General features: G+C 44.6%; 1 protein-coding gene across 1 annotated transcript; it reads left to right on the forward strand.

Annotated features, from left to right (window-relative positions):
- The first annotated feature begins 12,732 nt into the window (after positions 1–12,732).
- Positions 12,733–128,558, forward strand: LOC141156776 (calcium-activated chloride channel regulator 1-like). Its single transcript, XM_073643154.1, has 14 exons — positions 12,733–12,980; positions 14,452–14,592; positions 22,269–22,419; positions 27,164–27,272; positions 47,626–47,803; positions 49,691–49,915; positions 52,888–53,115; positions 53,202–53,376; positions 60,183–60,289; positions 64,107–64,328; positions 65,031–65,301; positions 65,854–66,018; positions 67,233–67,469; positions 127,328–128,558. Exons 1-14 carry the CDS (start codon positions 12,828–12,830, stop codon positions 128,542–128,544), a joined length of 3,579 nt encoding a protein of 1,192 aa, XP_073499255.1. The 5' UTR covers positions 12,733–12,827; the 3' UTR covers positions 128,545–128,558.
- The last annotated feature ends 87,084 nt before the right edge of the window (positions 128,559–215,642 follow it).

The raw sequence follows: 215,642 nt of genomic DNA on the forward strand, positions 1-215,642 counted from the left end.
AGCTTGCAGATGGTGAAATTCAACCTCTTAGCTTTCTCATGGCTAGGAGGAAATGGTCTTTTACTTGTCCACATCTGAGGGACCGAGGGCTGGCTATTGTGCTTAGACGGGGTTGATAAGGGTGTCCCCGGCAAACTGCCGGTCTGTGAGGAAGATGCAGGCGGACATGTTAGGTTGCCTTCATCCAAAGGTGGTGCTATCGATGTCGGACAGCGCTCAACACCAGCTGGTGTTACCACCTCCAAAGAAAATGATGACCTGCCAATCACGCTGGCTGTTGCGGGTAAAGAGGTGGCAGGTCTGCGCCCCAAAACAGGTGTGACTGCTGTCCCCCCAGTCACAGAGGATGAAGAGGCCGCGGATGCACAAGATATGGCAGACGGTGGTTGGCCCGGCCGGCTAGGCCGCATTGTAGCACACTGAGCTTCCCACTGCAACTTATGCTTCATGTCCATGTGCCGGTTCATGCATGAAGTACTCAAACTATGTATTTTTTGGCCTCTACTTAGCTTTTGCTGATAAATGTTACAGATAACACGAGTTGGGTCATCTTTATCGATCTGAAAAAATGCCCAGGCTATGCAAGGCTTAGCACCCATGCGACCTGAAGAGCCACCACGACTTGTGGTGAGAGGCAGAGTTGTGTTTGAGGATGCAGTTGTTGACGTGCTTCCAGTACTACGTCTCTGTCCAGGAAGGCGCAACCTGACCTCGTCGTCACTAGCATCTTCCTCCACCTCCTCTGCTGACCTCATCTCTTGGCTGACTGTGGGTTGACAGTAAGTGGGATCTCCGACCTCATCATCATCACCCTGTGCGTTATCACACCCGTCGTCCTCAGAGCCAACCTGTTCCTGCCCTGACAAAAAACTAAAGTTGTCGCTCCAATCAGGTATTTGAGTCTTATCATTGTCTTCCTCATTGTCTCCACCAACAGGAGTTACAGTTTGGGAATGAGGGTCTACATTATGGTCAGAACCTTCTGCGTCTGGTCCTGGATCCGACTCATAAAGATTCTGGGCATCAGTGCAGATCATTTCCTCGTCTCGTCTGGATTCACAGAAGCGCTGGAGTCGACCTCTGATTCCCAGGCTATAGTATGAGTAAACAGCTCTGCAGACTCAACCATCTGTTCTACCTCATACTCAGACGGGCAGCTGGAGATTTGGGAGCTGTGAGGAAGCAAGTGCGATTTGGGTGACACCTTTGAGGACTGGAGTATTTGTGATGTTGAAGTTGATGTGGAGGAGAGCCCACTTAAAGGAGCACTTGATATCCGTTGAAGCACCTGTGTTTTTGTGCCTCATCTGGAATTTGTAGCGATTGGCGTGGCCGTAAGAAAGGGATCTTATCACATTGTCCGCTAAAAGAAGTAGACATTTTAGTTTGGCTGGAAGATGGTCTTTCTTCTGCAGATGTTACTGTTGCTTTAACACCTACCCCACGGACACAACCTTTTTTCCCCTTCCCAACACGCCTATTCCCCTTTCCACCAGCAGCAGGCCTTTTTCCACTCATTTTGGTGGTTAACTAATTCACAACTCTGGAGTTGTTTGCACAAAAAAACAATGGATGGTAACCGAGCAGAGCTGAGTGGCCAAACTGTGGTATTAGGCCAAAACTATTGGCTGGGTTAGATGCAGAAAAAAATTATTTTGAATTTGCAACCTGATGGAGGTCAGTATAGATGGACTAATAGAGAAAGTCCGACACACTACTAGAAGGCCAAATATTTTTTCAGAGCTAGATGCAGAAAAAAATTATATTCAGTTTGCAACCTGATGGAGGTCAGTATAGATGGACTAATAGAGAAAGTCCGACACACTACTAGAAGGCCAAATATTTTTTCAGAGGTAGATGCAGAAAAAAATATATTCAGTTTGCAACCTGATGGAGGTCAGTATAGATGGATTAATAGAACAAGACCCACACACAGCTAGAAGCCCAATATTTTTTCAGAGGTAGATGCAGAAAAAAATATATTCAGTTTGCAACCTGATGGAGGTCAGTATAGATGGACTAATAGAACAAGTCCCACACACTGCTAGAAGCCCAAATATTTTTTCAGAGGTACTGTAGATGCAGATAAAAATTAGTTTTAATTTGCAACCTGATGGAGGTCAGTATAGATGGACTAATAGAGAAAGTCCGACACACTACTAGAAGGCCAAATATTTTTTCAGAGCTAGATGCAGAAAAAAATTATATTCAGTTTGCAACCTGATGGAGGTCAGTATAGATGGACTAATAGAGAAAGTCCGACACACTACTAGAAGGCCAAATATTTTTTCAGAGGTAGATGCAGAAAAAAATATATTCAGTTTGCAACCTGATGGAGGTCAGTATAGATGGATTAATAGAACAAGACCCACACACAGCTAGAAGCCCAATATTTTTTCAGAGGTAGATGCAGAAAAAACTATATTCAGTTTGCAACCTGATGGAGGTCAGTATAGATAGACTAATAGAACAAGTCCCACACACTGCTAGAAGGCCAAATATTTTTTCAGAGGTACTGTAGATGCAGATAAAAATTAGTTTTAATTTGCAACCTGATGGAGGTCAGTATAGATGGACTAATAGAGAAAGTCCGACACACTACTAGAAGGCCAAATATTTTTTCAGAGCTAGATGCAGAAAAAAATTATATTCAGTTTGCAACCTGATGGAGGTCAGTATATATGGACTAATAGAGAAAGTCCGACACACTACTAGAAGGCCAAATATTTTTTCAGAGGTAGATGCAGAAAAAAATATATTCAGTTTGCAACCTGATGGAGGTCAGTATAGATGGACTAATAGAACAAGTCCCACACACTGCTAGAAGCCCAAATATTTTTTCAGAGGTACTGTTGATGCAGATAAAAATTAGTTTTAATTTGCAACCTGATGGAGGTCAGTATAGATGGACTAATAGAGAATGTCCGACACACTACTAGAAGGCCAAATATTTTTTCAGAGGTAGATGCAGAAAAAAATATATTCAGTTTGCAACCTGATGGAGGTCAGTATAGATGGATTAATAGAACAAGACCCACACACAGCTAGAAGCCCAATATTTTTTCAGAGGTAGATGCAGAAAAAAATATATTCAGTTTGCAACCTGATGGAGGTCAGTATAGATGGACTAATAGAACAAGTCCCACACACTGCTAGAAGCCCAAATATTTTTTCAGAGGTACTGTAGATGCAGATAAAAATTAGTTTTAATTTGCAACCTGATGGAGGTCAGTATAGATGGACTAATAGAGAAAGTCCGACACACTACTAGAAGGCCAAATATTTTTTCAGAGGTAGATGCAGAAAAAAATATATTCAGTTTGCAACCTGATGGAGGTCAGTATAGATGGACTAATACAACAAGTCCCGCACACAGCTAGAAGCCCAAATATTTTTTCAGAGGTACTGTAGATGCAGATAAAAATTATTTTTAATTTGCAACCTGATGGAGGTCAGTATAGATGGACTAATAGAGAAAGTCCGACACACTACTAGAAGGCCAAATATTTTTTCAGAGGTAGATGCATAAAAAAATATATTCAGTTTGCAACCTGATGGAGGTCAGTATAGATGGACTAATAGAACAAGTCCCACACACTGCTAGAAGCCCAAATATTTTTTCAGAGGTACTGTAGATGCAGATAAAAATTAGTTTTAATTTGCAACCTGATGGAGGTCAGTATAGATGGACTAATAGAGAAAGTCCGACACACTACTAGAAGGCCAAATATTTTTTCAGAGGTAGATGCAGAAAAAAATATATTCAGTTTGCAACCTGATGGAGGTCAGTATAGATGGACTAATACAACAAGTCCCGCACACAGCTAGAAGCCCAAATATTTTTTCAGAGGTACTGTAGATGCAGATAAAAATTATTTTTAATTTGCAACCTGATGGAGGTCAGTATAGAAGGACTAATAGAGAAAGTCCGACACACTACTAGAAGGCCAAATATTTTTTCAGAGGTAGATGCAGAAAAAAATATATTCAGTTTGCAACCTGATGGAGGTCAGTATAGATGGACTAATACAACAAGTCCCACACACAGCTAGAAGCCCAAATATTTTTTCAGAGGTACTGTAGATGCAGATAAAAATTAGTTTTAATTTGCAACCTGATGGAGGTCAGTATAGATGGACTAATAGAGAAAGTCCGACACACTACTAGAAGGCCAAATATTTTTTCAGAGCTAGATGCAGAAAAAAATTATATTCAGTTTGCAACCTGATGGAGGTCAGTATAGATGGATTAATAGAACAAGACCCACACACAGCTAGAAGCCCAATATTTTTTCAGAGGTAGATGCAGAAAAAAATATATTCAGTTTGCAACCTGATGGAGGTCAGTATAGATGGACTAATAGAACAAGTCCCACACACTGCTAGAAGCCCAAATATTTTTTCAGAGGTACTGTAGATGCAGATAAAAATTAGTTTTAATTTGCAACCTGATGGAGGTCAGTATAGATGGACTAATAGAATGATGCTATGCCCAAAAGATTTTACTTCACTAGGTGCAGTAAAAAAATTGGTATTCTATACACAGGTGGTATATCTTGCAACACAGATAGGCTACTCCACTGACTAACACACTCTGCAATAGGCCAAAAAGGATTAGGTTTGCTAGATTCAGCCAAATGCTGTGAAAAAAACTTGCACAGCACTGGCACAGACCTGCCTGGCAAAAACTGATAGGAACTCATGTAACCTAGTCCTGAAAAGGACTCCAATTACAATTAGTCTTTACTCCCACAACCTATATATTTAAGAGCACAGACCTCCCTGATAAAAGTCGTAGGAAATGCTGTAACCTAGTCCTTAAAAGGACTGCAATCACAACTATTCCCTACTCCCAAGCTATCTGTATATTTGTGCGAAAATTGGCTTGAAATTAACAAGGTATAGCGCACACAGCAACAGCGGTGCCGTCTAACACGCAGCTGCAGCAGTGAGAAAATGGTGGCGACGGGGAAAATGGCTTGGTCTTATAGGGCAAGGACATGTGACATACACTGCCAATGACACATGCCCTTGCTTGTGTGAAAAAAAGCACTTCGCTCCGTGTGTGCGCTGCTGATAGGCTGACAGATTGCACCTCCCCACTGTAAATGCGGGAAAGAGAAAAAAAAATGGAGATCTTCATTGTTCCTGCAGAGATCCATCCCCTGCCCCTCCCCCCACCCCGCTGTACACTCAAACTGCGTATTAACATTAATTTTCATCATTACTGAGAAAAAATCCAGTTATGATTTTGGTGCACGAACAGTTATCGAACATAACCTCGAACAGCCGAATTTTTCTCAAATTGTTCGTGTTCGCCGAACGGCTCGAACACCGCCCAAAACAGCTCGAATTTGAGATTGGCGAACAGTTCGAGTAGAACAACGCTCATCTCTATTCAACTCCCTTTATGGGACACACTTTTCTTTTCACTAGACATTATGAGAACACTTTCAATACTTCCGGAACTCTTTTGTCACTTGTCATATAAAACGGTTTCAAGATTATGTAAAACATTTTCTAGCAGCATATTAAACTCTTCATATAAAACATATTTAGGCAAAACACATTCTTGTATTCTTGGATCATGGCCGCGGTGCAACTTGCGACCAGGTGTTCTTTTTTCTTAAAGGTGCAACACTCTAGCGAACTTGTCTTGAGGTAGACGTTGCAGTCTTTTTATAAAACCAGTAGGGGGCGCTTTAAGAAGCGCAACTATATACAAGGGATTGGCCGCTCTCAGTCCTCGGCCAGTTTTGGGAAGGGAAATGGCTGCTCACAGTCCTCAGCCTGTTAGGGGAAGAGGGATGGCTGTTCTCAGTCCTCAGCCAGGTTACTTAGGGGATAGGGCATAACGTTCACACAGTCCTATATCAGTCCCAACGGGGACCACACTTCAATCTAGTAACAGTCCCACACAGTTCCTTTGCACCCTTACGGGTAACTATTTACAATGCCACTTGACCGTTCACTGGTAACGGTGTCTTCGTGACGCTCCTTCTTCCTCCTCATACTGATCTTCAGGCCCGTCCGGGCCCTCCTGGTACTCTGCGTCCGAGTAGTGCTGTTCCTCCTCCTCTACTACTCTGTGGACGTGTAGGGCATACCATCCCTTCACGCCTTGGTGTCGGGTGTAAGACACCACATCGCCTGGAAATAGATCCCGCCCACGATGGCCCTCCGGTAGGTGACTCTCCACATCCCTCCTTGTCACAAACACGTCACTGATGGTCTCAGGGTCTCGGATGAAACCCCAGCCGCGCTCCATCTGGAACTTCATCACAGTCCCGGTGACTCGGGGTCTGCGGGCAGTTCGGGGATCTCGCCGCGCCTTCATTTTCTGCTCCGCGCTCTGGACCTGCAGCTTCTCTTGCTTCACCCGCCGCTCTCGCTGCTCCTTCTCAAACATCTCCAGCTGTTGCTGGCAGGCTTCCCGCCGCTCGGCTGCGCCCGCTCGTGTTTCTTTCGTGAACCCCATCAGGTCCTCCCCTGTGGGGTCCCATTCAAACTGGGCGTCTTCCAATGGCAGCTGGGGGATTTCCTGAGGCGCCGGAGCAGGTATGAGGGGCTCAGAGGGTACTTCGACCTCCGCGGGCGGGCCCCTCCGGAAGCGGGTGTTGACAAATTCGGGGGGCCAGATGAAAGGCAGCCCATCCGGAGTGGTGTGTTGGGCGAAGAGATCCGCGCCCAGTGGTGGTACTGCAGCAGCAGGGGGCGCAAGCGGGTTGGCGGCGCCCGGGGGCATGTGACCTTGCGACCAGGCCTGTGCTGGTCGTTTCCTCGTTGCTCCCAAGGGTGGTACAGCAGGTGCAGGGGGTTCCGTCGGGGCAGCGGCGCCCGGGGGCGCAGGGCTTTGCGGCTGGGCCTGCGATGGCGGTTGGCTGAGCACGCTCGGGGTCAGAGGGCACGGCGTGGGGCGGGGCTCTCTGGCAGCATCGACGGCCTGGGGGCCGGTTGATGGCGGTGGGGCCGCAGTGTCGACGGCGGGTCCCGGTGCGTTGGGCTCCGCGACGGGGTGCAGGGGCAGGTCGGCGGCCTTAGGATTCGGTGCAGGGGCGTCTCCGTTACCTGCCTCTGCTGTCGCGGCCTCCTCCGCGGCATCGTCCTTGGCCTCCGCTCTGCCTTCACTGCCCTCGGTGGCTGGTGCGCTGCTCGTCGATGGCGCCTTCGGCTGCAGGATCACAGCCTGCCGGGCCACTTCCTTCTTCCATCCGGCGATCACGTCCTGCTGCGCCCGGACCATCCTCCGGTCCAGCTCTTCCAACGCCGCCCGTGTATATTTGGGGTCCTCCTTGGGGAGATGGACTAACAGCTCGGTGAGGCTGCATGGTGGTGTAGCTTGCAGCAGGCCCTTTGCCAGGGCACCGGAACTGATTTCCCCCTCCATCTCCGGGTGCGGCCTGGCCAGACTGATCCAGACCGCGCCCTGCCCCACAGTTTTCTTCCCTTCCCACCCCCATTGGGGGCGGTCCCGGGGCAACTTGGTGACAATCACTTTCAGGGGCAGCCCCCCCACGTTGATGGACATCTCCACTGCTGCATTCATGGCTGGTGGGGGCGGGCTCCTTCTTTGGCGCCATTCTGGGACCTATCCCACGATGGGAGGTGGCTTCTTGCTGTCTTTTGGTGCGCACATAATGGCGTCCGCTCTGCCAGGGCGGGAAAAACGGATGAAGATGGCGGGAAACGGTCCAAGATGGCGTCTGATGGCGGGAATCGGCTCCGGATGGCGGGAAACGACTCCGGACGGCGGGAAACTTCTTTTTAAGGTACATGTGCAATTTTCTTCAGGCACGCAATACCCGTTTGTGGCGGGTTGGTCACGATCCTGCCGACTGCGCCAAAGCTGACTCGCCCCCTGGACCATAGGGCACGCGGGTCCGGGCAATAGGGGAACGATGGGGGTAGTAGTGGCGGCCCGGTCCCGCGGCTCAGGGTGGTCAGGCCAATGGTAGTCTGCTATGTGCTTCAGATAATGTCCGACTACGCCACCCGTGGATTGCGGTTATTAGGAACCGCCGCTGCGAGGCAGTCCGCTGGGGCTGATGACGTGTGCAGCTGGGATGGTGTGACTCCCCACGGGAAGAGTGCAGCCCCAGGGCAGTGTAGTGGATGGTGGGAGTGATGGTAGTGAGAGTCTCGGTACTGATAGTGCTGGAGGCGCAAAGGAGCACACGGACAACAAGTTACAGTCCAGGGTCTTTACTCACAGTTAGTTTCCAAGTCACTTCAGCTGGCAATGACTGCCCGAGCCGTGCTGCGTCCACCAGGTGTGGGGCTCGGTCAACTCCCAGACAGTTCAGGAATATGGCACAGGACCCCCTTCTTTCCTTTCTCTGGCCTGCCTCACCAGTGACCCACTTTTGTCCAGCTGCCGCGGACCTGTGCGGTTAAACGTGGGCCCCGTTCTCCGCTGTCCTATATGGTGCCTTCCTAGCAGGTTTGATGAGGTGTCGCACCAATATATGATCACGACGACCGGTCTTTGGCTGAGGGTAGTTTCTCCTCCACCAACTTGGGATCCGGTACCCTTAATCTGCCTGACCCTTCACCCTGGATTCTCGTGGGTTCTTAGGGTCCCTTCCACCTTCTTGTTCCTGAGCCCCTCTGTTTCTCTGGCTCTCCTCCGTCTTTCCTGTTCTTTCTTCTCCTCCCTTTCTCGTGGAGCTGGGCTCAGGTGGCACCACAGCTCCCCTTCACCTCCTCCTCGGCCTCTCACCAGGCCCTCCTGGAGTAGAGCTCCTACAGAGCCTCTACTCCCTGTCTTCTCCCCTCTAGACTGAACCTAGATCTAAGATGGTGCCCACCTTTTATACCTCCCTCTGACCATGAGCCCAGGTGACCAGCAACCAATGAGCTCCTTCCTACGCTCAGGAAATAACCCCTATCTGCCCCTACAGCACTGGGTGTTCCACCCACCTCCCCACTCCAGGCAGGGACATGGTCGGTCGTGCCTGCACTTCTGTCTAGTGGGAGCACCGTTGAGCTGTCCCTCGGAAATGGGGTGTGTGTGCTGCATGCAGCTAACTGAGCCCTGGTCAATACTCCATCCTTACCTGGGAGTGGAATATCACACCTCTGGTCTGAGGTGCAATACCCCTGTAGCGGCCGAACCCTCGGGGCGCTACACATACGTAACATACTCCTAACTCTCTCAACCCAGTCCCACAGCATCATATTGTCTCCGGTGAACTTTGGGAGATTGATGAGCATGGCCCCCAGCGGCAAGCTAAATCTAGGGGCTCCCAGGATGTACTGATCTGCAGTGTCTGTGTCTAAAGACTGCATCCTGCCGACTATGCCAAATGCAACACATGTATTTTAGATGCAGTGACACAGAAACACAGTGCAGCCAGTAGAGGGTTAATAAGCAGGGGGATTTATTGTAACAGGGTCAATCTCCAACCAGGGAGTAACAGGGGAAATATGGGGACAACAAGTAGCAGGTAACAGGCTATAACTGTCAATCCACAGTTAGGGTAGATGTAGCACAGTCAAAATGGTTGTAATCGGCAGTTTTACACTTAGCTGACTCTTGTTCCCCACAAGGCAGTTGCCAGCTGATGCCGGTGTTGTTTTCTTCTGGCTTCCCCAACTAAACAATGCTCCATCTTCGGGCTGTCTCCGGTTTGACACGCTGAGCGCCTAGTTCATAACACTGCTCCTCACTTGCTCGGCTCCATGGACCCTGCATCTCTCTTCTCCCTCTAGTCGGGCTTGACTCCAACTGTCAACTCCCTGCTTTCCCATGCAAACCTCCTTTTTATCCCTCTTCCTAGACATGCCCCCAGCTCCCCATTCACTTGACTCCTGAGCTCTCGCTCTGGACACGCCCCCAGCTTCCCGGTCACCTGACTCCTGTGCTCGCAGACTGTCTTCCCCCTGCAACCAGAGGCACGGCCCCGGCAGTTCCGGATCCCTTGTTCTGAAAGTACTTACACCCCGGTCTTCCCTTTTAAACTTCCAGGGGTCTTTCCCATGCTATTCTCATCTCAAACACCACATGGCCAGATACGGTTGTAAAATGTTAAAATTACGTTTACCAGTAAATGCATTTGTCTTGGTTGAAAGCAATGCAAAAGTGCCAAAAATGCATCAAAAACGCTACGTGTGAACATAGCCCAAGGTGTGGAGGAGCATTTTTGTTTTTGATTATTTATTTTGCCTTATATACAAGTCATTACCCTGGAAAGGATGTTCCTTAACATATTTCCCAGGAAAATCCATTCTGGCTTTGTTTTGGTATGTTTTATTGTGAGTCCGCAAAAGTGGCGTAATACTCTGACCACATTGTTGACAGCAGTGATCTGGGAGTCAGAAATGCTTCCACGGGTCTTCCCCATGCTGTTCCCATGTCATTTGAGCACTGTTCCCATCAATTTGGACAATTTTTAGGCCCTTTGCAGACCGCCGGGAGGAGCTGCCGGAAAAATGCTCGAGTTTCCCATAGACTTACATTGGGCTCGTTACTCGGTCCGAGCATCCAAGTATTCCAATTTGCTCGACTTGAACAACGACTACACGAGCATTTTAGAGCTCGCTCATCACTACTGTTATCATTTGCTCTTTTGTATTTTTGTACACAATTGCTCTATGTAACGGGTCTGGGAGGCGGAACCTCTGGGCTACTATACAAGAGAGCGGTCCTTGTAAGGGAGCGGGTGGCGACCAGGCAGGCAGTCACAGCAGGTGACCGGGACAGTCTCTGGGTGTACGGGCAGGAGGTCACGGCAAGTGATCAGGGCAGTCTCTGGAAGAACGGGCTGGAGGTCACGGCAAGTGACCGGGGCAGTCTCTGGAAGAACGGGCTGGAGGTCACGGCAAGTGACCGGGGCAGTCTCTAGGTAAGGGGTAGGTACGACCTGTGATGGCTGAACCTCCAGGTAGGCTAGCAAGGCAAATGGAGGATGTGTGCTCCCAGGTGAGCAAGCGAGAGTCTCTGGAATAGCAGGTGGTCACAGCACGTGACGGCGGAGCCTCCAGGTAGGCAAGCAGGCAGGTAGCGGAGAAGCGCTCCCAGGTGAGCGGGCAAGAGTCTGGAATAGCTGGTGGTCACAGCACGTGACAGCGGAGCCTCCGGGCAGGCAAGCAGGCAGGTAGCGGAGAAGCGCTCCCAGGTGAGTGGGCAAGCTGGTCCATAGACAGACTGACCGGAGTTGTAAGGCAGACCGTCGGACCTCAGGCAGGCAGGCAGGTAACAGGAAATCAGGCAGGATTAGGACAGCAAGCTGGCAGGAATCTGGCAGGTAACTGGCAGGTAACTGGCAACGGGACCTGAGGGCTGAAGCAGAGTAGAACGGTGCAACAACATTGCTCGGGCACCTCCATTTTGGAGGAGGTGCCTTATATATGGTAAAGTCCTCCGGCCATTGGCCGGGGACTCCTTAGGACGGCGCGCGCGGCCCCTTTAAGAGGGAGGGCGCGCGCGCGCGCCCTAAGCACAGTGGCCGGGAAGGAGCGCGCGCTGCCAGCAGAGCGGGAGAGGGACGCCGGGCACGGAGCAGAGCAGTGAGGGGAACAGCGTCCCTGCCTAGCAGAGGGCAGGGACGCCGGCACTACACTCTATACAAAAACACTGTTTCACTTGATATTCCAGATTATGTACTTAAACTTCATGGGTGCCAATAATGATGAGCAGTAATATAAAGTAAGCAAGGTTCCGGCACTCATAAAGATGAAGCAAGTCAGAAGATTGTAAATTAAAGCTCAATTTCTTTTATTGGTTCTTCAGTGAATGATTGCCCAACGTTTCAACCCCACAGGGGTTTTCATCAGGGGCTTTAAACAAAATTGTACATGTGAATAAAAAACAAACAAATAATATTGGTATTAGTACTGGTAACATACCTACTGAAAAAACTGAAAGAACAACAATAAATGATAAATAACTCCGATGAGGAGTAAAATATAAGATATATAATCCGAAGAAAGCTGCAGTCTCTCGTGAAAATGTCGCAAAATATCCAAAATATGGCGAAACCAGTGGAAGGTGACTAGAGAAATTGCCTTTACAAATAGGTGCTATGGTGAATATTAAGGAACAATGCAGGTGCAACCTATGTGCAGGACTGTAATAAAATGGATTTTTTATATATATCTTTAGTGAACCTAAATTACTGAACGAAGATCCTTTGTAGCTTGTTATGTATGTAGGAGTATTTCACCATTTGCAGTTATATAATTTGTATTTAGGAGGACGTTTTTGCTATTTAGCAGTATGTTCTTAGTCTTCCTATTTATGGTATGCCTATTTTGATGGTCATTTATGGCTTAGACAGGAATATCTCTCTATGCACAAGCTAGATGTAGCTGGGGGTTCTGAAATAGCCAAATGGGCTGCACTACACTATTTCCATAACTGAACAGCCCCATAAACTACCTTAGGCACTAATGCTATCTGTGAAAAACACAGATAGCACTCATAAATGAAAAACTGACGTCACAATGAGTTCTATCTCAGGTGTCTTATTTTAGAAGTATTTTATGAAATCTTAAGATACATGCAATTTCTTAAAATAGAAACATATGATAGGTTCATTAAAAGTTCATATGTGTATTTTGTTGGAAACGCTAAATTTATGGAGTCAATTCTGCAAGATTGTTAAAATGAAAAAAAAAACAAGGACACATTATGCAGTATTCTTATAAAGTTATTTGTTTAAATCATCCTATAATGTTAAATGACCTCATATGTCATCGCTATAAAAAGATATGACTGCCTACTTGTGATGTGCACAAACAGTAGGCAAAAGAGCAATAAGCAGAGTCGTAAGCCGGACCCATCCTCCACACAGACTGCGACCAGCGGGCAGAAGTTCCACTAAGGCAATGCAGATCACATTCAATTTTATCATATTTCTTCATTTATTTTCCATGTTGCAGAGTTCATTTATCCAGCTGAATAATGGCAGCTATGAAGATATAGTCATTGCAATCAACACTGGGCTACAGGAAAATGACCTGCTAATTGAAAAAATTAAGGTAGGCCTAATATTTTGAATAATACAAAAAAAATCCTTTATTTTCAGCTAATGGAGGGTAGCAGTGATTACAGAATACTCCTTTATTAGGCCTGTATAACCTATCTAAAGCAGGAACCTACTTTATGGAAGCAATGAGTCTGTCCCACCAGAAAACCAGAAGATCCTCTGCTGAGCTAAGCTTTGGTTTGGGAATCAATCACTTGAGACTACTTCTTATTGGTGGATTCACATCAGAATAATTTTCTTTGTTGGACCAATACATCCCCCTTTAGTATAAACTTACATAGTTGTTTTTTTTACTTGTACTATACTGTTAATGCACTCTTCATTTTTAAGTTCTGGGGTCTATTCCAGTGCATGTCAATTGGTGATGACTTTACATTTCCACACATACCTTTTTTATTTTCTCATCCTTGAAATCGGCCCATGTTTTTTTAATGTTCTGGACCCATTTTTGGTCCACATATCAGTTTTCAAAATTTATTTTTCATGTGTGAAAAAATCTCAGCTTCCTCTACCCATTAAACAGTAAAGGATGGAGAGCAAATCTGTGTGCTATTTGTTTTTTCATTGGCAAGTTTGATCTGCAACATGGACATGTCTCCTTTATTTTTTATTTTTCCTTTATTAAAGGCCAACTCATTGTAATAGGTCTGTGATCTATCCTTAAAAGTAACAGATAGCACCCAGAAAAAAAACAACTGATGTTTGGGTATGTGCAAATGGCATCGTTAAGATGCCAAAGGAACCGCCAAGTTTTCCAAGGGGAAAACTCTTCAGGGAAATGGCAGTGGCTCTGAAGAGTCTTGGCCAACTGTTTGACATTGATTTTAGGGTGGCTCCTCTTCCAACGTCTTTGCTCTATACTTTCAAGGAGGCAGCTTCCAGACAAAGTCAACCAAAGAATGAACCAGTTATTTCTATTAAAGGGGTTGTCCGCTCCAAATCGATAAGTCTGCAATCACTCTGTGTGACTACAGACGACTTATGAATACTCCAATACACGTACTCTGCGCTGGGGAGATTTGCCGGTTTCAGACCCGGGACTGGAGTTTATGTATGAGCTATGCATACTCCCAGCCAGTGATCATGGCCTTATTCCATACATACCCCTTCTAGTGATGCGGTTTGCCAGAGGGCATGGCCAACTAGACAGCGCGGCCTCGCTCGGTACAAGTGTATGGAAGTGAGGCTGCGCCCACTGACCGGCAGTATGTATAACTCAGAGTGACTGCAGACTTATCGATTTGGACTAGACAACCCCTTAACCTCTTCAAAATGAAATATGTGCACAGCAATTTGACTTTGCTGTGCACTATGTTCATTTTTTTTCTGGCAGCTTTGCACACTTTTCCCACTTGGAATCCACTTGAAAACGACATTGTGTACAGATACCCCTTTCTGATAACAATTGGACAGGTACTTTCCTCGCATTAACTATAGAATGTTTTCTCTCATTTTTATGCTAGCAAATGGTGACAGAAGCATCCGCTTACCTATTCCAAGCTACAGAGAACCGTCTTTCCATAAGAAATGTGAAGATTCTAATTCCATTAACTTGGACGTTAAAAAACAGCTATGAAGCAAGTACAAAAGAAAGTTATGACAAGGTGAGAAGGTTTTCCATACCCTAAATATATTAATAGAATAGGTTTTTTTTTTCTACTTAAATCTATGTTCCCACGATGAGCTTTTAGTGATTTTTTTTACCTACAGAATTTCTGTATATTTCTGCACCTATTATGTAATTTAGATTAGTCTTGTTTTTTTTTGTGTTTTTGTGTTTCCTTTTTTTTTACTTGCATTTTTATCGCGTTTTTGACGCTGTGTTTTTTGTCTCTGTTTAGTGTGTCATGCTTTAAATAAAGCGGATTTGTTTTTGATACTTCCTGGTATTTGACTTTGAGAAAACTTTATTGATATACTTAGGTTCGGATTACATGTGTTTTTGATGCATTTTTGCAGCCTAAATGCACTTAAAATGTATGCTTGTTTTTTACCTGCGTTTTTTATCTGAATGAATTGTAAGTTGGTGGGAAAAATTTTCACAGAAAACTCAGCATATCCGCAAGAGAAATTGACATGTTATTGAGTATAAACACGCACCTCAGGTCAGTTTACGCTGAGTAAAAAAGGAGCACAGTGGGCAGGAGATTTCTATAAATCCCATCCTCTTTGCTGGAATTGATGCTGCGTTTTTGATGCAGCAAAAATGCTCAGTGTCAAAAACTCACCAAAAGCTCGTCATGGGAACTTAGCCTTATAGTTTACTGTATGGGTTAAATAATTCTATTTTTTGATAGATTGGACTTTTATGGATATGCCGGATACCAAATATGTTTATTTCTTGTATTCCTAATTTTTAATGTGGAAAAAGGGGGTTGATTTAAATTGTTATATTTTTGTTCCACTTAGGGGACTTGAATCTGTGATAGTTTGATCGATATAGTATCTCTTTGAAAGATCAATCTATATCTGTGCTTTAAAGGAGCACCAAAGTCAACTACCTGCCTGTTAGTTTGTTGGCCCATAGTAAAAAAATAAAATAGTTCAAGATAACCCCTTTATTTTACATCCGAAAGCTCGAAGGAATTAAAACACTGCAGCAAAATACATTTGAGTTTTTGCATTAGTGTTATCACAATTGTGCAGTCCCTTAACAGTGGTATGAGGGCTTGATTTTTTTTTTATGACAAAAGCACAGAAAAACAGGACAAATTTCCAAATGAGCAGTCATTGTGATTTTGGGTGTCTTTTTACAACGTTCATTGTGCAAAAAAAACGACTGGCAACATGATTTTTCAGGTCACTGCAATTATGTTGATAACCCACTTATAGTATATCGTATTTGCATTATTTTAATGGCTTAAAAAGATTCTGAACTTCTGAATTTCGTGAATTTAAAAAAGAATAAAAATCTTTTTGTTCTCCATTTTCTGAGACACATTACTCTATAATTTTTCTGTCGATAGAGCTCCTTTTTTTGGCGAGCTGACATTTTTATTAGTACAATTCTAGAGTACTTGCAAAGTTTTGCTCGCTTAGCATTGCATTTATGCAGGTGATCAGAAAACAACAATTCTGACATTTAAATTTTTTTTCTTTATGGAGTTTACTTTATGGGTTAAATAATTGTGTATTTTAATAGATTGGACTTTTATGAGTGTGACAATACCAAATTTGCTTAGTTTTTATTTTTTGATTTTCTTTATTTTTGAATTGAGAAAACAAAGGGCTGATTTTTTATCATTTTTAAAAACATTTTTTGGGGGGAACTTTACCTTGCAATCATTTGATCGCTTTGCGCTTGGCACTCTATACTGCAATACACAATTATAATGGAAAACAATCTTCTTTGAAACTCCACCTGTTGTGTAAATCAGATAAGAAAAAAATGGCAAAAATGTCACCTGTCCAGTTGTATTACGGAACTGTAGCCTATAGAACTATTGTTTCCAGGGGAATATATCTCTAACATATAGGACTGTAAGGAGGTATAAATGATCAAAAACATTAGTTACTCTGGCACCTCCCATCCCATATCCTGGTAATACTAAATTATTTTATTGCCCCTTCCTAAAGTGCAGCAGTAAAGAACCCTAAAACCATTCAAAGCCACCATAATGAGCAGCCCTGAGCTAAAACCACTGAAAGGGCAGATGTAAAAAAAGAAAAAAACTAATTTAAACCAGGGACATACCTCATCTCAATTTACAATCAGACATTGAAAAGTGTACAGACATTTAACCCCTTGAAGGACCATCTATTCTGCAACGTGCGACCCTGAAAATATGATTTTATTTCAAGAGGTATAACATTTTAATTTTGCCATCATTATAGCCAGTGGCATAACCTGGAAGTTCATGTGCCCCAATGCAAAATCTCCAATGGGGCCTCCAATTATTGCAAGTCTTTAATTATAATATTGGTCTTTTCATATAGGGAAAAGGGACTTTTTGGCCCCCCTAGGCTCCAGGTTCCATGTGCAACCCCTGCACCTATTGTAGTTACTCTTCTGGCCATAGCCATATGAGGCTTGTGTTTGCTGCACAAATTGTATTTTTCTATTTCTTAATTGTGTTATTTTAGGGTATGTATAATATACTAATAAGCTTTTATACATCATTATTTGGGGAGATGCAAAAAATGACAGCAATTATTTTATTTATTCATTTTTACGGCATTCACCACATGGTATAAAAGAAAAAGTCAGTTTATTCTGCGGGTTAGCGATTTCAAATATATATAGCTTTTATGTTTTATTCATTTTGCGTAATAAAATGCTTAAAAAAAACATACTCTTTTGTCTTCGCATTACATTTATATTTTCTGCGGATGGAGCTGTGTGATGAGTTGACTTTTTTATGCATCATATTGGGGTACAGAGGACTTTTTTGTCATCTTCTATTGCATTTTCTGCAAGATAGGATGAGCAAAAAACAACAGTTCTTACTTTTATTTTATTAAACCCAGTGGATGCCATTATTGTTCTTGTCAGTGGCATATAGAGGGTTAAGCTGTCAGTATCGCAGCTAGAGTTAATTCCATCAGTTGCACAAGAACAGGGTTATGCACTATAGTCACCCATTTGCTGTGGCTGTAAATCATGATGCAGGAACTGGCACCTGACTGGTAGTTACACAATTCAGGAAACATGTTGTGTTGCTACTTTCCAGTGCAAACCAATGATTTTTTTTTTAACAAAGAAACAACCCCCTTTTTGCCATTTCATCACTGTGCAAGTTGGCTAGCCAATATGGCTACTCTTATTGCATTTACAACACTTGTTGCCAACCTTTACTATATCTCTAAGCAACCATGGCAATTTTTTGTACAAAATTTTGCAACAATTTGTTATTTTACCCTGCTTTCACTACTTTCCACAAGTGATCATGTTCAGCGTTTAGGTTTTGGAAAGAACTAAGAATTACGACTTTTGAAAAAATAAACTCACTACTGCGGGTAGTTTTACAAGGCTGACATCCTTCTGTAAAAGCAGCACATGGAGCTTGCACCGATCACTGCTTTTTAACTGTTTAAATGCCAATGTTAATCACGAACAGAGGCATTTAAGTTTCATGATTGCCAGTGCACTCCACTCATGCATAGGCTCCAATATCCACCCCAATGCAAGGTGATCACAGGGTGTTAATGGGATGTATGTCATAGCAGCCAGGACCTGCTGATAGCATGCAAGGCTGATATCTTCCTGTAAAAACAGCAAATGGAGCTTGCTCCGATCACTGCTTTTTAACTGTTTAAATGCTGATGTTAATTATGAACAGCAGCATGTAAGTAGCATGATTGCCAGTGCACTCCACTCATGTATCGGCTCCCATCGCCACCCCAATGCAAAGTGTTCACAGGGTGTTAATGGAATGTGTGTCATAGCAGCCAGGGCCTGCTGATAGCATGCATGGCTGACATCTTTGGCTATGTTCACATTGAGTTTAACTCTCACTTCAGTGGCTCTATTGGGGCTTACGTCTGATGCCCTGGAAAACGGAATTTGGGCAGGCAAGAAGACGTGGTCGGCTGTGTCTTGGAGCTTGCCACAAATAGACGTATATGTAAGAAAATGATGTCTGATAGAGCACACAGTGATTCTATTTGCATTATTAAAATTAATGGCCCTGTCAGCACATACACCCGAATCCCATTTCCCGGGACTTCAGACAGGAGGGTAAAACGTGATTTGAATCCAGCCTCAATCCTCCTTCATAGCAGAACACCATAGTAGAACATGATCATAGCAGAATGTCGGTGTTAGTATATACTGTGATGTGGTAATATTGTAGTTTATAGACTAGGCGATCAAACAATTGCAGGTTCAAAAAAAGGACAACAAAATAAAATATAATAAAAAGTTTTACAAAACAAAAAAAGTTAAAAAGTTTTATACAATAAAAAAAATTCAAATCACCGCACCTTTCCACGCTTTTCTCAGTTGAAAAGAAAAGAAACAAAACAATTAGATATATCCCATATTGCTGCATCCATAAAAAATGAATTAACACATAGAATAAATGCTGGAAAGAGAAAAAATCAAAATGAGAGAATTGCTGGTTTTTAGTGTTGAGCGAGCACTAAAATGCTCACCGTGATACTCGGGTGCTCGACCCCAGCAACGAGCCCAATGTTAGTCTATGGGAGACCCGAGCATTTTTGCGGTGGCACCCCCGGCAGTCTGTAGAAAGCCTAAAAAGTACCCAAAACGATAGTGACAGTGCTCAAATGACATGGGGACAGCATGGGGATCGCCCCAGGAAGCATTTCTGATCCCCAGGTCACTGCTGTCAACAACGTGGTCAGAGGTATTAAGCCACCGTTACCGGCTCACAATAGAACGTTCAAAAATGAAACTGAAACTGTTTTCCTGTGAAATATGTTAAGGAACATCCTTTCCAGGGTAAAGACTTGTGTATAAGGTAAAATAAATAACCAAAAACAAAAATACTCCTCCACACCTTGGGCTATGTTCACAAGTAGCATTTTTTATGCGTTTTTCCACTTTTGTATTGCTTTCAACAGTGACAAATGCATTCACCGGAAAATGTCATTTTAACATTTTACAACCTTATCTGGCCATGTGCTGTGTGACACATGCATACAGTGCTGAAAAGACATGGGAACAGCATGGGGAAGACCCCTGAAAGCATCTCTGACACCCAAGACACTGCCTAAAAGTGTGCCCATCAGAAGTGATCCTTGCCGCATCAGAAGATGCTGACTTGCAACTATCCCCGTGCAAGTCCTTGTCTATCTGGGATGGATATTTGTCCTCAGAAGGACTGTTTGTTTCATTTTGCAGGCTTTAGAGACCCTACACTACCTATTTTGCAGTATAAATCTCTCCCTAGTTCAGCAGCACTCTCCCTACACCAGGGGTCTCAAACTCAGCTGGGCACGGAAAAACATTTAATTTGGAGGGCCGCATTATTTGCAGGACAAAGTGAAATTTTTAGTGATACTATTTTTTTTCCTACCCAATACAGCGCACAGGTCACCCACCCAATACTGCGCACAGGTCACTCACCCAATACTACGCACAGGTCACCCACCCAATACTGCACACAGGTCACCCTCCCAATACTGCGCACAGGTCACCCACCCAATACTGCGCACAGGTCACCCACGCAATACAGCGCACAGGTCACCCACCCAATACAGCTTACAGATCACCCACCCAATACTGCGTGCAGGTCACCCACCCAATACTGCGCACAGGTCACCCACCCAATACTGCGCACAAGTTCCCACCCCCCCATACTGCACACAGTGCCTCCCCCATACTGCGCACAGGTCACCCACCCAATACTGCGCACAGGTCACCCACCCAATACTGCGCACAAGTTCCCTCCCCCCATACTGCACACAGTGCCTCCCCCATACTGCGCACAGGTCACCCACCCAATACTGCGCACAGGTCACCCACCCAATACTGCACACAAGTTCCCACCCACCCATACTGCGCACAGTGCCTCCCCCATACTGCGCACAGGTCACCCACCCAATACTGCGTGCAGGTCACCCACCCAATACTGCGCACAGGTCACCCACCCAATACTGCGCACAAGTTCCCACCCCCCCATACTGCGCACAGTGCCTCCCCCATACTGCGCACAGGTCACCTACCCAATACTGCGCACAGGTCACCCACCCAATACTGCGCACAAGTTCCCTCCCCCCTTACTGCGCACATTGCCCGGCCATACTGCGCACAAGTTCCCTCCCCCCCATACTGCGCAAAGAGCCCCCCCCATACTGCGCACAGGTCCCCTATTTCACATAGGCATGACAGAAAAAAAAAATAAAGATTATTCTCACCTGTCCTACGTTCCCTCGGTGTACTTTCTGCACCTGTGGCCCGCAGGCACATAGACCCCTTGATGATCGCGGGCCGGTCCAGGAGCTGCCGACATCAGCAATTGGCATCTGCTCCCCAGCGCATGGCAGTGACGTCATACGCCACTGTGCTGGGACGCAGATATCAGCTGCTGGCCTCTGATAGGCCAGCAGCTGCCATTGATATTGCTGTGCAGAGAGCCGGTCTCTGCGCGGTAGTACACTGCACTACAGCGCTGATGTCGGCGACTCCTGGACCGGGCCACGATCATCAAGGGGTCTATATGCCTGCGGGCCGCATGAAGCAGCCGGAGGGGCCACATGCAGCCCGCAGGCTGCGTGTTTGAGACCCCTGCCCTACACTGTCTGATCCGGAGCGACTGTGTCCAAGATGGCGGCGCCCGGTTTTAAATACTCGAGGTGACGCTGTGCGGCCAGCCAATCACTGTAATGCCCACAACCAACATGTCTGCGGCGTTACAGTGACAGGCTGGCAATCCCTGCATGTTCATTGGCTCTGTAAAGAGCGCCAAACATACAGGGCGGAGACCCGAGCTCCCTCCCGAGTAACCCGGAAATGCTTGGTGCTCGCCGAACATCCCGAGTAGTGAGATGCTCGGGCGAGTACCGAGCAGTGTCGAGCATGCTCGCTTAACACTAACACTGTTTTTCCTTTGCTGTACATCCTAAAAAAATGCAATCAAAATGTTGCATGCATCCCCAAACAGTATTAATAAAAATATCAGCACTCCATGCAAATAACAATCACACTCCAGCATCTATGGAAAAATACAAAATTAAGGCTCTCAGAAAAAGACGACACAAACCAATTTTTTTTTCTTACAAATTTCAGATTTTTTCAACATTTAAACCTATCCAAGTTTGGTATCCATACACTGTAAAAACAAAACCCCAAATACAATGAGGGAATTGTGTTTTTTTACCATTTCACTACGTTAATTTATTTTTCCTTTTTTTTCCAGTACATTATATGATAACATGAGTGGTGTTACACAAAACTACAACTTGTCCCTCAAAAATCAACCCTCATGTGGCTATGATAATAAAAAAATATAAAGTAATGTCTTTTAGAAGAAGTGCGGAATAAAACTAAAGAGCAACAATTATAAACTGCCCAGCAGTTAAAAAATGTAAAAAAATACTCTTGATAATGCATGATCCCCATGTGTCTAGTTCTGAAACAATTAGATGATGGAGTATGCCTGAACCCTAAACTATGCATATTTTCCAGTCTTAAACTACAAAAACAGACTGACAAGTTCTCTAATGAAAAGCTTTCTGGTTGTCACCTTGCTTTGCTTTTACATACCGTAAGTAGATTTAACAAGGAAATGATTGAACTTGGAATGGACAACTCACTTTGAAAATAACTCTTTCATAACACAACAATACTCTTATCGTCTATATTTTGCTCCAACAGGCTGATATTATTATTTCAAATCCTTTTCTGAAGTTTGGTGACAGTCCATATACTACTCAGTACAGAGGCTGCGGGGAGCAAGGAGAATACATTCATCTAACTCCTGATTATTTGTTAAATGCGAATCTATCCTCAGTGTATGGATCTCCAGGTAATGTTCTAATACTCCATGAATGTTTTTAAAACTTAATACTTGTACACAATGTCAGACTGTAGAGGCAAAGCCGACCAGTGAGATTGACTCTGGGGACCCACTGTCAGCTCCATACAAATATTACATTACCCTCATTTAACAATTTCCCTGTGCGTCTATATAATAATAAACTGGATAGTTTGGTAAATGATGAGATGCGGCTTCCGTCTGTAGGTATTGACTCAAATGTAGTGGACCAACTGCTGCTAATGTTGGGTGTTAAGTGGCTTACTCCTGCACAGTGGCCCACCAGGGGATTCACCTGTTCCCCTGTGAGACAGTCCAAACATGCATGTATGATATATCTTGTAGCACAGGAGAATTATTTGTGAACTAATGAATTAAGAAAAGTTTGATTATTGATAGTTGCATATTCCCCAAATCTTTCTTCCTACCTCTGAGGAGGACCTGCCACCAGGTCAAAAATGAATGTCCAGTTTTTGCTCTTATTTAATTTCTGCTGCTCCTCTTAGTATGATGTTTTTTTCCAGAGATAGGGGCAGTTTTATTTGGTGATAATTTTTATGGTCTTTACCAAGGGGCATGGTGCACAGGATTCTCCCGGGGCGCGTGCCTTTAGGCTATGTGCCCACGTTGCGGAACTGAAGCATATTTTTTACGCTTCTCCCTGGCGGATTTTACATGCGGTTTTCCCGCCAGGTAGAAGCGTTTGTGAGGCGTCTTTGCAGTGTCTTTGCATGCATTTCCGCATGCGGGTTATCAAGCACTTCTCCAAGTGATTTAAGCATCACTTGGAAAAGTGCTTGACAACTTGTTCACACTATATAAATCCATGCAACCGGCATGGATTTATATAGTGTGACCAAGTAATAGTTAAAAAAAAAAGAATCAGAATGGTAAAAAATAAAAAAATAAAGTTTATACTCACCTTCTGATGCATTCTCTGCCCCGTCCAGAGTCTTGAGCTGCTCACACTGTTGTGTGCAGGACCTGCGGTGACGTCATCGAGTCATGTGGTGGGTCACATGACTCAATGACGTGGTAGGTCCTGCACACAACAGCGCGATGGAGGGAAAACATCAGAAGATAAGTATAAACTTTATTTTATTCTTTTTTTTACAGGTTCTTTGGTACCCAGGTCTGGATGAGAGTCTCCTCTCCTCCAGACTTGGGTACCATCCGCACATTGATTCCGCAGGCGGAAACGCAACATTAATGAACATGCTGCGGATTTTTGACCGCAGCATATACGCTGCGGAAAAATCCGCAGCATGGGCATTGACATTGCGGAATGCCATTGGGGACCATGGGGTGCGGATATACATGCGTTTTACAAGCGTTTACACTGCGGAAATTCCGCAGCATATACGCTTGTAATACGCAACGTGGGCAAGCAGCCTTAGTCTGCTCTTCATTATTTCCTTGTGAGCTACGCCCCCTTCTAAGCACCATTAAAAAGTAATATTACATGAAAATGCCCAAATCTTAAGAACTGTGTAGTAGATATAAAAATAAGCAAAAGAAATGCAGTATGGATTACGGGAGAACAGCAGGAATAAAACCAGAGCAAAATCTGGCCACTTTGGACCTAGTGACAGGTCATCATTAATTGGGGTAACAATATCAGACACTGACTATATCTGTAATAGACACATACTACTATAGTGTGCTGCAGACACATTTAATACTGTTCAGTAATGTGTCAGAATTGATTTACAAGCAATTGACAGCCAATGTAGCAGAGCAGGGACTAGACCAGCCCCTGAAACTGACATCAGTGATGATGCTTCATTTCAGGGTAGGGAAAGCATCTGCTTGTCATGATGTCACGTTGAGTATCCCAGCAGACATTGGGGATTCTAAAATAAAACATCATTGGAACAGAAGTAAAAATATTAAAAAATAAAAAGGCAGGAAGACAGAGTAGAGCAAGATTGGAAGGGGAATTTTAATTGAAGTATATTAGAAAAATGATTAGGTTACTAAATTTGGTTTTGAACCCGTTTAGCCTCTATTGTGGGCAGAACCATTACTAGTTTTCTAAGAGATGCTATCTTGAAATATCTATCTAAAAGTAACCTCAAAACACAGCATCAACATGGGTTTATGAGTTATTGTTCTTGTCAAACTAATCTGATAAAAGTCTACTAGAAGGTAGTTCCAGATTGGACCAAGGTAAGGCTGTGGATGTTGTTTATCTGGAAATTACAAAGGGATTTCAATACAGTGCCACATAAAGGTTCATGCATGAATTGAGAACAATGGGACTAAGGGACCGGTTGTAGAATTGGGTTAACAACTATCTCAGCGATAAGAAACATAGGGTGGTTATTAATGGAACACATTCTGACTAGGTCAGAGTTAATGGTGGGGTACCACAGGGGTCAGTATTGGGCCCTCTCTTTAAACATTTATTATTGACTTTGTAGGGGGCATAGAAAGTAAAATTTCAATATTTGCAGATGATGCTAAACTCTGCAAGATGACCAACACAGAGGCGGATAATTTAATATTGCAAAGGTATGTAAGCTTGAGTTGTAGGCTAAGAAATGGCAATTGAATTTTAATGTAGATAAATTTAAGGTCATGGACTGGGGTTGAGGAAGTTAAACGTACAATTATGTGCTAAATGGTAAAACACTAGGTAAAACTGTAAACAAAAGACTTGGTGTATGGGTGGATGGTAAAGTCAACTTTTGTGACTAGTGCCAGTCAGCTGCTAAAAAGGCATATACAATCTTGGATTGCAGTAAAAGTGACAGAGAAGATCATAGCAAGAATAGGTCACTACTGCAGCCACAAGTAGAATACTGTGCACAATTTTGGGCTGGGTGTATAAGAAGGACATAGCTGACTGGAGCGGGTACAGAGAAGAGCGACCATGGTTAAGGGAAAGGATCGACTGCCATGCGAGGACAGGTTATCAAACTTGGGGTTATTCGGTTTGGAACAAAAAAATCTTAGGGGCTATCTTATTACATTGTACAAATATATGAATGGATAGAAAAGAGATCTTTCTAATGAACTTTTCACACCTAGGCCTTCAACGATGATAAGAGGGCATCATCTAGAGTGCATCTAGAGGAAAAAAGGTTTATTCATCATAACAGAGAGAGATTCTTTACTGAAAGAGCAATGAGAATATGGAACTCCTCTGCCACTTGATGGTCAAGTCACTAAAACTTTTCAAGGAAGACCTGGATGCCTTTCTGGAAAAATATAACATTACAGATTACGGGTACAAAATTCTGTGATGGGACATTGATCCAGGGAACTAGTCTGATTGCTACATATGGAGTCAGGATAAATTTTCCCCTAAGGGCTCATGCACGTGATCGTATTTTTGGTCTGAATGTGATTCAACAAAACATCGGATCGCACTCGGACCAATGATGTTCTATAGAGCCAGACAAAGCCAGTCCAAGGAAAAAATCACAACATGCCCAAGTTACATCCGATTGATTACATTCAGCCATGCAAGTCAATGGGTCCATGGAAAACATTGGACTGTACTAGGATGACATCGGAGTGTAGTCTCATTTTCACAAACTGACAGAATGGAGAAGATGGAGTTTTTTTCCCCATCTTCTCCTCGACTGAGAAAATCAGACCATACTATGATCAAACTCTGATCAATCTCTGATCAGAGTTTGATCGGCATGCGATTAGCATAATTGGCCTGATTCTCTTGAATGAAAGAAATTACTGTCGTGTGACTTTAGCCTGATAAGGGGCAATTAGCATCGGTCTCGTGGGAGTTTTATCTTACTCTGGATCAGCATAGTAGGTTATACGTGGAACTTAGTGGATTTCTTTCAACCTTAAAACTATGGACAAGTTATAAACGCTCCTCTGAGAAATTCCATTCAGATATATATAACTTTATATGATCATGCATCACTGCTATTAAAAGAAGAGTTGCACCTTTGCATTGGAAAAATGCTTACCCAGCAACATATAGTGAAGCTATAGATAGATGACTTCCTATATCACTAATAATCATAAACTTACTGACCAAAACAGTTCCACAAAGTTGCCCCAACCTCAAAATATTTTGAGACTCATGTATTTAAAGGGCATGTGTAATTGGGAATTGAGCTAATGTTTCAATCAAAATTTTAAGTAACATTTTTTGTCAATTTTAGTTTTCCTATCACAATCTGTATTAAACATCTTGCAGTTTTCACTCTGGCCACTCTTGCTATTTTAGACACTTACATAGTGTCCTTTCAGGGAATTTAAAGCTACATTAGAAGCAATGAACTGACTGAGACCTTCTGAATCATCTAATGATGAGTGTTTGCAAAGATCACCATAACGGTAAGGGGAGCAAGGTCAGATGAGACATTGCCTATTATGAATGGTGGTTTCTATATTATTAGCTGTGTATAGAGGTGTTACCTGTCATTGTGATTATAATGAGACTTTTGAAAAGTCTTCTGTAAGGCAAGGGGAGTATGAATATAAAATAGCCCCAGTGGCCAGTGTAGAATTGCAATACTTTTGTTTAATTTTTTTGATACAGATCAAGATATGAAAAAAAAACATCACCAAGAATGCTTAAAAACTTAATTTAACACAAAATCTAACAGGTCATTTTCTGATGATGCATTCCCTTTAAGTACATTTTTGTAAAATCTCCATTATCATGTAAATTGTTTGGGATGTTATGAGTCTTGTGTCTATAATATATAAAATAACTAGACATTACAATTCCGGTATGTGTTTTGTGTTTTCTTAGGAAGAACATTTGTCCATGAATGGGCGCACCTCCGCTGGGGAGTCTTCGATGAATATAGCACTGATATTCCTTATTACATTTCTGGAGAACTTAAAGTAGAAGCTACTAGGTAACTGAAACTGTAAATAATTATATTCATTGTGAATATTATGTCTCTTTCTTGTACTATTATAGTGCCATTGATCTATAGTTAGTAATGACCTAATAATGACACTATTAATCATCCCTGAGAGAATTGGATTATTTAATTAGTCTATTAAACTCTGGTCCATGGGCCAAATCTGGCTTGCAGGGTGATTATATTTGGCCCGCGACACCAGAACTGCCACTCCTATGTGGAGCCCATTATTCTTATGGAGGACTATTTAGGGTTCTTATTCTGTATGAAGGACTTTATGGGGCCCATTTTTCTGTATGGAGAACTTTATGACGCCCATTATTCTGTATGGAGGACTATGTGGGGCCCATTATTCTGTATGGAGGACTTTATGGGACCCATTATTCTGTATGGAGGACTATGTGGGGCCCATTATTCAGTATGGATGACTTTATGGGGCCCATAATTCTGTATGGAGAACTTTATGAGGCCCATTATTCTGTATGGAGGACTATGTGAAGCCCATTATTTTGTATGGAGGACTATGTGGGGTCCATTATTCTCTATGGACGACTATGTAGGGCCCATTATTCTGTATGGAGGATAATCTCAGGCCCATTATACTGTATGGAGGACTGTGTGGGGCCCATTATACTGTATGGATGACTATGTTGTGCCCATTATACTGTATACTGGTTGGCCCATGACTTTGCCCAGGAATATATATATATATATATATATATATATATATATATATATATATTCTCTATCTCTATATATATACAGTGGAGGAAATAATTATTTGATCCCTTGCTGTTTTTGTAAGTTTGCCCACTGACAAAGACGCAAACAGTCTATAATTTTAAGGCTAGGTTAATTTTAACATTGAGAGATAGAATATCCCAAAAAAAATCAAGAAAATCACGTTGTATAAATTAGATACATTTTTTTGGCATTTTGCAGTGAGAAATAAGTATTTGATCCCCTACAAACCATTATGAGTTCTGGCTCCTGCAGACCAGTAAGATGCTCCTAATCAACTCGTTACCTGCATTAAAGACAGCCGTCTTACATAGTCACCTGTATAAAAAACTCCTGTCCACAGACTCAATTAGTCACACGCTAACCTCTACAACATGGGCAAGACCAAAGAGCTTTCTAAGGATGTCAGGGACAAGATCATAGACCTGCACAAAGCTGGAATGGGCTACAATACCATAAGTAAGACGCTGGGTGAGAAGGAGACAACTATTGGTGCAATAGCAAGAAAATGAAAGAAATACAAAATGACTGTCAATCGACATTGATCTGGGGCACCATGCAAAATTTCACCTCGTGGGGTATCCTTGATCATGAGGAGAGAGATCAGCCTAAAACTACATGGGGGGAACTTGTTAATAATGATTTCAAGGCAGCTGGGACCACAGTCACCAAGAAAACTATTGGTAACACATTACAACTTAAAGGTTTAAAATCCTGCAGTGCCCACAAGGTCCCCCTGCTCAAGAAGGCACATGTGCAGGCCCATCTGAAGCTTGCCAATGAACACCTGGATGATTCTGTGAGTTGTTGGGAGAAGGTGCTGTGGTCAGATGAGACAAAAATTTATCTCTTTGGCATTAACTCAACTCGACGTGTTCGGAGAGAGAGAAATGCTGCCTATGACCCAAAGAACTCCGTCTCCACTGTCATTCATGGAGGTGGAAACATTATGTTTTGGGTTTTTTTCTCTGCTAAGGGCACAGGACTACTTCACCGCATCAATCGGAGAATGGATGGAGCCATGTACCGTAAAATCCTGAGTGGCAACCTCCTTCCCTCCACCAGGACATTAAAAATGTGTCATGGCTGGGTCTTCCAGCAAGACAATGACTCAAAATATACAGCCAAGGCAACAAAGGAGTAGCTCAAAAAGAAGCACATTAAGGTCATAGAGTTGCCTAGCCAGTCTCCAGACCTTAATCCCATAGAAAACTTATGGAGGGAGTTGAAGCTCCAAGTTGCCAAGTGACAGCCTCAAAATCTTAGTGATTTAGAGATGATCTGCAAAGAGGAGTGGACCAAAATTCCTCCTGACATGTGCGCAACCCTCATCATCAACTACAAAAAACGTCTGACTGCTGTGCTTGCCAACAAGGGTTTTGCCACCAAGTATTAAGTGTTGTTTGCCAGATGGATCAAATACTTATTTCTCACTGCAAAATGCAAAAAGAATTATCTAATTTATACAATGTGATTTTCTTGATTTTTTGGGGGGATATTCTATTTCTCAATGTTAAAATTAACCTACCCTTAAAATTATAGACTGTTCATGTCTTTGTCAGTGGGCAAACTTACAAAAACAGTAAGGGATCAAATAATTATTTCCTTCACTGTATATACTAGCTATTGAACCCATTCTATGCCCGGGTAGCGAGTATTTTTAATGGTATGTGGTTCCCCATCCTGGTCCCCCATCCTGGTCCATGCTCCCCCATCTTGGTGTTTGCACCCCCATCCTTGTCCATGCTCCCCCATCCTCATCCAATTATGTGCTCCCCCATACTGGTATTGGCGCCCCAATCCTGGTATATGCTCCTTCATCCTAGCATATGGTCCCCCATCCTGGTATTGAAGCCCCCATCCTGGTCCTTCCTCCTGGTATATTCTCCCCCATTCTGGTATATGCTCCCGCATCCTGGTAATTAAGCCCACAGCCTGGTCCTTCCTCCTGTTATATGCTCCCCCATCCTAGTCCACCATCCTGGTATATGCTCTCCCATCCTGGTATATGCTCCTCCATCCTGGTCCCCCATCCTGGTATATGCTCCCACATCATGGTCTCCCATCCTGATATATGCTTTCCCATCCTGGTATATACTCCCCCATCCTGGTATATGCTCCTCCATCCTGATCCTTTTCCTGGTATATGCTCCCTCATCTTGTTATGTGCACCCCCATCCTAGTCCCCTATTCTGGTCCCCCATCCTGGTATATGCTCCCCCATCCTGGTCCCCCCCATCCTGGTATTTGCTCCTTTATCCTGGTCCCCCATCCTGATACATGCTCCCCCTTCCTGGTCCTTCATCCTTGTATATGCTACCTTATCCTGGTATATGCTCCCCCATCCTGGTATATGCTCCCCCTTCCTGGTCCCCCATCCTTGTATATACTACCTTATCCTGGTATATGCTCCCCCATCCTGGTTCCCCATTCTGGTATATGCTCCCCCATCCTGGTCCCCCATCCTGGTACCTGCTCTCCCATCCCGGTCCCCCATCCTGGTATATGCGCCCCCATCCTGGTATATACTCCACATCCTAGTATATATTCTCCCTTCCTGGTATATGCTCCACCATCCTGGTCCCCCATCTTGGTCCCCCATCCTGGTCCCCCATCCTGGGTTATGCTCCCCCATCCTGGTATATGTGCCCCCATCCTGGTATATGCTCTCCTATCCTGCAAAAGACAAAAGACAAAAATATATCTCATACCCTACCATCATTATATATAAATGTAAAGCAAAGTTGCATAATAAATATAGGGTACTTAGTGAACTATTTTTGATCAAAAAAAGTATACAAGCCGTCCCACCAGCGGCAAGGTGACCCTAAATTGGGACGGTACCTATACTGCCTATATTAAAAACCTTACTGTATATCAAAGTTGAAGTAATGCATATAAAAGGGTAGACAAATAGGACCGGGTCCCAACTCCAGACCACCCAGGCCCGTGGTAAGCTACATATATACCAGTCAGCTCAACAAAGGGGATGCCACACCCTTAAATTGCACAAAATGCAAACAAGACAAAAAACCAAGCAATGTGAACTGAGGTCTAAGATGGTAGACATGCAAGAAATAGGAGCATGTTCACACTAGCAAAAAGAAACAAAACCTACAAAAGACAAAAGACAAAAAATATATCTCATACCCTACCATCATTATATATAAATGTAAAGCAAAGTTGCATAATAAATATAGGGTACTTAGTGAACTATTTTTGATCAAAAAAAGTATACAAGCCGTCCCACCAGCGGCAAGGTGACCCTAAATTGGGACGGTACCTATACTGCCTATATTAAAAACCTTACTGTATATCAAAGTTGAAGTAATGCATATAAAAGGGTAGACAAATAGGACCGGGTCCCAACTCCAGACCACCCATGCCCGTGGTAAGCTACATATATACCAGTCAGCTCAACAAAGGGGATGCCACACCCTTAAATTGCACAGAATGCAAACAAGACAAAAAAACAAGCAATGTGAACTGAGGTCTAAGATGGTAGACATGCAAGAAATAGGAGCATGTTCACACTAGCAAAAAGAAACAAAACCTACAAAAGACAAAAGACAAAAATATATCTCATACCCTACCATCATTATATATAAATGTAAAGCAAAGTTGCATAATAAATATAGGGTACTTAGTGAACTATTTTTGATCAAAAAAAGTATACAAGCCGTCCCACCAGCGGCAAGGTGACCCTAAATTGGGACGGTACCTATACTGCCTATATTAAAAACCTTACTGTATATCAAAGTTGAAGTAATGCATATAAAAGGGTAGACAAATAGGACCGGGTCCCAACTCCAGACCACCCAGGCCCGTGGTAAGCTACATATATACCAGTCAGCTCAACAAAGGGGATGCCACACCCTTAAATTGCACAGAATGCAAACAAGACAAAAAACCAAGCAATGTGAACTGAGGTCTAAGATGGTAGACATGCAAGAAATAGGAGCATGTTCACACTAGCAAAAAGAAACAAAACCTACAAAAGACAAAAGACAAAAATATATCTCATACCCTACCATCATTATATATAAATGTAAAGCAAAGTTGCATAATAAATATAGGGTACTTAGTGAACTATTTTTGATCAAAAAAAGTATACAAGCCGCCCCACCAGCGGCAAGGTGACCCTAAATTGGGACGGTACCTATACTGCCTATATTAAAAACCTTACTGTATATCAAAGTTGAAGTAATGCATATAAAAGGGTAGACAAATAGGACCGGGTCCCAACTCCAGACCACCCAGGCCCGTGGTAAGCTACATATATACCAGTCAGCTCAACAAAGGGGATGCCACACCCTTAAATTGCACAGAATGCAAACAAGACAAAAAACCAAGCAATGTGAACTGAGGTCTAAGATGGTAGACATGCAAGAAATAGGAACATGTTCACACTAGCAAAAAGAAACAAAACCTACAAAAGACAAAAGACAAAAATATATCTCATACCCTACCATCATTATATATAAATGTAAAGCAAAGTTGCATAATAAATATAGGGTACTTAGTGAACTATTTTTGATCAAAAAAAGTATACAAGCCGTCCCACCAGCGGCAAGGTGACCCTAAATTGGGACGGTACCTATACTGCCTATATTAAAAACCTTACTGTATATCAAAGTTGAAGTAATGCATATAAAAGGGTAGACAAATAGGACCGGGTCCCAACTACAGACCACCCAGGCCCGTGGTAAGCTACATATATACCAGTCAGCTCAACAAAGGGGATGCCACACCCTTAAATTGCACAGAATGCAAACAAGACAAAAAACCAAGCAATGTGAACTGAGGTCTAAGATGGTAGACATGCAAGAAATAGGAGCATGTTCACACTAGCAAAAAGAAACAAAACCTACAAAAGACAAAAGACAAAAATATATCTCATACCCTACCATCATTATATATAAATGTAAAGCAAAGTTGCATAATAAATATAGGGTACTTAGTGAACTATTTTTGATCAAAAAAAGTATACAAGCCGTCCCACCAGCGGCAAGGTGACCCTAAATTGGGACGGTACCTATACTGCCTATATTAAAAACCTTACTGTATATCAAAGTTGAAGTAATGCATATAAAAGGGTAGACAAATAGGACCGGGTCCCAACTCCAGACCACCCAGGCCCGTGGTAAGCTACATATATACCAGTCAGCTCAACAAAGGGGATGCCACACCCTTAAATTGCACAGAATGCAAACAAGACAAAAAACCAAGCAATGTGAACTGAGGTCTAAGATGGTAGACATGCAAGAAATAGGAGCATGTTCACACTAGCAAAAAGAAACAAAACCTACAAAAGACAAAAGACAAAAATATATCTCATACCCTACCATCATTATATATAAATGTAAAGCAAAGTTGCATAATAAATATAGGGTACTTAGTGAACTATTTTTGATCAAAAAAAGTATACAAGCCGTCCCACCAGCGGCAAGGTGACCCTAAATTGGGACGGTACCTATACTGCCTATATTAAAAACCTTACTGTATATCAAAGTTGAAGTAATGCATATAAAAGGGTAGACAAATAGGACCGGGTCCCAACTCCAGACCACCCAGGCCCGTGGTAAGCTACATATATACCAGTCAGCTCAACAAAGGGGATGCCACACCCTTAAATTGCACAGAATGCAAACAAGACAAAAAAACAAGCAATGTGAACTGAGGTCTAAGATGGTAGACATGCAAGAAATAGGAGCATGTTCACACTAGCAAAAAGAAACAAAACCTACAAAAGACAAAAGACAAAAATATATCTCATACCCTACCATCATTATATATAAATGTAAAGCAAAGTTGCATAATAAATATAGGGTACTTAGTGAACTATTTTTGATCAAAAAAAGTATACAAGCCATCCCACCAGCGGCAAGGTGACCCTAAATTGGGACGGTACCTATACTGCCTATATTAAAAACCTTACTGTATATCAAAGTTGAAGTAATGCATATAAAAGGGTAGACAAATAGGACCGGGTCCCAACTCCAGACCACCCAGGCCCGTGGTAAGCTACATATATACCAGTCAGCTCAACAAAGGGGATGCCACACCCTTAAATTGCACAGAATGCAAACAAGACAAAAAACCAAGCAATGTGAACTGAGGTCTAAGATGGTAGACATGCAAGAAATAGGAGCATGTTCACACTAGCAAAAAGAAACAAAACCTACAAAAGACAAAAGACAAAAATATATCTCATACCCTACCATCATTATATATAAATGTAAAGCAAAGTTGCATAATAAATATAGGGTACTTAGTGAACTATTTTTGATCAAAAAAAGTATACAAGCCGTCCCACCAGCGGCAAGGTGACCCTAAATTGGGACGGTACCTATACTGCCTATATTAAAAACCTTACTGTATATCAAAGTTGAAGTAATGCATATAAAAGGGTAGACAAATAGGACCGGGTCCCAACTCCAGACCACCCAGGCCCGTGGTAAGCTACTATCCTGGTATATGCTCCCCAATCCTGGCATATGTTCCTCCATCCTGGTCCTTCCTCCTGGTATATACTATATGCTCAACCATCCTGGTTTATGCTCTCCTATCCTGCTATGTGTGCCCCCATCCTGGTCCCCCATCCTGTTATGTGCTCCCCCATCCTGGTATATGCTCCCCCATTCTGCGCCCCATCCTGTTATGTGCTCCCCCATCCTGTGCCCCCATCCTGTTATGTACTCCTCCATCCTGTTATGTGCTCTCCCATCCTGCTCCCCATCTTGGTACATGCTCCCCCATCCTGCTCCTCCATCCTGGTATACTCTCACCCATCCTTCTCCCCCATCCTGTTATGTGCGCCCCCATCCTGGTATATGCTCCTCCATTCTGGTCCCCCATCCTGGTATATGCTCCCACATGCTGGTATATGCTCCCCCATCATGGTCCCCCATCCTGATATATGCTCCCCCATCCTGGTATATGCTCCCCCATCCTGGTATATGCTCCTCCATATCCTGATCCTTCTCCTGGAATATGCTCCCTCATCTTGTTATGTGCACCCCCAACCTAGTCCCCCATCCTGGTATATGCTACCCTATCCTGGTCCCCCATCCTGGTACATGCTCCCCCTTCCTGGTCCTCCATCCTTGTATATGCTACATTATCCTGGTATATGCTCCCCCATCCTGGTATATGCTCCCCCATCCTGGTATATGCTCCTCCATCCTGGTCTCCCATCCTGGTACATGCTCCCCCTTCGTGGTCCCCCGTCCTTGTATATACTACCTTATCCTGGTATATGCTCCCCCATCCTGGTTCCCCATTCTGGTATACGCTCCCCCATCCTGGTATATGCTCCCCCATCCTGGTCCCCCATCTTGGTCCCCCATCCTGGTACATGCTCTCCCATCCTGGTCCCCCATCCTGGGATATGCTCCCCCATCCTGGGATATGCTCCCCCATCCTGGTATATGCTTTCCCATCCTGGTATATGCTCTGCTATCCTGGTATATGCTCCCCCATCCTAGTATATGTTCCTCCATCCTGGTACTTCCTCCTGGTATATACTATATGCTCCACCAACCTGGTATATGCTCCCTTATCCTGCTATGTGTTGCCCCATCCTGGTCCCCCATCCTGTTATGTGCTCCCCCATTCTGGTATATGCTCCCCCATTCTGTGCCCCCATCCTGTTATGTGCTCCCCCATCCTGTGCCCCCATCCTGTTCTGTACTTCTCCATCCTGTTATGTGCTCCTCCATCCTGTTATGTGCTCCCCCATTCTGCTCCCCATCTTGGTACATGCTCCCCCATCCTGCTCCTCCATCCTGGTATACTCTCACCCATCCTGCTCCCCCATCCTGTTATGTGTGCCCCCATCCTGTGCCCCCCATCCTCTTACGTGGTCCCCCATCCTGTTATGTGCTCCCCCATCCTATTATGTGCTCCCCCATCCATCGATTAAATAAAAAAAACACTCCTACTCACCTTTACATCGCTCTACTGCAGAGCGTCCCCTGTGTTATTTTACTTAAATGGTGCCGCAATCAGCGCCTGCATACCACGCTATGCGGCGCCATTTTAGTGAAGACACATTTGCAGAGTATGTTCAACAAAATGGATAAATGCAATAATAAAATGCAAATTAATCATGTAAAAATCATACAATGTGATTTTCTGGATTTTTTTAAGATTCTGCCTCTCACAGTTGAAAGTGTACCTACGATAAAAATTACACACCTCTCCATTCATTGTAGGTGGGAAAACTTGCAATATCGACAGTGTAGCAAATACTTATTTTCCCCACTGTATATACTGTACACATATACATAAACAGTATGTAGTTGACTGTGCGACAAAAGGACTGTAATTTAGGTCCTGATTCAGATTGAAATGCAGTCCTGCATTTGAAAGCACAAAGGCCCATGCAGTCCTCTTCCTCATAACCATTTGCCAAGAAAGGAGCCTCTGTGACTAGTATGACTTTCCCTGACATTGAAGAAAAGCAACATTTCCAATAAGTAAATATTACCAATAATATTGCTATATAAGGATAAATAATACCACTACGCTATGACCACAAAGTACCACATAGTGACCATTTAATACCACTATAATGATCTAATATAATGACCAATATTACCATCAATGCTGTAATATAAGAAACAAATAATACCAGCGGAAAATAATCTAATGTTACCAACATGTCCAATAGTGCTAACACCACCATACTGTTCATTAATCATGCAACCACCATACACTGACCATATGAAAATATGTTGGTAGATATCAGTTGTACATCAATGCTCTACCGACCTTTTATGAAAATACTGTTCTGGCGCCCTGCTATGCACAGGTGCCACAGAACCCAGTAGGGTGCATGGACGGACTTCTCCACAAGAGGCTCTCATTACATTCACACACCTCAGTTTCAGTTTAGAGTCAGACTGAGAGAGAGTCTGAGAGCGTGCCGACGTTGAGAGCAGCGAAGACGCAGCTCGTCTGCTGCTGCCGTAGTGAGGGCCCTGAGTGTGGCCGATGGCAAGGAGGAAAGGAGAGAGGAGTTGAGGGGACAGAGGAGCTTACCAGGCTCACCCCGAAATATACACCGGACACCGGGTCTGCGCCTACAGGGACCCTTTACACCAAGTAGGGACCACCGAATACCTGGAGGACTACAAGTCCCAGGTTGACCAACGCTGACTACAGTACCAGGGCTAGGAGTCACGGAGGCCCCAGCGTCCAGGGAGAGTGATCTCCAAGAGAAGGCCCTACCACCAGGTCAGCAGGTGCAAGAGAGAAAGAGAGACAGTAATAAAGCCAGGCCTAGCTCCAGGCAGGTCAGAAGCTTAGCAAGTGAAAGCAACGGATCAGGAGGCCCTATATCCGCTCACTGGGGAGAGTCCAAAAGTGCACCCTGCCTACCGAGTACCCTGGACCATACCTGCAACAAGACCAGTAAAGGTACCGAAGTGAACCCCCGTGTGAATGTTCGTCATTTCTTCCTGAACCACCCTGGCCGTCTCTCCCCTGTACAACCATCCGTTACCCCACGCTGCCCTGAGGCCCGCTCCACCTGTGGGGAGCCATTCCATCACAAGCTGCCCTACCATCTGCCTCAGAGGACTGCTCCGCAGCGGTGGCTCCCTTTAGCCGCATTCCACAGGTGGCGTCACGAACACTTTACAAATCCCCTATAAATAATCCCCATTTTGGGTGACCGCCCTGGGCCACGGACCGGGCCAGCCACCGTGATATCCCCCACCGGCATTCATAGAGGCCCGGCTGCCGAGTACCCCATAGCCCTGGGGGCGTGTCACTGTACACATCAGTTTAGTGACTCACTGGAGAAGTTTTCACCAATGGTAGACATTTACTTTCCCTTTTATTTTCCATTCATAATAATAATAATAATAATAATAATAGTTTATTTTTATAGCGCCAACATATTCCGCAGCACTTTACAAATTTTAGGGGGGACTTATACAGACAATACAGAATAAGCATATCTCATATCGAACGGAGTGAGGGCCCTGCTCGCAAGCTTACAGTCTATGAGGAAGTGGGGGAGACACAAAAGGTAAAAAGTACATATATTGTATAATGCAGCCTTGATATACTGAATAGGATAAATAATAATACATGGACTGGTCGCCAGCCAGTATGTGTGCAGTCCTGACAGAGGCTTTTATGTGCATGGTTGGTTTGAACCCGAAGTTGAAGAAGATTTTAATATGGGGGAAAGCTGGGATGGACAGAGTGTGTTTAGGTGATACGCCAGTCTAAAGAAATGTGTTTTTAGGGTTCGCTTGAAACTGTGGGTATTGGGAATTAATCGAACTGTCCTGGGTAGTGCATTCCAGAGAATTGGCGCAGCACGCGAGAAATCTTGGAGACGGGAGTGGGAAGTTCGGATTATGGAGGATTTTAGTTTCAAGTCATTTGCAGAACGGAGGGCACGTGTAGGGTGGTAGACTGAGACAAGGGAGGAGATGTAGGGGGGTACTGAAGCATGGAGCGCTTTGTGGGTAAGCGTGATAAGTTTAAAACGAACTCTATATTGGATGGGCAACCAATGCAATGACTGGCACAGGGAAGAGGCATCTGAGTAGCGGTTGGCGAGGAATATGATCCTGGCTGCTGCGTTCAGGACGGATTGGAGAGGGGAGAGTTTAGTAAGAGGGAGACCGATTAGTAGAGCGTTGCAATAGTCAAGACGAGAATGAATAAGAGCGACAGTAAGAGTTTTTGCCGAGTCAAAGGTGAGAAAAGTCCTGATTCTTGAGATGTTTTTGAGGTGTAGATGACATGAACGAGTGAGTGATTTGATGTGAGGAGTGAAAGAAAGATCTGAATCAAAAATGACCCCAAGACAGCGGGCTTGTAGCTGGGGAGTAATGGTTGAGCCACAAACGGAGATGGCAATATCGGGCACAGGTAGATTAATGGAGGGAGGAAAGACGAGTAGTTCAGTTTTTGACAGATTCAGTTTTAGGTAGAGGGAGGACATAATGTTAGACACAGCAGAAAGACAATCACTGGTCTTTTGTAGTAATGCAGGGGTGATGTCCGGAGCAGAGGTGTATAATTGGGTGTCATCAGCATAGAGATGGTACTGAAAACCGAATCTACTGATTGTTTGTCCAATAGGAGCGGTGTATAAGGAGAAAAGAAGGGGGCCTAGGACTGATCCTTGAGGAACCCCGACAGTAAGAGGAAGTAGGGAGGAGAAGGAGCCGGCAAAAGACACAGAGAAGGAGCGGTCAGAGAGATAAGAGGAGAACCAGGAGAGAACCGTGTCCTTGAGGCCAATAGTGCGGAGCATAGTGAGGAGGAGCTGGTGATCCACAGTGTCAAATGCTGCAGAGAGATCCAGGAGAATCAGCAGGGAGTAGTGACCATTAGATTTAGCTGTTAGTAGATCATTAGAGACTTTAGTGAGGGCAGTTTCAGTAGAATGTAAAGAGCGGAAACCAGATTGTAAAGGGTCAAGAAGAGAGTTGTCTGAGAGATAGCGGATTAGACGGGAGTGGACCAGGCGTTCCAGGAGTTTAGAGATAAAGGGAAGATTGGAAACAGGTCTGTAGTTGGCCGTGCAGTTCTGGTCGAGGGATGGTTTTTTAAGTAATGGTTGTATGCTGGCGTGTTTAAAAGAAGAGGGAAAGATACCAGATGAGAGGGAAAGGTTGAAAATTTTAGTTAGGTGAGAGGTGACAGCTGGAGCAAGGGACTGAAGGAGATGTGAGGGAATAGGGTCGCTGGTGCAGGTGGTAGGGCGAGAAGATGCAAGGAGCCTGATCACTTCATCTTCCGTGACTGGTTCGAAGTCAGAAAATGAGCAAGATACAATGTGGCGGGGGGGAGCATGCATAACATTTGGGGATTGGGAGAAAATTTCCTGTCGGATATGGTCAATTTTTTCTTTGAAATAGTTAGCCAGATCGTCAGCGCTGAGGTCGGTGGTCGGGGCCTGTGCTGTTTGATTGAGGAGAGAATGAAACGTGCCATTCGGCACAGTGTTATAACAACTACTTGTTTTCATGACTCATCTCTGCAGACTGTTAGACATCGACATATTTGGCTCATCATTTTTCCAGAACCCTCCTTAAATTTCTTCCACACAAACTATATATTGCTATAACCAGTTCCTTATTATAGTAAAAATGCCCCTTCGTGTCACCACTATAGTAATAGTGCCCTTCTCTGTGTCTCCACATAGTAATAGTGCCCCTCTCTGTGTCTCCACATAGTAATAGTGCCCCTCTCTGTGTCTCCACATAGTAATGGTGCCCCTCTCTGTGGCTCCATATAGTAATAGAGCCCCTCTCTGTGTCTCCACATAGTAATAGTGCCCCTCTCTGTGTCTCCACAGAGTAATAGTGCCCCTCTATGTGGCTCCACATAGTAATAGTGCCCCTCTCTGCGTCTCCACATAGTAATAGTGCCCCTCTCTGTGTCTCCACATAGTAATGGTGCCCCTCTCTGTGGCTCCATATAGTAATAGTGCCCCTCTCTGTGTCTCCACATAGTAATAGTGCCCCTCTCTGTGTCTCCACATAGTAATGGTGCCCCTCTCTTTGTCTCCACTATAGCAATAGAGCCCCTCTCTATGATTACTCTTGGTAATAATTATATTTATGCCTAAATATAAAAGTAATCCCCCCCCCCATATCTCCTTATGGTAATAATGCCCCCCCAGTGATTCCCCATAGTAATAAGGTCCCCCAGTGCCTTCTCATAGTTATACAGCCCCCCATAACAATAATGCCCCTGGTGCCTTCATACAATAATAATGCCCAACTGTGCCTCCTTATAATAATAATATCCCCCTCCTGTGCCTCCATATACACTGTGTTCCAAATTATTATGCAAATAATATTTTCTCAGATTTTCCCAAATTACCTATATGAATTGCAGTCATTGTCATCTTCCAGTCAAATAACTATTAGAGTACAATTGAAAGGTTTTAGTACAAACTGCCTATGATAACAGTATATTTTTAAAAAAAATAAAAGACTCAAGCTGCTCTCAAAATGCTTGTTCCAAATTATTATGCACAGCAGAGTTTCAACCTTTTCATTTTAATAAAGAACAAAAAAATGGTCATTTTTGAAATTTTAAGCATTAGCAGGTTATTACAAACTGAAATCAAACAGTTTTCAACTCAAAACTTTATTCTAGGTGATGTTACATTTGCACATAAGACCCCTTGTTCGAAAGGAGACAGAATACCCTCCTAGAGCTGTTGCTTAGATGTGAACTGCCTCCCGCCATCATAGACACTCCTTTTAATGATGCTCCAGAGGTTCTCAATGGGGTTGAGGTCAGGGGAGCATGGGTGCCACACCATAAGTTTGTTCCCTTTTATGCCCATAGCAGCCAGAGATGCAGATGTGTTATGTGCAGCATGAGACGGGGCATTCATATAGTTAATTTGGGAAAATCTGAGAAAATATTATTTGCATATTAATTTGGAACACAGTGTAGTAATCATGCTTCCTTGTGCCCACATATAGTAATATTATTCCCTTGTGCCAACTTATAGTAATAATGCCGCCCTGTTCCTCCTTATATTAATAATTAGCCTCCTGTGCCTCCGCATACTAATAACCCCCCTTATCTCCATATGTAATAATGCCCCGTGTTACCTCACAGTAATAATGTCCCCCAGTGTCTTCTTACAGTTATACAGCCGTCAAAAATAATATAGCCCTACTGTGCCTCCTTAAAGTAATATCCTCCTCCTGTGCCTCCATAGAGTAATCATGCTTCCTTGTGCCTACATATAGTGATAATGTTCCTTGTGCCTCCATATGGTAACAATGCCCCTCTGTGCCTCCTTATGGTAAAATTGTCCCAAGTGCATTCTAATAGTTATACAACCCCGCTATAGTAATAATGCCCCCTTTGTGCTCCTTGTAGTATTAATGCCCCCAGTGCCTCCATATAGTAATAATGCTGTCCTGTGCCTCTTTATAGTAATATTTCCCCCACTATGCCAAACAAAAAATAAAATAAATGAGTGATGCCATGGTGCCACCTGACGTCTCGTGTGTTGCCCCAGACTTTGCCAAGTTGCAGGTGTAAAGAAACGGCACCAGGGGGGACCCGCAGAATCCCGTTGAAGCAGCTTCTTCCGGTGGATCCACACCCTGCCACCCACCTGATGTCACACTACGCCAGATGGAGCACGTGATATGGATCTACCCTTTGCACCAACATGATGTTCCGCACCCCCCTTAAGGACGCGTAAGGTCAGATTGATACACTTCTACACCCTCACCTCCTGTCCACATGGGTACAGAGAGGCACCAGGGAGTAGGACAAGGTGGTCCACTCTGACGCTGACGTGGTCCGACACTCTCCCACACTCCTGACAGGCTGAGAGGCTCTTTCACTACTCCAGTAAAGCAGAGCCTTGTCGGCCTGGATAGAGCTGCCACCAGTTTCTATTTGATATAACAGACTTATATCGGGCTAGAAACCAGCCCGGTAGTGCATTCGTTGGACCGAACAACAGACATAGGGTTCGTGGATCAAGATACAAGAACAGCCCAAGATTAAATTATATATTTAATCACCATAACTGCTCACTAAACAATCTACTATATACACAAGGTTATAGATATACAGTGGTCAGAGTTACAAATACAAAAGCATGGTACATCAAGCATAACAGATCTTAAAGTCAGTTACCAGTAGAAGGAAAGCATGGCTGGGGGGATGGATGGCCACATGGGGAAGGTATGTTGGCCCTGCTTGGTTGCTGGACTTATCCCACACTTCTTGATGTCATGAGCTTCAGAGATTTTGAAACTCTCTGGGAACTCCCACCCCTATCCCCCCCGCCTCAACCCCAAGTCTCCACCCCTGTTCCTTCCTAGCTAAGAGACTCCAAGAACTAAAGTGGCCCATACCTCCTTATTGTAAGGTCCCAGGGAACCGGTTCTGGTGTCAACAGACCCGGCTGGGCCCCTGCTACATGTGGAAACCAAAACACTGGTTTTAGGAGGTTCCAAAAGCTTGGGACGTGTATCTCCTCATCCCTACATGCTAGATTGGGCTAGGATGCAGTCTGGCATTCGCTATCTCCCCCTGAGCTAGAAAGTCCATTTTGTGAAGAGCTGGGACATATAGTTCTCCCACAGCTCGGTATTGAAATATAGTACTTTAACAAAACTGCACATGTTAGTGAACAAAGGAAAGGATCACGGCAGGGAGCCTGCCTGTCTGCTCAGCTCACAGCTACAGAGGGACACTCGCACTTAAGCCCCCCTCCCTTCTCTCTTACATCTAGGAGTCGGGTTACGCTGTGCCTGGAAACCTGACAACCAGGGCACATGTGATTATGTGGCGCCCCTGAGGGTTCAGTTGCCACAGAGATACTGCACCTCACCCAGAGGTGTGGTGTCTCCCTTCTCTCAGGTAAGATGGGAGTGCCACATGGAACCCCAAAACACCCGCATCCAACATCATACTGCTCTAGGCCAGCCGGAGGGGCAAGACGCAATGTAGTTTTCTGCTGAGCCCTGGCCTTGGCTGGAGTGGGGGGAACACAAAGATAGGGGGAACCAATAGTGGGTGTGGGTGGAGGAAGCAGATACAGTAAGCACTTATACAGTAGATATAAAAGAGAAGCCATTAGAGTGAGGTCGGTCAGTCCAGTGAGTAGTGGAGAACAGTTCGGGAGCAGAGGCTCATCAGGAGCTCTGCTCCACAAGTTAGGGCCCAGGATAGAGGCCCTGGAGGGGAGCAGGGAGTAGGCTCAGGCTCCGTTCTAAGGAAAGGATCCCAGGGGGAACGGCGCGTGCAGGATGGCACCCGTACGCCCCGCTCCTGCCAGGTGTCAGGAGGGATCGGTTGCTTCATTTTAATCTCCAGGGGGTCAGGTTGGTCACGGATCCGACGTACAGGAAGGACTTCAGCATACCTGAGCGGGATTGAGAGTGGGCAGCGTAGGGCAGAGGGGAGAAGGACCAAGTGTGAAAACGGTCAAAGTAGGAACACGAGAAAGTGGGGTTCCGCCAGGCATTCCTAAGCTGCTTGAAGAAGGATTGAAACCCTGTCTGGTGGACGCGGCGCAATGAGGGAGGCCTTCACCTGTAATGTGCACTTGTGAATTGCCTAAGAACTGTAAGTAAAATCTTGGACGACTGCATCGAACGGCCTCTGACTGTTTCTTCACTGGCGCCATTCTTCCTCCCCCACACTACAACGCCCAGCGCACCATTCATCTATTTTACTCTGCCCTGAAGCCCGCTCCATCTGTAGGGAGCCGTACCATCTTTAGCTGCCCTGATATCTGCCTCAGAGAACTGTTGCAGCGCTGGTGATCCTCACCAGACACCACAGGTGGCGTCACGAACTCTCTGAACTTTTTACTAATTACTGATACCCCTTTGTGCACTGACCGCCCTGGGCCAGCCACCGTGATAACTCCCCAAAGAGTACCCCACGGCCCTGGGGGCGAGTCAATTATGCTAGAAAATTCTTCACAGCAGAGTAGAAGCTACCTGAGGCCTGAATGAGAAAGGGACAAAGAACAGAGCCGATGGCTGCCTACACTGCAACAGTAAATAACATTATCTGCGTCTTAAGAACCAGGATAGTGTTAAAAGGCCAATATAACCCACTACCAGACTGGCCCATCTGGCATTTGCCAGCCAAGCCTTGCTGCAACTGTCATCTATATCAAGAGTCATAAGTCCCTGTTAGATATACTTATTACTATTTGAAGAGTTACTTTATAATATCCAGTGACAGCTTTTCTGTGTGTTTAGCTGGGAGACAGTAGGGTGCTACACTTATGTCTCGTGCTAGATAAATATACACAGCATATTGTAAATTCTGAGCAAACATCTTCCACTTTTTACAGAACATCAGATTTCTTCACTGTTTCTTTGTTTATGATATTCAGGGTTAAAATCTAACATTCATTGAAGTCTGAAGCAGGTAGCAGAGACGTGCACTGGGCATGTGTGGTCAAACCGAGTCCTTGGTCACCATCTGACATAGTTGTATACCTTATTTGTTCTGCTATATGCTACTTTTGTGTGACACATCAGTAAGTGTAATCAGCAGTTATCGCCCTGTACCTTCTATATTCTTGATGTACAACCATTTATATGTTGCACTTAGGCCGGGGTCCCACTAGCATATGGCATCCGATGTCATATGCTAATGACATTCGGCTCCTCCTTTGCTGCGAGCGGAGCAGAATGTCAGTGCTCTGTGCTCTGATCCTCTCGCACACAGAGGATCGCAGCACAGCTGCGGAGGGGATGGAGAAATCAATTTCTCCATCTCCTATGTTGCTGGCATCGGCAGGAATCGCACTGCACTCGGGTAATATCCGAGTGCAGTGCGATGTTTCAAAATAGTGTTGATTGATCCAGTTACTGAAGAGGGGCCTGTTACTTACCTTTTGAACATTGTTGGTTGATTCTATAAGTTGTAATTATGAGATGGTTGTAGCCTTTTGATTTGTTTGTCGATTGATTAAACCTTCTTGACAAAGAAAAAGATTAAAGGGTTTGTGGCAAGTTATGAAGTTATCTATATTGATGTTGTGCTGTGCTCGGCTACCTCTGGGAACTCCAATGAGAAAGAATGAAGAGGAGTTGTTCACAGTCAACTTCCACTTCATTCAGACGGACGTTCCCGAGCCCCATTCTCAGGATCACTGGGGATAACAGCGTTTACACCCCATGGATCAATAAGATATCCGCTATTCTATTCATAGGGTATAATATTTTAATTTGGTACAAACCATTTAATCATATACCACTTTAAGGGAGTCTGAAAGTTGTTTTTTTTCCACCATTAACAGTCCCAGAAGTCTAAAAATACTTTTGCCTTCAAGAAAGGTCTAAGAGATCTAAGAGATGAGAAATCAAATCAAAGACAAATAAGAATAGCACATTCGTAGTGGGTGGTCCCAAGCCTATCATGTGCTCAAGCTCTCCTCTGTAAACCCTGTCCTGTGTAACCCCCATGGTCTTGATTGACTGCTCTTGTGTTCTGCTTTGTCATTCTCTTTGCATAACACATGCATAAAATGTAACTAATCAACAGAGTGGTTTGGGGCTCGGAGAGGAAAGACTGGGCACTTACTGATCCCAGGACCACCTGCTGGGCTATTGTTAGGATGCAGTAAAGTGTTGCAGGACTATGGGATAAAACATATAAGTAGTAAGGGAATATATTAAAAGTGTATATATCATCTATATACATGTGTATATGAATATTGGATACCTGGACAGAGGAAAACGTTCCATTGGTGCAACCTGTGCATAATGCCACAGGGGCCCAAGAGGTAAGGGGGCCACTACGATCTCCAAAACAGGTGGAATTGTGCATTATGAAGAGCTATTGGACTGAAAAGGAGCCTTATACTGTTTTTGAAAAGGGGCCTCTTATGTCTGTGTCCGGCCATCTACCTGGGATAGGCTTGTACTGTACCTGGGGTGTACACTCCACTGGGGAGGTAATGGGCAATAGGGTAGTGTTATTTGGGTTGTTAGTGAGGATCCAAATGATAGAAGTAATACATAGATTACTAAAAATAGAAGCCTTCACAAGATACAAACCCAATCCCCAAAACCTTAAAGGGGTTGTCCACTACTTTATATTCCCCCACCCATGTATCCCCCCGGGGCCCCTAAGATTTCTTGTAAATACCTTCTGTTGTAGATAATGCCTGTGAGCGGTGCTATCACTGGCCGCTCACAGGCATCACGTGACCCCCGGCTGAAGCCGGCTCTGACATCCGCTGATGTCACGACAAGCGCTGGTAGCAGCCGGGGGTCACAATCGTCCTGGTTCCACGGTGCATGCCAGGCTGTGGATGGGGTTACCCCCCCCCCCCCCGCATCACACCCGGCATCCACGGCGCACTCTGCCTCTCCCCATTCATAGGGAAAGCGATGGATGCTGGGTGTGATGCGGGGGGTAACCCCGCCCACAACCCATCAGCCACCGCGGGGACCCCAGCGCTGAGTCATGCCTCACTTGTCGTGACATCAGCGCGGGGTGGCGTGATGCCTGTGACCGGCCAGTGAAAGCGCCACTCACAGGCATTATCAGCAACAGAAGGTATTTACAATAAGTCTTAAGGGCCCCGTGGGGATACATTGGGGGGGGGGATAAAGTAGTGGACAACTTCTTTAATTCACTGCAGTGCAGCCATTTTTTTCTCATAGTCCTAATAAACTTACCGTTGTAATAACCTGACTAGTATAGGTTGCAGCAGCAGATATCTCTACACAGCAACTTCTTTGTGTTGACATCTCACCACAACATCAGAAAGGTGATTAAGCCATCCTCAAGGGGTCTCGTAGTGGACATACCAGTTTTTCCTCTCATCTCCACAAAACATACATTTCCTTGTCATACTGTGTTACCATATGAGTGCTTTCCACTTTACTTCTAGTACTCTTTTTCCTACTAGGCAATTGTGACCTAGTTTGCCGATGGAGTTGAAGGCCACAAAAGTATGGTTCCAATTCTGTTTCAGTCCTCTTGCTAGTGCTGGTGTCCTCTAACTGTTATTGGTATATTAGGCCGAAAGATTCCCTATAAATAATACTTCCTGGTTTCTGGATGTTTTCATGGTTTTAATTATATCTCTAACCTTCTTAACTAGATGCTCCGCCAATCTTAAAGGCAATAACATAATGCAGGAATGTGATGAGGATGTTTGTTCTGTAAGAAACTGCAAAGTTGTTGATGAGACTGGTCTTTATGAACAGGGTTGTCTCTTTTTGCCTGAGAAAGTCCAGAACGTGCAGCAATCCATCATGTATTCTGCTGCAATTCCATCTGTAAGTATTAATCATCTTAAATACCAAAACGCTACAAATGGTTACAATAGGTTTTCATTGGATGCACCACATCCTTGACATGAAATCTTTGTGGTGGTATTGCACAATTGCACCTTTGCTTGTTCATTGAACTTCAGATGAACACAAAGTGGTATACAAACCAGAACCCATGCATATTGATAAACTGTGCACATAGAAAAATATATCAATTCATATGGACACTTTCACGGAAAGGAAAAATAATATATAAAAATATTTTATTGCATAAAAAAAAGTGTTTCAGAACCAGACATGAGGATAGAACTAGAGTGTTTCCGAAGTGCATTGTTTTATGAAATTAAATATTTTTAATATTTTTTTTATCCTTTTGGTGGTGGCACCAATACGTATCCTGTATTTTCCCATGTGCACAGTTTCTTATTGGTTTAAGAAGTTTGAAAGTTAATTGTTACATGCTCGTCATTAGGTTCAGATAGGGCGAGACGGATTTCATGAATTCTTTGGAATCCTGGGGGAACCATTAGTCAGGGCGACCATAGGCTGCAGCTTCTCTCAGGCACACAATAGATTCAATTGCTGATCAGACACATCTGACAAGAGTCTTTTCAACAGTTTAACAGTGGAATTTAATCTTCACCACAGCACAGTCTATTAAAGCAGGTACAGTAACGTCAGTCTCTTCAGTAGCATAATTCATCACAGATTAGATCTATTTGCAGCACACTACTATGCATGCACAACCACAGGTTTTTCCTTCACAAGGACACAATAGTACACAGCATTCTTTATCCAGCATGGAGATGGAGGGGGGGGGGTTTGCTGAGGGAGATGATCCCTGTGACACGATTCCTTCCAGTCCTTATGTTTCTGCCCAATAATCCTCTGCACTGTTAGTTCAGGGAGTTTATCTGACCTGCGTTTAGCTTCCCTCCTGACCTGAATTCTGTTCCCTTGCCTTCTGTGAGATACAGATCACACACCACCTTTCTCTTCAGCTCCAGCCAGACTAATCAACAAGTTCCCCACAATTCCCCTGGGGCTCTGCAAAACACTACCTGTCTCCTGTGACTGTGTTAACCCCTCTAGTTTCTGGATGCTTTTGAAGCACCATACATCATGTCTCTTGTGATTGTGTTGACTCTTATAGTTGCTGGATGCTTTTGAAGCAACAGCACTGCTCCTGCATGTCACATAATTATCATCAGCTGGAGTAGTAGCAGCCATGGTTCACTTTTCTTGTGTTTCTATCCAGTTTGGTGCCTGCAATTGTACAGCTTCAGCCAGTGAGTGCATATCGTCCTTTACCCATTTCATCACTTCCTAGAGTTTTACACTATGAAGCGCTTCTCCTTTGTACTTTTGTCATTGAAGTCATAAGTAGGGTGTAATGTACTGTTAAAGCATACTGGTATATTGTGATTTATATGCCTATGTGACTCAGTTTCTGAGATGGATCATGCCTATAGGGTTTTCCACTCTTTCAATATTGATTACCTATTTTTTACAATCAGCTGCAGCCAGAGCTGGTAACAGCTGATTGGTGGAGGTGCCACCTACAAACCTAATAATAATGACATATCATAAGAAAAGGTTATCTATATTTTAGACCAGAAGTCCCTTTAAACATGTTCTTCCATAACTACAACCTCTGTGTGCTTCAACATGTACAAAGAAGTCCCACGTTCAGCATGTCCCCTACCAGCTATAATGGGCTATATACTCTAAATTTGCACATGCACCAGATAAGTTCATGTACATGTATTTCACTTTATTTTACTTGTATTATACTAGTTCTTTATAGGATTTCTTCATCTTTAGCACCAACAGTGAGAGTAAATATGCTGGTTATTTATTGACTGCCCATGTTATTTTTTTTTCTATTTTTAGATAACATCGTTCTGTAATGACAGCAATCATATCATTGAAGCTCCAAGTCCACAAAACCGAATGTGTAATTGTCACAGCACGTGGGACATCATCATGAGCTCCAAAGATATCATTTCCACTCCACCAAGATCTGATACTGATCTACCTGTTCCTACGTTCACGCTAATGCAATCTAGGAGACGGGTCATCACATTAGCATTTGATGTTTCTGCAAGCATGGGTCCTGTACGTAGATCAACAAAAAATAGTATAAAACTTTATCAGTAAATGAATATTATTAATTTATTATGTCCGAATATGTCAACAACGCAAGTAAGTTTTTCACTGGTGACACAGATGGAGACCCCACATGTGGGCCAACCACAAAGTCCCCATATAGTGCCAGCCTCAGTCCTGTCCTGAATGCAAGCCACATAGTCGCTATATACTGTAGTGTCAGCCTCCAAATAGCATCCAGAACAGAACCCCCCCATTGGGAACCAGGTACAGATAAACCTTGTATTCTTATATAAAAGAAATTCCATTGCTGATGCCTCAGTCCCCAATAAAAGTCACAATGAATTTATATAGCCTTAGTCAAAAAACTCTGATACTTGGCCACAGACCAGGTCCAGAACCCATTTTATTAGCCTGAGTTCCCATTCATGAGCCACACAGCTCCCAAAAACCACAGTAGGAAAAAAAAAGTTATTTGAGAAGAAAATTAAAATATCACATAACTTCACCACCGGAGATATTTTTATTGTCTTTTGCTTCCTCTACGCAATTAGTTGAGACCATAACTATCCGACAGATAAATAGGAAAGGGTTCTTTACAGTTAGAGCAGTCAGACTGGGGAATGCCCGACCACAAGAGATAGTAATGGCAGACACCATAACAGATTTTATACAAAGACTGGATTATTTCCTCAGTACACATAACATTGTGGGTTATAGATAATTTAGTGATAAAATGTATAATTGGTCGAGAAAGGTTGAACTTGATGGACCTAGGTCTTTTTTCAACCTATGTAACTACAGTTATTTGAAAAAGTTTGGGCACCCCTATTAATCTTAAGCTTAATGTTTTATAAAAAATTGGTGTTTCTGCAACAGCTATTTCAGTTTGATATATGTAATAACTGTTGGACACAGTAATGTTTCTGCCTTGAAATGAGGTTTATTGTACTAACAGAAAATGTGCAATCTGCATTCAAACAAAATTTGACAGGTGCATAAGTATGGGCACCTCACCAGAAAAGTGACATTAATATTTAGTAGATCCTCCTTTTGCAAAAATAACAGCCTCTAGTCGCTTCCTGTAGCTCTTAATGATTTCCTGGATCCTGGATGAAGGTATTTTTGACCATTCCTCTTTACAAAACAATTCCAGTTCAGTTAAGTTTGATGGTCGCCGAGCATGGACAGCCCTCTTCAAATTATCCCACAGATGTTCAATGATATTCAGGTCTGGGGACTGGGATGGCCATTCCAGAACATTGTAATTGTTCCTCTGCATGAATGCCTGAGTAGATTTGGAGCGGTGTTTTGAATCATTGTCTTGCTGAAAGATCCATCCCCTACATAACTTCAACTTTGTCACTGATTCTTGAACATTATTGTCAAGAATCTGCTGATACTGAGTGGAATTCATGCGTCCCTCAACTTTAACAAGATTCCCGGTGCCGGCATTGGCCACACAGCCCCAAAGCATGATGGAACCTCCACCAAATTTTACTGTGGGTAGCAAGTGTTTTTCTTGGAATGCTGTGTTTTTTTGCCACCATGCATAACGCCTTTTTGTATGACCAAACAACTCAATCTTGGTTTCATCAGTCCACAGGACCTTCTTCCAAAAAGAAATTGGCTTCTCCAAATGTGCTTTTGCATACCTCAGCCGACTCTGTTTGTGGCGTGCTTGCAGAAACGGCTTCTTTCGCATCACTCTCCCATACAGCTTCTCCTTGTGCAAAGTGCGTTGTATAGTTGACCGATGCACAGTTACACCATCTGCAGCAAGTTGATGCTGCAGCTCTCTGGAGGTGGTCTGAGGATTGTCCTTGACTGATCTCACCATTCTTCTTCTCTGCCTTTCTGATGTTTTTCTTGGCCTGCCACTTCTGGCCTTAACAAGAAATGTCCCTGTGTTCTTCCATTTCCTTACTATGTTCCTCACAGTGGAAACTGAAAGGTTAAATCTCTGAGACAGCTTTTTGTATCCTTCCCCTGAACAACTATGTTGAATAATCTTTGTTTTCAGATCATTTGACAGTTGTTTTGAGGAGCCCATGATGCCACTCTTCAGAGGAGATTCAAACAGGAGAACAACTTGCAAGTGGCCACTTTAAGTAGCTTTTCTCATGATTGCATACACCTGGCTATGAAGTTCAAAGCTCAATGAGGTTACAAAACCAAAAAAAGTGCTTTAGTAAGTCAGTAAAAAGTAGGTAGGAGTATTTAAAACAAGAAAATCATAAGGGTGCCCATACTTATGCACCTGTCAAATTTTGTTTGAATGCAGATTGCACATTTTCTGTTAGTACAATAAACCTCATTTCAAAGCAGAAACATTACTGTGTCCAACAGTTATTACATATATCAAACTGAAATAGCTGTTGCAAAAACACCAATTTTTATAAAACATTAAGCTTAAGATTAATAGGGGTGCCCAAACTTTTTCATATAACTGTATGTACCATTGTGGGCAGCATGGTGGCTCAGTGGTTAGACTGTTGCTTTGCACCACTGGGGTCCTGAGTTCAAATCCCACCAAGGACAACATCAGCAAGGAGTTTGCATGTTCTCCCTGAGTTTGCGTGGGTTTCCTCCCACACTCCAAAGACATAATGATAGGGAATCTAGACTGTGAGCCCCAATGGGGACAGTGCCCATAATGTCTGTAAAGCGCTGCAGCATTAATGGTGCTATATAAATGAGTAAAATAAATAAATAATAATAATTGTGTCCCAGATTAATAGGACTGTGTCAAACATAAAACTAACTTGCTAATAATACCTGGGACACAAATTATAATTACACCATACTGTCTCCCATCATCTATACATTTTCTAGGTATAACATGAATATTTCTGAATTTAGGCACCTGAAACAGATGACAAATGGTGTAATTCCAAATGTCATATATAATAATACCTTACCTTGCTCATAAGTACGAACCTGGTATGTACTAACAAGTATCACCTTTCTTTTCTTTCCAGTCAGGTCGCCTTATCCGATTGCTTCAAGGAGCTAATTTTTTCCTTACTCAGATTGTTGAGACCGGGACTTATGTCGGGATTGTTGAGATCTATACCTATGCCTACACTATTTCTGAACTCAGTCTAATAAATAATGAAAAGGATCGTGCAACATTAATATCATTTCTCCCCTCTACAGTTGTAAATTCGGGTGCCGACATCTGTAAAGGAATTCTTGAGTCACTTAAGGTATATTCTTTTACTAAGTCCAAGTTGATATTAAACTTTAGCAATATCGTTTATGCCCGTCATTGATTTTTTTATTCTCGTTTTAGGTAAATAAAAAGTTGTATGGATCAACTATTGGAACTGAAATATTGCTAGCCTCAGATGGAGACTTCGATCTTGAAACGTGCAGTGGAGACATATTAGCTAGTGGTGCAGTTATCCATATAATAACACTTGGCTCTGAGACATCAAAAAAACTTGAAGACATTGCACATATGACTGGTAGGTATAGATCATTGACATTCACTATCTGGGTTGGGACTATAAACAGCTGGAAACAATAACTCCAGTCCAAATGCTCATCCATGAGCAAAAGCTCACTTGAAAAATTGACCTACACCTTCTCCCATAATCAGGTGATTATTCAGGTGGCCATATACATTAACATATCAACCAAAAACGGTTAACAATGTATAGTATATGAGGCACTTCAAACTCTCCCTGCTAGCAGATGTCATTTGGCTATTAGATTTGAATGTCTTTTTCTGGGAAGTTAAGCAACCTATAGAAGAGTGTATGCTCGGCAACATATGCATGTGTATGGGGGGGGTGCTCAAGAGACTCAACTTTTGGATTTCTGGAATATCCATAAAATATCTCATTAATGTTTGATGGATGTTGGACTTATCTCTCCCGACCACAACCCACCTGGTTAAGAACCAATTTTAAAGTGGCTGAACTCAAAGGCTTGTAAACCCTACAAGAGTTTCCATATTTCTGTATAAATGTGACCTAAAAATACATGACATTAGGACCAAATCAAAATTGTCAAAATATTAGAATTTGTAATTTTTTAAATGAGGAAAATGATCCAAAAATCACATGTCTGTATATGTTTGTGAACCTTTGTTTTTAGTATCTGGAGTATGTTTCCATTGCTGATTAGTAGTGTTGAGCATTCCGATACTGAAATATCGGGTATCGGCCGATATTCGCGGTATCGGAATTCTGATACTTTTACAATATCGAATACCGGAATCGGAAGTTCCCATAATGCCTGCGCTCTGCAGTGTCTCTGAAGGATGACAAGCTGGGTGGCAGCGCTCAGCTGAGATCCAGCCTGTCATCAGAATGCCATCCCAGCGTGAGAGAATTCTCCTGATTGTTTAAAAGCCGGCACGCGGTAAAAAGCCGCCGGCTTTTAAACAATCACACAGCCCCATACTGCTTCCCCGCAGCCTCCCACCACGATCCTCCGCTCCCCTCGCCACCTCCCATCCCGATTGTAAGTTAGGACCGGGCGGGGAGCGCAGCACCAAGGAGCGGGGAGCGAAGGACCCGGGCGGGGAAGCCGGTAGTGAAAAGACTTCACCGCCGGCTTTCCCGTTCTGTGCTGCGCTTTCCCGCCGGTTATTTCAAATGAACAGCTGAGGTATCAGGTGATGCCGATCAGCTGTTCATTTGAAGTCGCTGCGGTGCCCTCGGAGGGTTCATGTGAGTTCATGCTTGACTGCATTGCATGAACTCACATGAACTTTCCCACGGCCGCACAGGTCAGCCTCCCCTCCCAGACCATCAGCCCGTCATGATTGGTATGTGCGGGTGTCTGTGCGATGTCTGCGAGTGTGTGCGGTGTCTGTGCGATGTCTGCGGGTGTGTGGGGTGTCTGTGCGGTGTCTGGGAGTGTGTGCGGTGTCTGTGCGATGTCTACGGGTGTGTGCGTGCAGGCAGACATAGGCCGATGTGACACTACTACTCCCATCGGCCTATGTCTGTCCCCCGTCCACTCGTGCCAGCAGGATCAGCTCGATGGGAGCAGTAGTTCCCATCAGCCTGATCCTGCTATTTAAATTGCCCTACTGTGTCCCCAATAAATTTTAAATACATGTCATTGGTGGCCAGTGGTTACCTACAATAAATTAGTTCATACATTACCTGTCCTCGCCGATCGCCACCTAAAATAAAGTAAAAAATAAAAAACTACACCTATACTCACCTAGACACCTAATTCCCCGAAGCCATTGATCTCCTGTAATAAAATATAAAATAATAAACCACAACCTTATCCTTACCCCTCCGTAGTAGTCCACGAGTGTCCCACGAAGATCTCCAGTTCAGAGCAGCCACATAGAATGTGACCGCTCTGAACCGCTGCCGCCGCTAGAATGACGTGGCCGTAAAGCAGCCCCGTCATTGTATAAGCGGGTTCGCCGGAGTTCAGGCAGCGCTGCTCCGGTTAGCTGCTTTACGGCCCTGCTGTATCGTGAGAAATTCCCACGGTACAGCACTGCCGTAAAGGAGGTCTCCGGAGCTGCGCTGCCTGAATGCACTCCGGTGACCTCAGTCAGTGGCTCCCGCTGCCGGGAGCGGACGTGTTCCCGGCAGCGTGAGCTTATAGCAGCCATGCACAGCTGTCACCATCTCCAGATGTGACAGCTGTGCATGGGAGATCAGCGCAGGAACGTGGACAGGTAACTATTTTTTTTTTAGTAAACTAAGAATTAAATAAAATGGTGTGTTTTATTTCAAATAAATTATTTTTTTCTGGGTGTAGTGTGTTTTTTTTCTTTTTAACACTTTGTAGGTTAGTAATGGGGGTGTCTTATAGATGCCCATCATTACTAACCTGGGCTTCATGGCAGCTGGCGCTGACATGAACCCCAGCCCTATTACCCCCTGACACCGCACCAGGGCAGCGTGGAAGAGCGAGGCTAAGTGCCAGAGTTGGCGCATCCTATGGATGCGCCATTTCTGGGGCGGCTGACGGCTGGTGTTTCTAGCCTGGGAGGGGGCCAATATTCATGGCACCCTTCCTGGGCTATTAATATCAGCCCCCAGCTGTCTGCCTAGCCTTTGCTAGCTATTAAAATAGGGGGGACCCCACGTCATTTTTTTGGGGGGTTCCCCCATTTTAATAGCTAGTAAAGGCTAGGTATTCAGCTGGGAGCTGATATTAGTAGTCTGGGAAGCTCCGTGGGTATTACCCCCTTCCCAGGCTTCAAACATCTGCCCCAGCCATCTGCTTAACCTCCGCTAGAGACTAAAATTATGTGGGATCCCACGCCAATTTTTTTTTTTAAATAAATCCTTTATTTTAACACTAAATGACATTTGATGAGTTAATAAAGATGCAGTCCCTAAATTATTATTTATTTTTTAATTAATTTTTCCCAAAAATGTTGACGTGGGCTTTGCCATATTTTTGTATGCCAGCCAGGTACAGCATCCAGCTTCTATGAACGCGCCATTTTCCGGGGTGGCTGCGGACTGCAATTTGCAGCGGGGGGGGGGGGGCAGAAAGCTTGGGTCTCCCTGCGCTGCAGATTCCATCCCCCAGCTGCCTAGTTGTATCTGGCTGGACACAAAAATAGGGAGAAGCCCCACGTTTTTTTTTTTTTCATTATTTCATGAAATTCATGAAATAATAAAGAAAAAAAGGGCTTCCCTATATTGTTGTGTCCGGCCAGGCACAAATAGGCAGCTGGTGGTTGGGGGCAGCCCGTTCCTGCCTGCTGTACCTGGCTGGACACAAATATAGTGCGAAGCCCCACGTCAATTTTTTTTAAATTATTTCAGGAAATTCATGAAATAATTAAAAAAAAATACGTGGAGTTTCGCCCTATTTTTGTGTCCAGCCAGGTACAACTAGGCAGCTGGGGGCTGGAATCTGCAGCGCAGGGAGGCCCAAGCTTTCTGGGCCCCACCCGCTGCAAATTGCAGTCCGCAGCCGCCCCGGAAAATGGCGCGTTCATAGAAGCGCCATCTTCTGGCGCTGTACCCAACTCATCCAGGGACCTGGTGCGGTGGCTCACTGGGTAATAAAGGGGTTAAGGCCAGCTTGGCATTATCAGCTGGCCCTAAGCCCGAAATTCATGGGGTCACGCCAATATTAGACATGACCACCATGAATTTCTAGTAAAGTATTTAAAAAAAACACAACACCCAGAATAAAGTCCGTTAATTGAAATAAAGACACAATTCTTTATTGTTCTAAATTAAACTATACTTACCATCACGCCCATTCCAGCTGAAGCCAACGATCTCCTGCAATAAAAGAAAAATAATAAACCAACATCATCCTTACCTTCCCATGGATCCCACAACAGCTTCAGCTCTGCTACATCGAGATGACAGGTTGGACCGCAGCAGAACGCTGCCATCCAGCCTGTCATCCCGCGGACACTGAGAAGCGCAGGCATGCTTGCGCTCCTCAGTGTCTCTCTGTGACGGCATCCAGATGAGCCGAGTTCATGTCCAATGAACTCAGCTCACCTCATGCACGTCACTGACAGCGTGGGAAAATTCTCACGCAGAAGCGCTGACTGCAGGAGAATTTTCCCACGCTGTCAGTGACGTGCATGAGGTGAGGTCATGTCCAATGAACTCGGCTCACCTCATGCACGTCACTGACAGAGTGGGAAAATTCTCCTGCACTCAGCGCTTCAGCGTGAGAATTCTCCCACGCTGTCAGTGACGTGCATGAGGTGAGGTCATGTCCAATGAACTCGGCTCACCTCATGCATGTCACTGACAGCGTGGGAAAATTCTCCTGCACTCAGCGCTTCAGCGTGAGAATTCTCCCACGCTGTCAGTGACGTGCATGAGGTGAGCTGAGTTCATTGGACATGACCTCACCTCATGCACGTCACTGACAGCGTGGGAAAATTCTCACGCTGAAGCGCTGAGTGCAGGAGAATTATCCCACGCTGTCAGTGACGTGCATGAGGTGAGCTGAGTTCATTGTCGGCTCATCTGGATGCCGTCACAGAGAGACACTGAGGAGCGCAAGCATGCCTGCGCTTCTCAGTGTCTGCGGGATGACAGGCTGGATGGCAGCGTTCTGCTGCGGTCCAGCCTGTCATCTCGATGTAGCAGAGCTGGAGCCATCGTGGGAACCATGGAAAGGTAAGGATGATGTTGGTTTATTATTTTTCTTTTATTGCAGGAGATCGTTGGCTTCAGCTGGAATGGGCGTGGCGGTAAGTATGGTTTAATTTAGAACAATAAAGAATTGTGTGTTTATTTCAATTAAAGGACTTTATTCTGGGTGTTTGTGTTTTTTTTTTAACTTTGACTATGGGTTTAGTAATGGGGGTGTCTTATAGACACCTCTCCATTACCAACCTGGGCTTGATGTCAGCTGGCATTATAAGCTGACATCAACCCCAGCCCTATTACCCCACTGCAACCGCTACAGGGCAGTGGGAAGAGCGAGGCTAAGTGCCAGAATTGTCTCATCCTATGGATGCGCCATTTCTGGGGCAGCTGACGGCTGGTGTTTCTAGCCTGGGAGGGGGCCAATATTCATGGCTCCCTTCCTGGGCTATTAATATCAGCCCCCAGCTGTCTGCCTAGCCTTTGCTAGCTATTAAATTAGGGGGGACCCCACGTCATTTTTTGGGGGGGGTCCCCCATTTTAATAGCTAGTAAAGACTATGTATTCAGCTGGGGGCTGATATTAGTAGCCTGGGAAGCTCCGTGGGTATTACCCCCTTCCCAGGCTTCAAACATCTGCCCCAGCTGTCTGCTTAACCTCCGCTAGAGACTAAAATTAAGGGGAACCCCACGCCAATTTTTTTTTAAATAAATCCTTTATTTTAACACTAAATGACAAGTACAGTAATCAACACTGTCACTGTACTTCATATATATGTGACTGACATGTTTCTATCTATCTAATCTATGTATGATTCTCTATTCCTTCTATTCAAAATTGTCGGGTACAGATGCTGAAATGCCGGCTGGCTTTCTTAAAGAGACGGTGCACGAAAACACTATTATTTTTTTAAAGAAATCCTTTACACTAAATGACAAGTACAGTAACCAACACTGTCACAGTACTTCATATATATGTGACTGACATGTTTCTATCTATCTAATCTATGTGTGAAGCTCTATTCTGTCTGTTATAAATTGTCGGGTACCGCTGCTGAATTGCCGGCCGGCTTTTTTAAAGAGACGGTGCATGAAAACACTATTATTTTTTTAAATAAATCCTTTACACTAAATGACAAGTACAGTAAGCAACACTGTCACTGTACTTCATATATATGTGACTGACATGTTTCTATCTATCTAATCTATGTGTGAAGCTCTATTCTTTCTGTTGTAAATTGTCGGGTACCGGTGTATGCGCTGATGAATTGCCGGCTTTTCGCATACATTCTACATTATTCTTAGTTGTTTTACTTCATGTAGAATTAACCTACAAGGAAAGAAAGGGTTTATTTTCATTCCGATATTAGTGTCCCATTGACTTGCATTGGTTTCCGGTATCGGAATCGGCGATATCCGATACTTTTTGAGTATCGGTCCGATCCAATCCGATCCGATATTTCCTGATATCGGAAGGTATCGCTCAACACTACTCAACACTACTGATTAGTTCTACACAACAGCTTGGAAGAATTTTAGACCATTCCTACCTACAAAACAGTTTCAACTCTATTATGTTGGTGTTTTTTTTTCCATGGACTGCTCAGTTCAGGTCCTTCCACAACATTTCTATAGGATAAGGGTCAGGATTTTGACTTCATCATTCCAAATTTTTAACTTTATTCATATTTAACCATGCTTTTGTAGAACAAGTTGGGTTCTTTGAGTCATTGTCCTGCAACATGACCCACGTTCTCTTAATAGTCAGCTGAAGGAAAGCAATCCTGATATTTTCCTTTTAAATTTGCTGATGAGCAACAATGTACTTTTTGGAGAGTAATGGCTTTCCCCTTGCAATTCTTCTATGCATGCCATTGTTGTTTAGTATCTTCCTTATGGTGACTTACAAGTAATAATATTAGTTAATGTGAGCGAAGCCTTTAGTTGTTTAGCGGTCACCATTAGTTCATTTGTGACCTCGCAAACTATTATACTCCTTGCTCTTGGAGTGATATTTGTTGGTTGAGAGAAGTTAAAATGGTCTAGAAAGTCCTCCATTAGTACTCAATATGTCTGAAAGTGGATTGATTGAGTCCTAACTTTTTCTGGATGGTTTTGTAACATTTTCCAGCCTGATAAGAATCAACAACTCTTCTTCTGAAGAAAAATATTTAAAGACAAAAAAAATTAACAAGTATATTATTCTTTTGCAGGGGGACAAAAGCATTTTGCCAAGGATGCATCTAGTACAAATGACCTACTCTATGCCTTTAGTGCACTCTCCAATCAAAATGGTAATATAACTCAGCAGTCTATCCTGGTAAGATACAAGTTACTTGCTTCATATTAGTCCCAAAGACAATGAATAGAGTGGTGGTCAAGCATGCCCTCTACTGATCCATTCTGGATATTTTGTGGGGCCCCTTTAATATCCATCACAAAACATTTACAACCCTGTGATCGAATGGGCGCATTGGTTGTATTCATATGATTATCATCAGTGATGAATGCTCTATCAGCATTAAATAAATGTAAGTTTTTGTCCTAGTGGGATAAAAAAAAATGAATGAAATAATAGTTAAAAAATGCATGTTTATAGAAAGTATATCTCAAACTAATAATATGATTCTAAATAGTTAAACAAATTTACAAAAAAGCTACCTCCTGACAAATTTGTCAAAGAAAATTTCTAACTTTTTTTGCATTCTGGTAAGAAAAAAAAAAAATATATATATATATATATATATATATATATTTTTTTTTTTTTACTCTCTTATATTCTACAGTGCTTTACAGAAATTATCATCATATATATATATATATATATATATATATATATATATATATATATATATATATACGGCTATTTTATATGTACCGAAAATGTTATATATTTGAAGAAATAAATAAAATCTTTAGAGTAATGTCAGAGGAGAAATAAAAAAAAAGTTTTAGCTCATGGTTAGGGTAAGGTAACGTTTAGCGGTTTTCGCACTGCTAAGATAGTGTTTGAGGTGGCCGATCTGTCAGTCACAGCTGCTGTTAAATGGATTATAGGAAAATTAGCAATGCGATGCACAACTTCATGCCCATTAACAAGTAATTAATTTCTATTTATTACCCAAAAAATCAAGATTGATCTTGTTCGTACCTTGGCCTCACCCTCTATGTGTGAGCCTACCATGAGGCAAAAATGAAGAAAATAAAGTGACGCGCCCCCTGGGCCGTGGGGTACTCGGTAGCCTGGCCGGTCGGTGCTGGGGAATGTCACGGTGGCAGTGACCCAGTCCATGACCCAGGGCGGTCAATTAAAGGGAAAGTGAAAGGGGAATAAAGTTTTTAGAGATAATGTTCATAACTCCACCTGTGGTATGCGGCTATATGGAGCCGCCTCTGCGGTGCAGATCCACTGGAGCTGATGGTGACGCAGCAGAGTTGGTTCAGCTCTCCACAGGCAGAGCTAGGCTCCAGGGCAGTGTAGAGTATTTGAAGAGAAGGTGTTGTTGGCAGGGACAGTGTCGTGCAGGGCTGAGGGCACAGGTAATGAATAGACAACACATTAATGGCGGTTTCCTCTTACTTTACTTGCGGTTTGTCAGAGCAGACCGGGGCAAGGGTACTAGCTGGTAGTGAAAGTCCGGGCGGCCTGGAAGCAAGTTGGGGGATCTGACACGCCCCCTGGGCCATGGTGTACCCGATGCCGGGCTGGTAGATGCTGGGGGATGTCACAGTGGCGGTGACCCAGTCTGTGACCCAGGGCGGTCAATAATAAGGGGAATTATTTATAGGGGATTTATAGTGATTGTATAAAGTCAGTGACGCCACCTGTGGTATGCGGCCAGGTCCTCTGGAGCTGATGTTACTGCAGCAGGGATGGTGTGGCTCTCCACAGGAAGAGCTTAGCTCCAGGGCAGTGTAGATGGTATGGGTTATGCTGGGCGTTGTAGTGCAAGGTTTGATGGCTCAGCAATAACCACAGAGACAAGGAAGTGCAGTCCTCAGGGTTTTTACTCACGGTTATTAGGCCAAGTTACAGGCGTCAAAGTAACCTGCCTCGTCGTGCTGCGCTTACTCAGGGAGGGGTTCAGTCCACCCTTAGATATCTCCGGAGTGCTTAGCAGGACCCCCTTCTGTGTCCTCTCTCTGGCCGTCTCCCTGCACCTCATACCTAGTGTCCCAATCCGGTACCTGCGGGCCTTGTCGGGCGACGTCTGTTCCGTCCCCTGGGTCCTATATAGCTACCTTCTTGGTGAGACTGATATGGACTGATGGCTGCAGGACTTGAAATACTGCAGCCTCCGGTTTCTAGTTGAGTCATAAAGTTCTCTGCTAGTTGAGGGACCGGTCCCCTTTGGGTGGCCTGACCCCTCCACCTCCCGGTACATTCGGGCGTACGGATGGCTTCCAGCACTGGCCGTACCCCTGGGGTTCCTTTTTCCGTTCCTGGAGCCCTTCCTGCTCCCTCTCCTCTTTCTCCAGTCCTGGGCCTCTCCTCAGGCCCTCTGCCTGAGCAGAGCTCCTGCAGAGCCCTGCTCCACTCTTCTCACTGTAGATTGTTCTCTCTCTCTCTCCTCAGACTGAACTCTACTAAACAAGATGGCTTCTTTATTTATACCTTCCTCTCATGTGCTCCCCTAAGCTACTTCCTTTACCCACACCCACTACATAGTTCCTGCCCCCCAGCTAGGGACTCGGGACTGTGCTCTCCCTTAGGAGCAATCTCGCCCTACCCCCACTGCGGGTATGTGTTGGATGCAGGTGTTAGGGTCCCGAGCTGTACTCCTTCCTTACCTGAGAGTGAGATATCACACCTCTGGTTGAGATGCAGTACCTCTGTGGCGACCGAACCCTCAGGGGTGCCACAGATCCACCTCGCCAGGTGGAGTTGTAGGCCTTCCCTCTGTGCTATTCTCTTTGGCCCTGCTGCTTGTACCTATGCTGTGGCCCTCGTCCCTGAGTAAAACGTCTTTTTCCTCACCCGTATGGCAGGCATCTCGAGCCTTCTGCAAATGTCGCTCCCACGTGGCGGTGCTGGGCCCTATGGTGCTGCTGTGCAGCAGGGCGTCTGGTGGGGCCAGAGAGACCCTCAGTCTCCTGCCCTCTGGATCTTGCTGCTGGGCCTTCAGTGCCCCACAGCCACGGACTCCGGTGTCCGGTTCCTTTGCACTTCTCTCCTGAGGCGAGCTTTTCCACAGCTCCCTTCTTCAGGTCCTTCCTCGATGCTGTCCTATCTTCAACTCCTCTCCACTCACTCTTACTAACCCCGCCTCCAGATTCCAGTTGCTAAGGGGAGGATCTCCCCTTCCTGGTCTGGAGCCAGCAAAGTGTTGTAAACCTGATTAGGGGACCCCTCCTTGCTTCCAGGCATGGCATCGCCCCTTGTGAGGGAGGCAATGCCACTGTGGCAACCGGACTCCTGGGGTGCCACAAAAGCTTGTATCTTTAAGAAATTAATTATCTTGATACTGATTCTTAATTACACCACATTTTATTGGTTGTTTGGAGAGTAACAACCCCCCACCTGACCTCCTTGTGCATTACAGTTGGCTATAATTTTGCTTTCTTAGAGGGGATGTCCAGTGAAAACAAGTTGCTACCTATCCATAGGATAGGTAATAACTTGCTGATTAGTGGGTGTCCTAATGCTGGGATTCACACCAATCAGCCCCACAAGGAATTTGTATCCCTGACTGGGCATTTTTTTCCTCGTTACAAAATGTTGCGGCAGGTCAGACCTCCAGCTGCCGATCTATTCATGCACTATGGGGCTGCCGGAAAAAGTCAAGAACAGCACTTGGCCATCCCATAGGGAATGGATAAAGTGTACAGATCACACATGTGCACTTCTGCTCCATTCTAAAGGGGATAAACGTTCCCTGTTCTTACGAACAATACATGACTTTGTGGTCAGACTCTGGATAGGCAATAACTTTGTTTTCACCAGACAGCCCCTTTAATGAAGCAGCCTGGCCCAAGAATGGTATCAAGTAACTATCTAGTATCATACTCATGTACAGTTTAAATTTGAATTGTTTTCCTCCAGAATAAACCTGTTACTTTGTAACTTAATTCTATAAAATTGATTACATACCATGTTTTAATATGTCTCCTGCTTTACTTCTCTTGTTTTGTAACAGCTGGAAAGTAGGAGTTCAAATCTAGAGCCAGAAGGTTGTTTGAACGGCACCATTTTTATTGACAGCACAGTTGGCATGTCCACATTATTCCTAGTAACCTGGCAAGGCGGTGTACCCAGCATCCGTCTGAAGGATCCCAAGGGAACTATCTACAATGAGGCTCAATTCACCAATAATATAATTTCTAAATCATCTAAACTTCAAATTCCATTAAAAGCAGAGGTAATATATAGTAATAATTATCAGGATGGCATAATTTAAAGGGAATCTCTCAGCAGGTTTTTGCAATATAATCAGAGAGCAGCATAATGTAGGGCCAGAGACCCTGATTCCAGGGATGTATCACTTACTGGGCTTCTTGGTGCAGTTTTGATAAAATTCCTGTTTTCTATTCTGTAGATGTAGCAGTGCTATGAAAGCTGAGTTGTGTATAGCCCCGCCCACACCCCTGATTGGCAGCTTCCTGTGTACAATGTACATTGTCAGAAGGCTGCAAGTCAGTGGTGAGGGCGTGGTTACACAGATTAGCCTGACTGCCTTGCACAGGACACCTAGTCCTGCAGTGATAATTTTCAGCTGATAAAATACTGAGTCTTTGAAACTACAGCACACAGCCTAATAAATGACACATCCCTGGAATCAGACTCCCTGACTCTATATTAGGCTGCTCTCAGATTAAATAGCTAAACCCTGCCGGTAGATTCTCTTTAAGACTAAATAAAGAATCAGTTATTGCACAGTTGTATTGATTCACATTTAGTAAATGTAGTTTGGATACAATTAAAAAAAAATATTACATTAAAAACCGTTTACAAAATATTGGAGCTAAAAATGACAAAGCTTTAAATGTGGACATTCACTTTCTCAAACATTTTATGTTTTTTTTTATATGATAATATGCAATATCTATTTTCCTTTCTTTAGACTGGAGCCTGGAATTACACCCTTTGTAATAATCTTAATACTAATCAGGTATCAGGTATGACTGCGACATCCATGGCTGCAGCTGAAAACGTGCCTCCGATTACCGTAAAAGTCCATATGAACAAAGACACAAATGATTACCCCGATCCCATGATTATCTATGCATCAGTGCACCAGGATCTGCTGACAATAACTAACTTACGGATGACAGCAATTGTTGAAGCAGAAAGTGGAAATCCCATGGCCTTAGAACTTCTAGACAATGGAGCAGGTAACTTTATAACTTTAAAGAAGCGCTTTACATCTGGCTGAAAAAAATTACCTTCCAACAACATTCATGAATGTATAAAAATGTATAAATTTATAAAATTTACAAAAATAAATTCTGAAATGGGTTGTCTGGTGAAAACAAGTTATCACAGCATATCTACATGATAGGTGATCAAGATGACCTTGTTGATCAGTGGGGGTCCGACTGCTGGGACATCAGAATGGGAAACTTATCCTCATTAGAATGGGGTGCCAGTGCGCATGCTTAACTTCTGCTGCATTAATTCCATAGCTCTGTGCACAGTTTTTTTCTGGCAGGCCCATAGAGAATGAATGGAGCAGAAGTCCAACCTGCTACTCCATTTTTCAATGGGGATAAAAGTTTCAAGTTCTGCCGATCAGTTTGAGTCCCAGTGGTTCCACCCCGTCGATCAGCAAGTTATGACTTACCCAATGGAGAGGTGAAAATAATTTGTTTTAACCAGACAAACCCTTTCAAAGTACAAAGTATGTAAAGAATATAATATATATAATCATGTCTTTATTTTATTAGGCGCTGATGTCTTTAAGAATGATGGTGTCTATTCAAGATACTTCACTTCTTTCTCTCAAAATGGAAGGTACAACTTAAAAGTACATGTAGAAAGTAAAGAGACAGAGAATACTCTTGTGCTGCCAAGAAATCATGCTCTTTATATTCCTGGATATATAGAAAACGGTATGTACAATTTCCACATAACTTATTTTCTTAGGCCCTATACACATTACAGAGTCATATGCAGGAGAATGTCTGGGGGCATGCGGACTGTCCTACAGCTGTCCTACAGCTCTTACCATGACTGTTCTTGCTGCTGCATTATGCATCATGCACTCCTCTAGTGTTGTATTTGATAGTCTCCTCTCTCATTAATTTGAAAGAAAAAACCTCCATAATGCGGCATCCTGTGAAGCAACCCATGATTTATTTCCATCTATTTTGTATGGTCTTCAGCAGGAAAAAATAATCCATACAAAATAAAAAAAAAAATATTTGGAGTTACAGTAAGGCCCATATACCACCCTGGGTTCTCTACTATGGCCCTGTGCAAAACTGAGACACAATACTCCCATGTTCATAAGGCCTTCCCCCAGTGGCATAACTTGAAGCTCGTGGGCCGTAATGCAAAATCTCCAACAGGGCCCCTAACTATCACTATTCAATATTAATAGCCTTTTCATATGGGCCAAAGGGACCTTTTGGGCCCCCTAAGCTCCTGGGCCCCTATGCGATTGCAATCCCTGCACCTATCATAGTTACGCCCCTGCTTCCCCCATTATTATGCCATTATATGCTGTAAAAATACAATGGTTGTATCCTGGAGTTTAGTAGTAATTTATCAAAAGGTCATTCTGGACCAAATTCAGAATCTAAATATTGGTCATACTCCTGGTGCTACAGTCATGATGTCACATTCCTTTTCTTACTACTGAAATTCCCTGATGTCTTCTTTCTCTGGGTGGCCTGAATTGGCACAAATTCCAGAAGTGTCCTGGGTAAGAAATCTGTCTATGTGTTACACAGTTATTTGAGGGCCCTCATAAAACATAAAATTTAAGACCCATCCCTTAAGATGTTGGAAGAGGTGCCAATTTGGACTGCCTGGCGAAAGTGACCACTAAGAACATTAAAAAAAATAGGATAAGGAGACTCTCTTGGAGTTCAGGACTACAGATATAACTCGGATTTTGGAATGACCCTTTAATAAAAAGTCAATTCTCAGCACAATAAATGCATAAAAGATGTATTTTTTATACTTTTACCTAATGGATGAATAGTATTGTTTGAGTTTTACTTTTATCAGACATTAGTGGATATTTCTGGACCATGTATATCTAGTAAACTTTCTTATCAACACACTCATGGTTCAATTATTTCATCATATATTTTTATAGGTGGAGAATCTATGAATCCCCCAAGACCATCAGTTACTGAAGATGATCTTCGCATTACCGTTGGCCACATTGGTAGAACTGCTTCAGGAGGTTCTTTCATAGTAAATAATGTGCCAATTTCTCCTCGGCCTGTCATCCATAAACCCTGTAAAATAATTGATTTGGAAGCAAATACACAAAGAAACTCAGTTGTCTTGTCTTGGACAGCAAGTGGCGAGGATCTGGACCAAGGCAAAGGTATGCTTAAATGGGAACTATGTCTGTAAACTGTGTCATATATTCTAAAACTTCACAATGATTTACAGTAAGGCTAAGTGCCCACGATGCAGAAATGCTGCATATTTTTTACGCTTCTCCCTGGCAGGAAAAACGCATGTGGTTTTTACATGCGGTTTTCCCGCCAAGTAGAAGCGTTTGTGAAGCGTCTTTGCATGCATTTCTGCATGTGGGTTATCAAGCGTTTTTCCAAGCGATTTTAGCATCACTTGGAAAAGTGCTTGACAACTTGTTCACACTATATAAATCCATGCAACCGGATTTATAGTAGTGTGACCAAGTTAGTTAAAAAAAGAATAAGAATGGTGAAAAATAAAAAAAATAAAGTTTATACTCACCTTCCGATGTCTTCCCGGTGTTTTGTCTGCTCCGTCCGGTGTCTTGCACTGCTCGCGGTGGTGTGAAGGACCTGCGGTGACGTCATTGAGCCATGTGATGGGTCACATGACTCAGTGACGTCATGGCTGGTCCTTCACAACAACGCGAACATTGCAAGACACCGGACGGCGTGGAAAAAACACCGGGAAGACATCGGAAGGTGAGTATAAACTTTATTTTTTATTTTAAATTCTTTTTTTTACAGTTTCTATGGTACCCAGGTCTGGATGAGAGTCTCCTCTCCTCCAGACTTGGGTACCATCCGCACATTGAAACGCATATAATCCGTGAGTACAAATGTACTGACACGGATTCTATGCGTCTCAATGCAAGTCAATGGCGGCGATTACGCTGCGCTTCCACAAAATTAATGGACATGCTGCGGATTTTTGAGCGCAGCATAAACGCTGCGGAAAAAAACACAGCATGGGCATTGAAAGTGCGGCTTGTCATTGGGGACTATGGGGGGCGGATTACCAAGCGTTTTTGAAGTGTTTATGCTGCGGAAATTCCGCAGCATAAACGCTTGAAAAACGCATCATGGGCACACAGCCTAAAGGTCTACTGTTCGATGATTTTTCATAGGCTTCATTACTAAGCAAAATAAAATGAAAAGTATGTGTGCGTAACAATGTGACTTGTGTAATGTGGAAGGCGCCTTGCCCTCCTTTATTGATCTCTATAATTTTAATAACAGCTTTTTTTCAGTGACTAAACAATGGAAAACTCAACATCCTGTACATCAATAACTACAGGTGAGTCTCGCAAAATTAGAATATTATCAAATAGTTAATATATTTCAGTTCTTCAATACAAAAAGTGAAACTCATATATTATATAGAGTCATTACAATTTACAAACAGAGTGATCTATTTAAAGTGTTTATTTCTGTTAATGTTGATGATTATGGCTTACAGCCAATGAAAACACAAAAGTCATTATCTCAGTAAATTAGAATAATTAACAAAAAACACCTGAAAAGGCTTCCTAAGCGTTTAAAAAGGTCGCTTAGTCTATTTCAGTAGGTTCCACAATCATGGGGAAGACTGATGACTTGACAGATGTCCAGAAGGCATTGACACCCTCCACAAGGAGGGTAAGCCACAAAAGGTCATTGCTAAAGAAGCTGGCTGTTCACAGAGTGCTGTATCCAAGCATATTAATGGAAAGTTGAGTGGAAGGAAAAAGTGTGGTAGGAAAAGGTGCACAAGCAACCGGGATAGCCGCAGCCTTGAAACAATTGTTAAGAAAATGCCATTCAAAAATTTGGGGGAGATTCATATGGAGTGGACTGCTGCTGGAGTCATTGCTTCAAGAGCCACCACACACAGACGTATCCAGGACATGGGCTACAAGTGTCGCATTCCTTGTGTCAAGCCACTCATGACCAATAGACAATGCCAGAAGCGTCTTACCTGGGCCAGGGAGAAAAAGACCTGGACTGTTGCTCAGTGGTCCAAGGTGTTGTTTTCAGATGAAAGTAAATTTTGCATTTCATTTGGAAATCAAGGACCCAGAGTCTGGAGGAAGAGTGGAGAGGCCACAATCCAAGCTGCTTGAGGTCTAGTGTGAAGTTTCCACAATCAGTGATGGTTTGGGGAGCCGTGTCATCTTCTGGTGTAGGTCCACTGTGTTTTATCAAGACCAAAGTCAGTGCAGCCGTCTACCAGGACATTTTAGAGCACTTCATGCTTCCCTCTGCCGACAAGCTTTTTGGAGATGGAAATGTCATTCTCCAGCAGGACTTGGCACCTGTCCACACTGCCAAAAGTACCAATAGCTGGTTTAAAAACAACATTATCACTGTGCTTGAATGGCCACAAACTCGCCTGACCTTAACCCAATAGAGAATCTATGGTGTATGGTCAAGAGGAAGATGAGAGACACCAGACCCAACAATGCAGACAAGCTGAAGGCTGCTATCAAAGCAACCTGGGCTTCCATAACAGCAGTGCCACAGGCTGATCGCCTCTGTGCCACGCCACATTGATGCAGTAATTGATGCCAAAGGAGCCCCGACCAAGTATTGAGTGCATTTACTGAACATACATTTCAGTAGGCCAACATTTCGGATTTTAAAAACATTTTTCAAGTTGCTGTTATAAAGTATTCTTATTTACTGAGATAATGAATTTTGTGTTTTCATTGGCTGTAAGCCATAATCATCAACATTAACAGAAATAAACACTTCAAATAGATCGCTCTGTTTGTAATGATTCTATATAATATGAATTTCACTTTTTGTATTGAAGAACTGAAATAAATTAAATTTTTGAGGCTATTCTAATCTTGTGAGAAGCACCTGTATTTACTTCTATAAGTTGTAGTATTGCTGTAGATTGCGGTAGATTAAAAGGAGACAAATAAAGAAATCCGGGCATCTGATTTTCCAAAAATTATGGGATGTTTGTACTCTATTTTGATTTGTTTTCAATTGACTAAACCTTCCTGACAAAGAGAAAGATTAAAGGTTTATATCAAGTTATGAAGTTATTCCAAATCTGTGCTGTGAGATTCTAATTTTGTGAGAAGCAGCTGTATATAGACAGGTGCAAGATTTCATTACTGCCAATTCCATCCTGTTTCACTTGTTCAAAATCATAATAATTAAAAAATATGCCAAAAAGTTTATTGTTAAATTTTTAACTTACCCTTAGGGGACTTGAACCTGCGCTATGTATTGCAATATGAGGTGGGAAGTCACCATTGGGAGCAGATGCAATCAGTCAATCTAAATGCTGACATCAGTAATTGAAAGCGCCCTTTAAATGGTTAAATAGCTGTCATTGGAGCTATCTCTCATTGCTGCTGTTACAGGCAGATACCGGCTGTACAACACAACTGACATCTTCCGGGTATGGTGTAGGATCAGTTCCGGAGCCCACAGTATACTACCACACCTGACTTAGGAAATGCTTTTTTACCCTGTGTCAGGATGAAGTTAAAAGAAGGAGCAAAGCCACTAGGAAAGCCACTTTTGGTGTTTTTCATCACCGCTCTACTATTTTCAGGGACAGGAAGTTTGGCACTCCATTAAAAAAATCTAATCGTTGTGATTGGCCATCAGTGCCTTTAGGGAGATAACCATAATATAATCTTCCAGACAACACTGTGAACATGACAACACAGATTGAAGATGGGGTCCCAGCTCATAGGCATGCACAAATGTGTTACTGATGTGGATAAGCACAATATAATGGGAGCCCCCTCTGTTGGAGATTTTCATTAGGAAAACGTTACCTGTTGGAATCACGTTCCATGTGAAGTGGGTTTAAAATGAGTCTGCCATCATGTTGAAAAATTTGAGGACTGTTGACCAACTAGGTCCTACTGTTGTGTTTAAGACAGTACCCACCAGTTTACCAAAGTTGCCTTATTGATGTGTGTAAATGCATGCCTATGCACATGGCATCTCATGTCTATATTGCATGTGTTCAACATACTGTATATATTGTTGTTTCTCTGGCACATATTACTTGCCAGAAACTGTTGTTATCTGTAACATACCTGACGGCGTCCTTGCATAGTGGTCCATCTCCCACTGTGCAAGAGCGCGCACTTGATTTCCAGTCCAGACTAGCACTTTGGCTTCTTTCCATATGGTCTGCTTTGCTTCGCTCTGTCTGCTTAGGGCGACACCCGCTGAGCTTCCTGTTTCTTGTAGCTGCTGCAGACACACCCCTGATGCTTCCTCAGCCTATTGCTGTCTGTCACCTGGTATTTAACCCAGCTCCTCCCTGGAATCCTTGCCTGAGCATCTTGTTCTGTCAGTTGGCGTCTAGTCACTGATGTGCCAGGTCCTGTCTATGTTTCCTGCCTTGCGGTATCAGTTCCCGTGTCTGAACTGTGTCCTGTCTGTGTACTCTAGCCAGCTGCCTTTCCTGGAGGCTGTAATTCCAGGCCCGTGTGAACACGCTCTTAGCCTGTTCCTTCTGCCCTCTAGGGGCCGCATACCTAGATCTGTTGTCTGTGTCCTTTCCCAGTGTCTGTTCCTGCCCTAACCATCTTCCAGCCTGTTTCCCGTTTCTCTCTACGCCCATATCTTCCCTTTTTCTGCAGAGTCTGAACTCGTACCTAACTCCTGCTCGTTGTCACTGTACTTCCGTTTGTGAGTTTGTGGTCCACTCGCTACTTCACTGCAAGTACCCTGTGGGTATCTGGTTCTGCCTTTCCCTTCCTGTCTGTTCCGTGTGAACAGAGCCCTGTCCCCTCTGCTCTGCCTTGCTCACCGCTCCGGCGGTTCTTGCCTGCTCTGCCTTGCTCACCGCTCCGGCGGTTCTTGCCTGCTCTGCCTTTGCTCACCGCTCCAAGCGGTCTCGCTCTGCTCTGACCCTTTGCTCGCTGCTCCGGCAGTCTCGCTCTGCTCTGACCCTTTGCTCGCTGCTCCAGCAGTCTCGCTCTGCTCTGACTCTTTGCTCGCTGCTCCGGCAGTCTCGCTCTGCTCTGACCCTTTGCTCGCTGCTCCAGCAGTCTCGTTCTGCTCTGACCCTTTGCTCGCTGCTCCGGCAGTCTCGCTCTGCTCTGACCCTTTGCTCGCTGCTCCGGTAGTCTCGCTCTGCTCTGACCCTTTGCTCACTGCTCCAGGCGGCCTCGTCCTGCTCTACTCTCGCTCACCGCTCCAGGCAGTCTCGTCTTGCTCTGCTCTTGCTCGCCGCTCCGGGTGGCCTCACTCTGCTGTGTTTGTCCACCACATCTGCGGTTCTGTTCCTGAGTCCCAGTCTGTACTGGGTCCTATCCACTCTGTGCTCCAACCTGTCATACCTGCCAGTACCTCCCTGCCTGCATGCCAGTCGTGCTTGTCAGCATCCACTCGTCTGCATACCTGCCGTGTCTGCCTGTACCCACCAGTCTGTGTGCCAGCCTAACCTGCCTGTTCCTGTATTCCCCGGTGTGGGTCAACAGCCGTGTCCGGGGTCTGACCTGGAGTCGCACCTGGTCCCTCTGCTCGGTCCCTCCTTGGTGCACTGGCGTCGTATGCCGTCGCGCGACCTTGATCGGATCGGGTGGATACTTAGTTACGCCCCTCCAGGCATTGACTCTCCGGTACGGTCCAGTGGAATGACTACATATACACGCACACGCCAGTCAGTCCGGGCGTGTGCATTACATTATCTAGTGATGGGTGGACCCCTGGATGTTCGGGTCCGGCGGGTTTGGCTGAACATCTATTAAAAGTTTGAGTTCTGGTACCAGAACAGTACCCGAACCCGGACCCCATTCTTATGAATGGGGGGCCCGAACATCCTTGGTTTCCAACGCTGTCATCTGTGTGACAGGATGGGAAACAAGGTCTCTGATCGGCGGTAACATCAACCCATCTCTATTATCTAAAATTGCTCATTGTACTATATAAGCTTGTTTATATATTGTTTATTGCTGCTCTTGTAATGTGTAATGCAGCAACTGAGGTATGGTAGATATGCAAAATATGGTGCCATACTTGGGGAAAATGCTGCATAAGTAAGTGATAATCTTATGGCAGCCACACCTCACTCAAATAATTGTTAGACTGGATGTCATTGTTAGCTCAAAGGGCTGAAGTTCTGCTCATTAGGAAGGAGGTTTGCACCTTAATCGTTAAGACTTAATGCACTATATTGCTCTTGAGACAGCTGTGTCAGGGGACAGCATTGAGTCATAATTGCAATGCACACCCAGACTTTGCGACAAACTATAAAAGAATTCAGTTTCCTACCAGTAGAGAGAGGGATGGCTCCAGGTTTTTGTGGGCCCTGGGCGAAAGAGTCTCAGTGGGTCCCTTTAGCACATACCACGATTCATGATGCACAGATACGGCAGAGAAATTATACATATACACATTATACAGACACATGACCTACACAAAAACACATTATACAGATACATAATCTGTATATACTGTAAGGCAGCGCTACTTATTATCCTGGGGGATACTCCCTTTGCTGCGTCAATCAATGCACACCAGCAACTACTTTGCCGTGTTTCACAGTCCACAGTTTATTACACTTCATAAACCGCATTTCACACACATAATGTCAAACAAGCCCAAGTGGCAAACCGGCCCACTGGGCTCTAATTACAGCCTTCGCAAGGTAATACTAAAACAATGTCCATATAAATGTCCATAACATAAAGAGTATTACCTTTATCGGCTTTCAGCTGCTTTTAGTCCATTTGTTTCATACGCCACCCCTGTAGCTTTACGGCTTCCCAGATATGGGTCTCTAGCCATCCTCCCGTCCAAGGCTTACTGGCATCTAGTCACCAGATCCAGGCTTCACCCTCCAGGACGCTGGTGTGGCACTCCGAGGCTTACTGGCATCCCTCACACTCTCATACAGGGATCCAGGCTTCACCTCCACCAGAGTCCACCAGGCCTCTTGTGTGGCACTCCGAGGCGAACTGTCATCCCCCACACTCTCACAGAGGGATCCAGGCTTCACCTCCACCGGAGTCCACCAGGCCACTCCAGGCCTCACACGAGTGGTGTTCCCCCACACACACAGGGAACAGCCTCGTGCCTCTCACACGGTGCCCACACAGGAGCTACCAACACACAGGAACTCCTACACACCGGAACACACCTGTCACAAATCACACAGGGTTTATATATACTGCAGCACACACACACACCCACAGATAGGACCTTAACTGTGTGCATAAGGACCTGTGTGATGTCACGGTCATGTGACCAGTCAGTTAAAGGGGAAGGTACATGGTCATTCAAAACACACTGAACCATTAAAGGGATGTCTGCTACATCACAATACACATTATATATACACTTTAAACAGACATGTTAGCACATTATACAAATACATTACCTACAGTTAGGTCCATATATATTTGGACAGAGACAACATTTTTCTAATTTTGGTTCTAGACATTACCACAATGAATTTTAAACAAAACAATTCAGATGCAGTTGAAGTTCAGACTTTCAGCTTTCATTTGAGGGTATCCACATTAAAATTGGATGAAGGGTTTAGGAGTTTCAGCTCCTTAACATGTGCCACCCTGTTTTTAAAGGGACCAAAATAATTGGACAGATTAAATAATTGTAAATAAATGTTCATTTCTAGTACTTGGTTGAAAACCCTTTGTTGGCAATGACTGCCTGAAGTCTTGAACTCATGGACATCACCAGACACTGTGTTTCCTCCTTTTTGATGCTCTGCCAGGCCTTCACTGTGGTGGTTTTCAGTTGATGTTTGTTTGTGGGCCTTTCTGTCTGAAGTTCAGTCTTTAACAAATGAAATGCATGCTCAATTGGGTTGAGATCAGGTGACTGACTTGGCCATTCAAGAATATTCCACTTCTTTGCTTTAATAAACTCCTGGGTTGCTTTGGCTTTATGTTTTGGGTCATTGTCCATCTGTAGTATGAAACGATGACCAATCAGTTTGGCTGCATTTGGCTGGATCTGAGCACACAGTATGGCTCTGAATACATCAGAATTCATTCGGCTGCTTCTGTCCTGTGTCACATCATCAATAAACACCAGTGACCCAGTGCCAATGGCAGCCATGCATGCCCAAGCCATCACACTGCCTCTGCCGTGTTTTACAGATGATGTGGTATGCTTTGGATCATGAGCTGTACCACGCCTTCGCCATACTTTTCTCTTTCCATCATTCTGGTAGAGGTTGATCTTGGTTTCATCTGTCCAAAGAATGTTCTTCCAGAACTGTTCTGGCGTTTTTAGATGTTTTTTAGCAAAGTCCAGTCTAGCCTTTTTATTCTTGATGCTTATGAGTGGCTTGCACCGTGCAGTGAACCCTCTGTATTTACTTTCATGCAGTCTTCTCTTCATGGTAGATTTGGATATTGATACGCCGGCCTCCTGGAGAGTGTTGTTCACTTGGTTGGCTGTTGTGAAGGGGTTTCTCTTCACCATGGAGATTATTCTGCGATCATCCACCACTGTTGTCTTCCGTGGGCGCCCAGGTCTTTTTGCATTAATGAGTTCACCAGTGCTTTCTTTCTTTCTCAGGATGTACCAAACTGTAGATTTTGCCACTCCTAATATTGTAGCAATATCTCGGATGGTTTTTTTCTGTTTTTTTGCAGCTTAAGGATGGCTTGTTTCACCTGCATGGAGAGCTCATTTGACCGCATGTTTACTTCACACCAAAACCTTCCAAATGCAAGCACCACACCTCAAATCAACTCCAGGCCTTTTATCTGCTTGTTTGAGAATGACATAACGAAGGGATTGCCCACACCTGTTCATGAAATAGCCTTGGAGTCAATTGTCCAATTACTTTTGGTCCCTTTAAAAACAGGGTGGCACATGTTAAGGAGCTGAAACTCCTAAACCCTTCATCCAATTTTAATGTGGATACCCTCAAATGAAAGATGAAAGTCTGAACTTCAACTGCATCTGAATTGTTTTGTTTAAAATTCATTGTGGTAATGTCTAGAACCAAAATTAGAAAAATGTTGTCTCTGTCCAAATATATATGGACCTAACTGTATATACACATGACCATATATATATATAACTACACACATTATACTGGGACATGACATATACATACTTACTCTCTTCATCAGCATTTATCCTGTGGCAGCAGTAGGGGAGTCCTGACCTATGAAATCAGCAGTAGGAGCGAGGCTTGTACACCCGTCAGCCCTGCACACCCTCCCCCATCAGCCTTGCACACCCTCCCCCGTCAGCCCTGCACACCCCCCCCCCCCGTCAGCCCTGCACACCCTCCCCCCATCACGACGCTGAGGTGTCTGTAACATTACAGTAGGTGGGGGGGGTGCTGTGCAGGCACAGAGGAGAGAGTGGCTATATTCCCTGACAGACCTGGCCTGAGGCCTCATTAACCTCCTTCCTCCCCCTTCCAACATATACTCCCCCTAGGTGGCGCTGTGCAGCTGCTCTGCACATGGATCCCCTGCTCTGACTTGCCAGAAGGATGAGCAGGGAGAGAAGCTGCGAGGTGATGACACATGCACTGCACGCAGGGCATCTTGAACCCTGCGTGTTGTGTGGTGAGTGAACTCGCACTTATTATCCAGGGCCCAGGGACTGATCTAAGTGCATAGCGATGCCCCTGACTGGGCCTGATTGGTGGAGCAGCAGCACATAAAGTAGAGCAGGGCTCGGACAGCACCGGCGGCCCTGCACAGATGCCGGGGAAGCGGCCCAGGCCCCGATGGGCAGTGGGCCTCCCTGATGGTCCAGGGCCCCTGCACTTGCCCGGGCAGCCAGGTGCTGATGCCAGCCCTGAGTAGAGGTCATACAAATACAGACTAAAGCCTGGCAGGAGAAGGGAGAACTGTTGAACCAAACAGACAGTGCCTGGGTCATCGTTGCCTACTAGTGGCAGTCCGTATTATTTTCTCTAATTGGTGTACCACCCCTGAACTATAGAGAAGGTCTCACAGAGTATGGTCCAGCCTGTACTATTGTAGGTGTAGTTTTAACCACATTTGGAAGTCCATCCCACTTGCAATGCAGAACCAAAACTGTAGACCACACTGCCGCCACAAATGGGAGCAAAGAAGCTTATTCTCTCGAGTAAAGAGTGAATTTGTCCAAAAAGCAAGGGTTAGCAGCCCTAGCCACATGTTAATGCCTGTGAGTAAAGAGTTTCGTTACCACAAGGTAATAGTAGTTCAGAAGACTGGGATGAGGATCCTGCAACTCTAACGGATGGATTATGACACCATGTTATTTCAGAGAAAAGCCAGTGCCATTAGCTAACTTGCTGTGGTAGTATAAAGCACTCACTAATAGGGTTCATTCACTTGACTGTACTTTCAGTCCGAGTGCTGTTTGTGAAAAAAAAACGGACATCTCTTGTACTAATATTATTTAATTTCATTTTTTTTCACTTACCTATCTGAGTGTGAAAAAAATCACAGGATGCACTAGATTCTTCAGTAGATGATTGGATGAGACTCGCCCATTCAAGCCTACGGGTGGGCAAATAAAAACGGATGCCCAATGGAGCCACAGTATAGTATCCATTTTTTATGGATACATTGCAATTCTGTAACATAGGAAACGGTAAATGGTCCTGTAAATGATTAATAGCTGAGCTGTAAAAAAATAGGATTGCATACTACACATGGAGGACAAGTGAGAAAAAAAATTGTCTGAGTTTTCTGAATGAAACACTGAGTGATTTTTTTCATATGGTATCACAAATATATTACAGCCCAATGGAGATCAAAAACAAGCTTTGTTTGGCCTATAGATACATTTTGATACTCTGGGATTTTTCATGGTGCATACAAAAAAGAGACAGCCTTAGTACAATTTGTCAAATTTGTATGCCCTGTGCCAATTCACATTCTATCATCGCATATTAGGGATAGACCAAGATATGTCCATGCTATACAGACAGTGGCCAAACATCAAGACCTCCTTGGCTTAGACATGATTTAGACAAGGAGTGGCCGAAAGTAGTGTGGAAGCAATTTTTCTGCTTCTGTTAAGAAACTAGTAAAATTAAGGACTTGTTGCTTAACATCGAAATCTACTCTCTCTTGGGGTTGTAGCAGAGACATAAGATGAAAAAATTATAAGTACCTAGTAAATTATTGCCTTAGGTTCCCAAATATAAAAAGCAATTTCCTCCTGCTGCCTTGTGATTTACCTATAGCATCATTATAATAGGTCACACTAGGATACGTTTGATAACAGGAGATAGCACCAAATTACCATTCTTTCTACCAGAGAAAGATTAGTTTCAACTCTTCTGAGTGGCAATATATCCTGTCCTGAAAATATTTCCATTCGTCTACAGTGGGTACGGAAAGTATTCAGATCCCTTTAAATTTTTCACTCTTTGTTTCATTGCAGCCATTTGGTAAATTCTAAAAAGTTCTTTTTTTTCTCATTAAAGTACACTCTGCGCCCCATCTTGACTGAAAAAAACAGAAATGTAGAAATTTTTACAAAGTTATTAAAAAAAGAAAAACTGAAATATCACATGGTCATAATTATTCAGACCCTTTGCTCAGTATTGAGTAGAAGCACCCTTTTGAGCTAGTACAGCCATGAGTCTTCTTGGGAATGATGCAACAAGTTTTTCACACCTGGATTTGTGGATCCTCTGCCATTCTTCTTTGCAGATCCTCTCCAGTTTCGTCAGGTTGGATGGTGAACGTTGGTGGACAGCCATTTTCAGGTCTCCCCAGAGATGCTCAATTGGGTTTAGGTTAGGGCTCTGGCTGGGCCAGTCAAGAATGGTCACAGAGTTGTTCTGAATCCACTCCTTTGTTATTTTAGCTGTGAGCTTAGAGTCATTATCTTGTTGGAAGGTGAACCTTCGGCCAAGTCTCAGGTCCAGAGCACTCTGGAAGAGGTTTTCATCCAGGATATCTCTGTACTTGGCTGCATTCATGTTTCCTTCAATTGCAACCAGTCCTGTCCCTTCAGCTGAAAAACACCCCCATAGCATGATGCTGCCACCACCATGTTTCACTGTTGGGATTGTATTGGGCAGGTGATGAGTAGAGATGAGCGGTGTTCGACTTGAACTGTTCGCCAATCTCAAATTCGAGCTGTTTTGGGCGGTGTTCGAGCCGTTCGGCGAACACGAACGATTTGAAAAAAATTCGGCTGTTCGAGGTTATGTTCGATAACTGTTCGTGCACCAAAATCATAACTAGATTTTTTCTCAGTAATGATGAAGATTAATGTTAATACGCAGTTTGAGTGTACAGCGGGGCGGGGGGAGGGGCAGGGGATGGATTTCTGCAGGAATAATGAAGATCTCCATTTTTTTTTTTCTCTTTCCCACATTTACAGTGGGGAGGTGCAATCTTTCAACCTATCAGCAGCGCACACATGGAGCGAAGTGCTTTTTTTCACACAAGCAAGGGCATGTGTCATTGGCAGTGTATGTCACATGTCCTTGCCCTATAAGACCCAGCCATTTTCCCCGTCGCCACCATTTTCTCACTGCTGCAGCTGCGTGTTAGACGGCACCGCTGTTGCTGTGTGCGCTATACCTTGTTAATTTCAAGCCAATTTTCGCACAAATCTACAGATAGCTTGGGAGTAGGTAATAGTTGTGATTACAGCACTTTTGAGGACTAGGTTTCATCATTTCCTACGACTTTTATCAGGCAGGTCTGTGCTCTTAAATAGATAAGTTGGGAGTAAAGACTAATTGTAATTGCAGTCCTTTTGAGGGCTAGGTTACATCAGTTCCTATCACTTTTTGCCAGACAGGTCTGTGCCAATGCTGTGCAATTTTTTTTCACAGCATTTGGCCAAATCTAGCTAAGCAAATCCTTTTTGGCCTCTTGCAGTGTGTGTTAGTCAGTGGAGTAGCCTATCTGTGTTGCAAGCTACACCACCTGTTTATAGAATACAATTTTTTTACTGCACCTAGCCAAGTAAAACATTTTGGGCATAGCATCATTCTATTAGTCCATCTATACTAAACTCCACCAGGTTTCAAATTCAAAATAATTTTTATCTGCATCTAGCTCTGAAAAAATATTTCGGCTTGTAGCAGTGTGTGGGACTTGTTCTATTATTCCATCTATACTAACCTCCACCAGGTTGCAAATTCAGAATAATTTTTATCTGCAACTATCTCTGAAAAAAAATTTGGGCTTGTAGCAGTGTGTGGGACTTGTTCTATTAGTCCATATATACTAACCTCCACCAGGTTGCAAATTAAAAATAATTTTATCTGCATCTAGCTCTGAAAAAAATATTTGGGCTTGTAGCAGTGTGTGGGACTTGTTCTATTAGTCCATCTATACTGACCTCCACCAGGTTTCAAATTCAAAATAATTTTTATCTGCATCTAGCTCTGAAAAAATATTTGGGCTTGTAGCATTGTGTGGGACCTGTTCTATTAGTACATCTATACTAACCTCCACCAGGTTGCAAATTCAAAATAATTTTTATCTGCATCTAGCTCTGAAAAAATATTTGGGCTTCTAGCAGTGTGTGGGACTTGTTCTATTAGTCCATCTATACTAACCTCCACCAGGTTGCAAATTCAAAATAATTTTTATCTGAATCTAGCTCTGAAAAAATATTTGGGCTTGTAGCAGTGTGTGGGACCTGTTCTATTAGTCCATCTATACTAACCTCCACCAGGTTGCAAATTCAAAATAATTTTTATCTGCATCTAGCTCTGAAAAAATATTATGGCTTCTAGCAGTGTGTGGGATTTGTTCTATTAGTCCATCTATACTAACCTCCACCAGGTTGCAAATTCAAAATAATTTTTATCTGCATCTAGCTCTGAAAAAATATTTGGGCTTGTAGCAGTGTGTGGGACTTGTTCTATTAGTCCATCTATACTAACCTCCACCAGGTTGCAAATTCAAAATAATTTTTATCTGCAACTAGCTCTGAAAAAATATTTGGGCTTGTAGCAGTGTGTGGGACTTGTTCTATTAGTCCATCTATACTAACCTCCACCAGGTTGCAAATTCAAAATAATTTTTATCTGCATCTAGCTCTGAAAAAATATTTGGGCTTGTAGCAGTGTGTGGGACTTGTTCTATTAGTCCATCTATACTAACCTCCACCAGGTTGCAAATTCAAAATAATTTTTATCTGCAACTAGCTCTGAAAAAATATTTGGGCTTGTAGCAGTGTGTGGGACTTGTTCTATTAGTCCATCTATACTAACCTCCACCAGGTTGCAAATTCAAAATAATTTTTATCTGCATCTAGCTCTGAAAAAATATTTGGGCTTGTAGCAGTGTGTGGGACTTGTTCTATTAGTCCATCTATACTAACCTCCACCAGGTTGCAAATTCAAAATAATTTTATCTGCATCTAGCTCTGAAAAAAATATTTGGGCTTGTAGCAGTGTGTGGGACTTGTTCTATTAGTCCATCTATACTGACCTCCACCAGGTTGCAAATTCAAAATAATTTTTATCTGCATCTAGCTCTGAAAAAATATTTGGGCTTGTAGCAGTTTGTGGGACTTGTTCTATTAGTCCATCTATACTAACCTCCACCAGGTTGCAAATTCAAAATAATTTTTATCTGCATCTAGCTCTGAAAAAATATTTGGGCTTGTAGCAGTGTGTGGGACTTGTTCTCTTAGTCCATCTATACTGACCTCCACCAGGTTTCAAATTCAAAATAATTTTTATCTGCATCTAGCTCTGAAAAAATATTTGGGCTTGTATCAGTGTGTGGGACTTGTTCTATTAGTCCACCTATACTAATCTCCACCAGGTTGCAAATTCAAAATAATTTTAATCTGCATCTAGCTCTGAAAAAATATTTGGGCTTGTAGCAGTGTGTGGAACTTGTTCTATTAGTCCACCTATACTAAACTCCACCAGGTTGCAAATTCAAAATAATTTTTATCTGCATCTAGCTCTGAAAAAATATTTGGGCTTGTAGCAGTGTGTGGGACTTGTTTTATTAGTCCATCTATACTAACCTCCACCAGGTTGCAAATTCAAAATAATTTTTATCTGCATCTAGCTCTGAAAAAAATATTTCGGCTTGCAGCAGTGTGTGGGACTTGTTCTATTAGTCCATCTATACTAACCTCCACAAGGTTGCAAATTCAAAATAATTTTTATCTGCATCTAGCTCTGAAAAAATATTTGGGCTTGTAGCAGTGTGTGGGACTTGTTCTATTAGTACATCTATACTAACCTCCACCAGGTTGCAAATTCAAAATAATTTTTATCTGCATCTAGCTCTGAAAAAATATTTGGGCTTCTAGCAGTGTGTGGGACTTGTTCTATTCGTCCATCTATACTAACCTCCACCAGGTTGCAAATTCAAAATAATTTTTATCTGCATCTAGCTCTGAAAAAATATTTGGGCTTGTCGCAGTGTGTGGGACCTGTTCTATTAGTCCATCTATACTAACCTCCACCAGGTTGCAAATTCAAAATAATTTTTATCTGCAACTAGCTCTGAAAAAATATCTGGGCTTCTAGCAGTGTGTGGGACTTGTTCTATTAGTCCATCTATACTAACCTCCACCAGGTTGCAAATTCAAAATAATTTTTATCTGCATCTAGCTCTGAAAAAATATTTGGGCTTGTAGCAGTGTGTGGGACTTGTTCTATTAGTCCATCTATACTAATCTCCACCAGGTTGCAAATTCAAAATAATGTTTATCTGCATCTAGCTCTGAAAAAATATTTGAGCTTGTAGCAGTGTGTGGAACTTGTTCTATTAGTCCACCTATACTAAACTCCACCAGGTTGCAAATTCAAAATAATTTTTTCTGCATCTAGCTCTGAAAAAATATTTGGGCTTGTAGTAGTGTGTGGGACTTGTTCTATTAGTCCATCTATACTAACCTCCACCAGGTTGCAAATTCAAAATAAGTTTTATCTGCATCTAGCTCTGAAAAAAAAAAATGGGCTTGTAGCAGTGTGTGGGACTTGTTCTATTAGTCCATCTATACTAACCTCCACCAGGTTGCAAATTCAAAATAATTTTTATCTGCATCTAGCTCTGAAAAAATATTTGGGCTTGTAGCAGTGTGTGGGACTTGTTCTATTAGTCCATCTATACTAACCTCCACCAGGTTGCAAATTCAAAATAACTTTTATCTGCATCTAGCTCTGAAAAAATATTTGGGCTTGTAGCAGTGTGTGGGACTTGTTCTATTAGTCCATCTATACTAACCTCCACCAGGTTGCAAATTCAAAATAATTTTTATCTGCATCTAGCTATGAAAAAATATTTGGGCTTGTATCAGTGTGTGGGACTTGTTCTATTAGTCCACCTATACTAATCTCCACCAGGTTGCAAATTCAAAATAATGTTTATCTGCATCTAGCTCTGAAAAAATATTTGAGCTTGTAGCAGTGTGTGGAACTTGTTCTATTAGTCCACCTATACTAAACTCCACCAGGTTGCAAATTCAAAATAATTTTTATCTGCATCTAGCTCTGAAAAAATATTTGGGCTTGTAGCAGTGTGTGGGACTTGTTCTATTAGTCCATCTATACTAACCTCCACCAGGTTGCAAATTCAAAATAAGTTTTATCTGCATCTAGCTCTGAAAAAATATTTGGGCTTGTAGCAGTGTGTGGGACTTGTTCTATTAGTCCATCTATACTAACCTCCACCAGGTTGCAAATTAAAAATAATTTTTATCTGCATCTAGCTCTGAAAAAATATTTGGGCTTCTAGCAGTGTGTGGGACTTGTTCTATTAGTCCATCTATACTAACCTCCACCAGGTTGCAAATTCAAAATAATTTTTATCTGCATCTAGCTCTGAAAAAATATTTGGGCTTGTAGCAGTGTGTGGGACTTGTTCTATTAGTCCATCTATACTAACCTCCACCAGGTTGCAAATTCAAAATAACTTTTATCTGCATCTAGCTCTGAAAAAATATTTGGGCTTGTAGCAGTGTGTGGGACCTGTTCTATTAGTACATCTATACTAACCTCCACCAGGTTGCAAATTCAAAATAATTTTTATCTGCATCTAGCTCTGAAAAAATATTTGGGCTTCTAGCAGTGTGTGGGACTTGTTCTATTAGTCCATCTATACTAACCTCCACCAGGTTGCAAATTCAAAATAATTTTTATCTGCATCTAGCTCTGAAAAAATATTTGGGCTTGTAGCAGTGTGTGGGACTTGTTCTATTAGTCCATCTATACTGACCTCCACCAGGTTTCAAATTCAAAATAATTTTTATCTGCATCTAGCTCTGAAAAAATATTTGGGCTTGTAGCATTGTGTGGGACCTGTTCTATTAGTACATCTATACTAACCTCCACCAGGTTGCAAATTCAAAATAATTTTTATCTGCATCTAGCTCTGAAAAAATATTTGGGCTTCTAGCAGTGTGTGGGACTTGTTCTATTAGTCCATCTATACTAACCTCCACCAGGTTGCAAATTCAAAATAATTTTTATCTGAATCTAGCTCTGAAAAAATATTTGGGCTTGTAGCAGTGTGTGGGACCTGTTCTATTAGTCCATCTATACTAACCTCCACCAGGTTGCAAATTCAAAATAATTTTTATCTGCATCTAGCTCTGAAAAAATATTATGGCTTCTAGCAGTGTGTGGGATTTGTTCTATTAGTCCATCTATACTAACCTCCACCAGGTTGCAAATTCAAAATAATTTTTATCTGCATCTAGCTCTGAAAAAATATTTGGGCTTGTAGCAGTGTGTGGGACTTGTTCTATTAGTCCATCTATACTAACCTCCACCAGGTTGCAAATTCAAAATAATTTTTATCTGCAACTAGCTCTGAAAAAATATTTGGGCTTGTAGCAGTGTGTGGGACTTGTTCTATTAGTCCATCTATACTAACCTCCACCAGGTTGCAAATTCAAAATAATTTTTATCTGCATCTAGCTCTGAAAAAATATTTGGGCTTGTAGCAGTGTGTGGGACTTGTTCTATTAGTCCATCTATACTAACCTCCACCAGGTTGCAAATTCAAAATAATTTTTATCTGCAACTAGCTCTGAAAAAATATTTGGGCTTGTAGCAGTGTGTGGGACTTGTTCTATTAGTCCATCTATACTAACCTCCACCAGGTTGCAAATTCAAAATAATTTTTATCTGCATCTAGCTCTGAAAAAATATTTGGGCTTGTAGCAGTGTGTGGGACTTGTTCTATTAGTCCATCTATACTAACCTCCACCAGGTTGCAAATTCAAAATAATTTTATCTGCATCTAGCTCTGAAAAAAATATTTGGGCTTGTAGCAGTGTGTGGGACTTGTTCTATTAGTCCATCTATACTGACCTCCACCAGGTTGCAAATTCAAAATAATTTTTATCTGCATCTAGCTCTGAAAAAATATTTGGGCTTGTAGCAGTTTGTGGGACTTGTTCTATTAGTCCATCTATACTAACCTCCACCAGGTTGCAAATTCAAAATAATTTTTATCTGCATCTAGCTCTGAAAAAATATTTGGGCTTGTAGCAGTGTGTGGGACTTGTTCTCTTAGTCCATCTATACTGACCTCCACCAGGTTTCAAATTCAAAATAATTTTTATCTGCATCTAGCTCTGAAAAAATATTTGGGCTTGTATCAGTGTGTGGGACTTGTTCTATTAGTCCACCTATACTAATCTCCACCAGGTTGCAAATTCAAAATAATTTTAATCTGCATCTAGCTCTGAAAAAATATTTGGGCTTGTAGCAGTGTGTGGAACTTGTTCTATTAGTCCACCTATACTAAACTCCACCAGGTTGCAAATTCAAAATAATTTTTATCTGCATCTAGCTCTGAAAAAATATTTGGGCTTGTAGCAGTGTGTGGGACTTGTTTTATTAGTCCATCTATACTAACCTCCACCAGGTTGCAAATTCAAAATAATTTTTATCTGCATCTAGCTCTGAAAAAAATATTTCGGCTTGCAGCAGTGTGTGGGACTTGTTCTATTAGTCCATCTATACTAACCTCCACAAGGTTGCAAATTCAAAATAATTTTTATCTGCATCTAGCTCTGAAAAAATATTTGGGCTTGTAGCAGTGTGTGGGACTTGTTCTATTAGTACATCTATACTAACCTCCACCAGGTTGCAAATTCAAAATAATTTTTATCTGCATCTAGCTCTGAAAAAATATTTGGGCTTCTAGCAGTGTGTGGGACTTGTTCTATTCGTCCATCTATACTAACCTCCACCAGGTTGCAAATTCAAAATAATTTTTATCTGCATCTAGCTCTGAAAAAATATTTGGGCTTGTCGCAGTGTGTGGGACCTGTTCTATTAGTCCATCTATACTAACCTCCACCAGGTTGCAAATTCAAAATAATTTTTATCTGCATCTAGCTCTGAAAAAATATCTGGGCTTCTAGCAGTGTGTGGGACTTGTTCTATTAGTCCATCTATACTAACCTCCACCAGGTTGCAAATTCAAAATAATTTTTATCTGCATCTAGCTCTGAAAAAATATTTGGGCTTGTAGCAGTGTGTGGGACTTGTTCTATTAGTCCATCTATACTAACCTCCACCAGGTTGCAAATTCAAAATAATTTTAATCTGCATCTAGCTCTGAAAAAATATTTAGGCTTGTAGCAGTGTGTGGGACTTGTTCTATTAGTCCATCTATACTAACCTCCACCAGGTTGCAAATTCAAAATAATTTTTATCTGCATCTAGCTCTGAAAAAATATTTGGGCTTGTATCAGTGTGTGGGACTTGTTCTATTAGTCCACCTATACTAATCTCCACCAGGTTGCAAATTCAAAATAATGTTTATCTGCATCTAGCTCTGAAAAAATATTTGAGCTTGTAGCAGTGTGTGGAACTTGTTCTATTAGTCCACCTATACTAAACTCCACCAGGTTGCAAATTCAAAATAATTTTTTCTGCATCTAGCTCTGAAAAAATATTTGGGCTTGTAGTAGTGTGTGGGACTTGTTCTATTAGTCCATCTATACTAACCTCCACCAGGTTGCAAATTCAAAATAAGTTTTATCTGCATCTAGCTCTGAAAAAAAAAAATGGGCTTGTAGCAGTGTGTGGGACTTGTTCTATTAGTCCATCTATACTAACCTCCACCAGGTTGCAAATTCAAAATAATTTTTATCTGCATCTAGCTCTGAAAAAATATTTGGGCTTGTAGCAGTGTGTGGGACTTGTTCTATTAGTCCATCTATACTAACCTCCACCAGGTTGCAAATTCAAAATAACTTTTATCTGCATCTAGCTCTGAAAAAATATTTGGGCTTGTAGCAGTGTGTGGGACTTGTTCTATTAGTCCATCTATACTAACCTCCACCAGGTTGCAAATTCAAAATAATTTTTATCTGCATCTAGCTATGAAAAAATATTTGGGCTTGTATCAGTGTGTGGGACTTGTTCTATTAGTCCACCTATACTAATCTCCACCAGGTTGCAAATTCAAAATAATGTTTATCTGCATCTAGCTCTGAAAAAATATTTGAGCTTGTAGCAGTGTGTGGAACTTGTTCTATTAGTCCACCTATACTAAACTCCACCAGGTTGCAAATTCAAAATAATTTTTATCTGCATCTAGCTCTGAAAAAATATTTGGGCTTGTAGCAGTGTGTGGGACTTGTTCTATTAGTCCATCTATACTAACCTCCACCAGGTTGCAAATTCAAAATAAGTTTTATCTGCATCTAGCTCTGAAAAAATATTTGGGCTTGTAGCAGTGTGTGGGACTTGTTCTATTAGTCCATCTATACTAACCTCCACCAGGTTGCAAATTAAAAATAATTTTTATCTGCATCTAGCTCTGAAAAAATATTTGGGCTTCTAGCAGTGTGTGGGACTTGTTCTATTAGTCCATCTATACTAACCTCCACCAGGTTGCAAATTCAAAATAATTTTTATCTGCATCTAGCTCTGAAAAAATATTTGGGCTTGTAGCAGTGTGTGGGACTTGTTCTATTAGTCCATCTATACTAACCTCCACCAGGTTGCAAATTCAAAATAACTTTTATCTGCATCTAGCTCTGAAAAAATATTTGGGCTTGTAGCAGTGTGTGGGACCTGTTCTATTAGTACATCTATACTAACCTCCACCAGGTTGCAAATTCAAAATAATTTTTATCTGCATCTAGCTCTGAAAAAATATTTGGGCTTCTAGCAGTGTGTGGGACTTGTTCTATTAGTCCATCTATACTAACCTCCACCAGGTTGCAAATTCAAAATAATTTTTATCTGCATCTAGCTCTGAAAAAATATTTCAGCTTGTAGCAGTGTGTGGGACTTGTTCTATTAGTCCATCTATACTAAACCCCACCAGGTTGCAAATTAAAAATAATTTTTATCTGCATCTAGCTCTGAAAAAATATTTGGGCTTGTAGCAGTGTCTGGGACTTGTTCTATTAGTCCATCTATACTAACCTCCACCAGGTTGCAAATTCAAAATAATTTTTATCTGCATCTAGCTCTGAAAAAATATTTGGGCTTGTAGCAGTGTGTGGGACTTGTTCTATTAGTCCATCTATACTAACCTCCACCAGGTTGCAAATTCAAAATAACTTTTATCTGCATCTAGCTCTGAAAAAATATTTGGGCTTGTAGCAGTGTGTGGGACCTGTTCTATTAGTACATCTATACTAACCTCCACCAGGTTGCAAATTCAAAATAATTTTTATCTGCATCTAGCTCTGAAAAAATATTTGGGCTTCTAGCAGTGTGTGGGACTTGTTCTATTAGTCCATCTATACTAACCTCCACCAGGTTGCAAATTCAAAATAATTTTTATCTGCATCTAGCTCTGAAAAAATATTTGGGCTTGTAGCAGTGTGTGGGACCTGTTCTATTAGTCCATCTATACTAACCTCCACCAGGTTGCAAATTCAAAATAATTTTTATCTGCATCTAGCTCTGAAAAAATATTTGGGCTTCTAGCAGTGTGTGGGACTTGTTCTATTAGTCCATCTATACTAACCTCCACCAGGTTGCAAATTCAAAATAATTTTTATCTGCATCTAGCTCTGAAATAATATTTGGGCTTGTAGCAGTGTGTGGGACTTGTTCTATTAGTCCATCTATACTAACCTCCACCAGGTTGCAAATTCAGAATAATTTTTATCTGCAACTAGCTCTGAAAAAATATTTGGGCTTGTAGCAGTGTGTGGGGCTTGTTCTATTAGTCCACCTATACTAACCTCCACCAGGTTGCAAATTCAAAATAATGTTTATCTGCATCTAGCTCTGAAAAAATATTTGAGCTTGTAGCAGTGTGTGGAACTTGTTCTATTAGTCCACCTATACTAAACTCCACCAGGTTGCAAATTCAAAATAATTTTTATCTGCATCTAGCTCTGAAAAAATATTTGGGCTTGTAGCAGTGTCTGGGACTTGTTCTATTAGTCCATCTATACTAACCTCCACCAGGTTGCAAATTCAAAATAACTTTTATATGCATCTAGCTCTGAAAAAATATTTGGGCGTATAGCAGTGTGTGGGACTTGTTCTATTAGTCCATCTATACTAACCTCCACCAGGTTGCAAATTCAAAATAATTTTTATCTGCATCTAGCTCTGAAAAAATATTTGGGCTTGTAGCAGTGTGTGGGACTTGTTCTATTAGTCCATCTATACTAACCTCCACCAGGTTGCAAATTCAAAATAATTTTTATCTGCATCTAGCTCTGAAAAAATATTTGGGCTTGTAGCAGTGTGTGGGACTTGTTCTATTAGTCCATCTATACTAACCTCCACCAGGTTGCAAATTCAAAATAACTTTTATCTGCATCTAGCTCTGAAAAAATATTTGGGCTTGTAGCAGTGTGTGGGACCTGTTCTATTAGTACATCTATACTAACCTCCACCAGGTTGCAAATTCAAAATAATTTTTATCTGCATCTAGCTCTGAAAAAATATTTGGGCTTCTAGCAGTGTGTGGGACTTGTTCTATTAGTCCATCTATACTAACCTCCACCAGGTTGCAAATTCAAAATAATTTTTATCTGCATCTAGCTCTGAAAAAATATTTGGGCTTGTAGCAGTGTGTAGGACCTGTTCTATTAGTCCATCTATACTAACCTCCACCAGGTTGCAAATTCAAAATAATTTTTATCTGCATCTAGCTCTGAAAAAATATTTGGGCTTCTAGCAGTGTGTGGGACTTGTTCTATTAGTCGATCTATACTAACCTCCACCAGGTTGCAAATTCAAAATAATTTTTATCTGCATCTAGCTCTGAAATAATATTTGGGCTTGTAGCAGTGTGTGGGACTTGTTCTATTAGTCCATCTATACTAACCTCCACCAGGTTGCAAATTCAGAATAATTTTTATCTGCAACTAGCTCTGAAAAAATATTTGGGCTTGTAGCAGTGTGTGGGACTTGTTCTATTAGTCCATCTATACTAACCTCCACCTGGTTGCAAATTCAAAATAATTTTTATCTGCATCTAGCTCTGAAAAAATATTTGGGCTTGTAGCAGTGTGTGGGACTTGTTTTATTAGTCCATCTATACTAACCTCCACCAGGTTGCAAATTCAAAATAATTTTTATCTGCATCTAGCTCTGAAAAAATATTTGGGCTTGTAGCAGTGTGTGGGACTTGTTTTATTAGTCCATCTATACTAACCTCCACCAGGTTGCAAATTCAAAATAATTTTTATCTGCATCTAGCTCTGAAAAAATATTTGGGCTTGTAGCAGTGTGTGGGACTTGTTCTATTAGTCCATCTATACTAACCTCCACCAGGTTGCAAATTCAAAATAATTTTTATCTGCATCTAGCTCTGAAAAAATATTTGGGCTTGTAGCAGTGTGTGGGACTTGTTCTCTTAGTCCATCTATACTGACCTCCACCAGGTTTCAAATTCAAAATAATTTTTATCTGCATCTAGCTCTGAAAAAATATTTGGGCTTGTATCAGTGTGTGGGACTTGTTCTATTTGTCCACCTATACTAATCTCCACCAGGTTGCAAATTCAAAATAATTTTAATCTGCATCTAGCTCTGAAAAAATATTTGGGCTTGTAGCAGTGTGTGGAACTTGTTCTATTAGTCCACCTATACTAAACTCCACCAGGTTGCAAATTCAAAATAATTTTTATATGCATCTAGCTCTGAAAAAATATTTGGGCTTGTAGCAGTGTGTGGGACTTGTTTTATTAGTCCATCTATACTAACCTCCACCAGGTTGCAAATTCAAAATAATTTTTATCTGCATCTAACTCTGAAAAAAATATTTGGGCTTGCAGCAGTGTGTGGGACTTGTTCTATTAGTCCATCTATACTAACCTCCACAAGGTTGCAAATTCAAAATAATTTTTATCTGCATCTAGCTCTGAAAAAATATTTGGGCTTGTAGCAGTGTGTGGGACTTGTTCTATTAGTCCATCTATGCTAACCTCCACCAGGTTGCAAATTCAAAATAATTTTTATCTGCATCTAGCTCTGAAAAAATATTTGGGCTTGTAGTAGTGTGTGGGACCTGTTCTATTAGTACATCTATACTAACCTCCACCAGGTTGCAAATTCAAAATAATTTTTATCTGCATCTAGCTCTGAAAAAATATTTGGGCTTCTAGCAGTGTGTGGGACTTGTTCTATTAGTCCATCTATACTAACCTCCACCAGGTTGCAAATTCAAAATAATTTTTATCTGCATCTAGCTCTGAAAAAATATTTGGGCTTGTAGCAGTGTGTGGGACCTGTTCTATTAGTCCATCTATACTAACCTCCACCAGGTTGCAAATTCAAAATAATTTTTATCTGCATCTAGCTCTGAAAAAATATTTGGGCTTCTAGCAGTGTGTGGGACTTGTTCTATTAGTCCATCTATACTAACCTCCACCAGGTTGCAAATTCAAAATAATTTTTATCTGCATCTAGCTCTGAAAAAATATTTGGGCTTGTAGCAGTGTGTGGGACTTGTTCTATTAGTCCATCTATACTAACCTCCACCAGGTTGCAAATTCAAAATAATTTTTATCTGCAACTAGCTCTGAAAAAATATTTGGGCTTGTAGCAGTGTGTGGGACTTGTTCTATTAGTCCATCTATACTAACTAGAGATGAGCGTTGTTCTACTCGAACTGTTCGCCAATCTCAAATTCGAGCTGTTTTGGGCGGTGTTCGAGCCGTTCGGCGAACACGAACAATTTGAGAAAAATTCAGCTGTTCGAGGTTATGTTCGATAACTGTTCGTGCACCAAAATCATAACTGGATTTTTTCTCAGTAATGATGAAAATTAATGTTAATACGCAGTTTGAGTGTACAGCGGGGTGGGGGGAGGGGCAGGGAATGGATCTCTGCAGGAACAATGAAGATCTCCATTTTTTTTTCTCTTTCCCGCATTTACAGTGGGGAGGTGCAATCTGTCAGCCTATCAGCAGCGCACACACGGAGCGAAGTGCTTTTTTTCACACAAGCAAGGGCATGTGTCATTGGCAGTGTATGTCACATGTCCTTGCCCTATAAGACCAAGCCATTTTCCCCGTCGCCACCATTTTCTCACTGCTGCAGCTGCGTGTTAGACGGCACCGCTGTTGCTGTGTGCACTATACCTTGTTAATTTCAAGCCAATTTTCGCACAAATATACAGATAGCTTGGGAGTAGGGAATAGTTGTGATTGCAGTCCTTTTAAGGACTAGGTTACAGCATTTCCTACGACTTTTATCAGGCAGGTCTGTGCTCTTAAATAGATAGATTGTGGGAGTAAAGACTAATTGTAATTGGAGTCCTTTTCAGGACTAGGTTACATCAGTTCCTATCAGTTTTTGCCAGGCAGGTCTGTGCCAGTGCTGTGTAAGTTTTTTCACAGCATTTGGCTGAATCTAGCAAAGCTAATCCTTTTTGGCCTATTGCAGAGTGTGTTAGTCAGTGGAGTAGCCTATCTGTGCTGCAAGATATACCACCTGTGTATAGAATACCAATTTTTTTACTGCACCTAGTGAAGTAAAATCTTTTGGGCATAGCATCATTCTATTAGTCCATCTATACTCACCTCCATCAGGTTGCAAACTGAATCTAATTTTTTTCTGCATCTAGCTCTGAAAAAATATTGGGCTTCTAGCTGTGTGTGGGTCTTGTTCTATTAATCCATCTATACTGACCTCCATCAGGTTGCAAACTGAATATAATTTTTTTCTGCATCTAGCTCTGAAAAAATATTGGGCTTCTAGCTGTGTGTGGATCTTGTTCTATTAATCCATCTATACTGACCTCCATCAGGTTTGCAAACTGAATATAATTTTTTTCTGCATCTACCTCTGAAAAAATATTGGGCTTCTAGCTGTGTGTGGGTCTTGTTCTAATAATCCATCTATACTGACCTCCATCAGGTTGCAAACTGAATATAATTTTTTTCTGCATCTAGCTCTGAAAAAATATTTGGCCTTCTAGCAGTGTGTGGGACTTGTTCTATTAATCCATCTATACTGACCTCCATCAGGTTGCAAACTGAATATAATTTTTTTCTGCATCTAGCTCTGAAAAAATATTTGGCCTTCTAGTAGTGTGTCGGACTTTCTCTATTAGTCCATCTATACTGACCTCCATCAGGTTGCAAACTGAATATATTTTTTTCTGCATCTACCTCTGAAAAAATATTGGGCTTCTAGCTGTGTGTGGGACTTGTTGTATTAGTCCATCTATACTGACCTCCATCAGGTTGCAAACTGAATATATTTTTTTCTGCATCTACCTCTGAAAAAATATTGGGCTTCTAGCTGTGTGTGGGTCTTGTTCTATTAATCCATCTATACTGACCTCCATCAGGTTGCAAACTGAATATAATTTTTTTCTGCATCTAGCTCTGAAAAAATATTTGGCCTTCTAGTAGTGTGTCGGACTTTCTCTATTAGTCCATCTATACTGACCTCCATCAGGTTGCAAATTAAAAATAATTTTTATCTGCATCTACAGTACCTCTGAAAAAATATTTGGGCTTCTAGCTGTGTGTGGGACTTGTTGTATTAGTCCATCTATACTGACCTCCATCAGGTTGCAAACTGAATATATTTTTTTCTGCATCTACCTCTGAAAAAATATTGGGCTTCTAGCTGTGTGTGGGACTTGTTGTATTAGTCCATCTATACTGACCTCCATCAGGTTGCAAACTGAATATATTTTTTTCTGCATCTACCTCTGAAAAAATATTGGGCTTCTAGCTGTGTGTGGGACTTGTTGTATTAGTCCATCTATACTGACCTCCATCAGGTTGCAAACTGAATATATTTTTTTCTGCATCTACCTCTGAAAAAATATTGGGCTTCTAGCTGTGTGTGGGTCTTGTTCTATTAATCCATCTATACTGACCTCCATCAGGTTGCAAACTGAATATAATTTTTTTCTGCATCTAGCTCTGAAAAAATATTGGGCTTCTAGCTGTGTGTGGGTCTTGTTCTATTAATCCATCTATACTGACCTCCATCAGGTTGCAAACTGAATATAATTTTTTTCTGCATCTACCTCTGAAAAAATATTGGGCTTCTAGCTGTGTGTGGGTCTTGTTCTATTAATCCATCTATACTGACCTCCATCAGGTTGCAAACTGAATATAATTTTTTTCTGCATCTAGCTCTGAAAAAATATTTGGCCTTCTAGCAGTGTGTGGGACTTGTTCTATTAGTCCACCTATACTGACCTCCATCAGGTTGCAAACTGAATATATTTTTTTCTGCATCTACCTCTGAAAAAATATTGGGCTTCTATCTGTGTGTGGGTCTTGTTCTATTAATCCATCTATACAGACCTCCATCAGGTTGCAAACTGAATATAATTTTTTTCTGCATCTAGCTCTGAAAAAATATTTGGCCTTCTAGTAGTGTGTCGGACTTTCTCTATTAGTCCATCTATACTGACATCCATCAGGTTGCAAATTAAAAATAATTTTTATCTGCATCTACAGTACCTCTGAAAAAATATTTGGGCTTCTAGCTGTGTGTGGGACTTGTTGTATTAGTCCATCTATACTGACCTCCATCATTTTGCAAACTGAATATATTTTTTTCTGCATCTACCTCTGAAAAAATATTGGGCTTCTAGCTGTGTGTGGGTCTTGTTCTATTAATCCATCTATACTGACCTCCATCAGGTTGCAAACTGAATATAATTTTTTTCTGCATCTAGCTCTGAAAAAATATTTGGCCTTCTAGTAGTGTGTCGGACTTTCTCTATTAGTCCATCTATACTGACCTCCATCAGGTTGCAAATTAAAAATAATTTTTATCTGCATCTACAGTACCTCTGAAAAAATATTTGGGCTTCTAGCTGTGTGTGGGACTTGTTGTATTAGTCCATCTATACTGACCTCCATCAGGTTGCAAACTGAATATATTTTTTTCTGCATCTACCTCTGAAAAAATATTGGGCTTCTAGCTGTGTGTGGGACTTGTTGTATTAGTCCATCTATACTGACCTCCATCAGGTTGCAAACTGAATATATTTTTTTCTGCATCTACCTCTGAAAAAATATTGGGCTTCTAGCTGTGTGTGGGACTTGTTGTATTAGTCCATCTATACTGACCTCCATCAGGTTGCAAACTGAATATATTTTTTTCTGCATCTACCTCTGAAAAAATATTGGGCTTCTAGCTGTGTGTGGGTCTTGTTCTATTAATCCATCTATACTGACCTCCATCAGGTTGCAAAGTGAATATAATTTTTTTCTGCATCTAGCTCTGAAAAAATATTGGGCTTCTAGCTGTGTGTGGGTCTTGTTCTATTAATCCATCTATACTGACCTCCATCAGGTTGCAAACTGAATATAATTTTTTTCTGCATCTACCTCTGAAAAAATATTGGGCTTCTAGCTGTGTGTGGGTCTTGTTCTATTAATCCATCTATACTGACCTCCATCAGGTTGCAAACTGAATATAATTTTTTTCTGCATCTAGCTCTGAAAAAATATTTGGCCTTCTAGCAGTGTGTGGGACTTGTTCTATTAGTCCACCTATACTGACCTCCATCAGGTTGCAAACTGAATATATTTTTTTCTGCATCTACCTCTGAAAAAATATTGGGCTTCTAGCTGTGTGTGGGTCTTGTTCTATTAATCCATCTATACAGACCTCCATCAGGTTGCAAACTGAATATAATTTTTTTCTGCATCTAGCTCTGAAAAAATATTTGGCCTTCTAGTAGTGTGTCGGACTTTCTCTATTAGTCCATCTATACTGACCTCCATCAGGTTGCAAATTAAAAATAATTTTTATCTGCATCTACAGTACCTCTGAAAAAATATTTGGGCTTCTAGCTGTGTGTGGGTCTTGTTCTATTAATCCATCTATACTGACCTCCATCAGGTTGCAAACTGAATATAATTTTTTTCTGCATCTAGCTCTGAAAAAATATTGGGCTTCTAGCTGTGTGTGGGTCTTGTTCTATTAATCCATCTATACTGACCTCCATCAGGTTGCAAACTGAATATATTTTTTTCTGCATCTACCTCTGAAAAAATATTGGGCTTCTAGCTGTGTGTGGGACTTGTTGTATTAGTCCATCTATACTGACCTCCATCAGGTTGCAAATTGAATATAATTTTTTTCTGCATCTAACCCAGCCAATAGTTTTGGCCTAATACCACAGTTTGGCCACTCAGCTCTGCTCGGTTACCATCCATTGTTTTTTTCTGCAAACAACTCCAGAGTTGTGAATTAGTTAACCACCAAAATGAGTGGAAAAAGGCCTGCTGCTGGTGGAAAGGGGAATAGGCGTGTTGGGAAGGGGAAAAAAGGTTGTGTCCGTGGGGTAGGTGTTAAAGCAACAGTAACATCTGCAGAAGAAAGACCATCTTCCAGCCAAACTAAAATGTCTACTTCTTTTAGCGGACAATGTGATAAGATCCCTTTCTTACGGCCACGCCAATCGCTACAAATTCCAGATGAGGCACAAAAACAGCAGGTGCTTCAACGGATATCAAGTGCTCCTTTAAGTGGGCTCTCCTCCACATCAACTTCAACATCACAAATACTCCAGTCCTCAAAGGTGTCACCCAAATCGCACTTGCTTCCTCACAGCTGCCAAATCTCCAGCTGCCCGTCTGAGTATGAGGTAGAACAGATGGTTGAGTCTGCAGAGCTGTTTACTCATACTATAGCCTGGGAATCAGAGGTCGACTCCAGCGCTTCTGTGAATCCAGACGAGGAAATGATCTGCACTGATGCCCAGAATCTTTATGAGTCGGATCCAGGACCAGACGCAGAAGGTTCTGACCATAATGTAGACCCTCATTCCCAAACTGTAACTCCTGTTGGTGGAGACAATGAGGAAGACGATGATAAGACTCAAATACCTGATTGGAGCGACAACTTTAGTTTTTTGTCAGGGCAGGAACAGGTTGGCTCTGAGGACGACGGGTGTGATAACACACAGGGTGATGATGATGAGGTTGGAGATCCCACTTACTGTCAACCCACAGTCAGCCAAGAGATGAGGTCAGCAGAGGAGGTGGAGGAAGATGCTAGTGACGACGAGGTCAGGTTGCGCCTTCCTGGACAGAGACGTAGTACTGGAAGCACGTCAACAACTGCATCCTCAAACACAACTCTGCCTCTCACCACAAGTCGTGGTGGCTCTTCAGGTCGCATGGGTGCTAAGCCTTGCATAGCCTGGGCATTTTTTCAGATCGATAAAGATGACCCAACTCGTGTTATCTGTAACATTTGTCAGCAAAAGCTAAGTAGAGGCCAAAAAATACATAGTTTGAGTACTTCATGCATGAACCGGCACATGGACATGAAGCATAAGTTGCAGTGGGAAGCTCAGTGTGCTACAATGCGGCCTAGCCGGCCGGGCCAACCACCGTCTGCCATATCTTGTGCATCCGCGGCCTCTTCATCCTCTGTGACTGGGGGGACAGCAGTCACACCTGTTTTGGGGCGCAGACCTGCCACCTCTTTACCCGCAACAGCCAGCGTGATTGGCAGGTCATCATTTTCTTTGGAGGTGGGAACACCAGCTGGTGTTGACCGCTGTCCGACATCGATAGCACCACCTTTGGATCAAGGCAACCTAACATGTCCGCCTGCATCTTCCTCACAGACCGGCAGTTTGCCGGGGACACCCTTATCAACCCCGTCTAAGCACAATAGCCAGCCCTCGGTCCCTCAGATGTGGACAAGTAAAAGACCATTTCCTCCTAGCCATGAGAAAGCTAAGAGGTTGAATTTCACCATCTGCAAGCTCTTGGCTACAGAAATGCTGCCTTTCCGCCTGGTGGACACAGAGGATTTAGGAGACCTTATGTCCGTCGCAGTGCCCCAGTACCAGATGCCCAGTCGGCACCACTTCTCAAAGAAAGGTGTGCCTGCGCTCCACCAGCATGTCGCACACAACATCACCGCTTCTTTGAGAAACTCTGTGTGTGACAGGGTGCATTTCACCACAGACACTTGGACAAGTAGGCATGGACAGGGGCGTTACATATCGCTGACTGGGCACTGGGTAACTATGGTGACAGCAGGACAAGGGGCTGCTGTCCAATTCTTGCCGTCCCCACGAGTTGTGCGTCAATCCTCTTTATGTCAAAGTTCCTCCACTGCTTCTGCCTCCTCAACCTCCTCTCGGTCTTCCACCTGCACCCAAAGCCTGTCTGGTCATGCCACAAGCTTTCTAACTGCGCAGAAGGGATCCTGCACACCTCCTTACTATGCTGGCAGTAGGGCTCAACGTCATCAGGTGGTTTTTACATTGAAATGTCTGGGAAATGTGAGTCACACAGCTGAGGAGTTGTGGTCAGCTCTGGAGAACCAATTTCATGAATGGTTGTCTCCACTGGACCTGAAACCAGGGAAGGCCGTGTGCGACAATGCTGCAAACCTGGGTGCGGCCCTTCGCCGGGGCAATGTCACACACGTGCCTTGTATGGCTCACGTGTTGAACCTGGTTGTCCAGCAATTTTTAGCCCACTATCCCAGACTAGATGGCCTTCTGCAGAGGGCACGGTCGCTGTGTGCTCACTTCCGCCGTTCGCATCCCGCAGCTCAGCGACTTACATCTCTACAGAAGTCGTTGGGCCTGCCACCTCACCGGCTAAAATGCGATGTGCCTACCCAGTGGAATTCAACTCTGCACATGTTGCAGCGACTGTGGCAGCACCGACAAGCCCTGGTGCAATACGTTCTGACGTATAGCCTGGGCCAACGAGATTCAGAGGTGGGGCAAATCACGCTGGAGGAGTGGTCTCAGATCAGGGACCTATGCACCCTTCTGCACAGTTTTGAAATGGCGACGAAGATGTTTAGTGCTGACGATGCCATTATCAGCATGACTATTCCGGTGATATACATGCTGGAGCACATGTTAAACAGAATTCGGAGTCAGGTGGTGGCACAAGAGGAGGTGGAGGAAGTAGAGGAGGAGGAGTTGTATGCGGAAGGGCTAACATCTGCAAGGTCCAGACGGTCGGCAGCACCAAGGCGGCAGGCATGTGAGGGTGGGGGAGATGGTTTTACCAGGGCGCATGGTAGCAGCCAAACTAGTGAGGAAGGTGCAGGAGCCCAGGAAGAAGTGGAGGACGAACTGATGGAAAACTCATCAGATGAGGGAGACCTTGATCACATTTCTGTTGTGCGAGGTTGGGGGGAGAGGACAGAGGAAGGAAGCATGATTGTTACCTCGCCACCAACACAACAGGGACTTGGTGCTCCTGGATGCGCAACACACATGAGTGCCTTCTTGCTGCACTACCTGCAACATGACCCTCGAATTGTGAGAATTAGAAATAATCCTGACTACTGGGTTGCCACACTGTTAGATCCCCGGTACAAAAGTAAATTTGCAGAAATTATTCCTGCCATAGAAAGGGATGCACGCATGCAGGAGTATCAGCAGAGACTGTTGCAGAATCTTACATGTGCTTTTCCACAAAATACCAGTGGTGCACGTAGTGAATCTCACAGTTCCAACTTGCCAACCGTGGGACCGTCAAGTGTTCAGCACTCAAACCGTAACAGAACCACAGTATCTGCTGGTAACATCAATTTTGCGGAATCATTTCACCACTTTTTTAGCCCATCCTTTGCAAGGCCACAGGAGACAAGAAGTCTGACACATAGTCAACGCCTAGAGACGATGGTACAGGAGTATCTCCAAGTAAACATTGAAGCCACGACTGTGTCACTGGACCCTTGCTCTTTTTGGGCTTCCAATCTGGATAAATGGCCGGAGCTAGCCACTTACGCCTTGGAGATCTTGTCATGCCCCGCAGCCAGCGTTCTGTCTGAACGTGTGTTCAGCGCTGCTGGTGGTGTGCTGACAGATAAGTGCACGCGGCTCTCCACTGATAATGTAGACAGACTCACGTTCATAAAGATGAACAAATCATGGATCCGAAACGACTTTTCTACCCCTGTGTCATCCTGGGGAGAGTAAAAGCTTGATGATTGGTTAAAATCACCCTACCAACCGTTTTAAGCTTTCAAATTACTAATCATGTTTATCTGTATCTTGACTGGAAAATAATTTGGGCTTTGTAGCAGTGTGCAGCACTGATCCTATTAGGCCATCTATACTAAAGCTTCACCAGATTTAAAATTAAAAATAATTTTTAGCTGCATCTAGCCCGGAAAATAATTTTGGGGCTCCGAGATGCGCAAGACACATAAGTGCCTTCTTGCTGCACTACCTGCAGCATGACCCTCATATTGTCAGAATTCAAAGTAATCATGACTACTGGGTTGCCACACTCTTAGATCCCCCAAATTTTTCGATCAACCTTTTCATTTTAATAAAGACCAAAAAAATGGTCATTTTTGAAATTATAAACATTAGCAGGTTGTTAGAAACTGAAATCAAACAGTTTTCAACTCAAAACTTTATTCTAGGTGATGTTACATTTTCACATAGGACCCCTTGTTCGAAAGGAGCTTCTGAACTCTCTCGTCCATTGAATTTGTCAGGTTTTGGATGGTTTCTGCTTCAATTGTTTTGCATGAGGACAGAATACCCTCCCAGAGCTGTTGCTTAGATGTGAACTGCCTCCCGCCATCATAGACACTCCTTTTAATGATGCTCCAAAGGTTCTGAATGGGGTAGAGGTCAGGGGAGCATGGGGGTCACACCATAAGTTTGTCCCCTTTTATGCCCATATCAGCCAGAGATGCAGATGTTTTATGTGCAGCATGAGATGGTGCATTATCATGCAGAAAAATGATCTTGCTGTGAAATACACGGTTCTTCTTCTTGAACCATGGCAGGAAGTGCTGTTTGAGAAAATCCACATACATTATGGAGTTCATCTTTAGCGCCTTCAGGGATCCTAAAGGGGCCGACAATCTCTCTCCCCATGATTCCAGCTCAAAACATTACTCCACCTCCTCCTTGTTGGCGCTGTAGCCGTGTTTGCGTGGGGTGTCCATTAACCAGCCATCCTCCACTCCATCCATCTGGACCATCGAGCGCTGCACGGCACTCATCCGTGAACAAAACTGTTTTGAAATCAGTCTTCATGTAATGTTTGGCCCACTGGAGCCGTTTCTGCTTGTGTGAAGTGGATAGAGGAGGTCGACAGGATGGCGTATGCACAGCTGCAAACCTCTGAAGGACCCTGCATCTTGTTGTTCGGGGGACGTTGGAGGCACAAGCAGCTTCAAAAACTTGTCTGCTGCTATGACAAGGCTTTTTTGCCGCTGCTCTTTCAACCTGACGTAATTGCCTGTAGGAAAGAGTCCTCAATTTGCCCTTATCAGCACGCACACGTGTGTACTGTGAATCAGCTACATACTTCTTGATTGCCAAGACACTTCATCCTGATCATCGCACAATGTTGATTCTAGTCATGCCTTGACCTAAACACTCCACAATTTGTTGCTTCTCAGCAGCCGACACATCCTTTTTCTTTCCCATTTTGGCAGAAAATGTAGGCTGCTTAATAATGTGAGAGAGCCTTCTTAAGTAGTCTTGCCTTTCATTGGACACACCTGCCAAACTAATTAGCACAGGTGTCTGCAATTGCTTACAGTGATATAAAGAGCCCTGACACACATCACCATCAATGAGTTTAACTGACAAACAAACAAATTCTTCCCTTATCACTCCTAAACACTTTTTGCATAATAATTTGGAACGCAGTGTACATGTGCTTTTCCACAAAACACCAGCGGTTCACGTAGTGAATCTTACAGTTCTAACTTGCCAACCGTGGTCTGTATGGAGTTGTTCAATAAAGGGCCCAAAATTAAGATAACATAGATGGGAGAGGTCTCTATGAATAGGAATTCCTAAGTATTTGATACCCTGTGAGGGACAGGCAAAGGGAAAGTTGGACTGGATGGAATCCTATATGGATTTGGGGAGGGAGACATCGAGGGCCTCAGACTTCGCTGCATTGATTTTAAAATTTGACCATGTAACAAAGTGATCTATTTCAGCCATAACAGCAGGGATGGATATATGTGATTGAGTGATATATACTAGGACATCATCAGCAAATAGAGAGCACTTCTACTCGGTGCCTCCCACCTCAATCCACCTAATATTGGGGTTATGGCGAATTGATGAGAGCAGGTGCTCCGTCACTAGGATGTATAAGAGAGGGGACAGAGGACATCCCTGCCTTGTCCCATTGGTGATTGTGAAAGGTGATGAAAATGTTCTGAAACACCCCCTGGGCCTTGGGACACCCGGAGCCGGACCCTTTTTGGTGGATGCTGGTGGTTGTAGTCTTCGTGGCGGCGACCCGGTTCCGTGGCTCAGGGCGGTCAAACCAGTGGCGGAACTATTTATGTGGTTTTGATGTTTAAATGTCCGACTACGCCACCCGTGGATTGCGGTCAGAGTGAACCGCTGCTACAGGGCAGACCGCTGAGGCTGGTGTTGTGGGTGCAGCAGAGCGTAGCATAACTCCCCACGGGAGGAGTATAGCCTCAGGGCAGTGTATGCGGAGGATGGGGGTGATGGTGCAGGGCAGCAGCAGTAACGACACGGAGTCAGTGATGCAGTCCAGGGCCTTTACTCACAGTTCTTATTATCCAGACCACGTCTGCAGGTAACGGCTGCCCACGTCGTACTGTGCTCACCAGGTGAGGGGCTCAGACAACTCCCAGATAACTTTGGAGCACTTCACAGGACCCCCTTTGTGTGTCCTTTGTCTGGCCTTTCTTACCAACACTTCTGTCCGGCTGCCTCGGGCCTCCTCTTGGTAAACTTGGCGCCAGTTTCCCTGACCCTATGTGGTGCCTTCCTAGCGGGTGTAGCGAGGGGCTGCGCCACATAAAATGTCAGAGCCTCCGGTTTCTAGCTGAGGGTCGTTTCCTGCCTCCACTAGTTCGGGGACCGGTCTCCCCCTTTGGCCTGACCCCTTCACGCAGGTGGATTCGGGCGTGCGGTGGCGACTCGCCCGTCCGCACCCCTGGGATTCCTTCATTCCTCGTTCCTGGAGCCTTCTCCGCTCCTCTTCCTTCCTTCTCCCTCTTCCAGGCCTGGGCCTCTGTTACTAGGCCCGCCTCCGGAGCAGAGCTCATGCAGAGCCCCTGCTCCCTGCCACTTCTGCTCAGACTTCTCTGCACTGAACTAAGATGGTGCCCACCTTTTATACTCCCTTCTCAATGCACCCAGGAACTGCTTCCTCCCTGCTCCTGCACTACAGGGTTCCCCTTCCTCAGTGTTCCCTCCCCCCACTCCAGCCAGGGACAGGGACTGTCGTGCCCATCTCAGGGGCATATTGGTCGCCCTGCCCCACGGCAATGTGGTGTAATGCATGCAGGTGTCGGGTCCTGATCCACACTCCATCCTTACCTGAGAGTGAGATATCACACCTCTGGGTGAAGTGCAATACGTCTGTAGCAACCGAGCCCTCAGGGTGCTACAGTTCCATTTATCTTCAGCCTAGGTGACGTATTGCGATACAGGGCCGTGATTTTGGCTATAAAAGGGTCCCCTAGACCCCTACCCCAAGCTTTTTAAGAGAATCATATATGGCGTGCCAGGAGACTCTATGGAATGCTTTCTCAGCATCCAACGAGAGTATCTAATTACAAATTTTTAACTGCATCTAGCCCAGGAAATACTTTGTGCCTAGTAGCAGTGTCTGCTAGTCAGCGGATTATCCCGGCTGTTAAGCAAGCTACACCACCTGTAGTTTAGACACTTAATTTTTTCAAAGGAAATGATTCGGGACCATGGGATACTTAGTGAAGAGCATCAGGAGGCACCCCAAGGCATAGGGGCTGGGACTGGCAGTAGGATGCCTTGCGGTGTACAGCCGAGCTCGATCCTTATAAAACCTTTTTAACTGCAGCAGCTTTAGTGGACGCTACTGGAGCTGGAATTACGCGGCTGCTGGCATGAGACTTGCCCTCCAATAGATCCTTGTAAATGGATTTAAAGTGTATTCATTCAAATTAGAGAGACAATTTAAATTAAAAAGCTTAGAGCTGCCTCCACCACAGGGGGGCTCGCTCGACCCACCAGCGGACAGGCACCAGTATTGGGAGAGGGGGGCTGGCCGTCAGGGTTCACCGCGGCTCTGGCACAAACCCGGCGACACGGAGGTGGCACGGGCAGGAGCGGACTGGCCGTGTCGGCTTCTCACTTTTTGGATTTTAGAAGGGCATGACATGCCTATATCTGTGTCTCCCCCTCCTTTTACTCCTCCACCTCTTTTATTTTCGCATGACTATATGTACTTGTCACTTTTCCATGTGTTAGTTATGTCTTCTGAGCAGTTTGTCAGCTTTTGGACACCTTTGAAGGTGTTTTCTATGTGTTTCTATGTGTTTTTGTTTACCTGCCATTGGTTTTAACGGTGTTCGAAGGTGTTCGACGAACAGTTCGGCGAACACACGGGTGTTCAACGAACCGAACTCGAACACTACGGGGGTGGCTCAACACTAATACTAACCTCCACCAGGTTGCAAATTCAAAAAAATTTTTATCTGCATCTAGCTCTGAAAAAATATTTGGGCTTGTAGCAGTGTGTGGGACTTGATCTATTAGTCCATCTATACTAACCTCCACCAGGTTGCAAATTCAAAATAATTTTTATCTGCATCTAGCTCTGAAAAAATATTTGGGCTTGTAGCAGTGTGTGGGACTTGTTCTATTAGTCCATCTATACTAACCTCCACCAGGTTGCAAATTCAAAATAATTTTTATCTGCATCTAGCTCTGAAAAAATATTTGGGCTTGTAGCAGTGTGTGGGACTTGTTCTATTAGTCCATCTATACTAACCTCCACCAGGTTGCAAATTCAAAATAACTTTAATCTGCATCTAGCTCTGAAAAAATATTTGGGCTTGTAGCAGTGTGTGGGACTTGTTCTATTAGTCCATCTATACTAACCTCCACCAGGTTGCAAATTCAAAATAATGTTTATCTGCATCTAGCTCTGAAAAAATATTTGAGCTTGTAGCAGTGTGTGGAACTTGTTCTATTAGTCCACCTATACTAAACTCCACCAGGTTGCAAATTCAAAATAATTTTTATCTGCATCTAGCTCTGAAAAAATATTTGGGCTTGTAGCAGTGTGTGGGACTTGTTCTATTAGTCCATCTATACTAACCTCCACCAGGTTGCAAATTCAAAATAATTTTTATCTGCATCTAGCTCTGAAAAAAATATTTGGGCTTGCAGCAGTGTGTGGGACTTGTTCTATTAGTCCATCTATACTAACCTCCACCAGGTTGCAAATTCAAAATAATTTTTATCTGCATCTAGCTCTGAAAAAATATTTGGGCTTGTAGAAGTGTGTGGGACTTGTTCTATTAGTCCATCTATACTAAGCTCCACCAGGTTGCAAATTCAAAATAATTTTTATCTGCATCTAGCTCTGAAAAAATATTTGGGCTTGTAGCAGTGTGTGGAACTTGTTCTATTAGTCCATCTATACCAACCTCCACCAGGTTGCAAATGCAAAATAATTTTTATCTGCATCTAGCTCTGAAAAAATATCTGGGCTTGTGGCAGTGTGTGGGACTTGTTCTATTAGTCCATCTATACTAACCTCCACCAGGTTGCAAATTCAAAATAATTTTTATCTGCATCTAGCTCTGAAAAAATATTTGGGCTTCTAGCAGTATGTGGGACTTGTTCTATCAGTCCATCTATACTAACCTCCACCAGGTTGCAAATTCAAAATAATTTTTATCTTCATCTAGCTCTGAAAAAATATTTGGGCTTGTAGCAGTGTGAGGGACTTGTTCTATTAGTCCATCTATACTAACCTCCACCAGGTTGCAAATTCAAAATAATTTTTATCTGCAGCTAGCTCTGAAAAAATATTTGGGCTTCTAGCAGTGTGTGGGACTTGTTCTATTAGTCCATCTATACTAACCTACACCAGGTTGCAAATTCAAAATAATTTTTATCTGCATCTAGCTCTGAAAAAATATTTGGGCTTGTAGCAGTGTGTGGGACTTGTTCTATTAGTCCATCTATACTAACCTCCACCAGGTTGCAAATTCAAAATAATTTTTATCTGCATCTAGCTCTGAAAAAATATTTGGGCTTGTAGCAGTGTGTGGGACTTGTTCTATTAGTCCATCTATACTAACCTCCACCAGGTTGCAAATTCAAAATAACTTTTATCTGCATCTAGCTCTGAAAAAATATTTGGGCTTGTAGCAGTGTGTGGGACTTGTTCTATTAGTCCATCTATACTAACCTCCACCAGGTTGCAAATTCAAAATAATTTTTATCTGCATCCAGCTCTGAAAAAATATTTGGGCTTGTAGCAGTGTGTGGAACTTGTTCTATTAGTCCATCTATACTAACCTCTACCAGGTTGCAAATTCAAAATAATTTTTATCTGCATCTAGCTCTGAAAAAATATTTGGGCTTGTATCAGTGTGTGGGACTTGTTCTATTAGTCCACCTATACTAATCTCCACCAGGTTGCAAATTCAAAATAATGTTTATCTGCATCTAGCTCTGAAAAAATATTTGAGCTTGTAGCAGTGTGTGGAACTTGTTCAATTAGTCCACCTATACTAAACTCCACCAGGTTGCAAATTCAAAATAATTTTTATCTGCATCTAGCTCTGAAAAAATATTTGGGCTTGTAGCAGTGTGTGGGACTTGTTCTATTAGTCCATCTATACTAACCTCCACCAGGTTGCAAATTCAAAATAACTTTTATCTGCATCTAGCTCTGAAAAAATATTTGGGCTTGTAGCAGTGTGTGGGACTTGTTCTATTAGTCCATCTATACTAACCTCTACCAGGTTGCAAATTCAAAATAATTTTTATCTGCATCTAGCTCTGAAAAAATATTTGGGCTTGTATCAGTGTGTGGGACTTGTTCTATTAGTCCACCTATACTAATCTCCACCAGGTTGCAAATTCAAAATAATGTTTATCTGCATCTAGCTCTGAAAAAATATTTGAGCTTGTAGCAGTGTGTGGAACTTGTTCTATTAGTCCACCTATACTAAACTCCACCAGGTTGCAAATTCAAAATAATGTTTATCTGCATCTAGCTCTGAAAAAATATTTGAGCTTGTAGCAGTGTGTGGAACTTGTTCTATTAGTCCACCTATACTAAACTCCACCAGGTTGCAAATTCAAAATAATTTTTATCTGCATCTAGCTCTGAAAAAATATTTGGGCTTGTAGCAGTGTGTGGGACTTGTTCTATTAGTCCATCTATACTAACCTCCACCAGGTTGCAAATTCAAAATAACTTTTATCTGCATCTAGCTCTGAAAAAATATTTGGGCTTGTAGCAGTGTGTGGGACTTGTTCTATTAGTCCATCTATACTAACCTCCACCAGGTTGCAAATTCAAAATAATTTTTATCTGCATCTAGCTCTGAAAAAATATTTGGGCTTGTAGCAGTGTGTGGGACTTGTTCTATTAGTCCATCTATACTAACCTCCACCAGGTTGCAAATTCAAAATAACTTTTATCTGCATCTAGCTCTGAAAAAATATTTGGGCTTGTAGCAGTGTGTGGGACTTGTTCTATTAGTCCATCTATACTAACCTCTACCAGGTTGCAAATTCAAAATAATTTTTATCTGCATCTAGCTCTGAAAAAATATTTGGGCTTGTATCAGTGTGTGGGACTTGTTCTATTAGTCCACCTATACTAATCTCCACCAGGTTGCAAATTCAAAATAATGTTTATCTGCATCTAGCTCTGAAAAAATATTTGAGCTTGTAGCAGTGTGTGGAACTTGTTCTATTAGTCCACCTATACTAAACTCCACCAGGTTGCAAATTCAAAATAATTTTTTTCTGCATCTAGCTCTGAAAAAATATTTGGGCTTGTAGCAGTGTGTGGGACTTGTTCTATTAGTCCATCTATACTAACCTCCACCAGGTTGCAAATTCAAAATAACTTTTATCTGCATCTAGCTCTGAAAAAATATTTGGGCTTGTAGCAGTGTGTGGGACTTGTTCTATTAGTCCATCTATACTAACCTCCACCAGGTTGCAAATTCAAAATAATTTTTATCTGCATCTAGCTCTGAAAAAATATTTGGGCTTGTAGCAGTGTGTGGGACTTGTTCTATTAGTCCATCTATACTAACCTCCACCAGGTTGCAAATTCAAAATAATTTTTATCTGCATCTAGCTCTGAAAAAATATTTGGGCTTGTAGCAGTGTGTGGGACTTGTTCTATTAGTCCATCTATACTATCCTCCACCAGGTTGCAAATTCAAAATAATTTTTATCTGCATCTAGCTCTTAAAAAATATTTGTTCTTGTAGCAGTGTGTGGGACTTGTTCTATTAGTCCATCTATACAAACCTCCACCAGGTTGCAAATTCAAAATAATTTTTATCTGCATCTAGCTCTTAAAAAATATTTGGACTTGTAGCAATGTGTGGGACTTGTTCTATTAGTCCATCTATACTATCCTCCACCAGGTTGCAAATTCAAAATAATTTTTATCTGCATCTAGCTCAGAAAAAATATTTGGTCTTGTAGCAGTGTGTGGGACTTGTTCTATTAGTCCATCTATACAAAACGCCACCAGGTTGCAAATTCAAAATAATTTTTATCTGCATCTAGCTCTGAAAAAATATTTGGACTTGTAGCAGTGTGTGGGACTTGTTCTATTAGTCCATCTATACTAACCCCCACCACCTGTGTATGTAATAAAATTGTTTTACTGCATCTAACCCAGCCAATACTTTTGGGCTAGTACTACAGTTTGGCCGCTCAGCTCTGCTTGGTTCCCATCCATTGTTTTTTATGCAAACAACTCCAGAGTTGTCAATTAGTTAACCACCAAAATGAGTGGAAAAAGGCCTGCTGCTGGTGGAAAGGGGAATAGGTGTGTTGGAAAGGGAAAAAAAGGTTGTGTCCATGGGGTAGGTGTTAAAGCAACAGTAACATCTGCAGAAGAAAGACCATCTTCCAGCCAAACTAAGATGTCTACTTCTTTTAGCGGACAATGTGATAAGATCCCATTCTTATGGCCATGCCAATCGCTACAAATTCCAGATGAGGCATAAAAACAGCAGGTGCTTTAACGGATATCAAGTGCTCCTTTAAGTGGGCTCTGCTGCACCTCAACTTCAACATCACAAATACTCCAGTCCTCAGAGGTGTCACCCCAATCGCACTTGCTTCCTAACAGCTCCCAAGTCTCCAGCTGCCCGTCTGAGTATGGGGTAGAACAGATGGTTGAGTCTGCAGAGCTGTTTACTCATACTATAGACTGGGAATCATAGGTCGGCTCCAGAGCTTCTGTGAATCCAGACGAGGAAATGATCTGCACTGATGCCCAGAATCTTTATGAGTCGGATCCAGGAACAGACGCAGAAGGTTCTGACCATAATGTAGACCCTCGTTCCCAAACTGTAACTCCTGTTGGTGGAGACAATGAGGAAGACGATGATGAGAATCAAATACCTGATTGGAGAGACAACTTTAGTTTTCTGTCAGGGCAGGAAGAGGTTGGCTCTGAGGACGACGGGTGTGATAACACACAGGGTATTGATGACGAGGTTGGAGATCCCACTTACTGTCAACCAACAGTCAGCTAGTCGATGAGGTGAGCAGAGGAGGTGGAGGAGGATGCTAGTGACGACAAGGTCAGGTTGCGCCTTCCTGGACAGAGACGTAGTACTGGAAGCACGTCAACAACTGCATCCTCAAACACAACTCTGCCTCTCACCACAAGTCGTGGTGGCTCTTCAGGTCGCTGGGTGCTAAGCCTTGCATAGCCTGGGCATTTTTTCAGATCGATAAGGATGACCCAACTCATGTTATCTGTAACATTTGTCAGCAAAAGCTAAGTAGCGGCCAAAAAATACATAGTTTGAGTACTTCATGCATGAACCGGCACATGGATATGAAGCATAAGTTGCAGTGGGAAGCTCACTGTGCTACAAAGCGGCCTAGCCGGACGGGCCAACCACCGTCTGCCGCATCTTGTGCATCCGCAGCCTCTTCATCCTCTGTGACTGGGGGGACAGCAGTCACACCTGTTTTGGGAAGCAGACCTGCCACCTCTTTACCCGCAACAGCCAGCTTGATTGGCAGGTCATCATGTTCTTTGGAGGTGGAAACACCAGCTGGTGTTCAGTAGTGTTGAGCCACCCCCGTAGTGTTCGAGTTCGGTTCGTCGAACACCCGTATGTTCGCCGAACTGTTCGTCGAACTGTTCGTCAAACACCGTCGAACACCGTTAAAACCAATGGCAGGCAAACAAAAACACATAGAAACACATAGAAAACACCTTCAAAGATGTCCAAAATCTGACAAACTGCTCAGAAGACACAACTAACACATGGAAAAGTGACAAGTACATATAGTCATGCGAAAAGAAAAGAGGTGGAGGAGTAAATGGAGGGGGAGACACAGATATAGGCATGTCATGCCCTTCTAAAACCAAAAAAGTGTGAAGCCGACACGTCAGTCCGTTCCTGCCCGTGCGACCTCCGTGTCGCCGGGTTTGTGCCAGAGCTGCGATGGACCCTGACGGCCAGCCCCCCTCTCCCAATACTGGTGCCTGTCCGCTGGTGGGTCGAGCGAGCCCCCCTGCAGTGGAGGCAGGTCTAAGCTTTTTAATTTAAATTGTCTCTCTAATTTGATTGAATACACTTTAAATCCTCTAACAGGGATCTATTGGAGGGCAAGTCTCATGCCAGCAGCCGCGTAATTCCAGCTCCAGTAGCGTCCACTAAAGCTGCTGCAGTTAAAAAGTTTTTATAAGGATCGAGCTCGGCGGTCCACCTCAAGGCGTCCTACGACCAGTCCCAGCCCCTATGCCTTGGGGTGCCTCCCTGATGCTCTTCACTGAGTGTCCCGGGGGCCCGAACCATTTCCTTTGAAAAAATTAAGTGTCCAAACTACAGGTGGTGTAGCTTGCTTAACAGCTGGGATAATCCGCTGACTAGCAGACACTGCTACTAGGCACAAAGTATTTCCTGGGCTAGATGCAGTTAAAAATTTGTAATTAGATACTCTCGTTGGATGCTGAGAAAGCACTCCATAAAGTCTCCTGGCACCCCATATATTATTCCCTTAAAAATCTTGGGGTAGGGGTCTCTGGGACCCTTTTTTAGGCAAAATCACGGCCCTGCATCACAATACGTCACCTAGGCTGAAGATAAATGGAACATTTTCATCACCTTTCATAATCACCAATGGGACAAGGCAGGGATGTCCTCTGTCCCCTCTCTTATACATCCAAGTGACGGAGCACCTGCTCTCATCAATTCAACATAACCCCAATATTAGGTGGATTGAGGTGGGAGGCACCGAGTACAAGTGCTCTGCATTTGCTGATGATGTCCTAGTATATATCACTCAATCACATATATCCATCCCTGCTGTTATGGCTGAAATAGATCACTTTGTTACATGGTCAAATTTTTAAATCAATGCAGCGAAGTCTGAGGCCCTCGATGTCTCCCTCCCCAAATCCATACAGGATTCCATCCAGTCCAACTTTCCCTTTCCCTGGCCCTCACAGGGTATCAAATACTTAGGAATTCCTATTCATAGAGACCTCTCCCGTCTATGTTATCTTCATTTTGGGCCCTTTATTGAACAACTCCATACAGACCACGGTTGCCAAGTTAGAACTGTAAGATTCACTACGTGAACCACTGGTGTTTTGTGGAAAAGCCCATGTACACTGTGTTCCAAATTATTATGCAAAAAGTGTTTAGGAGTGATAAGGGAAGAATTTGTTTGTTTGTCAGTTAAACTCATTGATGGTGATGTGTGTCAGGGCTCTTTATATTACTGTAAGCAATTGCAGACACCTGTGCTAATTAGTTTGGCAGGTGTGTCCAATGAAAGGCAAGACTACTTAAGAAGGCTGTCCCACATTATTAAGCAGCCTACATTTTCTGCCAAAATGGGAAAGAAAAAGGATGTGTCGGCTGCTGAGAAGCAACAAATTGTGGAGTGTTTAGGTCAAGGCATGACTACAATCAACATTGCCAAGACACTTCATCCTGATCATCGCACAATCAAGAAGTATGTATTTGATTCAAAGTACACACGTGTGCGTGCTGATAAGGGAAAATTGAGGACTCTTTCCTACAGGCAATTACGTCAGGTTAAAAGAGCAGCGGCAAAAAAGCCTTGTCATAGCAGCAGACAAGTTTTTGAAGCTGCTGGTGCCTCCAACGTCCCCCGAACAACAAGATGCAGAGTCCTTCAGAGGTTTGCAGCTGTGCGTAAGCCATCATGTCGACCTCCTCTATCCACTGCACACAAGCAGAAACGGCTCCAGTGGGCCAAACATTACATGAAGACTGACTTCAAAACTGTTTTGTTCACCGATGAGTGCCGTGCAACGCTCGATGGTCCAGATGGATGGAGTGGAGGATGGCTGGTTGATGGACACCCCATGCAAACACGGCTACAGCGCCAACAAGGAGGAGGTGGAGTAATGTTTTGGGCTGGAATCATGGGTAGAGAGATTGTCGGCCCCTTTAGGATCCCTGAAGGGGTAAAGATGAACTCCATAATGTATGTGGAGTTTCTCAAACAGCACTTCCTGCCATGGTTCAAGAAGAAGAACCGTGTATTCCGCAGCAAGATCATTTTCATGCATTATAATGCACCGTCTCATGCTGCACATAACACATCTGCATCTCTGGCTGATATGGGCATAAAAGGGGACAAACTTATGGTGTGACCCCCATGCTCCCCTGACCTCAACCCCATTGAGAACCTCTGGAGCATCATCAAAAGGAGTGTCTATGATGGCGGGAGGCAGTTCACATCTAAGCAACAGCTCTGGGAGGGTATTCTGTCCTCATGCAAAACAATTGAAGCAGAAACCATCCAAAACCTGACAAATTCAATGGACGAGAGAGTTGAGAAGCTCCTTTCGAACAAGGGGTCCTATGTGCAAATGTAACATCACCTAGAATAAAGTTTTGAGTTGAAAACTGTTTGATTTCAATTTCTAATAACCTGCTAATGCTTATAATTTCAAAAATGACCATTTTTTTGTTCTTTATTAAAGTGAAAAGGTTGATCGAAGAGTGTGGGGGATCTAAGAGTGTGTCAACCCAGTAGTCAGGATTACTTCGAATTCTGACAATCTGAGGGTCATGTAGCAGGTAGTGCAGCAAGAAGGCACTCATGTGTCTTGCGCATCTAGGAGCCCCAAAATTATTTTCCGGGCTAGATGCAGCTAAAAATTATTATTAATTTGAAAGCTGGTGGAGCTTAGTATAGATGGCCTAATAGAATCAGTACTGCAAACTGCTATAAAGCCCAAATTATTTTCCAGCCAAGATACAGATAAACATGATTAGTAATTTTAAATCTGGTGGAGCTTAGTATAGATGGCCTAATCGAATCAGTACTGCACACTGCTACAAGGCCCAAATTATTTTCCAGTCAAGATACAGATAAACATGATTAGTAATTTTAAAGCTTAAAACGGTTGGTGAGGTGATTTTAACAAATCATCAAGCTTTTACTCTCCCCAGGATGACACAGGGGTAGAAAAGTCGTTTCGGATACATGATTTGTTCATCTTTATGAACGTGAGTCTGTCTACATTCTCAGTGGAGAGCCGCGTGCGCTTACCTGTCAGCACACCACCACCAGCGCTGAACACTCGTTCAGACAGAACGCTGGCTGCGGGGCATGACAAGATCTCCAAGGCGTAAGTGGCGAGCTCCGGCCATTTATCCAGATTGGAAGCCCAAAAAGAGCAAGGGTCCAGTGACACAGTCATGGCTTCAATGTTTACTTGGAGATACTCCTGTACCATTGTCTCTAGGCGTTGACTATGTGTCAGACTTCTTGTCTCCTGTGGCCTTGCAAAGGATGGGCTAAAAAAGTGGAGAAATGATTCCGCAAAATTGATGTTACCAGCAGATACTGTGTTTCTGTTATGGTTTGAGAGCTGAACACTCGACGGTCCCATGGTTGGCAAGTTGGAACTGTGAAATTCACTACGTGCACCACTGGTGTTTTGGGGAAAAGCACAAGTAATATTCTGCAACAGTCTCTGCTGATACTCCTGCATGCGTGCATCTCTTTCTATGGCAGGAATAATTTCTGCAAATTTACTTTTGTATCGGGGATCTAACAGTGTGGCAACCCATTAGTCAGGATTATTTCTAATTCTCACAATTCGAGGGTCATGTTGCAGGTAGTGCAGCAAGAAGGCACTCTGTGTCTTGCGCATCCAGGAGCACCAAGTCCCTGTTTTGTTGGTGGCGAGATAACAATCATGCTTCCTTCCTCTGCCCTCTCCCCGCAACCTCGCTCAACAGAAATGTGATCAAGGTCTCCCTCATCTGATGAGTCTTCCATCAGTTCGTCCTCCACTTCTTCCTGGGCTCCTGCACCTTCCTCACTAGTTTGGCTGCTACCATGCGCCCTGGTAAAACCATCTCCCCCACCCTCGCATGCCTGCTGCCTTTGTGCTGCCGACCGTCTGGACCTTGCAGATGTTAGCCCTTCCACATACAACTCCTCCTCCTCTACTTCCTCCACCTCCTCTTGTGCCACCACCTGACTCCGAATTCTGTTTAACATGTGCTCCAGCATGTAAATAACCGGAATAGTCATGCTGATAATGGCATCGTCAGCACTAAACATCTTCGTCGCCATTTCAAAACTGTGCAGAAGGGTGCATAGGTCCCTGATCTGAGACCACTCCTCCAGCGTGATTTGTCCCACCTCTGGATCTTGTTGGCCCAGGCTATACGTCACAACGTATTGCACCAGGGCTTGTCGGTGCTGCCACTGTCGCTGCAACATGTGCAGAGTTGAATTCCACCGGGTAGGCACATCGCATTTTAGCCGGTGAAGTGGCAGGCCCAACGACTTCTGCAGAGATGTAAGTCGCTGAGCTGCGGGATGCGAATGGCGGAAGTGAGCACACAGTGACCGTGCCCTCTGCAGAAGGCCATCTAGTCCGGGATAGTGGGCTAAAAATTGCTGGACAACCAGGTTCAACACGTGAGCCATACAAGGCACGTGTGTGACATTGCCCCGGCGAAGGGCCGCACCCAGGTTTGCAAAATTGTCGCACACGGCCTTCCCTGGTTTCAGGTCCAGTGGAGACAACCATTCATGAAACTGGTTCTCCAGAGCTGACCACAACTCCTCAGCTGTGTGACTCACATTTCCCAGACATTTCAAATTAAAATCCGCCTGATGACGTTGAGCCCTGCTGCCAGCATAGTAAGGAGGTGTGCAGGATCCCTTCTGCGCAGTTAGAAAGCTTGTGGCATGATCAGACAGGCTTTTGGTGCAGGTTGAGGACCGAGAGGAGGTTGAGGAGGCAGAAGCAGTGGAGGAACTTTGAGATAAAGAGGATTGACGCACAACTCGTGGGGACGGCAAGACTTGGACAGCAGCCCCTTATCCTGCTGTCACCATAGTTACCCAGTGCCCAGTCAGCGACATGTAACGCCCCTGTCCATGCCTACTCGTCCAAGTGTCTGTGGTGAAATGCACCCTGTCACACACAGAGTTTCTCAAAGAAGCGGTGATGTTGTGTGCGACATGCTGGTGGAGCGCAGGCACACCTTTCTTTGAGAAGTAGTGCCGACTGGGCATCTGGTACTGGGGCACTGCGACGGACATAAGGTCTCGAAAATCCTCTGTGTCCACCAGGCGGAAAGGCAGCATTTCTGTAGCCAAGAGCTTGCAGATGGCGAAATTCAACCTCTTAGCTTTCTCATGGCTAGGAGGAAATGGTCTTTTACTTGTCCACATCTGAGGGACCGAGGGCTGGCTATTGTGCTTAGACGGGGTTGATAAGGGTGTCCCCGGCAAACTGCCGGTCTGTGAGGAAGATGCAGGCGGACATGTTAGGTTGCCTTCATCCAAAGGTGGTGCTATCGATGTCGGACAGCGCTCAACACCAGCTGGTGTTACCACCTCCAAAGAAAATGATGACCTGCCAATTCACGCTGGCTGTTGCGGGTAAAGAGGTGGCAGGTCTGCGCCCCAAAACAGGTGTGACTGCTGTCCCCCCAGTCACAGAGGATGAAGAGGCCGCGGATGCACAAGATATGGCAGACGGTGGTTGGCCCGGCCGGCTAGGCCGCATTGTAGCACACTGAGCTTCCCACTGCAACTTATGCTTCATGTCCATGTGCCGGTTCATGCATGAAGTACTCAAACTATGTATTTTTTGGCCTCTACTTAGCTTTTGCTGACAAATGTTACAGATAACATGAGTTGGGTCATCTTTATCGATCTGAAAAAATGCCCAGGCTATGCAAGGCTTAGCACCCATGCGACCTGAAGAGCCACCACGACTTGTGGTCAGAGGCAGAGTTGTGTTTCAGGATGCAGTTGTTGACGTGCTTCCAGTACTACGTCTCTGTCCAGGAAGGCGCAACCTGACCTCGTCGTCACTAGCATCCTCCTCCACCTCCTCTGCTCACCTCATCGACTGGCTGACTGTGGGTTGACAGTAAGTGGGATCTCCAACCTCATCATCTTCACCCTGTGTGTTATCACACCCGTCGTCCTCAGAGCCAACCTCTTCCTGCCCTGACAAAAAACTCAAGTTGTCGCTCCAATCAGGTATTTGAGTCTCATCATCGTCTTCCTCATTGTCTCCACCAACAGGAGTTACAGTTTGGGAACGAGGGTCTACATTATGGTCAGAACCTTCTGCGTCTGGTCCTGGATCTGACTCATAAAGATTCTGGGCATCAGTGCAGATAATTTCCTCGTCTGGATTCACAGAAACTCTGGAGCCGACTTCTGATTCCCAGGCTATAGTATGAGTAAACAGCTCTGCAGACTCAACCATCTGTTCTACCCCATACTCAGATGGGCAGCTTGAGACTTGGGAGCTGTGAGGAAGCAAGTGCGATTGGGGTGACACCTCTGAGGACTGGAGTATTTGTGATGTTGAAGTTGAGGTGGAGGAGAGCCCACTTAAAGGAGCACTTGATATCCGTTGAAGCACCTGCTGTTTTTGTGCCTCATCTGGAATTTGTAGCGATTGGCGTGGCCGTAAGAAAGGGATCTTATCACATTGTCTGCTAAAAGAAGTAGACATCTTAGTTTGGCTGGAAGATGGTCTTTCTTCTGCCGATGTTACTGTTGCTTTAACACCTACCCCACGGACACAACCTTTTTATCCCTTCCCTACACGCCTACTCCCCTTTCCACCAGCAGCAGGCCTTTTTCCACTCATTTTGGTGGTTAACTAATTGACAACTCTGGAGTTGTTTGCACAAAAAACAATGGATGGGAACCGAACAGAGCTGAGTGGCCAAACTGTGGTATTAGCCCAAAAGTATTGGCTGGGTTAGATGCAGATAAAAATTATTTTGAATTTGCAACCTGCTGGAGGTTAGTATAGATGGACTAATAGAACAAGTCCCACACACTGCTAGAAGCCAAAATAGTTTTTCAGAGCTAGATGCAGAAAAAAATTATATTGAAATTGCAACCTGATGGAGGTTAATATAGATGGACTAATAGAACAAGTCATACACACTGCTAGAAGCCGAAATAGTTTTTCAGTGCTAGATGCACAAAAAAATTATATTGAATTTGCAACCTGCTGGAGGTTAGTATAGATGGACTAATAGAACAAATCCCATACACTGCTACAAGCCGAAATAGTTTTTCAGAGCTAGATACAGAAAAAAATTATATTGAATTTGCAACCAGCTGGAGGTTAGTATAGATGGACTAATAGAACAAGTTCCACACACTGCTACAAGCCAAAATAGTTTTTCAGAGCTAGATGAAGAAAAAAATGATATTGAATTTGCAACCTGATGGAGGTTAGTATAGATGGACTAATAGAACAAGTCCCACACACTGCTACAAGCCGAAATAGTTTTTCAGAGATAGATGCAGAAAAAAATTATATTGAATTTGCAACCTGCTGGAGGTTGGTATAGATGGACTAATAGAACAAGTCCCACACACTGCTACAAGCTGAAATAGTTTTTCAGAGCTAGATGCAGAAAAAATTTATATTGAATTTGCAACCTGCTGGAGGTTAGTATAGATGGACTAATAGAACAAGTCCCACACACTGCTACAAGCCGAAATAGTTTTTCAGAGCTAGATGCAGAAAAAAATTATATTGAATTTGCAACCTGATGGAGGTTAGTATAGATGGACTAATAGAACAAGTCCCACACACTGCTAGAAGCCGAAATAGTTTTTCAGTGCTAGATGCAGAAAAAAATTATATTGAATTTGCAACCTGCTGGAGGTTGGTATAGATGGACTAATAGAACAAGTCCCACACACTGCTACAAGCTGAAATAGTTTTTCAGAGCTAGATGCAGAAAAAATTTATATTGAATTTGCAACCTGCTGGAGGTTAGTATAGATGGACTAATAGAACAAGTCCCACACACTGCTACAAGCCGAAATAGTTTTTCAGAGCTAGATGCAGAAAAAAATTATATTGAATTTGCAACCTGATGGAGGTTAGTATAGATGGACTAATAGAACAAGTCCCACACACTGCTAGAAGCCGAAATAGTTTTTCAGTGCTAGATGCAGAAAAAAATTATATTGAATTTGCAACCTGCTGGAGGTTAGTATATATGGACTAATAGAACAAGTCCCACACACTGCTACAAGCCGAAATAGTTTTTCAGAGCTAGATGCAGAAAAAAATTATATTGAATTTGCAATCTGATGGAGGTTAGTATAGATGGACTAATAGAACAAGTCCCACACACAGCTAGAAGCCGAAATAGTTTTTCCGAGCTAGATGCAGAAAAAAATTGTATTGCATTTGCAACCTGATGGAGGTTAGTATAGATGGAATAATAGAATAAGTCCCACACACTGCTAGAAGCCGAAATATTTTTTTCAGAGCTAGATGCAGAAAAAACATATATTGAATTTGCAACCTGATGGAGGTTAGTATAGATGGAATAATAGAACAAGTCCCACAAACTGCTAGAAGCCAAAATATTTTTTCAGAGCTAGATGCAAAAAATTTATATTGAATTTGCAACCTGATGGAGGTTAGTATAGATGGACTAATAGAACAAGTCCCACACACTGCTAGAAGCCGAAATATTTTTTCAGAGCTAGATGCAGGAAAAAATTATATTGAATTTGCAACCTGATGGAGGTTAGTATAGATGGACTAATAGAACAAGTCCCGCACACTGCTAGAAGCCGAAATAGTTTTTCAGAGCTAGATGCCGAAAAAAATTATATTGAATTTGCAACCTGATGGAGGTTAATATAGATGGACTAATATAACAAGTCCCACACACTGCTAGAAGCCTAAATAGTTTTTCAGAGCTAGATGCAGAAAAAAATTATATTGAATTTGCAACCTGATGGAGGTTAGTATAGATTGACTAATAGAACAAGTCCCACACACTGCTACAAGCCGAAATAGTTTTTCAGAGCTAGATGCAGAAAAAAATTATATTGAATTTGCAACCTGATGGAGGTTAGTATAGATGGAATAATAGAACAAGTCCCACACACTGCTAGAAGCCTAAATATTTTTTCAGAGCTAGATGCAGAAAAAAATTATATTGAATTTGCAACCTGATGGAGGTTAGTATAGATGGACTAATAGAACAAGTCCCACACACTGCTAGAAGCCGAAATAGTTTTTCAGAGCTAGATGCAGAAAAAAATTATATTGAATTTGCAACCTGATGGAGGTTAGTATAAATGGACTAATAGAATGATGCTATGCCCAAAAGGTTTTACTTCACTAGGTGCAGTAAAAAAATTTGTATTCTATACACAGGTGGTGTAGCTTGCAACACAGATAGGCTTCTCCACTGACTAACACACACTGCAAGAGGACAAAAAGGGTTAGCTTTGCTAGATTTAGCCAAATGCTGTGAAAAAATCTTGCACAGCACTGGCACAGACCTGCCTTGCAAAAAGTGATAGGAACTGATGTAACCTAGCCCTGAAAAGGATTGCAATTACAATTAGTCTTTTCTCCCAACCTATCTATTTAAGAGCACAGACCTGCCTGATAAAAGTGATAGGAACTGATGTAACCTAGCCCTCAAAAGGACTGCAATTACAATTAGTCTTTACTCCCAACCTATCTATTAAGAGCACAGACCTGCCTGATAAAAGTCGTAAGAAATGATGTAACCTAGTCCTTAAAAGGACTGCAATCACAACAATTCCCTACTCCCAAGCTATCCGTAGATTTGTGCGAAAATTGGCTTGAAATTAACAAAGTATAGCGCACACAGCCACAGTCTAACACGCAGCTGCAGCAGTGAGAAAATGGTGGCGACGGGAAAAATGGCTGGGTCTTATAGGGCAAGGACATACACTGCCAATGACACATGCCCTTGCTTGTGTGAAAAAAAGCAGTTCGCTCCGTGTGTGCGCTGCTGATAGGCTGACAGATTGCACCTCCCCACTGTAAATGCGGGAAAGAGAAAAAAAATGGAGATCTTCATTATTCCTGCAGAGATCCATCCTCTGCCCCTCCCCCCGCCCCGCTGTACACTCAAACTGCGTATTAACATTAATTTTCAGCATTACTGAGAAAAAATCCAGTTATGATTTTGGTGCACGAACAGTTATCGAACATAACCTCGAACAGCCGAATTTTGTTCAAATCGTTCGTGTTCGTCGAACGGCTCGAACACGGCCCAAACAGCTCGAATTTGAGATTGGCGAACAGTTCGAATCGAGCACCGCTCATCTCTAGTGTTCAGCGCTTTCCGACATCTATAGCACCACCTTTGGATCAAGGCAACCTAACATTTCCGCCTGCATCTTCCTCACAGACCGGCAGTTTGCCGGGGACACCCTTCTCAACCCCGTCTAACCACAACAGCCAGCCCTCGGTCCCTCAGATGTGGACAAGTAAAAGACCATTTCCTCCTAGCCATGAGAAAGCTAAGAGGTTGAATTTCACCATCTGCAAGCTCTTGGCTACAGAAATGCTGCCTTTCCGCCTGGTGGACACAGAGGATTTTCGAGACCTTATGTCCGTCGCAGTGCCCCAGTACCAGATGCCCAGTCGGCACCACTTCTCAAAGAAAGGTGTGCCTGCGCTCCACCAGCATGTCGCACACAACATCACCGCTTCTTTGAGAAACTCTGTGTGTGACAGGGTGCATTTCACCACAGACACTTGGACGAGTAGGCATGGACAGGGGCGTTACATGTCGCTGACTGGGCACTGGGTAACTATGGTGACAGCAGGACAAGGGGCTGCTGTCCAAGTCTTGCCATCCCCACGAGTTGTGTGTCAATCCTCTTTATCTCGAAGTTCCTCCACTGCTTCTGCCTCTTCAACCTCCTCTCGGTCCTCCACCTGCACCCAAAGCCTGTCTGGTCATGCCACAAGCTTTCTAACTGCGCCTGAGGGATCCTGCACACCTCCTTACTATGCTGGCAGCAGGGCTCAACGTCATCAGGCGGTTTTTACTTTGAAATGTCTGGGAAATGTGAGTCACGCAGCTGAGGAGTTGTGGTCAGCTCTGGAGAACCAGTTTCATGAATGGTTGTCTCCACTGGACCTGAAACCAGGGAAGGCCGTGTGTGACAATGCTGCAAACCTGGGTGCGGCCCTTCGCCGGGGCAATGTCACACTCGTGCCTTGTATGGCTCACGTGTTGAACCTGGTTGTCCAGCAATTTTTAGCCCACTATCCCAGACTAGATGGCCTTCTGCAGAGGGCACAGTCGCTGTGTGCTCACTTCCGTCGTTCGCATCCCGCAGCTCAGTGACTTACATCTCTACAGAAGTCATTGGGCCTGCCACTTCACCAGCTAAAATGCGATGTGCCTACCCGGTGGAATTTAACTCTGCACATGTTGCAGCGACTGTGGCAGCACCGACAAGCCCTGGTGCAATATGTCCTGACATACAGCCTGGGCCAACGAGATCCAGAGGTGGGGCAAATCATGCTGGAGGAGTGGTCTAAGATCAGGGACCTATGCACCCTTCTGCACAGTTTTGAAATGGCGACGAAGATGTTTAGTGCTGACGATGCCATTATCAGCATGACTATTCCGGTGATTTACATGCTGGAGCACATGTTAAACAGAATTCGGAGTCAGGTGGTGGCACAAGAGGAGGTGGAGGAAGTAGAGGAGGAGGAGTTGTATGCGGAAGGGCTAACATCTGCAAGGTCCATACGGTCGGCAGCACCAAGGCAGCAGGCATGTGAGGGTGGGGGAGATGGTTTTACCAGGGCGCATGGTAGCAGCCAAACTAGTGAGGAAGGTGCAGGAGCCCAGGAAGAAGTGGAGGACGAACTGATGGAAGACTCATCAGATGAGGGAGACCTTGATCACATTTCTGTTGTGCGAGGTTGGGGGGAGAGGGCAGAGGAAGGAAGCATGATTGTTACCTCGTCACCAACACAACAGGGACTTGGTGCTCCTGGAAGCGCAAGACACATGAGTGCCTTCTTGCTGCACTACCTGCAACATGACCTTCGAATTGTGAGAATTAGAAATAATCCTGACTACTGGGTTGCCACACTGTTAGATCCCCGGTACAAAAGTAAATTAGCAGAAATTATTCCTGCCATAGAAAGGGATGCACGCATGCAGGAGTATCAGCAGAGACTGTTGCAGAATATTACATGTGCTTTTCCACAAAACACCAGTGGTGCACGTAGTGAATCTCACAGTTCCAACTTGCCAACCGTGGGACCGTCGAGTGTTCAGCACTCAAACCATAACAGAAACACAGTATCTGCTGGTAACATCAATTTTGCGGAAACATTTCACCACTTTTTTAGCCCATCCTTTGCAAGGCCACAGGAGACAAGAAGTCTGACACATAGTCAACGCCTAGAGACGATGGTACACGAGTATCTCCAAGTAAACATTGAAGCCATGACTGTGTCACTGGACCCTTGCTCTTTTTGGGCTTCCAATCTGGATAAATGTCCGGAGCTCACCACTTACGCCTTGCAGATCTTGTCATGCCCCGCAGCCAGCGTTCTGTCTGAACGTGTGTTCAGCGCTGCTGGTGGTGTGCTGACAGGTAAGCGCACGCGGCTCTCCACTGAAAATGTAGACAGACTCACGTTCATAAAGATGAACAAATCATGGATCTGAAAGGACTTTTCTACCCCTGTGTCATCCTGGGGAGAGTAAAAGCTTGATGATTTGTTAAAATCACCTCACCAACCGTTTTAAGCTTTCAAATTACTAATCATGTTTATCTGTATCTTGGCTGGAAAATAATTTGGGCCTTGTAGCAGTGTGCAGTACTGATTCTATTAGGCCATCTATACTAAACTCCACCAGATTTAAAATTACTAATCATGTTTATCTGTATCATGGCTGGAAAATAATTTGGGCATTGTAGCCGTGTGCAGTACTGATACTCTTAGGCCATCTATACTAAACTCCACCAGATTTAAAATTACTAATCATGCTTATCTGTATCTTGGCTGGAAAATAATTTTGGCCTTGTAGCAGTGTGCAATACTGATTCTATTAGGCCATCTATACTAAACTCCACCAGATTTAAAATTGCTAATCATGTTTATCTGTATCTTCGCTGGAAAATAATTTGGGCCTTGTAGCAGTTTGCAGTACTGATTCGATTAGGCCATCTATACTAAGCTACACCAGCTTTCCAATTAATAATAATTTTTCGCTGCATCTAGCCCGGAAAATAATTTATAATCTAGATGCGCAAGACACATGAGTGCCATCTTGCTGCACTACCTGCAACATGACCCTCAGATTGTCAGAATTCAAAATAATCCTGACTACTGGGTTGACACACTCTTAGATCCCCCACACTTTTCGATCAACCTTTTCATTTTAATAAAGAACAAAAAAATGGTAATTTTTGAAATTATAAGCATTAGCAGGTTATTAGAAACTGAAATCAAACAGTTTTCAACTCAAAACTTTATTCTAGGTGATGTTACATTTGCACATAGGACCCCTTGTTCGAAAGGAGCTTCTCAACTCTCTCGTCCATTGAATTTGTCAGGTTTTGGATGGTTTCTGCTTCAATTGTTTTGCATGAGGACAGAATACCCTCCCAGAGCTGTTGCTTAGATGTGAACTGCCTCCCGCCATCATAGACACTCCTTTTGATGATGCTCCAGAGGTTCTCAATGGGGTTGAGGTCAGGGGAGCATGGGGGTCACACCATAAGTTTGTCCCCTTTTATGCCCATATCAGCCAGAGATGCAGATGTGTTATGTGCAGCATGAGACGGTGCATTATAATGCATGAAAATGATCTTGCTGCGGAATACACGGTTCTTCTTCTTGAACCATGGCAGGAAGTGCTGTTTGAGAAACTCCACATACATTATGGAGTTCATCTTTACCCCTTCAGGGATCCTAAAGGGGCCGACAAACTCTCTCCCCATGATTCCAGCCCAAAACATTACTCCACCTCCTCCTTGTTGGCGCCGTAGCCGTGTTTGCATGGGGTGTCCATCAACCAGCCATCCTCCACTCCATCCATCTGGACCATCGAGCATTGCACGGCACTCATCGGTGAACAAAACAGTTTTGAAGTCAGTCTTCATGTATTGTTTGGCCCACTGGAGCCGTTTCTGCTTGTGTACAGTGGATAGAGGAGGTCGACAGGATGGCTTACGCACAGCTGCAAACCTCTGAAGGACCCTGCATCTTGTTGTTCGGGGGACGTTGGAGGCACCAGCAGCTTCAAAAACTTGTCTGCTGCTATGACAAGACTTTTTTGCCGCTGCTCTTTTAACCTGACGTAATTGCCTGTAGGAAAGAGTCCTCAATTTGCCCTTATCAGCACGCACACGTGTGTACTGTGAATCAGCTACATACTTCTTGATTGTGCGATGATCAGGATGAAGTGTCTTGGCAATGTTGATTGTAGTCATGCCTTGACCTAAACACTCCACAATTTGTTGCTTCTCAGCAGCCGACAAATCCTTTTTCTTTCCAATTTTGGCAGAAAATGTAGGGTGCTTAATAATGTGGGACAGCCTTCTTAAGTAGTCTTGCCTTTCATTGGACACACCTGCCAAACTAATTAGCACAGGTGTCTGCAATTGCTTACAGTGATATAAAGAGCCCTGACACACATCACCATCAATGAGTTTAACTGACAAACAAAAAAATTCTTCCCTTATCACTCCTAAACACTTTTTGCATAATAATTTGGAACACAGTGTACATGTGCTTTTCCACAAAACACCAGTGGTTCACGTAGTGAATCTTACAGTTCTAACTTGTCAATCGTGGTCTGTATGGAGTTGTTCAATAAAGGGCCCAAAATTAAGATAACATAGACTGGAGAGGTCTCTATGAATACGAATTCCTAAGTATTTGATACCCTGTGAGGGCCAGGCAAAGGGAAAGTTGGACTGGATGAAATCCTGTATGGATTTGGGGAGGGAGACATCGAGGGCCTCAGACTTCGCTGCATTGATTTTAAAACTTGACCATGTAAAAAAGTGATCTATTTCAGCCATAACAGCAGGGATGGATATATGTGATTGAGTGATATATACTAGGACATCATCAGCAAATGCAGAGCACTTGTACTCGGTGCCTCCCACCTCAATCCACCTAATATTGGGGTTATGGTGAATTAATGAGAGCAGGTGCTCCATCACTAGGATGTATAAGAGAGGGGACAGAGAACATCCCTGCCTTGTCTGATTGGTGATTATGAAAGGTGATGAAAATGTTCCATTTATCTTCAGCCTAGGTGACGTATTGCGATACAGGGTCGTGATTTTGCCTATAAAAGGGTCCCCTAGACCCCTACCCCAAGCTTTTTAAGCATCCAACGAGAGTATCTAATTACAAATTTTTAACTGCATCTAGCCCAGGAAATACTTTGTGCCTAGTAGCAGTGTCTGCTAGTCAGTGGATTATCCCAGCTGTTAAGCAAGCTACACCACCTGTAGTTTGGACACTTAATTTTTTCTAAGGAAATGGTTTGGGCCCCCGGGATACTCAGTGAAGAGCATCGGGGAGGCACCCCAAGGCACAGGGGCTGGGACTGGCGGTAGGACGCCTTGCGGTGGACCGCCAAGCTCGATCCTTATAAAAGCTTTTTAACTGCAGCAGCTTTAGTGGACTCTACTGGAGCTAGAATTACCGCGGCTGCTGGCATGAGATTTGCCCTTCAATAGATCCTTGTAAAAGGATTTAAAGTGTACTCATTCAAATTAGAGAGACAATTTAAATTAAAAAGATTAGACCTGCCTCCACCGCAGGGGGGCTCACTCGACCCACCAGCGGACAGGCACCAGTATTGGGAGAGGGGGATTGGCCGTCAGGGTCCACCGCGGCTCTGGCACAAACCCGGCGACACGGAGGTCGCACGGGCAGGAACAGACTGGCCGTGTCGGCTTCGCACTTTTTTTTTTTTAGAAGGGCATGACATGCCTATATCTGTGTCTCCCCCTCCTTTTACTCCTCCACCTCTTTTCTTTTCGCATGACTATATGTACTTGTCACTTTTCCATGTGTTAGTTGTGTCTTCTGAGCAGTTTGTCAGCTTTTGGACACCTTTGAAGGTGTTTTCTATGTGTTTTCTATGTGTTTCTATGTGGTTTTGTTTGCCTGCCATTGGTTTTAATGGTGTTTGACGGTGTTCGACGAACAGTTCGACGAACAGTTCGGCGAACATACGGGTGTTCGACGAACCGAACCGAACTCGAACACTACGGGGGTGGCTAAACGCTAGTTGTAATGGTGATAGTTCCTGGGAACTCAGATCAAATGCTGTGGATAGGAAATAGTGGTGGTAAAGCTTTATTGCAGCTCACATATTCTTAAATAACCTAAGTGTCATTGTGTTTCTTTTTCAGCTTCACAATATGACCTGCGAATGAGTACAAACCTAAGAGATCTGAGGGACAACTTTAAAAATTCAACTGCTATTGATATCTCCAGCATCACTCCACAACTTTTTGGATCCAGTGAAAAATTCACTTTTGAACCTGGAATTATGATTGGAGAAAATGAAACTGTGCTTTATTTTGCTTTGACTGCCATTAATAAGGACAATCAAGAGTCAGATATTTCTAACATAGCACAGACTAAAGTCTTGACCAACATAACTCCAGAATCTTCTACTGTCCTATTTGAAACAACCCACACTGGCACCTCTATGCAGCAACCTCAAACCATTGCTAGCATGAGCACACCAACCATTGAGAAGTTACCCTCTACTGAGACCACCACTACAGACGTATACTTCACTATACAAACAACTGAGATGGAGATCAGCTCATCATCACATAGTAGTAATATTATACCCACTGACTACTCTTATCCAACAGTTAGCAGTACAGACACACCTGATGTTGACACACCCGACAGTACTGTACGAAATTATACAGTCAGTTTTCAAACTTCTGTAAGTATATCCTCACCTCCTAATGAAAACTTGACCTTCACTGAAACAACCTTGCCACCAATCCGAAGCCCAAAAACTCCAACTAGTGGTATTTACCAACCAACTCATAGCACAGAGTCAGATGTCAGAACACTCACCCCAATATATAGCACTATGCTCCTAACAGATAATACATTTCCTGTTGTCAGCAACTCTGCACCATCTGTAAGTGTATTACCATCATCTGATGGCACTTTGCCACCCACTACTAGTGACTCAATACCACAAACTAATAGTTTGATGCCAACTGACAATACTGATACTACTATTTCTTCAACACTGTCAACTTTGATTGGGACAGTTCCTCCAACTCTCTTTACAGAACCCCCAAATGAATACACCGCCACGCCGGCTGAGACTTCACTAACGCCAACAGACTTCACAGCAGGCAGCAGTATCCCCCAAATCACTGACACAGTAACCGTTACCAGCACGCTGATCTCTAACAATACAAGTAGCATTTCACCATCAGTTACAAAAACGAGTTCCTCAGCTTCTAATATAAATGTAACCGTTGTAGTAGTGGTTGTATGTGTTGCAACAGTTTTAATCTGTATCATAATATGTGTTACCATCTACTGCATAAAAAAATCCACAAGTGGTTCATACACATCCGCATTACCGTAATAATAAAAAAAATACAGGATTAATTAATTGAATTATACGAGTTATTGAAAATCTAAACAGCATTGTGTATATCACCTGTCCATTAGCTTTATTATCAGTAGAAGACTTAGTACTGTGATATGTGCTCAGTGTTTACTACTATTAATAACCTAGAAGGGATATTTGTAGTGATGAGCGAGCATGCTCGCTGATGCTCGGTGCTCGCCCGAGCATCTCACTGCTCGAGATGCTCGGCGCTCGCCGAGTATTTCCAGGTTGCTCGGGCGGGAGCTCGGGTCCCCTCCCTGCATGTTTGGCGCTCTTTAGAGAGCCAATGTACATGCAAGGATTGCCTGCCATGCACTGTAATGCCGTAGTCATGTTGGTTGCGGGCATTACAGTGATTGGCTGGTCGCACAGCATCATCAGGTCTATATCAGAACTGGCGCCGCCACGCTCGTCGCAGTCACTCCAGATCAGACAGTGTAGGGAGAGCTGCTGCTGTGTCAGGGAGAGATTTGATCATGTATTAGGTAGTGTAGGGAGAAAAACCGTACATTACACATATCCATCTTAACAAACAGTCCTTCTGAGGACTAATCCATCTGCAGAGATATCAGGCAGGCAGAGTGTATAGGCAGGCGATGTATATAGCAGACTGCAGTGTATATAGCACAAGAGGCTCCATTCCAATTCTGCCTTCTGCTGCTGTTAAATACTGTATTTCTATACAAAGGCCCAGGACTCAGGGGCCAGGAATACTTTTCTTTGGATCTTAATCCTCATTATTTGCTTAAAAAGCAATCCAGAGAACACCATTTTTTCTGTACCATTTGCTTGTTGGCCCTGCAGAATACGGACAGGTCCTTTCCATATTAGAGCACTAGAAATCCGGCTATTTAAAACTGTGTTTTCTCCGTCAAACGGATCACATATACAGTACAGACCAAAAGTTTGGACACATCTTCTCATTTAAAGATTTTTCTGTATTTTCATGACTATGAAAATTGTACATTCACACTGAAGGCATCAAAACTATGAATTAACACATGTGGAATTATATACTTAACAAAAAAGTGTGAAACAACTGAAAATATGTCTTATATTCTAGGTTCTTCAAAGTAGCCACCTTTTGCTTTGATGACTGCTTTTCACACTCTTGGCATTCTCTTGATGAGCTTCAAGAGGTAGTCACCGGAAATGGCTTCCAACAATCTTGAAGGAGTTCCCAGAGATGCTTAGCACTTGTTGGCCCTTTTGCCTTCACTCTGCGGTCCAGCTCACCCCAAACCATCTCGATTGGGTTCAGGTCTGGTGACTGTGGAGGTCATCTGGCGTAGCACCCCATCACTTTCCTTCTTGGTCAAATAACCCTTACACAGCCTGGAGGTGTGTTTGGGGTCATTGTCCTGTTGAAAAATAAATGATGGTCCAACTAAACGCAAACCGGATGGAATAGCATGTCGCTGCAAGATGCTGTGGTAGCCATGCTGGTTCAGTATGCCATCAATTTTGAATAAATCCCCAACAGTGTCACCAGCTAAGCACCCCCACACCATCACACCTCCTCCTCCATGCTTCACGGTGTTAACCAGGCATGTAGAGTTCATCCGTCCACCTTTTCTGCGTCGCACAAAGACACGGTAGTTGGAACCAAAGATCTCAAATTTGGACTCATCAGACCAAAGCACAGATTTCCACTGGTCTAATGTCCATTCCTTGTGTTCTTTAGCCCAAACAAGTCTCTTCTGCTTGTTGCCTGCCCTTAGCAGTGGCTTCTTAGCAGCTATTTTACCATGAAGGCCTGCTGCACAAAGTCTCCTCTTAATAGTTGTTGTAGAGATGTGTCTGCTAATAGAACTCTGTGTGGCATTGACCCGGTCTCTAATCTGAGCTGCTGTTAACCTGCGATTTCTGAGGCTGGTGACTCGGATAAACTTATCCTGAGAAGCAGAGGTGACTCTTGGTCTTCCTTTTCTGGGGCGGTCGTCATGTGAGCCAGTTTCTTTGTAGCGCTTGATGGTTTTAGAAACTGCACTTGGGGACACTTTCAAAGTTTTCCCAATTTTTCACACTGACTGACCTTCATTTCTTAAAGTAATGATGGCCACTCGTTTTTCTTTACTTAGCTGCTTTTTCTTGCCATAATACAAATTCTAACAGTCTATTCAGTAGGACTATCAGCTGTGTATCCACCAGACGTCTGCACAACACAACTGATGGTCCCAACCCCATTTATAAGGCACGAAATCCCACTTATTAAACCTGACAGGGCACACCTGTGAAGTGAAAACCATTTCCGGTGACTACCTCTTGAAGCTCATCAAGAGAATGGCAAGAATGGGATGTATTAACAGAAGCATACAGTCTAGATCACGTGAAGTCATTATCGGTCTTTACTCCTCTTTGGTCAGACCTCATCTGGAATACTGTGTACAGTTTTGGGCACCACATTTTAAAAAAGACATAGACAAACTGGAGCAAGTTCAGAGAAGAGCGACCAGAATGGTGACTGGTCTGCAAACCATGTCCTATGAGGAACGGTTGCAGGATTTGGGAATGTTTAGCTTGCAAAAAAGAAGACTGAGAGGAGACTTAATAGCTGTCTACAAATATGTCAAGGGCTGTCACATTGTAGAATGATCATCTTTATTCTCATTTGCACAAGGAAAGACTAGAAGCAATGGGATGAAACTAAATGGGAGGAGACACAGATTAGATATTAGAAAAAACTTTTTGACAGTTAGGGTGATTAATGAGTGGAACAGGCTGCCACGAGAGGTGGTGAGTTCCCCTTCAATGGACGTCTTCAAACAGAGGCTGGACAGACATCTGTCTGAGATGATCTAGTGAATCCTGCTTTGAGCAGGGGGTTGGACCAGATGACCCAGGAGGTCCCTTCCAACTCTACCATTCTATGATTCTATGATTCTATGAGAGTGTGCAAAGCAGTCATCATAGCAAAAGGTGGCTACTTTGAAGAACCTAGAATATAAGACATATTTTCAGTTGTTTCACACTTTTTTGTTAAGTATATAATTCCACATGTGTTAATTCATAGTTTTGATGCCTTAAGTGTGAATGTACAATTTTCATAGTCAAGAAAATACAGAAAAATCTTTTAATGAGAAGGTGTGTCCAAACTTTTGGTCTGTACTGTACGTTGTCAGAAAATACTGCCATTTCTGGCCTCCATTAAAAATTTCCTTTAGTGTGTCATTGAAGCAATTCACCGCAGTTTGCTGTTGAAACTACTTACCTACAGGCCAGGTATTTAAAACTCTGTTTTCTCCATCACACGGCTCACATATAAGTTCGCTCCAAACTCAGTCATTTGTAGTGAGCGTGGAAGATACTGTCCTCCATTTAAAATGGGCAAGGCACGTGGCAAGGGACAGGGAACTGGACGTGATGGTAATGGTGCGTGCAGAGGCCGAGGACAAGGCCGTGGGCAAGCCGAAATTGTGCCACAACAAACACCCACATCTTCTCGCCTGACCTTCCTGTCCCAATTTCTAGGAGACCGCAGCACAACACTATTGAACCCAGAGCAGTGTCAAAAGGTTGTTGATAGGATAGCGGATAATGCTTCCAGTCACTTAGCCACCACCACCACCACCCTGTCATCCACACGGTCAAGTCTCAGTAGCCGTGAGTCTGGACCGCATATTCCTCACCCTGATTCTCCTTCCTCCCACGATGCCGAGTACCCCGAGACAACTGATTCCACACTTGGACACTCGGAAGAGCTGTTCACTTTTCCATTTATAGATTCGGGCCCCTCGTCCGGTCGACTTGAAGCGGGGTAAGAGGAGATTGCGTGTAGTGATGCCCAAATATTTGAGCAGCCATGGTCACACGAAGGCGACGGTTGGAAAGTGTCACAAGAGGTGGACGATGATGAGACACAATTGCCATAAAGTCAGGAGGAGGAAGTGGAAGACGAGGTGGTGGATGATATAGTAACTTACCCAACCTGGCAGGAGGACATTCAGAGTGAGGATAGCAGCACACAGGGGAAGGGAGGCAGAGCACCCCAACAGGCAGGAAGAAGCAGTGTGGTGGCCGCAGTCAGAAGGCAGGCAACCGTTCCCAGTAACACCAACACGAAGGAAGTTGCCAGTACAACAGTTAGGTCTTCCCGAGTCTGGTTGTTTTTTAAAGACTCTGCCGATAACCACAAAAAGGCCATTTGCACCACCTGTCAGGCCAGCATCAGCAGGGGTGGCAAAACGACCAGCCTGACCACCACCAGCATGATCAGGCACATGGCAGCAAAGCACCCGACTTTGTGGGCCGAACCCCAGGGTCCAGGAACAGTGTCTGCGGGTGGCACCATTTCTTCTTCCGCTGTTGTGCATGCAAGCCAATCCCCTGTCCATGGTGCATGCGAAGACGCCTCCTGCGCTGCACCTGTCATTGCACACTCTCAAGTAGAAGCATCAGGAAGTACATCCATGTCCTCATCCCAGCGCAGCGTTCAGTTGTCCATACTCCAGTCCTTGGAACGCAAGTGCAAATATGCAGCCAACGCCCCACAGGCCACACTACTAAATTCTCACATTTCACGACTGCTTGCTCTCGAAATGTTGCCTTTTAGGCTCGTGGAGATGGAAGCATTTCACAACCTGATGGCGGCGGCCGTCCCTCAATACTCGGTCCCAAGCCACCACTATTTCTCCCGGTGTGCCGTCCTCGCATTACACAAGCACGTGTCCCAAAACATTAGCCATGCTCTACACAACGCAGTTACCAGTAAAGTCCACCTAACCACGGACACGTGGACAAGTGCTTGTGGGCAGGGACGGTACATCTCGCTGACGGCACACTGGGTTAACATAGTGGAAGCCGGGACCCAGTCGGACCTTGGCACGGAACACGTCCTCCCGACACCAAGGATTGCGTGCCCTAGGTCAATCAGGGTTGCCCCCATGGTCTACAGCTCCTGCACCTCATCCTCCTCAGCCTCCTCCTCCTCTTCAGCCTCCATCTCCGAAATGACCACATCAGTCACATGCTGGAAGCACTGCAGCACTGCCTCGGCCAAGCGGCAACAGGCTGTGCTGAAGCTAATATGCTTAGGTGAAAAACCGCACAATGCTGAAGAGTTGTGGACAGCTCTGAAATAGCAGGCAGATCTGTGGCTCATACCGCTGAACCAACAGCCAGGCATGGTCGTGTGTGACAATGGCCGGAACCTGGTGGCGGCTCTGAGGCGAGGCGAGCTCACACACATTCCATGCCTGGCCCATGTGCTTAACCTCGTGGTTCAGCGGTTTCTCAAATCCTACCTGGAGCTGCTGGATCTGCTTGTTAAAGTACGCCGCCTGTGTGCCCATTTTAGAAAGTCAGCTACAGCTTCTGCTGCCCTTGCAGTGTTTCAGCAACGTTTGCAGCATCCAGCTCACAGACTGGTGTGTGATGTCCCCACGCATTGGAACTCTACACTGCAGATGTTGCGAAGGATTTGTGAGCAGAAGAGGGCAGTTGTTGAGTACCAGCATCAACAAGGCCGTCGGTATTCAGTTCAGACTCGACACATTAGACCTCAGGAGTGGACATGGATGTCAGACATATGTACCATCCTCCACAACTTTGAGGACTCCACCAAGATGGTGAGCGGCCATGATGCCATAATTAGCATCACCATCCTGCTTCTCTGTCTTCTGAAACGCTCTCTGCTCACAATCAAAGAGGATGCATTGCAGGCGGAGCATGATGAGATGGAGCAAAGAACGATACAGGGTGATTACACACAGCCAACCCTCATCTCATCCCAATGTGGATTGGGTGACAATGAGGAACAGGAGGATGAGGAGGAAGGACAGGAGCAAGTTTCAAGCACTATAGACAGTACTACCTGCACAGCTGTCATACCGTCTGTTCAGCGTGGATGGCCAGAGGACAGATAGGAGGAGGAGGAGAGCATGGTCAGTCATCCTCTTGGTGAGGACACGGAAGTCTTGCCTGTTAGTAGTCTGGCACGCATGGCTGAGTTTATGTTACGGTGCCTTTCCCATGACCCTCGCGTTCTCAAAATTTTGGGTGACAGTCATTACTGGTTGGTGACACTTCTAGACCCACGCTACAAGGAGAACTTTATGTTATGTTCTGCTACCAGAGCTAAGGAAAGAGAGGAAATCTGTCCCTACGATAGAACTCAGCTGAATCCCTACGATGTAACAGGGAACCTGATCCTGCGATCAGACCTGCTAAAGTCCTAAGCTAGTCTGTACGGAGACCTATAGATGTGGGGAAGTAATCCCTACAAGTACTAAGGACTGGGAGGAAAATGGGACACCTCCTAACAGAAATAGTAGCAGACAGACAAACAAACAAAATATATAGAACACTGAGGTCCGTAGACCAAGCAAACTAACAGAGTTAGATACAGAGCACAGGCTAGCTAGAAAGTAGTTATACAATGAAGTCCAGCAAAGCCAGAAGGGCGGAGCAGGATTAAATAGGCCAACGAGGTCATGTGACCAGCAAAGGAAAAAACCTAAGAGCAAGGTTCTAACAGTACCCCCCCTTCTAAGAGGATCCTCCGGATCCCCTAGGACCAGGCTTATCAGGAAATCTCCTGTGAAACGCTCTGATAAGTCTGGACGCGGAAACATCATCTGACCTCACCCAAGAGTTATCCTCGGGTCCGAAACCTTTCCAGGCCACCAGATACTGCAAACTACCTCTATACCGTCTAGAGTTAAGGATGCGAGAAATTTCATATTCCCCGTCCTCCACCACCGGAGGAACAGAGGCAGAGGCGTCACCATCCGACACAACAGCTTTTTTTAACAGAGAGACATGAAATACCGGATTAATTCTCCAGGAGGTAGGAACCTCCAACCTAACAGCAGATTGGTTGACAACCTGAAGCACCTTAAAGGGCCCTACAAACTTGGGACCCAATTTCTTAGAAGGAATCCTCAACCGCAGATTCCTAGAGGACAACCAAACCATGTCACCAACAGTGAACAAAACCTCCTGTCGTTTCCTATCAAAGTAGTCTTTAGATTTTCTGTTGGCCTCCTGAAGATTACCATGCACATCCGTCCAAACTCTCTCCAAATCACCGGAAAAATTCTCCTCCTCAGGCACGGCAGATCCCAACTTGGAGAACGACCCAAACGATGGAAATGAGTACAATATTTTTCCACATTACCTGATCCCTGTCTCAAACGTCTTAACTCAGTCTCAGCTGATGCGACACGGTCAGGATCATCATATAATAGTCCCAAAGCAGAAAAAAAACTATCCACTGATCTGAAGCATGTATCACTAGGTTGCAAAGAAAAGGCCCACTCCTGAGGCTCTTTGCGCAAAAGTGACATTATGAACCCTATGTGCTGGGATTCATCCCCAGAGGACTTGGGTCTCAAACGAAAATACAATAAGCAAGCATTTTTAAATGAAAAAAATTCTCAGTGTTCACCAAAAAATAAATCCGGCAAACATACCTTAGGCTCCAAGAAATGTGCTCCAGGACAGTTACTCACGTGCTGACGGAGCTCGGCCACCTCCAGAGAGAGTCCCTGCAGGCGATGAGCCAAATCCTGAACCGACACCATGATGGAACAGAAAAATCTTTCCTTAGAGAATTTGCAGGCTGGACTTACTGTTATGTTCTGCTACCAGAGCTAAGGAAAGAGAGGAAATCTGTCCCTACGATAGAACTCAGCTGAATCCCTACGATGTAACAGGGAACCTGATCCTGCGATCAGACCTGCTAAAGTCCTAAGCTAGTCTGTACGGAGACCTATAGATGTGGGGAAGGAATCCCTACAAGTACTAAGGACTGGGAGGAAAATGGGACACCTCCTAACAGAAATAGTAGCAGACAGACAAACAAACAAAATATATAGAACACTGAGGTCCGTAGACCAAGCAAACTAACAGAGTTAGATACAGAGCACAGGCTAGCTAGAAAGTAGTTATACAATGAAGTCCAGCAAAGCCAGAAGGGCGGAGCAGGATTAAATAGGCCAACGAGGTCATGTGACCAGCAAAGGAAAAAACCTAAGAGCAAGGTTCTAACACTTTATATCTCTAATTCCTGAGGCGGACAGGTCTACAAAAATGGGGCAATACCAGAAGGCCCTTGTTGCGGAACTATTAAAAAAAATCCCATCTGAAAACTCTGGCGGCAGAGGGCACACTTTGTTGGACAACCAAGGAGTACAGGCGAGAGAGAGACAACTTCAATCCAGCAGAGGCAGGGGAACACTGTCAAAGTTATGGGAGAGTTTTCTCAGACCCTCCCATAGCACAGGCCCTGAGGCGCAGGATACTCTCACAAGGAGTGCAAAGTTTGGGAAGATGCTGAGGGAGTACCTTGCCGACCGTACCAACGTCCTCCGTGATTCTTCTGTGGCTTATGATTATTGGGTATCCAAGCTGGATACGTGGAATGAACTGGCTCTCTATGCCTTGGAGGTCCTGGCCTGCCCTGCCACCAGCATTTTATCAGAACGGGTTTTTAGTGTCGCTGGTGGAATTATAACTGATAAGCGCATCCGCCTGTCAACTGAAAATGCTGACAGGCTGACTCTTATAAAAATGAACAAGAACTGGATTGGGCCAGACTTCTCAACACCACCGAATGATAGCAGCGTAACATAAACTTCAATCCAGTGTCTTTTCTTGGGAGGTGTATTCCCATGCACCTTTTCACACCCACACATGGGTATACGCTTCCTGATTTTGTCTATTTGCTCTTGTCCTCCTCCTTCTCCTCATCCTCCACCACCATATCACCAGGGTGACCGTGGTCCGTGATGCAAAATCCACATAATTTTTTTAAAGGGTGTTTATGATGCCCGTAAAAAAAATTTTTTATACAGTATGTTCATGTATACCCCCCAGGGGTAAATGTTTGTCAGCCCATACACTTAGTGCATGGCCATTACAAGTATAGGAGGCCCGCTCCTTTCTAATGGGGCATTGAAGTGCCTCCAAATTTTTGGCAGCCCTTGCATTCACTGCATAGGCCAACACTATGGGAGACTCTCTCCTTTCTAATGGGAATTTGTCGTTACTGTGGCCCTGTTCTGTGTGTCTTTAAATTCTTAGTGGGGTTTTTCCTAAAATTGGTCAGCCGTTGGACTCACTGCATACCCTATAACTGTATAGCAGACCCTCTCCTTTCTAATGGGAACATGTCGTACCTTGTTACTGTGGCCCTGCTCCGTGTGTCTTTAAATTCTTAGTGGGGTTTTTCCTAAAATTGGTCAGCCGTTGGACTCACTGCATACCCTATAACTGTATAGCAGACCCTCTTCTTTCTAATGGGAACATGTCGTACTCGTTACTGTTGCCCTGCTCTATGTGTCTTTAAATTCTTAGTGGGGTTTTTCCCAAATTTTTGGCAGCCTGTCAGGATGCCAGGTTTAATTTTACTTTGCCAGTAGTTTTTCCCTTAGCCAAGATGGCTTCCACTGCCTCACTGGGGTCATGTGATTCCTGCCTGTGGATCTACTTAAACTGCATGTGTTGCAATCATGCCTTGCCTGAGTATTGTGTGCCTGTAGCTTGCTACTCACCTGTGCTAGCCCTCTGAATAGAGTCTTGCTGACTTTGTGTTTACTTCTAGTCATCCGCTGAAAGGATTGCTGCCTGAATCCTCCGCTAAAGGGACTTCTGCTGAAAGGAACTGCTGGCTGTTGTTTCACTCTCTCTGGGATCTCAGAACTTTTGTCTTCCTGAAGTGGACCTCTCCTGGATCTTCACATTTCCGGTAAAGTCACCATCTTTGCTCAGTGTTTAATACCCGGCTCCAGCTCTGCCTAAGACATCGCTGCTTCCACCGCTGCACCTCCTGCATTCCTCAGCATCAAGGTCCATATTCCAGTTTGTCTTCTCTACTTACTACGTGAGTCCACAATCAACTGAGGAATACCTACGCCTGCTTATTATCCTTATTTCTGCTTGCATATTACTGTACCTAAGTAAACTTGGACTATTGTTAGCGTTTACATTCCACAAAGTAAGGAAGCCTGTGCCTTACAGATTATGTTCTGAGAAGTATTGTTTGGAATGAACTTACCTTCATAAACTGTTTGCTGTGATCCCTTTTGCACTTGCGTTTAAAATAGACCTTCACACTACTCTTGTCTCAGTCTCTTCCTTGGCCCACGCCATTGGACTTCAGGGTATCTACTAACATCGTAACAGGATACTCAGGCCTAAAGATGGAGTCCGCGGGGTCTGAAACTCTGGAGACACGTGTTAAGAGACTATGTACAGTTACTAATGCTTTACATACTGATGTGCAGAACCTGAAGACAAAGATGGAGGCTTTGGAGGCTCAGACAAATCATAACACGCAAGTGTGGGGGCAGTCTCTTCAGGAACTACGGGCACGGCTATCAAATCTAGAGACTCAAAACCTGGTTCAGCCCCCTTCTGCCGTCAGTCCAAAACTGCCACCGTTTAAATTCAATGGTGACCGTGACAAGTTTCGTGGGTTTATCAATCAATGTACCTTGCATTTTGATGTTCATGCAGCTCAGTTCCCGACTGATAGATCGAAGGTGTTGTGCATTATTATGCTGCTTACTCATCGAGCTCTGGCCTGGGCAAATCCAATGATTGAAACTCGTGATCCGCGTTTGAATAATTTCAACGATTTCGTGGCAATGATGGCGCAAATGTTTGATGATCCCAATCGTCGCGCCACAGCTGAGGCTGCCTTGTTATCACTACGCCAGGGTAAGCACTCTGTAATTGAGTATGCAACAGACTTTAGAAGACTGGCAGTGGACACGACTTGGGACAGTAATGCTCAACTGCCCATTTTTAGAAGAGGATTATCTAGTACCATCAAGGATGAGCTCGCCCGAACAGAGTCTCCCCAAGGGCTAGAAGCTTTTATTAATCACTGTGTACGCATAGATATTCGCCTCACAGAGCGTAAGCAGGAAAGATGGACTGCATTGAATCGTTCAAGTGTCTTCCTCTCTTCCTCCTCTAAGGAACCTGTCAGCAGAACTGTTCGAGATGCAGAACCGATCCCTATGCAAGTCGACGCATTACAGAGACGCGGGAGTGATGAGCGACGGGAATACCGACTCCGAGAGAGCCTGTGCTTTTACTGCGGTAAATCAGATCACTTCCTCATCATCTGCCCAAGTCGGCCCCGCAAGTCCATAGCTGCCATCGCTGAGTGTGATATTTCCGACTCGGAATCAGTTGCATCAGAATCCAGTCTGCCTCTTAATGCGGTGATCCGCTCGTTATCGGCGGCTGCTCCTTCTAGGGGGCGAAAAGAGAAGAACTCACACCTTTCTCTCCCCATCAAGATTTTGGTTGCAGGACAATGGATCACCAGTTCAGCAATGATTGATTCAGGTGCCGGTGGTAACTTTATGGACCTTGCATTCGCCACAAAACATGACATTAAAATACAAAAGAGGGCCACTCCAGTAACAATGGAGACAGTAGATGGTTCCCTTCTAGCCTCAGGGCCCGTGGATCAGGAGACGGTTCCCCTTGAGATATTCATGGAACCCAACCATCAGGAGTCGCTCACCTTTATGTTAATTTCTTCTCCTCATTTTCCCCTAATTCTAGGAATACCCTGGCTGCAGTCACAGAATCCCATTATAGACTGGGAGACCAAGGAGATTTCTTTTCCACTCAAGGGGAGCCCAACCGCAACACTACCGACTCAGGAGCCTCAGGAGCCGAGACATCTGATACAGGTATTATCTTTACCATCTATTTACAAGGAGTTCACTGATGTTTGTGATAAACGGAACGCAGATCAGCTTCCTCCACATAGACCTTACGATTGTCCTATAGAACTTCTTCCAGGTGCAGGGATACCTTTTGGTCACATCTATCCCCTGGCAGGACCAGAACTGCAAGTTTTAAAAGAATATATTGATGAAAACCTGGCCAAGGGCTTCATTCGACACTCTTCTTCGCCAGCAGGAGCTCCCATCTTCTTTGTGAAGAAAAAGGATAGGTCTCTCAGACCCTGTATAGACTATCGGGAACTCAATAAAATTACCATTCGAAACCGGTATCCGTTACCCCTGATACCCGAACTGCTTGAAAGAGTACGACACGCTAAAATCTTCTCTAAACTAGACCTCCGCGGGGCCTACAATTTACTTCGTATTCGACCAGGCGACGAATGGAAGACGGCGTTTAGGTGTCGCTATGGACATTTTGAATACCTGGTGATGCCTTTCGGGCTCTGCAATGCGCCTGCTTCGTTCCAGCATTTAGCTAACGACATTTTCAGGGATTTGTTGGACCATTTTGTTGTGATCTACTTGGATGATATTTTGATTTTTTTCTGATTCTTTACAAGAGCATCAAGAACATGTCAAGACTGTGCTAAGGCGACTTAGGGAGAATCTCCTCTATATCAAACTTGAGAAATGTGAGTTCCACAAGACAGAGATTCAGTTTTTGGGCTACGTAATTTCCCCACAGGGAATAAATATGGACTCTAGCAAGATCCAGGCGATTCAGAACTGGCCCATCCCAAGGAGTGTCAAGGAGGTGCAGCGCTTCATCGGCTTTGCCAACTTCTACAGACGATTCATTCGTATCTTCTCGGAAGTCGCCCTACCCATTACACAACTTACAAAGAAGGGAAGAACCTTTTCATGGTCTCCGCAAGCCCAACAGGCTTTTGAAGGCCTCAAGGATAATTTCACCTCTGCACCAATACTGATTCATCCAGATCCTGCATTTCCATTTGTCATTGAAGTGGATGCTTCTGATTGCGCTTTAGGGGCAATACTCTCTCAGAGAACCGGAGAGAAGAGTCTGCTACATCCCTGTGCTTTCTTTTCACGAAGACTTTCTTCAGCAGAGCAGAATTATGACATTGGGAATAAGGAGTTACTGGCGATTATCGCTGCCTTTAAAGAATGGAGGCACCATCTTCAAGGAGCTGCACAACAAATAACGGTACTCACAGATCACCGTAACCTGGAGTTTGTCAGATCAGCTAGATGTTTGTCTCCACGTCAAGCTCGATGGAGCTTATTCCTAAACCAATTTAATTTCATCATCTCCTACCGTCCAGGTTCCCGCAATGGTAAAGCAGACGCATTATCTCGAATGTACGCTACAGATGCTATATCTGATGCCCCGTCTAAGACAATTCTGTCCGATGCCAATTTTGTTGGAGTAATCCAGAACCAGGATTTATGGAAAGACATTAAGGAGGCCTACAGTTCGGATTCGTTTCTATCTCAGCCTACTGAAGACGTAAATCTGACCTTCAAAAATGGGATGTGGTCTCGAGATCTACAACTATACATTCCTGAAGCCATGAGGCTGCAGATCCTGAAGTTTGTGCATGACTCAAAGATTGCTGGCCACAAAGGAGTACAAAAGACACAGGAATTTCTGAGCCGTTTCTTCTGGTGGCCTAATTGCCTGAAGGATGTGAGGGATTATGTCCGTTCTTGTGAAGTCTGTGCCCGTTGTAAGACCCCTCGTTCACCACCAACTGGATTGTTACAGCCTCTACCGATCCCGTCTCGTCCCTGGGGGTCTATCTCAATGGACTTCATTGTGGAGTTGCCCACCTCCAAGGGAAAAAATTCGATCTTTGTAGTAGTAGATCGTCTAACTAAGGCAGCCCATTTCATTCCATGCACAGGCCTTCCATCGGCTAAGGACACGGTAGATCTGGTGATACAAGATATTTTCAGGCTACATGGGGTTCCGGATGAAGTTATCTCAGACCGGGGGGTACAATTCACTTCCAAATTCTGGAAGGGGTTCTGTTCTGCATTAAATATCAATGTCTGTTTATCCACAGCCTTCCATCCCCAGACGAATGGACAAACAGAGCGGACTAACCAGACGCTAGAGCTTTATCTTCGGTGCTACGTTGGCCATCTACAGGATGATTGGGTAGATCTGCTTCCCTTGGCAGAGTTCTCCTACAACAACTCCCAAAGTGCATCCACAAAGGTAACACCCTTTTTTGCCAATCTTGGTTATCATCCACATATTCTACCTAGATTCCCAGTTGAGGCTCCTGTACCAGCGGTCGCAGAGAGGTTAACCGCCCTGAAACGACATCTAGAACTCCTAAAGGAAACATTGACGTCAGCACAAGAGAGGTATAAAAGGACTGCTGATAAGTTCCGGAAGCCAGCACCTATTTTCAAGGTAGGAGACTCGGTTTGGCTGTCAACCAAGAATATGAAGTTAAATGTTCCCTCACAGAAATTGGGACCAAAATTCATTGGCCCTTTTAAGATCAGTGGTATCGTGAGTTCAGTTGCATGTCGCCTGAAGTTACCGAGGACCATGAGGATCCACCCTGTTTTCCATGTATCATTACTAAAGGCCACGATATCGAGTACTTTTCAGGGACGCACAGCACCTCCTCCTGATCCTGTGGTGGTTGATGGGCAAGAACAATTTGTGGTGGAAAAGATTCTGGACTCCAGGATTCACAGGAACCGGCTTCAGTATTTGATAAAATGGCAGGGCTATTCAGCAGAGGAGAACTCTTGGGAACCTGTGGAGAACATCAACGCCTCTCGACTGATAGCCGAATTTCATGAAAGATATCCTGAAAAGCCTGGTTTGGGGACGTCCGGAGGCCACCCCTGAGGAGGGAGTAATGTCAGGATGCCAGGTTTAATTTTACTTTGCCAGTAGTTTTTCCCTTAGCCAAGATGGCTTCCACTGCCTCACTGGGGTCATGTGATTCCTGCCTGTGGATCTACTTAAACTGCATGTGTTGCAATCATGCCTTGCGTGAGTATTGTGTGCCTGTAGCTTGCTACTCACCTGTGCTAGCCCTCTGAATAGAGTCTTGCTGACTTTGTGTTTACTTCTAGTCATCCGCTGAAAGGATTGCTGCCTGAATCCTCCGCTAAAGGGACTTCTGCTGAAAGGAACTGCTGGCTGTTGTTTCACTCTCTCTGGGATCTCAGAACTTTTGTCTTCCTGAAGTGGACCTCTCCTGGATCTTCACATTTCCGGTAAAGTCACCATCTTTGCTCAGTGTTTAATACCCGGCTCCAGCTCTGCCTAAGACATCGCTGCTTCCACCGCTGCACCTCCTGCATTCCTCAGCATCAAGGTCCATATTCCAGTTTGTCTTCTCTACTTACTACGTGAGTCCACAATCAACTGAGGAATACCTACGCCTGCTTATTATCCTTATTTCTGCTTGCATATTACTGTACCTAAGTAAACTTGGACTATTGTTAGCGTTTACATTCCACAAAGTAAGGAAGCCTGTGCCTTACAGATTATGTTCTGAGAAGTATTGTTTGGAATGAACTTACCTTCATAAACTGTTTGCTGTGATCCCTTTTGCACTTGCGTTTAAAATAGACCTTCACACTACTCTTGTCTCAGTCTCTTCCTTGGCCCACGCCATTGGACTTCAGGGTATCTACTAACATCGTAACACAGCCCTTGCGGTCACAGCATGGGCATTACCACTATAGGAGACCCGCTCCTTTATAATGGGAACATTTTTTTTACTGAGACCCTCCTCTATGTCTCTTCAAAGGGGTATTGGGTTGCGTCCAAATTTTTGGCAGCCCTTGCAGTCACTGGATACACAATAACAGTATAGGAGACCCACTTGTTAATAATGGGAACAACAAAGCATAGCAGGCTGATGGCTCTCTAACATTAGCTAGGGCCGACTGCTGGCCTTTTAAGAATAGTAAGGGCCATCTGATGTCCATGTAAAAATAGGCTTTATGACTTTCAGAGTCCCTCCATCATAAATAAAAAAGGATGTGTCTGATGATGTGTCACACACCACATTGCCAGATAAGGTTGTAAAATGTTAAAATGACATTACCCAGTGAATGCATTTGTCTTAAAAAATAACGTAAAAAAAACAAAACAATAGGATCTTTCTTTTGTATAAAAAACGTCACAAATTTAACCTCAATGTAATCACATTGTTCAGCTCATGCACCTCCTCCTCCATCTCTGAAATGACCACATCAGTCACAAGCTGACAGCACTGCAGCACTGCCTTGGCCAAGCGGCAACAGGCTGTGCTGAAGATAACATGCTAAATGCTTAATTGACAAACCGACCAGCACTGCAGAGTTGTTGAAAGCTGTAACACAGCAGCCTGATCTGTGGCTCTCACCGCTGAACATACAGCCAGGCATGGTTGTGTGTGACAATGGGCGGAACCTGGTGATGGAAAAATGACAGCCAGGGTAGATACGGTTTCCCGCTATGCCAATCCTTTCACCGAGCTAATGAATATGGCTGTGGTGAAATACAACTCCCACTGAGAAGCTGTTTCAGATTGAAAAACATTGTGCCCAACAGAGGATTTGATTCTGAGGGCTAGCCTTTCTCACTCGCTCAAGAGCCCCATAGCAGCTGCAAAGTTAGCGCTATTGTAATAGTGGGGAAGGGCGTAGCCTTCCCTTGGCACTGAGATAGTTAAAGGAAGTGTTCCTGAAGTCAGACCTCTCTGAACTGTTGGTAGACCAAGCTAAGGGGTTAGCTTTAGTGGTCCAGTCAGTAGAGTAGAGGGGGAACTTAGTGCCCTGATCAAGCCTTGAGTGATATAGAGCTTGTTCCTGGCATAATTCCTTGTGGGCTGCAGTACCTGTAAACAGCCACAAGATGCCACTGTCATGGGTGCAGATGTCAGGTTGAGTCTGCTAGCAGTGTTACAGACAGTGATGAGTTAATGCTGTGTGATGACAGCTCACTGAGGGTGGGCACATTAGGAAAATCTCTGTTTAGTTTCCAGAATCAGGAAGGGATTCTTCAGTAAGAGATAGGACAGAGAACCATACAGGCAGCCTGAATATATATTGGCTGCTAGGGTAGACGGGAGCTCCATACCCTCAGACAGTGGGATCACCAGTGTGAAAGTCTCCCTGCACAAGAGCAAGAGTCCTGTTAGCCAGCCGGAGAAACTCATCAAAGGTAGTGAGGACCCGGGGCACTTCTAGTCTGCAGGAAGCAGAGGAAGATAAATAGGACTCTAGGCTAAGATGTGGGGGAGATATCGGATCCAGATCACCGTTGGTATTGCAGAAGAGTCTCTTGAGCCAGAGATTAGAGTCACAGTGATGCTTCACTTAAAGAGGGAACCAGGGCTGAAGGAGTTGCCAGCGCCTGTGAGAGAGATGATAACCTGTCGGGCCTTATCCATTATATCTGCCTGTAAATATTGTACATATTCCTCTTCCCCAAGTAAAGTTCAAGTTCTGGTTAAGAACCTTGTGCCCTCTGAATTTATTGCTGCCCTGGTCCCAGAAGAGAAATGCCTGGAGACAGCCGCGGTCGGATGGTTTGAAGTAAGTGGAGAGCACCACATACATAGCCACACATCAGAGGGAGGACACAAATTGTCTGTAGGGTGCCAAAGCGAGAGGGGGCTACAGCTCGCCCACGACTACCTCGCTGGGGCACCTTACACTATCATGAACTCTCCTGAGGTAGAAGCCAAGGCACACCAGAGGATTCTCTGGTGGGACCGTCCAACCTTGCCAAGAAGCAGTCCTGGCTAAGAAAAGTGCGTGGGAAGGTTCCCGGACACTCTATGGCTGCTTTTTTACTGAGGAGGAAACACACGCAAACACAGGGAGAACATACAAAGTCCTTGCAGATGTTGTCCTTGCTGGGATTTGAACCCAGGATCCCAGTGCTGCTAGGCTTCAGTGCTTACCATTGATCCAATGTGCTGCTGTTCATTCTCTAATATCTAACAGGCTGGAGAAACTTGCACCTGCTGCCACTCTATCTTCAGCTCCTTTGTGAGAAAATGTATTTGGGCAGCCACTCAGTCTACCAAATAAAATTCCTGAGAAGGAAATTGGGGATGGCTTCGCTACTGGTACTGGGGGCAATGCTAATACCATGGCGTTGTACAATAGTTTGCTGAAAATATTCCAGGCTGATAGGAGGCAAGCAAATTCCCACAGAAAAGTACCAGCAGTAATGTTCAGGCCACATTTCAAGTGCAAGCAGCTTTAGAGGACTACCTGGGAGAAATGACACGCAGGGTAGATATGGTTTCCCTCTATGCCAGTCCTTTCACCGAGCTAAATACAAATCTCAGCAAAAAAAGTTGTGGACTGGCTCCGTACCGTCCCTGGCCACATTCACCTGTCCACGTGTTTGTGGTTAGGCGGTCCTTCCCAGTAAGTGCACTGGGGAGGGCACGGGTAATGCTGTGGGACTCGTGGTTGTGGAAGGCGGAGGCAATACCGGGAAATATAGTGGCGGCTGGGGACCGAGTATGAACACACAGCCACCGCTGGCATGAGGCTGTGAAAAGCTTCCACCTCCACGAGCTTAAAAGGCCATATTTCAAGTGCAAAGAGCTGCCCAGAAATCTGGCAGTTTAGTGTTGCGGCCTGTGGGTGGGTGGCTGGCTGCATACTTGCACTTGCGTTCCAAGTAGCAGAAAACTAAGCAGATGGTGGCCTCTATCATCATCATGGCCAACATCGACACTATGAACTCTCCTGAAGGAGAAGCCAGGGCCCGCCGGAGGAGTCTCTGGTTCTCTGGTGAGTCCGTCCAACCCTGCCGAAAAGCAGCCCTGGCTAAGAAAAGTGTGGGGGAAGGTTCCCGGACACGCTATGGCTGCTTTTTTAATGTGGATCAGCCCTGCTTATGCATGTTATTTCTCAAAACGCATTACAGATCAGGCCATTGTTCAACTCTGTATTCAAGAAATTAAATGCGCAAAAAAAGATGTGTGTGTGTCAAAGCACCACCGACAAGTGCGAGTTGATGGTGGATGGGCTGCCATTGCTTCTGCAACAAGCTCAATTACAGGACTTCCTGGGAGAAATGACACGCAGGGTAGATACGGTTTCCCTCTATGCCAGTCCTTTCACCGAGCTAAATACAACTCTTAGCAAAAAAGTTGTGGACTGGCTCCGAACCGTCCCTGGCCACATTCACCTGTCCACGTGTTTGTGGTTAGGTGGTCCTTCCCAGTAAGTGCACTGGGGAGGGCACGGGTAATGTTGTGGGACCCGTTCTTGTGGAAGGCGGAGGCGACACCGGGAAATATAGTGGCGGCTGGGGACCGAGTATGGACACCTGGCCGCCGCCGGCATGAGGTTGTGAAAAGCTTCCACCTCCACGAGCCTAAAAGGCCACATTTCATGTGCAAGCAGCTGACAACAATTTGGCAGTATAGTATCGCAGCCTGTGGGTGGGTGGGTTGCTGCCTGCATACTTGCGCTTGCATTCCAAGGAATGGGGTAGGGACAACTGAATGCTGCAGTGGGACAAGGACGTGGACGGTGATTGTTGCAAGTCTGCAACGACAGGTGCATGGCGGGAGGCATCTTCGCATGCGCCAAGGATCACTTTTGATGGCCACACTTTTAGGCAGTGACCTGGGAGTCAGAGATGCTTCCAGAGGTCTTCCTCATGCTGTTCCCATGTATTTTCAGCACTGTATGCATGTGTCTGATGATGTGACACACACCACATGGCCAGATAAGGTTGTAAAATGTTAAAATGACATTTCCTGGTGAATGCATTTGTCTTGGTTGAAAGCAATTCAAAAGTGCAAAAATGCTACGTGTGAACATAGCCCAAGTTGTGGAGGAGTATTTTTGTTTTTGGTTTTTTATTTTGCCTTATATACAAGTCATTACCCTGGAAAGGATGTTCCTTAACATATTTCCCAGGAAAATCCATTTTGGTTTCGTTTTTGTATGTTTTATTGTGAGTCCGTAAAAGTGGCGTAATACTCTGACCACGTTGCTGACAGCAGTGATCTGGGAGTCAGAGATGCTTCCAGGGGCACATTTCTCCTATTTGATATATTACAAAGTTTCTTATTTTCGCCTACACTATTTATTTCTGTAAAGTTTGTTGGAACAAAAGTAGCCATTTAAGTGAAAGGGGCTATACAAAATACAGTCCATGTGGAAGAGTGGCGTTGTATCTGGAAAAAAAAATGCTTGATCTCACAAAAAAATATAGAAAAGTAGCTTTTCTATATTTAACATGACTTGTAAATATAAATTATTGACCACTGTGTAACTCAAGCCATTTCTGATTAGCTTCAAGATATATGGACTGATGTAAGTGATGCCCTCTACACAGCATTGCAGCTGTAACAATCTGGCCGAAGTGTATAATACTGACCATTATTCATTACAATAGCCATCAAAGCCTTAAAGCAGTGTTCTTGATATAATGCCACATATTAAAATTACCTGTATATCTGATGATTACTTTAAATTAAGACTTTGTTACATTCAGTCATTCAAGATTACAGAAAATACACACCACAAGTATAGTCAGAACTGTCTAAGGCTGTGTGCCCACGTAGCATTTTTCAAGCGTATATGCTGCTTGAAAAACGCATGTATATCCGCACCCCATGGTCCCCAATGGGATTCCGCAAGTTCTATGCACATGCTGCGGATTTTTCCGCAGCGTTTATGCCGCGTTCAAAAATCCGCAGCATGTCATTTAATTTTGCGTTTCCGCAAGCGGAATTGCCTTTGTCCAATGCATAAAAAACGCAAGGCAATTCCGCATGTGGAAAACGCGTGATAAACGCGCGAAAAATGAGCGATAAACGTGTGCGGAATTCCGCATGCGTTTTTCCGGGAGAGGACTTGCATTTATGCAACAGAAATTTTCTGCTTCATAAATGCAACGTGGGCACATAGCCTAAAAATGCTCAACCTTTGGAAACTAAAAAAGGATTAAAATAGATTTTTAAAAAATATCTTGCAATTTTTTTATTCTTCCATATCAAACATGTGCCTCTCTTGTCAGATATTTCTTGTTTTATATTACAATATATTCTCATGCAAGTAGTCACTTAAATAATACAGCGGTCGAAATAAGTATTGAAAATATCAACAATTTTCTAAGTAAATATATTTCTAAAGGTGCTATTGACTTGAAATTCTCATCAGATGTTGGTTACCACTAGTGTTGAGCGAGCATGCTCGACACTGCTCGGTACTCGCCTGAGCATCACGCTACTCGGGATGTTCGGAGAGCACTGAGCATTTCCGGGTTACTCGGGCGAGAGCTCGGGTCTCCTCCCTGCATGTTTGGCGCTCTTTACAGAGCCAATGAACATGCAGGGATTGCCAGCCAGTCACTGTAATGCGCAGCCATGTTGTTTGTGGGCATTACAGTGATTGGCTGGCCGCACAGCGTCACCTCGAGTATTTAAAACCGGGCGCCGCCATCTTGGACACAGTCGCTCCGGATCAGACAGTGTAGGGACAGCGCTGCTGAGCTAGGGAGAGATTTTTGCTGCAAAATAGTTAGTGTAGGGTCTGTAAAAGCTGCCAGAACAAACAAACAGTCCTTCTCAGGACTAATATCCATCCCAGATATCAGGCAGGCAGGCTGTATAGGAGACGCAGAGGTTATACCAGCAAACACTGCATTACAGTCCTGTGTGCTCCTGTTTCTGAAATTGCTGGACTTAGCTGCAGGTCTCGGGGGCCAGTAAAAATCCTTTTTTTTCATCTAAATCCTCTTTTTTTTTTCCTCCTACACACTGTACAAACACCCGTCTTATTAACCTATTGGTGTCCCCCCCGCCCAAAAAAAAGTGTGCCTCTGATTTTTCAGACACAAATATATCTGTTGAAAAGAGTCTGGTATAGGCCACAGAAACAGAAGTGTGGTTTTGCAGTTCAACCGGTAAAATCTGTGTAGTATCCAGTTTTGGGCCTTTGGTATAAAAAAAAAAAACAGTTTGAGTGTGTCGCTCACTGTTCAGCCGCAAATCTATATATTTTAAAAAGTCTGGTATACACCAGTAAATTAAAACTGTGGTTTTGCTGTTCCACGATAAAAAATCTCTATTATCCTGCTTTTTGCATTTTTTGCAGTAAAAAAAAGACAGTAGTGTCTCCTGAGTGTTCTGACACAAAAATATATCTGTTGAAAATAGTCTGGAGTATGCCTGACAAATCCCAGTTTGGTTTTGCAGTTCAACGGGTAAAATCTGTGTAGTATCCAGTTTTGGGCCTTTGGTATCTAAAAAAAAAAACAGTTTGAGTGTGTCGCTCACTGTTCAGCCGCAAATCTATATATTTTAAAAAGTCTGGTATACACCAGTAAATTAAAACTGTGGTTTTGCTGTTCCACGGTAAAAATTCTCTATTATCCTGCTTTTTGCATTTTTTGCAGTAAAAAAAAGACAGTAGTGTCTCCTGAGTGTTCTGACACAAAAATATATCTGTTGAAAATAGTCTGGAGTATGCCTGACAAATCCCAGTTTGGTTTTGCAGTTCAACGGGTAAAATCTGTGTAGTATCCAGTTTTGGGTCTTTGGTATCTAAAAAAAAAACAGTTTGAGTGTGTCGCTCACTGTTCAGCCGCAAATCTATATATTTTAAAAAGTCTGGTATACACCAGTAAATTAAAACTGTGGTTTTGCTGTTCCACGGTAAAAATTCTCTATTATCCTGCTTTTTGCATTTTTTGCAGTAAAAAAAACCAGTAGTGTCTCCTGAGTGTTCTGACACAAAAATATATCTGTTGAAAATAGTCTGGTGTACGCCTGACAAATCCCAGTGTGGTTTTACAGTTCAACGGGTAAAATCTGTGCAGTATCCAGTTTTGGGCCTTTGGTATCTAAAACAAAAACAGTTTGAGTGTGTCGCTCACTGTTCAGCCGCAAATCTATATATTTTAAAAAGTCTGGTATTCACCAGTAAATTAAAACTGTGGTTTTGCCATTCCACGGTAAAAAATCTCTATTATTCAGGTTTTGGTATTTTTTCCTTAAGGAAAAACAGTAATAGTTTCTCCCTGATTGTTCTGATTGTTTAAAAGAGTCGGGTGTAGGCCAGAGAAATAGAACTGTGGTTTTCCTCTTCCACGGTTCTAATTTACTTTTTATTACCCTTTTTCCATTGATAGTGCGAGTGTAAGCTATTTTACTTCCTTTACAATGGGCAAGGCGCGTGGCAAGGGACGTGGAACTGGACGTTCTGGTGATGGTGCGTGCAGAGGAATGGGCCGTGGCCAAGGTGAAAATGTGCCACAACCAACAGCCACATCTTCTCGCTCCCACTTCTTGACCGAATTACTAGGGAAGCACAGAACAACACCAGTATTGCGAACTGATCAGTGTGAACAGGTTATTAATTGGAGAGCAGATAATACTTCCAGTTACCTGGGCACCACCACCTCCGGTCTGTCTTCCACATGGTCAACTCTTAGTAGCCGTGAATCTCGACCGCATACTCCTCCTCACCCTGATGCTCCTTCCTCCCACCATGCCGAGTGTCGTCAGACAGCAATTGATCCCACACTTGGACACTCTGAAGAGCTGTTCACTGGTCCATTTCCATATTTGGGCCCCTCGCCTGATACGCTTGAAGTGGTGGAAGAGGAGATCCCATGTAGCGATGCCCAAATATTTGAACAGCCACGGCCACAGGAAGTCGACGCTGGCAATTTGTCACAAGAGGTGGACGATGACGAGACACAATTGCCAGGAAGTGAGGAGGAGCATAGTGGAAGTGGAGGAGGTGGTGGATGATCTAGTAACTGACCCAACGTGGCAGGAGGACATGCAGAGTGAGGCCAGCAGCACACAGGGGGAGGCAGAGTACCCCAACAGGCAGGAAGAAGCAGTGTGGTGGCCGCAGACAGAAGGCGGGCAACCGTTCCCCGTAACACCAACACGAGGGACGTTGCCAGTACAAACGGTAGGTCTTCCAGAGTCTGGAATTTTTTTAAAGACTCTGCTGATAACCCCAAAAAGGGCATTTGTACCACCTGCCATGCCAGCATCAGCAGGGGTGACAAAACTACCAGCCTGACCACCACCAGCATGATCAGGCACATGGCAGCAAAGCATCCGACTTTGTGGGGCGAACCCCAGGGTCCACGACCAGTGTCAGCGGGTGTCACCACTGCTTCTTCCACTGTTGTGCGTGCAATAGAACCCCCTGCTGTGTGTGCAAGGCAATCCCCTGTCCATACTGCATGTAAAGATACCCCCTCCTCTCAGTCTTCACTTGTTATGGCAGTTTCTCAAGAAACAGCATCAACGTCCACGTCCACGTCCCACCGCAGCGTTCAATTGTCCATATCCCAGACCTTTGAACGAAAGCGGAAATTCGCAGCTAACGCCCCACAGGCCACAGTCCTAAATTCGCACATTTCATGACTGCTTGCCTTGGAAATGCTGCCTTTTAGGCTGGTGGAGATGGAATCCTTCCGCAACCTTATGGCGGTGGCCATCCCTCGGTACTCGGTCCCTAGCCGACACTATTTTGCCCGGTGTGCCATCCCCGCACTACACAAGCACGTGTCCCAAAACATCTGCCGTGCCTACAACAACGCAGATACTGGGAGAGTCCACCTGACAACAGACACGTGGACAAGTGCTAGTGGCCAGGGACGGTACATCTCCCTGACAGCACACTGGGTAAGCATAGTGGAAGCCGGGACCCAGTCGGACCTTGGGATGGAACACATCCTCCCCACAGCGAGGATTGCGGACAGTATGTCAGTCAGAGTTGCCCCCACAGTGTACAGCTCCTGCGCATCATCCTCCTCCTCCTCCTCCTCATGTTCAGCCTCCATCTCAGATATCACCACATCAGTTACAAGCTGGAAGCACTGCAGTACTGCCTCCGCCAAGCGACAACAGGTTATGTTGAAACTCATAAGCTTAGGTGATAAACCTCACACTGCTTGTGAGTTGTGGACAGCTGTGAAAGAGCAGGCAGATCTGTGGCTGAGACCGCTGAACCTACATCCAGGCATGGTCGTGTGTGACAATGGCCATAACCTGGTGGCGGCTCTGAGGCGAGGAGAGATCACACATGTACCATGCCTGGCTCATGTGCTTAACCTCGTGGTTCAGCGGTTTCTTAAATCGTTCCCCGAGTTGCCAGATCTGCTCGTCAAAGTACGCCGCCTGTCAGCTCATATTCGCAAGTCGGCTACAGCTTCCACGGCCCTTGCTGTGTTGCAGCAGCGTTTGCAGCTTCCGGCACACCAACTGGTGTGTGATGTCCCCACACTTTGGAACTCTGCCCTGCTCATGTAGCAAAGGATTTGTGAGCAGAAGAGAGCAGTTGTGGATTATCAGCTGCAACAAGGCCGTCGATATTCAGGTCAGACTCCACACATAAGACCTCATGAGTGGACCTGGATGTCTGACATATGTACTATCCTGACAAACTTTGAGGAGGCCACCAAGATGGTGAGTGGCGATGACGCCATCATTAGTGTCAGCATCCCACTTGTCTGTATTTTGCAATGCTCTCTGCAGAGAATTAAAGAGGAGGCATTGCAGCCAGAGTATGATGAGATGGATCAAGAAGCCGTAGTGGGCGATTACACACAGCCCAGCCTCATCTCATCCCAAAGTGCATTGGGGGACAATGAGGGAGAGGAGGAGAAGAACAGGAGCTGTTATCATGCGCTGTAGACGGTAGTACCTGTACAAGTGTCATACCGTCGGTTCAGCATGGGTGGCCTGAGGACATAGGGGAGGAGGAGGAGGAGAGCATGGTCAGTCGTCATCTTGGTGAGGACACGGAAATCTTGCCCGTTACCAGTCTAGCACGCATGGCTGACTTTATGTTACGCTGCCTTAACCGTGACCCTCACGTTGTCAAAATGTTGGGTGACAGTCATTACTGGTTGGTGACACTTGTAGACCCCCGCTACAAGGAGAACTTTCACTCTCTTATTCCTGAGGTGGAGAGGTCTACAAAAATGGGCCAGTACCAGAAGGCCCTTGCTGCAGAACTGTTAAAAAAATTTGCATCTGAACACGCTAGCGGCAGAGGTCACAGTTCGTTGACCAACCAAGGCGTACAAGTGAGAGAGAGGCAACTCCAATCCAGCAGAGGCAGGGGAACACTGTCAACGTTCTGGGACAGTTTTCTCAGACCCTCCCTTCGGACAGACCCTGAGGCGCGGGGTACTCTCACAAGGATGGTGAGGGAGTACATTGCCAACCGTACCAGCATCCTCCGTGATTCCTCTGTGCCTTTTAATTATTGGGTATCCAAGCTGGACACTTGGAATGAACTCGCTCTGTACGCCTTGGAGGTCCTGGCCTGACCTGCCGCTAGCGTGTTATCGGAGTGTGTTTTTAGTGCCCCTGGGGGAATTATAACTGATAAGCGCACTCGCCTGTCAACTGACAATGCTGACAAGCTGACCCTTATCAAAATGAACAAGGGCTGGATTGGGCCAGACTTCTCATCACCACCAAATGACAGCAGAGTAACATAAAGTCAAATCCACTGTGTTATTTCGGTAAGTGTATTCCCATGCACCGCTTCACACACACACATGGGTATACGCTTCCTCATTTCGGCTGTTTTATGTTCTTCTCCTTATCCTCAGCCTCCACCACCACTATACCACCAGGGTGACCGTGGTCCGTGTTGCGATTATTGAAAGTTCCTCCATCCTTATTTTTGTCAGCTTTTGCTTGGAAGGCATAAGCAAAGACTGTGGGAGACCCACTCCCCAATAATGGGAATAATATTTTTAAGATGCTGTACTGTATGGCTCTTGTAAGAGGCATTAAAACTGTCTTGTTATACCACTCTGACCTCCACGTCTCTTCTGAGGGGCATTAAAAGCATCTCGTTATACCACTCTGACCTCCACGTCTCTTGTTAGGGGCATTAAAAGTGTCTTGTTATACCACTCTGACCTCCACATCTCTTCTGAGGGGCATTAAAAGCATCTTGTTATACCACTCTGACCTCCACGTCTCTTCTGAGGGGCATTAAAAGCGTCTTGTTATACCACTCTGACCTCCACGTCTCTTGTAAGGGGCATTAAAAGCGTCTTGTTATACCACTCTGACTTCCACGTCTCTTCTGAGGGGCATTAAAAGCATCTTGTTATACCACTCTGACCTCCACGTCTCTTGTAAGGGGCATTAAAAGTGTCTTGTTATACAACTCTGACCTCCACGTCTCTTGTAAGGGGCATTAAAAGCGTCTTGTTATACCACTCTGACCTCCACGTCTCTTCTGAGGGGCATTGAAAGCATCTTGTTATACCACTCTGACCTCCACGTCTCTTGTAAGGGGCATAAAAAGCGTCTTGTTATACCACTCTGACCTCCACGTCTCTTGTAAGGGGCATCAAAAGCGTCTTGTTATACCACTCTGACCTCCACATCTCTTCTGAGGGGCATTAAAAGCATCTTGTTATACCACTCTGACCTCCATGTCTCTTCTGAGGGGCATTAAAAGCATCTTGTTATACCACTCTGACCTCCACGTCTCTTCTGAGGGGCATTAAAAGCGTCTTGTTATACCACTCTGACCTCCACATCTCTTGTAAGGGGCATTAAAACCGTCTTGTTAAGCTACTGGGACCTCCACGAGTCTTCGAACGGGCACTGCATTTCCTCGTAGTTTTTTGAAGCTTTTGCTTGGAAGGCATAAGTGTCACACTGTCACAGAATACTGGAGGTAGGGGGCCTAAGCTGACCCTAAGCTGGGGCCCTGACTAATCCCTCATCCTGGAGGTACTGTTAAAGGTACAGAGGTCCAGGCCGCCAGCGTAACCCCTACCTTCTGAGGATCCCTGCACCTAAGTAATCTAGTCCTGAGAAGGACCCCGATCACAACAATAGGGAACCAGAAATAATATGCCCACACACAGTATTTAGACGAACGAGACAGTACAAGGGAAAAACCAAAACCACCTTGCATACAACTTCTAAACAACTACAACAGAGGGAACACCAACGGGAAAGGAGATAAATGATAAAGCGAGGAAAGGGAAAACACACTTCCAAATACACTTATCTCAGCAACTCCAAACACCACGATCCGCTCTGTAAGTCTGAATGAAAAGCTTTCACCGACACCTCCCAAACAGACCTGCAGGAATATAAAGGAGTCTCACTAAAGAAGCATTGATTGCAGCTGGGCGAGGCTGGACCTCAGCTAGCCCAGAGAGAGAGAGAATTAACTCCTACACTGCCGAGAAAACACAAAGCACCAACAAGTCAGCTGCGAGAAGTCAGGCTGTGTACTCGTGACGATCTTCGTGGCAACACACCCGTGACAGTATCCCCCCTTCTACGAGGGGCCTCTGGACCCTCAGGGCCAGGTTTATCCGGGTGAGTCGTGTGGAAGGCCCGAACTAATCGGTCTGCGTTAATATCCGACGCAGGAACCCACATCCTCTCCTCAGGACCATACCCCTTCCAATGAACCAAGTACTGAAGGGACCGGCGATTAAAGCGTGAATCAATGACCCTCGATACCTGGAACTCCAAGTTACCATTGACAACCACAGGAGGGGGAGGTAAAGGTGACGGTACCACCGGCGCCACATACCTCTTAAGCAATGATCTGTGAAACACGTTGTGAATTTTAAACGTAGGGGGGAGGTCAAGACGGAATGCCACCGGATTAATAACAGAACTGATTCTGTACGGCCCGATGAACCTGGGACCCAGTTTCCAGGAGGGAACCTTAAGTTTAATATTCCTGGTAGACAACCATACCTGATCGTTCACACTTAGGTCCGGACCAGACACTCTCCTCCTATCAGCCATACGTTTGTATCGGTTCCCCATAGTATTCAGATTCTTCAGCACCCCTCTCCATACTGAAGCGAGAGATGAGGAAAATCGTTCCTCCTCCGGAACCCCCGAAGAGCCCCCCCTACTGAAAGTACAAAACTGGGGGTGAAAACCATATGCCCCAAAAAACGGGGACTTACCAGTGGACTCGCTCCGCCTATTATTGAGAGCAAACTCTGCCAGAGGTAGGAAAGAAGCCCAGTCCTCCTGGTTCTCTGACACAAAACACCGAAGATATGTCTCCAAGCTCTGGTTCATACGTTCCGTCTGACCATTGGTCTGAGGATGAAAAGCCGACGAGAATGACAAATGCATCCCCCGCCGTGCACAAAACGCCTTCCAGAACTTGGACACAAACTGAGACCCCCGATCAGACACCACCTCGGAGGGTACCCCGTGAAGCCTCACAATCTCCCCAATGAACACCTGCGCAAGAGTTTTAGCATTTTAGGGAGAGCCGGAAGAGCGATAAAATGTGCCATCTTGCTGAACCTGTCCACTACAACGAGTATGACCGTTTTACCCGAAGACGGAGGGAGGTCAGTAATAAAGTCCATAGACAGATGAGTCCAAGGACGCTCCGGGATCTTCAAAGGTAAGAGGGCCCCAGACGGACGGGTATGTGAGGTCTTAGAGCGCGCACAAACCCCACAGGACGCGACAAAAGTTACCACCTCTTTATGTAAGTTAGGCCACCAAAACCGACGCGAGAGGAGATCCACAGTTGCTTTACTCCCCGGGTGTCCTGCAAAAACTGAGTTATGGTGTGCCTCGATCACCTTTTGTCGCAACTGATCTGGAACGAACAGTCTCCCCGGAGGTCCAACAGGGGCGTCTCCCTGAGCCTCCAATATCTCCTCCTCCAGCTCAGAGCATACTGCCGAAACCACCACCCCCTCCTGAAGAATAGGAATCGGGTCGTCCGTATTCCCGGCCCCAGGGAAACTACGAGATAAGGCATCCGCCTTTACATTTTTAGACCCAGGACGATATGTAACGACGAAATTAAACCTGGTAAAAAACAATGACCACCTAGCTTGTCTGGGATTCAGACGTTTAGCGGACTCCAGATATAGCAGGTTCTTGTGATCGGTGATGACGGTGACCGGATGAACTGCCCCCTCCAAAAAATGGCGCCACTCCTCAAAAGCTAACTTAATGGCCAAGAGTTCCCTATTGCCGACATCGTAATTCCTCTCAGCGGACGACAATTTTTTAGAGAAAAAGGCGCACGGATGCCACTTACCAGGGGACGAACCCTGTGACAATACTGCTCCCACCCCTACCTCGGAAGCGTCTACCTCTACAAAGAATGGCTGAGACGCATCAGGTTGAATGAGTATGGGTGCCGAGGCAAAACATTTTTTCAATGAGGAGAATGCTTGACAAGCCTTGTCAGACCACCTAGAAAAATCCGTCCCCTTTTTAGTCATGTCTGTGAGAGGCTTAACCATGGACGAGAAATTACGAATGAACTTCCGGTAATAGTTAGCAAACCCCAGGAAACGTTGTAGTGCCTTAAGATTCTCCGGCCAATCCCACTCAAGAACTGCCCGCACTTTCCCAGGGTCCATACGAAAACCGGACGCTGAAACCAGGAAGCCTAAAAACTGGAGTTCCTGTACGGCGAACACACACTTTTCCCACTTGGCATACAGTTTATTATCCCGCAAGATCTGTAACACCTGTCTAACGTGCTCCTGATGAGACACCAGATCCGGCGAGTAAATTAAGATATCATCCAGATATATGACAACAAACTGTCCCACCAGGTGGCGAAAAATATCATTAACAAAGTGTTGAAACACCGCCGGGGCATTAGTCAGACCGAATGGCATGACAAGGTTCTCATAATGCCCCTCCGGAGTGTTAAAAGCCGTCTTCCACTCATCCCCCTCCTTCATCCTAATCAGATTGTACGCCCCCCTGAGATCCAACTTAGAGAACCATTTGGCGCCCACGATCTGATTAAAGAGATCGGGAATAAGTGGGAGCGGATACGGATCTCGGACCGTAATCCGATTAAGTTCACGGAAATCCAGGCAAGGGCGTAGGCCTCCATCTTTCTTCTTAACAAAGAAGAACCCCGCGGCCACCGGAGAAGATGAAGGTCTAATATGCCCCTTAGCCAGACTTTCAGAAATATAATCCTTCATGGCCTGCCTCTCAGGACCAGAAAGGTTATACAACCTAGCTTTAGGTAACTTGGCCTCAGGGAGCAGTTTTACAGAACAGTCATACACGCGATGAGGAGGTAGTTCCTGACACCCATTCTCCGAGAATACATCCTCAAAGTCCGCCAGAAATGGAGGTAAGACCCAAGGAGTAACCGCACCGATGACCGTGTTCATGCAGTTTTTATTACAGAATTTACTCCATTGGCTTATCTCTCTGGTTTGCCAATTAATAACCGGGTTATGCTTAGCTAACCAAGGAAGGCCCAACACTATAGGAGTGGGAAGACCCTCCAACACGTAGCAAGACAACAGTTCTTTATGTATTGCCCCCACTTGAAGTTTTACGCCATGCACAGCTTGCAAAAAACTTCCCTGACCGAGAGGTCTGGCATCGATCGAGAATATGGGGATGGGTTTAGCCAACTCACTCAATCGCATACCTTGAACCCGGGCAAACCGAGCATCAACCAGATTAGCCCCGGCCCCACTATCCAGAAGAACAGATATCCTCTCAGTTCTCGTACCCACCACCACCTCCGCCGGTACGAGAAACTGAGACGAACCTAGGGACGAAATACCTACTCCCAGATTGCCGTCCACCACACAACCTGGGATCAACAGTTTTTTCGACGACTCTTTACTCTGCAAGGGACGGGATGGACACCCCCCAATAAAATGTCCCTTTTTCCCGCAGAGAAAACACCTTCCTGTCTTATGGCGCACCACCGGTCCCCTTCCCCGAAATGATGTCCCTCCTAATTGCATAGGCTCCTCCGGACTGACCAGGGGAACCACCATATGAGGGGACCTTGTAGGAGGTGGAGACATTACAGGGGGTAGAGTTATCCCGCACCTCTCCCGAAGCCGTCTGTCAACGCGAATAGCAAGGGCCATAGCGGCTTCCAGTGACGCGGGAGAGTCATACTGTGCCAACACATCCTGTAATTTGTCGGATAAACCATGACAAAACTGGCTCCTAAGAGCCGGGTCATTCCACTGGGTGTCCGTGGCCCACCTACGGAACTCCGAACAGAATTCCTCCGCCGGACAATCTCCCTGCTGAATCCTACGTAACTTAGACTCAGCAAGGGAGATCCGATCTGGGTCATCATATACGAGTCCCAGAGCAGCGAAAAACCTATCCACTGACTGGAGAACCGGGGAGCTTGGGGGAAGAGAGAACGCCCAAGATTGTGGGTCCCCTTGTAGGAGCGAGATGACAATTCCCACCCTTTGTTCTTCACTGCCCGATGACCGAGGCCGCAGCCGAAAGTACAATTTGCATGCCTCCCGGAAAACAAAAAACTTGTCCCGCCCCCCAGTGAACCTGTCAGGGAGAGCTACTTTAGGTTCTGGTCCGGCTTGCTCCAGAGGATGCAAAACCTTGGACCTAACGTCCGCCAGCCCCATGGACAAACTCTGCAACTGCCGAGCTAGACCGGCTACTGGATCCATGGTAGCTGGAGAAAAACTAAGATGGTCGGTGAAAATGTCACACTGTCACAGAATACTGGAGGTAGGGGGCCTAAGCTGACCCTAAGCTGGGGCCCTGACTAATCCCTCATCCTGGAGGTACTGTTAAAGGTACAGAGGTCCAGGCCGCCAGCGTAACCCCTACCTTCTGAGGATCCCTGCACCTAAGTAATCTAGTCCTGAGAAGGACCCCGATCACAACAATAGGGAACCAGAAATAATATGCCCACACACAGTATTTAGACGAACGAGACAGTACAAGGGAAAAACCAAAACCACCTTGCATACAACTTCTAAACAACTACGACAGAGGGAACACCAACGGGAAAGGAGATAAATGATAAAGCGAGGAAAGGGAAAACACACTTCCAAATACACTTATCTCAGCAACTCCAAACACCACGATCCGCTCTGTAAGTCTGAATGAAAAGCTTTCACCGACACCTCCCAAACAGACCTGCAGGAATATAAAGGAGTCTCACTAAAGAAGCATTGATTGCAGCTGGGCGAGGCTGGACCTCAGCTAGCCCAGAGAGAGAGAGAATTAACTCCTACACTGCCGAGAAAACACAAAGCACCAACAAGTCAGCTGCGAGAAGTCAGGCTGTGTACTCGTGACGATCTTCGTGGCAACACACCCGTGACAATAAGCAAATACTATGGGAGACCCACTCCCCAATAATGGGAATAATGCTTATAATATGCTGTACTGCATGGCTCTTGTAAGGGGCATTGCAAGTTGGTCCGTCCTAATTTTTGGAAGCTTTTGCTTGGAAGACATAAGCAAATACTATGGGAGACCCACTCCCCAATAATGGGAATAATGTTTGTAATTTGCTGTACTGCATGGCTCTTGTAAGGGGCATTGCAAGTTGGTCCATCCTAATTTTTGGAAGCTTTTGCTTGGAAGGCATAAGCAAATACTATGGAAGACCCACTCCCCAATAATGGGAATAATGTTTGTAATATGCTGTACTGCATGGCTCTTGTAAGGGGCATTGCAAGTTGGTCCATCCTAATTTTTGGAAGCTTTTGCTTGGAAGGCATAAGCAAATACTATGGGAGACCCACTCCCCAATAATGGGAATAATGTTTGTAATATGCTGTACTGCATGGCTCTTGTAAGGGGCATTGCAAGTTCCCCATAATTTTTGGAAAGCCTTCCATTCACTGCTTAGGCTAACAGTGTACAGGAGACCCAGTTGGTATAAATGGAAAAAAAGGTTTAGTTAAGGCCCTCTGACCTCCATGTCATTTCCAAGGGGCATTGGAGTGCCTCAAACTTTTTGGTAGGCATTGCACTCACTGTATTCCCTATAACTGTGTAGCCGAACCGCTCATTTTGTTACAGAAACATATCCTGCAAGACATATGTGGTTAACTGGCCTTATATTGATGTGAATGGTCCCTGTTCCTCCTGCTCTTTCTCCTTAGCCACTACCTCATCCAACATTTATCACCTGAAGCTTTGTTTTAACGGGAATCATAGAACTAGGATAGTAGCAGGAAAACATCCAGCAATCCTCGGAGGAGGTAGGATATGCGCCAAAACGCTGACCACCTCAGGCTTAGCCGCTACTACATACATGCGTTTGCATTCCAAGAAAACAAAGCAGATGCTAACTTGTATCATCATCATCATGGTCCTCACCTTGGCACTCTCAACTCCCCTGATGGAGAAGCCAGGGCCCACCGGAGGAGTCTGGTTCTCTGGAGGTCTCGTCCAATGCTGCCCTAAAGCAGGCCGAGATAAGAAAAGTGTGTGGGGGGAAGTTGACAGGAGAAATAGGTGCGGCTGGGGACCATTTATGGACACCCGGCTGCCCCCAGGCCGCGGGGCGGCTGGGGACTGAGTATCGACACCCGGCCGCCGGGCGGCTGGGGACTGAGTATGGATTCCAGGCCGCCAACACAGCCATGACGTGGTGGCCATATTCTGCCTCCACATGCCTAAAAGGCCCAATTTCACGTGCAAGCAAGCAGTATGGTATTGCAGCCTGGAGGTGGGTGGGTGGCAGGCTGCATACTTGCGCTTGCATTGCAAGGAATGGGAGAGGTACAATTGAACACTGCCCTGAGACAAGGACTTGAACGGGGATAGTTGCAAGTCTGCAATGACAGGTGCAGGGTGGGAGGCATCTTCGCATGTACCATGAACAGGGGTTTGGCATGCACACACTATAGCGGAATAGGCTATCCTTCCCACTAAATGCACTGGGGAGGGCACAGGTAATGTTTTGGTATACGCGCTTAATCTTATGTATAAGGAACACCGGGACAAATAGGGGCGGCTGGGGACTGAGTATGGATACCTCGCTGCCGAAGCAGCCATGAGGTAGTGGCCAGCTTTGGCCTCCTCCAAACTAAAAGGCCCCATTTCAAGTGCAAGCTAGCAGTATGGCATTGCAGCCTGGGAGTGGGTGGGTGGCAGGCTGCACACTTATGCTTGCATTAAAAGAAAACAAAGCAGATGCTAACTTCTATCATCATCATCATGCTCCTCACCTTGGCACTCTCAACTCCCCTGATGGAAAAGCCAGGGCCCACCAGAGGAGTCTGGTTCTCGGGTGGTCTCGTCCAATGCTGCCCTAAATCAGGCCGGGATAAGAAAAGTGTGTGGGGGGAAGTTGACAGGAGAAATAGGGGCGGCTGGGGACCGTTTATGGACACCCGGCTGCCCCCAGGCGGCTGGGGACCGTGTATGGACACCCGGCCGCCCCCTGGCGGCTGGGGACCGAGTGTGGACACCCGGCCGCCGGGCGGCTGGAGACTGAGTATGGATTCCAGGCCGCCAACGCAGCCATGATGCGGTGGCCAGATTCCGCCTCCACATGCCTAAAAGGCCCAATTTCAAGTGCAAGCAAGCAAGCAAGCAGTATGGTATTGCAGCCTGGGGGTGGGTGGGTGGCAGGCTGCATACTTGCGCTTGCATTGCAAGGAATGGGGGAGGTACAATTGAACAGTGCCCTGGGACAAGAACTTGCACGGGGATAGTTGCAAGTCTGCATCTTCTGATGCGGCAAGGATGACATCTGATGTGCACACTTTTAGGCAGTGACCTGGGTGTCAGAGATGCTTCCAGGGGTCTTCCCCATGCTGTTCCCATGTCTTTTCAGCACTGTATGCATGTGTCACACAGCACATGGCCAGATAAGGTTGTAAAATGTTAAAATAACATTTCCCGGTGAATGCATTTGTCACGGTTGAAAGCAATACAAAAGTGCAAAAACGCATAAAAAATGCTACTTGTTAACATAGCCCAAGGTGTGGAGGAGTATTTTTTTGGGGGGGTTATTTATTTTACCTTATACACAAGTCTTTACCCTGGAAAGGAAGTTCATTAACATATTTCACAGGAAAGCAGTTTCAGTTTCGTTTTTGAATGTTTTATTGTGAGCCCTTAAAAGTAACTTAATACCTCTGACCACGTTGTTGACAGCAGTGATCTGGGCATCAGAAATGCTTCCTGGGGCGATCCCCATGCTGTCCCCATGTCATTTGAGCACTGTCACTATCGTTTTGGGCACTTGTTAGGCCTTTAAAAGACTGCCGGGGGTGCCGCACCAAAAATGCTCGGGTCTCCCATAGACTAACATTGGGCTCGTTGCTCGGGTCGAGCACCCGAGTATCACGGCGAGCTCGGCCCGAGCTTCGAGCACCCGAGCATTTTAGTGCTCGATCAACACTAGTTACCACCTATCCAATCCACACATGCAGAGAAATTTTAAATTTAACAAGGGGAGAACCTAATTAAAAAGGCATTGTCCTGGTAGTGATTTTGCTCCAGTATGAAAAATCAAACAAGGAACTACGGATGTTGGCAGTAGAGATGAGCGTTGTTCTACTCGAACTGTTCGCCAATCTCAAATTCGAGCTGTTTTGGGCGGTGTTCGAGCCGTTCGGCGAACACGAACAATTTGAGAAAAATTCGGCTGTTCGAGGTTATGTTCGATAACTGTTCGTGCACCAAAATCATAACTGGATTTTTTCTCAGTAATGATGAAAATTAATGTTAATACGCAGTTTGAGTGTACAGCGGGGTGGGGGGAGGGGCAGGGGATGGATCTCTGCAGGAACAATGAAGATCTCCATTTTTTTTTCTCTTTCCCGCATTTACAGTGGGGAGGTGCAATCTGTCAGCCTATCAGCAGCGCACACACGGAGCGAAGTGCTTTTTTTCACACAAGCAAGGGCATGTGTCATTGGCAGTGTATGTCACATGTCCTTGCCCTATAAGACCAAGCCATTTTCCCCGTCGCCACCATTTTCTCACTGCTGCAGCTGCGTGTTAGACGGCACCGCTGTTGCTGTGTGCGCTATACCTTGTTAATTTCAAGCCAATTTTCGCACAAATATACAGATAGCTTGGGAGTAGGGAATAGTTGTGATTGCAGTCCTTTTAAGGACTAGGTTACAGCATTTCCTACGACTTTTATCAGGGAAGTCTGTGCTCTTAAATAGATCGGTTGTGGGAGTAAAGACTAATTGTAATTGCAGTCCTTTTCAGGACTAGGTTACATGAGTTCCTATCAGTTTTTGCCAGGCAGGTCTGTGCCAGTGCTGTGCAAGTTTTTTTCACAGCATTTGGCTGAATCTAGCAAAGCTAATCCTTTTTGGCATATTGCAGAGTGTGTTAGTCAGTGGAGTAGCCTATCTGTGTTGCAAGATATACCACCTGTGTATAGAATACCAATTTTTTTACTGCACCTAGTGAAGTAAAATCTTTTGGGCATAGCATCATTCTATTAGTCCATCTATACTGACCTCCATCAGGTTGCAAATTAAAACTAATTTTTATCTGCATCTACAGTACCTCTGAAAAAATATTTGGGCTTCTAGCAGTGTGTGGGACTTGTTCTATTAGTCCATCTATACTGACCTCCATCAGGTTGCAAACTGAATATATTTTTTTCTGCATCTACCTCTGAAAAAATATTGGGCTTCTAGCTGTGTGTGGGTCTTGTTCTATTAATCCATCTATACTGACCTCCATCAGGTTGCAAACTGAATATATTTTTTTCTGCATCTACCTCTGAAAAAATATGTGGCCTTCTAGTAGTGTGTCGGACTTTCTCTATTAGTCCATCTATACTGACCTCCATCAGGTTGCAAATTAAAACTAATTTTTATCTGCATCTAACCCAGCCAATAGTTTTGGCCTAATACCACAGTTTGGCCACTCAGCTCTGCTTGGTTACCATCCATTGTTTTTTTGTGCAAACAACTCCAGAGTTGTGAATTAGTTAACCACCAAAATGAGTGGAAAAAGGCCTGCTGCTGGTGGAAAGGGGAATAGGCGTGTTGGGAAGGGGAAAAAAGGTTGTGTCCGTGGGGTAGGTGTTAAAGCAACAGTAACATCTGCAGAAGAAAGACCATCTTCCAGCCAAACTAAAATGTCTACTTCTTTTAGCGGACAATGTGATAAGATCCCTTTCTTACGGCCACGCCAATCGCTACAAATTCCAGATGAGGCACAAAAACAGCAGGTGCTTCAACGGATATCAAGTGCTCCTTTAAGTGGGCTCTCCTCCACATCAACTTCAACATCACAAATACTCCAGTCCTCAAAGGTGTCACCCAAATCGCACTTGCTTCCTCACAGCTCCCAAATCTCCAGCTGCCCGTCTGAGTATGAGGTAGAACAGATGGTTGAGTCTGCAGAGCTGTTTACTCATACTATAGCCTGGGAATCAGAGGTCGACTCCAGCGCTTCTGTGAATCCAGACGAGGAAATGATCTGCACTGATGCCCAGAATCTTTATGAGTCGGATCCAGGACCAGACGCAGAAGGTTCTGACCATAATGTAGACCCTCATTCCCAAACTGTAACTCCTGTTGGTGGAGACAATGAGGAAGACGATGATAAGACTCAAATACCTGATTGGAGCGACAACTTTAGTTTTTTGTCAGGGCAGGAACAGGTTGGCTCTGAGGACGACGGGTGTGATAACGCACAGGGTGATGATGATGAGGTCGGAGATCCCACTTACTGTCAACCCACAGTCAGCCAAGAGATGAGGTCAGCAGAGGAGGTGGAGGAAGATGCTAGTGACGACGAGATCAGGTTGCGCCTTCCTGGACAGAGACGTAGTACTGGAAGCACGTCAACAACTGCATCCTCAAACACAACTCTGCCTCTCACCACAAGTCGTGGTGGCTCTTCAGGTCGCATGGGTGCTAAGCCTTGCATAGCCTGGGCATTTTTTCAGATCGATAAAGATGACCCAACTCGTGTTATCTGTAACATTTGTCAGCAAAAGCTAAGTAGAGGCCAAAAAATACATAGTTTGAGTACTTCATGCATGAACCGGCACATGGACATGAAGCATAAGTTGCAGTGGGAAGCTCAGTGTGCTACAATGCGGCCTAGCCGGCCGGGCCAACCACCGTCTGCCATATCTTGTACATCCGCGGCCTCTTCATCCTCTGTGACTGGGGGGACAGCAGTCACACCTGTTTTGGGGCGCAGACCTGCCACCTCTTTACCCGCAACAGCCAGCGTGATTGGCAGGTCATCATTTTCTTTGGAGGTGGTAACACCAGCTGGTGTTGAGCGCTGTCCGACATCGATAGCACCACCTTTGGATGAAGGCAACCTAACATGTCCGCCTGCATCTTCCTCACAGACCGGCAGTTTGCCGGGGACACCCTTATCAACCCCGTCTAAGCACAATAGCCAGCCCTCGGTCCCTCAGATGTGGACAAGTAAAAGACCATTTCCTCCTAGCCATGAGAAAGCTAAGAGGTTGAATTTCACCATCTGCAAGCTCTTGGCTACAGAAATGCTGCCTTTCCGCCTGGTGGACACAGAGGATTTTCGAGACCTTATGTCCGTCGCAGTGCCCCAGTACCAGATGCCCAGTCGGCACTACTTCTCAAAGAAAGGTGTGCCTGCGCTCCACCAGCATGTCGCACACAACAATGTGTGTGACAGGGTGCATTTCACCACAGACACTTGGACGAGTAGGCATGGACAGGGGCGTTACATGTCGCTGACTGGGCACTGGGTAACTATGGTGACAGCAGGACAAGGGGCTGCTGTCCAAGTCTTGCCGTCCCCACGAGTTGTGCGTCAATCCTCTTTATGTCAAAGTTCCTCCACTGCTTCTGCCTCCTCAACCTCCTCTCGGTCTTCCACCTGCACCCAAAGCCTGTCTGGTCATGCCACAAGCTTTCTAACTGCGCAGAAGGGATCCTGCACACCTCCTTACTATGCTGGCAGTAGGGCTCAACGTCATCAGGCGGTTTTTACATTGAAATGTCTGGGAAATGTGAGTCACACAGCTGAGGAGTTGTGGTCAGCTCTGGAGAACCAATTTCATGAATGGTTGTCTCCACTGGACCTGAAACCAGGGAAGGCCGTGTGCGACAATGCTGCAAACCTGGGTGCGGCCCTTCTCCGGGGCAATGTCACACACGTGCCTTGTATGGCTCACGTGTTGAACCTGGTTGTCCAGCAATTTTTAGCCCACTATCCCAGACTAGATGGCCTTCTGCAGAGGGCACGGTCGCTGTGTGCTCACTTCCGCCGTTCGCATCCCGCAGCTCAGCGACTTACATCTCTACAGAAGTCTTTGGGCCTGCCACTTCACCGGCTAAAATGCGATGTGCCTACCCGGTGGAATTCAACTCTGCACATGTTGCAGCGACTGTGGCAGCACCGACAAGCCCTGGTGCAATACGTTCTGACGTATAGCCTGGGCCAACGAGATTCAGAGGTGGGGCAAATCACGCTGGAGGAGTGGTCTCAGATCAGGGACCTATGCACCCTTCTGCACAGTTTTGAAATGGCGACGAAGATGTTTAGTGCTGACGATGCCATTATCAGCATGACTATTCCGGTGATTTACATGCTGGAGCACATGTTAAACAGAATTCGGAGTCAGGTTGTGGCACAAGAGGAGGTGGAGGAAGTAGAGGAGGAGGAGTTGTATGCGGAAGGGCTAACATCTGCAAGGTCCAGAAGGTCGGCAGCACCAAGGCGGCAGGCATGTGAGGGTGGGGGAGATGGTTTTACCAGGGCGCATGGTAGCAGCCAAACTAGTGAGGAAGGTGCAGGAGCCCAGGAAGAAGTGGAGGACGAACTGATGGAAGACTCATCAGATGAGGGAGACCTTGATCACATTTCTGTTGTGCGAGGTTGGGGGGAGAGGACAGAGGAAGGAAGCATGATTGTTACCTCGCCACCAACACAACAGGGACTTGGTGCTCCTGGATGCGCAACACACATGAGTGCCTTCTTGCTGCACTACCTGCAACATGACCCTCGAATTGTGAGAATTAGAAATAATCCTGACTACTGGGTTGCCACACTGTTAGATCCCCGGTACAAAAGTAAATTTGCAGAAATTATTCCTGCCATAGAAAGGGATGCACGCATGCAGGAGTATCAGCAGAGACTGTTGCAGAATCTTACATGTGCTTTTCCACAAAATACCAGTGGTGCACGTAGTGAATCTCACAGTTCCAACTTGCCAACCGTGGGACCGTCAAGTGTTCAGCACTCAAACCGTAACAGAACCACAGTATCTGCTGGTAACATCAATTTTGCGGAATCATTTCACCACTTTTTTAGCCCATCCTTTGCAAGGCCACAGGAGACAAGAAGTCTGACACATAGTCAATGCCTAGAGACGATGGTACAGGAGTATCTCCAAGTAAACATTGAAGCCACGACTGTGTCACTGGACCCTTGCTCTTTTTGGGCTTCCAATCTGGATAAATGGCCGGAGCTAGCCACTTACGCCTTGGAGATCTTGTCATGCCCCGCAGCCAGCGTTCTGTCTGAACGTGTGTTCAGCGCTGCTGGTGGTGTGCTGACAGATAAGCGCACGCGGCTCTCCACTGATAATGTAGACAGACTCACGTTCATAAAGATGAACAAATCATGGATCCGAAACGACTTTTCTACCCCTGTGTCATCCTGGGGAGAGTAAAAGCTTGATGATTGGTTAAAATCACCCTACCAAACGTTTTAAGCTTTCAAATTACTAATCATGTTTATCTGTATCTTGACTGGAAAATAATTTGGGCTTTGTAGCAGTGTGCAGCACTGATCCTATTAGGCCATCTATAATAAGCTCCACCAGATTTAAAATTAAAAATAATTTTTAGCTGCATCTAGCCCGGAAAATAATTTTGGGGCTCCGAGATGCGCAAGACACATAAGTGCCTTCTTGCTGCACTACCTGCAGCATGACCCTCATATTGTCAGAATTCGAAGTAATCATGACTACTGGGTTGCCACACTCTTAGATCCCCCAAACTTTTCGATCAACCTTTTCATTTTAATAAAGACCAAAAAAATGGTCATTTTTGAAATTATAAGCATTAGCAGGTTGTTAGAAACTGAAATCAAACAGTTTTCAACTCAAAACTTTATTCTAGGTGATGTTACATTTTCACATAGGACCCCTTGTTCGAAAGGAGCTTCTGAACTCTCTCGTCCATTGAATTTGTCAGGTTTTGGATGGTTTCTGCTTCAATTGTTTTGCATGAGGACAGAATACCCTCCCAGAGCTGTTGCTTAGATGTGAACTGCCTCCCGCCATCATAGACACTCCTTTTAATGATGCTCCAAAGGTTCTGAATGGGGTAGAGGTCAGGGGAACATGGGGGTCACACCATAAGTTTGTCCCCTTTTATGCCCATATCAGCCAGAGATGCAGATGTTTTATGTGCAGCATGAGATGGTGCATTATCATGCAGAAAAATGATCTTGCTGTGAAATACACGGTTCTTCTTCTTGAACCATGGCAGGAAGTGCTGTTTGAGAAAATCCACATACATTATGGAGTTCATCTTTAGCGCCTTCAGGGATCCTAAAGGGGCCGACAATCTCTCTCCCCATGATTCCAGCCCAAAACATTACTCCACCTCCTCCTTGTTGGCGCTGTAGCCGTGTTTGCGTGGGGTGTCCATCAACCAGCCATCCTCCACTCCATCCATCTGGACCATCGAGCGCGGCACGGCACTCATCCGTGAACAAAACAGTTTTGAAATCAGTCTTCATGTAATGTTTGGCCCACTGGAGCCGTTTCTGCTTGTGTGAAGTGGATAGAGGAGGTCGACAGGATGGCGTATGCACAGCTGCAAAGCTCTGAAGGACCCTGCATCTTGTTGTTCGGGGGACGTTGGAGGCACAAGCAGCTTCAAAAACTTGTCTGCTGCTATGACAAGGCTTTTTTGCCGCTGCTCTTTCAACCTGACGTAATTGCCTGTAGGAAAGAGTCCTCAATTTGCCCTTATCAGCACGCACACGTGTGTACTGTGAATCAGCTACATACTTCTTGATTGCCAAGACACTTCATCCTGATCATCGCACAATGTTGATTGTAGTCATGCCTTGACCTAAACACTCCACAATTTGTTGCTTCTCAGCAGCCGACACATCCTTTTTCTTTCCCATTTTGGCAGAAAATGCTTAATAATGTGAGAGAGCCTTCTTAAGTAGTCTTGCCTTTCATTGGACACACCTGCCAAACTAATTAGCACAGGTGTCTGCAATTGCTTACAGTGATATAAAGAGCCCTGACACACATCACCATCAATGAGTTTAACTGACAAACAAACAAATTCTTCCCTTATCACTCCTAAACACTTTTTGCATAATAATTTGGAACGCGGTGTACATGTGCTTTTCCACAAAACACCAGCGGTTCACGTAGTGAATCTTACAGTTCTAACTTTCCAACCGTGGTCTGTATGGAATTGTTCAATAAAGGGCCCAAAATTAAGATAACATAGATGGGAGAGGTCTCTATGAATAGGAATTCCTAAGTATTTGATACCCTGTGAGGGCCAGGCAAAGGGAAAGTTGGACTGGATGGAATCCTATATGGATTTGGGGAGGGAGACATCGAGGGCCTCAGACTTCGCTGCATTGATTTTAAAATTTTACCATGTAACAAAGTGATCTATTTCAGCCATAACAGCATGGATGGATATATGTGATTGAGTGATATATACTAGGACATCATCAGCAAATAGAGAGCACTTGTACTCGGTGCCTCCCACCTCAATCCACCTAATATTGGTGTTATGGCGAATCGATGAGAGCAGGTGCTCCGTCACTAGGATGTATAAGAGAGGGGACAGAGGACATCCCTGCCTTGTTCCATTGGTGATTGTGAAAGGTGATGAAAATGTTCTGACGCACCCCCTGGGCCTTGGGACACCCGGAGCCGGACCCTTTTTGGTGGATTCTGGTGGTTGTAGTCTTCGTGGCGGCGACCCGGTTCCGTGGCTCAGGGCGGTCAAACCAGTGGCGAAACTATTTATGTGGTTTTGATGTTTAAATGTCCGACTACGCCACCCGTGGATTGCGGTCAGAGTGAACCGCCGCTACAGGGCAGACCGCTGAGGCTGGTGTTGTGGGTGCAGCAGAGCGTAGCATAACTCCCCACGGGAGGAGTATAGCCTCAGGGCAGTGTATGCGGAGGATGGGGGTGATGGTGCAGGGCAGCAGCAGTAACGACACGGAGTCAGTGATGCAGTCCAGGGCCTTTACTCACAGTTCTTATTATCCAGACCACGTCTGCAGGTAACGGCTGCCCACGTCGTACTGTGCTCACCAGGTGAGGGGCTCAGACAACTCCCAGATAACTTTGGAGCACTTCACAGGACCCCCTTTGTGTGTCCTTTGTCTGGCCTTTCTTACCAACACTTCTGTCTGGCTGCCTCGGGCCTCCTCTTGGTAAACTTGGCGCCAGTTTCCCTGACCCTATGTGGTGCCTTCCTAGCGGGTGTAGCGAGGGGCTGCGCCACATAAAATGTCAGAGCCTCCGGTTTCTAGCTGAGGGTCGTTTCCTGCCTCCACTAGTTCGGGGACCGGTCTCCCCCTTTGGCCTGACCCCTCCACGCAGGTGGATTCGGGCGTGCGGTGGCGACTCGCCCGTCCGCACCCCTGGGATCCCTTCATTCCTCGTTCCTGGAGCCTTCTCCGCTCCTCTTCCTTCCTTCTCCCTCTTCCAGGCCTGGGCCTCTGTTACTAGGCCCGCCTCCGGAGCAGAGCTCATGCAGAGCCCCTGCTCCCTGCCACTTCTGCTCAGACTTCTCTGCACTGAACTAAGATGGTGCCCACCTTTTATACTCCCTTCTCAATGCACCCAGGAACTGCTTCCTCCCTGCTCCTGCACTACAGGGTTCCCCTTCCTCAGTGTTCCCTCCCCCCACTCCAGCCAGGGACAGGGACTGTCGTGCCCATCTCAGGGGCATATTGGTCGCCCTGCCCCACGGCAATGTGGTGTAATGCATGCAGGTGTCGGGTCCTGATCCACACTCCATCCTTACCTGAGAGTGAGATATCACACCTCTGGGTGAGGTGCAATACGTCTGTAGCAACCGAGCCCTCAGGGTGCTACAGTTCCATTTATCTTCAGCCTAGGTGACGTATTGCGATACAGGGCCGTGATTTTGGCTATAAAAGGGTCCCCTAGACCCCTACCCCAAGCTTTTTAAGAGAATCATATATGGCGTGCCAGGAGACTCTATGGAATGCTTTCTCAGCATCCAACGAGAGTATCTAATTACAAATTTTTAACTGCATCTAGCCCAGGAAATACTTTGTGCCTAGTAGCAGTGTCTGCTAGTCAGCGGATTATCCCGGCTGTTAAGCAAGCTACACCACCTGTAGTTTAGACACTTAATTTTTTCAAAGGAAATGCTTCGGGACCATGGGATACTCAGTGAAGAGCATCAGGAGGCACCCCAAGGCATAGGGGCTGGGACTGGCAGTAGGATGCCTTGCGGTGGACAGCCGAGCTCGATCCTTATAAAAGCTTTTTAACTGCAGCAGCTTTAGTGGACGCTACTGGAGCTGGAATTACGCGGCTACTGGCATGAGACTTGCCCTCCAATAGATCCTTGTAAATGGATTTAAAGTGTATTCATTCAAATTAGAGAGACAATTTAAATTAAAAAGCTTAGAGCTGCCTCCACCACAGGGGGGCTCGCTCGACCCACCAGCGGACAGGCACCAGTATTGGGAGAGGGGGGCTGGCCATCAGGGTTCACCGCGGCTCTGGCACAAACCCGGCGACACGGAGGTGGCACGGGCAGGAGCGGACTGGCCGTGTCGGCTTCTCACTTTTTGGATTTTAGAAGGGCATGACATGCCTATATCTGTGTCTCCCCCTCCTTTTACTCCTCCACCTCTTTTATTTTCGCATGACTATATGTACTTGTCACTTTTCCATGTGTTAGTTGTGTCTTCTGAGCAGTTTGTCAGCTTTTGGACACCTTTGAAGGTGTTTTCTATGTGTTTCTATGTGTTTTTGTTTGCCTGCCATTGGTTTTAACGGTGTTCGAAGGTGTTCGACGAACAGTTCGACGAACAGTTCGGCGAACACACGGGTGTTCGACGAACCGAACCGAACTCGAACACTACGGGGGTGGCTCAACACTAGTTGGCAGGTAGGAAGCAGTTGGCATGGCTCCGGTCCAGGGGCTGGAATACTATCCTGTCCGCTGCAAATGTATTGACTCATCTCTAGTATTAATCCATATATGTGTGACAAACCTGTTATCTGTGACTGTAGTGTATCATATAGCAGTGTAAATACAGTACACAGAATACTATGGGCAGCAGGTATACTCCAAAGCAGGAGTACTCAAGTGCTTTTGTAAAGGTCTGCTATCAAGACAAACTAAGGCTATAGGATGTCTGTCAGCCCAAACTGGCAGTGTAATGGAAGCACATACTGCGTATATCTCTGCATGTGTCACAGTTGTCTAACAGCCATGACACTTGCAGGCGCGGCAACAATGAATGAAACACAGAGCACGCCAAAATACTCAGTGAGCACCCGAGCGTGCTTGCTGAAAGGGTTAATGAGGTATACCCGCTCATCACTAGTGGTGACATGTTTCTGTTATACTTTTCTTCTGATTGTTCCACTTCTGGTTTTGGTTTACAAATACTGATGTAAAATACTGACCAAATACTGAATGTGTGAATGTGGCCTTAGAGTTCTAATCCCTACTTCCATTCTGCAGAAATTGAAGATTAATCAAATGTGTTAATTCAGGTGCTAGGTGCACCCTAAGTCTATGTACAACTGCAGTGTTTTGAAAAGTTTTTGGGAGCAAGTCTACTACAAAAAATCAACTAAAAAATTGCTTAAACATTTTTGAAAGACTTTTTCTTTCCCTGTATTGTGTGATGGGTGCTGTGGGGGCATCACAATAAGTGCTGGGGCACTGTGGAAGTGTGGAGACACTTTGGGGGCATTATAATGTGTGAGGAGCATCTAACTCTGGGGGCATTATAATATGTAAGGGGGCACTGTGGGGGAATAATAATTTATTTGAGTTACTGTGATGGTAACTTTGTCAGTGAAATTTTCTTCCTTACCAATTAAAAATCTTCCACACCTGAATTCGTAAAATAATCTGTTATTTATTGATCAAGCAGCATGGAGACAAAATGAAAACCAACAAATCATTAGCTTAATCATAATGTCTACCCTCATTTCATTCTATGGCAGTTATATAGGTAAAAATAAAGGCGTGTCATAATAATGATTCTAGTACAGGAAAATATAATTAACAGAAGACGAAATGCAGCTGTTATGTGAAGGTCAGATAATCCGGCTGTAACTTCTAATTATTGTATTTTAATGAGTGAGGGAAGACATCAGCTAACTAGAAAGGAATTCAACAACAAACCCACAGATGTTCACTTAGAGATAATTATTAGTTGATATTAAACTGAGTCTAATATATATGTATATGTATATATGTACCTTCTAAAAGTCTATATAATAATGATTGTTATAATAATTGTAATAAATTTCTTGCTTATTTTAATAAGCATAGTATGTGGGGTGATGCTAAGGGACTCAAAATATGAGGGCATCAATTTTTGAGAGGGAATTCATTGTAGAAATATAATGTCTGAGGAACAATGTGGGGCATCATACTGTGTGTGGGAGGGGGCAACTTTGAAGTATCATACTGTGTTGAGGGGCATTTTGGGAAGGTATGCTGTGTAGGGAGTCATCATACTGTATGGGGGCTGTGAAAGGGATATTGTAGTGGGTGGAAACACTACAGGGGTTTAGGTACACTATTCTAGTGTGGGTGCAGAAAAATGAGAACTTTACTGTCTCACATAGTTAGGAGTTATGGTCCTCGTCACATCTTCTGATTCCCTAAGCCTCTCACTCTGTGCAGGACTTCCTGCTTTCATGATGCCTGGAGGTTTCTGTGTAAGTGCAAGGAAATCATGGTAACATGATGTCATCATGTGTGCTATGATCTTTCTGCACACACGTGCAGAACCCTCCCTGCCCCATGAATGTAGGAAGTCCTGACACAGCTTGAGATGCCCAAAGATTCCCGTGTGACCAACAGGAGATCAGAAGATGAATCGAGGAAGGTTGGGTGGCGGTGAGTAGCAGAAGGGACAGAGAGGTGAGTGGTACCTTAAAGGGGTTGTCTGGTCAAAATTGATAAGTCTGCAGTCTCTCTGTGGGACTGCAGACTTATGAATCCCCCCAGAACACAAAGATTCGCCGGTTTCTGAGCAGAGACCGGAGGGTATGTATGCATTATGCATACACTTGAATTAAGGGAGGCCGCTCTCCGACTAGTGATGCGGCCATCCACTGGGCGTGGTCGACTAGAGGGGGTGGCCTCGCTCCATATAAGTGTATGGACTGCTATGGCCAGAAGTATGCATAACGCATACATATCCTCAGATCCCAGCTCAGAAACCAGAAAAACCCGGGGAGTGCGCTAGGGAGATAATAAGTCTGCAGTCACACAGAGTGACTGCAGACTTATTGACTTGGACCCGATAACCCTTTAAAGGTCATCCCAAGTCTGGGTTCACACAAGTCGTGCTGTGTGGCTTCATTTTCATACAGCTTTCACTTGTAAGAATTATGCTGCCAAAAACTAGAGATGAGCGAATCGATCTGTGTAACTAATTGAATTCTTTAAAAATTTCCTCGAAACTTTGGACTCAGGCAAATCTGAACTTTATAGGACTCAATTCACATTTTTTTTATTCTTTTTTTTTTTTACTGAAGGGGTTAAAGTACCATATAAAAACACATCATCCCCTCCTGTCCTATGTCTTTACCTGTCTTACTTCTGCCTACATTGAGGCCAGTGATTGGCGACACACAGCCACTTTAAGGGTGACACACATCACTGATGTCAATTACTTGCATTTGCCCCCAACTGTGGACACATTTTTCCTTACTAAATAGAAGCCTAACACCTGAGCTTGCCAGGATTTTACATGATTGATTACAGGGCTGATAACAAACACTTGCTTGCTATTGTAAACAAGGGTATACATAGAAATCATGGGTCCCATATTGGGCTCAAAAAAATGTAAATTTGCTGATGGGGTCATGACACATGGGCGAAGTCAAAGAAGGGCATAGCTCACAATTTTTAAAGATGGAGAGGAACATGAATTGTGACAATTACAAGGTAATGTTGCCTTTATTGAATGTTCTTGATGTTCTCACCCACTATGATACTACTTTCATGGCCACCATAAAGTATGATACCGACAAAAATGCAAACACACCATGAGTGAATTCCTAGACAGTTCCCTCTGTACGCATAGTATAATAACCCCACAGTACCCCACACAGTGTGATGCTCCCATTGTTCACACACACAGACATTGTGATGGCACCCACAGTCTCCCAACACTGTATGGTAGCCTCCATAGTTCCGCAGCAATGTTTGATGGCCATACAGCCCTCCAAAAAATATAATGGCCCACAAACAACAAAATAGCCCTTACACAGCATGATTAAAGGGAACCTGTCACCAGAAAGATGCTATTAACCTGCAGAGATGGGGTTGATCTGCAGGTTACTAGTGATATTAAGCTGCCCGATGCCTCCACTTAGCTGAACGCTATGGGGAGAAAAAAATAGCTTTAATCCCCCAGGTAGCATTCAGCTTGTAGTCACGGGGGAGGGGGTGGCATCAACATGAGTTCAGTCACCAGTCTGAGTAACAAAACCCCCGGCACTGACTGACAGCTGGCCCAATGCAAAGCCAGTGTCAGTCAGGGCCAGGGGCACGGTTACAGCCGCCGCTCTGAATACTCAAACCGGTGACTGAACCTGCTCCAACGCTGCCCTCATGACTGAAACCGGAACACTGCCGGGCATTTGGCTAAGTGCGTGCACTATGCTGGTTAATAATGCCATTAACTTCTAGATTAAGCCCATATCTGCAGGTTAATAGCATTTTTTCTCATGACAGATGCCCTTTAACCCCTACCGCACCCCCCACACTGTATAAGGCCCCCACAGACCTACACACAGAATAATGGCCTCCACACGGTATATTGACCCCCACATAGCATGATCACCCCATCAGCTTTCCACATAGTACAATGACACCCAAACAGCCTGCCACACAGTGTAATGGTCCACACACAGTAGAATAGCCCCCACAGCCCTTCACACATAATCACTCCTATACAGCCCTTCCCACAGTATAATTGCCTCCACATAGTACAATGGCCCCCACACAGCCCTCCACACAATATGATCACCCCCACATGCATAGCATGATGGCCCCCAAAGGACCACATCCAGTTTGATCGCCCCCACAGTCGTCTCTTTCTGGCTATGTGCCCACGATGCAGAAATTCTCCGGATTTTTCCTGAACGTTTCTGCATCTCCCCTGGCAGAAAAAACACATGCGGATCGTACATGCATTTTTCCTGCCAGGGACATGCGGAAGTGAAGCGTTCTTCACATGCATTTCCGCATGCGGGTTGACAATCGCTTTCCAAGCGATTTTAGCATCACTTGGAAAGTGCTTGTCAACTTGGTCACACTATATAAATCCATGCAAACAGCATGGATTTATATATGTGACCCCAAAGAATGGTTAAAAATAAAAAATAAATCTATACTTACCTTCCGATGGCCCCCGCAGTCTTGCTTCGCTCGGTCCTGGCTGCCGGCAGATCGCGGTACACTGAAGGACCTGCCGATGTCAGCGTCGTGTGACCCATCACATGACTATGACGTCAGCGCAGGTCCTTCAGTCCATCGCGATCTGCCGGCAAGCAGAGACAAGGACATCGGGGGCCGCCAAAAGGTAAATATAACATTTATTTTTTATTTTCTTCTTTTTTTTACAGTTTCTATGGTACCCGGGTCCGGAGGAGAGTCTCCTCTCCTCCACACCTGGGTACCATCCGCACAATAGAACGCATGGAATGCGCATCTACATATACAGTGATGCGTAATCCATGCGATCTAATGCAAGTCAATGGCGGCGAAAACTCAGCGCTTCCGCAAAATAATTGGTAGTGCTGCGTTTTTTTCCGCAATGATAATCCGCAGCGGAAATTTCCGCAGCATGTGCACAGCACATGCGGATTATCATTGGGGAACATGGCAGGCCTGCTACCATGCGATTTTTAATTGTTTCTGCAGCATTTTTGCCGCTGCGGAAACGCTTAAAAACGCATCGTGGGCACACAGCTTCTCACACTTTTTGAAGGTCGTTTACTGTAAGGTCTCCTTATAGAGCAGAAATGTGCTGCAGTGACTAATATAGTGTGAGAGAATGAATGTATTTCCGAATCCTACCTCTTTATATTACCTTGTAAATAATCATTATAGCGATAATACATAATCTTGAATTAACCCTATAAAGATAAAACTGCAATAAACATAAATATGCAGCAATTGTATATTACAAAATAACATATCACTACACTAATGAATAAGGCTTTTGTTCTGAGCCTTTGCTGTAGGTTCTGTGAAAAATGGCGGACAAAATAGGGCAGATCGCTAAAAAGCTGGGTCTGTTGGGGTCGGTGATGAGTGTCATGTGAAATATTTCAGCCATTTCCATTGTTCTGCTCCTATGATGTAGCAAAACAACAGAAATGAAGGCCATACATGTTAACAGTTTGTATGCGAATAAAAAATAAAATTACATTTTTCTCACTCTTAGGTCTTATAGCAAAATTTGGGGAGAAGGGGTTTTAATGAGATCATATTGGTTAAGTGTGCCATCTTAGACATCACAGATTTCCAGATAAAAAGGGCTCTATAGAAACCTGCAGGGTCATTGTACTGGATAGAGATGAGCAAACTGTAAATTTTGAGGTTCTTACAGTACACCTAGTGTCCGATGCTGAACTCTGAATAAAGACTTCTCCCGGAAGTCCGTTTTAGGAGAGAGAGAGACAGAGCGAGAGAGAGACCAATAGCCCTTACTATGACCATTTTTAAAGCCTTTTTACAGCACCAAAGTTTGGGTTCCCATTGACTTCTATGGGGTTTGGGTTCAAATTCGGATAGAGTTTTGGTACCCGTACTGAACTTTGGAATAAAGTTTGGGTCGAATCTGAACATCTATGGGTCCACTCATCCCTAGTGCTGGAATTATCTGCTCTGATCCTGATAGAGAAGGTTACTCATAGTACTTGTTGAACATAGATCCCAGGAGCTGCTCTTGGGCTCGAATTAGCAATTGGGTCAGAAGTAGTATAATATGCCAGCGCATTTCTGTTTGGTGAGTGAAGTGCTTCACCTTTATTTACTGTACATCTTTCCGATAGACCCATAAAAGTGATAAAAAGGCTTTATTGTGCAATGGATAAGAGTCACCATTCACTCTGCCTCATGACGGGAGGATATTGATTCAACAAATGCTTTATAATCATGGGCAAAAAGGAAAAAAACAACGTGCACCAAGGTTGCCATTTTGTTTTCTAGTGAACTTGAAATATCACAGCAAACTTTTTTCATGGTCACTGGAAAACCATAATGACATTAAGGATTATAAATTATACATATCTTTCATTATTATTATTATTATTAATAATAATTTATATAGCGCCATTGATTCCATGGCGCTGTACATAAGGAGGGGTTACATACCAAATACAGATATCACTTATAGTAAACAAACTAACAATGATAGAAAGGTACGGAGGGAAGAGGACCCTGCCCTTGCGGGCTTACATTCTACAGGAATGGGGCAGAGACAGTAGGTTGAGCGGTTGCAGTAGCTCCAGTGTTGTTGGTTGAGGTGGCAGCAAGCAAGGTCATGGCAGGCTGTAAGCTTGTTTGAAGAGATGGGTTTTCAGGTTCCATCTGAAGGATCCAGGTGTGGTGGATAATCAGACGTGTTGAGGCACAGAATTCCATAGGACGGGGGATATTCTGGAGAAATCTTGGAGGCGATTGCGTGAGGAACGAATAAGTGTGGAGAAGAGAAGGAGGTCTTGAGAGGACCGGAGGTTACATGAGGGAATATATCGGGAGATTAGTTCAGAGATGTACAGAGGAGAAAGGTTATGGATGGCTTTGTAGGTCAGTGTTAGTAGTTTGAACTGGATACGCTGGGAGAATGGGAGCCAATGAAGGAATTTACAAAGGGGGGTAGCAGAGGAGTAGCGAGGCGAGAGATGAACAAGTCGTGCAGCAGAGTTGAGGATGGACTGAAGAGGTGCGAGAGTGTTAGCAGGTAGGCCACAGAGGAGGATGTTGCAATAGTCGAGGTGGGAGATGATGAGGGCATACTCAAGCAGTTTAGTAGATTGAGGGTTGAGGAAAGGACGGATTCTGGAAATATTTTTGAGCTGGAGGTGACAGGAGGTGGCAAGAGCTTGGATGTGGGGTTTGAAGGACAGGGAAGACTCAAGGGTTACTCCGAGGCAGCCAGCAGATTGTAGGTACAGGGGAAAGATTAATGTAATTTATTGTGATAGAAATATCAGGTGGGAAAGATATGCGAGATGGGGGAAAGATAATGAGTTCAGTTTTGCACACATTGAGCTTGAGGTAGCGGGAGGAGAAGAAGGAGGATATGGCTGCTAGACATGCTGGGATTCTAGATAGCAGAGAGGTGACATCGGGGCCAGAGAGGTAGATATGGGTGTCATCAGTGTACAGATGGTACTGGAAGCCATGGGATTTTATGAGCTGTCCCATGCCAAGGGTATAGATTGAGAAGAGTAGGGGTCCTAGGACAGAGCCTTGAGGGACTCCAACAGAGAGGGGGCGGGGTGAGGAGGTAGTGTGGAAGTGGGAGATGCTAAATGTGCAGTTAGAAAGGTATGAGGAGATCCAGGATAGAGCAAGATCTTTGACGCCTGTAGTAGAAGGCAATGGTCAACTGTATCGAAAGCAGAGGACAGGTCAAGAAGAAGCAGTACAGAGAATTGTCTGTTAGCTTTGGCTGTAAGTAAGTCATTGGTGATTTTGGTAAGGGCAGTTTCGGATGTCGAAGAGAGAGTTAGATGAAAAGTGGGAGGAAAGTTCAGCGTGAACGTGTTGCTCAAGGAGTTTGGAGGCAAATGGGAGCAACGATATGAGGCGATAGCTGGACAAGGCAGTTGGGTCGAGGGATGGCTTTTTGAGGATGGGCGTGATTGTGGCATGTTTGAAGGCAGCGGGGAAAGTACCAGAAGATAGTGATAGGTTTAAGAGATGGGTTAGGGATGGGATGAGTGTGGGGGTGAGGTTGGGGAGGAGGTGGGATGGGATGGGGTCGAGTGCACATGTGGTGAGGTGTGATTTGGAGAGGAGACGAGTAAGGTTTCCGTGATGTTGGGAAGGGAGGTTATGGGGGTAGGGAAATGCTGTGGAAAACAAAGGGGTTGTGGTGGTCGCACAGTAAAGACTTGCCGTGTTTGGTCAATCTTGTTTTTGAAGTTTTTGAAGTGTATGGCAAACTCCTCAGCAGAGATGACGGAGGTCAGAGGGGGCAGTGGAGGGCGGAGGACAGAGTTAAAAGTGTTGAATAGGTGTTTGGGGTTGTAGGATAGGGAAGATATGAGGGTTGTGAAGTAGGCCTGTTTAGCAGAGGTGAGTGCTGATTAAATGCAAGTGTTGCTTGTTTTAATGCAGTGAAGTCATCTTGAGTATGTGTTTTCTTCCAACGCCGCTCCGCAACCCTGGACGCTTGTCGAAGCTGTTTAGTGAGGTTGTTGTGCCAGGGTTGCCTGTTGACTCGTCGCGCTCTGCCATGCACAAAAGGGGCGACTGAGTCAATAGCTGATGCAAGAGTGGCATTGTAGAAAGCGGTGGTGCTGTCTGTGTCATGGAGTGAGGATATGGATGTCAGTGGTAGAACAGAGTCAGAGAGTGTGTGAGTGTCTAGATGTGCAAGGTTTCTGTGGGGGTGTGCTAGTTGCCGGACATGGGTGACAGGTGAGGAGGACAGGGATGAGAATGTGAGTAGATGGTGGTCAGATAGGGGTAGGGGGAGGTTGTGAGGTTAGATAGGGAGCAGAGTCTGGTGAAGATCATGTCTAGTGTGTGTCCGTCTGTGTGGGTGGCTGAGGAGGACCACTGAGTAAGTCCAAAGGATGAAGTAAGCGACAAGAGTTTGGATGCTACTGACTGGCGAGTGTTAGTGGGGATGTTGAAATCGCCCATGATGATTGTGGGAATGTCAGCAGAGTGAAAGTAAAGAAGCCAGGTGGAGAACTGATCAATAAAGGCAGTCGTCGGGCCCGGGGGTTAGTATATGACAGCCACTTGGAGGTTGGCGGGAGAGTAAATGCGGACGGAATGGACTTCAAAAGAAGGGAGAGTAAGGGAGGGAAGAGGAGGAGTAGGGCTAAAGGTGCAGTTGTTAGAGAGGAGAAGACCTACTCCTCCACCATGTCTCTTTCCAGGGCGAGGAGTGTGGGTGAAGTGGAGGCCGCTGTAACACAGCGCAGCAGGGGAGGCAGTGTCAGAGGGTGTTAGCCATGTCTCTGTGATGCCCAGGAAGAAGAGATGATGAGAGGTAAAGATATCATGTTACAGCTATGAGAACTGACACCAACAATTACCATGCACTATATATGCTAATAAATATGATTACAAAAAACTGTTCAACCAAAGACATATTTTTAATAGAAACTAGAAACAAATGTGCGAATTCATTAAGACTGATGTCGTACACAACAGTCTTAATGAAGTGGTGTGGTGGTGTAAGATGCACCAACTTCATTGAAAGGCCCACCCCACTAAATGAATTTGGTGTATCTTCATCGCGATGTGCTCCTCACCAGAATCCTACTCTAGTCAGGGACTGGAGTAACAATTCAGTTGAGCATCGCCGAGCTCTATCCTGGCCATGCTCTGTACATTTTGGCAGAGGTGGCCGAAACTTGCGTGAAAATGTCAAAAGTCACAAAATCTTGTGACTTTTCAAAGTGTTTTAGGCCAGAAAACTGGTGTAAACACTTTAATAAATTGGCCCCAATGTCTATTATTTTTATAGAGTGCCCAGGAATTTGTTGCCCTGAAGTGTGTCCTTTAAATTTCTAGAGCTGCTGTAGTACACGACCTAACATTAATGGTGGGATCCTTACCACCCTTTATAAGAAGAGAACATCTATTAAGGCTATGTGCCCACGATGCAGAAATGAAGCAGAAAATTTCTGCAGCATTTCTGCATCTCCCTGGCAGAAAAAAACGCATGCAGATTGTGCATGCGTTTTTCCTGCAGAATACATGCGGATCCACATGCAGATTCACATGCGTTTCTGTATGCAGATTGACAAGCGCTTTCCAGGCGATAGCATCACTTGGAAAGTGCTTGACAACTAGGTCACACTATATAAATCCATGCAACCGGCATGGATTTATACAGTGTGAACCGTAAAAATTAAAACAAATAAAGCTATACTCACCCCCGAGGCCCCGGCGTGGCTGCAGCGCTGCTTCCTGTCTGGTTCCCGGCTGCCGGCATCTCGCGAGACAGAGCGGTGAAGGGCCTGCGGTCACATAACTGTGACGTCACCTCAGGTCAAAAAAGCGATGCCGGCATTCAGAGACAAGCCGCCGGACAGGTGAATATAAACTTTATTTGTTATTTTATTCTTTTTTTACAGGTACAATGGTACCCAGGTCTGGATGAGAGTCTTCTCTCCTCCAGAACTGGGTACCATCCGCACATAGAGACGCATAGAAGCCACTTGTACAAATGTACAGTCGCGGTTTCTATGCGTCTCAATGCAAGTCAATGGAGGGAGTTCCGCTGCGCTTCCGCAAAATTAAATGACATGCTGCGGATTTTTGTACGCAGCATAAACGCTGCGGAAAAATCCGCAGCATGTGCATAGAACATGCGGATTCCCCTTGGGGACCATGGGGTGCTGATTACCTAGCGTTTCACAAGCGTTTCCGCTGCGGAAATTCCGCAGCATAAACGCTTGAAAAACGCTATGTGGGCACACAGCCTAACAGTAGCAGAAAAACGACATATTTCAATATTTATTTATTTCTAAAAAAAAAGTTTACCAACACTCATAAACCTTACGGAAAAATCACTTCTGGTAAGTTCCCACCACAACTTCTCAGTGAGCTGAGATCTGGATTATGACTTGGCCTTTCCAACACCTTGTTTTTTTGGAGTTTATCATTGGCTCAATGACTGCATATTTCCCCAATACTATAAGTGCAAAGCATGCTCAAATCATCACCCCAATATCACCATGCTTGGGGTATTCTGAGGTATTCGGATGTTCTGAGGTATTTGTGGTGGTAAACAGGCTTTTGCGTAAAGCAGAATTTTTGTGGCTTTAGAGAAGAAAGTTTGCAAATCTAATTTTCTGCCATATTCTTTTTGGAGAGAAGAGTTTTTTTCCTAACCACACTTTTATGAAAGCCAACAGGTTTAGACTTTAAACAACATCATACTCATAAGGATTTCCAAAATGTCACGTCGAACTCCAAATATTTAACTAAATAAAAAAAAAGAGCCCCAAAATAAGAGAGCCCAAATGACCAGAGTTTTTTTACAAAACAATATTACTTTATTTGAACATTTATCATATAATTAAAACATCATAGTGCTACACAGGGAGGACACTGCTAACTCCAATATTCTTTTAATCACAGTCAGACATAATTAGGGTACATATACAATGTAGAGTGTACATAATTAGGGTACATGTAAAATATATATTTTTTATAAATAATTATCTCAGACCACTGTTTCTCAATCCTATTTAGATTAAAGTGACAAGTGCATAGTGCAAAAAGGGATTTTTGGTCAATTTCTTGTTGGATCCATAAAATATCCGTCCAACATTAGGTAATTGTTCGTACTTACATATAGGAGTGTAGGAGTAATGCCCATGTCCTCGCACGAGGACACGGGCATTACTCCTACACTCCTATATGTAAGTACGGACAATTACCTATTAGAAGGCTTTATATATGGGTTGCATAGGGATAGGTACCCATAGGGGACTCACTACTTTAGGGCCACTCTATTTTCTAGTTAGGCTTATATCGGCCATATAAATATATAAATATTTCTTATGCACTAATGTTGGACGGATAAATGTTCAAATAAAGTAATATTGTTTTGTAAAAAAAACTCTGGTCATTTGGGTTCTCTTATTTTGGGGCTCTTTTTTTGATTTAGGTTTAGACTTTGTCAAGTCTTTTTTCAAATTGTTCTGAAAGGAACATATACATTTCCTTTGCTTATAGGTGAGTCAACATCATGACGAAGCTGTAATATACAGCCGGACGGTCATGGGTGTGTCAGGTTTGACAGACAGTCATTCTTGATCCAGCTGTAGAAAGTCGCTGCGCTTGGCCTTGCAGACACCTTCTTGATCCTTTTATCATCCCTCCCTCTCTAGGGCCCAGCGATGATCACCTTCTGCTGCTAATTAACACACCCTGCTGGATCTTTAAATACACTCAGTTTATCCAGAGAGTTGCAGGTGATAGAGTTAATTCCTCTGTTCAGGTCTGGAATTCTAGCAGTTGGCTAGATTCTCTTTGGAGTTCCTTTGTGGATTGTTGTCGTGATCTCTCTGGTGTCTTCTCAATGTTAAGTGTATCCCCTTGTCTGTTTCCCTTATTTGTTTTTAGTTGCAGTGGGGCTGACTAGTGCTCACCCCTCCCCCTCCCTACCTAAGGCCTAGCTCTAGGGTCAGTCAGGGCTAAGGTATTCTGCTCGACGATAGGTGCGGAACCTATTTAGGGACAATAGGGGAGTCATGGTGCTGTTAGATCTGCTTAGGGGTCTCCACTCCCCCTTTCCCTAGCTGCTGGGATTTTCCCCTTTTCCCATCATCGTACGCTGGGTTCTTCCCATACCTAGCATGACACGGACTCTTATCACAACTGCCTGTACTGTGATCTCTATCTCTGTCTATGGGATTTCTGGATTCAACCAAGTATAGAGCTCGGCTATCTCCGATACTGGCATGAACAATGAATGAAGGTTTGGTGAGCATATGTGGCTATCACTCCATTCCAATGGGACTCATCATAGACCCTGTTTGTTATTAGTGAGGGTCCCATTACATACATCAGCGGGACCACCAGTGATCAGCAACATGTCACCCATCCTGTTTACAGTTGACAACTTACTATTTTGGGACAACCCCTAATGTCTCACTGCTTGGAAAAAAATTTCTCCTTATAGACAAAGGTTTCTGTATCATTGTAGCAATTATAGTATGTTCTCTAATATACCTGTTTTCTTCTGTTTCACAGTACAAAATTCTTGCAGATGTCATAACTTGCCTCAATATGCTGTCTTCTCATGTATTGATATACAGCTGTAGGTCAGTTGAAATGTTTTTTATCTTTTAATTTTTCGATCTTTCTTTCAGAAAATGTTATAAAATTTTATACATGGCTAAAAAATGTCTCACATATGCAACTTCTGTACAGACGGAATATGTGGGTTATGTCCATAAAAGTCTTTGGACAGTAAGCAAACCTAATACAGAACCTAATGAATAAATTTATGCCACCAAGATCGAGGCCAAGAAGTTACTTTTTAGCTTGTTTATAGCAATTTATTTAAGGCATGAAGGTGTTTGCACTTAAATTCTATCAACTTACTATTATTCAGGAGAAATATTAAACTCTGCATATCTGACCTTGCTAATAAATAATTTTTGTATGGAGATGAGCAAATAGTTTTGAAGTTTATCAACTTTGCTTTGAACCTGACTAAAACTTTGAATTTAATAAAAATTGTTATGCGATTCCCTTTGACTGACTAGCATTTTCATTTGTTCTGAAGGCTAGGAAATGGTAAAAAAATATATATATAATACTAAGTTCTCCATGAGCCTCATCTTTTCCTCCACATGAGTTGGCCTCACACAAACTTGTGATCGCTCTAAGGCATTATGACGTTGTTGTGAGACGCAGCCAGCACCATTGGGACTGAAGACTACGATGAAGACAGAAGAGGATTGGAAGCTCTAGAAAAGGACCACAGGATCCTAAAAGAGGACTGGTGGAATGGGTGGAGAGCTGTGTGGAGGGACAGGTGAGGGCCAGAAAAAGATGATTTTTATTTTTTAAACTATATGTTTATTATGCTTTCAAGGTGTCTCTGAGCCTAATAAGGCACATTTGATGCTCATCGAATAGACTAAACTTCAATTCCGAAATTTTATCGAATTTCAGCAGATTCTCTCATCTCTATCTTTGTACCTTCCTTTTCTGGAACAGAAAGTAGCTGTCATCTATCTCTGCCAAACATATTAGCTGTGATAGGTTACTTTTTTTTTTGTCACCCAGTTACGCTTGATTCCCCTCTCTTAGCTGCCTTTGGCAGTCAGTCACTGTGTATAACTAGCCTACTACTAATTTTTTTTTCTTGAATTTTGAAATATACATGAGAATAATGATGACATAAGCTATACTATATTATATTATATAATTATTCCATTATTTATATCAATACAAAATTCACATAATATGGTTGAATTCACACCATTAAAAGAGTTTTCAATATATAAAATACCTAAAGTAAATTCTACCCAATAAAACTCTTAGTAGAATGAACAAAAATGATTTGATCTCCCCTGCAGGAATCCACACCCAGAAACAATGAATTTAGGTATAAATAGTTTGTATGGGACATATGTTTTTAAGCACTTGATGAAGACTTTGATAGTTGAAACGCATTGTGCAAAGGTTTTTAAAATGTTTTAAATTGAGCATGATCTCATTTTAGTATGTTTTTACCTTTGATCCCTTTCATGTGTATACTTCATTTGCATTTTGAGTGTCGGATCATTATTGCAGCAAATAAATACTAGAATCTTTAAAGTTTGCTGCTTTTCTTCACCTTAATTGTGGATTGGCATCCCCCTCACCAACTGAAGTGCCTTTGGATCCCCTTCTTTTGCTAACCTACTGTGTTTCTCCGATGCTGCAATTAATAGTGTCCCAGTACATGGAGCACATTGGACTACAACAAAATATGTAATCAGAAGAGAACAGGTGAAGTATTTTGCAGATTAAAAGGAAATGAGTGACTAACCTAATAACCTCGCTACATATCAGAAAAAAATGTTCTCTTAGGAGTGCAGAAGGAACCTGTCAAGAAATAATCAGATCCCATGACAATGTTCCCTTATCTTGGTCTAAAGTTATCAAAGTTCACAATCCAAGTCAATCTGGAGCCCATGCAGTATAGTTCAATTGGTTTATTATAATTAGTACCAACATCCAATTGTTTTTTCAGTGCAGAATGTGCAGAGCTGGTCTCTGAATGTCCTGTTCTGGTCATAAGGACATGTGAGCGCTGTAGCCAATCAGTGATATTGGGTGAAGAGTCAAACATATTGAATTTCAATTCCTAATTTAAGAAAGAAACCTAACAGTAGTTGTCTCATCAAGTTGGTAACCCCTTCCCAACATGTAATGTACTCATTTGGAGTACAGATGATGGCAGCACATTTGTCCTATTCTGAGTATTGTTTTTATCAAACGTCAGTGATCATCGGTCCGATTTTGGATTGCAATGCACTGACTGACGGTGCATCTCCAAAATCGAGCGTGACAGCCTCATAGAAATATATGAGGCTGTCATGCTTGGGTCGAGATGCATGACCAGTCTGTAGAACGAGCAAAAAAGCTTGTAAAAGAACTTCAACATGACGTTTCAAGGATGGAGCGAGACTGCCATCTACTGGCCAGAGACAGTCAAGCGGAACCAAAATATACAAAGGAAGTTGCAGGGAGGGCAGATTCAGAGGCTGGACCTGATCAGGTGACTTCCAGGAAGGAGTTCAGAGAGATAAGAGGCCAGCGCGCCAAACCTGAGGGGTCTTTGGCGCCAAGCAGCAGAGAGGAGCAGACGTGCTCCCTGCGTCCTGAGAAACCCCGCGTGACAGGCCAAATCCAGAGGCCTGAGAGGTGCTCCAGCCGGGCACCGGTAAAAGAGCTCCGGATCCCTCACAGTTGTGACTCGAGTGCTGTGCCTGCTGAGGATACTAGGAACCTGATCGCGGTGCTGAGTGAGTTTGCGGAACCCGACGTCGGCCGCCGACAGACGAGGTATAGCCTATCCAAGGCTCGAGAGACTGCCCCCAACAGCCAAGCAGAGAGGAGCTGCATACGTGAGCAGGGCCGTCACTTCCACTGCTCACCCACGGTACCGGGGACAATTGGGTTTAAGTACTCAGGTTGGGAGGGGGACGGTTGGGGCTAAAGTAGCACAACGTGATTTAATTGAATTCATCCGGAAAGAGACTCACGGCCTAGCGGGAATAACCGGTGACCCCCGCTAGGGCCAAATTCACGGTTAAAGAACTTGTGTGGTGCTTCTCATGCTTGAGGGTATCACCTTACTTTAAGAGACTGCACCTTATTTTAAGAGACTGCGCCTTACTTTGAGAAATTTCATATTTTTCTGATATTTCAAACCACTGTTCATTACCCTTGTTGCTAATCCCTTGTTTCAGTATACCTGTTGTATAAAACTGTTTACAAATATCTCTGACTGTTCTCGCCTTGTGTCTCTGTGCGTTGCATTCCCGTACCTGCATTACATTTGGCGTAGTCGGCAGGATGCAACATTCAGACGCAGAGATGACGGATCAGTCTGTAGCTGGGTCCGGCCGGAGTCATATACCCCTGGGGGCTATGCTCAGCCATCTTCCCAAGTTTACAGGGGATGTCATGTCACTTTGGGACTGGGCAGAAAGACTGAGAAGTATGCTACGTATGTATCCCCTTGACCCTCTAGCCCAGGCAGATCTGGCCCTCCTAACCCTTGATGGAGAGGCCCGACAGACTGTGATGTACCGCCCACGTGGGGACCGTGACACCATGGATAAAGTGATAAAAATTCTAGAGGACATGCACGGTGACACTACAGATTTGGGACACTTGCGCTTACGGTTGTTTCAGCGGGTCCAAGGGGAAAATGAGACTGTAAATCAGTATGTTAATGCATTACAGGAAGTGACGGCCCATATCACTAAGAAAACTCGAGATGGGAACCGAGGACTGGGACCATTAGATGAGGTGTTGCGTGACCAACTGATTGCTGGCTTGAAAGACCCTTCCCTGAGGCAGATCCTGAAGGAGCGGCTTCCTGGAGGTAGGGGCTGAAGCTAGAGTCCTGGAGAGAGAAGTTCCTGTTCTCAAAGCCACAGTTAGAAGTCATGAGGCAATTGCTCCTGGATTCACCAACCAAGAGCCTGATTAGGTACGGGAAATACGTCAGGAAATTCGAGACATTCGGGGTGAGCTGAATTCTATTAGGAAGACTCCTACTGCCCCCTTGCCGATGGACCGTACTGGTCAACGCGGACGGAGACCCGAACGAGACCAGACGTTTCTATCCGGCCCCAGCACGACATGTACCCGACCTATCGGCAGAACGAGGACAGGAGTGCTGGACCTGCGGAGGTAGGGGGCATATCTCCAAAGACTGTCCCAACCGAGAAAGGAGGAGGAGGGGACAGCCGTTAAACTAAAATGCCCCACGGTTGTGGAGCATACCATGGGGTCTCGAGCTTCAGAGAGTAGAAGAGGGAGCTCTGAAGACATTGTCTCCAAGAGGCCCATTATCTGGGCTGAATTCAATGGGCAGCGGATCCGCTGTTTGATGGACGCCGGGTCTCAAGTGACCACTATGCCTGAGACGTACTTCCAAAGTCACTTTCCTGAAGTCGCTCGTTCCTGCCGGGAACCCACTGTCAAACTGGTGGCGGTTAATCAACTACCTATCCCAGTAATGAGAGTAGTATGGATGTCCGTGCGGGCATGTGGAAAGGACCTCGGTCGAAAAGGGATTGTACTGACCACCGGGCCCGGAGGCGATGGGCCCATTGTAACCCTGGGCATGAATGTGCTGAAAGAAGTCGGACAGTTCCTGGCTGAGGGCTGTAGCAAAAACAACTGGACCCGCGCCACTCGAGACCCAGCTAACAAGAGAGTGTTCTAGCACCTCGTGCGGGTCAGTCAGATTCAAAAGTTGCCCACTACCTCCCAGTACCTTGGTAAGGTATCGATACCGCCCGAAGCCACAATGACACTGCCGGTGGGACAGACTGTACTCACTTTGCCGGTGCTGGCACATGTGTCCTTAGAGGGCGTGGACATTCAAGTTGAACCAATGGAGGGAGAAGAAGCGCCCTCTGGACTCCTAATTGCTCGAACTCTGGCCACCGTGCGGCATGGTCGAGTACCCGTGCGCTGCATCAATTTAAGTGGCACCAGTTTACAGTTGTTGCCCCGACAAGAGGTGGCGCCAGTGTGCGTAATGCCAGAGGCCCTTACTAGAGCTGACGCTATAGGGCTGGCACCTGTGGAAGGAAAACCATGGACCCTAGAGGTGTCCCTCAATAGCCAGGAACATGGAAGAGAACCGTTGGCTGGACGCCACCTCCTGGAAGAAATGGAAGCTAACCTGACTGAGTTTTCTGCTGGACAAGTAAGGCAGATTGAACAACTTCTACAGCGATATCAGGGAGTGTTTGCACAGCATGAAGATGAATTCGGGTGCCCTCGGGACATTCAGCACGAAATACCCACCGGAAAAACTGCTCCCATCCGAGAGAGATATCGGCAGATTCCGCCTCAAATGTACCAGGAGGTAAAAGAGCTTTTGGCCCACATGTTGCGGAATGGTGTGATCCGTGAAAGCCAGAGCCCCTGGGCGGCTCCGATAGTGCTGGTCCGAAAGAAGGACGGTACCCTGAGATTCTGCGTAGACTATCGGAAGCTGAATGCCTGTACAGTACGGGACTCCTATCCACTCCCCCGAATCGAAGAGTCTCTATCTGCACTAGGGAGCGCCAAATTCTTCTCCTCCCTCGATTTGGCCAGTGGCTATTGGCAGGTCCCAGTAGCTGAGAAGGATCGTCCGAAGACAGCTTTTGTTCTCCCTATGGGCCTGTTTGAGTTCAATCGAATGCCGTTCGGACTAACAAATGCGCCAGGAACCTTCCAACGGCTGATGGAGAGATGCTTGGGGACCTCAACTTTGAAGCCACTTTAATATATCTGGACGATATAATTATCTATTCCGCAACGTTTGAGGATCATCTCCGCTGATTGGAATAAGTGTTAGAACGGCTACAAAGGCACGGCCTGAAAATTAAGCCTCGTAAGTGTCGTCTCTTCAAACGAGAAATTGAATATCTGGGGCACACTGTGTCCTGTACAGGGGTGCACCCCACTGCGGAGAAAGTAGCTGCCGTGCAGAAGTGGCCCACGCCCGCCAATCTAAGGGAACTAAGGGCATTCCTGGGGCTCGCTGGATACTACCGCAGATTCATTAAAGACTTCGCTAAGATTGCGAAACCGCTCAATGAATTGCTGAGAGGAACAGCTGGGGAAGCCAAGCGGCAGCCCATTCAGTGGGGCTCACGACAAGAAGAGGCATTCCGAGCATTGAAAATGGCGCTAACAGATGCCCCGATTCTGGCCTACGCTGACTTTTCGCAGCCGTTCATTTTGTACACTGATGCAAGCTTGTATGGGCTGGCAGCAGTGCTGGCTCAAGTACAAGGAGGGAAAGAGTGAGTGATCGCTTATGCCAGCAGAGCAGGTCACTCTGAGATATGGAGAAGAATCCGGACAACTACAGTTCGTTTAAGCTGGAGCTACTGGCACTGGTGTGGGCCATGACCGAGAAGTTTGCTGAGTGCCTGTCAGGGTCAGAAGTGCAAGTGCGGACAGATAACAACCCTTTGGCCCACTTGGAGAACGCCAAACTGGGCGCGTTAGAACAGCGGTGGGTCGCAAGGATGTCCAAATTCCAGTATAAAATCGCCTATCGGTCCAAGGCCCTGAACACACATGCAGATGCCCTGTCCCGGGTCACTCAGGCGGTGCCGAAGAAGGACAGAGATGAGGAGCTCGAAGGCGACGAAATCCCGGATATCAGCCAGTTTGCCGCTGCTGTGGTCGACGCCCAAGAGACCAGAGGGGAGCCGAGGCCCACTCAGATTCTGGGCCGTTCAAGAGACGAATGGATACATCTGCAGCAATCCGACCCGGAGCTAGCAAAGTTGAGAGAAAGGGTCACCCTTAATCAGAGACCCGACCAGGAAACCAGAGCCGCTTCACTTCCAACTACCCTACAAATCCTAGGCCAGTGGGAGAGGCTCCTCCTGAAGGACGGCTTGCTATGCTGAAGAATCTAGCTGCCTCGAGAGTTTGATGTTACCTGGCAAGTGGTAGTTCCAGGAGCGCTAGTAACTCAGCTAGCCCAAGAAGCTCATAGAAGAGGTGCTCACTTCGGAGTAGAAAAGACCTTCCGGTGGCTGCAACGGCTGGTGTATTGGCCTCAACTGCGACACGAAGTCGAGGGGGTCTGCCAAACATGTCGCCAGTGTGAGTTGAACAAGCCCCCGGAGCAAAGAGCTCCCATTCAGACCATCCGAACTTCTGCCCCCTTGGAAGTCTTGATGATTGACTACTTGATGGTAGGAACTTCATACAACGGTTATGGACACTGTTTAGTCATGACTGATCACTTCACCAAGTTTGCAGTAGTGACGCCCACTAAAGATCAGACGGCAGAAGCCACAGCCAAGGCCATCTGTCAAGATTTCATCCGGATTTATGGGTGCCCGAAGCGAATACATTCTGACCAGGGGGCCTGCTTCCAAGGACGAGTGATGGATGAGCTATACCGCATCTATGGGATCGACCGTTCCCGGACAACGCCCTACCACCCGCAAGGGAACGGTGCATGCGAGCGCTTTAACCGAACCCTGTTGCAAATGTTGCGAACACTGGAAGCGGACAAAAAGATGAAGTGGTCCGAATTCGTGTCCGAGCTGGTGTGGGTGTATAATAATCGAGTTCATGCAACCACTGGCTACACCCCCTACATGTTGCTGTTTGGAAGAAGTGGCCGAGAAATCACCGAACTGGAGCTAGACTCAGAAGACCCCGGTCCGGGCAGTAGCCCAAGTACCTGGATTCGAGAACACCAGCGTCGACTCCATACCGTGAGAAGACTGGTTGCTCAGAAGTTTCAGGAAATAGAGCATGCAGTTCGGCCCCCGACCACAGGTGGATCGCTTCAGCCTGGAGACCGAGTGCTGGTGAGGGCTAAACGATTTGGGAGTAAGCTGGACCATCATTGGGAGGCAATACCATATCGGGTGGTGAAGAAGGTTCACCCAGACAACCCAGACTACGAGGTTAGGCCCGAGGGGGATGACGCCGCGACATCCAGGGTGTTGCACCGTAATATGTTGCGACCTTGCTCCTCTGAAGCAGAAGTCTGTAACAGGGCTGGGCCCTCAGACGTGTTGGCTGAAGCGCCACATACAGGAACCTTGGGGGATGAAGAAGGGTGTGCCACAATGCAGTTGGGCCCGTCAGAACTGTTGGTGCCACTCCCGAGTGGAAGTCAGAATGAGTCAGGAAATGATTTGCAATCCCCAGTAGTTGATTCCTCGGATCTCCCGGAGTCTCCTCCGCAAGAAGAGCCCCGCAGAACTGAGCGGGCTAATGCCGGAATTCCTCCTAACCGGTATGCTCAGGAAGAGTTTATCTGGTCTCGAATCCAAAAGAAAACTCAGGAGTGTGCCCAACTCCTGTCTGAGCTTGCACTGCCTGGAAGGAGACATCAATTCTGCGAGGAGTCCACTCGCCCGAGGACTGGCGAGCAAAAAGGAGGGAGGAATGTAGAATGAGCAAAAAAGCTTGTAAAAGAACTTCAACATGACGTTTCAAGGATGGAGCGAGACTGCCATCTACTGGCCAGAGACAGTCAAGCGGAACCAAAATATACAAAGGAAGTTGCAGGGAGGGCAGATTCAGAGGCTGGACCCGATCAGGTGACTTCCAGGAAGGAGTTCAGAGAGATAAGAGGCCAGCGCGCCAAACCTGGGGGGTCTTTGGCGCCAAGCAGCAGAGAGTAGCAGACGTGCTCCCTGCGTCCTGAGAAACCCTGTGTGACAGGCCAAATCCAGGGGCCTGAGATGTGCTCCAGCCAGGCACCGGTAAAAGAGCTCCAGATCCCTCACAGTTGTGACTCGAGTGCTGTGCCTGCTGAGGATACTAGGAACCTGATCGCGGTGCTGAGTGAGTTCGCGGAACCCGACGTCGGCCGCCGACAGACGAGGCCTGGACCCCCCTATCCAAGGCTCGAGAGACTGCCCCCAACAACCAAGCAGAGAGGAGCTGCATATGTGAGCAGGGCCGTCACTTCCACTGCTCACCCATGGTATCGGGGACAATTGGGTTTAAGTACTCAGGTTGGGAGGGGGATGGTTGGGGCTAAAGTAGCACAAAGTGATTTAATTGAATTCATCCGGAAAGAGACTCACGGCCTAGCGGGAATAACCGGTGACCCCCGCTAGGGCCAAATTCACGGTTAAAGAACTTGTGTGGTGCTTCTCATGATTGAGGGCATCACCTTACTTTAAGAGACTGCGCCTTATTTTAAGAGACTGCGCCTTACTTTGAGAAATTTCGTATTTTTCTGATATTTCAAACCACTGTTCATTACCCTTGTTGCTAATCCCTTGTTTCAGTATACCTGTTGTATAAAACTGTTTACAAACATCTCTGACTGTTCTCGCCTTGTGTCTTTGTGCGTTGCATTCCGGTACCTGCATTACAAGTCTATGCACCGTGATTCGACAATGAACCGATGATCACAGAGGTCTGAATGAACCCTTTGTGCAGGGGTGGGAATCTTCAGGCCAGTGGGCCAATTATGGCCTGCAATGACCTTTTCTCAGGCCACAGGCAGATTCCCAGGGACCACAGTGCTTGAGTTGGCAAAAATTCTTGCACTGTTCGCACACGCATGCAGCATTCACTACTGAATGCTGAGGTGCATGCAATGAAAGATTACGTCCTGACACCAATGCCAGCGTCAGAACGTACTTTGTGGTCAGAGTTAGTGCGCGATTTGTATGGCATCTGAATTATGGTGTAAATATACAAAAAACCCTTGGCAGAAAAAAGGTTCCCCATCCCAGCCTTAGTGAGACATACTGTAATTGCTAAGTTGACCGTTTTACTGCCATCATCTGTATTCCAAATAAGTTGGTTCTGATATAAAAAAAAGCTAAAGCAGGCCTGTGCAACGTGCTGCCCATGGGCTGCATGTGGCCAGCCAAAGATGTTGTGCATTTCGCGGAGCTCTCCAGGAGATGCCACTCCCTTCTTCTTATATTAAAATATATTCACGTCTTTGATATGTTTGCTTGTGATATGGTCTACATCTCATCTGTACTGTGGTTTCTGTTTGGTCTGCAATCTGATGATGACTGATAACAACAACTCCCAGTATCTGCTTATGGACACACTGGGAATTATAGTCGCTTGCAATACCATTGTATATGGGGCTCATCTGACATTGCAATTGATCGCTGTAATAAGATTGGTGCTGTATACATTTACTGATGGTGGTTCTGGTACTACATTCATATACTGATAATGTTTCTGGTGCTACATTCATGTACTGACAGTGGCTCTAGTGCTGCATTCATGTACTGATAGTGGTTCTGGAGCTACATTCATGTATTGACGGCGGCTCTGGAACTGCATTCATATACTGATGGTGGTTTTGGCTCTGGATTCCTGTATTGACAGAGGTTCTGATACTGCATTCATGTACTGAAGGATGGTGGTTTTGGTGCTGCATTCATGTACTAATGGTGGTTCTGGCATCGCACTCACGTGCTGATGGTAGTTCTGATCTTATACTCATGTAGCAATCCATAATGTGCTTCATGGCTATGTTAAAACTTAAAAATCCTTAAAACTTAGAGATTTGAGCTTATGAGGAGGATCTGATGAGTTTCCGCTAACTCAGTTTAAGTTAGGGTGTGTCACACTGATTTTTTTGAAGCAGAAACTCTCCAAATCCTTCTTAAATGCTCAAAACATTTTTATGGTGATGTATTAATGTACTAATGGTGGTTCTGGTGATGTATTAATGTTAATACTCTTATTTTTTTGAGGCCATTGGGATTGGTTCAGTAGGGCAATATGGCCCTTGGAAAAAAAAATGTTATGCACCATTGAGTTAAGGGCAGGCAAATAAACTGGGAAAAGGCAGGAGGGTGGAAGCCACTTACATGCAAGTCCCCTAATAAAGTGATTTGCAACATTTCATAACTTTCTATGGCGGACAAAATTATTACAAATAAAAACCTTATTCTTTAAGTTGCAATGTCCAGTCATTTTTACGGTGCAATGAACACAAAAATACACCCCCAATTCAAAACTATAACCCAGTCTGCAAAAAAACAAGCCCTCATACAGACATATCGATAAAAAATGTAAAAAGTTATAGGTATAGGAAGAAGGGGAGGAAAACATGGAAGTACAAAAACGAAAAGCAGCAGTGGGAAGGGGTTAATATAATTAACTACATGATAAATCCTATGTAAGTTTCTATTCAACTTCAGCAGTGCTCTTCTCACTAATTCGATGGGGTTGGAAACCTGAAACATGTGGTTTTCCCGCTAATCAGTGTGGTTTTCAAATGTGAGGTGAAATTGCATGTCGACATGGTTTTCAGCCACTCCTCAGACTAACAGGTATGTGAATCCTTATAGATATGATGAGTGGTATTTCCAGATTTTCACCTTTATTTATCTGTAATCTGGTGAGATATGACAGCACAATTACTAGTGTCAAAGTCCTCCTTGTTATATTATCTCCCAAAAAAAATATTAACTATTCCATGTTCTCTTTTCAGACTACCACATTGTTGCCACATCTATTATGACGAGACGTTTAGGGTTTTTTTTGGGTGAATAATTCACACGCCAATATGTGAAGAAATGCAAATAAGGTAATTTTTATTGTGCAATCCAAAATGACATAGATTTGTGACAATTCTGTTCACAATGCCAGAACTTTGACAAAAAATGGGTCAAAAGAAAAATAATAATGTGTAAAATAAAATCAAGACATTTAGCCTTGTTACGTGGGTGTATAAGAAGTTTGACTGTGATTTTTATAATATTCTTTTAAACTACCTAAAGCGAACCAGTCAGATCTAAAAAAAAAAACAAAAGTCAACAACATTACATTGTATAGCCCTATTACACTATCATTGTCTTGTCCCTGCTGTCCCAGTGAAGTAGGTAAAGGTTAACAATCCTTCATTATGGTCAATCAGCATATGGTAATATCTTGGCAATAGCCTGGTGGACAGCACTTCAACCTAGAAAATTCTGGGCTCAGATCCTTTAATCATTGTCATTCATAAACCTGCATACTTTCTAATGTAATGTAAATATTATAATTGTAAGTCATTGAGGATGTAGTATTTTGTATCAGATTTACTGATGTGAACACTGTCCAATAAATGGATGTATAATTGACATTAAAGGATGTTCTTCCCTACATACTTCAACATATACTCACCGAGTTATACCATTATGATAAAGGTATCCATTCATATATTATTTGGTTACTTTTCCATTCCATAAATTTATTGTCATGTGTCCCCTGCTATTAGGCTGAAGGACCATTGATATGATTAAATAATGTCTCCGCGTAAGATTGAAGAATGGTTAGTAGCACCAGTAATATAGAAAAATCTTATAAGTTCTCTAACATGCTCAGTTCCCCAGGGTAGCTTGGGCACACGCAAAGCACAGACGTCACAAATGCGAGATGATTGGACATCGAATTCCACCAATAGTGGGGAAGGGCGGTGACTTGTACACTGCCGTTATCGCGCATGCGCCAATATGTCAGAGATGTTACATAATTGGCTACTAGATACAACCAATAGAGGAGCACGCTTTGACGGGACTGGACAGGTAATGAATTTCCGGCGTTCGATGCCGAATCTGTGGATTGGATGGAGGTCATGGAGGTACGACATTTTGATGCCCAGGGGGCGGTCCCTTTATATAGAAATCTAATCATACCAAGGATGTATTAACTGAGGTGTTTGGTGGACCTGACATAGGGAAGGAGGATATTTATGGAGCTTTCCTATTGGGCCATATGATATGTTCTCCTTTATTGGTCGGCAGAAATGATGATGTCACGGCAAAGCCTTGAAAAGATCCGTAGCTTGTTGTGCTGGCTCATTATAGCCTCATTCCCCTGATGACGCATATCTAGGTGAAACATGTTGGGGAGGCTATGAACTATTTTAAATTGCTTATGCAGCTATATACATAGGAGAGTATACTTACCTCTAATATACTTACCTTAATACCTTATACTAACGTACGGGCTGTAACTGTTACAGTTAGGGAGATGTAAAACAAAAGTGTTTAGGGTACAATAAGGGATAGGGTTTAGGTAGTTGGGGTAATACTCATTTCTAAATAGACAGTAAAATAGTATATCACAGCATCTGTGATTTTAATAATAGGACTAGTTTCTAATGTCATTAAATTGTCAACAATAAAAGTCATGTTTTACTTACAATCCCTTAAATAGGGTCCTTTTCCCCCTATGGGGAACCTATTAATATCAGAGCCTATAAGCATGCCCCCATGGCGGTGCCTATTGGCCTCCTCACTTTATTGGTTAGAAGGAATGTGTACTATAATTCTTTTAGTTGTCATACTAATACATAATGTAGGCACAAATTGTTTTAGCTTCTAGATAAAATATGGATATAAAATATATAACTTATTGTGAAAATACGGACACTTTTTTAACCTCTCAAGAATGCAGAATAGTTAAGCTTTGAATAGTTGTTTTGCTTTTGGTTCGTAATTTTTAAAGGGGTTCTCCAGTCTTCTGATAAAAGTCCGCAGTCAATTTGTGTAACTGCAGATGTCTGAATCTTTACAACGCCACACCGCATGCTGTCAGAATTCTCCAGTGTCGCCGGTTACATAAGGTGGTCACTTGATCTCAAGCATGTGATATACACATCCGGCTACATTCCAGCTAGATGTGCTCAGCCTTGCTCAATTCACTTGTATTGAACGAGGACAAACAGGTCTAGTTGGCATGTGACCACATGTATGCAAATCACATACTTATAGTCACGTGTTCATCTGCACTTATCGGCAATGCTGGAGAATCTGGACAGCATGCAGTGTGCGTTCTGTTAGGATTCAGAAGTCTACACTAACATAGAGTGACTTTTTAATATACATTTAAATACACATTTCAACATGTTAATTGGCTGATTAAATAAGAACAATGTTGTTTATATGCAGAAACTTTAAAACTATATACACAGTATATGTCCCTCATCCTGGTATTTATATATTAGGGTGTTCCTTATTTTTCAACTTCTATTGTTTTTTAACGCATACCCTCTTAATTTTTTTGTCTAATGTCAAAACAGTTGGAAATCCAATTTCATGATGTTTGTATACGTTAACCTGTGCCGAATTGCCTTGAAACATGTTAATACCTGCATACTTAGGAACGTGTGTTCTTACATGTCCCCGCCCATATCTCGTAGTTATCGGTTGTTTTTGGTGGAGGACAGATTGTTTTCAGTGAAACATCACATTGGTGATATTGCGCAGTTCTAAAAAAAACTCTATTTTTAGTGGGGGACATAAGTCATCGAATAGGGGGGTTCTAAGCTATCATCAAATGGTCAAGTTCTCGCAGTTTTATTTTAGAATTTTCATGAAATTAAATTAACTGTCAGTTAAAGTGCAAATCTCTCCATTCGTGAGTGTATTATATTTTGGGAAAAGGCAAGAATACCTACAAAATCTTTACCAAATTTTAAAAAAAGCTATTGAATTTGTATCACGTGTAGAAGGACCTGCAAACAAGTGCAAAGAAAACACAAAACTTATTCGAGCTTCGTAGAGAAGAGTTTTAAGCAATTTGGATGATCTATTTGACATTACACACGTCAATGCACTATTGAAGATGGAAGAAGATGAGATCTTTTTGCAGCGTCAGAGCCAGGTCGGCCCGGTAACTTAGCTGGAGTGGATAGAAAACTCGCTGAAAAAGAGGAGCTCGTGAGACAAAGGGCAACAGAAGAGGAAAATCAGAAAATAAAATATCTCTCTATGGCATTGTGGCACCCCAGGGGTCTGGTTGCCACAGTAATAGAGATATTATGTCTGAGAGCAAGTGGGAGGTTTCTCTGGTCAGGAGCCCTAAACATGCAACACGGACCACCCAGACCTGGGAGGGGAGGAATCTGCCCTTATAAACTGGGTCTGGGGTGGGATTAGGTCAGTCAGAGCCTGGAGTGAAGTTCCAGACAAAGGGAAAGATACATCAGGAGACAAGGCTCTGCCACTGAATCCATGGATTTCATGTGTAAAATAAATGAGGGAAATGGCAGATCTACAAATGGAATAGCTGGTAAAAAAAGAACTAGCAAACAAGGATCTAGTTTCTTGATGTGAAGCATTGCTCCCTATGCTGATAATGCCAGGAAAACAAAATTACTAGTGTTGAGCCACCCCCGTAGTGTTCGAGTTCGGTTCGGTTCGTCGAACACCCGTGTGTTCGCCGAACTGTTCGTCGAACTGTTCGTCGAACACCTTCGAACACCGTTAAAACCAATGGCAGGCAAACAAAAACACATAGAAACACATAGAAAACACCTTCAAAGGTGTCCAAAAGCTGACAAACTGCTCAGAAGACACAACTAACACATGGAAAAGTGACAAGTACATATAGTCATGCGAAAAAGAAAAGAGGTGGATGAGTAAAAGGAGGGGGAGACACAGATATAGGCATGTGATGCCCTTCTAAAATCCAAAAAGTGAGAAGCCGACACGGCCAGTCCGCTCCTGCCCGTGCCACCTCCGTGTCGCCGGGTTTGTGCCAGAGCCGCGGTGAACCCTGACGGCCAGCCCCCCTCTCCCAATACTGGTGCCTGTCCGCTGGTGTGTCGAGCGAGCCCCCCTGTGGTGGAGGCAGCTCTAAGCTTTTTAATTTAAATTGTCTCTCTAATTTGAATGAATACACTTTAAATCCATTTACAAGGATCTATTGGAGGGCAAGTCTCATGCCAGCAGCCGCGTAATTCCAGCTCCAGTAGCGTCCACTAAAGCTGCTGCAGTTAAAAAGCTTTTATAAGGATCAAGCTCGGCTGTACACCGCAAGGCATCCTACTGCCAGTCCCAGCCCCTATGCCTTGGGGTGCCTCCTGATGCTCTTCACTGAGTATCCCGTGGTCCCGAAGCATTTCTTTTGAAAAAATTAAGTGTCCAAACTACAGGTGGTGTAGCTTGCTTAACAGCCGGGATAATCCGCTGACTAGCAGACACTGCTACTAGGCACAAAGTATTTCCTGGGCTAGATGCAGTTAAAAATTTGTAATTAGATACTCTCGTTGGATGCTGAAAAAGCATTCCATAGAGTCTCCTGGCACGCCATATATGATTCTCTTAAAAAGCTTGGGGTAGGGGTCTAGGGGACCCTTTTATAGCCAAAATCACGGCCCTGTATCACAATACGTCACCTAGGCTGAAGATAAATAGAACTGTAGCACCATGAGGGCTCGGTTGCTACAGAGGTATTGCACCTCACCCAGAGGTGTGATATCTCACTCTCAGGTAAGGATGGAGTGTGGATCAGGACCCGACACCTGCATGCATTACACCACATTGCCGTGGGGCAGGGCGACCAATATGCCTCTGAGATGGGCACGACAGTCCCTGTCCCTGGCTGGAGTGGGGGGAGGGAACACTGAGGAAGGGGAACCCTGTAGTGAAGGAGCAGGGAGGAAGCAGTTCCTGGGTGCATTGAGAAGGGAGTATAAAAGGTGGGCACCATCTTAGTTCAGTGCAGAGAAGTCTGAGCAGAAGTGGCAGGGAGCAGGGGCTCTGCATGAGCTCTGCTCCAGAGGCGGGCCTAGTAACAGAGGCCCAGGCCTGGAAGAGGGAGAAGGAAGGAAGAGGAGCGGAGAAGGCTCCAGGAACGAGGAGTGAAGGGATCCCAGGGGTGCGGACGGGCGAGTCGCCACCGCACGCCCGAATCCACCTGCGTGGAGGGGTCAGGCCAAAGGGGGAGACCGGTCCCCGAAACTAGTGGAGGCAGGAAACGACCCTCAGCTAGAAAGCGGAGGCTGTGACATTTTATGTGGCGCAGCCCCTCGCTACACCCGCTAGGAAGGCACCACATAGGGTCAGGGAAACTGGCGCCAAGTTTACCAAGAGGAGGCCCCAGGCAGCCGGACAGAAGGGTTGGTAAGAAAGGCCAGACAAAGGACACACAAAGGGGGTCCTGTGAAGCGCTCCAAAGTTATCTAGGAGTTGTCTGAGCCCCTCACCTGGTGAGCACAGTACGACGTGGGCAGCCATTACCTGCAGACGTGGTCTGGATAATAAGAACTGTGAGTAAAGGCCCTGGACTGCATCACTGACTCCGTGTCGTTACTGCTGCTGCCCTGCACCAACACCCCCATCCTCCGTATACACTGCCCTGAGGCTATACTCCTCCCGTGGGGAGTTATGCTACGCTCTGCTGCACCCACAACACCAGCCTCAGCGGTCTGCCGTGCAGCGGCGGTTCACTCTGACCGCAATCCACGGGTGGCGTAGTCGGACATTTAAACATCAAAACCACATAAATAGTTCCGCCACTGGTTTGACCGCCCTGAGCCACGGAACCGGGTCGCCGCCACGAAGACTACAACCACCAGCATCCACCAAAAAGGGTCCGGCTCCGGGTGTCCCAAGGCCCAGGGGGTGCATCAGAACATTTTCATCACCTTTCACAATCACCAATGGGACAAGGCAGGGATGTCCTCTGTCCCCTCTCTTATACATCCTAGTGACGGAGCACCTGCTCTCATCAATTCGCCATAACCCCAATATTAGGTGGATTGAGGTGGGAGGCACCAAGTACAAGTGCTCTCTATTTGCTGATGATGTCCTAGTATATATCACTCAATCACATATATCCATCCATGCTGTTATGGCTGAAATAGATCACTTTGTTACATGGTCAAATTTTAAAATCAATGCAGCGAAGTCTGAGGCCCTCGATGTCTCCCTCCCCAAATCCATATAGGATTCCATCCAGTCCAACTTTCCCTTTGCCTGGCCCTCACAGGGTATCAAATACTTAGGAATTCCTATTCATAGAGACCTCTCCCATCTATGTTATCTTAATTTTGGGCCCTTTATTGAACAACTCCATACAGACCACGGTTGGCAAGTTAGAACTGTAAGATTCACTACGTGAACCACTGGTGTTTTGTGGAAAAGCACATGTACACTGTGTTCCAAATTATTATGCAAAAAGTGTTTAGGAGTGATAAGGGAAGAATTTGTTTGTTTGTCAGTTAAACTCATTGATGGTGATGTGTGTCAGGGCTCTTTATATCACTGTAAGCAATTGCAGACACCTGTGCTAATTAGTTTGGCAGGTGTGTCCAATGAAAGGCAAGACTACTTAAGAAGGCTGTCTCACATTATTAAGCAGCCTACATTTTCTGCCAAAATGGGAAAGAAAAAGGATGTGTCGGCTGCTGAGAAGCAACAAATTGTGGAGTGTTTAGGTCAAGGCATGACTACAATCAACATTGTGCGATGATCAGGATGAAGTGTCTTGGCAATCAAGAAGTATGTAGCTGATTCACAGTACACACGTGTGCGTGCTGATAAGGGCAAATTGAGGACTCTTTCCTACAGGCAATTATGTCAGGTTAAAAGAGCAGCGGCAAAAGAGCCTTGTCATAGCAGCAGACAAGTTTTTGAAGCTGCTGGTGCCTCCAACGTCCCCCGAACAACAAGATGCAGGGTCCTTCAGAGGTTTGCAGCTGTGCATACGCCATCCTGTCGACCTCCTCTATCCACTTCACACAAGCAGAAACGGCTCCAGTGGGCTAAACATTCCATGAAGACTGATTTCAAAACTGTTTTGTTCACGGATGAGTGCCATGCAGCGCTCGATGGTCCAGATGGATGGAGTGGAGGATGGCTGGTTGATGGACACCCCACGCAAACACGGCTACAGCGCCAACAGGGAGGAGGTGGAGTAATGTTTTGGGCTGGAATCATGGGGAGAGAGATTGTCAGCCCCTTTAGGATCCCTGAAGGCGCTAAAGATGAACTTCATAATGTATGTGGATTTTCTCAAACAGCACTTCCTGCCATGGTTCAAGAAGAAGAACCGTGTATTTCACAGCAAGATCATTTTTTTGCATGATAATGCACCATCTCATGCTGCACATAAAACATCTGCATCTCTGGCTGATATGGGCATAAAAGGGGACAAACTTATGGTGTGACCCCCATGCTCCCCTGACCTCTACCCCATTCAGAACCTCTGGAGCATCATCAAAAGGAGTGTCTATGATGGCGGGAGGCAGTTCACATCTAAGCAACAGCTCTGGGAGGGTATTCTGTCCTCATGCAAAACAATTGAAGCAGAAACCATCCAAAACCTGACAAATTCAATGGACGAGAGAGTTCAGAAGCTCCTTTCGAACAAGGGGTCCTATGTGAAAATGTAACATCACCTAGAATAAAGTTTTGAGTTGAAAACTGTTTGATTTCAGTTTCTAATAACCTGCTAATGCTTATAATTTCAAAAATGACAATTTTTTTGGTCTTTATTAAAATGAAAAGGTTGATCGAAAAGTTTGGGGGATCTAAGAGTGTGGCAACCCAGTAGTCATGATTACTTAGAATTCTGACAATATGAGGGTCATGTTGCAGGTAGTGCAGCAAGAAGGCACTTATGTGTCTTGCGCATCTCGGAGCCCCAAAATTATTTTCCGGGCTAGATGCAGCTAAAAATTATTATTAATTTTAAATCTGGTGGAGCTTAGTATAGATGGCCTAATAGGATCAGTGCTGCACACTGCTACAAAGCCCAAATTATTTTCCAGCCAAGATACAGATAAACATGATTAGTAATTTTAAATCTGGTGGAGCTTATTATAGATGGCCTAATAGAATCAGTGCTGCACACTGCTACAAAGCCCAAATTATTTTCCAGCCAAGATACAGATAAACATGATTAGTAATTTGAAAGCTTAAAACGGTTGGTAGGGTGATTTTAACCAATCATCAAGCTTTTACTCTCCCCAGGATGACACAGGGGTAGAAAAGTCGTTTCGGATCCATGATTTGTTCATCTTTATGAACGTGAGTCTGTCTACATTATCAGTGGAGAGCCGCGTGCGCTTATCTGTCAGCACACCACCAGCAGCGCTGAACACACGTTCAGACAGAACGCTGGCTGCGGGGCATGACAAGATCTCCAAGGCGTAAGTGGCTAGCTCCGGCCATTTATCCAGATTGGAAGCCCAAAAAGAGCAAGGGTCCAGTGACACAGTCATGGCTTCAATGTTTACTTGGAGACACTCCTGTACCATCGTCTCTAGGCGTTGACTATGTGTCAGACTTCTTGTCTCCTGTGGCCTTGCAAAGGATGGGCTAAAAAAGTGGTGAAATGATTCCGCAAAATTGATGTTACCAGCAGATACTGTGGTTCTGTTACGGTTTGAGTGCTGAACACTTGACGGTCCCACGGTTGGCAAGTTGGAACTGTGAGATTCACTACGTGCACCACTGGTGTTTTGTGGAAAAGCACATGTAAGATTCTGCAACAGTCTCTGCTGATACTCCTGCATGCGTGCATCCCTTTCTATGGCAGGAATAATTTCGGCAAATTTACTTTTGTACCGGGGATCTAACAGTGTGGCAACCAAGTAGTCAGGATTATTTCTAATTCTCACAATTCGAGGGTCATGTTGCAGGTAGTGCAGCAAGAAGGCACTCATGTGTGTTGCGCATCCAGGAGCACCAAGTCCCTGTTGTGTTGGTGGCGAGGTAACAATCATGCTTCCTTCCTCTGTCCTCTCCCCCCAACCTCGCACAACAGAAATGTGATCAAGGTCTCCCTCATCTGATGAGTCTTCCATCAGTTCGTCCTCCACTTCTTCCTGGGCTCCTGCACCTTCCTCACTAGTTTGGCTGCTACCATGCGCCCTGGTAAAACCATCTCCCCCACCCTCACATGCCTGCCGCCTTGGTGCTGCCGACCGTCTGGACCTTGCAGATGTTAGCCCTTCCGCATACAACTCCTCCTCCTCTACTTCCTCCACCTCCTCTTGTGCCACCACCTGACTCCGAATTCTGTTTAACATGTGCTCCAGCATGTAAATCACCGGAATAGTCATGCTGATAATGGCATCGTCAGCACTAAACATCTTCGTCGCCATTTCAAAACTGTGCAGAAGGGTGCATAGGTCCCTGATCTGAGACCACTCCTGCAGCGTGATTTGCTCCACCTCTGGATCTCGTTGGCCCAGGCTATACGTCAGAACATATTGCACCAGGGCTTGTCGGTGCTGCCACAGTCGCTGAAACATGTGCAGAGTTGAATTCCACCGGGTAGGCACATCGCATTTTAGCCGGTGAAGTGGCAGGCCCAACGACTTCTGTAGAGATGTAAGTCGCTGAGCTGCGGGATGCGAACGGCGGAAGTGAGCACACAGCGACCGTGCCCTCTGCAGAAGGCCATCTAGTCTGGGATAGTGGGCTAAAAATTGCTGGACAACCAGGTTCAACACGTGAGCCATACAAGGCACGTGTGTGACATTGCCCCGGCGAAGGGCCGCACCCAGGTTTGCAGCATTGTCGCACACGGCCTTCCCTGGTTTCAGGTCCAGTGGAGACAACCATTCATGAAATTGGTTCTCCAGAGCTGACCACAACTCCTCAGCTGTGTGACTCACATTTTCCAGACATTTCAAAGTAAAAACCGCCTGATGACGTTGAGCCCTACTGCCAGCATAGTAAGGACGTGTGCAGGATCCCTTCTGCGCAGTTAGAAAGCTTGTGGCATGACCAGACAGGCTTTGGGTGCAGGTGGAAGACCGAGAGGAGGTTGAGGAGGCAGAAGCAGTGGAGGAACTTTGACATAAAGAGGATTGATGCACAACTCGTGGGGACGGCAAGACTTGGACAGCAGCCCCTTGTCCAGCTGTCACCATAGTTACCCAGTGCCCAGTCAGCGACATGTAACGCCCCTGTCCATGCCTACTCATCCAAGTGTCTGTGGTGAAATGCACCCTGTCACACACAGAGTTTCTCAAAGAAGCGGTGATGTTGTGTGCGACATGCTGGTGGAGCGCAGGCACACCTTTCTTTGAGAAGTAGTGCCGACTGGGCATCTGGTACTGGGGCACTGCGACGGACATAAGGTCTCGAAAATCCTCTGTGTCCACCAGGCGGAAAGGCAGCATTTCTGTAGCCAAGAGCTTGCAGATGGTGAAATTCAACCTCTTAGCTTTCTCATGGCTAGGAGGAAATGGTCTTTTACTTGTCCACATCTGAGGGACCGAGGGCTGGCTATTGTGCTTAGACGGGGTTGATAAGGGTGTCCCCGGCAAACTGCCGGTCTGTGAGGAAGATGCAGGTGGACATGTTAGGTTGCCTTGATCCAAAGGTGGTGCTATCGATGTCGGACAGCGCTCAACACTAGCTGGTGTTACCACCTCCAAAGAAAATGATGACCTGCCAATCACGCTGGCTGTTGCGGGTAAAGAGGTGGCAGGTCTGCGCCCCAAAACAGGTGTGACTGCTGTCCCCCCAGTCACAGAGGATGAAGAGGCCGCGGATGCACAAGATATGGCAGACGGTGGTTGGCCCGGCCGGCTAGGCCGCATTGTAGCACACTGAGCTTCCCACTGCAACTTATGCTTCATGTCCATGTGCCGGTTCATGCATGAAGTACTCAAACTATGTATTTTTTGGCCTCTACTTAGCTTTTGCTGACAAATGTTACAGATAACACGAGTTGGGTCATCTTTATCGATCTGAAAAAATGCCCAGGCTATGCAAGGCTTAGCACCCATGCGACCTGAAGAGCCACCACGACTTGTGGTGAGAGGCAGAGTTGTGTTTGAGGATGCAGTTGTTGACGTGCTTCCAGTACTACGTCTCTGTCCAGGAAGGCGCAACCTGACCTCGTCGTCACTAGCATCTTCCTCCACCTCCTCTGCTGACCTCATCTCTTGGCTGACTGTGGGTTGACAGTAAGTGGGATCTCCAACCTCATCATCATCACCCTGTGCGTTATCACACCCGTCGTCCTCAGAGCCAACCTGTTCCTGCCCTGACAAAAAACTAAAGTTGTCGCTCCAATCAGGTATTTGAGTCTCATCATCGTCTTCCTCATTGTCTCCACCAACAGGAGTTACAGTTTGGGAATGAGGGTCTACATTATGGTCAGAACCTTCTGCGTCTGGTCCTGGATCCGACTCATAAAGATTCTGGGCATCAGTGCAGATCATTTCCTCGTCTGGATTCACAGAAGCGCTGGAGTCGATCTCTGATTCCCAGGCTATAGTATGAGTAAACAGCTCTGCAGACTCAACCATCTGTTCTACCTCATACTCAGACGGGCAGCTGGAGATTTGGGAGCTGTGAGGAAGCAAGTGCGATTGGGGTGACACCTTTGAGGACTGGAGTATTTGTGATGTTGAAGTTGATGTGGAGGAGAGCCCACTTAAAGGAGGACTTGATATCCGTTGAAGCACCTGCTGTTTTTGTGCCTCATCTGGAATTTGTAGCGATTGGCGTGGCCGTAAGAAAGGGATCTTATCACATTGTCCGCTAAAAGAAGTAGACAATTTAGTTTGGCTGGAAGATGGTCTTTCTTCTGCAGATGTTACTGTTGCTTTAACACCTACCCCACGGACACAACCTTTTTTCCCCTTCCCAACACGCCTATTCCCCTTTCCACCAGCAGCAGGCCTTTTTCCACTCATTTTGGTGGTTAACTAATTCACAACTCTGGAGTTGTTTGCACAAAAAAACAATGGATGGGAACCGAGCAGAGCTGAGTGGCCAAACTGTGGTATTAGGACAAAACTATTGGCTGGGTTAGATGCAGAAAAAAATTATATTCAATTTGCAACCTGATGGAGGTCAGTATAGATGGACTAATAGAACAAGTCCCACACACAGCTAGAAGCCCAAATATTTTTTCAGAGGTAGATGCAGAAAAAAATTATATTCAGTTTGCAACCTGATGGAGGTCTGTACAGATGGATTAATGGAACAAGTCCCACACACAGCTACAAGCCCAATACTTTTTCAGAGGTAGATGCAGAAAAAAAATATATTCAGTTTGCAACCTGATGGAGGTCAGTATAGATGGACTAATAGAGAAAGTCCCACACACTGCTAGAAGGCCAAATAGTTTTTCAGAGCTAGATGCAGGCAAAAAAATATTTTTAATTTGCAACCTGATGGAGGTCAGTACAGATGGACTAATAGAGAAAGTCCCACACACTGCTAGAAGGCCAAATATTTTTTCAGAGCTAGATGCAGAAAAAAATTATATTCAGTTTGCAACCTGATGGAGGTCAGTATAGATGGACTAATAGAGAAAGTCCCAAACACTGCTAGAAGGCCAAATAGTTTTTCAGAGCTAGATGCAGACAAAAATTTATTTTAAATTTGCAACCTGATGGAGGTCAGTATAGATGGACTAATAGAGAAAGTCCCACACACTGCTAGAAGGCCAAATATTTTTTTCAGAGCTAGATGCAGAAAAAAATTATATTCAGTTTGCAACCTGATGGAGGTCAGTATAGATGGACTAATAGAACAAGTCCCACACACAGCTAGAAGCCAAAATATTTTTTCAGAGGTAGATGCAGATAAAAATTATTTTTAATTTGCAACCTGATGGAGGTCAGTATAGATGGACTAATAGAGAAAGTCCCACACACTGCTAGAAGGCCAAATATTTTTTCAGAGCTAGATGCAGATAAAAATTATTTCTAATTTTCAACCTGATGGAGGTCTGTATAGATGGACTAATAGAGAAAGTCCCACACACTGCTAGAAGCCCAAATATTTTTTCAGAGGTAGATGCAGAAAAAAATTATATTCAGTTTGCAACCTGATGGAGGTCTGTATAGATGGATTAATAGAACAAGTCCCACACACAGCTACAAGCCCAATATTTTTTCAGAGGTAGATGCAGAAGAAAAATATATTCAGTTTGCAACCTGATGGAGGTCAGTATAGATGGACTAATAGAGAAAGTCCCACACACTGCTAGAAGGCCAAATAGTTTTTCAGAGCTAGATGCAGACAAAAAATTATTTTTAATTTGCAACCTGATGGAGGTCAGTATAGATGGACTAATAGAGAAAGTCCCACACACTGCTAGAAGGCCAAATATTTTTTCAGAGCTAGATGCAGAAAAAAATTATATTCAGTTTGCAACCTGATGGAGGTCAGTATAGATGGACTAATAGCGAAAGTCCCACACACTGCTAGAAGGCCAAATAGTTTTTCAGAGCTAGATGCAGACAAAAAATTATTTTTAATTTGCAACCTGATGGAGGTCAGTATAGATGGACTAATAGAGAAAGTCCCACACACTGCTAGAAGGCCAAATATTTTTTCAGAGCTAGATGCAGAAAAAAATTATATTCAGTTTTCAACCTGATGGAGGTCAGTATAGATGGACTAATAGAACAAGTCCCACACACAGCTAGAAGCCCAAATATTTTTTCAGAGGTAGATGCAGATAAAAATTATTTTTAATTTGCAACCTGATGGAGGTCAGTATAGATGGACTAATAGAGAAAGTCCCACACACTGCTAGAAGGCCAAATATTTTTTCAGAGCTAGATGCAGATAAAAATTATTTTTAATTTGCAACCTGATGGAGGTCAGTATAGATGGACTAATAGAGAAAGTCCCACACACTGCTAGAAGGCCAAATATTTTTTCAGAGGTAGATGCAGAAAAAAATTATATTCAGTTTGCAACCTGATGGAGGTCTGTATAGATGGACTAATAGAGAAAGTCCCACACACTGCTAGAAGCCCAAATATTTTTTTAGAGGTAGATGCAGAAAAAAATTATATTCAGTTTGCAACCTGATGGAGGTATGTATAGATGGATTAATAGAACAAGTCCCACACACAGCTACAAGCCCAATATTTTTTCAGAGGTAGATGCAGAAAAAAAATATATTCAGTTTGCACCCTGATGGAGGTTAGTATTGATGGACTAATAGAGAAAGTCCCACACACTGCTAGAAGGCCAAATAGTTTTTCAGAGCTAGATGCAGACAAAAAATTATTTTTAATTTGCAACCTGATGGAGGTCAGTATAGATGGACTAATAGAGAAAGTCCCACACACTGCTAGAAGGCCAAATATTTTTTCAGAGCTAGATGCAGAAAAAAATTATATTCAGTTTGCAATGATTGAGGTCAGTATAGATGGACTAATAGAACAAGTCCCACACACAGCTAGAAGCCCAAATATTTTTTCAGAGGTAGATGCAGATAAAAATTATTTTTAATTTGCAACCTGATGGAGGTCAGTATAGATGGACTAATAGAGAAAGTCCCACACACTGCTAGAAGGCCAAATATTTTTTCAGAGCTAGATGCAGAAAAAAATTATATTCAGTTTGCAACCTGATGGAGGTCTGTATAGATGGATTAATAGAACAAGTCCCACACACAGCTAGAAGCCCAATATTTTTTCAGAGGTAGATGCAGAAAAAAAATGTATTCAGTTTGCAACCTGATGGAGGTCAGTATAGATGGATTAATAGAACAAGTCCCACACACAGCTAGAAGCCCAAATATTTTTTCAGAGGTAGATGCAGAAAAAAATTATATTCAATTTGCAACCTGATGGAGGTCAGTATAGATGGACTAATAGAATGATGCTATGCCCAAAAGATTTTACTTCACTAGGTGCAGTAAAAAAATTGGTATTCTATACACAGGTGGTATATCTTGCAACACATATAAGCTACTCCACTGACTAACGCACTCTGCAATAGGCCAAAAAGGATTAGCTTTGCTAGATTCAGCCAAATGCTGTGAAAAAAACTTGCACAGCACTGGCACAGACCTGCCTGGCAAAAACTGATAGGAACTGATGTAACCTAGTCCTGAAAAGGACTGCAATTACAATTAGTCTTTACTCCCACAATCTATCTATTTAAGAGCACAGACCTGCCTGATAAAAGTCGTAGGAAATGCTGTAACCTAGTCCTTAAAAGGACTGCAATCACAACTATTCCCTACTCCCAAGCTATCTGTAGATTTGTGCGAAAATTGGCTTGAAATTAACAAGGTATAGCGCACACAGCAACAGCGGTGCCGTCTAACACGCAGCTGCAGCAGTGAGAAAATGGTGGCGACGGGGAAAATGGCTTGGTCTTATAGGGCAAGGACATGTGACATACACTGCCAATGACACATGCCCTTGCTTGTGTGAAAAAAAGCACTTCGCTCCTTGTGTGCGCTGCTGATAGGCTGACAAATTGCACCTCCCCACTGTAAATGCGGGAAAGAGAAAAAAAAATGGAGATCTTCATTATTCCTGCAGAGATCCATCCCCTGCCCCTCCCCCCGCCCCGCTGTACACTCAAACTGCGTATTAACATTAATTTTCATCATTACTGAGAAAAAATCCAGTTATGATTTTGGTGCACGAACAGTTATCGAACATAACCTCGAACAGCCGAATTTTTCTCAAATCGTTCGTGTTCGCCGAATGGCCCGAACACCGCCCAAAACAGCTCGAATTTGAGATTGGCGAACAATTCGAGTCGAACAACGCTCATCTCTAATCAGGAGCTCTGTAGGAGCAGCAGCTGAAGACCAGGGGCTGGAGCTGAGCAGAGATATAGCTCGCCCTGGCTGAAGTTACTAAAACCGGACACAGGAGTCCGAGGCTGTGGGGACTGATATATACCCAGCAGCAGAAACCAGCCGGCAGGGGATTCCAGGTCCTCTGGCCATAGAAGCCCGAAGGCTCAGTCACAAAGAAGGGACCAGCGCCGCCATCCAGGAGCGGAGGCTAACAGAAGGCCCCAAGTCACCAGCCATACGGGTGAGCACCACACGGTATACTCAGGGACGTGGGCTACTTGTAACCGCTGACAGCAAGGTAGCCAGGAAGAGTGCAGATAAACGGGGAGGCCTACAACTCCACCTGGCCAGGGGAACTCCTGCTTGCTCGCAGACTGACCAGGCCCCTTATACTAGCCAGTACTCCCGGGACGGTCTGCCTTGTACCATCAGTAAAGACCCTGAACTGCACCTCACGTCTCTGTGATTCCTTGCTGCACCAGCACCATTAGCACTGGGACCCTCACACCATCACTCCCATCATCTCTCACATTAGCTGCCCTGAGGCAATACTTCTCCCGTGGGGAGTTATCCCATACTCGGCTGCGCAAACAACATCAGCCTCAGTGGACGGCAGCGCAGCGGCGGTCCCCACTGACCGCAATCCACGCGTGGCGTAGTCGGACATTTGCTATACGTTAAGACTGCCACTGGTTTGACCACCCTGGGCACGGGCCGGGTCACCGCCACACGGAGACTACAACCGCCAGCATCCTACAACAGGCCCGATTCCGGGTTCCCAGCACAGGCCCAGGGGGCGAGTCAACTTTGGCGTAGTCGGCAGGATTTCGTGCCCGCAACCACCGGGTGCTGCGTGCCTGAAAAAGACTTTTAAACTTACCTGTGGTGAAGTTTCCCGCCGTCCGGAGTCGTTTCCCGCCATCGGATGCCATCTTGGACCGTTTCCCGCCGTCTTCTGCCTTCTTCCCGCCATCCGCAGCTGCTTCCCGCCTTCGGACGCCATCTTTGGGACGCCGCACGGGAAGAAAAGGGGCGTGGACGCCGAAAGCGCGCGAGATCCGAAGCTCCGCCTCAAGCTCCGCCCCACGCTCTGACGCTGCGCAAGGTTCTGGAAGGGAGGAAGAGCGACGCTGACGTCATCGAAGCGCGACGCCAGGTCCTCAACCCCGACGATCGACTGCGGAGCCGCGGCCTACGGAAGAAGAGCA

This window comes from Phyllobates terribilis, unplaced genomic scaffold, assembly GCF_046119375.1.
Source record: "Phyllobates terribilis strain yellow unplaced genomic scaffold, ASM4611937v1 Scaffold_8__6_contigs__length_399053987, whole genome shotgun sequence".
NCBI lineage: Eukaryota > Metazoa > Chordata > Amphibia > Anura > Dendrobatidae > Phyllobates > Phyllobates terribilis.

Excerpts from the sequence above, each read along its gene's own strand:
- LOC141156776 (XM_073643154.1), top strand. The coding sequence starts at position 12,828 with ATGCAGATCACATTCAATTTTATCATATTTCTTCATTTATTTTCCATG. Across the intron at positions 47,804-49,690 it reads ATTCTGCTGCAATTCCATCT|ATAACATCGTTCTGTAATGA; the intron begins GTAAGTATTAAT and ends TTCTATTTTTAG. Across the intron at positions 65,302-65,853 it reads ACTTCTAGACAATGGAGCAG|GCGCTGATGTCTTTAAGAAT; the intron begins GTAACTTTATAA and ends TTATTTTATTAG.